This window comes from Medicago sativa, chromosome 8 (genome assembly GCF_051527215.1).
Source record: "Medicago sativa cultivar Bolivia chromosome 8, Bolivia_mono, whole genome shotgun sequence".
In the NCBI taxonomy this organism is placed as follows: Eukaryota; Viridiplantae; Streptophyta; class Magnoliopsida; order Fabales; family Fabaceae; genus Medicago; species Medicago sativa.
In genome coordinates, this window is record NC_140756.1 from 57,987,549 (window position 1) to 58,232,154 (window position 244,606).

The following is a 244,606-nucleotide window of genomic DNA, read 5'->3' on the forward strand; positions in this document are numbered from 1 at the left end:
ATGCTTCAGAGTATTTTTTTAAGGATTTTAAATAATACTCCATCCGTTTCAAAATACATGTCCAAGTCAACCATTTCGCATATGTCAATGCACAATTTTGACCGTTAATATCTTTAATTATCTAAAGTAAAAAAGTTATAAAAATTTAATATTTTGAAAATATTTGTCGAGACAAATCAAACAACATCTTACATGCTAATATTTGTATCTATACATTAGTTAAAAAGTATGGTCAAAGTAAGTCAAGTGAATAATGCACATTGCAAAAATTTGACATGTATTTTGAAACGGAAGGAGTAATTTTTTATGAAAATTTGTGTATTCATATATTAAAAATTATAGCATTTGATTTTTTTTACACTTTAATTTTTAAATTTAAGCTGCTAACCGGTACCTCCGGGGCACTGGTTAAGCATACCATAAAAGAGAATTATTACCATAAAAGGAGACTGTTTTTGACTTTATTATAAATTAATTACATAATTTCAATGCATTAACTACTATATAATTTCCTATTTCATATCTTTAACTAGTAGCCCGGAGACACCGATTAGCATTTTCCTAAATTTAAAATGTTTATCGAAAACACTCATTAACTATTTTTGTTTAGGTGAATGAGTAGGTTTTGTCAACCAAAAAATGAATGAGAATGTGCATTTATTAATTATTATTATTGTTTGGATAAGCCTATCCATTTGATGATTTGAACACTTCCCCTAACACATTTATCCACTTTACACCTTACTACCTCTCTCCAGTAATACCCCTGCACGTTTATTCAACTCAATTTTTCCGTTTGTGTAAAAAAAGAAATTTTCTCCACTTGACCTCCCTATATTACCCTTGCACGTTTATTCAACTCACAAACATCTGAACATTTTTTGTTTGATCGTGAAAGGGTGAAATAATCTTTTGAATGAATTAACTTTTTTTTAATTCAAGAATATTTGAAGGGTGTTTTCAGTGTGTGTTATGATAAATTACTAATATATGTCATTATTGCATAGTTTCTCTCCAGCAACCTCGTTACCCACTTCTAGGCTTAAAAAAAAGCAATTTTATAATCAAACCTTAATAATCAGAAAATGATGGACTACCATGCTGCTAACATGCATGCACTGGTTAATTACTGTTAAAAATTAAAATTGAAAAACATGCATGCATATATATGATGCATTGGTGACGGACCACATGGGGGATTAAACACCACTTCTTTTTAAGTTATTTCAACAACACATTTCACTTTAGTAACCAATCTGCTTATAGTTAGGTTAATTTCTTTTAAAAGAAAGTACAGTTCATTAGTATTGTGTGTGCGTATATACAATATGAATATACTGTATAAAGAATGTCTAAAACTGCAAGTTAAGGAATGCAAATTATGGAAAATTAGCATACAGTTACTTACTGTTTTGAATTTTATAAAAAATATTATAATTTTCATTTAATAACGTTTGCAATTTTTTTTTTCTTGTCAAGTGTTTTATTTACGTGTGTAATTATGGTCACCATTCTCTCATCAATCCTTTTGCTTCTTAGAAAGATCCATCCATTCAAAGTTAACTTCTTTCCCATCCGTCCTTACTCCTCTTGACTATAAATGTTTTCATGATGAGTCTAAGGAGGGATGGGAAAGAAGTTAACTTTGAATGGATGGGAAAAAGAGTGAATGTTAAAAAGAAAGTGTTATAGGCTCTGTTTGGTAAACCCAAAAAAAGAGCTTTTAGCTTATAAGCTCATTTGACAAAAAAAGCTCTGTTTGGTAACACTTTAGCTCTGTTTGGTACAACGAGCTTATAGCTTATTTCAGGAGCTTATAAGCTATTTTTCAGAAGCTACTTCAAGTAGCTTTTGAGCTTATAGCTTTTAGCTTCTCATTTTTTCTTCCATATTTACCCTTATTATTCAAAGCAAAAACTATCAGCTAATTTTACCAAACACTTCAACTAGCTTATCAGCTAAAAGCTATCAGCTAGCTTATCAGCTATCAGCTAATTTTACCAAACAGAGCCATAAGCATTTCTTAAGGTCTAAGACATCATTTCTTTCTCTTGTGGTGTTGTTTTGTAGGGTGGGGGGAGGGGCATCTAAAAGGTACTCCAACGCTCAAGTTAGTAGGTATGCAAGAAATGAAGTTTTAATATAGATTGATCGTACCTCGTAAGACTTTTGGAGTCCCTTTTTATATGCTAGGATGTGGAGATCCTTGAAGTGATGGTTAGGTAGCCGCTAGGTGACGGTTACAAACGACATGGTCTTGTAATCGTAAATCATTGCCTCTTGAACATGAGCGGGAAGCGTTATGAATCACATGAATCTAAAGCTTATGCTTGTTTCACGGTTATAAAAGGTTGCGTGTGTAACTTTTTGGACTTTGTAAAATTTGGTCTTTGTTCGACACAGGTCTAATAGGTTAATGGTGTGTTTAGGCTTAGACCTTTTGTTTGGCTCATGTTCGATATTTGACCATCAATGACAATCCTAAACACTTTTGAATTTCGTTCATTCCCTATTATTGAACAGTTTTTTCTAAAGGATAATCAGTGCCCTTGGAGCATTGATTAAGCAACCAAAATAAATAACTTTTTATAAAAAAGTTAGTGCAATTATTACTTAATCAGAAGTCAAAACTTATATTTTTAAGACAAATTTTCTATTTATAAATTCCTTAACCAATGCTCTGAGAGCACCAGTTAACAAGTCTCTTTTTTTAATTACATTTTCAAACAAACCAATCAATCAAATATCAACTCTTTAATTTAATCCAATTCCACTTCTAAAAAACTCTTAAAACCAAACCAAATCAAACAGATATTAATTTAGTTCATTTGAATATATTATTTTTTTACTAAAAACCAAATCAAATCCATCCTTACACTCGTTCTTGTTAGTAATTTTCCTTAAAAAAAGGTTGGTGTAAAACAATAATGGTGTTAGCGTAATTAAAAAGCAACATGAATCCTAATGTGCATCATTTCTTTCATTTACTATCTTATCTTAACCTATGTCGACTGCTACCATTTTCCTCATCTTAATAAAGTCCACTCCACGCGCACACCACATCATTCCACGTGGTTAAAGAAAAACAAAGCCAACTGTAACGGGACCCACAACAGAATACTCATTCATTCGTGGCGAAAAACGATTAGTAAAAAGTACAAATAACGCGTGTGGAAAGCACGTGAAGAGCGACGTAAATGGAGTAAAAAAAAAAAAAAAGAAGATAATGTGGACCCCAGTTATCCGTTTGCGGGTTACGCGGAAGGGACAGTTATTTATTGGTAGGAGGGTTTCAAGAGATATTCTTGGGTGGTCACAGGTCCAAGAAATTGGATTTGGTCACTCTCTCTCTTATGTTTTTCTTCTTATTTCACACTTTCCATTTCCTCTCTCTCCTCTCTTTAAATATGATGAAGTGTCAGTTATTGGTTGGTTGTGACCATATGGTCATGTGACCAACTAAGAATTACTCGGGTTTCAAATCAAATTGCCTCTTCATTCCTTTTTAATTTGGCCTCTCGGGAATCGTGTGACTTTGTTTGTGCTTATCCACAACAAACGTCGTTTGAGAGTGAAATTATTACGAGGAATGCCATTAGTCGTCTTCATTTCAATATGGAATGGAATGGAATGTTCTAGACGTATCTTCCAAGCCATCCTCATATATCATGTCTTTATGTTTTTTATTGCGATAATATGTATAAATTTTGATTAATATTTTTCATCAACTTTTAATTTTGATTAAAATTATAGATATAAATATTTTGCACTTTTATATTGTAATAAATCATGCTAATTTTTTTTTTGAAAGAAATCATGCTAATTTTATTAATAACACTAATGTTTTGAACCGAGCAAAATACTATAAGACCAATATTCGTAGACCCAATCCAATAAGACCCGAATCCCACATTTAGGCAACTTACTCGCAACACACCCCTCCCCCACGGCCTCTTCCCGTGAGAGAGGGGTGCTCGTAGCGTGTCAGAAGACCCATTCAAACTTGAAAAGAGTAATGTCTCTTCCCATGTTTACGAGAATCTCACTCGACAGTTACGATTCCCATGAATCTGTAACCATCGAGTCTTACGTGTGTCTTACAACGACTTTTGCACATTCTCACTATATGAGAGGACTCTCAGCAGTCCTTAAAGGTTAGATTCTCTCTCCCATCTTAACCCCATTCTAAAAACTCAATGCTGAGTTGAGTCTCGGAGTGTTTGCTTATGTATACACCTCCACGTCATTCCAGCCAACACGACCACATAAATCAACTGAAGAGCACCACATTGACAGTCATCTTCTGATCATGTACGATAAACTAATAACAAATATAATATATATTTAACTCTCTCTCTCTTTTTCCTTTCTCTCTTGTGAGCCGTCGCAAAAACCCTAGTTTCTTCTCCTTCATTCACCAAAGAGGGGTGATTTAGGGTCAATTTTTGACCCAAAATCACCCCTCTAACTCGTTTTTCTATTTCCCTTTTATTGAAATAAGTGATTTTCACATCTATTTCGTTTTATTTTGTGATTTCGTCGTCTTCGTGCGACGTTGGTTGTTTGTCGTCTTTGTGCGACTTTGTTTGTTTTTCTTGTTTCTCCTAGGTATTTGATCGCTTCAGATTGTCAGATCAACTTCGATCCAGTGCAGATCCAATCAATGACTTTGGCGTCATCCACGCTGCAGATCCGGAAACATGGTTATTCCGGTGATTTAAATATAGTCACATGCATAGGCATTTGTACTTTGCCGTTTTATGCTATTAACATGGATGTTGTGAGCATGTTCACAGATTCATCCTTTTTGTTTTTAGCGAATTTGCATTATATCGATGTACTCTTTCAATTTGAATGAATGAATATCTTTTATTTTTTCAAAAAAAAATATAATATATATTTTTTTATATTTTTTAACGACACAAACAATATAACATTAAATTTATTTAAAGGTATAATTGACGGTGAAAAACCATCTCAAAATAATGTATTCCTTTTATGTATAGTATGTGTGTGTATATATATCATTATATTATATTGTATAAGATATTTTATGGGGAATAATTAGTACTCCCACCTTGTATATTTTGACGAATACGTAAGATTTATTCCTAAAATTAAAACTAATTAAAAATAATTTGATAAAACTCAAGTCAAGTATCATAAAACAATCAAAGGAATGAGAAGACAACAAGATATAGAGGTATCCTACAAAACCAAGTTTGAGCTCACACCACTGCTCCTTCAAGTGATAATGTGATATTATATATACTATATCGTTCTCGTTCTGTTTTGGTTAATAAAGCCAAGGCCAAACGATAACTAATTAATATCAGATGCATTTTTTTTTGGATTATTTTATGCTCACACGTATAATGATGATAAAATCAACATTATTTATGAAGTAATATGTCAATTCGCCACACTTCTAACTTTTCCATAAACCTTAGTATGCACGTCAATATCCATAGCTAGTCCCTTCAAAGGGGTTAGGTGAAGACCAGTGAATTACACATGTCGTGTCCCTAGAAAATAACTACTCCCTCCGTCCCGGAATAACTGACCCATTTTCTAAAAAAAAGTGTCCCAAAATAACTGACACATTTCAATTTTTAATACAACTTTCATCATTCTCAATACAATATAATATTAAATAATACTACTTTTATCATTCCCAATACAATATATTCCACTTTTCCCTTTATTTATACATTTTTCTTGATACGTGTGAAAAACAAAATTGTGTCAATTAAATTGAGAGGTAGTAACACATTTCCCTCAATTCAACCATCCAATTTTCCACTCTTAGTATTATCCAAGAATAATTTTAAGAATTAAACTGACCAACAAAAATAATAATATGGTCAAATATTTCCAAATGTAAATTTTCTTTTAGATTTTCATTAATTAATTTACAAATATCACTATGCATTTTATACTTATACATATGCCTCTATCATACGTTTTCTCAATATGAATAAAGAGAAAATCTCATTAAGAAAAAACACTCAATGAATCACAAAACTTTAAAACAAATTAAAACTCCTATCTTACCCCACAAATGTTTTCATATACTCATGATTGTAAAACACACAAAATGTCTAGATTAAACTTTGCCTAACATTGCACTATAGAAGAAGACCAAATAAGTGAAAATCCAAATCTTTGTCCCATTGACTTTAAATTTTATAGAAAAGAATATTGAATTAGGGGAGAAGCAATAGCAATAACTTCCAATCGAATTACAAATATGAAAGGGACATGTAGAGGATGTACTTTTTTCTAAACACTAAATAGTTTTCTAATTGCTCCATTATTTTGTCCACTCAATCAAAACCATTCAAATTGCTAATTAAATGAATGTGGCAAAGTGGAAAAATGATATGGCGGCCATACCATATCTTTTATAAATTACTTTCTAGCTAGTTTCCATACCACTTTTCTTCTTATAGCATTCACATTATTCTGGGTAAGATACCTGAAAAGGACATGACCCATCTATCTATCTTCTTTTTCCCTTTGATTTATATATGTGGTTGTGATAAGTGCACAAACCAATAAATGAACAAAGTATTCCTATGATTAACACCATACACATTGAAGTATTTGATTGTGTTTGGTCGTTACATTATTACATATGAGACATATTTTATGTGTCCCTTTGCGTCAAGTAATGGAAATTTTACATTTTGAGGTGGGAGTTGAAGTTGAAGGCTAAAAGTATATATTCAGATAATGACGGGAGAATAATTGGCTGAGAGTTAATAAAAGAAGAGAATTGATTCTAGCATAATCTCTCAGCTTCTCGTGATCATTATCATCATGTAACTTAAGTTTATCTCTTTTGCGAAATTATTCTCGTTATTTATATAGATTATAAGACCCATTTAAGACAATGATACCAAAAAACTAACCGGCGAGGATTTCCACCTATAGGCAGGCCGAGGTACACAAAAGGAACAGACCCAACTTTGTAATTCAACACCAGCGCCGCTTCTAATAATCAAGAAGCAGAGACATTAACCCCAACCAACTGACTTTTAGAGAAATTTATCTTCAAGCCTGACAAAACTTCAAAGAGAAGAAGAGCAGTTCGCATGACCCTAATATTTGCCCAAGATTTCTCACCCAATATTAATGCGTCGTCCGCAAATTGAAGGTGGAAAACAGCAACCGGAGCATTGCTTCCCACCTTATAACCAGAGAAAAAAATTATAAACCGACATAGATTCCATTAAAACATGAAAGCCCTCCGGGGCAAGGAGAAAAAGAAAAGGCGAAAGTGGATCACCTTGCCTCAAACCCCTTCCCAAAGGAAACTCATCCCTTGGCGATCCGTTCACTATGAAGCTGGGGCCGTGCCAGTACATTCTTTCATCCATTTCCACCAAAGAGTTGGAAACCCGATTTTCACCATCACATCATTTAAATAGTCAAAATCGATGGAATCATAAGCTTTCTCAAAATCCACTTTAAACCCTATGCCTAGCTTTATTAGGTTGCATTTTATTAGAGATAATTTCGGTTTGCCAAATTATAATTTTTGTAACTTTTAATTGGGTTTTGGCTCTTTTGTCAAAAAAAAAAAAAAATTGGGTTTTGGCTCTATGTCCCCAACTTTGTATTCTTTTATTTTTCTTTTAATACAATTTTTTCGAGGTTTGTTGCAGGTGATTTGGCTATGTTAATGACTTAGAGTTGTCAACCTTGTTAGAATGCCTAGTGACCTGTGAAGCCCGGATACGAGATACGATACTGATACGATACTGCACCGATACGTTGATAGGGAAAAATTTCAAAAATCAAGATACGATACGGCTGGGATAAGTTAATAAAAAAATTATATAATTAAATGTACAATATAATTATAACCATTTTTTTTAATATGCAAATATATTAACAAACAAAAGAAACCAGTCATAGGATCGTAGCACATCAACATAAATATAAATAATATTGACGATTAAGAGAGTGATGATTTGTCAATTACATACACAATATATCCCAAAAAGAGCACCATCGGTGCTATACTATATCCAAAAGAAACATTGCTAATGTTATACTATATCGATCCAAAAAAGAAGCACTACATCCAAAAAAGAACACATCAGTACTCAAGAGTTAAAGTTATTTTAGTTAACGTTAATTGGGAAATATCGGGGCAGGTATGGGTAATAATTATCGGATACTCTCCTGATACGTATCGGGAAGTATCGGATAATTATTTTTTTTAAAAATAAAATTTAATCTTCGGATACTCTCCTGATTCGTATCGAGAAGTATCGGGCAGGTATTGGTGCAGGATACGCAGGGGATACGATACGTCATCTATTTTGAAGTATCGGGACTTCATAGCTAGTGACTGATGCCCTTACCACCTTTACTTGATAAAAAAACAACTTTTTTTTTAGTAAAGGAAATTAAAGAAAAACTAACGAGTTAAATGAGGGAAGGAGATCACTTAAAAAGCATCATCAAGAACAAGTTGTATCTTTTTTGGAAGAGGATAAAAAAAAACATTTAAATTCATACATTTTTGAAACAAACATGTACGATTGAGTGTAATTTGATGACAAATGTTAAACTCTAATAGACAAATACTTATATTTATTTTTTTTTTCTTCACATTTTTTGGGGTAACATTCATATTCGTTCAGATTTTTTTAACAAGGCCACATGCCATAATCATTTATAAGAAAAAAAGTCACATCACATGCCATCTAAACATCTAAACATAACAAACAAAACTAATACAATTGAAGGTCAAAAGAAAAATATAGCATAAAGAATTCCCTTTTGTGGTTTAGAAATAGTATAAAATGGAAATGGATTTTTTCTGGAATATTCTTTATGTAAGGAACTTGCTTAGAATATTCTTCGTTTGTTCTTTATATGCCACCACACTTTATGTACTTTCACATTTTTTCTTAAAAACATGCATATATTTTGTTTATGGAAGAATTTATATATTTTTTAAAATGGAAGGGAAATGGAGAAATGCTTGCTATGAGTGTTGTTAGTTCCAAAATGATCCAAATTAAACCTGTAAAGCAATCTAAAAAGTAAATGAAAAACTACACAAAATTGAATATTATTTTTGGATGAAAATTTGGATTTTAACCGAACCAAATCACATATATAATTTTTAATTATTATGAAATATTACATTAATCTATTATTTTTTTGGTTTTTAATTTTTTTTAATAATACTTGTTAGTTTAGAATGGTAGTTTATACTTTATACAATCAATAACATTTAAAAGTTTTGTTCTAGATTTTCTCTCAAAAAAAAAAAAAAGTTTTGTTCTAGATTTTATCAACATAAAAAAATTCTTCTAGATATGGTCATTTGAGAAAAAAAATAGTATATACAAATAATACAAGTGTATTACTCCCAAAATTAGGGGTGTGAATAGCTTCTTTGCTTACTCCATAACTTGCATGCGACAATCCATATAGTTCCTTTCGTTACTTGTGCAATGTATCCTAAGCAATGTTATTAAACTTTGACTGATTATCTACTCGAAGTGGGTATTGGTTCGATCCTTGACTATTGCGTATGGAGAAAATTCAATTGGAATGAGAGAACTCACAAATTATTCGACGTAGATTAGTCGTCGTTAATTGAGGAAAGGACAAACGCTTTGTGTTCCACACTCATCAAATTTTTATCATGACTGAAGACATGTAAACCAACACACACACAGTTAACATGCCACAAAACAGACTAGAGAAGTGCAAATCACAAGGTTTGGTAACATCACTTCTATCTTTTCTTCTGCTTCAGTAATACCAAATTTTGTGACTACTTTTCTAGTTTCTACAACAGTTTGAGCTAAAGTTTCTTCCTAGCAGACATAATTAACATAGTCCATTATTGGCTCCAATTCAGGAATGAGGTTGATAGATTCAATATGCAGATTCAGAATCAAGAATAGACATTGATTCTGAATTCTTGCATATGATACTCGTCAGTCCTCTCATCCTGAAGACTCTTTGTTAGCATCAGAAAACTATTTTTTTCATCAGCTTGTTACCTTATTATGCAAGAAATCATGACTATGATAATAAAAATGATTATATTGTTTGCTCATTTTATTTCCCCTTTTCTTCTTTTCTTGGAAATGATTTAGGCCAATCCAAATGTATCTATTGATATTGGATGGAACAAAAATTATAAATTTCAGAATGAGTCCATACATACAAAGCCTTAAGACTTAAATATAGATTCTTTTGTATCATTTATACTGAACTTTGCAGATCCTTAATTTGCATGAAATGATTATGAATGTCACAAGATCAAAATGTCAATATGATTATTATTTATGTGCGCCTATTTTAAGAAAGGTGTTTTAAAAGACCCTGACAAAGAATGTCACAACTACGAAAGCTGTCGCCGACTCATCTTATTTTTACATAGGCAGGAGAAAGCCAGTTTGAGACAAAAAAACAAAGGTTGGTTCCTTGTGAATCAGTGAATACTAATTTGTTACAAAAACTGAGGCAAACCATATGCCATAATTTACATCTTGAAAATCTTGGTCATTGTATGTTCACATATTTTCTTTTTCTTGAATGTGGGCACATGACCTTTTCGCAAACGTTGCAATTTGCATTGTTCAGCTTATTTTAAAGCTAAAGTTCTATAAAGTTTCTGTTATCATCATTTCCATGTGTTCAGTGTACACACTGCATTACATTCTATTGTATTCACATGATTTTAGTAGTTTCTGCATTGTCTTAATATTTTTTTGACAATTCCACTAAATATTTCTTTAAATTTCTATGTTATAGTTATGTTTTTCAATTACAATTTTAGTAGTTACTTTCGTATCAAAGCAATCGTGGACGCGCTCTTCCTATTGGAGATCGTATTCCCCTTCAAAATCGTATTGAAGCTATTGTTGAAGGACGTACGGAAGAGTGTGATGAATTCATCTCCAGGAATATGCATACAATTGGCACTTCTTTCTGAGTTTGAATTGAATTCTTATTTTTTCAGAACAATAGGTTGATCTATCTCTATTTGATACATTGTTGGTCCATCTCACTCGGCCTTCATCGCAGTTACATGCTGGTGTCGACAAACTAGTTCACTGATATGCCTCATTTAGGCTTAAGCTAACTAATGCCAATATTGGTACCTCCACTTGCAATTTTTGTATACAATTTGAGTTTTACGAACAATTTGTCCATGAGCTTTGCTATACAACTTTAGTTCAGTATTTAAAGATGTTATAACAACATAGTAGTAATTTATTCTCATCAGATTTACAATTTTGATATTCAATAATTCTTGATTTATTTTTAGGTAGTATTATCGCACCATTTCAGAGCAACTACCTAGCACTGCCGTCATATTTCATCTCGAACTGATCCGGTGTGTAAAAAGGTTGCTAACTCTCATATTTTAAGCATGAATTCTGCATAATTATGCAGAAATGCAGAAAACTATGTATAATGTTTATATAACAACTCTTCGAATCATGAAAATGAAATAGAATTATTGAATTAGTATCACTTGTTTTTCATGAAACGATCGAGTATGCATACTACCAAATAAAAAAACCATTATGTGATGTTAGTCCTTCTAGGAGTTTTGTTTTTATCGCAATAATTCCATTTATAAAATACCAAGCATATAAAAATGTAAATATATAACATAAGATTTTAAACCCGAAACTAATACTTGCATCCTCCTAATTAAGAACTTCTGTCAGATAAGGTTCCCATCCATGCAGGGCAACATGCCTGTTTGCTCATGAACTGTCTTAAACAGAGGTGGCAACATCTTGTACACACCTGCAACTGTGAATAATGCATATAACTCGTGATTTTGTTACAACCTAATGAGTCGTGTGATTATTTTATTAGAGAAAATATAGCATGAGTAATTTGTTTTTATTTTAGTTTGTTTTTCTTATACCAAAAAAAGAAAATAAAAGATGCCTTGTTAAAAAAGCAAGCAAATAAAAAGAAAAATATCAAAAATTGAAAATATGTATATATTTGATAGATAGGTCACGCGTATTGTTTTCCATTCCCCTATGTGCAAACCCTTTAATTAAAAACAAAAAAATTGTGCAAACCCTAACTCTTATTGGAGTAATCGGCTCATAATTAGTTATTAGTCTATCCTATAAATGTAACAAACTTTTCTCTTAATATTTTGTAACTATATATATATATATATATATATATATATATATATATATATATATATATATATATATATATATATATATGGGTTATGTTACAAGACACCTTCATAAAAAGTAGTGTGGTGTCTTTTATCAAGTCACACCTCAAGGTGTGATTTTCACTTTTTTAGTTATAACTTTGATAAAAGACACCTTCATAAAAAGTAGTTGGTGTCTTTTAACAAATGCTCATAGAGTAACTTGATAAAAGACACCTTCACAAAAGGTGTCTTCTATCATAACCCTATATATATATATATATATATATATATATAGACACACACACACACACACACACACTTACTGATGTACTCTTAGTTCATAATCGATTTTAAATAGCCTTAATTCACACCTAACATCCCTCTCTATATACACTCCAATCCAAACCTCGATGGCTTATCGAGTTTCCAATGACCCGGAGAATGGCCAACGTTACCCCAACTCTGATCGCCAGAAAAGCCCCTGGCGCCGGTGCTGTTGTTGTCTATGTGGGTTCATCGGTGTCATATTCACTCTGACCATGCTCCTTGTCCTTGCAGCCGTTGCTTTTGGCTTGATTATCCGGCCGGAACATCCTCACTATTCAATTGATGGTATTGCTGTAAAGGGGATGAACCTCACTTCGCCATCGTCAGTGATTTGGCCAGAGTTTGATATCTCCGTTAAAGCTGATAACAGCAACAAAAAGATTGGAATCTATTATGAGAAAGATCATAGCAGCCTTGAAATGTTTTCCAGAGACGTTAGACTCAGTAACGGCATTCTGCCGATGTTTTATCAGCTGCCAAATAACATGACCGTGTTTCCAATGGTGCAGAAAAGTAATGGCATCATACTTGCAATCGGATAGTAGAGCTTTGGTGAATGCTGTTGCAAAAAGTAGTGTGCCGTTAACTTTGAAGGTGAGAACACTGTTGAAAATCAAGCTGGGATCAGTTACATCGTTGATGGTGATTAGAGTTGAGCTTGACTGTGTTGTGACTGTTGATCAATTAACAGCGCAGGCGAAGATTGTTCACAAGGACGTTTGTGATGTTCGATGTATATATCTTTGGCCATGAAAATTGTTATTTGGATTTAGTGCAATTTTTTTTATTATCCATAATTTTTTGATGAAAATAGTATGTAGTATAATAATTCCATGATTTCTTCTTGTTAAGTTGTTACATTATGCGAATATCCTTATTTTCTATTAAAATTGTCAACTACAATCACGGTGCTGAAAAGTAAGGGCATAGTACTTGCAGAATCGGATCGTAGAGCTTTGGTGAATGCTGTTGCGAAACGGAGTGTGCCGTTAACTTTGAAGCAGAGAGCACTGTTGAAATTCAAAATGGGATCCTTTATATGGTTGTTGAAGATTAGAGTTGTGCTTGATTGTGGTGTGACGGTTGATCAATTAACGGCGCAGGCGAAGATTGTTCACTACGATGTCTGTGATTGACGATCGTATCTTAGGCTATGAAAATTATTATTTCGATTTAGTGCAATTTTTTATTTTCCATAATTTTTTGATGAAAATATTACTTAGTATAAGAATTTCATGATGACTTCGGTGAGGGTCCAGATTGATTAAAAATAAACATAAGAACATTATTTGTTCTTGTTTCATTATGTGAATGTTCAGTTACACCTCTTTTAGACGGAAATATCCTTAATTGATTTTAAAATTTTCAACTACAATCATTGTGGTCTATTGTGTGTTCTATTCACTCTGCTGGAGATAGGTAATTGAATTTGCATGTTAATATAAACAAACACATTGTCTATAGGACTCTTTAACACAATCTCTCGAGCTTGATTTTGTTGGAATTAACAATCAACTTCGTTTCCTTACGGATTTAAACATGATTACGGTTATATGACCTGTTCTTCAATTTATGTCACTTCAGGAAAAAACCAGAAAAGAGATCAATAACTGCTTTCATTGTCTTTTGATTCCTATACTAATTATAAGCAAATATGACTTTTTAGATTCATTCATTTAATGACATTCATTTAATGATGTACGTGGTCCATATTATAAATCACATACATCATTAATTGAATGACCTAAAAAGTAAAATTTGCTTATAATAAAAAACAAAGGGATTATCTTTTACTTAAGAATATTTCTGTCAATGGAATATCTGAATATTGCAGCATTTTTGTCACAATGATGCCTCTCTTATGAGGATCTACTCCCTCCGGTCCTTATTATAAGAAAAATTGACTTTTTAGGTTCATAGAATAATTAATGTATCTTATTGTAAATATAGACTAGATACATCACTTACACAATGAACCAAAAAAGTCAATTGTTTCTTATAATAAGGATCGAGGGAAGTATGTTTTTATGTAAAACATCCTTATAATTATAGGGGTCACTTTGATTTTAATCTCGAAAAAGTTTTTTACTTTGGAAAAGACATTCTAATTTTTTTTTGAAAGAAGACATGCTAACTTTTTTTTTATCATGTGACTTACATAATTATACAACTTTTTTTGGGATACATGACTATGAATTTTTGTGGCGGCTGAGGTTTAAACTTCTTGTATATATTATGCATTTTTTCTACCAACTGAGCTAAACTCACGAGAACATACATGACTATGCGAATCACATGCCGACTCACATAAAAGAATTATTTTAATAGTAATAAAATTATGGGTCTTGCTAACCAATGCTTCCGGGACATTGATTAAGGAATCCATAAATAGAAACTTTGTCTTGAAAAAATAAGATGTTAGTTTTGATGGTTACACCACACTTATTTTTTTTTTTTGACAAAAACAAAACGATATTCATTCATTTAAATCGATAGAATACATCAAAATCAAGATCGCTAAAAACGTAAAGGATGAATCTGCGAACAAACTCACAACACCCAAGTTAATAGCATACAACGGCAAAATGCCTACAAATAATATGATAAAATTTAAATCACCAGAATACTCTTGCTTCTGGATCTGCAACGTTGACGTCCAAATCATTGATTGAATCTGTGATTGACTGAAGCTGATCTTTCAATAAGAACCAACGAACACCGCAACAAGATGCCAAATCAAACAACGCCGCACAAGACGACGAACAACACAAGGTCGCACTTAGACGACGAAATCACGAAAAAACACAAAAGAAAACGCTTGATATTTGTGAAAATCACTTATTTAGATCGAAAGAAAGGGGAAAAAAAGATGCAGAGGGGTGATTTTAGGTCAAAAAATGACCTAAAATCACCCCTCCTCGATGAGTGAAAGAGAAGGACAACTTAGAGAGAAGTTAGAGTTTCTCTCACTAGAAAAACTAGGGTCGGCTTCACTTATGTTACACCACACTTATTTGTTTTGGATGCTTAATCAATACCCATGGGGCACTCTTTACCATTCTCCTAAAATTTTAATGGAAGATGCTAACAAGAGCCCTTAGGGGGGTGTTCAAATCCAACCCGATCCAAAATAAAACCGCAAACCAATCCAAAAAACCGAAAACTGCAAAAAATCGAATATTTTTGGATGCGTTTGAATGTTGTTTTGTAAAAATCACTATGATTGGACCGAATTTCAGATTACTTTTCAAAACCGAACTAAACCGAACCGAACAGCAAAAGTAAATATTAATACTTATTTGTTGATTTATTAGTATTACATATTGAATTATTATGTATCTTGTTGGTTTTTAATCTTATATATATTGCACTAATTTAATCTATATTATTAGTACTGTTTAAAAAATAATCAATAACTTTCTTACCGTAATTTTAATTTTTTTCAATATATTTTACCGTGTTTGTGTAATATTAATTTTAATAAAAAAATTATATTCTTAAAGAAAAATAAAAAAATAAAATTTTTGTATTTTGGATATCCAAAAACCGATCCAAATTAAACCACATATATTTGGATTGGTTCGATTCGGATTTTTTTAGAGTAGACGTCCAAACCGAACCAAACCGCATGTGATTTTTTTTTAATCAGATAATATTTTCCTTCAAAATCGATCCAAACCGCACCGCGAACACCCTACTTAGGGCATTGTTTAAGCATAAAAAAAAGGTAACTTTTACATTGAAAATTGCATAGTTTTGAAAGTTTCTTTTTTCTTCTGCCCTCCATGTGAAAAAAAAAATGATGGAACTACCCCTTATTGAAAAATATTGATTAAATGCCCTTGTTCTACAAAGCAAATACTTGTATTTTTAAGACAAAATATCTTATTGTAGGTTCCTTAAATAATTTTAATTAACCAATTAACACAAAATAATATATCTTTAACCACAAACCCTAAAAAAAATAAAAGAACCTAGAGAAATAAAAAATTCATTCAAAAACTCATAAACCCATCTTCACCCAAATCTTATGCCTCCATCCCTTCTATCATCTATCACCACATTTTGGGTTCATCTTTCAAAAGAACAAACTATTCAGCACGTATTGATTTCTCAAACATTATGGCAAATAAGCAGAAATTTCTAACACTACTACTTGTTCAAACTCGATTTTGAACCCGAAACTATTTAATTTGATAAAAGTTATGTATCATAATTCATAAGGTTTTGTTTGGTAAAAAGAAGTGGATAGTAGATAATATAGTTGATAGCAGATGATCTTATAATTAAGTGAAAGTAGATAAGATAGTTACTTGAGTTTATATTGTTTAATAAAATTAATGGTTGAACAATCTCATAAATATAAAACGACATATAAATTTAGTTTTTGTCGTCTTTTCATGTCGTTTAGACAAACATAGTTCACTATTAGCTATTGCCACATGGACATTTAGATTACGTGGCATCCACATTGCAAGTGACTCATCAGATTAACTTCTTTTTTTTTTCTTTTTTTTTTTTTTATGAAAAGTGACTCATCAGAATTATTATATGATATTATTAAACATATTTTCATTTGTCCTTTATGATGGAACTAAACTTAAACTTAAGAAATTTATTTTCATTTTTTTTTTGTCTAGTAATCTTGAGGTTGAATTTCACACATTTAAATATGAAGTGCAGTGTTCGGGATTCGAACCCCACCACTGCATAAATTATGCAATGTTCCTACCAGTTGAGCTAACTCACTGGGACAATTTATTTTAATTTTAATCCTTATATTAAGTAGTGCTCCTTTTTTTTTTTTTATCATATTATGTGTGCTATTTGGACTATTTTACCATCCGAAATTATTTATCATTTTATAATATCTATACAATATTTATTATTTTTTAAACCTATCCTTATTTATTAATGCAATTGCAGGTCTATAGTTTAAAATAGTAAATAAAGTGCCATATGATATTTTAGTCCGTGTTATTTTGCATTGAAAATCAATATAATTAATCACTTTCTTAAAAAAATGAATGCATTCTAATTGAGATACTTAATATAACAGTGTGTGTGTGAGAGAGAGTCTAGTATTTTACTTAAGGTCTGAGCAGAGGATTGTTGAATTTGGTGGATTAGGCATGAGAAGTATTGTGAAGATCTGAAAACGTAGAAGAAAAGTGTCTAAGTGGTCCATAAGCTTATTCAAGATATGGTTGTTACTCTGGTCAATGAATTAGTCTTGATCAATGTAAGATGTTTCATGAGGCTATTCTCAACACTAGACTCCATACTATTTGTGGCATTCTTGGTTTTTCTCCAGTTAGTTCTCCTTTTAACTATTTAGGTGTATGATAATTTTCATTGGTAAACCTAAACTTGTCAATTTTCAACTTATCGTGGACAAGATCAAGCATATACTAGCCTCTTGGAAAGATGGTCTTGTTTCTTTAATGAGAAAAGTTCAACTTGTTAAACTTGTGATTCATGGCATGCATTTATATTTGATGTTCTAGATCTTGATAGAAAATGATATTTTGCTATTATTATGCAGCCAAAAGTTTCTGACATGTGTGATGACATCAAGAACATGACCATACCAATTAGTTCAATTCTTGACACTAGAGTTTAGGATCATTTCAAATATGGAAAGCTTGATTTTAAAGATGCATTCACTAGCATATCAACCTCCTTTAATAGGGTTTCTTGAGGCAAATCCATTTGGTCTCATTGCATCCCTCTTGCCAAGTCATTGCTTTTGTGTAGAATATTTCATAATGTAGTTGCTAGTAATGATAATTTGAGAAAGAGAGGTTTGAGTATGATTTCAAGTTGTTGCTTGTGTTGCAAGCATTATGAGTGTCATAACAATATTTCCTTGCAGTTTGATTTCAAGTTGTTTAATGTTCTACAGGTGCAACCAAATTTGAGCTTTATCAATAGATTCTCAATATGTGTATTTAGGGATTTGAGCAAACAAATGAAAGATCTTATCCTTTCTTGTATCACTAACATTTTTTTTGTGTGGATAATTTGGAAGTGTAATCTTATTAGATTTGAAGAAAAAGGGTACGTTTGTTTTAGTTTAAAAAAAAATGAGTTTTAACATGTACGTGTGTTACCTCCTTATTTTTGAAAAAATAAATAAATTTTGAGAAAAGTTACTCCTAATAGCTTTTCATTTTATGGTCAAAATATATTTTTTTTGATAAAATGATTTTTCTAAAAATCCTAAACAGACACTTAAAAATGAAAAAAGTGATTTTTTAAAGAAAAAAATAGATTTTTTTTTGAAAAATATCCAAAACAAATGGGGCCAAAGTTATTTCTATGAAACAAGTGATTAATTAGACGAGTTGATGTATATTTGTCGCACAACCATTCCAAATGGAGCATGCATGTATTCATCCATTTGTTAGTTTCAAATTCTCAAGGCTTTTGATGTCAAATGTCATCCTCCTTCGGCTTCCAAAATAATTTAAGTGAATTGGTCTTGTAACGTTGATAAAGCATCTAAAGGTTGTCCTAAGATCTCAATTTATGGAGGAATTTTCAGAGATGGCAATGCAAATTTTCTTTGTTGTTTCTTTGAGTCCTTGGGAATTGCCAATATTTTCCAAATGTGGTATGCATGCTATATAATTTGCTTCTAGCAAATATTGGACGAATTTTTGGCTTGAATGTCACTCCTCCTTGACTATTCAAGCTTTTATCAATCCTTTTTTTGGTTCCATTACAAAGCGCCATTGGTCTAATTGTCTAAATATCATTAGATGATTTCACTTTCGAGTCTCTCATATCTTTAGAGAAGGTATAGTTGTGCAGACAAATTAACGAATTGAGATCTCTTTAAAGAAGTTAGAGAATGGTTTCCAAATCATTGTTGTGATGCAGTGAGACTTCATTCCAACTTTCATCGTTGGTGACTTTACTCGCAACAAGAATGATCTTCCCTTTTTTTTTTTCTAATACATTTTTTGATATTGTTTTCTTAGTGGACTTCGACATCGGCTTTCTTTTTACTTGTTATTTCATTCTACTCTCTTTTTTTCTTAATTGAGTTTTATTCCTGAGGTTTTAATGACAATATTTTTAACGAGACAAATGATATCGGTCCTTTGAGTTTTGACTTATAATTTTTTTTTCTTTATAGAGTGTTGCAAATGATAAAAAAGGTTGTTGGGTGTCAACATAGTTTTGATGTTATATTTTCGTACGATGTTAGTAATACATTACGATTTGCAATTTTTTTTTCCCCTTAAATAAAACTAAATTTTTTTTTTTGAAAAAACAATAAAACTAAAAAATTGAACATAACTTGTACAATAAAGCAAAGGATATGACCAGCTTTATTAACAAATGGACAAAATATTTTCAAGAGTCACGTGTTTTCACCAAGAAGAGCCCCACATTAGCGTGAAATCAACATGTTGAGCAGACCAATGAGTTGTGACTTTGTGCCATTTGCTTGTCTGGTTTCTTCTTAAAAAAGGCATCTGACAATCTCTAGTGGAATGGGCAATTTGCCAAATTGTCCGACAAATATTGCGATTTTGCAGTATTATAGACAAAACCGTTAATCAAATAATATTGTTGCTTAATTTTGCATAGAAACGAAAATTACAAGTTATTTTACAAAATTAATTTTTACTAGACCATCATCGAAGGTAATATTTGAAGGTAATAGGTAACAAAATAGTTTAGATGAATGTCATGATTGTCGTATGATATTTCATAAACATTAGGTTAAAATTAGGTTAAGTATAGCGAGATGGGTTAACATTTATAAGTAAGAGATAGTGAGACAAGTTAACATTTATAAGTACGAGATTTCCAAAAAAAAAAAGCATATAATTAGGAACATGATTTTATTTTACTTTAGAAATACTTTAAATGCAAAAGTGTGGAGGAAAAAACTAGGTTAAGTATAGCGAGACGGGTTAACGTTTATTCATTTCCAAAAAAATATATAGCATATAATTAGGAAGATAATTTTATTTTACTTTAAATAAACATTAAATGCAAAAGTGTGGAAGAAAAAATTAGGTTAAGTATAGCGAGACGGGTTAACATTTATAAGTAAGAGATTAATGGTATGAGAAAGAACAGTTAAAAAAAGTTAAAGTGTTTGAAATTACCAAACAAAGTCATTTTTACCAAAATCCATCTATTCTCTTTCATTTTCCAAAGATTTTTTGTTTTACTAATTTTTCTTCATTTCTTTGCATCTTCCTTCACTGTGGACAGTGGCGGATCTCTTTGGGCAGGCAGGTGCCATGGCATCCCCCAAAGTTTCCTTATATACTATATTAGTTGCATTGAAACAACTAGAATTCAGCTGCTGCAGTGGTAAAGGGGGTACCGTAAATTGTTCTCGCTCTCGCTGGTGCGTTGGTTCAACACCCGCTAATGTTCAACACCCGCTAATCATCTTTTTACACATTAAATCTTCTACTTTTGCATATTGTATTTGGTTCGAATCCCTTCAAAACGTTTTGAAGGGATTCGAACCCACATCCACTTACACCCTTCAAAGGTTTTATACCACTTGGCCTGTTATTAATTATTGCTAATACTTAAAACCATTTAATATATATTCCATAAAAGTTTGGCATCCCCAACAAATTAACTCAAGATCCGCCACTGACTAGCTTTAGGGTATATTTATTTGGATATGATGGGATGAAATGCAATGAAATAAATCTCACCATTATCATCATATTTTTAAAAATCCAAACATGAAATATTATCATATACTTCCATTTCACTCAATTTCATCCTATATCTTCAATCCAAACATATCCTCACAAAAATGCTTGTAAACAAAGGAATTTATGAATAATTTTTTATTCAAGATAATGAAACAAGCATCATAAATTGTTTATATACAAAAGTTTACAGGCTAATCAGCTACTGCAATTACAATAACATAAATATAACATAACTGACACATACTATTTGTAACTAACAGAAGACTAAATCATTTTAACTAATAACTTAAATTTGATTAATGATTATATGATGATATATAGATACACAAGTTGGGTTATGTATATCACATAGACCAACCTTGGAGATGAGGGGTTGAAATGAAGAGGTTTATTTAGCAGATCAACTTGATGAGAAGATGATGATACTCAGGTGTATAAGACCATTCTGAATAATTTTCAGATGGTATGCTTGTCTGTTTCTCAGTATTTGGTGAACTTATTGAAGGTTGTATTATGTGCAAAATAAATGAATTGGAACCATTGAATCTCACAAGTGAGGTTGGTCAGAGCTCCATACTCAGCCTCAATTAAAGAGCACAAATCCTTGATTTAGAAAGGATGATAAAAAAGTTTATGCAGATTTAAAATAAAGTTTTCCTTGACTACATTTACGGTTTTTTTACATTCCTTTTACCTTCCTAATAATATTATCATATCAATAAAATGTCTATTGACAAAATAAATTAATTATGGTATTGTGAAAAGAAGCCTTGGAAAGAAAATGGAGAATGCAAAAGAAAATGCAATCTTGGGCTCCTGAAAAATGAGAAATGATAACTCAGCAAGTGCTCTATAATACAAAAAGACACAAGACTTTGCTCCATAATATAAGCAAAATAAAAAACAAATCAGAAAATAAACATGATGTTAAGTTGTCTGCAATAACACATAAGTAAAGAAAACTAATTTTACAATGGAAGCATGTTATTTTTGACAAACTAAAAGGATGGATTAGATCAATAAGTGCATAAATAAATAAATAAATAAAAGGAACAAATCAAAATCAGTTTTCAACATTTTTTTTGATACAACGCTTCAAGAATTTTCTTTCGTGACATCGCCTTAATTTTTCTATTGGTTCCATATATGACGTGGGATGACAAAATTTGTTTCTGTAACATAATAAAATTTCATGAATTTGAGCAATGAAGCAGTCTACCTTAAGAAAATAACTTAAATCTATCTATTTGTTCTGCCCAAATTCTCTTAACTTATGTCCTTTGGTTTATTCTGGCATTAAAGACAATGAAAAACATCAAATGAAAAACTGAGGAGGATTCTTAGCTTTACTAAATTGTTACTTTGTTGATTTTGTAACCATATTCTCAATTGCTTCAGATGCCGCAGACGCAGCCTTGTCAAAACCTAACTTTTGCAACTCATTTAAGAAACCATTAGCATCAGTTTCACTGATTTTGTATGGACTATGTTGAGCATCAGGAAATGAACCATTCGTCACATCTTCCTTATATTCCAGTAAAGCTTTATTGATGACGTCTCCGACACGAGCGTACTGTTTACAAAATTTTGGAGTAACCTGTAAAAAATAGTTATCTCAACTTCAGTGTCGAATCATTATCTTAGGTTAACACTATAATATTTAAAGCAAAACTAGGTTAACATTTGAGGTGAATACCTTTGCATGGTGAGGATGTTGTAACATACCAAGAAGATCATGATAAACAAGTACCTGCATGATTGATAACACTGAACTAGAAATTATTGGCTTTCTCTGAACCAAGAAAAGGATTAATTGTTCTCTTCCTTAATGTAAAATTATAAACACACAAATGATGCTTTTCTTTTTCAAAGCCAATGAGGGATGATCAAATTAAAACTCCATCCATAAGAAACTTGAGACCAATGTTAACATATTCTCAAACACAATAACAACATCTCCATATATTGTATTCAGTAAAAAATAAAAGTTCCATATATTGTATTGAAGTGAAAATATTATTTCAGAGAGAATTATCAAGAAGCATAAGCTGAAGAAAGCAACTTGATGAAGAATAAATGCCTACAAACAAAGCAAAGGTCAAGTTTTTTTAGCTAGACAAAATACTTGCAACTAATGTAGGCTACACAATGTATTTGGAATCACAGAGTTTCACAAAATCACAGTGGCACCATGATTTGGTTGAAGCTACAACGTGTAGCCTCTGCTAAAATCATGGCAGCATATCATGATTATGACTAATTCACCATCAATCCAAACATGCATGAATATCAGCTAAAATGGAAATTAGGCCAACTGACCTGTCCACTGCAATAGGGACCAGCCCCAATTCCAATTGTAGGAATTTGAAGCACTGCTGTTGCCGCGGCAGCCACAGGTGCAGGCACACATTCTAAGACAACAGCAAAACACCCTGCTTCTTGCAAAGCCAATGCTGTCTCGACAACCTACACAAACTTGTTCCTTTTAGGATCACAAAAAATTGTTCAAAGTGCAAAAATAGTTGCATCATGCAAGAGAGAATAGAGATATAGACCTTGACAGCACTAGCAACGTTCCTTCCTTGAGGCCTAAATCCACCTAAAACACTAATGGCTTGTGGAGTAAGACCAACATGCCCAATCACAGCTATTCCAGCTTCAACAATAGCTTTTGCTGCAACAATTCTTGAAGGCGAACCTCCTTCCAACTTTATGGCATCCATTTGTCCTTCTTTCAAAATCCGAACTGCCGTGTCCACTGCCTGTTTATGATAGAAACATCAACACTTAAAACCATTGCACATTCTAAGAAAGTTAAAACAATTACACAAATAAACACAAAAGTACTTAATTCCAACCATTTTCTTTCCGCATTTCAATTCTAACCAACAACCAAACAGGTCTCATTTCAAGTTCAAAAGAAACAAATTTCATTCTCATTAAAAAATTACCAAACTTAACAACCCCGGACCCGGATTTTCTATAGTTGGGGGAAGCATGAAGCCACATAGTCTAGAAATCTCAGTCATCGGATGAAGATTAGAAAACTAGTCTTCCAATTTTACCAAATCAACTTTAAATATGCAAATCACAATAGAAGGTGTTCAATTTTCATAAAAGGACTGATATCATGGTTGCGTAACAACAGAGAATCTAATACCTATGTAGCCCCTACACTTCCGATTGAAGCCGTGTTTGGTGTCTAACACCAGCACATGTGGCTACATTCAATCACTTCTAATTTTTAACATTACTAACGGACGTGTCAGTGTCATGTGAGGTTATATCTGTCCAATTTTCATCAAATGATTGTGCACAACGTATATTTGCCTTTTCTGCATATCAATCCTATTGCGGCTGCTTATGATACTATCTTAGGAGGTGAAGGAGCGTCGGAAGGAGCGGGTGTTGGAGCCGGAGGGTCTACTGTATCAGGTTCTGCAGGTCAGGTGACGGAAGAAACATGCTCTGCTCTTGATGGACGTGGTGGTTGACGTGCTGGTGTCACTGCTGCAGCAGATGTGTCTCCCATGCATCAGGTCAGGCCAATGGTTGAGATTGAAGATCACCATGGCCTGTGAGTGCGATGCTTTGATGATAATGAAGAACACAGTTTACTTCTCTCTCTGCTGAAGTGAAATTTGTGGCTAATTAAGTCACACTGTTATCCATCTACTGAAGCGAAACTCTGAGTTTGTAGTTAATTCATATTGTTGTTTAGTTCTTTTTAGATTGTGTTGCACTTCTTTCTCTGTTGAAGTGAAACTCTGAATTTGTAGTTAATTCACACTGTTATGATATGTTGCTTTATTAGTTCTTTAATAAACCATTTGTTGATTTAGTCTTTACAGATTTCTTGGGATTATCTTGATTAATCATGCATGCTCTTTGCTTAGTGAGTCTTTTGGTGTCAGCTAATGAGTTTTTCCTTCAAGAATTTTTTTATTTTGATCTCATTGCGCATTCTTGTTGGCTTCCAAGTTGCTAGAGTGATATTTTAAGCCCAGAGATAATTTTTTGGTTAAATGATTTAGTAACTAGTTAAATTGAACAAATCCATTTGAAATTTATTTACTAATGTGAACTAAGTGTGCATGAATCCTTCTAAATATTTATTTGATTATTCAAAGTTAATGATGAGTACACTGTGATAGGTATTTAATGGGAGGGATGAATCCTTCTTTACTGATTAATTCAATCAGTTATTAAATCTAACTACATTGCCTTATCTAACTGCGTCAACTTAATCAATTTACAGGGCTACCAAACTGTTATTCCTTAGGTAGGCTATGTACTCTAATAATGAGCTATAATACTCCAATTTTTCTCTAAAGTTAGTTAAATAGGATTCCTTATTTCTACAAACAGGGTCAGTATCATATCGAGTTTTGTGAAATATGATTTATTTCTCCAAAATCGCTTATAAAAACAACTTAAATCACATAGAAAACAATTTAACTTCATTTTATCTTTTCCTATAGAAATATGGTTTATGATAGAATGTTATGATGGTAATTTAATTCATATAGCCGACTCCGTTTATTGGGAAAAAACTTAGTTATTGTTTTATCTTTTCCTATAGAAATAGCTTACGTAAACTTATACATAAGTGTTTATGATAATCAACATGGAAATAAGTTGTTTATCAAAACAAAGCTTAAGAAAAGTAAATTACCTGATTAGAACTACATTCATAGGTTCCAAAAGGCAAATCACCAACAAGAAGAGGAGTTTTAGCACCACGAGCAACAGCACGACAATGAACAAGCATTTCATCTAAAGTAATAGGCAAAGTAGTATCATGACCATGAACAACCATGGAAGCAGAATCACCAACAAGACAGATATCAATGACGGCCATATCGAGGTGAACAGCAGAAGGGTAATCATAAGCAGTGACCATTGTGATTGGTTGTGAGTTTTTATGTTTTTGTCGTAGTTGTGAGAGTGTTACTCTTTTGTTTTGTGGTGTTGGACCTGTGTACACTGTGTTTTCTGGGAGATTGCTCATGTTACGGATTAGAAGAGATGATGAACGATGAAGGGTTTTTGTTGCTTTCAGTATTGATCTTAGAATTGCCATGGTTGGTTTGAGAGAGAGAGAGAGAGAGACTCAACTACTTCCTAGTTTCTATGTGATGATTCGTTGATGCATGAGAATTTGGTTTTTGCTTCCTTAAAATTTTGTTTGTTTCGGTTTAGTCATCATGCTAGTATGATGTTTGGATTTGTACAAGGATTCACTACTTATGCTGCATGTGTTTGTTTAAGGTGGTTGGTCGGTCGGTCTTACATTACACAAGGGGGTGGGGTATTTCGGGTTTCGGGCTTCAGTACTGCCAAAAAGAATAAATTAGATTTACAATATACACAAAAATGTTTGAGTCTAATTCTAATTAAACTGGTATGAATAACAAGAATAACCAATCACCAAAAATGAGAAAATTACCAGATTGAATATACCTGAGTTGAAGAACGCCGGCGAGAGAGAATAATGGAGACCAACGGGTGAAAGGGGAGGATCGGGGATCAATTCTATGATACAAGGAAAGATTTGTGTTCTGATTATTGTTTAGAATGTTGTTCTGGTGGTAATTTTAATAATAATGAATATGTTACTAGATTCAATGTTTGGATTTTTTTTTTTATTTTTTATCATTACTTCATTTTTTTTTTGGACATGGATTTGGCAAATTTGTTTATTAATTAAATGTGCCACACTAGAGCTGTTATTTTAATCCATTTTTATGTGGCTAGCATTAATTAGAAACTTAGATATTTAAATACAAGGCAGGTAGCACCTGTTTGTTCTTAGATTCATTCTAACAAAATCATTCTAACGTTTGTTCTCTTGTTTAGTTTCATGGCATTGTCTGCTATATCTTCCATTAGTCACAACCATCACCACACTTCTTTGTTCTTTGCACCAAAACAACAACATCACCACAATAACACAAAAATCCATAGGTTTCAAATTCAATGCAATGGAACAAACCAAAATCAAGAGTCACAACAACAGAACAATGTATTTCTTAAGGTTGCATGGTATAGTTCTGAGCTTCTAGGCATTGCTGCTTCTACTTTCCGTTCTCCATCTGATGAAGAAGAAGCTTCTCCTCCTCAGAGACTTCTTCAAACCATTGATCGTGCTTCTGTTGTGGACACAATCAAACAAGATTTCCAAAGATCTTATTTTGTCACAGGTTTGATCAATGATCACATGCTTTTTCTTATGAAACGTGGATTAATACTAATTTCTTTCATTTGATTTCTGTGTTTGGGTTTGGATTATTCTTAACATATGCCATAGCTTCAATTTTAAGTATGGTTGTAAACTACTTTGTCTTTTTTACACATCATTTGGATGATTGATTTGTGGAGAAAGGCATGACTATTCAGAGTTGTTAGGTATGATTCCTAGTTACTGATAAGTGGGTAGGTCGGCCAGGCTCAAACGTTTGTTGGGTTATGATTGGGGGGCTGATGGAGGCTTCATATTAGATGTTAGTTAGTTACAATAATGTTACACTAGTTAGTTAAATTAGATTGATTAAAATAAACTTAGAGAAAGATGCACTTTAGAGCTGAAAGAATGAGAAAAAGTTGATTACAATCGGTGTAGATACACTTATATAGTGATCCTGATTAAACTAACAAATTTTAACTGATACATTTAACAAACTCTGACAACATCTAATAAATCTCTAACGATATCTAACACTTTGCTCCAACAGTGTGGTTCAGGAGCAATGTTGTAATATGGACAATAGTATTTAAATAAGTTGAAGTTATACACTGTAAACCGTAAGTGCTTAAAATAGCAATACAAAGGAACTGCATCCCGCTTTGCAGTCGGAGACGTAGGCGCAATTAGCTGTACTTTGTGATCAAATATTGTGTTTTCTATTTGCATTGTTTTTCGTATCTTTTACTTTTGAACCAGGTTGCTGTTCTATTCTAACAAGAGTAAACTCGAGTACTACTCAATAATGTTTTAGGGATTGGTAATGCTGAGAACAAAAAGAGGCATTGCTGAAGTGTACTCTCAGTAGTATGTTATTTTATACATGATAATCAGCAAATGATTGCTTCCTATATAATGACTGATACAAAATGAAGCTAATACAATTGGCATTTTCTAGTTAGTATTTTGATTATAATCAGATGGTTCACATGGCTGATCTATTCCTCCCAACTCTCAGGAGATCTCACATTGAATGCATATGAAGAGGATTGTGAATTTGCGGATCCAGCGGGATCTTTTAAAGGACTTCAGCGTTTCAAAAGGAACTGCACTAACTTTGGATCACTTCTGGAGAAGTCAACTATGAATCTTATGAAGTGGGAAGATTTTGAGGTGAAGATAACCTTGAACACTTTTCTACTGCTTTCTCAAATATAGAGTTTTGCAACTTAGGTTTTAAATTGTAGTTGCGATTAAAGTTGTGATTACCTTGTAACTCTTGATATTACATGCAACTGATGATAAAGGTTTCTGATGCGGCTGCAATTGCAGCTGTGATATAATTACAAAAGCCTAAGCAGCCTTAACTTAATAGAGTTTAATCTCCTGCTAAACATATCCTAGAAACTTGTGTTTTTTATATAAAAAAAATATCAATCTTTTTATCGAGTGTTGGTTGTTTCTTTGAAAAGCTTATAGTGTATTTTCATACATTTGCTCCATGACAGGATAAAGGAATTGGTCACTGGCGATTCAGCTGTATCTTGTCCTTTCCTTGGAGGCCTATTCTTTCTGGTAAATCTCAAGCATATCCATGTATATCTAATAGATTGAGCCATTGATGAACATAATGAAATTTCTGTACTAAACATATTTTTGTGTATTGTATTTATCTGCATTTGACTGGAACCTCTCTTGGATTTATTTTTCGTTTTTATACTGTTATTTGCATGTTCAAATTAACATGAATCGGGTTTTTAATAGAATATGTGGCAATCACAAAATGCTTATTTAGCAGCAACAAAAAGCAGCTTAAATTATATTTATTGTACACAGTTTGACCATGTTAATATATGTTGCAGCAACTGGATACACAGAATATTATTTTGATACACAATCAGGAAAAGTATGCAGGTGAGAAAAATGTTCATTGTGATGACTCATGCACAGTTAACTAGTGTTATCATTTTCAGAATCATCTAAATTCCTGAAAACTTTCAGGCATGTGGAGCATTGGAATGTGCCAAAAATGGCTTTGTTCAAGCAAATTCTAAGGCCTAGCAAGGGATTTAGCTTAAAAGATTATGTGACTAGGTTGCTGAAGTTGTCCAGGTGAATAGGTAAATTATATAGACTGTGACAATGTCAATTGTCAATATTTCATTATACACATGTAAGTCTGTGGTATTGGTATGTACTAATTATAGAAGTCTATGGTAGAAGCTTATGATGTACTAGGAATATCCTGTATATATATGGTTTACCAGATTAATTAGGTCTGTGAATGTGGTTTTGTTACCAGAAAAAATAACAGAGAAAAGGAGATAATGTTTTTGTTACTTAAATTGAAGTTTATTTCTTGTGCACATAAAGTAAAGCTTGCTTAATTATTGATGGATTGTTCTGTACAAATTTCCCCCCCTTACATATTTGTTGGTTTATTAATTATTTGCCTTTTAATATTATGGCCAACAAATACATAAAAACAGTAAGTGGAATAGTTAGTGTTTACTTGAAAAGAAGGCTAAGTTTATATTCATCAAAGAGTGTGTTAAAAAGAGCGTGTTGTTAGCATATCTAAAATAAATTCCTCTTTCACTTCACAATCTCATCCAATAATGATATCAGTATAATAATGATTTTCTCCTAAGTCTGCCATGCTGCAAAATACAAATCTTTTCTTCATCCCACCAATCCTTATGATGTTCATCCAAACGAAAAATACAGATTAGTGTTGGTTTCTCCAATGGATTTAACTACCATACCTGAGCTAGGTCAATGACAATGGCTTTTGAAATGAAGAGTGTGACTTTACCAATGGAACCATCTCGAGCCAACTGATTAGTATCTGCTGCACAATGCTTGGAAAGTCTTTTTAAAGAATGAACAATACAAAGACAGTGATAGTGTGCTTTGCTTCCTCCAATGCCTTAATAGCTGTTAATGGCAAAAGCAAATGCTATGCATTTGTAACTAGTCCTCTAAAAAAATGCATTTGTAATTGTAACTACTAACTAGTAGTATTTTATAAACTTGTAACTGTTATTAATTTAGCTAGTAAACTGCAGAATCAATGTATATATGGCAATATAACATATTTACTGAACAGAGAATCAGCCTCACAGGCTTGTATTAAATTGTATTTATATGAAAAGAAAAAATCTTTAGAAGGATAACACAGTTTCAAACCTAAGCTTTTAGGAGTTTGACAAATTCAACAAGAAAGAACACCAATTGAATATGTGATCGCATCTTATATGAACCCACAACTCTTGGCATTTAAACAAGGCAAGAGTTAGATCTCCGACTACTGTGTATGGAGAAATTCCGTTTGGGAGGGGGGCAATCCATCTTGTGTGTTCTTTAGGTTTTCTGACGGATATTAGTCACCAATACCAGTGGTGAAAACACCGTGCAAGCAAGACTTTCATGTCAGGTCAAGCCTAATTTCAAGTCATTTCTTGCAAGCATGATTCTGTTGCTTAAAAAGTTGATTTCTTGCAAGCATGATTCTGTTGCCCAAATTCAAAGTTTTTTTTTTTTGCACTGTTAACCTCTACTTCCCCTATTGCTGCCCACTCATCAAATCTAGTCACAGCTCATACAATTGCTCTAACACATATCCTAACTTTGGTAATTGATCCTAAATTTTAGATTCTTTTCCTCACTTTTTTTCCTCCACTTATGGAGCGATTCAGCCAATTTCGGTTTCCCTACCAAATGATCAAACAGACATTGTAATGTACTTAAACTGATTCTTTAACATTAATGTATCCTTAAATGACATCAATAGTTGCACTGAAACATGAAATAAATTGACAAAATTAAGAGTAAACAAACAGAACCGATATGCCATATTGAAAAATGTTCTTGAGTTTGTATCCGAAAGATAACATACAAGAACACAATATTTTCTCTTATAACGATTAACAGTACGTACATCAAACAATAAAAGGCCATCTTTGTTCTTCATGGCAACCAATAAACTTGTATGCAATCACACACATTGTTACATTAATACATAAAACAATCAACTTCTTGTAACTTAAACCACACCTTGTCAGCGTCAAGGACCAACCTTGTCATTCCAATTCTAAATCACTACTTTATAGTAGTAATCCATGACAAACATTAAACATAAAATTAAGAACACGAGTCATGTTAAAACAAAGTATCAATCTACAAAATATTCAAATTGTCTCGAGAACAAGAGAGATCATATGTAACCTAGCCTAAAAATCCTAATTGCAAAAGATAGACACAAGATAAGAAGGAAAGGAAGTAGGTGACTCCATAGGACCTCCAAGTAGTCTCTCCAAGCCTTACGACTTTAATCATGGGATGCAAATGACCTTTCCCAAATGTTCGTGCAAACTGGGTTTTGAAAAACTGTGAAAAGGTCCCAAAAACAAGCTTAGAACATGTATTTATAATGGTTGGGAATTGTCATATTGAAAGCCAAAATCAAATACATTTCACAATTGAACGTCTATCTTTGGGTGAAGGAATTCAACTTGTGCTTTTTGGGATGCTCTTTCCATCCTTAACAAGTCTTGTGAAATGATTAAAAGAATTGCTGCATCAAAATTCTTATGACCAAAACCAACTTTAAAAGTAAGAGTCTTTAACGATGAGGAATTTGCAAGTATGAACCGTATCAAACTCATTGCATGTTTAAAGCTGCCTCCAACTCTGATATGCACAGTCTGAAGTTGACTAAGACAACAACTATTGCATTCTAACTCCTCCGATTGGTTCGGCTCTTCAACACAAGCATAGTTAATACTCTAAAATATAAAAAATAAGAGTCAAAAGTATGAAGAAAAAAAAAAACTAAGAAAGAATAAGGTATTTATTGTCACCTGTATATCAAGTTCCACCAGGTTAGAAGCACTTTTGAGTACACTAACAATATCCAAAACTTCTCCTCTGTCATCCATATTCAAGGCATTTAATTTCAGATACTTTACGCTTATCAACTGTGATGGATGAATGATATCTGCATAGACCTATGAGGCATATTTGTACAGCACTTATAAGTACAACTACACAGCATTCAATGTAAATACTGGAAAACTGGATTGAACCATAAAAAAAAAAATACAACATTGCTTCTTCTTCAAATATACAGTAAAAGATAAATTTAAGAGATCAAACTGTGAGATCATGCAAGATAAAAGTAGTTTTAAAAACAACCAAATTGAGATTGGATTTGGAACATCAAAAGTAACATTACAATATATTATACTGTTATCGGACTCAGGTATGATTTTCGAAACAAAGCTTGTAAAAAATTCACGCAATGCATAGTAGTGTAACTAGAGAAAACAAGTGCAAGTGTCAACAAACTATTATGCTCAACAATTTTAAAGATCAGATGTACCAAACAAACATATGGGTCAGAAATAGAATATTATCGAACAGAACAATAACAAATAAGTTGATATTAGTGATGTTGTTTCCTAATCTTGCTGGGCAAACTTATGATCAAACCAGATACTCCCTTTTGATTAACCGTGAGACTAAGATCAATCAGATTCTTTGCATTTTTGAGACAAATTGATTTCACATGTGAACAGAGCTCATATCTATTACATTCTAAGTCAAGAAGAACCAGTAAACTTTTTAAGCCACAGAAATTGGGAGGAATAGATAAGTTAAATCCAGAAAACCGAAAGTGAGTCAATTCTTGACAAGAGATGGCATTTTCATACGAGGCAATCCGCTAAACCTTCCGTAATTCAGAAGCTGACAAAAACAGAATCCACTTATTGAGGTACTCATTTGTGATCAAGAAATTGGATAACTGAGGGACGGTAAGAACAAAACTATGTATCGGCCCATTGCGAAGGAAAAGGACTTCAGGGTCAGCAAGATCCCCAAACCTACTAAAAAAGTCCTTGTCGAACGAATCGGACTGAAGTCCACGTATACCTCCATTTTTTAGACAGAATACTGGTACTAACTAGCTCTTGGATGTTCAAGTGTTTTAGGATGCCATCAATGACATTACTTGGTAAGTCACTAATTCGATCAACACGATTAGCCTTCTTCTTGGACAGAGTCATAGGTGAACTGCAAGTTAAATTAAATAATGAAATAATTATAGAAATGAATGAACTTAAAATTGTTTGTGTATGATGTTTGGGCATGCTTCAAAGAAAACTAACACAGCCACTACAATACATAATGAAAACATTTTCATTTATTTTCGTTTTATCCCTAGAGGGGTTCTATCAACACTCCCCTTTCTACTCTAGTAAGGCTGTAAAAATAACAGATAAGCTTGCTTATAGCAAATGAGTTTACAGCGGATGCGCTAAATATATATTTAATTAATAATTTATTTTTTTGCAATTAAAGCTACAAGGGTAAAATTGAGATAAAAAAATATAAGTTATAAGCTACTTGAATTAGCTTATCAAAAAACGCTATAAGTTAGTAAAAATAAGATCAAATACCTCCAGGGATCTTTAAGTTTAACGTTTGAAAGAGGTTAGTGATTTAAGACAGAAGCTATAAAAACTATATGTAACTTGTCTAACACACCCTAAATGTTGAATGAAACTTAAAAGTGAACCAATGATTGCAATACTGAGTTAAATTAGAAGTTGAAATGGAAGAATGGTATATTTCTAAGCATGAAATGCAATGCAACCAGGAAAGAATCGCTACTTGTGAGTGATTGTGAAGAGAGACTTACAGTTGAGAGAGTGAGACGCCTGGGCATTGCTGCAATGCGACCACGTGTGTTGTCACTTGGCGATATTTAGGGTTTTTGCTTTAACTAATTATGCCAGACTAGAAGAAAGAAGAAAGTAAATGGGCACATTTATCAACCAAAAATAAATAAATAAATAAATAAATAAAAGGATAAATTTTAATTTTAATTTTTTGGGTTAAATATGTTTTTTTTCTCCCTATAAATAAGTCAACTTTTTGTTTTAGTCCCTCTAATTTTTTTTAACGTTTAGTCATCCAAAAGTTTTTTATCTTCACATTTTGTCCCTCTATTAAATTTTAGCCTAATTATAATTACAAATAAGATAAGATAATGAACAACTGGTCTATGTGTAAACTCATATGTAAAATTCATATTTTTAAATAAAATTTTGCAAAAAAATTTATAATATTATATGAATTTATATATTTTTTGTGGTTAAAAATTCATATTTAATTTATGTTTTGTTAAAAAATCTAATTTTTTTTTAGAGATTTTTACAATATTTTACACATTTCTGCACAATTTCATTCAAAAATACAAAAAATTACTTAAAAATATGGACCGAGAGTAGTGATTGAAAATTTTATAGAAACTAAAAGTTGAAGGAAAATTTCATAACGATTAAAACGAAAAGTTTATATATTTATAGGGATCAAAAACATATTCAACCCTAATTTTTTTTCCCGATCTTCCTAACAAATATTCTGGACATTCTTTGATAAACCCAAATTTAGAAATTATTCATTCAAAAAGTCAACTATTATAAATTTCAATGCATTAAATACACGAATTTTCATAAAAACTTATTATTAAATAGTGTCTCAGGGGGCTTTTACACAATGGTAAAGTTAACGTCATATGACTTAAATGTCACGAGTTCAAGTCCCAGTAAAAGCACTACCTGAATTTTCTTTTTTTGAACAGCCTATGTGATTTTTAATTCATGTTACACCACTTGGTTAATTACAAGAATGATGAAAGGAAATTCCCACATACATGGTTGAACTTAGCCTCGTGTTAGTTGTGTTTAGAGGTGGTAAACCGGGTCTAATCCACCTGACCGGTTTGTTTAACCCGTCATTTTATGCTTGTTGGATGAAGGTTTTGAAGCCACCCCTATAGTTGGTCTGTTCGGTTTAGCCAGCTGAAAAAACAGACTGTGGCAGGCTGGTCTACAAGTTCGTTAAAAAAGATATGCAAACAGGGGGTGGGGTGTGTTTGAGTCTGTAACACCCCGTTTTCCCAATATAAATAAATATAAAGAATATCAGAGTTTTCTCATCAGAAACGGAGCATCACATTCATCATACAACATTATCCACAATTATAATAATAGACAATACTATTTATTAAAATAACCAGCCTTTGTAAAAAAAAAAACAATAATCATATGCAGCGGAATAGTTTTACATCATCTTATAAAATCCTTGGCACTAAAAGGCCACAACTTAACATCTTAAAATAGTCATCATGAAATTAATCCAACAATAATAAAAAGAAATACGTAACAAGGAAAACAATGCATCAAACAAATCCTCATCCTGTTACGTATCAGAGCATCCTAGACGACACGATGGAGATCACTCACAACTGCACTATTCTTCGTTACCTGCAAGTTACTCATACGAAGAGCAACATTTTCAAGCAGAAGGGGTCAGATTTCACATTCATTAATAGCAAGAAACAATTCATAAAGAATAATCAACAACATATATTTAACATTAATATACTCACTTAACATCATTTAATAAGGATAAAACATCCTACAACATCTTAAACATCAACAACATATATATTCATCATTATATAACATCAATTAATATCATCCATTAATGTCAGAACATCAACAACATCATCAAGAACAGCAACAACGTCTTAAGCAATCATCATTCATTTCATGTTATGACGACTCTACAATGAAACAACAACTCCTCATCTTAAACAACAACATCTTAGACAACTTCAATATGCATGCGGTACCACCATGGCATTAAGCCCCCATCTCTAAGGTCATAAATGGACATGTCAGACATTAAGCCCCCATCTCTAAGGTCATAAAAGGACCTGTCGGGCATTAAGCCCCCTTCTCTGACTATGCTATGCAACGACACGACTCTAAAGCAACAACTTCATCTTTAATGACAAATTCATTAACAAATTATTCACAAGGAATTCTATACATCAAATTCATTCATATCAAATCAAGTTAAATTCATCACAACATAGATTAAATACCTATAAACATCTTAATTAACTCATAGTACTCAAGCTTTGAAGTTTGGAGACAATCTATAAGTTTTGGGTTAGTTTTCATAAAATTTCACTAAGACCTCCTTAGAGTATTTTTATCATATCTTAAGATCTAAAAATCACTTTCAAGTCAACCCAACACCATTAGGAAGCTAACTCAATTATCTACAACTTCTATGTTTACACCAAAAGCCAGTTCTAAACAGAAACGGTTGAAAAAGACGCAAGAACGCAAAATAGGAAATGGTTTTTCCGAGACCTACTTGGACTATTTTTATCATAACTTAAGATTCACAAAACATTTTCGAGTCACTCCAAAGCCATTAGAAAGCTAACTCAATTATCTACAACTTCTATGTTTACACCAAAAGCCAGTTCTAAACAGAAACGGTTGAAAAAGACGCAAGAACGCAAAATAGGAAATGGTTTTTCCGAGACCTACTTGGACTATTTTTATCATAACTTAAGATTCACAAAACATTTTCGAGTCACTCCAAAGCCATTAGAAAGCTAACTCAATTATCTACAATTTCTATGTTTACACCAAAAGCCAGTTCTAAACAGAAATGTATGAAAAAGACGCAAGAACGCGAAACAGAAAATGTTGTCACTGGGCAATTTCGCTGATAGCGAAAATTCTGGCTAATAGCGAAAATGTTCCAGAGAGTTTCGCTGATAGCGAATTTCTGGCAAGTTTTTCATCTACTGTTACGATTTTAACACCATTTTCACCCCAAAAACCCAATTTTTGATCCCCCAACACCCATAAACAATAGGGAACTCAATCTATGTCTGTTTTACCACCTAAATATCAATTAAACACAACAATTCATGAGAATTCATACACTTTCTATAATCTTTATTGAATTAAACCTAACTTCAACTCCTCCAAAACCTACAACAACTGATTAACCTAATTCCCAAATTCTAAACTACCATAATTGACCAAACTTCATGAATCAAAACTTGATACTAATGAGAGTTAGCCTCACCCTTACCTTAGATTATTTTTCTGAATTCCAACGGCTGCGTTCTTCGTTTTTAGGGTTCTCTCTCTGAGTTCTCCTCTTTTCTCCAAAACGTACGTGTTCTGATTTTCTAACTCTTACTGACTCTTAACATATTTCTCTAATTGCTCTTCTCCCTGAAACTACTCTCTTCCCTAATAATCATTTATTTCTAATAATAATACTCTTCCCCCACATAATAATGATATTAATACTTATAATATCAACTATTAATATATATATATATATATATATATATATATATATATATATATAATAAATCATAAAATACTCTACTAAAATGCAATAAATCAATTAAATAATAAATATTAAAAGTAGGGCGTTACAGAGCCCATCACATCAAGTTGGGTCGGTCCCCACCACATTTTGGTGGACTGCTAGCGGATCGAGCATAAATGGGACGAGTTTGCCCGCATTGACATCCCTAGTGGTGTTGTTTATAATATAGAGTCCCGCTCTTTACCCAAATGGATATGCTCATTCCCAAAGTAAATTACGTATATACCCCTACGCATGTTAACTCACGCTAGTACAAATGGCAACGTATGTTAACTCACGTTGCGTGACTTAACATGCGCTAGTGTTAATTGCAGGGTGTGTTAGCGTGAGTTAACTCACGTTGCCATTTATACTAGCGTGAGTTAACTCACGTTCATAGCAGGAACCAAAAACTGCATTTAATTGCAAAGTTAAAAATGAGTCGTAATCACGCCACATTCATAACTTAACCGAATTACGTCAGTTTAACAAGATTATCGGATAATACGACATAATCGAACTATAGTACACAAAATCATTGTTTTTCTCACAATCACGTAATCACACATAACGACCAAATTTCACAAATTCGCCGGTAATGACCCGTAATCACTTAAACACACTTAATGACACGTAAACGATCCATATTACACAAATTTGTCCATAAATTTCTAAAATGACATAATCTCACATAAACGGTCAAAATGACTGAAATTCGTTGTTAAATTACATAATGCGAGCAATAATTGGTGTGACATAACCGGCCACCAAAAAAATAATTCATTTCATATATTTATATAATATATAATATTAGTTACATATTGACCATAAATATCCAAATTACACAATCCGCCACCAAAAAATATATAGAGTCTAATTCTCTATATAGCGTCTACAATTCATAAAGAATGCATGTCCTGTATATAACATCGACACATGTGACTATATTTAATCACTTTCATTATTTTCAAATTACTATAGTTGTCAACATGTTACCGTCATGTTTGGTGTATGTGTAACTACTTCATAACTTACTACAACTACCCCAACAAAACAAAAAATATGCCCCTAATTCCTAAATTTTGGTTCACAAATCCTAAATAAAAGTAAACATCAAACACCCCAAACAAATTCCAAAACCCCATGTGGAAAAAGCAAACATTATCATAATTTGTCCTCGTGAGCTTAGCTCAGTTGGTATGGACAATGCATAATATATGCAAGGTCCGGGGTTCGAACCCCGGCCACCACAAAAAAAAACTTTATCATAATTTTCATAGAACTCAACCAATTTTCTAATCTACAATTTCCCAACAACCAAAACCTCGACAATTCAAATCGAAAAGAAACAAACTCCAATCATTTGGGCTTTTTTGGATTGACTTATTTCAGCTTATCTACTAGCATAAGTTTTGTGAAATATGGTTTATTTCTCCAAAATAGCTTATAAAAACAACTTTTCTGACATACAAAACAATTTAACTTCATTTTATTTTTTCCTATAAAAATATGGTTTATGATAGAACGTTATGGTGTAATTTGATTCACGTAGCCGACTCCACTATGTGGAAAAAAACTTAGTTGTTGTGGTTTTATCTTTTCCTATAGAAATGGCATACGTAAACTTATACATAAGTGCTTATCATAATCAACATGCAAATAAGTTGTTTATCAAAACAGAGCTTAAGAAACAAAAAAAGAAAAGTAAAGTAACTGATTAGAACTACGTTCATAGGTTCCAAAAGGCAAATCGCCAACAAGAAGAGGAGTTTTAGCACCACGAGCAACAACACGACAATGAACAAGCATTTCATCTAAAGTAATAGGCAAAGTAGTATCATGACCATGAACAACCATGGAAACAGAATCACCAACAAGACAGATATCAATGGCGGCCATATCGAGGTGAACATCAAAAGGGTAATCATAAGCAGTGACCATTGTGATTGGTTGTGAGTTTTTATGTTTTTGTCGTAGTTGTGAGAGTGTTACTCTTTTGTTTTGTGGTGTTGGACCTGTGTACACTGTGTTTTCTGGGAGATTGCTCATGTGACGGAGATGAGATGATGAACGATGAAGGGTTTTTGTTGCTTTCAATATTGATCTTAGAATTTCCATGGTTGGTTTGAGAGAGAGAGAGAGAGAGAGAGATAGAGAGAGAGAGAGAGAGACTCGATTAGTTCCTTTTTGGGTAGTTTCTATGTACCTGTGATGATTTGTTGATTCATGAGAATTTGGTTTTTGCTTCCTTAAAATTTTGTGGACACAATCAAACAAGACTTCCAAAGATCTTATTTTGTCACAGGTTCCATCACATGCTTTTTCCTGTCTTATTTTGGTTGATACCGATTTGTTTCCTTTGTTTTCTGTGTTTGGAATTGGATTATTCTTAACATATGCTATAGTTTCAATTTTAAGTATGGTTGTAAACTACTTTGTCTTTTTTACACATCATTTGGATGATTGATTTGTGTAGAAAGGCATGACTATTCAATTGTTTGGTATGACTCGTAGTTACTGATAAGTGAGTAGGTCGGCCAGGCTCAAACGTTTGTTGGGTTATGATTGGGGGGTTGCTGGAGCCTAAGCAGCCTTAACTGTTATCTTCACCATTATCATATACTTCCATTTTTAAAGGATGTGATGTGATGAAATGCAATGAAATAAATCTCACCATTATCATCATATTTTTAAAAATCCAAACATGAAATATTATCACATTTCACTCAATTTCATCCTATATCTTCAATCCAAACATATCTTCACAAAAATGCTTGTAAACAAAGGAATTTATGAATAATTCTTTATTCAAGATAATGAAACAAGCATCATAACATGTTTATATACAAAATTTTACAGGCTAAGCAGCTACTGACACTGCAATTACAATAACATAAATATAACATAACTGACACATACTATTTGTAACTAACAGAAGACTAAATCATTTTAACTAATAACTTAAATTTGATTAATGATTATATGATGATATATAGTATATCACATAGACCAACCTTGGAGATGAGGGGTTGAAATGAATAGGTTTATTTAGCATATCAACATGCTGTGAAGATGATGATACTGACATTAGTCAGGTGTATAAGACCATTCTGAATAATTTTCAGATGGTATGCTGGTCTGTTTCTCAGTATTTGGTGAACTTATTGAAGCTTGGGCTCCTGAAAAGAAACCTTGGAAAGAAAATGGACATTGCAAAATAAAATGCACTCTTGGGCTCCTGAAAAGAAACAAGACTATGCTCCATAATACAAGTTAAATCCAAAAACAAATCAGAAAATAAACATGATGTTAAGTTATCTGAAATAACACATAAGTATGCAACGAAAACTAATTTTACAATGGAAGCATGTTATTTTTGACAAACTAGAAGGATGGATTAGATCAATAACTGCATAAATAAATAAAATGGAACAGATCAAAATCAGTTTTCAACATTTTTCTCTGATACAATAGTTCAAGAATTTTCTTTCGTGATACCGCCTTAGCTTTTCTATAGGTTCCATATATGATGTGGGATGGTAAAATTTGTTTCTGTACCATATCAATAAAATTTCATGAATTTGACCAATGAAGCAGCCAGCCTTAAGAAAATAACTTAAATCTATCTATCTGTTCTGCCCAAATTCACTTCACTTATGTCCTTCGGTTTATTCTGGCATTGAAGACAATGAAAAACATCAAACGAAAAACTGAGGAGGATTCTTAGCTTTACTAAATCGTTACTTTGTTGATTTTGTAACCATCTTCTGAGATGCCGCAGTTGCAGCCTTGTCAAAACCTAACTTTTGCAGCTCATTTAAGAAACCATTAGCATCAGTTTCACTGATTTTGTATGGACTATGTTGAGCATCGGGAAATGAACCATTCATCACATCTTCCTTGTATTCCACTATGGCTTTATTGATGACGTCTCCGACACGAGCATACTGTTTACAAAATTTTGGAGTCACCTGCAAAAAATATGGTCACATCTCAACTCCAACACTGTATCATTATATCCTATAAAAATTGAAAGAAAAATGAGGTTAACATTTGATCTAAATATCTTTGCATGGTGAGGGTGTTGTAACATACCAAGAAGATCATGGTAAACAAGCACCTGCATGATAAATAAAAAATAAATTAGAAATTATTGTCTTACTTTGAACTGAGAAAAAGATTCCCTTTTCTCTTTGTTAATGTAAAATCATAAGCTCGTAAATGATCCTCTGTTTAATTATTTCCAAAGAGACACGAAACAAATCTTAGCATATTCTCGAACTTGATAAAAACATCACCATATATTGTATTAAAGTGAAAACATTATTTAAGAGAGACAATTATCAGGAAGCGAAAGTACACAGTAACTTGAAGAATAAATGCATTGAAATAAAGCAAAAGTCAATTATTATTAGCTAAACAAAATAATTGCAACTAATGTAGGCTACTCGGTATTTGGAATCACCGTGAGTTTCACAAAATCATGGTGACTTTATGATTTTGTTGAAGCAACAAAGTGTGGTTTTTGCCAAAATCACAGTAGAACGTCATGATTATGATTAATTTGCTGTCAATCCAAACATACATGAATATTAGGCCAACTGACCTGTCCACTGCAATAGGGACCAACCCCAATTCCAATTGTAGGAATTTGAAGCGCCGCTGTTGCTGCTGCAGCCACTGGTGCAGGCACACATTCAAGAACAACAACAAAACACTATGCTTCTTGCAAACCCAATGATGTCCCAACAACCTACACAAACTCATTCCTTTTAGAATGAAAAAAAAGTTGTTCAAATGCAAAACTACTTGCATCATGCGTGAAAGAATAGAGATATAGACCTTGACAGCACTTGCAACATTCCTTCCCTGAGGCCTAAATCCTCCTAAAACACTAATGGCTTGTGGAGTAAGACCAACATGCCCAATCACAGCTATTCCAGCTTCAACAATAGCTTTTGCTGTAACAATTCTTGAAGGTGAACCTCCTTCCAACTTTATGGCATCCATTTGTCCTTCTTTCAAAATTCGAATTGTCGTGTCCACTGCCTGTCAAAATACCCACATTTAAAACCATTGCACATTCTAAGAAAGTTAAAACAATTACACAAATAAGATGTTAAATCGAAACAAAACCTATTAAAACTATTTAGTAAAGCTTAATTATTAAGAAAATGGAGGACTAGTGCTATAAGGTCTAGAGTAATTAGATAGCGGTTGTAACTTACTACTATTACTTGGTTCAGTCAGTTTAAATGAAGAAGCAACCAATTGTTAGTTGTATAAATATAGTAGCAAGTGGTTTGGCTTTGCGGTGAAATTATAAGTTGAAGATTTGACTAGGAGGTTGGCTATTGGATTACTGCAGGTTGTTGAACCTCAAATTTCTACTCAGATTGTTAGTCAATGATCAAACACTGCTTTTTTAAATATGTTTTCCTCTATTTAATCAAAATGTTGTTTTTGATTATTTTGTTTTAAGAGGCTATTTGCCAAAATCTTCTCAAAATAATTAGGTACTTGTATTAACTAAGACCAAGTTATATACACAGTAAGTTCCACACCATAATCTCTTTTCCCAAATCCAAGTTCTTAACCTACAGAACATTCTGAGTTTAATAAGTAATCAGATATCACAGTGTTGCATGTAAACTCATCAAACAACAATTATGACTTAAGGTAAGGTTTTAAGTTATACAATACGTTTTTATAATTGTTCACAACAATTGAGAGAATAAGCTATACTTAGACTACTCTAGCATAACTAAATTCCTCGTTCATTTGATTCTAAAACATGATGACTCATCCACTAAGATATTTAATGCAATCAACTCATTTCCTATAGAAATAGCTTACGTAAACTTATACATAAGTGATAAGTGTTTATCATAATCAACATGAAATAAGTTGTTTATCAAAACAGAGGCAAAGAAACAAGTACCTGATTAGAACTACATTCATAGGTTCCAAAAGGCAAATCACCAGCAAGAAGAGGAGTTTTAGCACCACGAGCAACAACACGACAATGAACAAGCATTTCATCAAGAGTAATGGGCAAAGTAGTATCATGACCATGAACAACCATGGAAGCAGAATCACCAACAAGACAGATATCAATGGGAGCCATATCGAGGTGAACAACAGAAGGGTAATCATAAGCAGTGACCATTGTGATTGATTGTGAGTTTTTATGTTTTTGTTGTAGTTGTGGAAGTGTTACTCTTTTGTTTTGTGGTGTTGGACCTGTGTACACCGTGTTTTTGGGAGATTGCTCATGCTACGGAGAAGAGATGATGAATGATGAAGGGTTTTTGTTGCTTTCATTATTGATCTAAGAATCGGCATGGTTGGTTAGTTACAGAGAGAGAGACATATACTCAATTAGTTCCTTTGTGGGTAGTTCCTAAGTACTTGTGATGATTCGTTGATGCATGCGAATTTGGTTTTTGCTTCCTTAAACTTTTGTTTGTTTCGGTTTGGTCATGATATTTGGTTATTTGGAATTGGACAATACTTATTTATTTATTGGTTTAAGGTGGTCGGCTCCCTTGTTCTCATCCGTTAGATTCATCTATTGATTCAATAATAATTGCTAAACAGTATTAGAAGAGAGAGGGATCGAGCCACACTATGCCTTTGTGATGGCGGTTACCGACGGTGATGGTCTGAGCTCCAGAGGCACCGATTAGTCCACTTTGTTGCCCCTATCTTCTTTTCTTATACATTTGTGTTGAAAGCAACGATGACAACGGAGAAATCGGTGCAGATTCGTCGTTTTATATGAACTCACTAAATTCATATATCAAATTCTTCGATGGCTGAATAGAAAATGAAGTTTTAATGAATTTTAAAAGTAAACAGATTGCGCAGAACAGAAGCCCATGAAAATTTGAAGAAGATGATTTAAGTTTCTCTCTCTCCTCTAATTGCCCACTTTGCCACTCATAGATCTGATGGCTTAAAATTGCACATGAGAGAAACTGTAGGGAAAAACACAAGTTTGTTATAATAAATTATATAAACATAATTATTATAGTTTTTACTATTTAGGTTGAAATATCTATCCAAATTGTCAACTTACAATAGTAAGTAATAATTATCTATTACCTAAGTAAATGCCAAATTAGAATAGTAAAATAAATAATTTGACACATGTAATAGTGATAAATTTAGTAGTATAAATACCACACTTTTGTTCATGTAAAAACACACCATTTTTGTGAAATCAAAACATATCATCCTACTTCTTTCTCTCTTGATTTACTTAGTTTGGTAAAGTAGTAATTTATATCATCTTATTAGTTCTATAATATCATAAAATAAGTATTTAAATATCTAAATCTTTAACACGTTATCAGCACGATCGTTTCTACCGGAAGTTTACACTACTGCTAGGTATGTTACCTATACTCATCACTTTAATATCATTACTTAATATTGTTATGTATATCATTTATCTTTATCATCTTAATATTATTATTATCTGCCCCGGTTATAGAAAACTGGCAATCCGTCAAGTGATTTATAACTAGAGTGGCTATTATTGTTATTATTACTTTGCCTCTTATTATAGAAAACTGACAACCCGTCAAGTGATCTATAATAAGTATGGATATTATTATTTTAAGTGGTGATCTAAAACCCGCATTGACATCCCTAGTTGTGTTGTTTATAATATAAAGTCCCGCTCTTTACCCAAATGGATTTACTCATTCCCAAAGTAAATTACGTATATACCCCTACGGATGTTAACTCACGCTAGTACAAATGACAAAGTATGTTAACTCACGTTGCGTGACTTAACATACGCTAGTGTTAATTGCAGGGTGTGTTAGTGTAAGTTAACTCACGTTGCCATTTGTACTAGCGTGAGTTAACTCACGTTCATAGCAGGAACCAGAAACTGCATTTAATTGCAAAGTTAAAAATGAGCCGTAATCACGCCACATTCATAACTTAACTGAATTACGTCAGTTTAACAAGATTATCGGATAATATGACATAATCGAACTATAGTACACAAAAACATCGTTTTTCTCACAATCACGTAATCACACATAACGACCAAATTTCACAAATTCGTCGGTAATGACCCGTAATCACTTAAACACACTTAATGACACGTAAACGATCCAAATTACACAAATTTGTCCATAAATTTCTAAAATGACATAATCTCACATCGGTCAAAATGACCGAAATTCGTCGTTAAATTACGTAATGCGAGCAATAATTGGTGTGACATAACCGGCCACCAAAAACATAATTCATTTCATATATTTATATAATATATAATATTAGTTACATATTGACCATAAATATCCAAATTACACAATCGGCCACCAAAAAATATATAGAGTCTAATTCTCTATATAGCGTCTACAATTCATAAAGAATGCATGTCCTGTATATAACACCGACATATGTGACTATATTTAATCACTTTCAAATTACTATAGTTGTCAACATGTTACCGTCATGTTTGGTGTATGTGTAACTACTTCATAACTTACTACAGCTACACCAACAAAACAAAAAAATATGCCGCTAATTCCTAAATTTTGGTTCACAAATCCTAAATAAAAGTAAACATCAAACACCCCAAACAAATTCCAAAACCCCATGTGGAAAAAGCAAACTTTATCATAATTTGTCTTCGTGAGCTTAGCTCAGTTGGTATGGACAATGCATAATATATGCAAGGTCCGGGGTTCGAACCCCGGCTACCAGAAAAAAAACTTTATCATAATTTTCATAGAACTCAACCAATTTTCTAATCTACAATTTCCCAACAACCAAAACCTCGACAATTCAAATCGAAAAGAAACAAACTCCAATCATTTGGGCTTTTTTGGATTGACTTATTTCAGCTTATCTAATAGCATAAGTTTTGTGAAATATGGTTTATTTCTCCAAAATAGCTTATAAAAACAACTTATATGACATATAAAACAATTTAAATTCATTTTATCTTTTCCTATAGAAATATGGTTTATGATAGAACGTTATGGTGTAATTTGATTCACGTAGCCGACTCCACTATGTGGAAAAAAACTTAGTTGTTGTGGTTTTATCTTTTCCTATAGAAATGGCATACGTAAACTTATACATAAGTGCTTATCATAATCAACATGCAAATAAGTTGTTTATTAAGATAGAGCTTAAGAAACAAAAAAAGAAAAGTAAAGTAACTGATTAGAACTACGTTCATAGGTTCCAAAAGGCAAATCACCAACAAGAAGAGGAGTTTTAGCACCACGAGCAACAACACGACAATGAACAACCATTTCATCTAAAGTAATAGGAAAAGTAGTATCATGACCATGAACAACCATGGAAGCAGAATCACCAACAAGACAAATATCAATGGCGGCCATATCAAGGTGAACAACAGAAGGGTAATCATAAGCAGTGACCATTGTGATTGGTTGTGAGTTTTTATGTTTTTGTCGTAGTTGTGAGAGTGTTACTCTTTTTGTTTTGTGGTGTTGGACCTGTGTACACTGTGTTTTCTGGGAGATTGCTCATGTGAAGGAGATGAGATGATGAACGATGAAGGGTTTTTGTTGCTTTCAATATTGATCTTTGAATTTCCATGGTTGGTTTGAGAGAGAGAGAGAGACTCGACTAGTTCCTTTTTGGGTAGTTTCTATGTACCTATGATGATTTGTTGATTCATGAGAATTTGGTTTTTGCTTCCTTAAAATTTTGTGGACACAATCAAACAAGACTTCCAAAGATCTTATTTTGTCACAGGTTCCATCACTTGCTTTTTCCTGTCTTATTTTGGTTGATACCAATTTGTTTCCTTTGTTTTCTGTGTTTGGAATTGGATTATTCTTAACATATGCTATATGTCGCGTCATTTTTCGGAGATCAAGGCTATTTGATTAGCTTATTGACTCACTTTTATTTCACGACTGAACATTTAATTTTTAAGAAAAAAGGGGAAAAAAGTTCAAACACCCCATTTTTGAAAAGATTTAGGGTTCGGGGGTTAGTTACATAAAGGGAAGGTGTTAGCACCCTTTATGTCCGTAGTACTCTACGGGAACCTTTTGATTTTATTTAATTAATGTGCTATAACTTGCTTATTTTTGAAAAAAAGAATTTGAAATGATTAAAAAAAGGAAGACCTAATTATCTACATTTTATTGATTTGGAAGGACAAGTCCCTTGCCTACGTACCCGTGAGGGATCAAAACCTCGTAGTTCGGGGTTAAAAAAACTGACGTTTGATTGGTTGTGTGTTTTTTATTAGTTTGAAAAAAGTTCTAAAATGAAAAGCCAAGTGGCAAAATGAATTTGTTTGTGTTTTTTATGTTTAGAGAAAAATGACTTGAAGCATGATTAATTTGATTGAAGTTTAATTAAGGAAAGAAAATAAAAAGAGACATCACTTGATTTAAGATCAAGGTTTATTTAAAAAAAGATTTTTGTGTTTTGTTATTTGCATGTTTTTGTTGTTTTTTTTTTTGAATAATTGAAATGAAACTAAACTATCGGAGCAAAAAGAATAAAAGCGTAGGGATCCCATGGTAGCGTTAGACCACCACAAGGGCCCTTTACCTAAACTACCAAGCACAAAAGTAAACATACACCCACTCACGCACACATGCACCTAAGCTATTACAAAAAAACCTATTAATACATTCTACGGTCTGCGATAAAATAAAATAAATTACATTAAGCCTACATTTACATTCTAAATTATATACAAGACGAAGCGAAATAAATAAATTACACAATGCCTAATTTATACATTCTAATTTCAAGCAATGATATAAAAATGAATTAAAATGCATGATAAACTAGAAAAAATGCATGAATTATTTACATTCAAACCTAATGTACAAACTAAATTCTATATGATAAGAATAAATGCCATAACAAATAAACGATCATGCAAAATGAATGATGAACATGCTACCTAATCTGATAAGTATGAAAATAATAAGATGCAAGAAACATGTTAAAAAAATGCAAGAGAATTTAAGATGCATGAAGGAATAGAAAAATAAAAAAATGTAAAAGAGGGGGGTGCGGTCAGTATTCATGGGGGTGTAGATATAAAAAATAGAGTCGGGCTATGACAGTAGCTGGGGCGCGCATGTTGGGCCTCCTGGGTCGGTTTGTTAAAAGGGTCAGGGTCTACTAAACTGGGTCGACCCAGTAGTATAAAAGGGGTGTGAGCTTGGTTTTTGTTCATTTCATCTTTCTATTCTCTCTCTTAAGCTCCTCTCCTTCTCTCGTCCTCTGTTCTCTCTCTACAAGTCCGACGGTAGGAAAGTGGTGGTCGGAGGTGGTTGGCGCGGCGGTTGGCTGCTGTGGGTGGCGGCGCCGCCGCTGTTAATGTCCAAAACAACACTTTTTCTTAAAATTTTTCCGGTTTTCAAACCCTTTCACCCTCTTCTACTTGTTTCTACCCTCAAAATTCCCAACAAAATTACGTCTGGTCCTAAATCTAACAACAAAAAAAGTACAATCTTTATACCTTTCCTTTTCTTTCCTGGTTCGGCCTTGCTGCTTTCTCGTGTGTTGTTGTTGCTTTGCCGTCGAAAACTGGAACGGTCGAATGGTTCAGTTCCGTTGGAGACTACACCGGTCTGTGCTGGATTCGTGAGTTGTTCTGTGATATTGATGCTGGTGTCCTCTCTGTCTCTGCCGGTTCCTTTTTCGCGTGCTCTTGCTGCCTTGTGCGTTCCTGTTGGAATTTTTCGCGTGTCTTCTTGTGTTGTGCAGGTCACTCTTTATAGTGTGAGGATTCTGGGTTAGGGTTTGTTGAAAACCTGCCGAGAATCTGTGTCTTGGAGAGGAGGAAAGCAAACATGTTGTTGCTGGATTGATGAGGACGAAAATGTGAATGAACCTGGACTGTTTTGAGGCGTGACAGGCTGGGTTAGGATTGGAACGAGTTTCTTTGGACTAAACTGGATCGGGATTGTGTCAGGCGCGTGACATGCTTGATGAACTTGGACTTTTTTTGATTTTTTATGAACAAATGAAAATAATAATGGAAATAATATCATATAAAAAATAAAATAAAAAGGATTATGCAGACCTTGGACTTATCTAAAAGAATGAAATAATTAATTGAGAAGAAATGAATGACTAATTAAGAATGACTAATAAAAAAAGAAAAATAGATAAATAAAAAATCAAATTAATTTTAAGCAAGATAAAAGATGGAAATAACGGCTAATAAAAGGATAAGAATGATACAGAGAAAATGGGACCACTCGAAATCAAATATGAGGTATTTTAAAATACCTCTCTGCCGGATTTTTTTTTTAACTGAAACATCAGATCGATACGTGACATGTGTCAGCGGGACCTTAGGTCAAAAATTGGGGTATGACAGATGCCCCTATTTAAGTTTTTTCGTCCGGAGATTTGAAGATGGAATCTTTGATTCGATCGGAGCGAAGAGACTTAAATACAAAGTACACCAATTTTGGACCTAAGATGCTATAAATGCTCGTGAAATGCTTGTATGAATGCAGGACGACAAAGTTGACTTGACTGAGACGAGAAATAACAACGGGATACCCAAATTCGTTGAAGAAAAAGGGGTCCGACTCCGCTAGGGGGAATGTAGTTTCACTGGGGAAAGATGGTCTACTACCGTATTGGTTTGGTATGAAGACAAATGAAAGGAAACTTTTTAGTGACAACTCTTGACCAGACGCACTGGGGATGACACTGGAGAAAAATAAGATGTGATTCTGATAGAGCCAAACCGCAAGCGCACGGCCTATCGAAGTAATAGTAGTAAGTAGAGTATCGTTCCGCTAGGGAGTTGTGAATTCAATTAACCTTTAGAGAATGATTAGAAGAGAAGAAAGATTATAAAATAGGGGGTTGATTGCTGAAAGTAAATAACAATAATAATAAAGATGCCTTGGGATTATTGGTTTGCCATAATAACAAATCCTTCACTAGACAAGACCTAAACATCTAATTTCATGGTTTACACACTAATTTCTAAAGACCGGTTTCCCTTAGCCCCTCACCTTTCCGATGAAGGTCCGGTGAGAGTTTACTTCTAGCAACCAAGCCTATTTCGCTGACATGATTACTAGAAGATGCATAGAGGATTGAAACTACTCCTTGTCTCAATAATTGCAAAGACTATTTCACTGTTTTGCAATTATTGTCTAGATTCACTTGTTCCAACATCAAAACTCCGCTCTCGCTTTATGAATTGATGTTTGAGATGATGGATTAACGATTATCAAACCCTCCGCTTTCGCTTCCACAGTTTGATAATTGTTAATCCACGTTAAGACGGTGAATCTAGATTAGAAATTAGGGTTACATAGAAATTAGGGTTTAGGCTTGTTTTGTTTAGGATTGAGTCATTAGACTCCCCAACAATCCCAAGACGAAGAAGTCTACTCACTAACGTTCATTGTAGACATGGGGGAAGAAGAGAGAAAACAGTAATATAAAAGAACAATAATATAAAAGTGAACTTTTATTCCAAGAACAAAAGATGAATGTTTATGATGGAGTGCTACTCTATTTATAGCTTTACAATTGACTTAGAAACTAAGCTACTATAAGGGCAAAACAGTAAAGCTGCAACGGAGTAACTTGGGCTTGAAGAAAAGCAGCAAAAGTGGTCCTGGAGGGTGGCACGGCCGTGCCACATGTTGGCACGGGCCGTGCCAAGCTTCTGACTTGGTAGAGACATATTTTTGTCTCGTATCTTCGTATTCTTGTACTGTATTTGCTCCAGTCCTCTTTCTTTTGCTCCAAGACACCTTCCACCATATATTCGTTCCTAAAATATAATAAAAGACAATTTAAAGTAAAATATTCTAAAAGGAAATAAAATGCAATAAAATAAAATCAAATCTTAAATAAAACTAAACTAAATAAAGCAATAAAATAGACTATCTATGACTCATCAAACTCCCCCACACTTGAATCTTTGCTTGTCCTCAAGCAAAAGGCAACAGACATAGCAGCAACAAAAGATTTGATTATGGCAATATTAAGAACAAATGTCTCAAAAGAAAGGCTTTGCTTCAAGTACACTAATTACAACTTCAAACACTTCTCATGAACCTATTCTACCCAACATCAAGTCTCAAGTGAGTGTGTGTGTGCAGTCCAACCCTTTTCTTGCTCCTGTATAAGACAGATATTATGAGGAATAGGTTCTATCCTTAATGCTAAAGTAACCGAGGAAAGTCCTTTCTTCATTTCATATAAGAGTGATGGGAATTTAAGTTAAGATTGATTTAATTTAACAATTAAGCACAAGGGGCTGCAGATGCTTAGGGGCTATCTATCCTCGTAGGAAGTCTTCTCGGATGTAATTGTCCTTTCCCCCTAGATTCAAAATCACCCTAAGCAGTGCTGCAAAATTATTTATTTGTTTCATCTCCGCGTAGGAAGTCTTTTTGGATGTAATTGTCCTTTCCCCCTAGCATTGATGAATTTGTTTCAATTTAAGTTCAAATTAGGGAGTCACCACCACAATTAGGAAGTTAGGGATTGTCCTTTCCCCCATATGTTGGTGCCATTCTCCCGCCCCATTTAACATTAACAAATTAATAAGAATATAACAATTAAGAACAATTTGATTAATTTTCCCACACAAACTTATACTACTTTTACTCTTAAGACTTTAAAGGGTCTAAGTTAACACTAAAGATAGAACGTGTTCCTTAAAATACCTATTCATACACTTGCTCAAAGATTGCAACTGGGTGCTTTTCTCATTGGAGATTTTTCACAATAAAACAAGATGTGGGTATAGCAAGAACACAAGAAACACAAGAAACTACTTTATGTACAAGAAACAACTTTTAAAGAAGAGACAAAACAAAAAATTTTATGCCATATTTTACATTAAAAACAAGCTACTAATCATGCCTCTTGCTATAAAAACAAAACAAAAGAATAAAGTTCAAGGGAGTTTGGGAACACTACGACTCTAGACACTTTATTAGGCCCCCCCACACTTAGGAGAAGCATTGTCCTCAATGATTCAAAAGAAAAGAAAAGAGAAGAAGAAGAAGAAGAAGATGAAGAAGAAGAAGAAGAAGAAGAAGAAGAAGAAGAATTAGAATAGAGAAGAGTAGAGGAAGAGGAAAGCTCACAATTTTATTGAGGTCCATAGTGGACTTTGGAGGTGAAGGTGTTGCATCATGTTTCGGAGCATTTGATTGTTTTCTTCATTTATTTGATTGCTCCTTTGGACATTGGTTCTTTCAACACCTTGTCTTTGTTGCTCGGTGCTTTATTCTGTGAACTTTGGTTTGCATCCATGCCCGCCGTTCATCATTATAGCTTCCACCGGCTTCTTGTTCATGGTGCAAGTTTGCACCTACCTCCGCTTTATCACCACCATCATCACCATCATTATGTACCTGTGGGTTAGTACCAACATAAAGCAAATTTTCCACCACCTCCGAATTATTTAAGTCCGGATTAGATAGAATAATCAAACAATAAGCTCTAATAATTTTCCATTCATATTGGTAATTGTGGTCATGAGTTCTAAGGAAGGACAAAGTAGTATATAAGTCTAGATAATAGTTCCCCTCTATCCTCTTGATCCTTTAATTCATACTCACCCCAAACTTCCTAGCAATAAAAGTGATGATTCCACCTACCATTATATCACTCTAATCATCCTGTTTCTTTTTAACAATTGAAACAATATAATCATGCAAATAATAGCAAATGTTAATAGAATGGTTATAAAGCATAGCCCACAACAACAGCTCATCAATCCTCTTCATTCCTACCTTTTTCCTACTTTATATGGTGCAAGCCATAACCCTTTGAAGGTACCTAAGCACAGGGTTGTGTTATTCAACAACCTAATCATATGTTCATCCATTCCTAGTCTATCCATAACATTAATCATCAGGGTACCTGCAAGCATAGATAGTTCTAGAGATTAGAGAATTGTACCTATTTCTTTGCTTGGAATCCTTGATTTGGATCCCATGATTATGAGTTGTTGATTGCTTCTTGGTTGCACCACTTCTGAAGTCTTCAGTCTAGTTACCTTTCTTCTTTGATTCCAATTGACCTTAGTTGATTTGGTGTGGATTTTGGGTGAAGGTTAGGGTTTTGTGTGCGAAAGGTTGGTTTAGTGATGGGGTTGGGGTTTAAATAAGGTTTTTGAGTTTATTGATGAAGATTGGTGGAGAGATTATGGTTTGGTGAAGTTTGAAGAGAGTTATGGAGGTAGAATGAAAGAGGTTGTTTTGAATAACATAAAAAAATAAATAAAAAAAATAATTTTTTTTTTTTTTTTTTTTTTCTTCAAAATTTTTTTTTTTTTTTTTTTTTTGGGTGAAAGGTTGGCACGGCCGTGCCAACATTAGCACGGGCCGTGCCAAGCTTCTGTAAAAAGAGGGAAGAAATTTTTTTTTTTTTGGATTTTTGGTCAATGGCTTCAACTTTCTTTCCCCTTTTTGCATCATATTTGGACAAATACCTACAAAACAAATTAAAATAACACAAAACAAAAATAAAAGCAATAAAATTCATGGGTTGCCTCCCACGAAGCGCTCGTTTAGAGTCATTAGCTTGACGGTTAGAAAGTGGTTTATCTATCCTATACCCAATCTTTCAGAAAGGGACAATGGCATCAAACTAACATTCTCTCCCAAATCACACATGGCTTTGTCTATAGTTTCAGATCCCATGACACAAGGTAGGGAAAAGCTTCCTAGATTCTTAATTTTAGGTGGCAATTTGTTTGGAAGTATTTCAATAATATTCATAAACTGCTCATCTAACTTGGACTCATCAAACCCTTGTGTTAATGGAATTTCATGCTCATGAGATGGTGAAACGAATGGCTTTTCATTCTCTCCTATGGCTTTCTCACTTTGAGGCTCATCACTCCCTATCTCTCCTTTATTGTTCTTAATTTTCACAACGGGGTCCTCTAATTGTTTACCATCCCTAAGAGTAATAACACATATATGGTTTTTGGGGTTGGTTTCGGTTTGGTCTAGGAGGACTTCAGAGGATTGTGAGGAAGTAGCCACCTGTTGGGGTACTTGAGAAGTCTGAGTCTCATGCATCTTACTGTGAGTAACTATGGAGTCTTCTGTTGATGTAAGTTTGGCAATAGAGTCCTTCAAAAATTCAGTTTGATTTTCAAGCTCTTGGAGCTGCTCGGATTGATTTATACAAAAATTTTCTAAAAAAAGTTCCAAGCTGGATTTTTGAGGGACTCTTTGGTTGTTTGCATAACTGGGTGGTGTTGTTTGTTGTCCAAAAAGATTTTGAGGGGTTTGAAAAAAAATTTGGTTATTTTTAAACCCTTGATTATATTGAGCATAGTTTACTTGCTCAGGACTTCTAACAACACTACCTAGTTGGCAATCAATGCCAATATGGCCAAATACACCACAAACTTCACAAAGAGGTGATACAGGGGGAGGTGTGACAGCACTAGTATTTATTTTATCAAATTTTTGTGTGAGTGCGTCAACTTTAGCAGCTAGATGATCAAGGGAAGAGTTTTCATACATACCTACCTCTTTCTGAGAGGGTGAAGGAGCAACATTAGTGGTGTCCCTTCCGTAGGTCCACTGATAGTGGTTTTGTGCCATGTCCTCGATCAAAGCATATGCTTCTGTGTATGTTTTGTTCATCAGAGCTCCACCTGCAGCTGCATCAACATAAATTTTTGTGGGATACAAAAGGCCATTATAAAAAGTGTGAATAATAAGCCAATTCTCTAAACCATGATGGGGACAAAGTCTAAGCATTTCTTTGAAACGCTCCCACGCATCGTAAAGAGATTCTCCATCTTTTTGAGTGAATTGTATGATTTGTTTTCTTAAGTGAACAATTTTAGAATGAGGAAAGAATTGGGCAAGAAAAGTTTGCCTCATTTGTTGCCATGAAGTGATAGAACCAAGTTTTAATGAATTAAACCAAGCACTAGCTCTTCCCCCTAAGGAAAAAGGAAAGTAGTGCAGCCTTACAACCTCTTGGTTTGCATTCACGGTTCCACTGAGTCTTAAAAAAGTTGAAATGTGAAAATTCGGATCCTCAGTGGTTGATCCGAAAAATTGATTTTGCTGAACTAACTCAATAAGTTCAGGTTCTATTTCAAAATTGTCATCAACCGTTGGGTACACAATAGCATCGTATGACTCATTTGAAGATGGGATTGCATACTCTATGAGAGTGCATTCCTTAGCCATATCGTTATTATCTTCCCAAGAAGTTAAAGGCAAAAGAAGAAATAGAAAAAGATTTTTTTTTTTTTAATATAAAATAAAATAAAATAAAGAGAAAGATTTATTTATTTTTTTTTTATATGAAGTAAATAAAATAAAATAGAATCAAATAAAGATTTTTTTTTTTTAGAAAGAAATATAGAAACAATAAAATAAAATAAAATAAAACAACGAGAAAGATTTTTTTTTTTTTTAGTCTAATCACTATTAAAAAGTTAATCAAATTTCAACAACTCCCCGGCAACGGCGCCAAAAACTTGATAGAGCCAAACCGCAAGCGCACGGCCTATCGAAGTAATAGTAGTAAGTAGAGTATCGTTCCGCTAGGGAGTTGTGAATTCAATTAACCTTTAGAGAATGATTAGAAGAGAAGAAAGATTATAAAATAGGGGGTTGATTGCTGAAAGTAAATAACAATAATAATAAAGATGCCTTGGGATTATTGGTTTGCCATAATAACAAATCCTTCACTAGACAAGACCTAAACATCTAATTTCATGGTTTACACACTAATTTCTAAAGACCGGTTTCCCTTAGCCCCTCACCTTTCCGATGAAGGTCCGGTGAGAGTTTACTTCTAGCAACCAAGCCTATTTCGCTGACATGATTACTAGAAGATGCATAGAGGATTGAAACTACTCCTTGTCTCAATAATTGCAAAGACTATTTCACTGTTTTGCAATTATTGTCTAGATTCACTTGTTCCAACATCAAAACTCCGCTCTCGCTTTATGAATTGATGTTTGAGATGATGGATTAACGATTATCAAACCCTCCGCTTTCGCTTCCACAGTTTGATAATTGTTAATCCACGTTAAGACGGTGAATCTAGATTAGAAATTAGGGTTACATAGAAATTAGGGTTTAGGCTTGTTTTGTTTAGGATTGAGTCATTAGACTCCCCAACAATCCCAAGACGAAGAAGTCTACTCACTAACGTTCATTGTAGACATGGGGGAAGAAGAGAGAAAACAGTAATATAAAAGAACAATAATATAAAAGTGAACTTTTATTCCAAGAACAAAAGATGAATGTTTATGATGGAGTGCTACTCTATTTATAGCTTTACAATTGACTTAGAAACTAAGCTACTATAAGGGCAAAACAGTAAAGCTGCAACGGAGTAACTTGGGCTTGAAGAAAAGCAGCAAAAGTGGTCCTGGAGGGTGGCACGGCCGTGCCACATGTTGGCACGGGCCGTGCCAAGCTTCTGACTTGGTAGAGACATATTTTTGTCTCGTATCTTCGTATTCTTGTACTGTATTTGCTCCAGTCCTCTTTCTTTTGCTCCAAGACACCTTCCACCATATATTCGTTCCTAAAATATAATAAAAGACAATTTAAAGTAAAATATTCTAAAAGGAAATAAAATGCAATAAAATAAAATCAAATCTTAAATAAAACTAAACTAAATAAAGCAATAAAATAGACTATCTATGACTCATCAGATTCCAAACTAAAACATGACGAAAGGTAAACTTAAGCGGTCCGTTGTTTTGGACTGGCAGCTCGAAACAAGATAAAAAAGACTCAAGTGGTCCGTTGTTTTGGAGTTGCCACTTGAAACAAGATAAAGGTGGACTCAAGCTGTCCGTTGTTTAGGACTTGCCACTTGAAACAAGATAAAGGTAAACTCAAGTTGTCTGTTGTTTAGGACTTGCCACTTGAAACAAGATAAAGTGTAGACTAAAGCTGTCCGTTGTTTAGGACTTGCAACTTGAAACAAGATAAAGATAGACTCAAGCTGTCCGTTGTTTAGGACTTGCCACTCGAAACAAGATAAAGGTGAACTCAAGCTGTCCGTTGTTTAGGACTTGCCACTTGAGGTAAGATAAAGGTAGACTCAAGTTGTCCGTTGTTTAGGACTTGCCACTTGACACAAGATAAAATGTAGACTCAAGCTGTCCGTTGTTTAGGACTTGCCACTTGACACAAGATAAAATGTAGACTCAAGCTGTCCGTTGTTTAGGACTTGCCACTTGATAAAATGTAGACTCAAGCTGTCCGTTGTTTAGGACTTGCCACTTGAAACAAGATAAAGATAGACTCAAGCTGTCCGTTGTTTAGGACTTGCCACTCGAAACAAGATAAAGGTGAACTCAAGCTGTCCGTTGTTTAGGACTTGCCACTTGAAGCAAGATAAAGGTAAACTCAAGCTGTCCGTTGTTTAGGAGTTGCCACTTGAAACAAGGTAAAGGTAGACTCAAGCTGTCCGTTGTTTAGGACTTGCCACTTGATAAAATGTAGACTCAAGCTGTCCGTTGTTTAGGACTTGCCACTCGAAACAAGATAAAGATAGACTCAAGCTGTCCGTTGTTTAGGACTTGCCACTCGAAACAAGATAAAGGTGAACTCAAGCTGTCCGTTGTTTAGGACTTGCCACTTGAAACAAGGTAAAGGTAGACTCAAGCTGTCCGTTGTTTTAGGACTTGCCACTTGAAACAAGATAAAATGTAGACTCAAGCTGTCCGTTGTTTAGGACTTGCCACTTGAAACAAGGTAGACTCAAGCTGTCCGTTGTTTAGGACTGGCAGCTTGAAACAAAAAGTAGACTCAAGCGGTCCGTTGTTTGGGACTGGCAGCTTGAAACAAGATAAACATTTGCGAGAATCCACTCGGCTTTTGATAAAAGTTTGCCAGAATCCACTGGGCTTTTGCGAGAATCCACTCGGCTTTTGATAAAAGTTTGCGAGAATCCACTCGGCTTTTGCGAGAATCCACTCGGCTTTTGCGAGGTTGTGCCGGAATCCACCGGGCTTATAATGAGTGACATCTCTGGACCAGACACACTGGGGATGACACTTTTGATGATGAGAAGGTAAATGTCAGATGTTCATGTGTAGAAACTTGCGGCTTGACACAATGATAAGTAAAGACCAAACTGGAAAGACACGATCGAACATGACTCTGGGTGACCGATGCAACCATGTATGAATTGATATTGTGTATATGTTGTGTATGCATATGCGAAAGTATTAATGTATGAATGTATGATCGTATGAATGTATGAATGTAACTTGTATGACTGTATAAACTAGATGTGATGGGTAACTCAATGAAACAAGACAAGACAGGTAAGATGAGAGTTGGACTGACATCGCAGTACAAACACTCGGCAAAATTCCTTGGAGACGATGTTATTGTGATCAAATCAAGCCGTTGACGGTGTAAAACCCGACACAAGGTTGCAACTGATGAATAGCAACTGATGAATCTTGGGGAGAAAGCCCATTGTTTAACCAACAACCTGGAAGAAGTCACCATTTGTAAATCAGCGCGGAATGCTTTTCCCTTGTCATGCTTCGACAATCATTTTTTTGTATTTTTTTTTGAAAATCCCTAACTTTTGCCTGGACCGCCCTTTCGGGTTTTCAGTCCACCGGGAATATATTCCTTTTTTGTGCCCCTAATTTTTGCCTGGACCGCCCTTTCGGGTTTTCAGTCCACCGGGACGCTCTCTATTGCCTAAGCCGCCTTTTCAGGTTTTCAACTTAGCGAGCATTGATTTTTTTGTATTATTTTTTGTATATATTTTTTTTGGACTGTGAAAGCATCTTGCTTGAAGCAGAGGTCCCCTCCATTGTGTTTAGACATGTTTCTCTTCCGGAATGTAGCCGTTCTCGAGGCGGATGCTGATGTACGCTTCGACTACTCACAAGTTCAAAGAGAGTCCGTTTGTTGTTCACACTTTTCAAAAGATGTAAAAAAAAGGGTTTTTGTATTTTGAAATTTTTTGCTTCAAGTATTGCCATCAAAAATAGAAGAAATTTTGCAAATAGAATAAATGAGAGTTCCAAATAAATGGGCACAGGCTCAAATTTGATGAATTGAGTGGTGGCCTACCAATGGCATGGCTCCACGGTTCTTTGAAAAATTTGGAAAATGGTAAATATATGGGAAGGTACATTGAACACATATAACTGTTATACTCCCTGACAACTTCGAATGCCCCCGTTCCGAGTCTTTGATCTGCAGATGCTTCGAATCAGAGGTTCTTTGATAGCAATTATGTCCCAAGTGGATTGTGCCTGACCGGATGCAGTTACTTTGTCATGATCCTTAACTTTTGCATAGATCGCCCTTTTGGGGTTTTCAATCTATCAGGATAATCATCATCATTTTTTTTGTCTCTAATTTTTGCCTGGACCGCCCTTTCGGGTTTTCAGTCCACCGAGAGGCTCATTTTTGCATAAGTCGCTTTTCAGGTTTGCGACTTATCGAGCTTCTATTTTTGACAGAGTATTTCTTGACTGCATCGGCATTCATGGGACGTGTGAGTTTGTCACCGTCCATAGTCACAAAAGACATTGCACATGGGCCTTCAAAGTTAGGCGTCCACTTGCCCCTGGAGTCTGGTTGGAAAGTAGTACAAAGTTCCCTTCTTGAAATTCATGGGGACGATCCTTTTTGTTAGAAGCTTGTTTCAAACCTCTTTTGATATATTTGCACAAGGTCGTCATTCATTTAAATTTGATCAAGCTTAGACTTTAGGAGAACTCCTATTGACAGGACTTTAACCTGCACAGGAAGCACGACCTCCATGTTGTATACTGAGGGAAGGAGGGGGGGCTGCCCCTGTTGAAGTGTCTACTGAAGCATGATACCCACGTAAGGTAACGGTAACAACTCATGCCAGTCTTTGTAAGTGACTGTCATCTTCTGACAATCTTCTTAATATCTTGTTTTGTAGCTTCGATGACTAGATGCCCCAGTATGTGAGAAATCTTGTCGGGAATCTCTTCATCCTCTTCTTCCGCTTCGGACACAGGGAACTCAAAGTTGGAAGAGAGTGCATGGTCAATGTGTTCAACGGGTTTATTAATGCATGATTTGATTATTAATTTTGACAAGTAAGTATAAGTTATGATTATGCAGATATTTGAAGATGATTATTTTTTGGGTTTTTTGTATTACCATTTTTCCAGAAAAAGCACAAAATAAAACAAAGTCAGGATCAAAACGACCTTTTTATTAATGATGGAAAATACATGAAGCAAAAATCCCTACACAATTTCACTTTCATCTCAGGCGGGACGAAAGGATTTTTTTGAAAAGCAGCAAACAACAAACAGACACATTATTTGAACAGATGAGTAGTAGAAGGAACATCAAAAGTGACCCAAATGTGGCTTGCAAGTCCGAATTCAATCTTTGAAGAGCAATATATTGGCTTCAATCAGCTTCTGGACTTCAATCTTCAAAGAGAGACAGTGCTCAATGTCATGGCCGGGTGCTCCTTGATGAAAGGCACAGGAGAGGTCAGGTTGATACCCAACCGGCAACTCGTCAGGCACTCGAGGAGGCTTTCTAGTTTTGACAAGGTTCTTCATGAGCAAGATGGGAAGTAGCTCCGCATATGCCATTGGGATTGGATCAAATTGCATCCTTGGAGCCTGTTGTCGAGGCTGTTGTTGATGTTGGAACTCGGGCCCTTGTTGGAATTGAGGCTGCTTTGACTCGGCCTGGAGCGTTGTGATCTCTTGTCCACACTTATCCCTTTTTGTTTGCACGAGTGTCGTAGGAGCGAGTTGGCTTTGGACGAGGACAGTCGGACCACTTTTGAAACAGATTGACCTTTTATGGAAAAGAAATTTTGTGAGACTCGGAATCGAGACTATGAAATGCAAAATGATGCATGATGCTTATGCAAAAATAGACACATTTTTTTTATTTACCGAAGGACTTATAAAAGCAAATTTGTAAACATCATAATTGAAAATTCCATTGAATATTTAAAGTACTACAAGATAATTCCCTTTTAACAAAACTGAGCCAAGGGATAGACTCCAAAGTACATCACAGAAAGCTAGAAAATAACATAAAGTGGTGAAACAACTGGGAATCTCTTGAGCTCTTGTAGTGGACTACTCCTCAAAATCTGAGTGTGGACCGTCAAACAAATCCATGGAATCCATGCGCTGCTTCTTGGTGATATGCTTTTTAAGCAGCCTGTCCTTCTCTTGGAGTAGATCATCTCTCTCGATCATCTGTTGCCCTAATTTGAGAATCACACTTTCCTGCTTCCTTATTTCTTCATTTTTATCTTCCATCATGAGCATAGCCTCGTCATATTTCCTTTTCCAAGTGGCAATTTCTCGGTCTTTATCAGCCAATCGTTCTTGGTGCTCTCCCAGAGTCTTAGAGGGTAAAGGTAATGATGAAGATGGAATTGTTGCGGATACGAGCCTCGGTACCGTGTAAGGCATCTGATTCTGGATAGCTTTATTGATGACCCACTGAATGTAAGATCCATGCAGAAAATTGTCCCTTTTTCCCAGTTGGTTCCTGTTAAGTCTGTGAATACTCCGCCAAGCTTGCATAAATTCCTCCCTTTTACCTAGGTGATTACTGTCATTGCAGTAGAACTCATTGGTTAAAGCAAGGTTACTTGGTTGTGTCTTCATCGGGTATCCCAATTGATGTCGGGCAAGGACGGGATTGTAGCTAATTCCTCCCTCCATACCAATGAGGGGTACATTGGGATAGTCACCACATCTGATAATGACTGTCCCATCATCCCAGGTTGGATGGTACCAAACTATATCAGCTGTTGTCAAGGCCATGATTTTTTTAGACCAGGGGGTACCTTCAAGGTTGGCTATGAAAGAGCGGGGTTGAGGTAGATGAGAGACGAACCATTTGTAGAGTAAAGGTGCACAACAAAGGATAGCTCCACGAGTTGCAAGTGTTCGATCATGGATGGAATGGTAGGTGTTTGCTAGAAGAGTAGGGACGGGGTTTTTGGTAAGGAAAACTTGGATGGCACGGAGGTCAACAAAATTAGGAATGTTCGGGAAAAGCACAAGACCATAGATAAGTAAGGCTAAGACAGAGTAAAAGGCATGGTTGGCGCCAGACTGTTCAAAAATGGAAGCCTGATCGTAGAGGAAATCGGTGGAGAAACCTGAGGGACCCCCTTTGGTTTGGACAATAAGGTTATCTCTTACGATGGAGGCTTCAAGATGGAGGGCTTTAGCAATGGTTGTGGCTTTGGGATTGGGTTCAAGGCCGCTGAAAGGTACTTTGTTAAGCACGGTTATACCTATCAAATGAGAGTACTCTTCTAGTGTAGGGACAAGCTGATAGTCTGGGAAAGTAAAACAGTGACAATGACGGTCATAAAATTGAACCAAAGTCTCCAAGACGCCTTTTGTAACATATACCTTGAGGATATCCAGCAGTTTCCCATGAAGTTCGCGAAAATCATCCTGGCTAGCTACCTTCCTCCCTAGCTCCCTTAATTTAGCCACATCTGGCTTCTGGAAAGTATACTTCCTAGTGTTTCTTGTAGGAATTTCCATCTATGATGTTTACAAAAGAAAAAAGTTCATATAAGTCCTTCGATATTTTGATGATGAAAAAGAAGGTTTTATGAATGAATGCATGTATGCATGAATATGCTACACAAACGGTGAAAACACAGTGAGGTTAGGCCCATAATGATGGAGTCAAGGGTAAACGCCATTGGTGAGGACTATGGTTTTCAAATGTACCTGTATCACGGGTTCTACCAAGTTCCCAGAGTTATCAACCACTTCCGAACACTATCAGGTTACGGAAATACTTCCGTTCCAATAATATTCGTAAGAAAGTCTCGTCTGAGTGTGGTATCGCGTGTCAACTAAACCAAGATTACTCATGATTAGCCACCGCACCACGTCCTAAAAGGCCAAGAGGGGTTAAAGGTAACTAAAGGTCCTCAACTTTCGACAGTCACCTGAAAATAACATGTCAAACACGAATACTCATGCCAACATAGTATACTTCCAAGATTCCTAAGTTGAGTGGGGTTATCACATGTGTCACAAACCAAAATTCACTCTTGGCAATGCACTATGATTATACCACCGTCCTATCTTAAATTTCTCTCAAGTCCGGGTGTAGGACTTATCTCACCACTCACGTTAGAAAGGAGAAAGAAGAAGGATGAACAGATATACACGTATTTCCATCTTTTATTTTTGTTTTTTTAAGCAAGTTATAGCACAATAGTTAAATAAGACCAAGTTAGGCTCAACCCTCTTAGGGGGTAGTCCCCAGTGAAGTCGCCATTTCTGTCGCGTCATTTTTCGGAGATCAAGGCTATTTGATTAGCTTATTGACTCACTTTTATTTCACGACTGAACATTTAATTTTTAAGAAAAAAGGGGAAAAAAGTTCAAACACCCCATTTTTGAAAAGATTTAGGGTTCGGGGGTTAGTTACATAAAGGGAAGGTGTTAGCACCCTTTATGTCCGTAGTACTCTACGGGAACCTTTTGATTTTATTTAATTAATGTGCTATAACTTGCTTATTTTTGAAAAAAAGAATTTGAAATGATTAAAAAAAGGAAGACCTAATTATCTACATTTTATTGATTTGGAAGGACAAGTCCCTTGCCTACGTACCCGTGAGGGATCAAAACCTCGTAGTTCGAGGTTAAAAAAACTGACGTTTGATTGGTTGTGTGTTTTTTATTAGTTTGAAAAAAGTTCTAAAATGAAAAGCCAAGTGGCAAAATGAATTTGTTTGTGTTTTTTATGTTTAGAGAAAAATGACTTGAAGTATGATTAATTTGATTGAAGTTTAATTAAGGAAAGAAAATAAAAAGAGACGTCACTTGATTTAAGATCAAGGTTTATTTAAAAAAAGATTTTTGTGTTTTGTTATTTGCATGTTTTTGTTGTTTTTTTTTTGAATAATTGAAATGAAACTAAACTATCGGAGCAAAAAGAATAAAAGCGTAGGGATCCCATGGTAGCGTTAGACCACCACAAGGGCCCTTTACCTAAACTACCAAGCACAAAAGTAAGCATACACCCACTCACGCACACATGCACCTAAGCTATTACAAAAAAAACCTATTAATACATTCTACGGTCTGCGATAAAATAAAATAAATTACATTAAGCCTACATTTACATTCTAAATTATATACAAGACGAAGCGAAATAAATAAATTACACAATGCCTAATTTATACATTCTAATTTCAAGCAATGATATAAAAATGAATTAAAATGCATGATAAACTAGAAAAAATGCATGAATTATTTACATTCAAACCTAATGTACAAACTAAATTATATATGATAAGAATAAATGCCATAACAAATAAACGATCATGCAAAATGAATGATGAACATGCTACCTAATCTGATAAGTATGAAAATAATAAGATGCAAGAAACATGTTAAAAAAATGCAAGAGAATTTAAGATGCATGAAGGAATAGAAAAATAAAAAAATGTAAAAGAGGGGGGTGCGGTCAGTATTCATGGGGGTGTAGATATAAAAAATAGAGTCGGGCTATGACAGTAGCTGGGGCGCGCATGTTGGGCCTCCTGGGTCGGTTTGTTAAAAGGGTCAGGGTCTACTAAACTGGGTCGACCTGTTATACCCTAATTTTGGACCTAAAAATACCAACTCAATTCTTTCTTTTCTTGCATTTCAAGTCATTTGATATGTCTCTGATCAATTGCATCTTTCTCTGCATTTTATTTCAATATTATTTGCAAAATTCATGTAAAAGGGTGTTTTAGTCATTTCCTGCATTTAACTCATTTTTATCCTTGAAAATTGTTTGAGTCTTTTAAATTGGTTTGTATAAGTTCTTGTTTCAATCTCATGTCAAAACTCATTTCAGAAAATATTCAGTTGAGTCATTTTTTAGTCATTTTAGCCCCTAGGGGGCATTTTAGTCATTTCATATGTTAAAATTCTTTCAGTCTTTTAAAAATTTGTTTGAGTCCTTTCAAATAATGTGAATAAGTCTTCATTTCAATTCTATGTCAAAATCCATTTTAAAAATTGCATTTGGAGTCATTTTGAGTCAGTTTTGCCCCTAGGGGCATTTTAGTCTTTCATGTGTCAAAGCCCTGTTTAAATTCTAAAAAAATTGTCTCTGAGTCTTGTATAAGTTCTTGCTTTAATTTCCTGTTAAAAATCCATTTTAAAATTTCATCTGAGTCATTTTTAGTCGTTTTAGTCCCTAGGGGCGTTTTGGTCATTTCACATAATATTTCTGATTCGTTTTAATCTGCTTTGTTGTTTTTAATCGTCTCGTTTTATGTTAATTTTCAATTTACTTTTTCAATTCAATTTCAGTTTTAATTTTCGTTTTAGTCCGCGCACTTTTGTCATTTGCATTTTAATCCCTTTTTAAGTTTGTTAGAGTCCAAGTGACACGTGTCCAAATGTTATTGGTTCTTAAAAGTTTGTTACAAGTCAAGTCCATGTGGCATTTCCTCATTGGTCCAAGCTTACCATGACACCTATATAAGTCAAAGTCTTGGTCAATTTTTCATTCAATCATTTTTCACAAAAAAATCACAAAAATTCATAACTTATTTTCTCTCAATTTTCCCTCTCTTCTAACAACCTTCCACCACCCTAACTAACTTCTTCCACCACCCTCAACCACCACAACAACCTTCAACCACTACTAAATTTCATCTCAAACCTCCATAACCACCTCCAATCTTCATCCCTAACCACCACATTCACCACCAAAAACCTCCATAACCAAACCTTCAACTTCCATCTTCGTCTTCAACCTTTAACTCCACCACAAACCTCCAACAATTCACAAAACCACCGATTCTGCAATCTGAATTGAATTCCACTATATTCATCATCAACCTCACACCATTCCAAAATTTCATCATCGTTCATAGTAGCGCTTTCGAATCAACACAATCTACTCAAACGTCTCACTGTCACAAACACACAAAAACCCAATCACCACCGCCGCACACAGCAGCGCTACCGTCAGATTCACCAATTCCCCTCCGTTCAATAATGGCACCTTCTTCAACAACCACCGACGAACACGTCTTGAACCTCATCAACACACGCCTCCGTGCACTCCGCAAGAAGCTCAATCGTATCACTTCCATGGAAGAATCTCTCTCCCAAGGAAAATCCCTCAACAGCGAGCAGCAAGAAGTCCTCCGTTCCAAATCCGCCGTTGTCGCTCCCGTCGATGAATTGGAGAAGCTTCGTCAACCTCTTTCTTCTGCCCAAACTGAAGAACTCGAAACTGGACGCATACTCAAACAAATGCAGTTCAAGATCCTGTCTTTAACAATGAGCCAATCAAACAAATAATCCCAACTGTGAATCTCAGTATGCAAAGCTGCAGCAGATGAGTTCATCGCCGGATTAGTTGAAGATGAACGTAAGAACGACACCGGATCAGATTGTTTCGCGAAGATGAAGCCTAGCTCGTTCGATTCCAATGCTAGAGATGAATCCATTTGATGGGTCCTGAAGGTGCAAGGTTATTACGGTTTTCAACCAGTTACGGCGTATCTTGCCGCGAACTATATGGATCAGTTCTTGAATTCTCGTTGGTTGCTGCAAACAAATGGGTGATTCAATTGCTGCACTTCACTCAAAACCCGTTTCTTCATTACTCTTCATTTTCTTCGTTTTCACTTTTCAACTGAGCATCAAGGATTGAACAAGTGAGGCACCATGTCGGATGATGAAAGGGAGGAGAAGGAAATTTGCGATGCTTGTGAATTGAAAGGGAGTGCCGCAAACCAGTGGAGAAAGAAAAGGAACGCACCAGTGGAGAAAGAAAAGGAACAAAAGCTGAGAGAAGCAACAAGGAAGAAGGATGATTCACGTTTCCTGATTTTGGGCCTGGGCTTGGTTCTTGTTCCTTGCTATATTTTTGCTATCTGCACACCACTTTTTGCCAGGTAGACCCCTGTTTGCCTTAATTTGCTTAATAAAATTTCCAAAACTTTTCTAGTTATTTTTCTCGATATTTTTGTTAATTCTTGATGTGTTTTACATGTTAGAATTGTTTAGGAAAATATATGTGTAAAACGTAATTGATATCGTTAGTTTTTTTTAGTTCTTGTTGAATGTTTCGTTAAAATGTAGATAAAAATTTCATATGCTTTGATCCTTTTGATTGTCTCTTGATCATTTTTAGGATTGAATCTTGTTCTTGAAAACGTAAAAAATGTGTGTACTATCTTTTGTTAGTCATAATTTTCTTTGCAAGTTTGTTAATAATGATTCTTTTTTTTACTTGCACTTTGTTTGATTTTCTTGCCTATAAAAAACGCTCCAAAAAAAAAGGTTTCTTGCCTTGTAAATTTGTTCTATCTTTTACTTGTGATTTGGTTAATTTTTCTTGCACTCGAAAATAATTCTAAATGAATGTTATGATGGGACCTTTCTACCCTATGCTTTGATACTTTTCTTGCCTTAAAAATACTTCAAATATGTGCTTAATTGCAATTTTCTTGACCTATGACTCGGCTGAAATTCTTGCTTCCAAGATGTATGAAATGCCATATGTGAATTTGCCTCTTGTATGTTCCATGTTTCTATGCTTTTTCCCATTTCAAGTGCTTATAAAAACTCTCCAAAAAACTCTATGTGATTGTATATACTTCTAGTGCATTGTGTTAGTTTTTTTTTTCCTACCATTTCTTTTATGCAATATTTCCATCATTTCATGCATTTTTGTTCACTAACCCCCTTGTTTCCTTCTTGTGTCTTTAGCTTTATTTTCCTCGCAATTTCTTGCATATTAATTTTCACCAAGGATTAGAATGTAAAAACCTAGGAATTCTTGTATTTTACTTTTATGCAATTTTAATTTCTTGCAAGATCATAGAATGTATCTAGGCCAATGATGTAATAAGGACAATGGACTCTAATAATGTACACCGACACAAGCACCGACACATGCACACACACCACTATAGCTAGAATATGCATGTTTAGATGTATGTTTAGGATTGTATGTTTAGATGTATGTTTAGGCTTTATACTTAGAAAAAAATCAACTTTCCAAAAAATATGAACAAACATCACTCAAACATTTTTCATAATAAACCTTGGGATCAAAATCCCATTGAATTTTCCTTTTTCATTTTCTTAATCAAATTTCAATGAAAAATAACCATACTTAGACCACATTTTGCAAATGACTAATTCAACCCCACTTTTTACAATCTCATGCCCTTGAGGCCTCTTTCTATTCTTCAAAATCCCATTTTCAAACTTAAAATCAACCAACAAAAACAAAAACATTTTTGGAAGAGAACTACGGTGGATTTGATCCCTTAAACGGGTACGTAGGCAAGGAACAAAATTCCTTCAATTCAACTAAAATAAAAATCCAAAAACATTCTTCTCCCTCCAATTCTTCACTTAGAATACCTTTAGGCCTAATAACTACTTTCAAAATAGCATTTAAAAATAAAGCGCGCGCGTAGAAATTAAAGACGGTTCCTATAGGATACTATAGTCGTTATGGGTTCCTAACACCTTCCCGTAGCGAAAACAACTCCCGGACCTCGATTCTCAAGGGTTTTGCTTACTTTTTCCCTTCCCAAGAAAAAACAAGATATCACCGGTTTAAAAGGTTCAAACGTAATCAATGTTTGACACCCGAAAACTAAGATAAAACACGACCCAGTAGTATAAAAGGGGTGTGAGCTTGGTTTTTGTTCATTTCATCTTTCTATTCTCTCTCTTAAGCTCCTCTCCTTCTCTCGTCCTCTGTTCTCTCTCTACAAGTCCGACGGTAGGAAAGTGGTGGTCGGAGGTGGTTGGCGCGGCGGTTGGCTGCTGTGGGTGGCGGCGCCGCCGCTGTTAATGTCCAAAACAACACTTTTTCTTAAAATTTTTCCGGTTTTCAAACCCTTTCACCCTCTTCTACTTGTTTCTACCCTCAAAATTCCCAACAAAATTACGTCTGGTCCTAAATCTAACAACAAAAAAAGTACAATCTTTATACCTTTCCTTTTCTTTCCTGGTTCGGCCTTGCTTCTTTCTCGTGTGTTGTTGTTGCTTTGCCGTCGAAAACTGGAACGGTCGAATGGTTCAGTTCCGTTGGAGACTACACCGGTCTGTGCTGGATTCGTGAGTTGTTCTGTGATATTGATGCTGGTGTCCTCTCTGTCTCTGCCGGTTCCTTTTTCGCGTGCTCTTTCTGCCTTGTGCGTTCCTGTTGGAATTTTTCGCGTGTCTTCTTGTGTTGTGCAGGTCACTCTTTATAGTGTGAGGATTCTGGGTTAGGGTTTGTTGAAAACCTGCAGAGAATCTGTGTCTTGGAGAGGAGGAAAGCAAACATGTTGTTGCTGGATTGATGAGGACGAAAATGTGAATGAACCTGGACTGTTTTGAGGCGTGACAGGCTGGGTTAGGATTGGAACGAGTTTCTTTGGACTAAACTGGATCGGGATTGTGTCAGGCGCGTGACATGCTTGATGAACTTGGACTTTTTTTGATTTTTTATGAACAAATGAAAATAATAATGGAAATAATATCATATAAAAAATAAAATAAAAAGGATTATGCAGACCTTGGACTTATCTAAAAGAATGAAATAATTAATTGAGAAGAAATGAATGACTAATTAAGAATGACTAATAAAAAAAGAAAAATAGATAAATAAAAAATCAAATTAATTTTAAGCAAGATAAAAGATGGAAATAACGGCTAATAAAAGGATAAGAATGATATAGAGAAAATGGGACCACTCGAAATCAAATATGAGGTATTTTAAAATACCTCTCTGCCGGATTTTTTTTTAACTGAAACATCAGATCGATACGTGACATGTGTCAGCGGGACCTTAGGTCAAAAATTGGGGTATGACAGATGCCCCTATTTAAGTTTTTTCGTCCGGAGATTTGAAGATGGAATCTTTGATTCGATCGGAGCGAAGAGACTTAAATACAAAGTACACCAATTTTGGACCTAAGATGCTATAAATGCTCGTGAAATGCTTGTATGAATGCAGGACGACAAAGTTGACTTGACTGAGACGAGAAATAACAACGGGATACCCAAATTCGTTGAAGAAAAAGGGGTCCGACTCCGCTAGGGGGAATGTAGTTTCACTGGGGAAAGATGGTCTACTACCGTATTGGTTTGGTATGAAGACAAATGAAAGGAAACTTTTTAGTGACAACTCTTGACCAGACGCACTGGGGATGACACTGGAGAAAAATAAGATGTGATTCCAATTTAAAGTATGGTTATCATGCAGGTGCTTGTTTACCATGATCTTCTTGGTATGTTACAACACCTTCACCATGCAAAGGTATTTAGATCAAATGTTAACCTCATTTTTCTTTCAATTTTTATAGAATATAATGATACAGTGTTGGAGTTGAGATGTGACCATATTTTTTGCAGGTGACTCCAAAATTTTGTAAACAGTATGCTCGTGTCGGAGACGTCATCAATAAAGCCTTAGTGGAATACAAGGAAGATGTGATGAATGGTTCATTTCCCGATGCTCAACATAGTCCATACAAAATCAGTGAAAGTGATGCTAATGGTTTCTTAAATGAGCTGCAAAAGTTAGGTTTTGACAAGGCTGCATCTGCGGCATCTGAAGCAGTTCAGAAGATGGATACAAAACCAACAAAGTAACAATTTAGTAAAGCTAAGAATCCTCCTTAGTTTTTCGTTTGATGTTTTTCATTGTCTTCAATGCCAGAATAAACCGAAATAAAAAATAAATTAGAAATCATTGTCTTACTTTGAACTGAGAAAAAGATTCTCTTTTCTCTTTGTTAATGTAAAATCATAAGCTCGTAAATGATCCTCTGTTTAATTATTTCCAAAGAGACACGAGACCAATCTTAGCATATTCTCGAACTTGATAAAAATATCACCATATATTGTATCAAAGTGAAAACATTATTTAAGAGAGACAATTATTAGGAAGCGAAAGTACACAGTAACTTGAAGAAGAATAAATGCATTGAAATAAAGCAAAAGTCAATTATTATTAGCTAAACAAAATAATTGCAACTAATGTAGGCTACTCGGTATTTGGAATCACCGTGAGTTTCACAAAATCACAGTGACATTATGATTTTGTTGAAGCAACAAAGTGTGGTTTTTGCCAAAATACATGAATATTAGGCCAACTGACCTGTCCACTGCAATAGGGACCAGCCCCAATTCAAATTGTAGGAATTTGAAGCGCCGCTGTTGCTGCTGCAGCCACCGGTGTAGGCACACATTCAAGAACAACAACAAAACACCATGCTTCATGCAAAGCCAATGCTGTCTCAACAACCTACACAAACTCATTCCTTTTAGAATGACCAAAAAATTGTTCAAATGCAAAACTACTTGCATCATGCGTGAAAGAATAGAGATATAGACATTGACAACACTTGCAACATTCCTTCCCTGAGGCCTAAATCCTCCTAAAACACTAATGGCTTATGGAGTAAGACCAATATGCCTAATCACAGCTATTCCAACTTCAGCAATAGCTTTTGCTGCAACAATTCTTGAAGGTGAACCTCCTTCCAACTGTATGGCATCCATTTGTCCTTCTTTCAAAATTCGAACTGCCGTGTCCACTGCCTGGTTATGATCAAAACAACAACACTTAAAACCAATGCACATTCTAAGAAAGTTAAAACAATTACACAAATAAGATGTTAAATCGAAACAATACCTACTAAAACTATGTACTAAAGCTTAATTATTAAGAAAATAGAGGGCTAGTGCTGAAAGGTCTAGAGTAATTAGATAACGGTTGTAACCTACTACTATTACTTGGTTCAGTCAGTTTAAATGAAGAAGCAACCAACTGTTAGTTGTATAAATATAGTAGCAAGTGGTTTGGATTTGCGGTGCAAATATAAGTTGAAGATTTGACTAGGAGGTTGGCTATTGGATTACTGCAGGTTGTTGAACCTCAAATTTCTACTCAGATTGTTAGTCAATGATCAAACACTGCTTGTTTAAATATGCTTTCCTCAATTTAATCAAAATGTTGTTTTTGATTATTTTGTTTTAAGAGGCTATTTGCCAAAACCTTCTCAAAATATCTAGGTATTTGTATTAACTAAGACCAAGTTATATACACAGTAAGTTCCACACCATAATCTCTTTTCCCAAATCCAAGTTCTTAACCTACAGAACATTCTGAGTTTAATAAGTAATCAGATATCACAGTGTTGCATGTAAACTCATCAAACAACAATTATGACTTAAGGTAAGGTTTTAAGTTATACATTACGTTTTTATAATTGTTCACAACAATTGAGAGAATAAGCTATACTTAGACTACTCTAGCATAACTAAATTCTTCATTCATTTGATTCTAAAACATGATGAATCATCGACTAAGATATTTAATGCAATCAACTCATTTCTTATAGAAATAGCTTACGTAAAATTATACATAAGTGATAAGTGTTTATCATAATCAACATGAAATAAGTTGTTTATCAAAACAGAGGCAAAGAAACAAGTACCTGATTGGAACTACATTCATAGGTTCCAAAAGGCAAATCACCAACAAGAAGAGGAGTTTTAGCATCACGAGCAACAACTCGACAATGAACAATCATTTCATCAAGAGTAATAGGCAAAGCAGTCTCATGACCATTAACAACCAACAAGACAGATATCAATGGCAGCCATATCGAGGTGAACAGCAGAAGGGTAATCATAAGCAGTGACCATTGTGATTGGTTCTGAGGTTTTATGTTTTTGTTGTAGTTGCGAAATTGTTACTCTTTTGTTTTGTGGTGTTGGACCTGTGGACACTGTGTTTTCTGGGAGATTGCTCATGTTACGGAGAAGAGATGATGAACGATGAAGGGTTTTTGTTGCTTTCATTATTGATCTTAGAATTGCCATGGTTGGTTAGAGAGAGATACTCAACTAGTTCCTTTTTGGGTAGTTCCTATGTACTTGTGATGATTCGTTGATGCATGAGAATTTGGTTTTTGCTTCCTTAAACTTTTGTTTTTTTTTGGTTTGGTCATGATATTAGGATGTTTGGAATTGACAATACTTATTTATTTATTTGTTTAAGGTGGTCGGCTTCCTTGTTCTCATGCGTTAGATTCATCTATTGATTCAATAATAATTCCTAAACAGTATTAGAAGAGAGGGATCAAGCCACACTATGCCTTTGTGACGGCAATTACCGCGGCGATGGTCTGAACTCCAGAGGCACCGATCAGTCCACTTTGTTGCTCCTATCTTCTTTTCTAATACATTTGTGTTGAAAGCAACGATGAAAACGGAGAAATCGGTGCAGATTAGTTGTTTTATATGAACTCACTAAATTCATATATCAAATTCTTTGATGGCTGAATAGAAAATGAAGTTTTAATGAATTTTAAAAGTAAACAGGTTGCACAGAACAGAAGCCCATGAAAAATTGTAGAAGATGATTTAAGTTTCTCTCTCTCTCTCTCTCTCTCTCCTCTAATTGCCCCTTTTGCCACTCATAGATCTGATGGCTTAAAATTGCACATGAGAGAAACTGTAGGGAAAAACACAAGTTTGTTATAATAAATTATATAAACATAATTATCATAGTTTTTACTATTTAGGTTGAAATATCTATCCAAATTGTCAACTTACAATAGTAAGTAATAATTATCTATTACCTAAGTAAATGCCAAATTAGAATAGTAAAATAAATAATTTGACACATGTAATAGTGGTAAATTTAGTAGTATAAATACCACACTTTGGTTCATGTAAAAACACACCATTTTTGAGAAATCAAAACATATCATCCTACTTCTTTCTCTCTTGATTTACTTAGTTTGGTAAAGTAGTAATTTATATCATCTTATTAGTTGAATAATATCATAAAATAAGTATTTAAATATCTAAATCTTTAACACGTTATCAGCACGATTGTTTCTACCAGAAGTTTACACTACTGCTAGGTATGTTACATATACTCATCACTTTAATATCATTACTTAATATTGCTATGTATATCATTTATCTTTATCATCTTAATATTATTATTATCAGCCCCGGTTATAGAAAACTGGCAATCCGTCAAGTGATTTATAACTAGAGTGACTATTATTGTTATTATTACTTTACCTCTTATTATAGAAAACTGGCAACCCGTCAAGTGATCTATAATAATTATGAATATTATTATTTTAAGTGGTGGTCTAAAACCCGCATTGACATCCCTAGTTGTGTTGTTTATAATATAGAGTCCTGCTCTTTACCCAAATATTCTCGAACTATTTATCAAAACAGAGCCAAAGAAACAAGTACCTGATTAGAACTACATTCATAGGTTCCAAAAGGAAAATCACCAACAAGAAGAGGAGTTTTAGCACCACGAGCAACACCACGACGATTATTACATGACACTACAAATACAGATGCCTTGAGCTCCAAGTAATAGACTTTAGCTTAATTGTTAGCATAATAAGCTACTGCAGTACCATAGTATGTTATGGTACTCATGCAATTGGCTATAAATAGCTTTGTAATCATTGAACACTTACGACAAATCATTTCATTTTTCAGTTTCATAATATGGCATCATTGAACAAGCATTTCATCAAGAGTAATAGGCAAAGTAGTATCATGACCATGAACAACCATGGAAGCAGAATCACCAACAAGACAGATATCAATGGCTGCCATATCGACTTGAACAACAGAAGGGTAATCATAAGCAGTGACCATTGTGATTGGTTGTGAGTTTTTATGTTTTTGTCGTAGTTGTGAAAGTGTTACTCGTTTGTTTTGTGGTGTTGGACCTGTGTACACTGTGTTTTCTAGGAGATTGCTCATGTTACGGATTAGAAGAGATGATGAACGATGAAGATGGGTTTTTGTTGCTTTCAGTATTGATCTTAGAATTGCCATGGTTGGTTTGAGAGAGAGAGAGAGAGAGAGAGATAGAGAGAGAGAGACTCAACTACTTCCTTTTTGGGTAGTTTCTATGTACTTGTGATGATTTGTTGATTCATGAGAATTTGGTTTTTGCTACCTTAAAATTTTGTTTGTTTCGTTTTGGTCAGCCATGATATTAGGATGTTTGGAATTGGACATAGATTCACTACTTATTTATGTGTTGGTTTACGCTGGGGGTGCATTTCTTTCAAAAAAAGAAAAGCTGGGTGTGCATTGTTATGAACCAATCCAAAACTGAAACTACTTTTCAGGTAAACCGTTTTTTTTGTCAATCCGGTTCAGTCGTGTTATCACGGTGGAACTGACGACGATAAAGGCAGGGGATGTGGTAGCGACAGTGATTCGTTGAGGAAGATGAGATTTGTAAAGAAATCGCAAATTTTGAGAAACGGTGAATAGCAGTGGATTTTGTGAAATTGCAGAGGATAGCAGAACATGGGTTGTGAAACGGGTACAGTAATAAGACCAGTTTTGATAAACAGTGAACCAAATTACAGTTTTTAACTTTTTAAGTTTTAGTAGATAATGGTTTGGATTTTTTAAACCGGTTCACTAGATTTTAAGTTATGGTTCATATGAACTGATTTTGGTGCACGGATTACACACCATTATAAGGAATTTTAATTTGTTTTTTTTTATTATAGATTATCATATTATTGGTACAAAGTTTTTTTGACGCACACTAGATGTGATCGCCCTTTTCAACCAAATTTTCATTTTAACTTGCATAGTCACTATTTTTTTTTTGAAGAAATAAAAATGGGATATATTAACAACGGCGATGAGAACACTTTAGTACAAGGTGTACCAAAGGAACCACCCCGGAAAATAAAGCGTCATACAAAGAATTTACAAGTAAAGGTCAGTCGATACCCAAACAAAGTAAAGGGTCCGACCACCATCTTTGGGAACCATACACAAAAGTGGTATTATGAGCTTTTAGCCACCACAACGAATGAAACTTTGCCTTTTCTAAAAGCTGGATGACCGGTGTTTCAATGTTATTAAATAACCTGTTATTACGTTCTGTCCAAATCAGCCAAATGCAGAGCAACCAAACCAATTGAAGAAACGACCTACACTTCCTTGAGTGACCTGTGAAATGAATAAACTGATAAAAATGGTCACGTATATTTTGAGGGTCAACTCCAGCCACACCAATCCAAGACCTGACATGCTGCCATAAAGAACTGAAGACCTCACAGTGCAAAACAAATGGGACGCCGTCTCAGCATAGCCGCATCCCGCAACACAAGTGTTTGCCGCATCCTGAAGCGAGCCTCTCCTTTGCAGATTGATTTTGGTAGGTAACCTGTCCTTCAGCAATCGCTAAGCAACCATGGACACCTTCAAAGGAACCGGTTTGTGCCATACTAGATCATCCGTTTCATCATGAATAAAAGGGCTATTGGAAGAGACCATTGATGTCAGAATTTGATACGCTCCTTTCACTGTATATCCAGCGTGAGAATCCGGATCCCACTGCCACCTGTCAGAAACAGAAGACTGCACACAAACAGTATCAAGTAAAAGCCTACACTCCTCTAACATCTCTTCCTCCCACGCCCACAAACGTCTCCGCCACCTCCAAGCTTCACCTCCTACCTCCCAACCAAGAGAAAACATATCTGCCACCGTGCTTAACTTATTTGTCTAAAGATCAAATAAGCGAGCAAACCTACTACATAAAGGAACCTCTCCTACCCACCTATCATACCAAAATAATGTATTAGATCCATCCCCTAACACCTTCGACACACTCGTTGCAAACCATCCCCCGTCAACCTCACCTACACCATCCCTAATCTTTGCTACCTCCCTCCACCAATGAGAAACACTCCGGCCCCCAACCTCCAACCTTCCAGCCTCCTCACCATATCTCGCCACTAACAACCTATACCAAAACCCACCTCTATCCACCAACAGCCTACAACACCATTTACCCAACAATGCTAAATTAAATTCCCTCAACTGCCTCACCCCCAAACCTCCTAACTCCTTTCGTAAACAAATAGAGCTCCAAGCAATCCAGGAAATTTTCCTGTTTTCCTCACTCCCACCCCAAAATTTTTTATTAAAAATAGATTCAATGAGAGAGATTATACCTGACGGAGCCTTGAAAAAGGAAAGAGCATAGACAGGAAGCGAAGTCAGGACAGACTAGAGAAGGACTAACCGACCCCCGAAGGATAGAAAGCGACTTTGCCACCCCGACAATCTAGCATTAATAATATTCACCACCGGATCCCAAAACGCCAACTTCCGAGGATCACCAACAACCATGGAAGCAGAATCACCAACAACACAGATATCAATGACGTCCATATCGAGGTGAACAACAGAAGGGTAATCATAAGCAGTGACCATTCTGATTGGTTGTGAGTTTTTATGTTTTTGTCGTAGTTGTGAGAGTGTTACTCTTTTGTTTTGTGGTGTTGGACCCGTGTACACTGTGTTTTCTGGGAGATTGCTCATGTGACGGAGATGAGATGATGAACGATGAAGGGTTTTTGTTGCTTTCAGTATTGATCTTAGAATTTGCATGGTTGTTTTGAGAGAGAGAGAGAGAGAGAGAGAGAGAGAGAGAGAGAGAGAGAGAGAGAGACTCAACTAGTTCTTTTTTGGATAGTTTCTATGTACCTGTGATGATTTGTTGATTCATGAGAATTTGGTTTTTGCTTTCTTAAAATTTTGTGGACACAATCAAACAAGACTTCCAAAGATCTTATTTTGTCACAGGTTCCATCACATTCTTTTTATTTTGGTTGATACCAATTTGTTTCCTTTGTTTTCTGTGTTTGGATTTGGAGTATTCTTAACATATGCTATAGTTTCAATTTTAAGTATGGTTGTAAACTACTTTGTCTTTTTTACACATCATTTGGATGTTTGATTTGTGTAGAAAGGCATGGCTATTCAGTTGTTAGGTATGACTCGTAGTTACTAATAAGTGAGTAGGTCGGCCAAGCTCAAACGTGTGTTGGGTTATGATTGGGGGGTTGATGGAGGCTTCATATTAGATGTAAGTTAGTTACAATAGTTAGTTAAGTTAGATTGATTAAAATAAACTAAGAGAAAGATGAACTTTAAAGTTGAAATGAAAGAATGAGAAAAAGTTGATTACATTCGGTGTAAATACACCCGCGAGGGTGTGGAATGGTTTGTGGAGATGGCTTGGTTTTTCCTTGGTGTTACCACATAATATGTTCTTGCTGTGGGAGGGTTGGAATGGTGCTGCGAGGAATAATAAGATTCGTAGAGGTTTTCGGTTGATTTGGCACGCCGAGGTTTGGAGTTTATGGAGGGCGAGAAATGACCGAATTCTCAATAATTCTAATTGTGATGTTGCTGAGATAGTGGAGGCGATTAAGGTTTTGTCGTGGAGGTGGACTTTGAATCTCTTACAAGTGCCGGCTTGCTTGTTTTATGAATGGAGTTGGAATCCAAAAGACTGTCTAATTGTCTTTTGCTTGTTTTTTGTGGTAGCTTAGCATTGTAATGGTTGAGGCTAGGGTATGCTGCGTTTTTTTTGCTGTTAGCAGTGCTGTTTTTTTCCTGCTATTTGGCATATGGCAGCCTCAATTTTTTGTTTTTCTTGTGCTGGTCTGCTTTTTGGGCTTGCTGTTAACGTTTTTAGACTAGGAGGTTCCTGCTGTTTTGCTGTTTAGAGCTTTTTTGAGGAGTTTTTCAGGTTGTGGGGTTGCTGGTATAGCAGTGCCTTTGTTTTCTGTTGTTGTTTCCTGCTAGTTTTTGTTGTGCTCCTTGCACACACTCGTCGTGAATATATTAGCCGTTTCTAAAAAAAAAAGCGGTGTAAATACACTAATATAGTCATCCTAATTAAACTTACAAATTTGAACTAATTTCTAACTAATACTAGCCAACTTCTAACTACATTTAACAAACTCTAACAATATCTAATAAATCTCCAACGGTATCCAACACTTTGCTCCAACAGTGTGGTTCAAGAGTAATGTTGTAATATGGACAATAGTATTTAAATAAGTTGAAGTTATACATTGTAAACCGTAAGTGCTTAAAATAGCAATACAAAGGAACTGCATCCCGCTTTGCAGTCGGAGACGTAGGCGCAATTAGTTGTACTCCGTGATCAAATATTGTGTTTTCTATTTGCATTGTTTTCGTATCTTTTACTTTTGAACCGGGTTGCTGTTCTAACAAGAGTAAACTCGAGTACTACTCAATAATGTTTTAGGGATTGGTAATGCCGAGAACAAAAAAAGGCATTGCTGAAGTGTACTCTCAGTAGTATGTTATTTTATACATGATAATCAGCAAATGATTGCTTCCGATATAATGATTGATACAAAATGAAGCTAATACAATTGGCATTTTCTAGTTAGTAATTTGATTATAACCAAATGGTTCACATGGCTAATCTATTCTTCGTAACTCTCAGGAGATCTCACATTGAATGCATATGAAGAGGATTGTGAATTTGCGGATCCAGCAGGATCTTTCAAAGGACTTCAACGTTTCAAAAGGAACTGCACTAATTTTGGGTCCCTTCTAGAGAAGTCAAATATGAATCTTATGAAGTGGGAAGATTTTGAGGTGAAGATAACCTTGAACACTTTTCTACTGCTTTCTCAAATCTAGAGTTTTGCAACTTAGGTTTTAAATTGTAGTTTCGGTTAAAGTTGTGATTACCTTGTAACTCTTGATATTACATGCAACTGATGATAAAGGTTTCTGATGCGGCTACAATTGCAGCTGTGATATAGTTACAAAAGCCTAAGCAGCCTTAACTGTTATCTTCACCATTATCATATACTTCCATTTTTAAAGGATATGATGGGATGAAAAGCAATGAAATAAATCTCACCATTATCATCATATTTTTAAAAATCCAAACATGAAATATTATCATATACTTCCATTTCACTCAATTTCATCCTATATCTTCAATCCAAACATATCTTCACAAAAATGCTTGTAAACAAAGGAATTTATGAATAATTTCTTTATTCAAGATAATGAAACAAGCATCATAACATGTTTATATACAAAAGTTTACAGGCTAAGCAGCCACTGGCACTGCAATTACAATAACATAAATATAATATAACATAACTGACACATACTATTTGTAACTAACAGAAGACTAAATCATTTTAACTAATAAATTAAATTTGATTAATGATTATATGATGATATATAGATACATAAGTTGGGTTATGTATATCACATAGACCAACCTTGGAGATGAGGGGTTGAAATGAAGAGGTTTATTTAGCAGATCAACTTGATGAGAATATGATGATACTGACATTAGTCAGGTGTATAAGACCATTATGAATAATTTTCAGATGGTATGCTGGTCTGTTTCTCAGTATTTGGTGAACTTATTGAAGCTTGGATTATGCAAAATAAATGAATTGGAGCCATTGAATCTCACAATTGAGGTTGAGGTTGGTCAGAGTTCCATACTCACTTTTACATTCCTAATAAAAAAGTTTATGCAGATTTAAAATAAAGTTTTCCTTGACTACATTTACAGTTTTTATACATCACTTTTACCTTCATAATAATATTATCATATCAAATAAAATGTCTATTGACAAAATAAATAATTTATGTTGCTGTAAAAAGAAGCCTTGGAAAGAAAATGGACAATGCGAAATAAAATGCACTCTTGGGCTCATGAAAAGAAACAAGACTATGCTCCATAATACAAGCTAAATCCAAAAACAAATCAGAAAATAAACATGATGTTATGTTGTCTGAAATAACACATAAGTATGCAAAGAAAACTAATTTTACAATGGAAGCATGTTATTTTTGACAAACTAAAAGGATGGATTAGATCAATAAGTGCATAAATAAATAAATAAAAGGAACAAATCAAAATCAGTTTTCAACATTTTTTTTGATACAACGCTTCAAGAATTTTCTTTCGTGACATCGCCTTAATTTTTCTATTGGTTCCATATATGATGTGGGGTGGCAAAATTTGTTTCTCTAACATATCAATAAAATTTCATGAATTTGACCAATGAAGCAACGAGCCTTAAGAAAATAACTTAAATCTATCTATCTGTTCTGCCCAAATTCACTTCATTTACGTCCTTCAGTTTATGCTGGCATTGAAGACAATGAAAAACATCAAACGAATAACTTAGGAGGATTCTTAGCTTTACTAAATTGTTACTTTGTTGATTTTGTAACCATCTTCTGAACTGCTTCAGATGCCGCAGATGCAGCCTTGTCAAAACCTAACTTTTGCAGCTCATTTAAGAAACCATTAGCATCAGTTTCACGGATTTTGTATGGACTATGTTGAGCATCGGGAAATGAACCATTCATTGTAACGCCCTCCTTTTTATTTAATTATTTTACTTAGTTTTAGAATATATTTATGTATTTATATGATTTATATGAGGGATATATGATTTATTGAGATTAGATGTCTTTTTATAATTTAGTTAATATATTTTGTTGAGTAATATTTTGTTATGTTATATGTTGGTATTTACTAGCATAATATATATGTTATTTGGTGCAGAAATATATTTGTTATTTTATGTGGAAATATATATGTTATTTGTTGTATTAATATTTTCAAGTGGGAGAGATATATATTTAGTAGAGAAATATTATTCATTAGAATATGAGGATTATTAGTGTGAGTGGAATTGGGGGTTAGAATAGAAATAAGAGTAAGTTGTTGAGCCTAAATAGATTTGGGAAGAATATTTTAGTATTATAAATAGAGAAGCTTAGATTAGAAAGAGTTTACCGGAAACCGCTTTTTGGAAAAGAGGAGAACAAGAAAGAAGAGAAGAGGAGAGAAAAGTCAAGAGAAGAGGAGAAGACCTTAGGAAAGAAGAATGCTGCCGCTGATTCTGGAATTAATCTAAGGTGAGGGTGAGACTATCTTGCATTAATATTAAGTTGTTAAATCATTAGATTACATCTAACAAGTTGGGGAGAGTTTGTGAGAATTTGAGAATTAGGGTTTTGAGAGAGATTTGATGATTAGATAATGAAAACTTGTTGAATTGATGTAGAAATTGTGTACATGCCTTAGATAATCCATAGGATGATTATTGGAAGTAGTTTTGAGGTTAGCACCATGAGATTAGGTGAAACTTGAAGAAAATCTGCATTCTGCCCGAATTTTGATATTAAAACTGGTATTGATCGGTGTGGAATTGGTCTTAGGTGTAAACACGAAAGTTGTAGGTATGGATGTTAGCTTTCTAATGCCGTTGGTCTCACGTCAAAACGATTTATAGAATTTGAGTTATGGTCAAATTACTGCACGTAGGTCATAGTGAATTTTTATTGATCGGTACATAATTGGTCTTAGGCGTAAACATGAAAGTTTTAGATAATTTTGTTAGCTTTCTAGTGGCTTTGGTTTGACGTGAAAAAGATGTTTGGTCTGTGAGTTATGATGAAAATACTACATGGAGGTCTTAGCAAAATTGTACGGTGACATCATTCTCTGCTTCATGTTTTTGCGTTTTGGTCATATGTTTCTGTTTTGAATTGATCTTTGTTGTAAACATGAAAGTTGTTGATATTTGTGATATCTTTCCAGTAGCTTTGGTTTGACATGAAAATATGTTGTGGATAATTTATTATGTTTTTACAAAGATACATGGTGAATTATTGTCGATGTTTAAATACGATGTTATATGAAGTTGTTTATGATTGATGAATATGATGTTTTAAGATGTTGTTTATTATCATTTGATATTGTTATATTATAATATGACATGAATTATTTATGTGATCATATGTTGTCAAGATGCTAAGATGTTAAGATGTTAAGATGTTAAGACGTTAAGATGATAAGAGTTGTTAAGTCATCGAGTCGTTAAGTTGTTAAGATGTTATGTTGTCAAGATGTCAAGATGTTAGGATGTCATAGATGTTCATGATGTTGTTTAAGTTGTCAAGTTGTAGGAAGATTTAGTCCATTGCATACTCATTAAAGATGGGGGCTTGAGGCCCAACATCTTAATGCTCAAACTACGTTGGGGGCTTGAGGCCCGGCAGCTTTATGCTCACTTGTTGAAGAGCCTATTTACGCTCATATATGTTGGGGGCTTGATGCCCTGAATGGTACCACATGCATTTGCATATCAAGAAGTTTACGATGATTTAAGTTGTTAAGAGTTGCATTGTCAAGTTGAGTCGCATTGTCAAGTCAAGTGTCGAGTCGACTATGAAGTTGTTTAAGATTGAAAATGAAGTGAATGATGAGTTTGATTAAGAATGTTGTTTATGTTTGATGATGATGTTTGATTATGATGATGATGTTTGACAATGATGTTGTTCATGTTTGATGATGATGTTTGATTTTGATGATGATGTTTGACGATGATGTTGTTCATGTTTAATGATGATGTTTGATTATGATGATGATGTTTGACGATGATGTTGTTTATGTTTGATGATGATGATGATGTTTGACGATGATGTTGTTTAGGATTGATGATGATGTTGATTATGATTTGTTTATGATGATTGAATATGAAGTTGTTATGATAAGATGCTATGTGATTTATGATATGCTGATATGTGAATTATGATAAGATGTTATACGTTTACTAATGATGATGTATGATGATTCCTCGTGATTATATTGAAGATGGATTGTTTGTGATTATGTTTATGGTTGATATATAATGTTATGAGATGGTTATGATTAGTACTTGATGTTATATGATGATGTTTATGTCTATGATTAAGATGCTATGATTAAAAGGATATATGATAATGTTTATGACTAATATTTGTAGATATGTGATGATATTTATATGATGATATAATATGAAGTATATGACTAATGTAGGAAGAATAATGATACTAGTTAAGGAAGTTTAAGTTGCTAGATATGATTAATGAATTATAGGATGTTTAAGTTGTTGAATGTACTTTATATGATTTATATGCTTTATATTATTGTTTGAGAAATCTCACCCCTCCTGTTTGAATGTTGCCCTTACGTTGGTAACGCGCAGGTAACCAGGACTAGCTGTTTTTGTGAGTAATCTCCGCCGTGTCGTCTTAGGTGCTCTGATACGTAACAGGATGGGGATTATGTCTTTACTTTTTATTCCTTACGTATTGTTTTTATGAGAATTATAATGAAGTTGTCGGATTGAACAAATCATGATGTTTAGACTATTTATGAGACTATAGTGATGAGACCTTGGTGTCAAAGACTATTTTTATGATGTTGAACTAATTCCGCTGCAAAGTTTAGAAATACTTATGTTGAATGATTTTTGAAGGATAAATTATTATTTATTCCATTTATGATTTTTAAGAAAAGAATGTGACATTCCATTTTATGTTGAAAAACTCTGATTTATTTATGAAATTTCTATGTTGGGAAAACGGGGTGTTACATTCATCACATCTTCCTTGTATTTCACTAAGACTTTATTGATGACGTCTCCGACACGAGCATACTGTTTACAAAATTTTGGAGTCACCTGCAAAAAATATGGTCACATCTCAACTCCAACATTGTATCATTATATCCTATAAAAATTGAAAGAAAAATGAGGTTAACATTTGATCTAAATACCTTTGCATGGTGAGGGTGTTGTAACATACCAAGAAGATCATGGTAAACAAGCACCTGCATGATTAATAAAAAATAAATTAGAAATTATTGTCTTACTTTGAACTGAGAAAAAGATTCCCTTTTCTCTTTGTTAATGTAAAATCATAAGCTCGTAAATGATCCTCTGTTTAATTATTTCCGAAGAGACACGAGACCAATCTTAGCATATTCTCAAACTTGATAAAAACATCACCATATATTGTATTGAAGTGAAAACATTATTTAAGAGAGACAATTATCAGGAAGCGAAAGTACACAGCAACTTGAAGAAGAATAAATGCATTGAAATAAAGCAAAAGTCAATTATTATTAGCTAAAGAAAATAATTGCAACTAATGTAGGCTACTCAGTATTTGGAATCACCGTGAGTTTCACAAAATCACAGCGACATTATGATTTTGTTGAAGCAACAAAGTGTGGTTTTTGCCAAAATCACGGTAGAACATCATGACTATGACTAATTTGCTGTCAATCCAAACATACATGAATATTAGGCCAACTGAGCTGTCCACTGCAATAGGGACCAGCCCCAATTCCAATTGTAGGAATTTGAAGTGCCGCTGTTGCTGCTGCAGCCACTGGTTTAGGCACACATTCAAGAACAACAGCAAAACACCCTGCTTCTTGCAAAGCCAATGTTGTCTCGACAACCTACACAAACTCATTCATTTTAGAATGACAAAAAAATTGTTCAAATGTAAAACTACTTGCATCATGCGTGAAAGAATAGATATAGACTTTGACAGCACTTGCAACATTCCTTCCCTGTGGCCTAAATCCTCCTAAAACACTAATGGCTTGTGGAGTAAGACCAACATGCCCAATCACAGCTATTCCGTCTTCAACAATAGCTTTTGCTGCAACAATTCTTTAAGGTGAACCTCCTTCCAACTTTATGGCATCCATTTGTCCTTCTTTCAAAATTCAAACTGCCGTGTCCACTGCCTGGTTATGATCAAAACAGCAGCACTTAAAACAATTGCACATTCTAAGAAAGTTAAAACAATTACACAAATAAGATGTTAAATCGAAACAAAACCTATTAAAACTATTTAGTAAAGCTTAATTATTAAGAAAATGGAGGGCTAGTGCTGAAAGGTCTAGAGTAATTAGATAACGGTTGTAACTTACTATTATTACTTGGTTCAGTCAGTTTAAGTGAAGAAGCAACCAACTGTTAGTTGTATAAATATAGTAGCAAGTGGTTTGGCTTTGCGGTGGAAATATAAGTTAAAGATTTGATTAGGAGGTTGGCTATTGGATTACTGCAGGTTGTTGAACCTCAAATTTCTACTCAGATTGTCAGTCAATGATCAAACACTGCTTGTATAAATATGTTTTCCTCAATTTAATCAAAATGTTCTTTTTGATTATTTTGTTTTAAGAGGTTATTTGCCGAAACCTTCTCAAAATATCTAGGTACTCCTATTAACTAAGACCAAGTTATACACAGTAAGTTCCACAACATAATCTCTTTTCCCAAATCCAAGTTCTCAACCTACAGAACCTTCTGAGTTTAATAAGTAATCAGATATCACAGTGTTGCATGTAAACTCATCAAACAACAATTATGACTTAAGATAAGGTTTTAAGTTATACAATACGTTTTTATAATTGTTCATAACAATTGGTGCTTTCATTTAGAGAATAAGCTATACTTAGACTACTCTAGCATAACTAAATTCTTCATTCATTTGATTCTAAAACATGATGACTCATCCACTAAGATATTTAATGCAAACAACTCATTTCCTATAGAAATAGCTTACGTAAACTTATGCATAAGTGCTTATCATAATCAACATGCAAATAAGTTGTTTATCAAAACATATCAAAGAAATAAGTACCTGATTAGAACTACATTCATAGGTTCCAAAAGGCAAATCACCAACAAGAAGAGGAGTTTTAGCACCTCGAGCAACAGCACGACAATTATTACATGTAACTACAAATACAGATGCCTTGAGCTCCAAGTAATAGGCTTTAGCTTAGTTGTTTGCATAATAAGCTACTGCAGTACCATAGTATGTTATGGTACTCATGCAATTGGCTATAAATAGCTTTGTAATCATTGAACACTTAAGGAAAATCATTTTATTTTTCAGTTTCATAATATGGTATCATTGAACAAGCATTTCATCAAGAGTAATAGGCAAAGTAGTATCATGACCATGAACAACCATGGAAGCAGAATCACCAATAAGACAGATATCAATGGCGTCCATATCGAGGTGAACAACAGAAGGGTAATCGTAAGCAGTGACCATTGTGATTGGTTGTGAGTTTTTATGTTTTTGCCGTAGTTGTGAAAGTGTTACTCTTTTGTTTTGTGGTGTTGGACCTATGTATACCGTGTTTTCTAGGAGATTGCTCATGTTATGGAGAAGAGATGATGAACGATGAAGATGGGTTTTTGTTGCTTTCAGTATTGATCTTAGAATTGTCATGGTTGGTTTGAGAGAGAGAGAGAGAGAGAGAGAGAGAGAGAGAGAGAGAGAGAGAGTGACTGAACTAGTTCCTTTTTGGCTAGTTCCTATGTACTTGTGTGTGATGATTTGTTGATTCATGAGAATTTGGTTCTTGCTTCCTTAAAATTTTGTTTGTTTCGGTTTGGTCATGATATTGGCACGTTTTAGGGTGCGACACCAGTTCATATCGCGCACGGTGCGTGAGGAATATTTTTGCAAGTGTAGGGTGGTCGCGTCTGTAACGTATCTTTTCTTTTGTCTCCCCTTTCAAACTTTCCATCTTCCAATCTCATGTAGCCTCGGTTTTCTCCAAAAATTTTCCATTTACAGATTTGGCATAAACTTGGAAAAGAATGGTTATAGAGGAATAAAGGATTCAAAGAAGATATAAAAAAAAAACCGAACAAACTTACAATTGGGGTTCAGACTTGGCGGCGAGTTCGCGGTGAGAAGCTTGCCCACCCTAGACTCCGCCCATGATATTCATATTAGGATGTTTAGAACTAGACATAGATTCACAATTTATTCCTTAAAAAAAATAGATTCACAATATATATATATATATATATATATATATATATATATATATATATATTTTATAGATAGATGAAATGACAAAGCCATTATTAACTCACACACATAAGTGGAGGTACCGGAGTTCGAACCCCGGTCATGGCATCCGGCTTAACAATTTAGGCATTTTGCCAGTTGAGCCAGAACATAGATTCACACTTTATTCCTTAAAAAAAAATAGATTCACAATTTTTTTAAGGGATATATATATATATATATATATATATATATATATATATATATTTTAAAGAATAGATTCACAATTTTTTTTTTCTGAGAGAGTATAGATTCACAATTTATTAATGTGTTTTAAGGTGATCGGTCTTACACACCATTTTAAGGAATTTTCATATATTATTTTTAGACTATCATAATATTGGTACAAAATTTTATCATTGTGTAATATTGATTAATTTCTGTCAAAGAATATGTGGGATATACAAGGTAGATTTTCTCTTTCTACTGATTTTTCATTTTAACGGGTAACCACCATATTTTATTGGATATAAAAAATTGAGTAAATTATAAATATATATTCATAATAATCAATATTCAATAGCCTTAATTCACACTCAACATCCCTCTCTATAAACACTCACACCCTCGATGGCTTCTCGAGTTCACAATGACCCGGAGAATGGCGAACTTTACGCCAACTCTGATCGCCAGGAAAGTCTCTGGGACCGGTGCTGTAAGTGTCTTCTTCATTCTGACCGTGCTCATTCTCCTTGCTGCCCTTGTTTTGATTTTCCAACCACACTATCCTCACTATTCAATTGATGGCATTGCTGTAAAGGGGATGAACCTCACTTCGCCGTCGTCAGTGATTTGGCCAGAGTTTGATATCTCCGTTAAAGCTGATAACGGCCGCAACCCAGAGATTGGAATCTATTATGAAAAAGATCATAGCAGCCTTGATATGTTTTACAGAGACGTTAGACTCAGTAACGACGTTCTGCCCATGTTTTATCAGCCGCCAAATAACATGACCGTGTTTCCAATGGTGCTGAAAAGTAACGGCATTGTACTTGAAGAATCGGATCGTATAGCTTTGGTGAATGCTGTTGCGAAAAGGAGTGTGCCGTTAACTTTGAAGGTGAGAGCACTGTCGAAAATCAAATTGGGATCAGTTACATATTTGTTGAAGATTATAGTTGAGCTTGAATGTGTTGTGACTGTTGATCAATTAACAGCGCAGGCGAAGATCGTTCACAAAGACGTTTGTGATGTTCGAAAGTATTTTAGGGGTTTTTTCTAGATTACCTTTAAAGGATGGTGGGTAATTTATCCACCATTCTATCTTAGGTTATGAAAATTGTTATTTGGATTTAGTGCAATTCTTTATTAAAAATAAACATAAGAATTACATGATTTCTTCTTGTTACATTGTGTGAATATCCTTATTTTCTACTCCTTCCGTTTAAAAATGAGTGTCGCTTTAGGCTTTGGCACACATAATGAAATAATCATTGGATATAATGTTTTTACTAAACTACCCTTACTTTATAAGAGAAAGACAAAATTAAAGTTGCATTGAAAATTGTGTGAGAGAAAAGTTGGAATATTTATTGAGGGTAAAGTTGGAAGAAAAAAATTAAATTGTATTGAAAATGTAAAGCGACATTCATTTTGAAACAATTTTTTTGGGCTAAAGTGACACTCATTTTGAAACGGAGGGAGTATTAAAATTTTCAACTAAAATCGTTGTGTTCTATTCACTTTCGTCGAGATAAGTAATTGAATTTGCATGTTAATATAAATTACGTGCACCTTCAATCCTCATATGTGTTACTTATATTGATAAAAGATAAATATTCGATATGACTGAAGACATGTAAACCAACACAGTTAACATGCCTCAAAACAGACTAGAGACGTGCAAATCACAAGGTTTGGTAACTTCAGTTCCGTTTTTTTCTCCTTGACATTGCTTTATTGGCTCCAATTCAGGAATGAGGTTGATAGATTCAATATGCAGATTAAGCATATACATAAGATTTTAAATACCAAGCATATACAAATGTAAATTAAATTAAGCATATAACATAAGATTTTAAACCTGATACTAATACATGCCTGTTTGCTCATCGACTGTCTTAAACAGAGGGGGCAAGTTCGCGTATTGCCTCAGTTTTTTCACCACTATTATCAGCACCATTTAGTCCAAATACTAATCTTTGGTTCAAGTAGTCCCTTAAAGCTGCATAATCACCTCCAAGTTTATTGAGAAGCGTACTTACATACACCCCTTGACCATTCCCAAGTGTCACGATCCCCTCCTCCTCCTTCTTCTTTGCATATAGCTCTGCTTCAGCGGCTTGTTTACGAGCATAAAATGTTGCATCTGCCAATGCTATCTTTGCTTCTGCCTCTGTCTTCTTCTCATACATAATTGCTTCTGCCTCTTTTTGTTTCTTGTACAGCTCCCAGTTTGCCTCTTGTGCCTATACCATCCAGAATTTGAATCACCAAAAAAGTGACACAGTACATTAGCAACTGATGAATGTTTTTAAAAGCTCTTCCATCATCAAGATATTTTAATCAGATGATGATACAATTTATTTACTATGCTTACTAGTTGTATAGTACTAATTTATAGGTATTATAACTTTGGATTTGGGGGCCAAAACTTGGCCCCTATGTGGGTGCCATGTCAGCGAAGACCAAGTCAAAATTGGCATTGGGGGCCAAAACTGCCAAAGATCAAATACATAGGGGACTGTTTTGTATTTTAATTAGTTAGGGGTCCAAAATCACAACTTTTGAAAAGATAGGGGTCAAAAGTGCAATTAAACCTATTTTCCATTGATACCAAGGTTGTAAAACACTGTTAGATTCTCTAACATACTTATATGGACACAATATTTGGGCACATACTCACCAAATATATATCGTTTAATTATTCTAAAAATACATATTATTGAATTCTTTTCTCTTTCTATCTTTTTCTAAATATGTGAGTCTGACCAAATATTGTGACTTGTGAAAAAATGCATAATAATAAAATAAGATCGTGAAAATTACTATATTGTTGCTTAGAGCTCGACACCTATTTAGTTTTTCCTATTTGTTGTTCTCAATTTGTATAGTAGAAGATAAGATAAGATTTAGATTAAGATAAAATTAATATTAAGCTTAAGATTAAAATTAAGCTTAAAATTAAGATAATATTAAGATCACCTAAAATTGAATTCACATGGTAGAGTAATCAAACAACTTCAAATTGAATTCACTTACACTATACTATCTTCTTTTTGATTTATGTATTTATATCTTCTTTTTGTCTTTTTCATAAGAGGTTAGGGATCTGATTTATTTTTTACGAAAAACTTAACAGCATTGCTATTAACAGCGAAGGTTTTTATCAAGAGAGATTCCCGAAGCTTTGCAACCGTTAGATTTAGTTTTTTATTGCAATACATGGGGTGATTGAAAACATAAGAGTTGGCCCACATGGTTATTTCTTTTTGCAATACACCGTCGTGATAATATCGTGAGACTTATTGTCGGGAGGTTTAGCATTTTTCAAAACTTAATATACCTTAAGTGAAGACAAGCTTAATGTACTGAAAAAAAGTCATTAATGATATGGTAAGAGAAGACAAAGACAAGCTTAGTGTTTTAACAGGTTTTGAGTTTTGTGATAGGAAACCTTATAAAAGTCGCGTAATTGAGTTAGTCATGTATTTACACTAGTTTTTTTTGGAAGGAGAAACAATATATAACTTAAGACTTTCAATTCCACATCAATTTTGAATTCCACCTCCATGTCATTTTATTTATCTCTTTTGATTGTTATGTTTATGACATCATTACTTCCACACCTTGAAAAATCATCTTATCACTGGACTTTAAGTTTTGTCTTCTTCCAAATTCATATCAACCTCCATTATTTCTTACTACCTTTTCAAAACACATTTTTTTTCCCTTTTCACATAGGTAAATTCAAATCAATATTTCATTTTTGAAATGAATTTAATAAAATGAAAAATACTAAAGAATTGTAAGTTGTACCTACCTTCCTATAACACCAAGGAATTGTAAGTTGTAACTACCTTCCGAAAAAACAAAAAAATTCACAAGTACATGAAGTCAAGCAACGATATAAAGAATGTGAGAAGAAGAAGAAGAAGGTGGGGTGGTGGAGACTCTATAAATATAAATTGAAACCATAGCAAAACAACAAAAATCAACAATATGAAAGTTGTGTTTCTTTTCATGATCATGGCTTTGATGGTTGGTTGTGCGGCGGCCGGTGGAGGTAAAACTCTACCAGCTTCCGCACATTGTTGGTTTGGTTGCTGGTGCCATGACCACTCCGTTTGCATCATCTTGAACTTCTTTCGTGCTCCTCCAATTCTTGAGGTTGTTCCAGTTGAAAAATTCAATGATGACCTTGCTGCTCACACATAATGCTTTATAGATTGTCATTATAGTAAATATTCTAACTGTCACTAAGACTAATCAATCCAATATAAATAATAATAATATTGTGTGTGCTTTATATATAACGTTTCATCCAATAAAAATAAAATTAAACTATGTTAAGGGTGCTTTTGTTTTTGTTAGTATCTCATTTTTATGTATTGTAAGTTCTCATTGAGTATATATATGTCCAATTTTTTTCCTTATATGTCCAAATTTTTTTCTTCTTTTATCCTTTAAAAAGGTGTAACAAACTAGATGAGTATATTTATACTTACTTTTTCATTATCACAATTATAACCTTAAACAATTTTTTCTTTAATAAAGATTGTTGTTGGTGGTGTCATTAAAAAAAATAATTTAGATTATATTCTTTTGTTATATTGTTGGTATCATTGAAATGGATAAACATGATTATTTTGAGTTGTTATAATTTGAAAGCAACAAACATTTATATATATATATATATATATATTTAATAAAAATCAAAATTTTATAAAAAAATAACACCGTTCATAATTTTCAAACGTTAACACAATAAAAAGAGCGGAAAGACGGATACGTGAGTGCACGTCTTTTCGGTAGTGTTTATAAACTAAATGCAAATTGTTCAATGTGCTATATTATTTCAAATGAATTTGTTTCATTTGAGAAGGAATGTCTTCTTTGTTGCAGAAAAAATAAATGTTTATTTTATTTTGTAATGGTCTTATACTTCTAACAATGAATTTTTTTCATAATTGAAAATAATGATAAAATATGGCTAATGCAGCGCTACCATCAATTATGTAAAATTTTTGTCATCACACCCGTATCTTAGAAATATAGTTTAGAAATCACAACTTGAATAATTGTAGATCTACAAAATTACATTACGATGACCTTTATTTCAAATAATATTTTAAAGATCGAGTTTTACAAAAGAGTATATATTGCAAATTGAGAATAAACTATTCCATATTAGATATTTTTCTATTTACAAAATACAAGTTTTACAAGGACAATGACTCATTCCAATCCAAACAGAACAAACGATAGCAACTTTTAAGAAAAGCCAACAACTATGCAAGCATAACAAAAAGTGCTAAAACACTTGAATTTTTATTTCACATATTTGGAATGCTTAGATTTTGCAACTAAATATTTAAAATATGTGTTCCTATACTTTTGTTTAAAAGATATATTTTCTCAGTTATTGTGCTTAATTAGATCGACAATATTACCAAATAATTAAACTCACAATGCATAATATAACACATATAAATAAAATAAGCACATGTAAGTGCGGGTTACAATATAATAGGAAATGATAATAGTGAAACAAAGTGAGGATTTTCTCTTCTACTTTTTGTTCTTATCCTCTGTGCTCTCTCCCACAAATTCAATTGCACCCCATTGTTTATATTGTGGGTAGATATGTATAGTTCATGTACAGAAAACAATAAGATGTTTTACTCTCTTTGTATTTTCAGTTACATGAGATATGAGTGAGAGGCATGTATAGTGGTTGGACATGAATAGAGAATGAAAAAGACTCTCAAACAATGAGATAACATGACCACATACCTGTTTTTTATTTGAATTTATTTTGTAGTTTGCAACATCTTTTATATTTTGCTTTGAAACAAATAAATGTTAACGAAGGGCTTAAAATAGATATAGATATAGATTACTTCCTCTATTCTAAAATGGCTAACCTAGTTGAATGTTTCACATTTGTCCCTGTAAAATTTTGACGTTTAATATTTTTAATTACTTATAAGTAAAAACTATAAAAAGTTGAAATTTTAAAAATATTTATTCAGATAAATTTAACAATGTCTTATTTGCTACAATTTATTTTTATATATTAATAAAAAATAGTTAAAATATAATATATCAGTAGTGCATATAGTAAAAAAAGGTCAGTTATTTTGGAACATATGAGGTAATTGTCAAATTTAATTATATTTTTTAATTAAATTATTTAATTAATATTACATATATACCTTCCAATTAGTATAAATCATATCTTTTAACTGCCTTACATAATTATTTACAATGTCTTAAAAGATGTCTCAACTCGTCTAATTCACTATAAAAAGGAATTCCTAACAAAAATCGATATTGACAAAAGTTTACTTACTTCTTGATTGGAACCACCCAAACAACCCTTGAAGCATTTATAGTTAAGCAGGTTTCATATAATGATGGATCATTCCTTATTTTTCTCTTCATTGGACGAATCATAATGTGGTGGTGTGGGTAGCAATAAAATGGTTGGCGTTTATTAAATAAGTCATCATACCGTCAAATTAAAAATTTGATTATTTTCTCGAATCAGAAGTTGAAAATAAAAAATCATTAACGATAGTTTCATAAACATTGTTTAATCTGTTTATAATTGAAATGAAATATGATTGAGTTTTATAAGTGTGATGTAATATTATTAGAGCAACCTAAGAATGATTACAAAAAACAGAAGAAACAAGAAAACAACATATAACCTAATTCCAATTCCATATCAATTTTCAATCCCACCTCCATGTCATTTTATTTACCCCTTTCGATTGTTATGTTTATGATATGATCACTTTCACCCCTTGAAAAAACCAACTTATCACAAGACTTGAAGTTTTGGCTTCTTCCAAATCCATATCAACCTTCATTTATTTCTTATTACCTTTTCAAACCACATTTGTTTTTTCTTTTCACATAGGTAAATTCAAATCAACATTTCATTTTTGAAATGAATTTAATAAAATGAAAATACTAAAGAATTGTAAGTTGTAACTACCTTTATAAAACAACAAAGAATTGTATGTTTTAACTACCTTCCGAAAAAACAAAAAAAGAATAGTTACAAGCACAAAGAATGGGGAAGTCAAGCAAGGACATAAAGAATGTGAGAAGAAGAAGAAGGTGGGGTGGTTGAGACTATACAAATATAAATTGAAACCATAGCAAAATATCAAACAAAAATCAATATGAAAGTTGTGTTTGTTTTCATGATGATGCTCATGGCTTTGATGAGTGGTTCTGCGGCGGCCGACAGAGGTAAAACTCTGCCAACTTCCGCACATGTGGATTGCTTGTTTGGTTGCTGGTGCCACGACCACTCCGATTGCGGCATCTTGAACTACTTTCGCGCTCCTCTAGTTCCTGAGGTTGTTCCAGTCGAAAAAGTCAATAATGACCTTGCCGCTCACACAGAATGCCTTCTATTGTCATTCAGTCCAATATAAATAATAATAATATTGCATGTGCTTTATATGCAATGTTCCATCCAATATAAATAAAATAAAACTATTGTAACAAAAAAAAAACTATGTTAAGGGTGCTTTTGTTTTTGTTAGTATCTCATTTTTATGTACCGTAAGTTCTCATTGAATGCTATTAATATGATATATTCTTCTAAGAATTTTGATTGGAATAAGATTATGTTTGATAACTTGATACTTGTTATGTTACCACAAAGACTTCACTATTTGCTTACATAGTGGAATAAATAGTTGCCTTCTTGATAATTACTGTTACCATTTATGGAACTTGCTCAGAATATTCTTCGTTTGTTCTTTATATGCCACCACACTTTCTGTACTTTCACATTTTTTTCTTAAAAACATGCATATATTTTATTTATGGAAGAATTTATATATGTATTTATTTTTTATAAAATAGAAGGGAAATGGAGAAATGCTTGCTATGAGTGTTTTTTTTTTTTTGACAAATGCTTGCTATGAGTGTTGTTAGTTCCAAAATGATCCAAATTAAACCCGTAAAGCGGTCTAAAAATTAAATGAAAAATTACACAAAATTGAATATTATTAGATGTTTTGGGATCAAATTTTGGATTCTAACCGAACCAAATCACATATAAATTTTTTAATTATTATGAAATATTACATTAATCTATTATTTTTTGGTTTTGAATTTTTTTAATGATACTTGTTAGTTTAGAATGGTAGTTTATACAATGTTCTACGACAATAACGTTCAAAAGTTTTGTTCTAGATTTTATCAACACAAAAAAATAGTTCTTCTAGACATGGACATTTGAGAAAAAAAAAGTATATACAAGAAGTGTATTACTCCCAAAAAATAGGGGTGTGAATAGCTCCTTTGCTTACTCCATAACTTGCATGCGATAATCCATATAGTTCCTTTCGTTACTGGTGCAATGAATGTATCCACTATCCACAACAATGTTATTAAACTTTGACTGATCATCTACTCGAAGTCGGTTATGGTTTCGATCGTTGACTATTGTGTATGGAGAGAATTCGATTGGAATGAGAGAACTCGCTTTGTGCGCCTCACAAATTATCTGACGTAGTCCAATATTGGCTCCAATTCAGGAATGAGGTTGATAGATTCAATATGCAGATTCAGAATCAAGAATAGACATTGATTCAGAATTTCTCGCATATGATACTCGTCAAGCCTCTCATCCTGAAGACTCTTTGTAAGCATCAGCAAACCAATTTTTTTCATCAACTTGTTACCTTATCATGCAAGAAATCATGACTATGATAATAAAAATGATTACATTGTTTGTTCAGTTTATTTCCCCTTTTCTTCTTGTTTATTCCTCATTGATATATCTTTTTAATGACTGATTTAAATAATTTCCACGATACTCATTTAAAATGTATTGGAACTGATTTAGGCCAAACCAAAATATATCTTGTGTCATTTATACTGAATTTTGCAGATCAAGGATTGACAAGCTGTTTCCATTAAAATTTCAAGTTTTATATCCCATCCTTAAGTTGCATGAAATGATTATTGAATATCACAACTATGGAAACTGTCGCCGACTCATCTTATTTTTATATAGGCAGGAGAAAGCCAGTTTGAGACAAAAAAAACAAACGTTGGTTCCTTGTGAATGCTAATTGGTTACAAAAACTGGACAGGGGCAAACCATATCCCATAATTTACATCTTGAAAATCTTAGTCATTTTATGTTCACATATTTTCTTTTTCTTGAATGTGGACTCATGACCTTTTTGCAAACGTTGCAATTTTAAAGCTAAAGTTCTATAAAGTTTCTGTTATAATCATTTCCATGTATTAAATGTACACACTCATTCTATTGTATACACATGATTTTAGTAGTTTCTGCATTGTCTTAATATTATTTTGACAATTTTACTAAATATTTCTTTAAATTTCTATGTTATAGTTATGTTTTTCAATTACAATTTTAGTAGTTACTTTCGTATCGAAGCAATTGTGGACGCGCTCTTCCTATTGGAGATCGTATTCCCCTTCAAAATCATATTGAAGCTAATGTTGAAGGACTTACGGAAGAGTGTGATGAATTCATCTCCAGGAATATGCATACAATTGGCACTTCTTTCTGAGTTTGAATTGAATTCTTATTTTTTCAGAACAATAGGTTGATCTATCTCTATTTGATACATTCTTGGTCCATCTCACTCGGCCTTCATCGCAGTTACATGCTGGTGTCGACAAACTAGTTCACTGATATGCCTCATTTAGGCTTAAGCTAACTAATGCCTATACTGCTTCCTCCACTTGCAATTTTTGTATACAATTTGAGTTTTACGTACAATTTGTCCATGAGCTTTGCTATACAACTTTAGTTCAGTACTAGTATTTAGACCCGTGCGATGCACGGGAAGTTAGATATGACATTGATTGATCTCCGGTTTGAAAAGCATTTCCTTATCACGTAACTTGTCAAACTCGGTTGGATAATCATTTGTGGTCTTTCCCTATTTTTGATTTGGATGAGTAGACAATTAAAACCAATGTTTATTGTTTTAATAATATAACATAAAAAATACAAAAAACAATATACTTAAGTTCATTATCAATACCATTTGTTCTTTTGCAGTCTTTCCAAAGTGCTGTGAAATAACTCCATCAATCAACACAAAGGTAGTTGACCCACTATCATCCATAACATGAATGTGCACCATAAACCTAAAATGAAAAGTGAATATACATGAAAGATCCAATAACCTTATAAGGAATCACTAACCACAAAAATCAGTGACTAAAAGAATAAAAGTGGTGATGATGCAACTTGTCGTTTATATAATCATGTACATAGTAAGTTATTAGAAAGAAAGAAAAAATTGAAATTAGATTTGCTAATTATATAAGTAACCGAATAGAAAGAATAATTGAGTTTAGCTTAAAAAACATGAGTGAAACATAAGAAAAATTAATATGGAAAACGTTACCTTTTTGTAGCATCGACTAATGTATCACATTTTTCACGAAAGTATTTTGTATAAACAGGTTCAACCTTCTTGAAACACTTATCACATGAAACGTAGCACCACTTCTTATTGGTGTCTATGTCAATAATTTTAGCCAAGACAACACATGCACCCACCTGCATAGTTATTAAATTTATTTAAAAAATAATAATTAGAAAATTAAAACACAAAGATATGGATTAAGAATTATTTAACAACATAGTATAATAGTATAAGTCAAAGCAAATCAGCATAAAGTTGTAGACCTGTTTAGCTTGTGTAATATCTAAAACTGACATGTTTTTTGTTTGGAGTAGATCATTAGAAAAAGAAAGTGAAGATTGTGTTGTCATTTGGGTGACCCCTTAGGTCAAAGATGCATTGCCAGTTTCCATTGTATCGTAAAATATAAGAAAATCATACTTAACAAAAACAAAACAAAACAAAATTCCAATAATTATCAATATATAATATATGTGTAATAACGATAGGTTAGTGCATACCCTTTCTTGTAGGTGCAACATTCTTCAATGTTGGGATTTATAAGCAACTTGGTTTCATTGAATGCATTGGCAATCCCATACATACCTATTACGATACACCAAAAGATATTAAGTGATATATATCATTAATAATACAAAGAAATTAAAAATAATTACATTTAAAAAGATAATCTAATTACCACCAAAAACTTTAAGTCGACATAGATGCATAACAACTACAACAGGAAAAGTATTTCCATTTGTGCTCATATAGCTATTCATTTGTTCAGCAAAATGACCCCATGAAGTACAAATGGTTGTATTGCTCCTGAAATTTACAAAATAATTTTTATTAGACTAAGAAAAATTTAATTAAAAAAAACATCTATATATGTAGTTAAAACAAAGATAAAAAAAAAAAACTCCACTAACTCAAGGTCTTCAAGAGTCAAGTCCAAGATTTTAGCCAATTTTCCTTTTACTTGAACATCCATAATGTCAGTCGTTCCAACCACATGCCAATGACATCTACAAATAAACATGGTTGTAGAATCATAAAAAAGAAATCATAAAAATCTAAAAGTAAGTTAATATTTAATTTGTAAGTTTAGTATAAAGTACTAACCCATTAAAACACCGTTATCAGTACCACCAATACTGTCTTGAAATTTTGTGAAGTTAAACAAATTTACAGGAATTTTATCATAAGATGTTTTGGTTATAATAGTGCTTCCTAACAAAGTTAGCTTGTATTTGTGATTTGTTGGCTTAAAATTTCCTTTATTAAATTGGACCAAGAACTTTTCTATAGTATATGAAGCACCCTCTTCAATAGAATCTCCAAGTTGTTTGAAATCCTTGCTTTTAATAGAAGCTTGTATCTTTGACAACTGAAATAAATAAAATATTATGTGAATTTATGTGAATAAAAAGATAATGAGAATTATAAACCTGAAACAAATTCTTTCAAAAAAAATAAAGGTGAAACAAAAAAAAAACAATGATATAATCATATCAACACGTCCATAGTATGGACAGTCATGAATCAAATTTAAAAACTTCTTTTATTATCAATTTATAATAGTTTAGGTTGTTTTTTGGGTGTGTTTTGGGCTGGCAGCTGGCTGAGGTATGTTAACCTCTCCCATGCCGTGTCCTGCTAAATTCAGTTCAGCAGTTTTGCTGCTCCTGTTAGATGCGGCTGTGCAGTTTGGCCGTTTTAATTTTTTTTTTAACGCCATATTATATTAAAACAGAGCCACCCAAAAAGAAAGTGTAGTGAACTCAAAATAACAAAGAAGATTATAGTGGAGGAACAGGAACCCCGCGCACCCAAAAACTGCACAGCAACAACCAAAACAAATAAATCCCCACCTTTAAATTTAATAGGCTAATTGTTTAAATTTAATAGGCTAATTGTTTTACTAACACGTTCATATATGCTTCTTTTAATTTAATAGGCTAAATTTACTTGTGATGAAAAAACAGAAGATACAACTTGTGAAATACATGAATAAATCAAAGATCTTTAATAACAAAAATGGATAGGTATAATAGAACCATATAAAAGTATATAGAGGCATGTTGTTTCATCACACATAACACAAACATGTTGTAGTATAAATCAGAGATATTTAACAACAAAATTTATAGGTACAACAGAACCATATACATGACCCATGCCTTTTCATCTAGCAAAAGTAATTCAATACTGGATGCCCCTTTTGGTTTGTTGAAATCAGGAATTTTCCAAAGATTAACTATACGAACACGTATCTTCCAATCGATTTTTCCAGCAACAATGGCATCAATATCAGTAATATGAGAAGCCATTATTCAACCTACATAGAATTGAAAAGAAATAAATCATAGAAAGGTAGACAAAGTTAAAAATATTAATAGAGAGATACTTTAATCTTTGATATAAAAAAGAAGTTAAAAATAAAAAGAGAGATTCAAAGCAAAAAAATATGACGTACGATTAATTTGAAGCAAGATGATTTAATCGAAGGATGAAGGATGAAGTATGATTTATAAATACTATTTGATGTTGCTTATATATAGAGTTGAGAGATGATTAGTTTGGCATAAAGTGACACATATGTAGACAGAGTTAGTTACCAAAGACAAACGTTAGATGAGGTTTTTTTTTCTCTTTTGGTGCCACAAATTTAATGAGAAATTTTTTTTAGAAAAAGTTTGTTTAGAAAAACATAGTTAACAAAAACAAAAAAACATATGGGGATCAGTGTTTATATTGCCAAATAAATAGAGAAAATAGCACTACCAAAAAAATAGAGAAAATAGAAAACAAACTATGATGTCCATCAAACAAAAAAGAAAATAAGATTATGAAAGAAAAAAAAACAAACTAAGATTATGGAAGGAAAAAAAACGTATTTAGTAGTTTATGGCACAAATTTAACAAAAGTTTGTTCAATTGCTTAAATATATATTATTAAATGGACAAAACTTAGATCTTGTGCCTTAAGTGCTGTTTTTACTGTTTTCCGTACAAAATATGACACGTGGATATTTAATCCAAATCAGATTTTAAAGTGTTTGACACCGTTTTCTATTTTGACAGAAGTGTTTGACATCGTTAGTATTTGTTATCCTGCACATATACTTCAACAGGTTCTGTGTGAGCAATCTATGTCCCTTCTGGCCTTTATGTTCTTGCCGACTCTATTTCTCTCGACGTTAGATTTTACTGTATTCAATTTCTCTTTCTGCCATGGTTCTTATTCGTTGGCTTTTCATCTTATTTCACAATTTGTCTTTCTTTTCTAGTTGTTTTGCTGATTGCACTTAATTAGTCGATGATGGTAATAGAAGATAGTGTTATCAAGCTTTTATCATTAGAAATTCCCATCATAAATTTCAGAGGACATGTGCAAAAAATGCAGATCGAGAACGTTCCTCTCAAATTCTTCTTTGCTTTAACGGTATAGTTACGACATCAAACACTTTAAAATTTGATTTGGACTAAATATCCACGTGTCATATTTTGTATGGAGAACAGTAAAAACAGCACTTAAGGCACAAGATCTAAGTTTTGTCCTTATTAAATAACTAGCAACAGACCCGTGCTAAGCACGGGGCGTGCTCCGCACGAGCTGATCCTTAAATCGCGATTTATGCGTCAAAACACATTTACAATATTATTTTTACATAGAGAAATAAGAAAAATAATTATTGATAAAGATGAAGATAATAATAAAAACATTGAAATAGTTGTTATTAAATAATATAATGTGGTAGACTAAAAATATGTGAAAATATTATAAATAATAAAATCACAATAATGATAACGGGGACGTTAATAAACCTCGTGATTTTTTTGTCAAAAAAAAAAAACCCGGTGATTTTTATATATCATTGAAAAATATTTGTAATTTTTTTATTTTTATATGAATTTATAAACAATGAATATGTATATCATGCAAGATTCTTATATCAAATTATAATTAGTATATTATAATCACTCCCACTATTATTTAGAAGATACAATTAGGCATAACAATGAGGCGGGTGGAGATAAGTTTTACCTTCCTCGTCCCCATACCCTACTATCATATACTTACCCGCTATCCTACCCATACCCAACGGGGATAAGAAATCAAATCTCATCCCCGTCTCCGACGGGTTCGGGTATCCCAGCCCCATCCCTGCAATGGATAATTTTTTTTTTGATAAAATAGAAGTATTTTTCTGCCTCAGACGCAATGTTGCAATGCATTATCCTGCAAAGAAATGACGACGATAGATCATGGCTAAGGTAATGGAGAATAGAGAGAACTCTGAGAAGTGAGTATCATTTGATAGACTGAGACTTTGATTGTGTGACTGAAATGATTTATGGTTTGAGTTTCTTTATATATAAAAGGGGGCAATAAAATGTTTTTCTACATTTGGGACGAGTTTGAGTATGAGTTCAAGGTGTGTATACCTATTTCCCCGTTACTCATCCCGTACCCGTGTTTTAAAATCGAGGAAAACCCAAACCGAGTCAAAGAGGGGAAAAATCCATCAAATTGAGTTCAGTTCGGATGGGTACTCGCGGGTATGGGTTTTGTTTTCATGCCTAGATACAATACATAAAAAAAAATCAATTTAACTAATGAATATGTGTTTAACTAATGAATATGTGACTGATTGCTGTCCCATGTATGATTTGTACAACAATATTAGTTAGTGTCTAATTAATTAATTAGAGAGTAACGTTTGTCTTGTGTTTTTTTATATAGTCATTCTTTGAAAGGATATAATGATTAATAATGAATAACAATTAAAAATAATAATTTTATAATATGATATTAAGATAAACCAAAAAACGTATGAAAATCATTTATACAAAAGAAGTAATCTTGAAGATGTTTAATTTTATGTAAAGTAGTTGTATTTCTCATAATAAATACTAACCCCGTGTATAATTTATAAATGAGAAAGATTTTGTAAATCTCTCAAAATTATGTTATTTGTGCTCATTCAATTGGATATACTTGAATAAATTTAGATGTAAAAACATGTATCAGTGAGAAATAGTCCTATGTTTTTTTTGTCAAAAAAAGTCCTGTGTTTTTTTTCTTTTTTATTTACTCTTTTTTTCCGTGTTTTTCTAAGTGTCGGTATAAAATGTTTCTCCTATATTTTTTATATTATTCATAAATGAAATGTATTTATTAATGTTTTCTATTGGAAACAGACGTTGAGATAAAATCACATGTGCGTCATATAGTTTATTTTTAGAAAATGTAAATTAAATATATGACAAATTTGTTACGAAATAAAAAAAACGTCATTCAATAATTTATAGATATTTTTATCATGATTATAACCACCTCTTTAGGTCCTTTGGCCCTCTTTTGTACCAAAAAAAATAACCTCTTTAAAAAGAACAATTCTGAACCCGTTTTGTTACAAATTAAAATAAAAGTGATTTTGATATCTATTGTTTAAGAGAATTTATAAAAGAAATCACGATTTATTTTGTTTGGTTATTATAATTAAAATCACATGTTTTAAATAATTTAATTTGTTTGGATACAACTATAAAAAAATGGATTTTTTGTTACAAAACTACATCAACTTTAATAATTAGAGAAAGATTAACTTTAATAATTTGAGAAAGATAAAAGATTGTAAATTGTTTTTTACTCTTTAGATATTTAGAAGTTGAATTATAGAAAAATTTATTTTGAGATATTGAGAAGTTGAATTATAGAAAAATTTATTTTGATTGGGATTAAGATTAAGTTTGTTTGTTCTTTAAAAAAAGATTAAGTTAGAGTGTTTTTTTTTTTGGGTACAAAATTAGAGTGTTTTATCAAGTGAGTTTGTTTTAATTTATTTTTAAGAGAGAAAATATAGGGGGAGGTTGAAGCAAAAGACACAAAAAAATATAATTTTGATGATGACTCAAAAAATTAAGGGGTAAGATTGTATTTTTTGTACACATTAAGTTTCATAATTAGGGAATAGATAATTAGAAAATAAAAGATTATGTTTGTTTGTTATTTAAAAAAAGATTATGTTAAGGTGTTTTATCGAGTGAGTTTGTTTTAGTTTGTTTATAAAAGAGAAAAAATAGAGGGAGGTTGAAACAAAAGACACAAAAGGATATAATTTTGATGATGTGTCAAAAAATTAAGAAGGGGTAAGACTGTATTTTTGGTAGACATTAAGTTTTATAATTAGAGAATAGATAGAGAATAGATAATGTGAAAGAAAAACAAAATAAAATATGAAAGAAAAAAAAACGAAAAAAAAAAACAAACTAAGATTATGGAAGAAAAAAAAAGGTATTTAGTAGTTTATGGCACAAATTTAGCAAAAGTTTGTTCAATTGCTTAAATATATATTAAATAATAATAATAATGAGATGTCAATATTAAAATGACAAAATTAACCTCAAATTTTGGCTCCAAAAAGTTGTTTAAGACAACTTAAGACCTTTTATTAATAAGATTTAAAGATGTTATAACAACATAGTAGTAATTTATTCTCAACAGATTTACAATTTTGATATTCAATAATTCTTGATCTATTTTTAGGTAGTATTATCACACCATTTCAGAGCAACTACCTAGCACTGCCGTCATATTTCATCTCGAACTGACCCGGTGTGTAAAAAGGTTGCTAACTCTCATATTTTAAGCATGAATTCTGCATAATTATGCAGAAATGCAGAAAACTATGTATAATGTTTATATAACAACTCTTCGAATCATGAAAATGAAATAGAATTACTGAATTAGTAGCACTTGTTTTTCATGAAACGATCGAGTATGCATACTACCAAATAAAAAAACCATTATGTGATGTTAGTCCTTCTAGGAGTTTTGTTTTTATCTCAAAAACTCCATTCATAAAATACCAAGCATATACAAATGTAAATTAAATTAAGCATATAACATAAGATTTTAAACCTGAAACTAATACTTCCATCCTCCTAATTAAGAACTTCTGTCAGATAAGGATCCCATCCATGCAGGGCAACATGCCTGTTTGCTCATGAACTGTCTTAAACAGAGATGGCAACATCCAGCAACATCCAGAATTTGAATCACCAAAAAAGTGACACAGTAAGTTAGTAACTGATAAATGTTCAAAAGCTCTTCCATCATGATATTTTAATCATATAATGATATAGTTACTTGCATACTTATATGGACACAATATTTGGGCACATAAACACCAAATATATATCATTTAATTACTCTAAAAATACATGCTATTGAATTCTTTTGTCTTTCTACCTATGTGAGTTTCACCAAATATTTGTGTGACTTGTGAAAAAATGCATAACAATAAATGAAATAAGAAGTTATATATTAGTATGCATGGACCAACCTTGGTTTCATATTAAACACTAGCCTTACTAAGGAACTCAGCCTTAAGCTTCTCAGTGGTAATCAAAGCATTCATCTTCTCAACCTCACCTTGCAACTCAGCTTCCCTAAGGGCCACAGCTTTGGAAGCCTCAACTTCAGCGACTTGAGCTGCCTTAGTCCAAGCCGCTTTCTTCTTAGCCAACTCGGAATTAGCCTCTGCCACCTTAGCCGCCTTAGAGCATTGTTTCTTGTGCTTTGAGTATGAACCAATTTGGATAAGTATATTGACCCTTACATTAATAAAATGTTATAGGTACCAAAGATGAAATATGAAACTTGATGTGTGAAAAAACGCTTACGGGGCAAATTGGGGTTTTCAATGAAAAAGAATATTAGTTTCATTAATTTGTAACTCTTAAAATATTTTTGAACTCTATCATAATGTTCATTATACACATTATTAGGATGCATTTTTTTTGTCTAGTAGTCTAGTGGCTAAAACTCACACAATTGAATGTTGAAAGTGAACGCTTGTTTTTTTTTTTTTTGAAGCAAAAACTGAACGCTTGTGAAAATTCTTTCTTGTGGCCTAAGATGTTATTACGGTTTACTGTGATAGGGTTTATAGAGAGAGAGATTTTGTTAGACACATCGCCTTAAAGGAAACCACATTGAAAAAGACAACTTTGTTAACCCAAACTAGAATTTAACTCGCGATTTTGTTACAACCTAATAAGTCGTGTGATTATTTTATTAGAGAAAATATAGGATGAGTAATTTGTTTTTATTTTAGTTTTTTTTTCTTATACCAAAAAAAGAAATGCCTTGTTAAAAAAGCAAGCAAATAAAAAGAAAAATATCAAAAATTGAAAATATGTATATATTTGATAGATAGGTCACGCGTATTGTTTTCCATTCCCCTATGTGCAACTGCAAACCCCTTTAATTAAAAACAAAAAAAGTGTGCAAACCCTAACACATATTGGAGTAATAGTCTCATAATTAGTTATTGTAACAAACTTTATATTTTCTCTCAATATTTTGTGTGTATATATATATATGTATATGCAGATATACTGATGTACTCTTAGTTCATAATCGATTTTAAATAGCCTTAGTTCACACCTAACATCCCTCTCTATATACACTCCAATCCAAACCTCGATGGCTTATCGAGTTTCCAATGACCCGGAGAATGGCCAACGTTACCCCAACTCTGATCGCCAGAAAAGTCTCTGGCGCCGGAGCTGTTGTTGTCTATGTGGGTTCATCGGTGTCATATTCACTCTGACCATGCTCCTTGTCCTTGCAGCCGTTGCTTTTGGCTTGATTATTCGGCCGGAACATCCTCACCATTCAATTGATGGTATTGCTGTAAAGAGGATGAACCTCACTTTGCCGTTGTCAGTGATTAGGCCGGAGTTTGATATCTCCGTTAAAGCTGATAACGACAACAAAAAGATTGGAATCTATTATGAGAAAGATCATAGCAGCCTTGAAATGTTTTCCAGAGATGTTAGACTCAGTAACGGCATTCTGCCGATGTTTTATCAGCTGCCAAATAACATGACCGTGTTTCCAATGGTGCAGAAAAGTAATGGCATCATACTTGCAATCGGATAGTAGAGCTTTGGTGAATGCTGTTGCGAAAAGGAGTGTCCCGTTAACTTTGAAGGTGAGAGCACTGTTGAAAATCAAGCTGGGATCAGTTACATCGTTGATGGTGCTTGACTGTGTTGTGACTGTTGATCAATTAACAGCGCAGGCGAAGATTTTTCACAAGGACGTTTGTGATGTTCGATCGTATATTTGGCCATGAAAATTGTTATTTGGATTTAGTGCAATTTTTTTATTATCCATAATTTTTTTGATGAAAATAGTATGTAGTATAATAATAATTCCATGATTTCTTCTTGTTAAGTTGTTACATTATGCGAATATCCTTATTTTCTATTAAAATTTTTCAACTACAATCATTGTGTTCTATTCACTCTCGTCGAGATATACGTAATTGAATTTGCATGTTAATATAAATTACGTGCACCTTCAATCCACATATGTGTTACTTATATTGATTGATAAAAGATAAATATTAATAAGTATAAATTTAGATTAACGATGATTAAAGTCTATTTGATATATTATTTGAAGAACAACTGTAAATGAATGCATCAAACTAAGTTCCAACTTTAATTCGATTTTGCTCATGTTAGCTGTGTGGTTAACCAAGTTGCGCATTACTTAACCATCTAATCCCTCTTGTCTTTCCTACCTTATTTCAAAACAATCATTTTTTCTTTAATGGCAAATGTTATTAACTAGTTGTTAGAATAATATTTACTCTTTCGTTCAGGTTTGAGCTGAGGACATCCAACTTCTTATCGCTTACATAACTAGCTCAAATCAACCTACATAACATGGAATAGAGGCAGAAGTGAACTTTAGAATTTGAGTGGGTGGATAAAGTGGAGTAGTGCTTCATGTGTTATTTCTGATAGAAAAATACCACTCCTGCCTCAAGATTATGCAATAAATTTACAGCATAGTTTAAAAGACTTGTGATGTTGTATGGAAGTGAGTATTAGGCTGCAAAGAGTTGATATGGAAGTAAATTTGTTGCAAAATTGAGAATAGTACAATGAGTGATTGAAAGCGCATACATGACAAAAAAAAAGATTAGGAAGCCACAATAAGCGCGTAAAGGATTGCTGACAAAATATTGTTGTAGATTGTTCCTCCTATTCTTGTGAATTGTTCCTATTTTAAAGACATTTAAATAATCTTTTAATTGATAATTTAAATAATATTATAAAAATACTATAATAATTTTAATTTTTTTGGATGGATTAAAATAATTTAAATAAAAGGTAAAAAAGGAAGAAAAATATTCAGCCAAAAGAGTATCTCTTATTTGTACCAAGGAACTCAGCCTTAAGCTTCTCAGTGGTAGTCAAAGCATTCGTCCTCTCAACCTCACCTTGCAACTTAGCTTCCCTAAGGGCCACAACTTTTGCAGCCTCAACTTCAGTGACTTGAGCCGCCTTAGTCCAAGCCGCTTTCTTCTTACCAACTCAAAATTAGCCTCAGCCACCTCAGCCTCTCTCTTATTCTCAAAAACCTTCACTTCAGTCCTAACTTTTATTCCCTCCTTCTCAGCCTCACCAGCCCTATGCGTCGCAATAACTTTCATCTCTGCATAAATTTTCGCTGCATTCTGTAGCGTTTGTTCTTTCCTTAATTTTGAACCAACTTCACCTTTCATCTTAGCTTCTGCCACGTCAACTTTAGCTTGATTCGAATTTGTGTCTTTTGCCCTAAGTAAGAGAAATACTCGTGACCTGGCACAATCTACCAATTGCTTAACATTCGCATTGTAAATCAATAACCCGAACTGATTCAGTTCAAGTTGAACTTTCTCGAATACTTATTTTTTAAACTCTTTTGTTCCTCTGAAGACCTCTTCCATAGTCATGGAAGCAGCGAGGACACATGTCTCTCCTTCAATGATTCCTTGAACAAGTTCATTAACGTGATTGTAGTGTCTATCATGCTGTGAAATTAGTTTGGCGTATTTAAGAAGGCTTTCATGATCGTCCACACGAGGACCGATAGTGAAGACAGCAGGGAGAACGAATGGGAGTTTTTCGGCACTCATTGCTTGAACTTCGAAGGTGTAGTTGACCGGTGAGAGGTCGAAAACACTGTAGGATTGACCGAGAAGAATCCATGCTTTCTTTGCAAGTTTGATGTCTTTGATCCATGCTCCGGTTATCACAAGGTATTCTGATGCTTTTGCTACCTTATACATTCTTGAATTTGATTTGACTTATTTTCAAAAACCTAAAAAAGAAAGTTGAAACTAAACGCTTGTGAAAATTCTTTCTTGTGGCCTAAGGTATTATTAGGGTTTACTGTGATAGGGTTTATATATAGAGAGATATTTTGCTAGACACACCGCCTTAAAGGAAACCACATTGAAAAAGATAATTTTGTTAACCGAAGCTAGAATAATGCATATAAATCGTGATTTTGTTAAACCCTAATAAGCATGAATAATTTGTTTTTATTTTAGTTTGTTTTTCTCATACCCAAAAAGAAAATAAAAGTGTGTAAACCCTACTTATTGGAGTAATAGTCTCATAATTAGTTATTGTAGTCTATCCTGTAAATGTAACAAACTTTTGATTAGATTTTCTCTCAATATTTGTAACTATAAATATACTGACTTACTCTTAGTTCATAATCAATTTTAAATAGCCTTAATTCACACCTAACATCCCTCTCTATATACATACACTCATACCCTCGATGGCTGATCGAGTTCCCAATGACCCGGAGAATGGCCAACGTTACGCCAACTCTGATCGTCAGAAAAGTCCCTGGCGCCGATGCTGTTTCATCGGTGTCATAGTCATCCTGATCTCGCTCTTTCTCCTTGCCACCTTTGCTTTTGGCTTGATTATCGGGCCGGAACCACCTCACTATTCAATTGATGGCGGCATTTCTGTAAAAGGGATGAACCTCACTTCGCCGTTGTCAGTGATTTGGCCGGAGTTTGATATCTCCATTAAATCTGATAACCGCAACCACCACAAGATTGGAATCTATTATGAGAAAGATCATAGCAGCCTTGAAGTGTTTTACAGAGACGTTAGACTCAGCAACGACATTCTGCCTACGTTTTATCAGCCGCCAAATAACCTAACCGTGTTTCCAATGGTGCTGAAAAGTAAGGGCATCGTACTTGCAGAATCGGATCGTAGAGCTTTGGTGAATGCTGTTGCGAAACGGAGTGTGCCGTTAACTTTGAAGCAGAGAGCACTGTTGAAATTCAAAATGGGAGCCTTTATATGGTTGTTGAAGATTAGAGCTGTGCTTGATTGGGTTGTGACCGTTGATCAATTAACGGCGCAGGCGAAGATTGTTCACTACGATGTTTGTGATTGTCGATCGTATCTTAGGCTATGAAAATTGTTATTTCGGTTTAGTGCAATTTTTTTATTTTCCATAATTTTTTGATGAAAATATTACTTAGTATAAGAATTTCATGATGACTTCGGTGAGGGCGCGGTCCAGATTGATTAAAAATAAACATAAGAACATGATTTGTTCTTGTTTCATTATGTGAATGTTCAGTTACACCTCTTTTAGACAGAAATATCCTTAATATATTTTAAAATTTTCAACTACAATCATTGTGTTCTATTGTGTGTTCTATTCACTCTGCTGAAGATAGGTAATTGAATTTTATATAAATAAACACATTGTCTATAAGACTCTTTAACACAATCTCTCGAGCCTGATTTTGTTGGAATTAACAATCAACTTCGTTTCCTGCGTACGGATTTAAACATGATTGCGGTTATATGACATGTTCTTCAATTTATGTCACTTCAGGAAAAAACCAGAAAAGAGATCAATAATTGTTTTCATTGTCTTTTGATTCTGTTACTAATTATAAGCAAATTTGACTTTTTAGGTTCATTCAATTAACGATGTATGTGGTCTATATTATAAATCACATACATTATTAATTGAATTAACCTGAAAAATATAATTTGCTTATAATTAGAAACAAAGGGAATATCCTTTTCTTAAGAATATTTCTTCTCAATGGAATATATGAATATTGCAGCCTTTTGTCACAATGATATCCCTCTTCTTAGGATCTAGTACTCAACAGCTAACTTTCTATTTTTAAAGAAAATTATGAGCAAAATCAATCATTTTTCGGAGTGATTTAGGGTAGTTTTGGTAGAATTCCTAACAAAAATCGATATTAACAAAATTTTACTTACTTCTCGATTGCAACCACCCAAAACAACCCTTGAAGCATTTATATTTAAACAAGTTTCATATAATGATGAGTCATTCCTTACTTTTCTCCTCATTGGACGAATCATAATATGGTAGTGTGGGTAGCTATTTTTCTCCTCATTGGAATTTTTCTCATCATTGGACGAATCATAATATGGTACAGTGGGTAGAAAAAAAATGGTTGGCGTTTATTAAATAAGTCACCATACAATCAACTTAAAAATTTGATTATTTTGAAAATAATCAAAAGTTGCAAATAAACAAATCATTAACGATAGTTTCATAAACGTTGTTTAATTTTGAAACGAAGCAACTTAAGAATGATCATAAAAAATAGAAGAAACAAGAAAACAACATATAACCTAAGACTTCCAATTCCACCTCCATTTCATTTTATTTAGCTCTTTCGATTGTTATGTTTATGCCATCATCACTTCCACACCTTGAAAAAACCAACTTATTACAAGACTTGAAGTATTGGCTTCTTCCAAATCTATATCAACTTCATTTATTTCTTATTACCTTTTCAAACCACATTTGTTTTCTCTTTTCACATAGGTAAATTCAAATCAACATTTCATTTTTGAAATGAATTTAATAAATTGAAAATACTAAAGAATTATAAGTTGTAACTACCTTCCTAAAACACCAAAGAATTGTATGTTGTAACTACCTTTCGAAAGAAAAAAAAATAGCTACAAACACAAAGAATGGGGAAGTCAAGCAACGACATAAATAATGTGAGAAGAAGAAGAATGTGAGGTGGTTGAGACTGTACATATATGAATTGAAACCATAGCAAAATATCAAACAACAAAAATCAATATGAAAATTGTGTAGAATGGGGAAGTCAAGCAACGACATAAGGAATGTGAAAAGAAGAAGAATGTGAGGTGGTTGAGACTGTACATATATAAATTGAAACCATAGCAAAATATCAAACAACAAAAATCAATATGAAAGTTGTGTTTGTTTTCATGATGATGCTCATGGCTTTGATGGGTGGTTGTGCGGCGGCCGGCAGAGGTAAAACTCTGCCAACTTCCGCACATGTGGATTGCTTGTTTGGTTGCCGGTGTTACGACACTCCGATTGCGACATCTTCAACTTCTTTCGTGCTCCTCCAGTTCCTGAGGTTGTTCCAGTAGAAAAAGTCAATAATGATCTTGTTGCTCACACATAATGCCTTATAGATTGTCATTGTAGTAAATATTCTGATTGTCACTAAGACTAATCAGTCCAATATAAATAATAATAATATCGTGATGTAACGTTCCATCCAATATAAATAAAATAAAACTATGTTAAGGGTGCTTTTGTTTTTGTTAGTATCTCATTTATATGTATTGTAAGTTCTCATTGAGTATATATGTCCAATTTTTTTCTTTTATCCTTTAAAAACGTGTAACAAACTAGATGAGTATATTTATACTTACTTTTCATTATCACAATTATACCCTTAAATATTTTTTTCTTAAATAAAGATTGTTGTTGGTGTCATTAAAAAAATAAGAATTTAGATTGTATTCTTTAGTTATATTGTTGGTGTCATTGAAATGGATAATGATAATTAGTTTGAGTTGTTATAATTTGAAAGCAACAAACATTTATATTTTTATTTTTAATAAAAATCAAAATTTTATATAAAATAACACCGTTCATAATTTTCAAACGTTAACGCAATAAAACGAGCAGAAAGACGTGTCTGTCTTTTATCATTTCAATTTGATGAATGCACTCTAATAAGAATTCAATAATAATATGTGTTTTTCTTGTAAAAAAATGCAATATAAATTTGGTTAATCTGAGAAGGAATGTTGTCTTTGTTATAGAACAAATAAATAAATGTTTATTTTATGTTGCAAAGGTCTTATACTTCTAACAATGAATTTTTTTTCTTAATTGAAAATAATTATAAAATATGGCTAATGCAGCACTACCACCAACTCTGCAAAACATTTGTCATCACATCTATATCTTTGAAATATAGTTCAAAAATCACAACTTGAGTAATTGTAAATGTACAAAATTACATTACGATGACATAATTTCAAATAATATTTTAAAGTTTCCTAAAAAAAATATATTTTAAAGATCAAGTTGTACAAAAGAGTATATATTGCAAATTGAGAATAAACTATTCCATATTAGATATTTTTCTATTTACAAAATACAAGTTCTACAAGGACAATGACTCATTTCAATCCAATCAGAACAAAGGATGGTAGCTTTCAAGCAAAGCCAACAACTATGCAAGCATAACGAAAACTGCTAAAACACTTGAATTTTTATTTTACATATTTGGAATGCTCAGATTTCGCAACTAAATATTTAAAATATGTGTTCCTATACTTTTGTTTAAAAGATATATTTTCTCAGTTATTGTGTTTAATTAGATCGACAATATTACCAAATAATTAAACTCAAAATGCATAATATAACACATATAAATATATAAATAAAATAAGCACATGATTTGTTCTTGTTTCATTATGTGAATATTCAGTTACACCTCTGTTAGACGGAAATATCCTTAATTTCTTTTAAAATTTTCAACTACAATCATTGTGGTCTATTGTGTGTTCTATTCACTCTGCTGGAGATAGGTAATTGAATTTGCATGTTAATATAAATAAACACATTGTCTATAGGACTCTTTAACACAATCTCTCGAGCCTGATTTTGTTGGAATTAATAATCAACTTCCTTTCCTGCGTACGAATTTAAACATGATTGCCGATGTTACGACACTCCGATTGTGACATCTTCAACTTCTTTCGTGCTCCTGCAGTTCCTGAGGTTGTTCCAGTCGAAAAAGTCAATAATGATCTTGTTGCTCACACATAATGCCTTATAGATTGTCATTGTAGTAAATATTCTGATTGTCACTAAGACTAATCAGTCCAATATAAATAATAATAATAATATCGTGTGTGCTTTATATGTAACGTTCCATCCAATATAAATAAAATAAAACTATGTTAAGGGTGCTTTTGTTTTTGTTAGTATCTCATTTATATGTATTGTAAGTTCTCATCGAGTATATATGTCCAATTTTTTTCTTTTATCCTTTAAAAACGTGTAACAAACTAGATGAGTATATTTATACTTACTTTTCATTATCACAATTATACCCTTAAATATTTTTTTCTTAAATAAAGATTGTTGTTGGTGTCATTAAGAAAAATAAGAATTTAGATTGTATTCTTTTGTTATATTGTTGGTGTCATTGAAATGGATAATGATAATTAGTTTGAGTTGTTATAATTTGAAAGCAACAAACATTTATATTTTTATTTTTAATAAAAATCAAAATTTTATATAAAATAACACCGTTCATAATTTTCAAACGTTAACGCAATAAAACGAGCAGAAAGACGTGTCTGTCTTTTATTATTTCAATTTGATGAATGCACTCTAATAAGAATTCAATAATAATATGTGTTTTTCTTGTAAAAAAAAAATGCAATATGAATTTGTTTAATTTGAGAAGGAATGTTGTCTTTGTTATAGAACAAATAAATAAATGTTTATTTTATGTTGCAAAGGTCTTATACTGCTAACAATGAATTTTTTTTCTTAATTGAAAATAATTATAAAATATGGCTAATGCAGCACTACCACCAACTCTGCAAAACATTTGTCATCACATCTATATCTTTGAAATATAGTTCAAAAATCACAACTTGAGTAATTGTAGATGTAAAAAATTACATTACGATGACATTTATTTCAAATAATATTTTAAAGTTTCCTAAAAAAAAAATATTTTAAAGATCAAGTTGTACAAAAGAGTATATATTGCAAATTGAGAATAAACTATTCCATATTAGATATTTTTCTATTTACAAAATACAAGTTCTACAAGGACAATGACTCATTCCAATCCAATCAGAACGATGGTAGCTTTCAAGCAAAGCCAACAACTATGCAAGCATAACAAAAACTGCTAAAACACTTGAATTTTTATTTTACATATTTGGAATGCTTAGATTTTGCAACTAAATATTTAAAATATGTGTTCCTATACTTTTGTTTAAAAGATATATTTTCTCAGTTATTGTGTTTAATTAGATCGACAATATTACCAAATAATTAAACTCAAAATGCATAATATAACACATATAAATATATAAATAAAATAAGCACATGTAGGTGCGGGTTACAATTTAATAGGAAATGATAATAGTGAAAACAAAGTGAGGATTTTCTCTTCTACTTTTTGTTACTATCCTCGGAGCTCTCTCCCACAAATTCAATTGCACCCCATTGTTTATATTGTGGGTAGACATATATAGTTCATGTTCAGAAAGCAATAAGACGTTTAATTCTCTTTTTTATTTTCAGATACATGAGATATGAGTGAGAGGTATGTGTAGTGGTTGGTTGGACATAAGTAGAGAATGAAAAAGACTCTCAAACAATGAGATAACATGATCACATACCTCTTTTTTATTTGAATTTATTTTGTAGTTTGCAACATCTTTTATATTTTAATTTGAAACAAATAAATGTTAATGACGGGCTTAAAATAGATATTCTAAAATAGATATGGATATAGATTACTTCCTCTATCCTAAAATGGCTAACCTAGTTGAATGTTTCACATTTGTCCATGTAAAATTTTGACATTTAATATTTTTAATTACTTATTAGTAAAAATTATAAAAAGTTGAAACTTTAAAAATATTTATTGATATAAATCTAACAATGTCTTATATGCTACAATTTATTTTTATATATTAATAAAAAATATAGTCAAAATATAGTATATTAGTAGTGCATATAGTAAAATAAAAGGTCAGTTATTTTGGAACATATGAGGTAATTGTCAAATTTAATTATATTTTTTAATTGTATTATTTAATTAATATTACATATATACCTTTCAATTTGTATAAATCATATCTTTATTACTGTCTTACCTCATTATTTACAATGTCTTAACAAATATCTCAACTCATCTGATTGACAAAATTTTACTTCTTGATTGCAACCACCCCATACAACCCTTGAACCATTTATATTTAAGTAAGTTTCATATAATGGTGAATCATATCTTATTTTTCTCGTCATTAGACGAATCATAATGTAATAGTGTGGGTAGCAAAAAATGGTTGGCGTTTATTAAATAAGTCACCATACCATCAAATTAAAAATTTGATTATTTATCAAATCAAAAGCTGCAAATAAAAACAACCTAGGCAACATTGTATAATTTGTCTATAATTCAAACAAAATATGATTGAGTTGTATAAGTGTGATGTAATATTATAAGAGCAACCTAAGAATGATTATAAAAAACAAACAAAAAAACAACATATAACCTAATACTTCCAATTCCACATCAATTTCCAATTCCACCTCCATATCATCTTATTTATTTAGCTCTTCGATTGTTATGCTTATGACATATCGCTTCCACACCTTGAAAAAACTAACTTATCACTAGACTTGAAGTTTTGGCTTCTTCCAAATTCATACCAACCTCCATTTATTTCTTACTACCTTTTCAAAAACATATTTTTCTTCTTCTTTTTCACACAGGTAAATTCAAATACTAAAGAATTTGTAAGTTGTAACTACCTTCCTAAAACATTATAGAATAGTAAGTTGTAAACAACTTCTGAAGAAAAAAAAAATAGTTACAAGCACAAAAAATGAGGAATTGAAGCAACGACATAAAGAATGTTAGAAGAAGAAGGAGATGGGATGGTTGAGACTCTGTAAATGTAAATTGAAACCATATTAAAACATCATAACAACAAAAATCAATATGAAAACCGTGTTTGTTTTCATGATGATGCTCATGGCTTTGATGGGTGGTTGTGCGGCGACCGGTAGAGGTAATTCTACCAGCTTTCGCACATGTGGATTGCTTGTTTGGTTTCTGGTGCTACGACCACTCCGATTGCAACTTATACTAAAGAATTTGTAAGTTGTAACTACCTTCCTAAAACATTATAGAATAGTAAGTTGTAAACAACTTCTGAAAAGAAAAAAAAAATAGTTACAAGCACAAAAAATGAGGAATTGAAGCAACGACATAAAGAATGTTAGAAGAAGAAGGAGATGGGATGGTTGAGACTCTGTAAATGTAAATTGAAACCATATTAAAACATCATAACAACAAAAATCAATATGAAAATCGTGTTTGTTTTCATGATGATGCTCATGGCTTTGATGGGTGGTTGTGCGGCGACCGGTAGAGGTAATTCTACCAGCTTTCGCACATGTGGATTGCTTGTTTGGTTTCTGGTGCTACGACCACTCCGATTGCAACTTCTTTCGTGCTCCTCCAGTTCCGGAGGTTATTCCAGTCGAAAAAGTCAATAATGACCATGTTGCTCACACATAATCCCTGATAGATTGTCATTGTAGTGAATATTCTAACTGTCACTAAGAGTCTAATATAAATAATAATAATATTGTATGTGCTTTATATGTTACGTTCCATCCAATATAAACAAAATAAAACTATGTTAAGGGTGCTGGTGTTTTTGTTCATATCTCATTTTTATGTACTGTAAGTTCTCATTGAACGTTATTAGTATGTTATATTCATCTAAGAATTTTGATTGGAATGCGATTATGTTTGATAACTTGATACATGTTATGTTACCACAAGGACTTCAGTATCTGCTTACATAGTGGAAGAAACCGTTGCCTTCTAAATAACTTGATACATGTTATGTTACCACAAGGACTTCAGTATCTGCTTACATAGTGGAAGAAACCGTTGCCTTCTAAATAACTATTGTTACCATTTTTCAGTTTCAACGAAGGCCAAATTTATCTATCTAAAATCTTATCATAAACATTGGGAAAACTAACCCATGCCTAAGATTTCATTATTTATAATTTATACTTTTGCAACTAGTTGTCCACGAGATTCCACATTGACGCCATTGTTACCATATTTTATGGTATGATATAGGAGTATCACTTAAGACAGTCAATGATTGAGCACGAGGATTTAGGCATTTTTGTTTATATCAAAATTGAGTTGACAATATTGAGTTGAGATTCCCAGTATTTCTCAAATCTTAATTACTGATTTTTACTTGTGTTTTTTCAAATTGGAGATGATATTTTTGTGTTACCATCTTGGACTAAAGCTAGTTGCACTAATTCTCGATACGGTGAAAATTAAGGACCATATCACAACTTAAGTCATACGGTTAAAGTATATTGGTTCTGTTACACTACAACTTTGATTGCAGGTTTAAAGGGTAGGATTTTAGGGAGAGGGGAAGGAGGGGAAACCCCAATCCCCGACCTGTTTGCGAGAGTGTTTTTGGTATGGAGGAAAGAGGAGGCTTATGACAGATATTTTTCTAGTTTTGGTAGTTTTGCATAATGAGGTGGAGGATTTCGAGAATCCTTTAAAACTCTATAAAAACGCCAAAGAGTTTATCGCAAGGTGGGGGATATCGTCCCTTTGCCTTCATTTTCCTTCTCCTTTTCCCCTCAAAACCATCTCATCCCTCTTCCCTTTCCTTCCTTACTTCAAATGTTAGTATAATATTTACTCTTTCGTCCAGGTTCGAACTGAGGACCTCAAACTCCTTATCTCTTAGCTCAAACCAACCTACATAACATGGAATAGAAGCAGAAGTGAACTTTAGGATTTGAGTGGGTGGATAAAGTGGAGTAGTGTTTCATGTGTTATTTATGATAGAAAAATAACACTCCTGCCTCAAGATTATGCAATAAATTTACAGCATAGTTTAAAAGACTTGTGATGTTGTATGGAAGTGAGTATTAGGCTGCAAAGAGTTAATATGGAAGTAAATTTGTTGTTGCAAAATTGAGAATAGTACAATGAGTGATTGAAAGCACAAACATGACACAATAGGATTAGGAAGCCACAATAAGATTATAAAGGATTGCTGCACAATAAGATTGTTCCTCCTATTCTTGTGAATTGTTCCTATTTTTTTACGGTATAATCTTCATTACTATTTGACAAATGTTGCAATGCATATTATTATTTTTTAAAAATCCATATACAATTATAAGAACCGTACATGTTCTAAGTACAAGATTGTAAAATAAAATAAAATGCATACTAAAATACAAGTTTATTTTATTATGTAATCTAGAGTTCTCATCCTTTTCCTGGTCTTGATCCCCTGTTGCTATTTTAGTTACTTCATATGCAAATTGTCTATGAAATCAGTAAAATTTTGTTTTTACTAATAATGTTTCTGTGATTGTTTCAGCGGCACCAACATATGCTCTCAGTCCCATGCCTTCAAGTGTTTTAATTTGATAGTTTGACTTCTTTTTAAGTTTTTATATGACAATGTCCTGAAACATTATTACACATGTTGTGTTTTGGAAATTTTAAATATGCAGTCAAAGAAAGTTTCTGAAATATTATTATACAAATGATGTCACCCAATCAATCAGACCGAAAAAAATTCGTTGTGTCGATTTGGTTTGGTTCAGATTTTATCCAAAAAAAGAAAAGAACATGTAAATCCCTACACATTTGATTGGTTCAGGCAACAGATTTAGTAACGAATTCTATAAGGGCCTTGTAGCATATCTTTCGAATAGGCATTTTTCTGCTGAGAAAAGAAGCCTAGCTATGAACATGTTGAAGCATATTGTGATTCATAATCTCAGAACAAGAGATAAACATCAATGTACAACAGCATCAATAACATTGAAATTAATCACTTCAAGCATTATGTTTGACAAATGAAACAATTACACAATTGCTGATTCTAACTACAAATTTTTTACCAATCATCGCTGATGGGAAAAGAAAAAATAGAGTGGCAATAACAATGTGATGTTGTAAACTAAGATTGCATTGCATAGTTATCTGAAAGAATGCATGGCTCATTCATTCAGAGTTCAGACCATATATGTCATCCCCACTTGAATGATATTGGTGTGAGGTACTTTCATATTTGCAGTACCTCCTCTGCAATTCTTTCTCAGAAATGCATAGAAATAATTTATGACTAATTTCTTAAAGAAAAAAGAGTTCTTCTTTGCTTTAACATCTCCATGTCCAAGCAAATAGGTGAATCCTGAATCCATTGCTTCTCTAAGAGCTGAAAGCTCGTATTCAAGACTAGGATCTTCATCTGACGACATGTAACTCGATGGTAATAATGTCGACGCACCTTCATGCGAGGTAGAAGCTCCTGTTTCATCCAAATTCTGACCATGCAATAGTGGCATCCTAAGCTCTTCTGCTCCATTACCGGCTGCAAGATCAGAATTTCTTGTATCCACCGAGGCGGTGTCCACACCATCAGTTAAGTTACCCTCCAACTCCAACGCAGCTTCTAACGCTTCCCTTCTCAAGAATTTCTCAAGACTTTCCATAAGAAGTTGCTCAAATGCATGGTGATCTTCCTTCCGAACGTCTTTGTAACCGTACCTAGCAACACAGCGGAACATATGATAATCTTTCGGACATACTCTTCGGAATAAAAATCTTTCTTCTTGAGGAACCACAGGAATCGGAACATATTTAATGCAGACAAAAACTACGATGGAATGAAGAGCTGGAAGGCTTAGAAGGAACTGCAGGAAAATGGAGGGAACACCTTGGACAAGCTCATTATATAGCAATCCTATTCCTGGTACTCTTACTGTTCCAAGATTGGAACCAAGATCAAGCATTAAGTCCATTGAAATTTTTTCTCTTACTTCCCTTCGGTACTTCAAGACACTCCCATAGTTCCACGTATACATCACGGAGAGGAAAAAGGTAGCAAAGGCAAGTGGAAGCCAGCCACCCTCGAAAATTTTCGATAGGACTGAAGACATGAAAATGAGCTCCACAGAACCAAAAACAAGTAGGAAACAAAATGCTAAAAACAAGTTTGTCTGCCAAATTAAAAGCATTACTAGTGTCACCAAGGTGGTGCTAACCATCATCACACCAACTTCAGCAATGCCTGCAATAGAACAAATGAAATGAATCACATTAATACATCACAATGACATTTTTACACAGAAATTTGACAACAAATTAGGTGAAATCATGATATAATCAGTGTTTTCCTTTGCAAGCATCCTAGTTGTCACCTTAGAACCATAAAGAAAAAAAAAGGAATACTCCATGAAAATAGTGATGGAGAAAACTTTACCATATGCATTTGCAATATCTGTAGTGCTTTGGAAGATGGAAACGACAACGATGCACATAATCATCAGAAACCAATTAATAACAGGTATGTAAATTTGACCCATGAACTTTTTTGAGGTATGAATTATCTTGAGCCTGGGGAAGCATCCCAAAGCCATTGATTGCTTAACGCACGAAAAAGTAGCAGATATCATTGCTTGACTTGCAATCATAGCACCAAGTGTAGCTATAACAAACACTGGCCAGAAAAGACTCTCTGTTCAACACAGAGCACAAACAGCAGGAACCAAAATGATTAATATACATAACCAATACCTCTTAATATAGTTTTTATTTAATTTACATCGACCGTCGGTACGAAGATTTTTTATATTGTCAATCAATCATAATCATCAGATCAGTAAAAACGTTCGACTTTAATCATTATTACTTCTAAAGTCATACGAATGATTGATTATGATTTATTGACAATGTAAAACATATTATACTGACAGTTTATCAAAATTAAACTCATATAGGTTGAAGGACCATGGTTATATATTTCAAAACACTATATCACCTGGAACAGATTTGAAGAATACACTTGAATAAGAAGCAGGATTTTTCATCAGAAAAGCAGCTTGGCCCATATAAGCAAGGAGGAGACATGGAAATACCACACAAGTGAAAGCAATCTGTATAAGCAATTGTAGAAGATATATAAGAAACACAGAAGAACTTTTACAACAAATTTAATTGTTTACTTTTCATGAAGAAAGAGTTTGAGGATTCATAAACCTGTATTGCTGGTACAGTAAAATGTCCAAGATCTGCAAACATTGCTTCTGCACCTGCACGCGAATGCATAAGAAAGTTGAGTAATTTTCCGATTCCGTGTCCAAAAGAGTTGTTTCTATACATTTCGGTAGACAAGAATACACATCAGTTATGTTCTGAATGATTCCAGATAATGTAAATTTGTGATATTTTCAACATCATGTAAATAACTTCTATTGGTTCTTGCATGCAAAAGAACCAACAGGGAAACAAAAATTATGCTGCAAGTATCTTAAAAGAAAAAAAAAGACTCATAGACAATTATAAAATTCAAAAGCAAACCTAGGACGAAAATGAAAAATATGATGAGAATAGCCAACACACTAATGAGATTTTTATACCATGTATTATGCATGTCAATTACGATGCTTACGGCTTGAAGCCATGAAAATGAGAAAAGAGGTTTACCTGTAATGCACAGAACACAACCACCAAGAGCTGACCATGCACTTTTGCCATTATTCTTGAAGAAATAATAGATATATGCTGGGTTGAGTGCTCTCACAACAGTAATATCATATTTAAGTATGTTATATATTCCAATAGAACCCAAAGAAAAGAACCATAAAGCAAGCACAGGGGCGAACATGAAACCCACTTTGCCAGTACCAAACTGTTGAATGCTGAACAAAGCCACGAGGACTAAAATAGATATACTAACCACTTCAGCTGCAAGTAAAAACATGAATCACATATCTAAACTTTGTTGTGTAAAAAACAATTTGTTAGTTTCCACTTTCCATAGTTTGTAACATAACTAAATGCCAAAAATAGCAAACACCGAATTACAAAATAGTTGATAGCTCTAATAAAACATTCATGCCATATTAACAGAGAAGCAAAAAAGTTGACTTCTCTTTTTGAAAAAAAAAAATAAGAGAAACGATGTTAACATGATGTTTTATAGTAGAACCATCAACCATAGTCGACTTACTGAGCCAAAGTACATTAAGCTAGTAAGTTGAGATCTCAGAGATCTTGCAGGGATTTTGACTTCAAGGATATAGTCAATTTAGAAAAATGATTGATAACTTGAAATTAAATTCTCTGCTTGAGTTGTGCCTAACTCAATCCTATAAAATCGGCTTAATCAGTAAGGGATGCCTCTGACTTATAAACACTTTTTCAGGCCATATCTCATTTAATGTGGGACTCTTAACACAGACCTGTCATGCTCAAGACTAGACATATGGAGCGTGACTAACCGATATATTATCTTAAAATTTGGTTTGTGCCTAACGCAACAATAGAAAATCGGATTTTAAGGTGAGGGATGTCTACCACTTATAAAACGTACTTTCAGGCCATATCTCACACTAGTGTAGGACACTCAACATTGTCAAAAGGCTACGAGTTCATTTCTCCATCGAGATTTGGACACTTTGATCATAAAGTAATACCTTTCTTTCCTTTATAAAAGCAAGCAGACACCATCTTTGCTTATATTATAAATCTACACTACAGTGACTTTAATTCGTCAAAAAAATTGAAATTCTCAGAATGAAAATGAAATTATACCTGTACCAAATCCATTTATTTGATCCTGTAGACCACTTATGGCAGACATCACTGCAACAAAGAAGCGCCATGGTTATACTTAAGGTACATAACAAGCTTTTTTTTCTTTCTTAACATCAGATTTACTAATAGAAAATGATTAAAAAAAACGAAAATAATTCAAAAAGTAGATTTGTCATCTGAAACGGATAAGAGAAGCAAAGTACCAATTGAACCAGTTCAACAGAGTGCAGTTCATATAAAAAGCCACAACTGCATCCCCACAGAGGAGACTTGGTATGGTTAGTTTCGTCCTCATTGATAGGTGGCACTTTTAGTGCCAGAAATTAGGCGCCACCATGGCTTCTATTTGACAAGTTGTCAACTCTTTATACTACATTATAGTGCTGGTATAACTTCTATTTGACAATATTGATATTATCTAATAGATTTTTTGTGCCTGTGAGTGCTAAAATTGGTATGGCTAGTTTAGCTTAGAGACATATGCTTATGGTAAAATTCATGCCAGCATATAGAACACAGGAGAAAACCAAAAACTTTAAATAGAATTGCATGTCAAAAAGTCGCTTGCTTACGTACCTGATATCGCTGGAGTTAGAATACCATCACCAATAATCATGGAAGTTCCAAGAAGAACCAACACTAACAACACATTTTTCATGATCGACGTCCTTTCCAAAGTCTCCTTTATTTTTAAAGCCCTTTCGAGTTCTGGCGTAGGAAGTTTGAGCTTAAAACTAGAGATTTGTTCATCAGCTTGTTGGCGATTTGGAAGCAGATTCACATTTGCATACCTACAAATCAGCGAGTACAGCGCAAATGTTCCTCCTACAGTTAAGCAATCAACATATAAAAATCATGAATCAAAGTACATAATTCTGAGTGTGAAAGTGAATCTGTTACCTTCTCCGTTATCATTAGCTTTGAGAACTATAAAAACATATTTTGCTAATGGAATAAGCGCTATCGTGTACATTACTAACGATAACGCCCCCAAGACATCGTCATCTGAGTTAATAGGAACCTTGCTGAAGACACCAGCAAAAACATAAAGAGGACTTGTTCCCATGTCACCATATACAACACCAAGAGTCTGAAATGCTAATGCAATGGTAGGCCAAAGGGAAAGGTCCTGATTCACATAAGCACAAAAGATATTAAAGACAGAGGCGAGCCCAAAATAATAAATCAATCTATTTTTCTAATATAAAAACTGAAGCCTCGGTGAGTATTACTCCTAAATTCGCCACCATTCCCTTTTTTATTTATAACTGACTTATTTCAATCGCTGTACGGCTTCCACTATTTTCCATCAACGCTATCTGCTATTTCACATAGCAGAATATCACATTCCACTACTTTCTCCGATCCTTATGGATACCAATGATTACAACACATTATGCCACACAAAACATGAACATTCTATATTTGTTCTTTCAAAGAGCCTAATAGCGAAATTCACACACACTAAGGCCTGTTTGGATAAACAACTTATTTGCAGCTTATAGCTCATGCACTTATCATAAGCTCACATTAGCTATTTCTATAGCAAAGCGTAAAATAAAGTTAAATTGTTTTTGAAAATAAGCTGAAAAAGGCTTTTGAAAATTGTCATAAGCCGTGTTCATAAGTTCTCCCAAAACTTATGTCGGTAGATAAACTCAAATAATACAATCCAAACATGCCCTAAGTGCGGAGAAGATGGTTTCGAACTAGCACCCTAGCACATCAAATGTCCCCAATCTGAGTTACACTTATATGAACCAAAACATGAATATTCTATGATACATAAAATAGTAACACAAAATAATTTTCTATTTTTTGTCCTCAATAAATAAATTATATAAAATGATACCTTGGAGTGTTGATCATGACCAGCAGCAATCTCCATAGCTTCAACATCAAAAGAGTCAACCCTTTTAGGTTTCTTAACAAGCCTTCTCCTAATTGAACCATACCCTTCTCTACCATCACTTCCATGATGAGACCATGGAGGATCTTCATCCCAATCAACTTCACTTCCATCAACCCACCTAGACTCACTACTCCCACCACTGCTACTTCCCAACAACCTCACACTTCCTTCTTCAATCTTATCCAACTTCATTCTTCTACTAAATCAAAAACCCACTTGTGAAAACTGATTCAGCTTTTGAAAGTGTGAAACTTTATCAACAAGTTTTGATGGTTTTTGAGATGAAAGTTCATCCCTTTGTTTCTGTGAAAAAATGGAACATTGGTGTTTTTTTGAAGATAGCTCAGTTTTGATGTCACGAGTGAAACATTCTAAAAACCTGTTTTTTCAAACATAAGACAGAATCATGATGTATTAAATGGGGAAATTTGTTTTTTTTTTCCTTTAAAAATAAATAATATTATAGTAATAATGGAGGGTAAAACAATTAAAAGTTTATACTATCAAACAAATGGAAAACTCGTTTATTTGATGTTAATCCTCTGATTCTAGAAGAAAATGGCCGAGATAATCTGTCTGGAGTGCAGAAGAAGTGAAGGTTTATTTTAGAAAAAGGAAAAGAGCAAATGGAAAAAATAAAAACATTAAAATGAGAGAGTTTTGTGAGTTAATTTTTTATTCATAATACAAAATCTTTCTCATTTGAAGAAGAACTCAAATTGTATTGAGGGAGGATTTTGAGAGTTTTGGAGGGTTTATCTGAATTTTTCAAATTCAATTTATGTTTATAATATTATTTAAGTTAAAAATATGTTTTGTACCAAAAAATAAAAAAAAAGATAAAAATATAATAATCATAAGGATTAATTTTAACATTCTCTAAAAAATTACTTTTTCAAACAACATGAAAGATTTTTCCATTTGTCTATATATCTTCCACCCCGAAAGCTCTTATTTCCTTTTTTTTTTTTTTTTGTTCAATAGCCTAGTGGCTAGATCACACACTTTTTAAAGTGTGGAGAAGTGGGAAGTCTGGGGTTCGAACTCCGGCCTCTGCAAACATTATCTCTGGTTGCTACCAACTGAGTTACACTTACGTGACCTCTTATTTCCTTTACTCCTTAAAAAGATTCATTTTAAAAGAGTTTATTAATCACTTTTATCTGAATCACTTGATTGTCTTAAAAAACTCATTTGTTTGGTCAAGTTTTTTATTTTTTGGTCAAGTCTCATAAAACTCATTTGAAAGCACAAAATAAAAAATATATGTAGGTAATTTTGAAAAATTATTTTTATTGTTTGGAATTTTTCTCATTTTATATGTGGTCCACGGAAGAATCACGTGACGTGGTTCCATGAGAATTATAGAAGACTGTCTCGTTACATTGCATCATGAGAAGATAAAGCGTATAAAATATTATCTGCAGTTACCAAAAAAAACTATATGTAATATTATCTTAAGTTAGCAAACAAAATTATAAAGGGTCATGAGTATAATAGAAATGTTTCATGAGTTTAATTTTTTTAAATTTTTACGATGTTTGGTCAATTTAGTTAGCAGCATGCTTAAACTCAAACAGTGTCTAACTATTTAAAACATATAAATAATAATGTGTTATTACGTCAATCAATAAATATGGCAGATCTATCAAAAAAGAAATGACAACTCATGTGTTTTTATATTTAATAGTTGATGTGACAATACATTATTTGATGCATACATAAAATTATTATACACTTTTTTTTGAAGAATCAAAAATGGAATATATATTAACAACGGCGGTGTATCCCCTTTAGCACAAGATGTACTCAAGAGGACACCCCAAAATTACAAACTGTCTGTGTACAAATAACAATAACAGCAATTAGTCGATACCCAAACAACGTAAAGGGTCCGACCACCATCTTTGCGAACCATAAACAAAACCAGCGCTATTAGCTTTCAGCCACCACAAAGATGTATATTTTACTTTATCCATCAATTCTATCATTGGAGTCTCAACATTATTGAATAGTATGTTGCTTCTTTAGTTCCATAATATCCACAAACACAATAGCCACAAAAGCTGCATAAAGAACGTCGTGTCCTCGAAGTGCCTATAGCGTTAGTAAACTGAATGAAATGAGCATGAATATTATAGGGATCAACTCCTGAAATGCCAAGCCAATTCCTAACATGCTGCCATAAAGCACCAAAAAAATCATAGTGAATGAACATATGTATTAATGATTTGTTGTTCCCACACCCCGCCACACAATGAATGGCCGCGGGTTATATAATACCACGCCTCAACAGGTTCTGTTTTGTTGGCAATCTGTCTCACACCAACCTCCACGGTAGAATAGAGACCTTCAATGGTACCTTCTTACGCCAAACAAGATCTCTCGTTTCATCATGTACAGGAGCAGCCTGGGTAGTAAGAATTTGGTAAGCTCCACGCATAGTGTAACCCCTGCAATGTCAGGGAGCCACTGCCACCTGTCAGAAGCATCAGTCTGCAAAACAAAATTGTTAAGTAAATGGCGACACTCCCCTACCAACTCCTCCTCCCACTCCCACAACCTTCTCCTCCATCTCCATGCTGCTCCCCCTACCTCCCAACCTAGAGAAAACACCTCAACGACTGTAATCAATTTATTCAACGATAAGTCAAATAAACGACTAAACCGCCGACACAAAGGGACATCGCCTAACCACCTATCGTGCCAAAATAATGTATTTGAACCGTTCCCCACCTTCCTATACACACTGTCAGCGAACCATCCTCCCTCCTCACTCTCTAATCCGTCCCTAATCTTTGCTATCTCCCTCCACCAATTAGAAATACTCCGGCCCCCAACCTCCAACCGCTCAGCCTCCTCACCATACCTCGCCACCAATACCCTAAACCACAACCCTCCTCTATCCACTAACATCCTCCAACACCACTTTCCTAACAAATCCAAATTAAATTCCTTCAACTGTCTCACCCCCAAACCCCCATTCTGCTTTTGTAAACATACCGAGCTCCAAGCAATCCTGGAAATTTTCCTGTTATCCTCACTCCCTACCCAATTTTTTTTTTAAAAAAATAGATTCAATGGAAGAGATTATACCTGACGGAGCTTTGAAAAAGGAAAGAGCGTAGACAGGCAGAAAGGACAAGACGGACTTGAGAAGAACCAAACAGCCTCCATAAGAAAGAAAGCGACTTTGCCAACACTGCAGTCTAGATTTTATGGTTTTCAACACAGGTTCCCAGAATGCAAGTCTCCTAGGATCACCACCTATCGAAAGACCCAGATACAGAAACGGAATTTTGCCAACCTTACAATTCAATATAGATGTTGCCTCATTCAACCATGAGTCCATAATATTAATTCCCACCAATAAGCTTTTCTGAAAATTAACTTTTAAACCAGACATCTCCGCAAACAATGTCAGAACCGCCCGTAAAGCTCGAACATTGGCCCAACTCTTGGCACCTATTAGCAACGTATCGTTAGCAAATTGAAGATGTGATACCACGGCTGAGTTTGAGCTACCCACCCCATAACCAGTGAATAAATTATTTTCCACCATCGAACTCATCATAACATTCAGTCCCTCAGCAGCTATCAAGAAAAGAAACGGCGAAAAAGGGTCACCTTGACGCAGCCCCCTCTTTAAAGGAAACTCTTCTGTAGGACTTCCATTGACAAGAACCGATGCAGTTGCTGTTGTGACACATTCTTTTATCCACTTTCTCCAGAGTACCAGGAAAGCCATTTTACTCATTACTGCATCCAGATACCCCCAATTTACCGAGTCATATGCTTTTTCAAAATCAACCTTAAATAGCATCAACTCCTTGTTTGATTTTTTTGCCTCATCAACCACCTCATTAGCTATAAGAATTCCATCCAGAATCTGTCTATTTTTCACAAATGTCGTTTGAGTTTTAGATATGACACTCCCCAGTACCATTTTCAGTCGATTAGCTAACACTTTCGACAATATTTTATAAAGAGATCCCACCAAAGAGATAGGTCGAAAATCATTTAAACGCTGGGGACTATCCACCTTTGGAATCAAAGCTATGAAAGTAGTGTTAATACCTCTTGTTAACTTGCCATTTCTGTGAAAATCTGTTATGAAACGCATCACATCCCTTTTAACAGTCTCCCAAAAATCTTTTAAGAAGCCAAAGTTCACTCCATCAGGTCCCGGGCTCTTGTAATTATTATTATACACTTACATAATATATTACCTTTACCAGCGCCATTTACAATAGCGCTTCAAAAGCGCTATCTAAAGCCAAAAAAAGCGCTATATAAGCCCATTTTTGTAGTAGTACTCAGCTCTCTTTGGCATCATGTTTGGCGTTGGTTACATATTTCTTCGGTGTCCCCTGGTAACATCAGACAACATTTTATTCAATTCACTTCAATGGCGGGGCTGCCTAGATTCACTCACACATTTATGAAAGTAATTTGGTTACCTTCTGTTTGGGTAATATGGAAGGAAAGGAACAACCGTGTGTTCCAAAATACGGTCAGTATTCCTTCGGTCCTTCTTGAACAGGTTAAATTAAATTCTTTCTTATGGTTAAAGTCAAAACATGTGAATTTTGGCTATAGTTATCATGATTGGTGGCTAAATCCCATTCTTTGTATGGGTGTCCATTTGTAATTTGTTTCCGTTTTTTGTGGTGGTTCCTTGTTGAAGCCACCTTGATCTTGTAAATACTCTTGGGTGGTTCGCCCCTTGCACACCTTGTGCGGGGAGAATCATTGTTGGTAATATATCCCATTTTAGTTTGTTCAAAAAAAAAAAATCAATATAGTATTTTAAGGTGATTTTAAGAAAAAACTAATTTTTTAGGGGTAAAAAAGTGATTTTTGTTTTTTAATTTTTTTTTTTATAATAAGCGGCTTCCATTAATTATTGAATACGAAAACAAGTCATTATATTCATTCCTTCAAAAAAAGTCATTACATTCATTAGTAAATGCTAGAATAGCATAAAACACAAAAGGCAAAATAAAATAAAGGCTTAATTGCACTTTCCCCCCATCTTTTGTTAATTGTGCGATTTTGCACCCCCTCTTTTTTTTGAGCGATTTTGGACCCCATCTTTTGTCAATTGTGTTTTGTTCAAAATCATCATTAAAAGAGGGGAAAATGGGCAAAAGATGGAGTGCAAAATCGCTCAAAAAAAAAGAACACGGGGTGCAAAATCGCACAATTAGCAAAAAGATAGGGGACAAAAGTGCAATTGAACACAAAGATGGGGCGCAAAATCAGAAAGGGGGCAAAAAGCCGGGGTGCAAAATCGCTCAAAAAAAGAGGGGGGGTGCAAAATCGCACAATTAGCAAAAGATAGGAGGAAAAATGCAATTAAACCTAAAATAAAAAACGGTTCCTCTTTGACCCCACCGCAAACCAAAACAACAACCTAACTAAATCCTAAACTCTCCAAAGAATCAGAATCCGAAATATCAGTAGATTAAATGCATTTGCTATATAATTAAATCGTGTGATTAAAACTTTGCCATGTCAGCGATCCGCAAAATAAAGTAGTACGGAAAAAAAGGTATTACTATTAACGGTACTAACAATAAGTAGTAACTGTATTAATCATATCCTTTCCTACTAGTCTAACTATAAATAATGAAACAAAGCTTATTCAACTCAACAGTGTGACACAAGCAACAATCACAAATTTAATTTGACCTAGGTTTGTTTTTCCTTTATCCAACGTTGTTATTTTGAAGGTTCAATTAATAATATAGCTGCTTGAAATTTGAAGAAAACCTTGCAAACCCAACCTTGTTTTTTTATTCTTTCTCAATTTTCTGTTTCAATTATTTGCCCTAAATTTATTCACATTAAAATTTCATGATTCTGATTCTTTTGTTAATTATCAATAGGTGATAAATTCACAAGAATCTAATTGTTTTTAAGTCTGAATCAAAATAATGGATGAAGTGGGTAGTAGAAGCTATGAGTGGAGCAGCGAGCAGAATAAATTGTTCGAAAATGCATTGGCCAATCATCCCGAGGATGCTGTTGATCGATGGGAGAAAATTGCGGCTGATGTGCCCGGGAAAACTTTAGAAGAGATTAAACATCACTATGAGATTTTGGTGTATGATATCCACAACATTGAATCAGGTTTTGTGCCTCTGCCAGATTATGATTCTTTTTCAAAGAGCTCAACAAAGCGTGCTGGTGAAAGAGGAGCTGTGAAAAAGGGAACTAAGGCTTCCGGTTCTTATCATTGGACAGAAGATGAACACAGGTTTGTTTATCTTTGCTTTGCTTTGGTAACTTAATTGTTTTTAGATTGTTATTATTTACAACTTACATGGCTGTTAAAAACATAATAATGATATGATACTAATTAAGGTGAAGCTTTGGGTCTACTAGCGTTGACTTGAGACATTAGAGTGTGCTCTATCAAGCACTCAGACTCGATTATCTCTGGTGCTAGTTTAGGGTTTAGGGTTTAGAGTTTCTTTAATTAGTTTCAATGGACTCCTTCAACATAAAAAAAAAGGCGTGAAGCTTTGGTACAACTTACTTTTCATAATTGAAAAAGTGCTAATTGTAATCCATGTATAAGGAATTATTGTATCTTGAATTATCATGTACATTATACATCAAATAGCTTAATTATTTCTAGAGGTTTATAGTCCGCTATATACGATTAGTGCTTGACCGTATCAATATGTGTGCATTTTACATGCATGTTTCCATATTATTAGTATTGTTTTTAAGTATTTTCAAATTTGATGAGCAGGTTATTTCTTATGGGCGTGGAGAAGTATGGAAAGGGTAAATGGCGAAAAATATCAGAGAATTATGTGGTGACAAGAACACATACACAAGTAGCAAGTCATGCTCAGAAATACTTCAAAGGTCTGAATTCCACGAAAGAGAAGAAAGAAAGAAGGCGATCCAGAATACACGATGTCGCCTATGTCAAACCTCAAGGACCAATTACCAGTCAAGCAAGCGATTCTGCAAGACAATCAGCCACACAAACTCCTCAAGCTCCATCTGTTGGTACCAGAACTTTAAATAATCCTCTAGCTCCACCTGCCGGAATGTATGCTGCTTTGCCATCTGTTGGAACTAGAAATTTAGGTAATCCTCCAATCCCACGTGCTGGAGTTTTTCGCTCCTCCTAGAGAGGACCAACCTATAGAAGGACTGGTTGTATCTGAAGTTGGCACTCCAGGAATTCTGACTGCTCCCGGAGTTTATGCTCCTCAAGCTCCACCTACTGAAATGTATGTTGCTGCCCCGCCTTCTGGAACCAGAAATTTAGATGATCATCCAGCCCCACTTGCTGGACTCGGAGTTTATGATGTGCCTTGGATCGGGCAACCTATAGGAAGACGGGTTGTATCTGCTTTCGGCGCTGCAGGGTTTCCTTCTGCTCCCGGACACATGGCTTATGGTATTGGACCAGTTTCTTGGACAAATATGCCAGGGGTACCAATGAACTTGGGTCCTATGACATTTCCCATGCAAAATACATTTGCTCACTAATGAAGTGCTGATCAGAGACGAGGTGAAAAAACATAGAAACAACATTTAGTTTTCGTTTCTTATTCCTACATTGTTGCTTGTATGAAAGCTAGAGTTTTTTTTGCTCATTCCACTATTTCAATCAAGACAATGTATATTTGACATCTTTTGCAATGAAGTAAGTTTATTTTGTTATTATTTTATTTTCTTGACTGAAAGATTTATATTGTTATTATAGATAGTCATATATAAAGTGATTTGCGATGTATAGGAAGTTTGTATGGCGAAAAAATTATTAAGATACTATAAATCAACTAAATATATGGCGAAAGAAGTCCTTGTAAGGCATTGAACAGTTCTCACAATTTGAGCAAATTTTTGGAGCTGAGTTAGGTCTATAGCTCAAGTTATTATAAGATGATAGCAAAGTTTGTCCTAAATGTTACTGTGTCATATCTATATTTTTATGCCCTAAATGTCGAATTATAGGTGTGACTAGGTGTTGTTATTGAGCCACCCTCATTGTGGAGTCGTGTACGTGACATAGTGTGCTGTTTAAAGCTCAAATTCTAAGAGTTATAAAATTATAAATAGTTGAAGTTAGACAGTTATATAAGATATATAGATATAGATGCCTCTAAAGCAACTTTCCTCATTGTGTCTTGTGACACATGAAAATGTGATCCAAATGCAAATAACATAATGTCTTATTCATTGGTGGTTTTCTTTTAACAAAGGAGGTTCTATTGTAGAGAGAAGATAATATAAAGCAACATAAAATTAAACACAAACCTAGTTTGCTTTAGCTTGTATTCAAATGGAGGAGATTCTTAAAAAATTGAGATGTAACAGATGATGTGACTACAAAAAGCTGTTAATTATTGTAAAATTCTTTTAGTACTCCCTCCGTTTCAAAATAGAAACAAAATTCACTTTTTAGGTTCATTTATTTAATGATGTATGTGGTCCATATTATGAATCACATACATCATTAAATGAATGAACCTAAAAAGTGAATTTTGCTTATATTTTGAAACGGATGGAGTATATTTTTCCATAAGTGTTTATGGATCCAAACTAATTAACTCTTATTTGATCATACTGTGTAAAAAAAAAAAAAAAACTTAGATCATAGTTTTAAGGCTTAAAAATATTTTCAATCACGGAAAATATTGTAATTTTCACTGACTTGTAAGTTAACTTCAAAGTACAAAATTGATTCATTTTAGAAACGACGGACCAAAATAAAATGATTTTTTTCCGAATCAAAAAGAAAAATTACCATATTTCGAACCACTAAGGACAGGTTTGTGGAAGGATAAAAGAAACATGATATAATTTAAGTATAAATTGTTCGGAAGAATCGAATTCGATTTTTGGGTGGAGATGATGCTACAAATAGAGTGTTCCTAACATCTCTCTTCTAGCTTGTCAATACTTCATTTATTATGGGAAAATAAGATTCAGTCGTTTTTGAGATAACGTTTTTTTTTGTTACATCTTGAAATAACGGTTTTTTGGTTACATTTTTTTTTATGGTGTCCAAGGTTCGAACCCCATACCTAGCATATATTATGCATTGTCCTTAGCAACTGTGAACATTGAATTTTTGGTTACATTCTGAGATAACGGTTTGAAGGAAATTTATTTTTGATTTTAAAAACAAAATTAAATGACATTTACCAAATAACTTATATAAAATTGGCTTAAAATAGTTGATAATGGTTATTTGTAAAATGTAAGTGGAAATATGCTTGCTAATTTACTTTTAAAGTGAAAGTAGACTTTTTTTTTTTGAGGGGAGAAAAGATTAATGCATTTCATTATAAAACAAGTCATAGATACAAGGCGGAACATCATCAAAAGTGTGGGAGCCAGCTTGTAACAGGGCCGCCTTTGCTAATTCATGAGCGACCCTATTTGCTTGCCTCCGGCTAAACTCTACCTTCGAGTTATGAAAGGAACTAGTAAACAGTTGCCTACAATCTGCTACAATGCTACCTAAGTCAGTAATAGTATTGACAGCACCATTAAACTCATCCACAACAACCTTAGAATTTAGGCAAAAGTCAACACCATCAAGACGCAACTCTGCTGCCCATCGCATTGCATGATTGAGACCAAGAGCTTCACCGACGTCTACTGCACATACCGGGCTGATTGACAAAGTTCTTGCTTGCACCAAATCCCTTGCAGAATCGCGTATGCATAGGCCTATTCCAATTCTGTTAGCAGATTGGGAGAAGGCAGCATCAACGTTACACTTTAGCCGTCCTACGTCGGGCCGCATCCATTGAAAATCTGTGGTATTACTCTCTGTGACAGCAGCAGAACTCTGCATAACTGTGTGATTACACAGCTGTTGTGCTGATTTCCACTCCTCCAGCATGTGTTTTGCCCGTGCAACAACTTGAACTGCTGACTCATCATGATGCTGCCATAGCTTAAGATTGCGGCGTTTCCATAAACTCCATAACAGCATCGCTAGCAGGCTGCATTGGGAGGCGGAGATTGTCTGCAACAAATGAAATACAATATCGTCCACAGAGCCACACACCGCAACTGCATGCTGAACAAAGCCCCAAAGATGTGTCTTTTGCCAAACCTGAGACGCGTAGGGACACGTGAACAGAATGTGTGTGGAGTCCTCCTCGCCTTCATTACATAGAACACAATGTGCAGGGCATTGCACGCCGCGACTAAGAAGGCGCGCCCGCGTGGGGAGACAACTGCGACAAACTCTCCAAACAAGGTTCTTCACCTTTGGTGGCACTTTCAACTTCCAGATAGAGGACCACGGACCCGGTCTGTACAAATGAGCAGCTGAAGTGATAGTTTCAGTGTGAATGCGGTACGCGCTACGCACCGAATATTGACCGTTACGCTCACCGCTCCAATTAAGGGCATCAACCAGAACTTGGGGGAATAGCGGCGTACTAAGAATCGCATATGTTGTCGGCTGGTCAAAAAGATGAGATATGAGGTCTTGTCGCCATACCTTTGTATGCGGATCAACCAAGTCACTAACAGAGCCTGTGCGAAAATGTGCTCCACCCGTGTGCAGTGGCGTGATGCAGTCCCCATTAGCAAGCCAAGGATGATACATTAAAGGTATAGAAGAACCTGTACCAATACACCATCGAGCACCCTTCCGAATCAGATTTTGAACACTGTGAATACTACGCCAGATGTAACTAGGATTCGCCCCAATAGTCGCCCCTAAATAATCCGAGCGTGGAAAATAGCGAGCCTTAAATAAGCGGGAGACAAGGCTGTTAACATCAGTCAAGAGTTTCCAAGCTTGCTTACCCAACATTGCTGAATTATAGGAAGCGAGATCTTTGAAACCCATACCTCCGAATTTCTTGTGAACAGAGAGCTTCTCCCACGACATCCATCGCATACCTCTAATTGATGCACCACCATTACCCCACCAGAAGCCGTTCATCATTTTCTCAATGTCATCAATCAGCGTTTTCGGAAGCAGAAACACGCTCATGATATAGGAGGGAATAGCCTGCAATACGGCCTTAATCATGATCTCTCGCCCCGCCTTGGACAAACATTTGCTGCTCCAAGAACTTATTCTCTGCCATACGCGATCTTTGATATAACCAAAAGTAGCTTGCCTACTCCTCCCCACCACAGAAGGTAAACCCAAATACTTTCCAGTACCAAGCACCACTTGCACGCCTAAAATATGTGAGATATTCGTGGCCACCTGCTCGGATACGACTTTACTATAAAACACCTCAGATTTAGGAAGGCTGATAGCTTGGCCAGACGCTTCTTCATAAGTCTTGAGGATGTTCTGCATGACATTAGCTTCGAACTCCGTCGCCCTGAAAAAGAGAAAGCAGTCATCCGCAAATAATAAGTGGGAAATAATAGGAGCGTCAGAACAAATACGAACACCATGGAGATCACCCCTCCCTTCAGCTTGGCGAATAAGAGCTGACAACCCCTCCGCACAAAGGATGAAAAGATACGGAGAGAGTGGGTCTCCTTGCCGAAGGCCTCTCCCGGGAGTAATAGGGCCAACCATATTATTATTTACAATCACCGAGTAGTCCACAGATTCGACACACATCATTATCCATCGAACCCATTGCGGCGCAAAACCCAATCTTAACAGAACCGCTTTCAGATAAGACCAATCGATCCGGTCGTAAGCTTTACTAATGTCCAGCTTCAGAGCCACATAATTGTTACTTTTACGTTTATCAATACGCATGTGATGGACCACTTCGAAAGCAACCATTGCATTGTCCAAAATAGACCTGTCGGGAAGAAAAGCTGACTGGTTTTCTGACACACATTTATGCAATACTCGTTTCAGTCTATTCGCAAGGACTTTGGAGAAAAGCTTATAGAGAACATTACATAATGCAATTGGTCTCCAATCCTTCATAGTCCGTTGGTGTTGCCCCTTAGGGATGAGAGCTATATTAGTCGAATTCAGAGAGGGGGAAACTGATTCTCATTAAGCCACCGGCAACACTCGCTGAAAATATCTGGACTGCAAGCATTCCAAAATTGCTGATAGAATCCCGGACTAAACCCATCAGGGCCAGGACACTTGTTAGGATGCATAGAAAACATGGCTGTCTTGAATTCATCCACCTGAAACGGGGCTGTAAGCTCATTATTATCACTTGCATCAATAACGGGAATAAGTGCATCAATAACAGGATCAACCGAGCTCCTCTGTTGTTGTTGAAATAAAGTATCAAAGTACTCCTTGGCTAGGTGACACATGCCTTCTTCATCTGAAACCGGCGTCGCATTGTCTGATTCCAATGATAAGATGCGATTCACTTTCCTACGCGTCGTAGCAGAAGCATGAAAGAATTTCGTGTTAAGATCGCCATCTTGATACCAATGTGTTTTGGCACGCTGCCTCCAATACCTATCTTCTTGTATTAACAGTTTGTTCATGCGTTGTCGAGTAAGGGCTAAATGGTGTGGGTCACACGCAATGCCTAGATCACGACACACACTAAGAGTTTTGCGACATTCTGCAATCTCCTGTCTTAATTTGTTACAATGTGTCTGACTCCAGGAACTGAGATCATCAGCGCACAATTCCAGCCGGGGGATAACTGAATGACCATGATGATAATGCCACAGATCTGCTACCATGTCATGAAAACCAGGTTCCAACGCCCAAGCGTTTTCGTATTTAAATTTCAGCCTTGAGCCACTTCTAACTTGCGGTACCAAGGAGAGCAGAATGGGATGGTGATCAGAAGCCGGCGCTACTAAATTCTCAACCTGTGCATTCGGAAACAAAGAAAACCAACTATCTCGAACCAATACTCTGTCCAACCGTTCCTCCACTTCACGGACAGTACCCATACTCTTGAACCATGTAAACGGATAACCAATCATAGGGACATCAACAAGCTCGGTGTCCGAAACTGCTTGACGAAACCCATTGATCAGCCATCCTTCTCTTGAACGTGCACCCCTTTTCTCATGTTCAAACAAAATATCATTAAAGTCACCACCAATGCACCATGGTAGTGATACATCCCGGGCTAAACCTCGGAGAAAATTCCATGCTTCCCGTCGACGACCCCTTTCCGGAAACCCATAATAACCTGTGAATTGCCAAGGACCTTTATCTGGATCAATAATTTGGATAGAAATATGATTACAAGAATAATTAACAAGTGAACAATTAAATGAATTATTCCAGTAGAGTGCCAATCCACCACTTCTACCAGAACTACTAACAGCAAAACAACAATCAAAACCAAGGACATAACGAAGATCTTCACTTTTATTATTAGAGACTAAAGTCTCGCAAAGAAAGAAAACATCCGGTTTATAATACCGAACGAGGTACTTCAGTTTTGGAACTACACGCAGGTTCCCTAAGCCTCGGCAGTTCCAACACAACAGACTCATTTTCCTCGGTGGGCCTGGGACTCAGGACCCACCGTTACATCAGTTTCATCAAACACAGGATTAGTAAACATTCTCAAATCACTAGTTTCCCCCCCACTAACAGCAGCTATACCTACACCTCCCACCCCAGTTTCAGTAGACACTTGCATAGGTGCAGCAACAGCATCAATAGGAGGAGCTCCAGTCTGTCCACGCTTCCTCTTCTTCAGATCAGACCCTGCTTCTGTGTCCACTATACCAGCAGAGTCAACATACTCCAGTGCTAGGACCTCATCAGTAGGAGCAGTAAGTCCCACCACCACCTGATGCGCTTCCAATAGGTTCATGTCATTACCTTCCTTGAGCGCGGATTTACCACGGTCCTCAAAAGCTTTCCAACCAGCAGGATCAGCAGCCTTCAGGCGGTTCTTAAGAGTCGTAATCTCGGACCGAACAACAGTCATTCTTCCATTCAACATTGCCTTCTCCGAACTCTTCGCAGCATTGCTACCTGAAGCTTCATCAGAATTCGCAGCTATTGGTGATGCAGCCACTGGAGGAGCTTGCCCTGTCTCAGACTTCACCGGATTCCGCAACCATTTGTTGTTAGCAGCAGTACCAAGTTTGCGAGAAGTTGTCTTGAGGTAATCTCCCCAACCTCTCACGCCATCATCTATATCATTCTCAAACAATTGCTCACAGGACCTGTCAGTATGCCCCAGCAATCCACAAGCATAACAGAAAGTCCCCAACCTTTCGTACTTGAACACAACAGAGACCCAGTCACCACGTCCAGCACGTACCTTCCACTCTTGTTTCAGCGGCTTTGTGATATCAATTCTGACTTTCAACTTCATAAATTCACTATGTGGTGTATTCTTCTCATCATACTCCTTCAATTCACCAAGGTAGGCACCAATAGCATCTCCAACACGCCGCTGCATGAAGCCAAAGGGTAAATTGTGAACCTGAATCCACATGTCCAGGTGATTCAGCTCAACATCCTTTGGGACCATACCTGGGTTGATACGTTCCAGCACCAAGTTACAGTTGTCATACATCCACGGACCGGCATTCATAGCATTTTCAGCATCCTTCTTGTGATTAAACTGGAACAGAAATCGCCCTTCCGGCGCCTGCAGAATCGTCACTCCTTTGACAGGGTGCCAAAGGCGTGCCAACCGCTCCTTCAGGTAGGCGAATCGCACCTCCCTATCAGTTAGCACACGGCCTATCAAGCATTGATCCAAAATAGTGACAGCAGCATCAGTAGTATCCAAATTCAGAGTCATACCACCATCTTCCAGAGTGAGGCCCTCGAGATTGAACTCCATGGTCAGAAGGGTTTTGACTGCGTGACAGCGATTGATTGTGAATACGGGAGATCTGGTATTGGGAACCAGGTATCGTAACACTGAGAATTGGGAAAATTTAGGAGGATTGGAGAGTGGTGAACAAAGCAGAGGCGGAATGATCCATTTATAGCAAGGCGAACTCATCTAGATGAAGGAGATCCTTATCAGATGCAACAGAATCTCCCACAAGGGGCGGCGCAGCCCTTATCACCGGCGGCGGCACAGGGGATCGCTAACAAACCCTAGGGGAGCGTCTTTCTAACTATACTGTAATAATTATTTAAGTGAAAGTAGACTTGCTATATATATATATATATATATATATATATATATATATATATATATATATATATATATATATATATGAGAAGGGATCCATTGACTCCAAGAGTAAGTTTATTGAGTTACTCCAAATCTTATCCCTTCATTTAGTTTTAATCTAATGGTTCAAATTAATTATTAATCATCTAAAGTGAACCTTAACTTATGTTCTCCCACACTATTTTTCTTCCATACCTTTGTTTGCTATTTGACAGAAAAATCCAATTCCTCCCATGGATCGTATCACTCTCATTTTGGATGCTATCATCACTCATTTCCATTCATGAGTTCTAGTAATGACCTTTAGTTTTATTTGTTTTTTCTTCTAATTTCCCTGAAATTATTTAGAAACAAAAAAAAGGGATCTTTAATTTAGACACAATTCATGCTTTGGATTTTTAACCTCCAATTCATGGTTAAACCTTCAATTTTCCAGGATAAATAAACCTATCATGGTGTTGTTCTTGTCTCTAATTTGATTGCACCTGCCGTGAGATTTGATTGCTGCATGTCAAATTTGTAAACAGATCATCAAATAATTATAGGAAACAAGTATGTTTGTGAGATTTCAACAAATTTGATTTTTCTTGATTTTTTTTCTTAAAAAAAAAAAGACACACATAGAATCTATAATCAAGAAAACCGAAATTACAAATGAGTTGTTTATGCCACCATAATTATCTCAACAAGCATTCCTTATTATTAAATCCAATTGACGACTATCTTTTTTTCTAATTGAGAGATGAGGCGTGATGTTAATGGAATCAAATATTTTTTATTCATAAAAATCATGTAAACCAAAAAATTCAAGAAAGGCATTGGATCTTTGGATATATCATAAATGATTATCTTTTGTTGACGGTGAATGAAATCATAAAAGTATCACAAAATTACATGCCTAAGTGAAAACCAATTCTTTGAGGGTTGAAGGTGTATCATGCTATGCAAGCTTTTATGATTTATTTGAGATCATGAATCAAATATTCTTCTTAATGGCTATCAATTACAGTTGTCGGGTTGTTTGAGAAGAAGGAGTATGAAAGCTTAAGATAAGGATCAATAGTAATCAATCACAACCATTAATTACTATTGAAATCAAGGGTCAGTATTTGGAGTAAGTCTTTAGACTTACTCTTGGAGTCAATGGATCCCTATATATATATATATATATATATATATATATATATATATATATATATATATATATATATATATATATATATATATATATATTTTCTTTCAACATAATTTATTTTTTCTAGATAATAGATATTGGACAAGGTTTTAAACTATTGTTATTTGAATAAGTCATTATAATTGCAGGATCGTATGGTTCCATTTAAATAGATTAATAGAAGGTTTTCATGTTTTGTATAATCAGACTAGTCAAAAGAGTGGTTTGTAAAATTATAGATTAATAGACGAAGTTCACCAAAAAAAAGAAGAAAGAGGAATTAAACAATACCCATAACATATACATTGCAAGAAGATCTTTTTCTTCCTACTAGAACTCGGACCCGTGCTACGCACAGGTCATATCAAAGCTTCAAAAATTAAAAAAAAAATATGAAAACTTGTAATAGACCACTCAACACTAAGGAAAAAGTTTAGATTAAAAGATAGAGTATTACATAAGTCATACAAAGAGATGGACTATAACATTGTTAATTCAAACAAAAGACACAATTTAGGATATATTGCGAAAAACTTCTCTATAGACCACATTAGACGTTACATCCGTCTCTTCACCATCATCGTTTGTTACTAATATCTTCAAACCATCTCTTGAAGTCATCCTTGACAATGCCACATACAATTGACCATGAGAAAAGACAGGCGATGGTAAATATACTCCCACATGCTTTAGAGACTGGCCTTGACTTTTATTGATAGTCATTGCAAAAGAAACAGCTATCAGAAATTGCCTTCTTTGAAACTTGAAAGGAATTCTGATATCAGACTGGATTAAAGATAATCTTGGAATAAACACTTTGTCACCTATATTACTGCCGGATATCACTTGTCCTTCAAGCACAAATCTACCCATCCTTGTAATGATCAACCTCGTTCCGTTGCACAATCCCAAACTCTGATCTATATTTCTTAATAACATGACTGAAACTCCTACTTTCAGACGCAACTTATGATTTGGAAGTCCCAAAGCAACAATTGTGTTGAGAAATTCAGGCGTATGAACATCGTCCACAACATCGGCACCTGTCTTACTTGTTACCGGGGTATCATAACTCAAATATATTCTTTCTTCTCCTGGCAACAAATCCAATATATACTCATTGACTTTTTCAACAATCAGATTTTTTGGAGTTAATATAGCTCTATCTTGGAAGTAGTCCATATTATGCATATCTCCTAACATATTAGGATAAGTGCTATTAACAATGGAAGCAATAGGATCACCTGAAGTTGTAATCAGTAAGTTAGGCGGAATAGTAATTGAGATATCTACCTCGTTGCATTCTCCAACCGTACCATCACCGATACTCAATATCCAATCCGAAAAAAGCTTTCTTTCTTCAATTTCTGATTCAGATGCACCATGGAGAATCCTCATATTTTTAGTTAGAGTAAGTACCTCACAAAACCTCCAAAGTGGTGAAGAATTAATTGTCGCATGTACAACTTCAGGTCTAGGGGCTCTGGGTACTACAGGCAAAATCTGCCTAAAGTCTCCACCAAATACAACAACCTTGCCACCGAATGGAATATACTTGTTTTGAGGGTTGATTTTTTTAAGAATATCTCTAAACGTTCGATCCACAGCTTCAAAACAATACCTGTGCATCATCGGTGCTTCATCCCAGATTATAAGCTTTGCCTTAGCAATCAAGGTTGCCAGTGGTGAATCTGGTTCAATTGTACAGGTTGAAAACTCATCGATAGTGAAAGGAATGCAAAACCTTGAATGTGCAGTTCTTCCACCTGGTATGAGCAATGCAGCTATTCCACTTGATGCAACAGCCAAAACAATTTCACCTTTAGATCTCAATGCAGCGCACATAGCCCTCCAGATAAATGTCTTCCCTGTGCCACCGTAACCGTAAAGAAAGAATAAACCATGCCTACCCTCGTCAACCCTTGCCATTATTATATCATAAATTGTTCGTTGTTCTGGAGTCATGGTTGACATCATTCTCTTGTGTTCTTCTAACAAAACAGGCCTATTATAATTCATCTCTTCATGTACAATTCTATTTTGCACGTCCGGAACTAAAGAAGGATCGGCTGTTGGCATTGGAGGATATTTAGATAAACTTTTCCCACAGCTTTGTAACAACATCTCAATTTCTGCTAGAGCGTATGCTTTCAACTGATCATCACTTAACACCAACTCTGAAAGACATATGCATATAAGACACATGAAATCAAAAATTAAAAGTTGTGGTAGAATTATTAACAAATACATATTAATACAAAATAAATAATACTTAGCAATATAAAATACTTAAAATCACATAATTTTGTATATCAATCGATATATTTATTTTGCCAAACTATTATATTCACAACAATACTAATAAATGGTTATCAAAGTTAATTAACATAATGATATTAGCATAAGGAAAGCTGACGATAATTGCAGGTTGTGGGGCTTCGAACACAATAGTTAAGCAAAAAAAAGTCATACATTAATCAGGTACAATAATTAGCCGATTTATTAGTTATATTTCATAATCAAATAATAGGACTTGTATTCAGGAAAAAAACAAAACAAAGTCAATATTAGGCGTACACTTAGGTATAATGGCATCCACAAAATTTGGCCTAAATTATAGTTCCCTTGTTAACTAAATAAGAGGCGTTATACAATCCAAATTTAATATATAATCCGTAAAAAAGAAGTTCTAATATGATTGAAATAACATGTCATTTGAGGCAAACAGTAGGTATGCATTTCAGTTTTCATAACATAACAGAAGTCTTCGGTATGCATAGGTAACTGGGGGGAGATCGTTGTCAAAAACTGGACTGACATCAGACATATCAATCACAAAACGCATGGGAGGATCAAAATAAGGACACCTAATAGCCTTCCCAAACCGGTCTTTTATAACCATTTCGAACCGACCTGAAGCAACAAACACCAAATTCACCCATGCACCTAATCCTAGTCCATAAAAATCACTGATTGCCTTCCATCCTTTGGTGAGAAAAAAAGAACCAGAAATCCTATCAACCAAAACTTGAAACTTATTGTTCTTTTCGTCAACCAGGTTGACCAAACGATTAATTTCGTCTCCGAAATCAGCTGCAAACATGTTTGGTAACTTGACAGCACCATAAAATAAAACAAAAACGACAACTTAGAAAGGAAAACTACAACTTAACATGTTTTGTGCCCTAAAAAATAACATATTAGGAAGAAGTTAGGAAGACAACACCCTAAATCCACTATATTTTCATTTTATATAAAACATAGTTCAATTGTCCTTAGATTTTTTTAGTTCAATTGTCGTCCAGCAAAAATTTTATTTTTTCTTTTAATATACGGCTTGTAGACCATAATGGTTGCTTAGTGGATCATATTTGAGGTTCACTACATCATGCTCTAAATATTATGTGCTCTAAATATCAAGTGCAAGTTATAATGCTTATGCAACATCTAAAGCAGGAAGAATATAATCTTTGCATAAAACACAAACACGCAATGGACAAAACATATTTGAGGCTTACTACATCAGGATCTAAAATGTCTAAGCACTAAGAAGTTAGGAAGACAGCACCCTAAAATTGTTAACAATAACAATTGAGAGAAGCAAAATTATATTAAACAATGGAAAACAAAAAAAGAGGAAGAAGTTAGGAAGGAAAACGACAAATTACATCTTCTGTGTTGTACTCAACTATGTATGTTCTGTACTTCAATTGAAGTTTGGTGAGAGTCTCGTCCATCTCAGTAACAGGATGAGTCATCAAAGGACCTACCAAATCAATGGAAAACAACATGTTACAAAAAGTATGACAATTGTATAATTCAAAAAACACTAATAATAACAATCCAAAAAATGGAAGAAAAAAAATTCAGAATTGAATCAAAGTTACCGGTTAAGGAGTGGTATGAGAGGAAAGTTGTAAGGTCACGTCGTTCCATTTGCAAACCTCTAAATATCAAAATATATGATTTTTGTGTTGTGTGTGAAATTTACCACGGTTTAGGGTTTATTTTTATTGAGAGAAACAGGTTTAGGGCTTCGTATATATAACCAAAATATTTGCTTCATAAAAAAAAAAGGCAAGAGGATAGGAATAAAATTGGTGCGATGCATTTTTTTAGATGGAATTTGTTATGTTAAATTGCAATCGTAAAAGTGTAGAAAAAAAAAAAGGAGGATACGAATGAAATTTGATAGGTTAATAAATAAGGATTCGACTGGCCAAAACTATAGCAAAACAAATTTCGGATTTAAGTGAATTGATAACAAATTTTGGATATGGCCAAAATTATAAATAAGGATTCGGCTGGCCAAAACTATAGCAAAACAAATTTCGGATTTAAGTGAATTGATAACAAATTTCGGATATGGACAAAATTATAAATAAGGATTCGGCTGGCCAAAACTATAGCAAAACAAATTTCGGATTTAAGTGAATTGATAACAAATTTTGGATATGGACAAAATTATAAATAAGGATTCAAGTGAATTGATAACAAATTTCAGATATGGCCAAAACTATAGCAAAACAAATTTCGGATTTAAGTGAATTGATAACAAATTTCGGATATGGCCAAAATTATAGCAAACTTGATAACAAAATTCGGCTGGCATTAATTAGGTAAGATGTTCAATGGCTAAAATTGAATGGCGCTTAAATGTGCAAGATCCAATGGCTCAGAAAAGTGGAAGGAGAAATGGGGGAAAATATTAGGGTTAGAAATTGCTTTAGGGGTTAAGCTTTATTATATAAGATAAGATTGATAACAAATTTTGGATATGGCCAAAACTATAGCAAAACAAATTTCGGATTTAAGTGAATTGATAACAAATTTCGGATATGGCCAAAATTATAGCAAACTTGATAACAAAATTCGGCTGACATTAATTAAGTAAGATGATCAATGGCTAAAATTGAATGGCACCTATATGTGCAAGATCCAATGGCTCAGAAAAGTGGAGGGAGAAATGGGGGGAAAATATTAGGGTTAGAAATTGCTTTAGGGGTTAAGCTTTGTTATATAAGATTTTAGAGTGAGAGAGGGATTTGGTCGAGAGATAGAGGGAAAATATATATGCACCAAAAATTAAGTTTGTCTCTTCTTTTTCTCTTCACAACAATGAATAGGGAGAGAGATAGAGGTGGTATCAAAATTAAACTTGTTGAGGAAAAAACCAAAACATCACGTGAGCTGGACTTGCTAAATTATCTGATATATTGGCTAGCATAAAAACAAAGTGAACAAATAACGAAATAGTTCACATTTTTTTTAAGGGGATGCTAATAAATGCATTTAATGAATTGAAATTTTAAAAAGTAATTTTTTCTACTTAAAATTTATCAATTATTTTCATTTTTACAACTTTAATAAGTGCCCTTATAAAACTTGTTAGCAAGATCCTTCTTTTAAACGGAATAATTTAGCATTTAAACACAAAAGTGAAAAAAAGAAAGAGAGGCCTAAAATTGAATTCCCAATGATTTTATTGATAAACCAAAAATAGTTTCACAAACCTGATAGATTAAATCACTGAACATATAAATAAACAATTAAAAAAAGGGAAATACTACTTTTCACGAAAGAAAATTTAACAAATTCCACAAAATGACTGATTTCTACTTGTTATTATTTTATTATCCTTCACACAATTTCTATTTTGCCCACAGGCCGCAACACCCTTTGTATGGCAAGCTATAAACTATAAACTACTGTCGTGAAATTTAGATAGTTAGTGGTTCGTAAGGTATATCAAAACTCAATATGTTAGTTTATAGTTACCTCAAATCAACCATACACGAAAGATAGAAAAAAACAAACAAAATCAAAGAATCAATTATAATAGAAAAAATAGGTAGCATTAGTCAACAAGAGAAATAAAGCTGATAGAAGCGAGATCAATATTTTTCTATGAATGTTTAGATTGGAAACTACTTCCTTCGTCATAAATTTAACGACGTTTTGGACATTTCACTTTTACACTAATGCTAATTAACGCGAGAAAAAATCCACGAAAAATTCATGACCGCACATAATTACTGTAGCACACCTCCATGTTTACTTACACCAAACCTTTGTTGTCCACTAATCACAAGATCCAACGCTTGCGGTTTATTGAGGACAGACTCGGGATGATATTGTTCACTGTTGATAGCATCTCTCTCACATTTATTAAGAAAGGTAATTAATTTTGTATGAAAAAATATTATAACTTGTGTTACAAAATTGTCTTTAATAAATGTGATGAGAAAGATAAATTAAAAAATTGAAACAAGAAGAGAGTAATAAATAGTTAAAGTTATGATAATATATATATATTGCAAAACAGCTTATAATTTGGGAAAGTATTGTAAATGAGACATGATGGAAACACGCAATCAAGGCGAATCAATAATTATAAATAAATTATGGTCTTGTTAAAAGAACACACATACGACGCAGTAAAAATCACATCAGTAGTTAGTAATCAAAAAAATAAAATAAATAAAATTTGCTTATTGTTTAATCACTCATTCATATCAAGTATCATTGATACTGTATCAACACACTTTTTTTAATACTACCTCCATCCTTTTTATAAGAAATAAAGTTGTCAGATTTTTTTTAGTCCTTTTTATAAAAAGATTGGGCAATTTTCAAATACATTAAATGTCCTTATTAATTATCAGATGAAGTAATAATGGTAAGTAAATTTTTTGAATTAAGATATAGAAATGAAATAAATTTAAATTTATAGCAGTATTGATTGATGAAAATAATTATTTCTAAAGTGTTTTCTTGATGTTGATGATTTGTTTTGTTTCTTGTAAAAATGACCAAAATTGAGTAAATATGAACACATATTGAATTAGGGTTGTTCAAAACCGAACCAATTCAATAGAAAAACCGTAAACCGAACCAACCCAAACCAAAATCGCAAAAAACCACATTTGGTTTTGGATGTATTTGGATTACTTTTTTACTCAACCGCATGGTTTGGTATGGTTTGCGGTTTTCATTTTAGCAACAGAACCAAAGCAAACCAAACCGCAACACTAATTACAATCTATGTCACCTAGACCAATACTCATAGAAGTTCAATGGAAACTTTTATAAAATGACTTTTTTCTCTTGTTAAGTTTCTTCCTTACTTTTTATTTCAAAAATGTATTTATGTGCTACTTAAACTTTTAGAGCATGATAAAATCTTAGTATTTTGCATTTCTTACAAAATAAAATTAATTTTTGTCCATATTTTTAATTTGGTTTATGTTATTTTCCGAAAATATGCTGTGTTTTACCTTTTTAACTCGATTTTATTGTTAGAAACAAAAAAAATTTCTCTCGAAAACACTGCACCAACGGATTCAACCCAAACCGCATTAGTTTGGTTTAGTTTGGTTCGGAATTTATTTTAAAAATCATCCGAACCAAACCAAACTGCATGCTTTTTTATCTTGCGATTCGGATGACTTTTAGTCTCAAAACCGAACCAAACCGCACCGCAAACACCCCTATATTGAATCACACACTTGATATATACTTGAATTTGCAAATTGTTACACTTGCTTTATAGTGAAAATTAGCCACAATTTTGTAACGTTCAAGGTGCATCTTTACTTCTGGTTTTCGATTTTAGGAAACGGTAACAAATGTCCTAACAAAAAATAATTAAATAAAGTTTTTTTTTTAAAATTGTACATTCAACACATTGAAACAACAAAAAATAGAGCAATTCTTAGTTGATCATGTGACCAACAAATTGCATTTGATCACAATCAACGAAAACTTACACCTCATTACACCTCATTAACATCTAAAGAGAGAGAAAATTTAATAACAAATACTCCATCTGTTTCACAATACATGTTGCTTTTGGAGAATAATTTTGTTTCACTTTACTTGTCATTTTCAAGTTTCAATGCAACATTAATTATTGGTTTATTTATAATACCCTTACTTATTTATTGTAGAGAGAGAAATAATAAAATTAAATAACAAATGGGTCGGGTAAGGGTATTATAGAAAAAACACAAAAAATTTCATCAAATATAACAAAATTTATTTGATTTCTTAGTATATGTAATTTTCTCAAAAACAACAAGTAATGTGAAACAGAAGGAGTATAAATCAGTTGAACAAAAAAGAAAAAGTAACCGATAAACAAATACTTAAATAACACTTGTTAGTATGACCCTTTAATTTTCCTAAAAAAAAAAAAGTATGACCCTTTAATTTTTATTGGCTAATAAATGCACTAATTTGCAGTTTATGTAACTGGTGAGGAAAAAGTAATAAATTTAATTAACCTTTAATTTTAGCAGCTTCCTTCCCTCACTTTTTCTATTCATCTAACCACAAGTTTTATTTAGATGGTGGGGAATACTTGTGTATTAGTGCTGTTTTTTTTTTTTTTGTGTTAACCATCCAATTCCTTGGATAAGGGTCCTATCTAATAATAAGGGATCTCCAAAACCATTTATTTTAGAAGAACTTATTAACCACATCTCAATTATTTGGTTCGTGTATTAGTCATGCCGAGGTGTATTAACGTATTAATTATGTTTACTAATGAAGAGTATTTGTAGTGGCCGGGGTTTGAACCCCGGACCTTGCATATTTTTTATGCATTGTTCATACCAACTGAGTTAAGCTCACAGAGATAATGAAGAGTATCATTTATACTTTATGTTTTGTGTTGGAGATTTGTTTAAAATAGAAAATATAGATATTAATTATTTCATGTGTTATTAAAGAAATTCTATTTTTTTATGGTAAAGAACAATTAAAACAATTCTTTTTTCGGAACTATATTAAAACAATTCATATGGAAAAAAACTAAAACAATTCATTGAGCCACTTTATTTACGTTATAGTAGGTTAGAGAGAATTCAAATATTTGTGGAGCATGCAAGAAAATATGCTTAGCATTTGAATTTGAATATGAGAATACTAATGTATAAATAAGGTAATTGATAAAAATATAAATGTATGATTACATTGACAGCCTTATCAAATGGATCGCATGTGAAAGCTTTTTTTATGAGGTGGATTAGACTTTAATTAGACTTTAATGCTCTTTAAAAATATCTCTAAAAAATAATGCTCTTTAAAAATATGATGATGCCAAGTGTATTTGAGAACTTGTAGAAGACATTTGTTTATTACATAGATGACAAACATAAGTAGCAATGACACCAATAATATAAAAAATATATAATCTAAATTCTTTTTTTTAATGACACCAACAACGATCTTTATTATAGAAAAATTTATTTAAGGGTATAATTGGGATAATGAAAAAGTAAGTATAAATATATTCATCTAGTTTGTTACACTTTTTAAATAACAAGGGAAAAAAACAGACATGTATATATTCATATCATGTTTGTTACATTTGTTTTAATATTTAAATTTATTCTTATCTATTTGTTACATGTGTTACTTGTATTGAAAATTGATGGTATTTTTGAAAAGGAAAATCCAACCCAAAAGTGTTGAAAGATGTAGTTTGGGGAATTAGTCACTTTACTCCCTGAATAACAAAGGAGTCGTCACTTTAATCCCTAAATGCAGATAAATTGCAAAATAGTCCTGAATATAGATTACGCTAGTCAATTTAGTCCCTGAATGCAGACTCTGTTAGTCAATTTAGTCCCTGAGTGTAGACTCCGTTAGTCACTTGAGTCCCTGAAATTGATTAACGGAGTCCACATTCAGGGACTGTTTTGCAATTTCTCTGCATTCAGGGACTAAAGTGACTACTCTTTTCTCATTCAGGGAATAAAGTGACTAATTCCCCGTGTAGTTTTCTTTATATATAGTATAGATAAATATAGATATTTTGCACTTTCGTATTGTAACAAACGATACTTATCTTTTTCAATAACAATATCAAAAAAAATTGTTTAAAGGTATAATGGACAATATAAGAAATTTTGTTTAATGGTATAAATATAAGTGAAGCCATTTATTTCCTAAAAAAAAAAAAAAAAGTGAAGCCATTTATTCCCCTTTATATATAGGATTGATACATTAGTTTTTTTAATGTTCTTTTATCAACTCTTCCAAAAAAAATAAAAAAGTTGTTTTATCAATAAAAATATTGTGACTGGTTTGTTGTAAAACAGAAAGCCTAAATTCAAGCCTCAATCTTTTGAAGTCGTTCTCCTTTTTTCTCGATTTTCCCTTTCATTTACTTAACTTTGAACTTTTTCACTTTCATCACTCGTGCCATCACTCTCTAGCCCTAATCCCTCTATTTAAACACCTCTATAGCAGCAATTCACATATCATTTTGGTGTCATCGTTCAGCTAAATCTCCCATCTCTCAGCATGGGCAGTATCAACCTCGAGCAGATGAAAAACGAGAGTATCAATTTGGTATAATCTCTCTCTCTCTCTCTCTCTCTCTCTCTCTCTCTCTCTCTCTCTCTCTCTCTCTCTCTCTCTCCTTTTTCTTTGTTAATTTCTTTCTATCAAGTTGTTCATGTTGATAGCTCAAAAAATATTGTTCATGCTGTTCATTATGGTGATATTTGCATCAAGTATTATTAATGTGTGAATTCATGGATGAAAATTTATAATCAAGATTTCAAAGAATGATGTTTTTTTGTTGATAGGTCATGAATGATGCTTTAAATTTGCCGTTACAGTACCCTTTTCTTCCTTTTGTCACTGATGAACAAACTAGATATAATAATCATAATCAAAGTAGGAACTCTTGTTAGGGTTCACATTATTTTTTTCCTTCTTCTTTAAATTGGTAGTGGTTTACATGAGATTTTAGGGTTTACCAGTGACCACTGTTCTTTTATCTTTTCAAGATTTCTTGAAAAGATATTTTTATTATGCATGCAAAATTATTTTATAAATATGAAAAATCCTTTATGTGATTATGTTAATTATGATTTGGAAGGGTTTTTATTAACTATATAATAAAAATCAATGCATATATATTGCATGATATGAAACAAATGAAACCTTGTTGATTTTGTTGTTTGTTATTAGGACCGGGTTCCATTAGAAGAAGTGTTTGATCATCTGAAATGTTCGAGACAAGGTTTGACATCGGACGAAGGAGCCAGCAGGCTTGAAGTATTTGGACATAACAAACTGGAAGAGAAAACTGAGAACAAGTTTTTGAAATTTTTGGGTTTTATGTGGAACCCTTTATCATGGGTTATGGAAGCTGCTGCTATTATGGCCATTGCTTTGGCTAATGGTGATGGAAGGCCCCCTGATTGGCAAGACTTTGTTGGAATCATTGCTCTCTTGGTCATCAATGCTACCATCAGTTTCATTGAAGAAAACAATGCCGGCAACGCTGCTGCCGCTCTCATGGCTGGTTTAGCTCCCAAGGCCAAGGTTTAATAATTTTAATTCTCTTCACTAACTCATCATTATCATATCGTAATATAATAAATCACAATTCGCTTATCTATGTTGCGTCATTTATTTCTTATATATCAGAAATACCATTACTCATGTTTTTTTAAGGCAAACTAGCTCACCCATGGAAATACCATTGCTACTTTACTATTAAGAAAACACAATTTCCTTATCCACGTTGTTTGAACATATTGCTATCTTTTATTTGTTTATGTTGTTTATTACTACTTTTATTATATTGCATTGTAAAATTTGAACAAAATTGCTATCATTCCATGATATGATGTTTAGTATGAAATGTTGTTAAATGGTCATAACGGTGCAATAGAGCTGTTGCGTTGCGAAATTTTAATAAACCATTATTTTCCGTGATTCACAATTGACAATACGGTTTTTATGTATAGAAATTAGATATAAAAAAATGTTCAGAAAGTAATTGAGAGAAGTTTTTGAAAACAAATAGAAGACATTTGATAATTTTATCTATTTTGTTTTTAATAAACTCAAATATTATCATTCTATCAACTCATATATGCATGTGTGTGTGCATTATGTGTGAAACTATTTTATTATTAACATTTGTTCAACTTTTGGGGGCACAAAAAATTTTAGGTACTAAGAGATGGTAAATGGAGTGAACAAGATGCTGCAATTTTAGTACCAGGAGACATTATCAGCATTAAGTTAGGAGACATCATCCCAGCCGATGCGCGTCTTCTCGAGGGCGATGCTTTAAGCGTTGATCAGTCTGCTTTAACAGGAGAATCACTTCCTGTGACAAAATATGCCACACAAGAAGTGTTTTCAGGATCAACTGTCAAGAAGGGTGAGATTGAAGCAATTGTGTATGCAACTGGTGTCCACACCTTTTTCGGAAAAGCAGCTCATTTGGTTGACAGTACTAATCAAGTTGGACACTTTCAAAAAGTGCTTACAGCAATTGGAAATTTCTGCATTTGTTCAATTGCAGTTGGAATACTCGTTGAGATTCTTGTGATGTATCCGATACAACATCGCAACTATAGAGATGGAATTGATAATCTGTTGGTGCTCTTGATCGGTGGAATTCCAATTGCAATGCCAACTGTTTTGTCTGTTACCATGGCTATTGGTTCTCATAGGCTTTCACAGCAAGGTGCAATTACAAAAAGAATGACAGCTATTGAGGAAATGGCTGGAATGGATGTTCTCTGCAGTGATAAGACTGGAACTCTCACTTTGAATAAGCTTAGCGTTGATACAAACTTGATTGAGGTGTTTGCTAAGGGTATTGATAAGGACTTTGTGATACTTCTGGCTGCAAGAGCTTCTAGGGTTGAAAACCAGGATGCTATAGATACTGCAATTGTTGGAATGCTTCCTGATCCTCAAGAGGTAAACATGTCAAATCAAAATCGAAGGCTGATTTACTCAATCTCGTTCTTTGGACTAATAATGAAAATATGAAGTTTTTTTTTTTCTTTTCTGAATTTGGAATGTTGATAAATGTCCATTTTAATGCTGTGATTAATCAGGCTAGAGCTGGTATCAATGAAGTGCATTTTCTACCATTCAATCCAGTAGACAAGAGGACTGCTCTTACCTATATTGATTCTGATGGAAATTGGCATCGATCTAGCAAAGGCGCTCCTGAACAGGTAAATATGAGTTTCAAGTTGTTATGTGCTTTTTTATCGGTAGGAATTGAACCCGGTAAGCCATGTTTTTATATTGTTTCAGATATTGGAACTTTGTAACTGCAAAGAGAATGTGAGGAAAAGGGTTCATGCAGTGATCGATAGGTTTGCTGAGCGTGGACTTCGATCGCTCGGTGTTGCTTGTCAGGTAAGTAAAGATGACATCAGCTATGTTTATTTTTCTACTTGAACGAATTCCCGTGTTTAACTTTTGCTTGTATTGTATGATTTATGTAAACAGGAAGTTCCTGAGAGAACAAAAGATAGTCCTGGTGCACCATGGCAATTTGTTGGTTTGTTACCATTATTTGATCCTCCTAGGCATGATAGTGCTGAAACTATTAAGAGAGCTCTCGAACTTGGTGTGAATGTTAAGATGATTACTGGTAAGATATGAGATCTTATTTTATCGTTTTACGTAGTTCTAAATTGCAGCATGTAACTGCAATTGTGATTGCAATATAAAGTTTTAGAGGCCACCACAAATGTAATTGCGGCCACATCGGTCACATTTGCTTATATTTTGTTTGTAATATCAAGATTGGCGGCGTAAATGTAACTGTGACTATCAATTGCAATTTAGGACTATTTGTAGCTCATTTCATAAATCAAAGTTTGTAGCTTTGAAGTTTGAAATTAATCACGGATCCTGTTTTTTGTCTAGGCGATCAGCTGGCCATTGGTAAAGAAACAGGTAGAAGGCTTGGAATGGGCACGAACATGTATCCATCATCTGCATTGCTTGGTCAAGACAAAAATTCTGCTAATTTAGAGGTTCCAATTGATGAGTTGATCGAGAAGGCTGATGGATTTGCTGGAGTATTTCCAGGTATATCCTTGTTAACCTTGATTTTGACAGGAATTTTGATTGTCGAATTGCTCCATCCATCCTTTTAATAGCTTTCCCGTCAAAGCCAAAAATCGATGTTACCTCTTAACTGTCATTTATATATCTATCGTATTTAATTAGTTGAAAGCGTTGCTATATATGAAGCATATACATCTCTCCAAAGGCTGGTGTTGGCATGTCAGACATGTTTTGGACACCGACACTTCCCCTACACACGTCAGACACCTCTTAACATCTTAAATTAAAAAAAATTGACTCCGACACTTGTTTGACACAATCATCCATTATTTTTTCTTTCAACTATCTATAACATACTTGGTCGTCTCTTCTTTTTAGCTATTGTAGCTGCCATCTTTGTTTTCAAATTTCCCGTCACTTCTATTATTTTAATCCATTTTCTCTCTGTATAATATGGTAGAACACAAATATGAAATCGTAAGGAGGCTCCAAGAAAGGAAACATATATGTGGAATGACTGGAGATGGTGTAAACGACGCACCTGCACTAAAGAAAGCAGATATTGGAATTGCGGTTGCTGATGCTACAGATGCTGCTAGAAGTGCTGCTGATATTGTCCTCACTGAACCTGGTCTTAGTGTCATTATCAGTGCTGTGCTTACCAGCAGGGCCATTTTCCAGAGAATGAAGAACTATACGGTTAGTTTCCGTGCATATATCAATCTTTTGACTTTACTTAAACTTTTTTACCTTTCTAATCACAAAATGTTTGATTATGTAACAGATTTACGCCGTGTCAATCACCATCCGTATCGTGGTATGTGTTAAAATTGGCTTTACAAAAAACTATTACATTTTTTTCCATGTACTTGAACATTTAAATCATAAATATACTTAATGATCCATTGATTATTTTTTTCTTTTCATTCTGGCAGTTTGGTTTCATGCTTATTGCTTTGATTTGGAAATTTGATTTTTCTCCCTTTATGGTTTTGATCATTGCAATACTTAATGATGGTAAGATAACATTATCACGACTTTCATATCATTTTAATATTTTCTAACTATAGTAAAATCTTTAACTTAATGTCGCAACACTACCATATACATGCAGGTACCATTATGACAATATCAAAAGATAGAGTTAAACCGTCTCCACTGCCTGATAGTTGGAAACTTAAGGAGATATTTGCTACCGGTATTGTGCTTGGCAGTTACATGGCACTGATGACAGTCATATTTTTCTGGGCAATGAACGATACCGACTTTTTCTCCGTAAATCAATTTATATTTCTTTTTTGTCTTTTAAATATCATCATCAACTAAGAGAAATCCTAAGCATCATTTGCTTTAAATACGCAGAACACGTTTGGTGTGAGGTCATTGAGAGATAGTCCTGATGAGATGACGGCAGCTTTATACCTACAAGTCAGTATAATAAGCCAAGCACTAATTTTCGTAACTAGGTCTCGCAATTGGTCTGTTGCGGATAGACCTGGTCTTCTCCTACTAGGCGCTTTTCTCATTGCTCAGTTGGTAAGCTTGAATTGAACCTCTTATTCCTCAAACAAGTGATTTTTTTTTTTAAATGATTACATAAAATTTGAAAGTTATGATTACAGAAAATTTGATAAGTTATATTACTTTTGTTGAGAAAAGCGGATAGAAGTGCCTGTGTGCATGCTAGCAACAAGAAATCTTCTATATTTCTGTTGCGGTAACAGTAGTTTGTTATGTAATTGACAGGTTGCAACAGTTATAGCAGTGTATGCTAATTGGGAATTTGCAAGAATACAAGGAATGGGATGGGGTTGGGCTGGTGTAATTTGGCTGTACAGTTTGGTAACCTATATCCCTCTCGATATACTCAAAATCGCAATCCGCTATATTCAGAGTGGAAAGGCATGGAACAATATTTTGGAAAACAAGGTAGATTTTTATTTATTTTCGCTTTATCATTTTGTCATGTTGATAAGGATGAGCCTTGGCGCAACTGTAAGGTTGTGACCTAAAGTTTACATGTTCAAATATTGGAAATAGCCTATCTGCTTGTAGGGATAAGGCTGTGTACATCTACCTTCTCCGAACTCCATTTGACGGGAGCCTCGCGCACTTGCATTTGTTTTCTTTGTTATCTAATTGTGTTTATATCTTTTCATTACAGACTGCCTTCACTTCAAAGAAAAACTATGGTAGAGAACAGAGGGAAGCACAATGGGCAGCAACTCAAAGATCAATTCATGGTCTTCAGCCTTCTAGCTCCTACACTTTCAATGAAAATAGTAGCTATAAGGAGCTTTCAGAAATTGCAGAGCTAGCCAGGAAACGTGCCGAAATTGCAAGGTAAGCCACTTGAATGGTTGAAAAAAAGTGGAAATTAAGAGTAATGAATTATGTAGCACAAAAACTTATGAGTGAAAGTAATGTTTGTATTTGAGCGACTGATTCATAGTTAATGAATGGATGTGTTATAGGCTTATGGAGCGGAATACTCTAAAGGGACGTGTTGAGTCGGTGGTGAAGCTGAAGGGACTTGACCTTGAGACAATGAAGCAGAATTATACAATTTAGGAAAAGCTTGAACAATCTTCAAGAATTGGTCCAATGTTTATGACGAAGAAAGACTCAAAGACCTTAGCTATTTTGATTCTCTTTTATTTTGCACAACAGCATATAGTTTGTTATTTTCTGTTACTTTTTCTGATGAGTGTTAGTTAGTTTTCTCTTTAGATTAAGCTTTCTTTAGATAATCAAACGCTATAATGCTAAGAGTTAAACCAATAGAATTTGTCTCTTTATGCTAAGAGTTAGATTAGCTTTTCGTTTTTATATTGAAAATTAATAGCATTAAGTTGTTAACAGATAAGATCTTTACATTTTAGATTTCCTATATCAAACCTTATTTTTTCATCGTCTAATTTCCAATGCTATTTTGTCACAAGAATACCTTTTTTTCGGGGTGATCACAAGAATATAAGCACCTCTCTTAATTGGTTTCCATGTTGAACAAAGACTATATTTTCAGTACATTTTTTGATTTTTTAAAACAAAAAAAAGAATACTGAACTGGAAATCTGAACCATTCGATATCAACCTGATGATCACGATTATCCTATCAAACCACATTACTACACATGCATATTTTGTTTGGACAGAACTGCATGTATATGTTAGCATCTAATCTAATTTATAGGAAGTACTCCTGATAATCTTGAATTCGGTTGAGAAGTAAACTTCCTGCAACGATTTCAACTCAAACTCTTCCAAAAATTCATCATTAACTGAAGGTTATTAATCACTTGAAATTTTTGAACTCAATCACATTTTAGTGAGAACAAACTATATTTTTTAGATTAAGGTATCCGTGACTCAAACGGAAATTAACCTAAATAAATTTCAAGAATGAAATTGCAACACTCTACCAACGTTGAATTTAAGCAGATTGAAGTGAAAGGACCTTCTAGCTAATCGTTGCTTCACAATCAATCAATGGCCAAAAATTGAACTTGCAAAATTACACAATATTTGCGATCAATAATTAAAAATCATATAATAAATTACCTTAGCAATTGTTTTAAGGAAAACAAAGTTGCATTAATCAATAAAAAGTTGATACAAAGCGGAACATAATCATGAACATGGTGGCTTGCATAAGAATTGGCTGCTCTAGCGAAAGTCTGAGCAACCATATTGTCTTGCCTCCTAATAAACATTACGTGAAAGTTACATTGCAAATTTAAAATGCGTCTAATAATGTCAACAATAATATTAAATTCGGATTGGCCTTCAGTTCTGGTAAAGATTGCAGCAACAAGAACTTGGGAATCACTAAGAAAAGTCATGCTTGAAAGACCCATTTGTTGCACCCACTTCATAACTTTCAACATAGCAATACCTTCTTCATGTATTTGCAACTCAGGGCATAACCAACCTGTCATAGCCGCGGTACAAGCACCATAACCAGTCCGATTGTAACTTGTAAAGAAACGTGCATCAATTACAAATCATATCATGCACTTCCGTACCATACTCGGATACTCCCTATCGTTTCTGCTCACTGTTGCGCTATTGGTCTGCTACACATTCTGAACTGATAACCACTCTGCAAGCATCATTTTGATTCTACTAAGCCAAATACTCCAAATTGACAACAGAACCTAACTAACAACATCTTTTGTTTCTTGCGCAAAAGCATCCAGCAACACCTCTCCCGCTATACCAAAATGCACAAGCCTATCCTGCATAGCATGTGACATACCCGCCATCATCCAACATTCAGCATTTTTTTGATATACAAACGGAATATACCAATCAGATTTCTGCACATAAATAACATTGTAACGGACATTGAACATGATACGTGTTTAGAATATCTCGAGTCAAAAGACAACCTCTATAAACTCTCCAAATTAAATTCTTCACTATGGGAGAAACTTTTGCTCGCCACACACCACCCCAATCACCCGGAACCTTACGTTTTTCCGCCTCGTCGACATGTGCATAGCACAGTGATAACCGGACCTCATTCTTCTCTCCTTACTATGAGACTGTCATTACGTTCTTCCAGTTAGAGGGATAGATAGGGTTTGATTACTGTTGGAAAAATAGGACAGAATTTTTGCTTCATCCCACTTTCTATCCCCTTGCACCATTAAATCATTTACAACCATATCAAATACTTCTTGCTTTTGGTGAGATTGCCTCGAACTTGATTGTATTGACCTCAATGAAGGATCTTGCATGACTCTTACTTTCTTTCCATCTCCTATACACTATAAACAACCATCCATAAGAATATTACGTGACGTCCAAATACTACGCCAAGAGTAACTAGGATTATGACCAAGTTTGGAATCAAGATAGGAGGAATGTGGAAAATACCTCTCCTTCAAAGTTCTAGCTACCCAGCTCTGCTGTTTGCACACGATATTCGAACCTTGTTTGGTAAGCATGGCTTGATTAAACATTCTGAAATCACGAAATCCCATTCCACCTGGTGAATTTGGACATGTGAGCCTTTCCCGAGCCATGCACCGGATAACGTTATTTTGATTATCACCTCCCCACCAAAAGGAATTAAGCATCCTCTATATAACTGGTTCCTTATTAAGCCGCTAATAATATCCTTCTGTTTCAGTTTTGCACTAAGTTCCACCTCTAATGAACGTGTTTGACCATTACCTTTCCATTGTCTGCGCATTGAATGCTTTCATCTCTCTCTCTTCACTGTATGTTTTCCGTGAACCCCGGCCCTCCTCCTTGAGCCACCTCCATCGTTATGATTTCTCGGACGTATTTCAATTTGCAATTATGGCCCCTAATCCTTCCTTCCATCATCTTCCGGCACTGAATAAAGCTGATTACATGACTCCAACGTATAACCTAGCAGACCACAGTAGCAGCAGAAAATGCAAAGTCTCTCATACTTGAGTTGGAAAACCTTTGCAGCTCACTTTTCTTCTTGAGACGTTTGGAATTCACCAATGGTTTCCGAACATCCACCATGATGTGTAATCTCATATATTTTCTCCAGAAATCAGAACCATTCTTCTCATCATACTCCACTAGTTCCCCCACATTATCACCAATATTCTGACCCACCGTCTTTGACATATACCCCATCAGCAAATTATGATCTTGAACCCAAAATGCAACTGTAGAAAGTGGGAATTGTTCCGGCTCCTCCGTCCCCAAAAGCGCCTATAATTAACATATGCTTGTTAAAGAATCACAGACCTCCTTTCAAGACTTTTTGCATATCAAAGTAATGAAAAAATTGGAAAATGAATATGCCCTGACTCACTTCCCTGATTGACACTTTTCTCACCGGAGTCCATATCTCTGCCATATGCCTCTTCATCATATCAGTTCTGACTGGTTTGTTAGTAAGGAAACGATCCACTAGACAGTGCTGGATCGAAACAACTTTCGTCATTTTGTACGTCATTCTCTTACATCTCAAATTCATCTTCCTCATCTTCTAAGTTTAAGCATTTCAAAGTAGCCATGTGAAAATAAATGAATACGTGCTCTTTGGACTAGTGTTCAGTAATCAAGTGCTGTAAATTGTCACTCACTCTCACAAAGAAAAAAACTCACTGCTCACTTTATTGACAGTTGGTAGATGAATCATCTGAGTTGGGAAGATCGGATATGCAGTCGTGACGAGCAGATTGCCTTCATGATGTATGATGTCATATTTCGAGATATGGTTCTTCGACTTCCCTTCACAGAATTTGAAGTTTGCTTGATGAGTGCTCTCTGTCTTGCCCCTGCAAAAAGATTGATTTTCTCTATAACTGAAGATTTTCAGTCTCCAAGATTATCTTTCTATCCAAGTTAGAGAACATGACTAACAAAGAGTCGCGTGGACGGAACCAGACAGTTAATTTTAATTGACCTGACAATTTGGCTATCAATTTCAATATTTTGTATGTTTATATTTTTCTAAAACTAAAGAAAAAAGATGAATCGAAAAAACTTTAAATGAGTGATGATAAATAATATGATGTAAAGAAGAAGTCAATAATTTCAGTGGATTAATTTGACTTCCTTAAGAAAAAAATGTGAAGTAAATATTTAAAAAAATGCAAGAATGTCAAATAGTCATGTCCATTTTTGACGAAAAACACAAGAGTGTGTTTAAACAATTACATTCACATAACTTTTAACATATTTTGTTTTTGTATTCTTATCTTACAAAAGTGCATTACTCTTGTTAGAACAGAAATTGTGTTCTTATTCGCAAGAAAAGTGCTTATTCAAATAAGCTGTTTTAGAAAGATGAAAAAAAATAGCAAAATAAACTGTAAAACTGAAAGAGAAGAATAGAGAGATTATGCTTGCAATGTGAATCTCGTTAAGAAGTGAATGTACACATTACAAAGCCTTTATATAGGCAAAACTGACACTTGTTTGTAGAACAAGCTAACTCTTTCTTGTAGAACAAGCTAAGTCCCTAACTAACTAGTTTTGTAACAAACTCATAACTAACTAGCTTAGGTGGCAATTATGAATTATTTCTTAACAACTCTTTTAACATACGGTTCATCATTATTCTGATTCTCTTCTGAATCGATATCTTATTTTATTTACTATTGCACCATTTATGTAGTTGTTTAAAGTTGATAAATCATTCCAACCTTGACCAAACGTTTATGAGGAATATCAAACACTTTATTACCCTGCCTCAAGTTTCTTTTCACAAAATCATAAGCATAATCTATCAGAATCCTCTTCATTATGCCACTTCCTTTGCTAGCAATCACCTCACTTTCACCAATCAAGTGAACAATTCCATCTCCCGCAGCTTTTTCAATAGCCTCTTGCATCAAACTCTCTTTATCACCATGGGTTACTAAGTATTTGTCTTCAAGAAATTTCTTCAGCCTTTTGACCAACAAATCCTCAAAAGGATCGTTCCGCGCATCAGCGTATCCATATCTAGCAACACACCTAAACATGTTCAGGTTTACCTTTTCTTGGTGTTCTTCTATTTGTCGAAAGAGGAACCTCTCTTCAATTGGAACTTTGCTAATAGGTAAGAACTTGATGGTAACAAAAACAACAACGGAGTGCAAAGCAGGAACATTTTCGACATAATGCTTGAAAATAGGTGGGATTCCTTGAACAAGTTCAGAATAGAACAATGCAAGTCCTGGTATTCGAACTAAGTTTCTTCCGCAAGCAACCTCTTTAAGTTTCTCTGGAGAAATCTTGTGATCCAATTCATAAGAATACTTTCTTCTAAACACGTCATTCCAAATATACATGACTGACATTAGCACTGCGGCGAAGGCTAGAGGAAGGTATCCTCCTTCTTTGAATTTGTACAGCACTGAGCTTAAAAGAGCAAGCTCATAAGAACTTACAATAAGGACATAACATATCACTAAAAGTATGTTTGTCTTCCATATCATTATCATGACTAGCACCATAAAAGTCGATGTAATAGTCATCACCATTACAACTGCAATCCCTGTAATCATTAAAGAAATTTAAGATAATCATTCCACAAATATCACTATTTTTTACACCATCAATGAGTGGATTATTACCATAAGCATTGCCGATTTCTATTGTAGTTTTAAATACAGCAGTGACTGCGATACAAGAAATCATGAGAAGGAAATTAATTTCAGGGATGTAGACTTGTCCTGGATACTTGATTGATGTGTGTACGATTTTCACACGAGGAAAACATCCAAGTGAGAGGGATTGTTGGATTATAGAGAAAGTCCCTGAGATCAGGGATTGAGAAGCTATGATTGCTGCCATAACAGCAACAACAAACTGTGGCCAATATATAGCATCTGCAAAGTTTGAAACCATCATTAGTACGAAAATTGGTCATAACACGCACACATCTACACTGATAATAATTTTAAAACACCAAACAAGTCATTAATCTAAAGTGTCGTTGCTACATATATAGCATCGATGAATGATGTGATAAAATGTATTACGTGGTACGGACTTATAGAAAGCATCAGGAGCAGCGTCATTGTGTTTGCGAAGATAAGAGGATTGTCCACTGTAGGCAAATATGAGAGCAGGGTAAACAACACAGCACGTGCTTATCTGTATAGACCGCACTGTGAAATGTCCAACATCAGCAAATAGTGCTTCTGCTCCTGCATTTTATATATTTTATGATGACAAATTAATTAATACATACATGAACAAATATTAATTATTATGATTATGATTAATCAAATGAACCAACCAGTAATGCACATCACAACCCCACCAAGAGAAATCCAGGCATCTTTCTTGTTCCTGATAAAATATTCTACTATGTATTTTGGATTTATTGCTTTCACCACTGTTGGATCATACTTGAATAAATTGTACAAACCAATGCCTCCAATCATGGTGAACCACAAACACATAATAGGAGCAAAACTGTAACCCACTTTATCAGTTCCAAATCGTTGAACCATGAAAAGGAATATCAGGACACATATGGATAGCTCAACAATCATATCTATACACCAAAAAATATAAAATCATTAAGCTAGATGTTACATTCATGTGCCTTAAAACCATTATATCATGTGTGAAGCTAATTCCATAGTCATGATATTGTGATTGCTCTTTAGGCACTTAGTGATTGCTCTAAGACACCCACCTAACGGTAATTAACCGTCGTTCGGCTTTACCTAGATGTTTAAAGAGAAATTGTCAACTAGCACATTATGTTCTCACATTTCAATCAGATATGCACAATAATCCAAGGAGAATTTATTATGTCACACAACCTACTTGATTTTGTATTATATATTTTAGAAGCTTAAAGCATGTTCAAAAACCCTCCATTTTTTTTATAATCCAAAAATAGCATATTTTGATCTTTAATATATTTAATTATCTATCAACATATTTTAAAAATATTTATGGAGAGAAATTCAATAAGAACTTATATGCTACTTTTTGTTTGTATATTAATAGAAAAATATGATCAAAATATATTATGTGAATAATATACATGTCAAATTAGGTCAACCATGTCCTCGTGAGCTTAGCTCAGTTGATATGGACAATGTATAAAATATGCAAGGTTCAGGGTTCAAACCCCGACCACCACCAAAAACAAAAATTAGGTCAACCATTTTGGGAGAGAGGGAATAATATGTTTTATTAGGTCAACCATTTTGGGAGAGAGGGAATAATATGTTTTTCTAAGACAATACAATAATTGTTGTGTTCGCATTTTTTTTCTCTCCTTTTACCGTCTAACTTTGAACTTTGAATTTCTCACTTCCTTTAATTCCATGAAAATGCATGTATGAATATTTGATCGTAGAACATAGCTTTTCCTTTTATTTTCAATTACCGTAATTTTTATACAAATAATAATAGTCCTTGTTTTATTACCATATCCATCCAAACGGGAAAAACTATGAATAACCATTTGTTCAAAAACATACTTTAATGTTATAGAAATTTATTCAATATTCACACCTTTTGGCATATGGACACCTCCGTGGAAATAGAAAAGGAGAATAAAAATAAGAACAAAAGGTGACAAATATGACGAGTAATATAATATTTAAAAATTAAGAGAGATATAAATTAAAGTGGTTGTTAAAATCAAAGTATGAAAATCTAAATGAAGACCTCGTACTCACGTTATATTCTTATTTTAGACTTATGTTTTTATTTTATCTTTTTTTTTCTTCTTCCTCTTGTTCTTGACCGATAAAAAGAGAAAAAAAGAGGGTTGACACGAAATGGATATACAAATATCATTTAATCGTATACTAATAAACAAATTAAAGAGTGTAGTAAACCTACTGTTAGTTATTGATGGTGCAGCTACCTTGATCCCTCCCATAGCAGACAAAACTGTAAAACCAAATGAAATAATATTTATTTCTTATATACATGTTTGGCAAGGTCAATTTTTGAACTTATAGCGAATAGCTTATTAACTGATAAAAACAAGAAGAAGAAGAAGAAAAAAAAAAAGGTAGTTAATTAATTAACCGGATATGCAGGGAGTGAGAATTCCATCCCCAATGACCATAGAAGTGCCAAGCATTGTAACTAGCAAGAGGAGTATCTTGACAGTGTAGCTATTCTCAAGAATAGATTTAAGCCATGAAGCCCTCTTCATGCTACTATCTTTGGGCGACTCCAGCTTGTAATTAGACACTTCAGCATCTTCAATTTGTTGATTTGGAAGAATTCCCACTTTGGCATAACGGCATATCAAAGAATATAATGCAAAAGTCCCTCCTAAAAATAGTAGTAGTTCTATATTATATATGTTGCAAAACCATAAGATTAAATTGAAAATGCTAACAAGTGCCCTAAAAAGTCTAAAAAGGAAATTTTGTTTTGGAACTGATGCATCTAACACATTGCAAGTTTAAAAAGTAGTTTTTTTTTGTTCTTAGAGCATTTGTTAGCAAGACCTAAAAATTAAATATACGTAGTTTGCATGCATGCATGCTTACCGTCCCCATTATCAGTAGCACGCAAGACGATGAATACATACTTAACAAGAGTTACAAGAGTGATGGTGTAAAAGATCAAAGAAAAAACCCCTAAAATATCATCGTTGGCCTTTACACCATCGGCGAAAATACTTGAATACACATACAAAGGTGATGTTCCTAGGTCTCCATACACAATTCCCATGCTTTGAAACGCTAGTTGAATAATCACTGACATCGATGGCCCCTTAAATTTACAAAATATACTATATTAATCAACATTGCAATATAAACAGAAAAATTCATTTGTATATAATCTATGAAGTACAAATACGGACACCGACACATCGACACAGCTAATAATTTGAAAAAATCACGTAATTTAGTGTAATTACAAGTGTCGGTGTCGTGTCGGTGTCGGACACGACATGTGTCTGACACCGAGACACATCTAATACGAGAAATGTCTGTGCATCATATATAGTATATAATATATGGAATACTTTACTTTAGAAGCATGTGAGGAAGAAGGTAAGTCGCGGGATTCCATGTCAAGAGAATCATGTCTTTGGCTTGCAAGGTGAGAATGATCATAAACTCGGTTGTCATGATGATTATGCTCTCTGTTATTTTCCTCCTCCTCATTTATCACAACTTTAGGTTCAGAAGACATTTTGATGAGTTACGTTGGTTCTTTGGCTATACACACTACAAGAAGTTTGTCATATGGTAATGGAGAACTTTAGTGACCGCAAAAAAAAGTGTTGGTATGGATTAAATATAGCAAGTGATGTTTCATTTAGGCGTTCCTATAGTCTAGGAGGACAAAAGGCACCACAAATTTCCCCCAAATATTCACATACCTTCAAAACTTAGTACTCAATTTTTCAGTCTCTTTTAATTTTTTTCCACCATTTTCTTTCTCTCACACAACAAAAAAAATAAAAATAAAAAAAAAACACTTAGGGTATGTTTAGATTGAAAGTTAGGGCCAACTTATTAGTGTTCTACGTATTTGTTGATTTTGTTTTGAAAAGTAGACATATGTTACGATGAAGAGGTTTACAAAATGTCGAGAACACAAAATGTGTTTAGTTATAAAACATGAGAAAGTGCACAAAATTGTCAGGGGTGGCCTTGAAGGTGAGCAAGAGGGACGGCAGCCCATAACACCACTTTTTTAGGGGCACTAAAATTTTTATTTTTACTTAATAGTTCGTACAATATAAAAATATATTTTGTTTTAATTCACTTTGATTAATTATATTGAAATATATTATTAGAGAACTTTCATTATAATCGAGTCTTTTGCAACAATATGGTAGACCAACCAAACCAACCAAAAGGGTGGTCCACCATAGATCCTGTTAATTATTTTAATTTAAACCGTTTGATCTTTTTTTTTTTAAAAAAAAAGGAGGACCATTGGATTACACATGTGTATTTTATCTTACGGTGAGTCAACAACTGCAAATTAGTCTAATAATATACAACAGCAAATCGGTTTTCAAGACTAAATTTGGTTCAGGTTGAAGGAATTTTGATGTTTAAACCACTTCGCACGAAGACATCATGCTTCAAATTTGCCTCGAACAATGAGCATTGAGCACAATAAATGTACTATTTATAATGTTTCCTCGTCACCATCAAATTGACCTCTATTTTTTAATTTATTACTCTATCCAAACAAAAACATTTAAAAATGAAGGCAATGCAATTGAATGTTTTGAATTACATAGAATTTTAATTTCTCTAATATTTTCAATTACCTCATCGAAACTAAGGGTGTATAAAACCCGTCTCACTCCGAATGCAAGGGGTCGTTTGACCAAGTAAAAATAAATAAGGGACACGACAATGACAAAACTTAAACAGGGACCATTTTTCAAATATTATTTTATATTATTTGTAACACTCTCACATTCCACTATATTCTTTCACACACATACTCACAATTTATTGGCTTAATTACAATTTTAGTCCCCCCTTATTTTCACTCACTCATGAAATTTGTCCTCGCATTTTAAAATCATTCAGTTTTGGTCTCTTTTACAGATTTTTGAACTTATAGTGGCGATATATTATATTTAAATTGAAGATTTTAGGGAGTTCTCAAGTAATTTTAAGAGTAGTGGCAGTGACAGATCTAGGAATTTTGATAAGTGGGGTCAAAGTTATATAAAAGAAATTATATAAAACTATATAAACGTGTAAGCGTGCAAAATACGTTTATAATTGCTCTAAAATGTTGATTTTTTAAAATATTTTTCCATTTCTAGTAGAGTATAAAAAATATAACCTTAATTAATTATTTTTTTCAACCACCAACGTCAATCATAGAGCCTTTTTCAACAAATATAAAAATAGTTTAGAACATAATAGTAGTTTTATGGTCTTGCTAACGATATGTTCTAAGAGAATTGATTTAAAATTTCCTAAAAAAAATTATTATCTTAAAAATAAGCGGTATTTTTATTGATATAATATTTATAACAACTTTTTATAAAAAATTACTTCTTTTGATTTCTTAACTAGTTCTCTTAGAACACTCATTAAAATCCTTTTTAGTTTTGTAATTTTTTGCAGTGTTATGAATGGACTATATGAAGACAATAATACTATATAATTTAAGATTAAAAATACAATAAGTAAGTGGAGGCAAGTGGGGTCGGTTGACCCTATTGCCCCCACATTGCATTCGTCCCTGAGTAGTGGTCATTCTACATCATCGCATCATATAACACGTAATTCAAAATATGTCATATCACCAGCACAACTTTTTTAGTCTAAAAATAGGATAAAGTGACCAAAATCGAATGATTTTGAAATTTGGGGACTAATTTTGCAAGTGACTAAAAATAGGGATACCAAAACCTTAATTAAGCTTTCAACTTTTTATGATAGTTTTGGATTCTTGAAGTTCATGTTACAAATTTGATATTTATAAGTATATTATGTCAGATTCGAGACAAAACACACTTTAGTTTGAAAAGACGGGAACTAGTTTGAAATATTAATAAAATCAGGGACTAATTTGAGAATGACTTAGGATTACTCTTTAAACAACTATCCCGAATCCTATTTTTGGGATACCTTTCTATCCAAAATTGAAGAAAGTACGAAGGGGGTTTAAAAGCAAATTATTAAAATTAAAATACCCAACAAAACAATTTTATCTCCTCTTTACTATTGAACCATAAGCCCAAAACGCCATCGTTTGAAGCATTAGAAATTCTAGGGATTTAAAACTCTGATTTCTCTCTCACTCACGATCATTCAAAATTCTGAACAATTCTTTCACTATCAGGTGATCTCTGATTTCTCAAACTGTAAAATTTCGTCCATTTTCTTCTCAAATTTTTCGTTTTTTTTTTGGGTGATGATTAGTAACTTTTTTCGTTTTCACAATAATTTTGTATAGGTTTTGGGAGAATGGCTAGGGTTTATATTGGGAATTTGGACCCTCGAGTCACTGAGAGGGAGCTTGAAGATGAATTTCGTGTGTATGGTGTTCTTCGCAGGTAATTCTCTTATGTACTCTAGGATTTTTATTTTTTTTTGAATTGATAGAAATATTTTCTGTTTAGGAATACTTAAAATTGTGGTTAATGATTGAGTTATCAGTTAGTTATCTAAGAAAAGTTGATAATTATTTGTAAATTGAATTTTTTTATCATCAATTAGTTCGTTATTGTCTGCATGAACAACGATGGAACTGATACGATCTTTATAGGAGAATTTAATTAAGTGAGAGTTAAGAGAATGAATAATTGAAGTAAATTCAAACAAGGTATAATAACGGTTCGGTGGTTAAGATTTTTTCGTGGATAATGGTACCACGGGTTTGATCCTGCTTCAACAGTAGATATTTTCTTATTTAGTTATTTTAATTAATGTTATTTTTTTAAAAAAAATGCGAGGAATGTGAACTCCCAAAATGAAAATGGCAGGTTCGATCCCGTGACCATTCGGCTGAAGAAAGAGTACTTTACCGCTGCTGCACCATTAATTACGTTCTAATAGGAGAACACTAAAATATGTTATAGATAAAAAATATATACAAATTATTTGGAGGTCTAGATTTATAGGCTAAATATTAATGCAAATTAGAGGCCTAAAGCCATTGTTTTAGTTGCTTTATGGTAAGGCCGGCGTTGTGATTAACGATATTGATATAGGTTTTGTTCGTGAACTTAGTTTTCATTTTTTTTTTTGTGTTACACATTTTTCATAATTTGTTCCATCATTATTGGTTCAAAATCTTAAGCTTTAATTATTGTTTTTTGCAATACAGTGTCTGGGTTGCTCGCAGACCACCAGGATATGCATTTATCGAGTTTGATGATCGGAGGGACGCCCTTGATGCAATTCATGAATTGGATGGTAAGTTTGCCTAGTTCATGCTTTATCAATTTGTCATCATTGCTGAGTGTATGTTGTTGGTGATTAGCATTTGTCTTTCTTCTTTTTATGCATCATATTGAGATTTGGGGTTATCATAATGTATGAATGTCGTATAGGAAAAAATGGCTGGCGTGTAGAGCTTTCTCATAATTCTAAGAGTGGAGGAGGAGGAGGCCGTGGTGGTGGGCGCGGCGGACGCGGAGGGGATGACCTCAAATGCTATGAATGTGGTGAACCTGGACACTTTGCTCGGGAGTGCCGTTCACGCGGTGGTTCACGAGGCCTAGGAAATGGAAGGAGACGAAGTCCCAGTCCTTATTATCGGCGTCGTGGAAGTCCAAATTATGGTTATGATCGCAGGTATGTTATGTGCACACGCTTTATATCAATAAAAAAATTCTGCATTTCAATAGCAACTTTTTCAACCAGCAAGCTTTTAGCCTTTTATTTTGTTACAGTTTGGATTGGACGCCATTGTTTAGGAATGCAAATATCTTTGATACATTGATTGCAAAACTGTACTTTCACGCACTGATATGGGAACAGGAATTTGTTTAGAAAATGTTAACACAACCCATAACCTTCTTGAAGTTGGTAAAATAATCAATGGCATACATCATATCTTTTTTATTTTTATATTTTTCATATCTTTCGCCTCTATTCGAATGAAATTCAATATCTTTTCTGAGGTGCATGCTTGTGATTGTTCTGCAAATTATGTTGGGGACATCACTTTTTCGGTTCTCATTTTTAGCGTTGTCAAATGTTGGCCATGCCGGATTGCAGGAGTGTATTTTTTTGACAAACGCCCGGGGAAGATTGTGAAGGATGATGGCGTTTTATGGCGGATATGCCAGATTTCTAGCTTTCCGACATGATCATCCATCCCCAACTTATAACACTTCTCATTTTATGTACTTCATAGCTTGGGGCACCACTTGTGTACCATTGGGATACCAATGTTATATAACATTGGCCAATGAAGGTGTGCCACATAACACTTCACATGCATATCTATCTTTTCTCTTTCTTCTATAGACCTTCCTGTGTGACACACCTTCATTGGCCAATGTTATATAACATTGGTATCCCAATGGTACACAAGTGCCATAGCTTGCCTTTTATTCCTTGTTAATTTGGTAGATTTGTTGACTTCTTTATTGCAAGCTCTATTTAATTGTCGATTTGTATCACCATTTCACATAATTTATTTAATTGAAATTTCTCTCTGCTTGGGAAAATTTAACTGAAATGATTTATAACATTCTTAGCCTGTCCTCCCACTCAGCCTGGAAAGGATATTCATAAATCATTAGCTAAAATAAATTCAACTTAACCACTGAGTGGCTGGAAAAGATCTCAATGTCAAATCGACAACATTCATAATATTTGAAATTCCTCATTTCCACTGTATAATTTCTAAGTGCATTATAATAAGCATCTCAAACATGTCATTTTGTAGCAACCATTCTTTTATTGATATATTCATCTTCTCATGTTTTCATTTGGGTTCGCTTCATTTTATCAGGAGTTATAGCCCGCGTGGGAGAAGATCTCCAAGACGACGTAGCATAACACCTCCCCGTGGTCGTAGCTACAGCAGATCCCCTCCTCCATACCGTTATTCTCGCCGTGATTCACCTTATGCCAACGGGTACGATTGATTATGTTCAACTCAGTTTCTCTGATGATGTGATTTGAGTTAATGAATGACATGAGAATTTATTTCCCATATTTTAAATCTTCCATTTTCTTTTTTCCAGAGATTAAGATCTGATTGTGAACAGAGAAAATGACGAATAATTGTTGTGGAGCCCTCTCTGCTATAGTCTAGTTTCTCTAGGATTGGGTGAGCATACAACATACATGTTAATTATGTTATGTCATGACAATGGAATGGGTATTACTATGAACTTGGATTGCTAAGTGTTGTAGCCGCAAAAGGGTGCCTTGGACACTGTTTTGCGTCGGTTGTCTCTCTTCAGCTTACAATACCTGAAGGTCGCTCCAGTCTTCCCTACTTTATATATATTATGGTGATTTTTTGTTTTTTAGTCTTGCTAATCCACTATGGTGATTTTTGATATATTGTCATTAATAAGGATCCTAAAATGTTGATGTTTCTCTGTTTTGAAGTGTGGGTATTGGCCAAAACAGCATTGTTTCACCAATTAGTACATCTTGTCTGCTTTTGTGCTCCATGCCTCCACAAACCTCTCATCTTGTTGCTTCTGCATATAAGTTGACTAAAACTGCAACATCGGGAAGTTGCTTATGACCTTTTTTTGTTGACTCTCGATGAATGCTACAGTTTCATCCTCATTTTGAATTGGACAAGTTTAAAGATGGATAGATAAAATTGATTGACTTGCTGCACCTTCATGAAATCGAATCAAAATTGGAATTTGATTAGTAACTAACTGCATGTAGTGTCTGCTTCTTGCCATTCTGTGTGGTTAAATTGATGATTGCTGGTTCCAAATGTTTGCATGTTGATTGCAATGTTTCTCCTTGTTACGTCTGTAGTCTCCATGGTACGCTATTGGGACTGCAATGACCGACATCTTGGATTTGTGGAATCAAAAAGGTTGATTCTATTTAACTAAACACGCGCACGTGAAATGTCTTGCATCTTTGCTCATCCTCCTTTTGAATTGGTGAAGTTGAATGGTGGATAGATAAAATATAGATACTGACTTGCTGCATCTTCTTGAAATCCAGTTGACTGAGATTTGCCAAGTGAATAACTTCACCATTCTGTGTGGTTAAATAGATGGTTGGCGCTTCTAAATGTTTGCATGTCAATTAGAATATTCGTCCCTTGTTTTGTCTTTATTCTCCATGCTAAACTCTTGGGACTGCAATGATCGGCATCTTGGTTGTGTGGGATCAGTAAGGTTGGTTCTGTTTAACTAAGGCGCACTCGCCTAGCGTCTTGCATCACCGCTGACCTTAACTAGTTTCAGCTTCCTTACTGGCCTTCACAAGCTTCTACAGTAGAGTTTTTTAGCTATCACCTTTAGCTACTGGGACCAATGTCACTAGTTGTTTTCCATCTGCGCTTCTCGTTTGCTTAATATCGTCTGTTATTACACTGGATGGTTGAAATTTGAGAGTTACGGTCTATTGATTTGTTTTTCTTTGCTGACTGTATTTTAATGAAATCAAGCATCATGTGTGCCACGCTAAATTTCTCTGCATTTGTTTTATTTTTCTCTTGACAGTTTAGTGGTTTTGGTCTGATCAGTTATTTATGTAAGGAATAATGTGATTGGATTAGTTTATTTCTATTTTCATGCTTTATTTTATTCTTCTTGATGAAGTTTTAGAAAGAAAAAAAATTATTTTCTCAAAACTGCTCAACATGCCATTTTTTTTTCTGGTACCAAAATGCAATGGCTTTTAATGAATTCACTAGAAATCAGGGAGTCTATAAATTTTAATTTATTTGTTCTCATATTTCATTCTTTAGGAGTCTTGTTACGTGTAATTGGGTGTTTCAACTATTAGAATGGTATACACTCTTTTAGACATTATTGTGTGTTGTTTGGCATCTGATTTCACAAGGTATCTTGCAATATATTGTTAGAAAAAACTTTTACTGGTTGATTATTTTGTAGGGTCAGTTTTAGAGTACGGGGAAGATATATGAACCCCTTATTAAATGCTTTTAAGGTTCAATTATATTAAAAAAAAAAAAAAAGAGAGAAGCAATAGCCCATTATATGGCTACTTTTCTTCGGTGCCTAATTTACGCCCAATAATAAAATTTTATGAAAAAGATGGAATATTATATCCATGGTTTTATTAATCAAGAAAATCACCCTTGTTTGTTTGGAATCCAAACTTATTTTGTATTTGTTGGACGAAATTGGAACGAGTTATACTTCTCTGTACTCTTTGGAACAATGCAATTTGTTTGGAAGTGTTCTCTAGCTAGAACTTGGTAAGACAGTGCTAGCATGCTTTTCACAAAGATTCTATTTTTCAATTGTGCAAAAAATGCACCACTCTTTGATCATCCTTATCGTGCCCATTGCATTTTTCAATTTGTCTTCCTTGCATAAACGCCGACCGTGATTTTTTAGGAGACTGGCTAACACTTTTGATAACTCCTTAAACCAACCAACGACATAGGTCTGAAGTTTGAAAAATTATATGGTTAATGAATTCAATAATGAGAATAAGAGTACCTTGAGGTTGCAAAAGGTGTGAGGTGGAAGCATGTAGTAGAAGATAATACATGGAAGGAAGTGGGGAGGCGATGGGAGGGGGTGAACGTTTAATAACATCATTTGAAGTGTTGATTTGCTGTCACTTGTAAAAGATAATACATGGAAGGAAGTGGGGAGGCGATGGGAGGGGGTAAACGTTTAATAACATCATTTGAAGTGTTGATTTGCTGCCACTTGTAATTGTTATCATCGGGGTCGGCATCAGATAATATCTCCCATGTATTGATTTCTTGTTCCTAAAATGGAACAAAAGTTGTCTTTCTTGTTCCTAAAATGGAACAAAGGTTGTCTTTGAGACAGAAATGGTTTCTCGTTTCTTAAAGTTGTGTTTCACTCTGATGCTGGAAGTGTACGATCACTTGCTTTGTTTGCTCTTGTGTTTCACTCTGATGCTGGAAGTGTACGATCACTTGCTTTGTCTTCTCTTCTCTTCTCTTCTCTCTCTCTCTCTCTCTCTCTCTCTCTCTCTCTCTCTAACAATGATATATAAACTCAAGCCTTCATATGAATTCATATCATTGTCGATTATCTCACAATCTTTCAGATAAAAACTACTAGTGAAAGACAAATAAATAGTTTTAATTGGTGTCAACTCAATATGGATAACTCTATTCACCTTTTATTGATGCATAATGTATTTTTTGTATTTTTTACAAATATAGATAACGTAGTTGTCACCATAAATATTTCAGTGATATTAAGGTTTTATACTTTATCTCCTGATTTCATTTTCTTTCCAATGTAATCATGGCCTATCTATTTAAGCATAAAATTTTAAAATTAATAATCATGAATAGTATACACATCGAAGGTTTTGGTTACCATTTTTGGAGGTTCATTTTCTTTTATTTTGTTGTTGATTTTATAAATCTCTATGCTTTGTAGAAGTAAAGACAATCATATGTGTTTCAAACCTGTAGACCACCATCTTAAACTGTTTGATAGTTAAATTTATGATTTACTATTCTAATCATGTGTGCAATTTATAAATTTAAATCATTTAATTGAAAAACAGAAAACCAAATATTTGTCTACATTGAAATTATTAGTACCTCCGTGTATGATTTTTTGTTGTGGTATAATTTTAGAAATCGGGTGTAACTATGAAGACTAATTTTTCAAATTTGATAACTACACATTGTTTGAATACCAATTTTCAATATCTTAACTCATCAATTAACTATCCTCAAAATATTTCTTTAATGTATAGTAATTTTCTTTACGAAAGTTATTTTTCGATTAATTCTTGTATGAGTGCAGTATTTATACAAAAAATTACTAAAAAAACATTTTGTTCGGTATACATTACTAGTAAGAACATGGAGTTATAACCTCAAACGACATAGTTTAAATAACTAGTAAAATTGATCATTAGTGTCATTTTCATTAATAATAATAATAATTTCTTCTTCTTTATTTACATTATAAACAATATTTATAGAATTTTTTTTTTTACAAATATTATAGAAAAAGTTGTTAATTGTCAAAGTGGCAATCACATGGAAAGTGGAAACCACAGACTTTGTGGGCAACGCCAATTTTACTTTATATGTCATGAGTCAAAGTCTTCTCATGACTCTCTCCCTCCAATAAAAGAGAAACAAAGCAATAAAACTAGTATCTAAGTATCATCACATAATATTGTTCTTCAAAGTTTAAGAAACATGGAGAGTGAAAACAATCTCAAGAAGAAACAGAAGCTAGAGGTATCTGATATACTCAAGGGAGCTATAATCATATATGTTAAAAATTTCAATTTCATGTTCTTCACCTTTTTCACTTCTCTTCCTCTATTTTGTATCATGGTTTACTTTGAAATTCAGCTTCAAGAAACCATAGTTGAAACCTTCCATATTGTTAATTTAAAGGATGGTTCTATGCTAGATTTTTTGAATAATGATTATTACCTTAAGTTGATTCAACTTGGTTTGATTTATATATTTCCTCTCCATGTTCTAGAGTTTGGAACTGCAATTATTACTATAGATTTAGCTTCAAAGATAGGTTCACAACAAGAGAAGAAAATGAACCTTAAGGATATGATTGACAAACCTCTTGATTCATCAAAATTGAAAGGCTCATTTCTCACTTTTATCTATGTTGTTTTCTTGACAACTACTCATCAACTTGGACTACTATGGATAGTTATAAATTGTCATTTTTACTTGAAGGATTTGAGTTTTGTGGTTTTTGCATTGATTTGTAGCATGTTATTTGCAAAGTTGTTAAAGATGTATTTGGAATGGAGTTCTATGTGGAATATGAGTCTTGTAATTTCAATACTTGAAGGGATTTATGGTATTGATGCATTAGTACTTTCAGTTAATTTCAGCAGAGGGTGCCAAAGAAAAGGGCTTTTTGTGATGTTGATTTTCTTTGCATGGGGACAGTTTTTGAGATTTTTTTGCTACTATGTTGGAGGCTATGAACAAGGAAATGGAATTTTCATACAAGTTGGATTGTTCTGCATGGTGATTCCATTGAAATGGGTGGTTTTCATGATCTATTTTCATGATTGCAAGGAGAGATATTTGGAAAAGAAGATTGATGAGGAATTAGGCAAAGATGTAAGAGGGGTGAGTGAGTGAGAGTGGATTGAGGTAGTTTCGGGTTATGTAGCCACTTTAATATGTTTTTTAAACAATAAATGTTATCAATACTGTATTATGAATTATGATTGTATGATAATACTGTATTATGAATTATGATTGTATGATATTTACCAGCATATAGTAAGTGAAACACTTTCTATCCATTTTGATTGGTTTGTTTATATCAGCTATTAAATAGAGGTGATTAACACTTAATTAAATTGTTTATCTAAATAGTGCATGTGTTTGTTGAGGCAGCTTTTTGTCGAAAATTATGAGCAAAATCAATCATGTAAATGAAAGAACGTGGGCTTTCAACAAACACATGCACTATTTAGAGCTATTAAATAGAGGTGATTAACACTTAATTAAATTGTTTATCTAAATAGTGCATGTGTTTGTTGAGGCAGCTTTTTGTCGAAAATTATGAGCAAAATCAATCATGTAAATGAAAGAACGTGGGCTTTCAACAAACACATGCACTATTTAGAAATAATAAACAATTTAATTAAAGAGTCCTACACAAATGTGTTATTCCGGTTCAACCATAACACAACCTCACAACTAACTTATGAGGTGAAGATTGCCCCCCACTTATAAACACATGTCCAGGCCTTTTTTTGCCCGATATGGGACTATTTAACAGTAACTGTTTGGAGAAACACACATCAGAGTTGTAAAATTTGAGCGGTCTTGCAGACTTTTGGCACTCTTTTTCATCTGGATGCTTTAAATCAACATGGGGTCCCTTGGTTGAGCAAGCATAAAACAGATCAATCCACCTCAACGCAGAAAGCACATTATAAAACATTGTGTAGTACAATCCAAAATCTGTACCTCCTTGAGAAAAGTAAAGAAAAAAAAAAAAAAAGAAGATAAAAGTAACAAGAGTTGTGCATCAGTGCTGTTAGATTGCAGCGCTGAAGTACTATTGCAAGTCGGAATTTGAACAAAGAGATGTGTAGTTTAGGTTATAGCGGTGCTAAAGCACTATTGCGTGCAGAATTTGAATTTGCAACACTGGAGTGCAATGGAATTTGGTTGAGGGGATTTACTGATCATTTTGTGGCAGTATTATACATATAACTTAACATTTAATCACTAACATGTAGGAGACTTTGCGGAATTCAAAAAGGAAAACTGAAAAATGGGAAATCAAGTGCTATAAATCCCGTCATAGCAGTCGAGGGATAGTTAGAACCTTTTTGGAAGAGTCTGTTGTGATGGTGTTGTCAAATTGCCACCAATTATGCCATGGTGGATTCTGTGCTTGCCGCTATAGGTCTCAGCATCTAATAAATCTGCCATAGACCGCAACACTACAAATTTTTGGCATCATACATAGTACGCCTTCTGCCATTAATATTACGGATTGTACGCCATCTTATCTTACATTTTGTAACCATTTGCAAGAGGCTGATTCTAGGACTTGAGCATGCGATTTTCATTGCCAAGATTTCTCTTCTCAAATAGGAAAATAGGTTACTAAAGAAACAATTTGAGAAAAACATGGTGCTGTAGTCCAAGCATGGTTGACAGAGCCTTTGAAAATCTGACGACAATTGGACATAATGTCCTCAATTATATCCATATGAAGCTGTATACTTTCGGCCTGAGTGCACATAACTCCGCTCGCACGAAGAGCCCTTGGGACAAACTGAAAAAGGGGCTTTTCAAAAAGCTCCTTAGCAGAACCTTAAGAATGAATCCATTATAACTGCATCATAAGTTCCTTCAAGAGCTGCCTTAAAAAATTCAACTCCCATACCATTGTAAGAAAAGCCATGTTGAGATAAATACAACTTAATGAAGTGTAAAATAATCGTTAGTCGTCAAATCATTAAAATCATTTGATTTTTATCATAACTATTTCTAAAGTCGCACACATATAATTGATTGTGATTTGTTGACCGTGTAAAACTTTTACACTGATAGCTTAGTGTATCAAAATTAAACTCAAATATTTAAGGGAAAATATTAGAGTAGGTTACCATCACCAATGTGAAGCGTCACACTGTGGATCGTTAAACCCTATAGCAACTTCAGGGCAAAATTGTTAAGAAACCTGCGCATAGTGAAGACTTGAATATTTACGGCGATTAAGTACTACAGACAGACTGCACTCAGATGTCATGGAGCAATAGAACAGAAGTAACCAATTTCTTTAAGTAGAAAAATCCACATCAAGTCAAGAAAAATTGGAGAATAATATAGAACTAATTGTTTGTAGAATATTAGCTTGCCAACAAAACAATATAGTAAATACTTCAAATTATGGATGTGGTCACGATTGCGTCAGGATTTTTGAAGTTACAGTCACAATGTGGCCGCGGACAATCCCAAAACCTAGCATTATGGCTGCAGTTACGGTTGTGAGCCACAATTTGAAATCATGTTATTTACTTTGGTTAGAGGCAGGAAAGAACATAGACTACACTTAAAACACTCTTGAAAAAAATTGTATGTGTATTAAACATATGTTATATGTCTATGAAGAGAAAAACCTTATCATACCAATTTTATTCTAATGATAGAAGTACTTTTACTCTCTTCCTTGATCTCAAAGACACAACCTTATAAAACATCATAAACCCCACTCTTTATAAAACTTTATTTTCCTTAATGACCAATACACAACTATTAGAGAAAGAAGAAGAAAATAGGAAGAGCAATAATAGGTTACTTGGATCCACTGGTGGAAGAGTATGATCCACTGGTGGAAGTCCACTGGTGGAAGTTGATAGTACAATTGTACTACACTCTTTTACAATTGTACTACACTCTTTTCTCTATAAATACTCCTTGTAACTTCATTTCCAAGTAATGAGAATTGATACTTTTTCCATTCTTTGAGTTTCATAACATGGTATCTAGAGCTTTTTTTCTCTCTTCCATGGCGGAAGTTAGTTACAGAAGTTAGTTACGATCCAATTTCTCATCTTCTTCGTTGATTCTCGTTGATTTTTGCAGAAACCTTCACGGTTTTCTTATCTGCATTTGATTCTATCGTTGATTTTGCACTTCGTTGCACTTCGTTTGCACTCTGTTTTTCGCAATTTTCTTCGCAAATTCACCATGGTTCGTAACAACCAACCTGATACTGAATCAGTGTTCTATGTTCATCCAAGTGAAGGACCAAATTCAGTGATTGTTGCTCCTCCATTGGATGGATCAAATTATCTTGCATGGAGCCGTTCCATGATTCGTGCTTTTGGCGCGAAAAATAAGCTGAAGTTTATTGATGGATCTATGGAGATTCCAGATGATGATGATTTGAATCGCGCTGCTTGGGAACGGTGTAATCATCTTATTCAATCTTGGATAATCAATTCTGTTACTCCTCAAATTGCACAAACCCTAGTATTTCATGAAAACGCCATTGATGCGTGGTTAGATCTCAAAGAACGTTTCTCCAAAGTTGATCGTATTCGTATTGCTACTCTTCGTTCCAAGATCAATAATTTGAAGCAAGGTTCAAAATCAGTGTTAGATTACTTCACTGAGATGAAGACTCTTTGGGAAGAGTTGAATTCACATCGTCCCATGCCACATTGCACCTGTCCTCATCCATGTCGTTGTGCTGCCATGCGTGAAGCTCGCAATTTCAGGCTTGAAGATCAGGTGATACAGTTTTTGACTGGTTTAAATGATCAATTCAATGTTGTTAAGACTCAGGTGCTCATGCTTGATCCACTTCCCTCCATTAACAAAGTTTATTCATTGGTCATACAAGAGGAAAGTAACAATAGTTCATTGCATTCCTCCATTGATGAACCTTTATCTGTTATCAATGCCTCTGATGCACGCAAACCCTTAGGCAGAGGGAGGGGCTATTACTCTGGATCAAAGCCACCTAGACATTGTACCTTTTGTGGCAAGAATAATCATACCATTGAATATTGTTATCAGAAACATGGATTTCCTAATCCAAATTCTCAGAAGTCCAATGCTTCTGTCAATGCCTCAAGCAGTTTTGATGATAATGAGGCTCAATCAGGAAGTTGAAATGATGCTTCTTCATCTTCCACCACTAGTATCTCTCAAGAGAAATATGATCAGTTGCTTAGTTTGCTACAACAAGTGAATTTGCTTCCTGCACCAACAGTTTCCACTCCTTCTTCAAGTGCCAATCATATTCACACTCCTTCCAATTCCACTTCTATCTCCAAACTTGAGTCAGGTATCTCTGCTTCCATATTTTCTTGTTCTATATCCTCTAAATCAGATATTTGGTTATTGGATTCTGGAGCCAATGAGCATATAGTTTCATCTTCACATTGGTTCACTTCTTTCCACAAAATTGCACCAAAACCTGTCAATTTACCTAATGGTTCTTCTGTGTTAGTTGAATATTCTGGCACTATCCACTTCACACCTCACCTTTATCTTGCTGATGTTCTTTTTTCACCTTCATTCAATTTCAATCTTATTTCAATTTCTAAGCTTTGTTCATCTCTCAATTGTTGTGCCATTTTTCATGACAATAAGTGTTTGTTACAGGATCTTCATTCCAAGAGGATGATTGGTTTGGGTGAACCTTTTGCTGGTCTTTATAGATTAGTTTTAGATTCCAATGCATTTCCTTTACATAATAGTGTATCTGTTAATCACATTTCCACCAATAAAACCTTTACCATTCCTCATTCTGCCTTATGGCATTTCAGATTGGGACATGTTTCCCATAAAAGATTGTCTCATATGGTTTCCCTTTATCCTTCATTAACCTTTGATCACAAAGCCACTTGTGATATATGCCATTTTGCTAAACAAAAACAATTGCCTTTCTCCAATAGTTTTTCTGTTGCTTCCAGTAAATTTGAATTGTTGCACTTTGATATTTGGGGCCCTTTATCCATTCCTTCTGTACATAATCACAGATATTTTCTCACCATTCTTGATGACTATAGTAGATTTGTCTGGATTGTTTTGTTAAAACACAAGTCTGAAGTGTCCCAACATGTCAAAAACTTTATCACTCTTATAGAAAACCAATACCATATTACTCCTAAAACCATTAGAAGTGACAATGGTCCTGAGTTTCTTTTAAATTCATTCTATGCCTCTAAAGGTATTTTTCATCACAAATCTTGTGTTGAGACCCCTCAACAAAATGGTAGGGTTGAAAGGAAACATCAACACATACTCAATGTAGGTAGAGCCCTTCTTTATCAGTCAAAGTTACCTGCTTCCTATTGGTCATATGCTCTCCTACAAGCAACCTTTATAATCAACAGAGTCACTTCTCCAACTCTAAACAATCTTTCTCCTTATCAGTTACTTCACAATAAAGTTCCTGATATTGATACTTTCAAGGTCTTTGGCTCATTGTGTTACTCTACTTCTCTTCACTCTCATAGAACAAAACTAGATGCTAGAGCCAGAAAATCTGTGTTTCTAGGTTACTCTGTTGGTTTTAAGGGTTTTGTCCTATTAGATATTCACACTAGAGAGATTCATATCTCTAGACATGTCAGTTTCCATGAACATATTCTTCCTTACCCTCCTTCTTCCTCTTCTGTCACCACTGATTGGGATTATTTCCCATCAGATGCTTCCACTGCAAGTAACCCATCCTCATCACCACCTACACCCACATTTATTGACATTGATCCTTCTCCTCATGATGACACTCCTTCTCCACCATCCCTCCCACCACCTCCTGCTCTGAGAAGGTCATCTAGAAATGTCAATCCACCATCTCATTTACAAGACTATGTCTGCAGTCTTGACCACTCTTCAGCTTCACATGTTAATAATGTTTCATATCCTCTTCACCATTACATGTCTTTTTCAAATTTGTCACCTTCACATTGTGCTTATTCTTTATCCCTTGACTCCCATACTGAACCTACCACATATGCTGAGGCAAGCAAATTCAGTTGTTGGAATCAAGCTATGCAAACTGAACTGACTGCTCTTGAGAATACTGGGACATGGAAACTGGTTGATTTACCACCAAATGTGAAGCCTATTGGTTGTAAATGGATCTACAAAATCAAGTATCATGCAGATGGCTCTATAGAAAGGTACAAAGCACGTTTGGTTGCTAAAGGTTATAATCAAATAGAGGGTTTGGACTATTTTGACACATATTCTCCTGTTGCAAAATTAACAACTGTTAGAATTGTCATTGCTTTGGCATCAATTAATCACTGGCACATTCATCAATTAGATGTCAACAATGCTTTTCTTCATGGAGATTTGCAGGAAGATGTCTACATGCTTGTTCCTCAAGGCATCACTCCATCCAAACCTAATCAAGTGTGTAAATTGGTTAAGTCACTTTATGGATTGAAACAAGCCAGTAGAAAGTGGTATGAGAAACTCACATCCCTTCTTATTCATCATAAGTTTACTCAATCCACTTCTGACCATTCATTGTTCACCAAAAAGACTGATAATTCATTCACAGTGTTACTTGTTTATGTGGATGATGTGATTGTTGCTGGTGATTCTCTTACTGAAATTCAATCCATCAAGGCCATTCTGCATGCTTCCTTCAAAATCAAGGATCTTGGTCAATTGAAATATTTCCTTGGCTTAGAGGTTGCACATTCCTCTTCAGGTATCTCTCTTTGTCAGAGAAAATACTGCATTGATTTACTGACTGACACAGGCCATCTTGCTTGCAAGCCTGCTTCTACTCCTTCTGACCCCTCTTGCAAGCTTCATAATGATTCTAGTGCACCCTATAGTGATGTACCTTCATACAGGAGATTGATTGGTAGACTCATTTATCTGACTAATACAAGGCCAGATATCACTTTTGCCACTCAACAATTGAGCCAGTTCCTCACATCTCCAACTGAACAACATTTTCATGCAGCCACTAGAATCTTAAGATACCTCAAGAAATGTCCTGGCCAAGGTTTGTTCTTTCCTAGAGATTCATCTCTATGCTTGACTGGATATTCAGATGCTGACTGGGCTGGATGTTTAGACTCCAGAAGATCCATTTCAGGCCAGTGCTTCTTTCTTGGCCAATCCATGATCTCTTGGAGAACTAAGAAGCAATTGACTGTCTCAAGATCTTCTTCAGAAGCTGAGTATCGTGCTTTGGGTGCAGCAACTTGTGAGCTGCAATGGCTTCTTTACCTGCTTCAGGATTTGCATGTTACTCTTGCTAAAGACCCTGTGCTCTATTGTGACAACCAAAGCGCCCTCCATATTGCAGCCAATCCAGTTTTTCATGAAAGAACCAAGCATCTTGAGATTGATTGCCATTTGGTGAGAGAGAAGTTGCAAGCAGGCCTCATGAAACTGCTCCCTGTTTCTTCTTCTGATCAGTTGGCAGACTTTTTCACTAAGCCATTGCTTCCCCAACCTTTCAACACTCTCTTATTCAAGCTGGGAATGTTAGACATTTACCATTCTCCAGCTTGTGGGGGGCTATTAGAGAAAGAAGAAGAAAATAGGAAGAGCAATAATAGGTTACTTGGATCCACTGGTGGAAGAGTATGATCCACTGGTGGAAGTCCACTGGTGGAAGTTGATAGTACAATTGTACTACACTCTTTTACAATTGTACTACACTCTTTTCTCTATAAATACTCCTTGTAACTTCATTTCCAAGTAATGAGAATTGATACTTTTTCCATTCTTTGAGTTTCATAACAACAACCTCATAAAACCTTCTCAAGTTCATAGCTTCATACTTTTGATTGATCACAACCTCACATCGATAAACACACTTTTCTTCTCCAACTTTGTTCCCATTAATTTTATATATATATATATATATATATATATATATATATATATATATATATATATATATATATATTTCTTTGTCAAACACAGCAATGGTGTCGATCCCTCTCGATACTTTGATTGAGATATCATCTTGGTTACCTGCAAAATCTATATACAAATTTAGGTCGACTAGCAAATTCTTCTAACACTTTTCAAGGGAGAAAATTTTGCATTGAGACAAACTCAAATTTCTCTTTTTTCAAAGGATGAATGATTCCTCTTTTTTCATTCAATCAAATTTCTCTCAAAGATACAATGGAAACATTGCTCAATTATGCTCTTTATCTAGAGAGGAACATTCATCATCAGGTGTTTCCAAAGATGTTCTCGACTTCTTAGCTAAATCAGAAAAGATTTTGTCATCAACCAATGGCTTGATTCTTTGTCGTTCTACAATCCAGCTCAATGATTTCCAGTTGTTTATTAGCAATCCAGCAACACGAACTTGGTTGCCAATTCCATTACCAGAGCAACTGCAACCTATAAATATTGATTTAGATCTCAAAGTTGTTCTTGAATTTGATGACAAACATGATTGCATGGTGTTTATTTTTTATGATAACTCTGATGAGATTTGGTCAACATATTTAGATTGCAAAGTCTATGTACCAAAGGAAAGTATTTGGAAAAAGGCAGTCCTTATTTGTATGGTGAGATTAAGGAAGTGTGTGTTTACTGTATGGGTTTTAACCAAGTATGAATCAAGTTTGTGGAAAAGGATTGTGAAAATAAGGGTGAGAGCAATGGGAGTGATGGAAAATGATCATATTGTTACAGGATTTAACGTTTTAAATGGCGATCTTTTGATGTTTACCACAAAGAGAAAGGTTTATGGTTATGGCTTGAGCATGAATAATGAAAACTATATGAGAATTGAAGAAATATGTGAGCATGAATGTGAATCTAGTACTTTTATTACTTCTTATTCGAACACACTTCGCACATACGGTACAGATGAAGCTCCAGCTTTGTTGCTTCATTCAACGTCATTCAACCAACAACCAAAACTATTTCAATTTGAGGAATGTCATTAAGAGTATATGTTGTAACCTTGTAAAAAACCATCATCTTAAACTGTTTGACGTTAAATATCTCAATGTATAATGTTTCATTGTTTGAGTTTTGTGGTTTTTGTTGTGAATTGTAGCATGATGTTTAAATCGCATACCTAGATTTTCAATTTCATTGCTTATTTTAATAATACAACATGATACCAAATGAAAGAACCTAAGATACCAAAAGCATTCAAGACACGCCACAGGCACAGACCATAAAAGAATGCATCTCAATCTCAAAACATGTGTAATTTTAAAAGATAAAATAGATAAAAAGCAATCAATTTCATTCAACAAAATTTTTATCTACCAGCTAATCATATTTCAACATAGGTGGTCATGTTTATGAGGAAAATTATTGCTAAATAAATCCATCAACTTTGTCATTATCCTGAAATAAACAGTTACTCATCAACATGAAATTTAGGCACCGACTTATTCCATGGTTCGTTGATAGATGACCAATCGAGTAAAAGATATGAATGATGGACTTCAACAGCCACGTGAGCTACTTTGAGCTCTTATGAATCTTCTCAGTTTTCTTTGGAACCAATCTTCCTCTTCGCAAATGACGGCAAACAGAAAGCTGCAGTATGAATCTGGAATTGAAGGCAAAGATAGATGTAAGTACAACCAAAAGATGAAGATAAGAATTAGAAGTTCTGAAAAGAAAAAGGGAAATGCAAAGGATGGTTGGAGCAACATACCTCAGAGTTGTAAAATTTGAGTGGTCTTACTGACTTCTGACATTCGTTTTCATCCATAGGATTCACTGGATGTTTGAAATCAACAAGAGGTCCCTCGGTTGAGCAAAGCATAAAACCAATCATCCCACTATAACAAAAAAATGAAAGAAATATTATGATGGATTATCATATACATTTTGAAACCTCAACACAAAAAAGAGTGGTATACAACATTGTCGAGTACAATCTAAAACCTAACGTCCTAGAGGAAGTAAACACAAAAAACAATAAAAAGGCAACAAGAGGTGTGAATCAGTGTTAATAAATAGAGTTGAGATCCTAACTCCAAGCACTAGTATTGCATTGAACAAATCACTGTTTTTCTAAGATACGCTATTTAGTACAAAATACAGTGAAATATATACAGATGTTATAGAATTAATGCATAGCAGAATTCCAACAAACCACTATCCTCTGCGATTCGCAATTGACAACACTAGTTTGCATTGGAATTTTGTTTGAGGGGATTTTAATTTCATATGACCGTTTTGGAAAAGGGTATGTTATAGATTGTGTTGTCAAATACCACCATTTATGGCATGGCGGATTTTTTACCAGGTGCTATAGATCACGGCCCCTACTGTATCCGCCATTTTTTTGCCATAGCATGTAACACACTAACACCGTGCTTATATCATGGATTTTTGGCTTCTGCCGTAATCCGCCATTTGTCATTGATAACACCTATTGTGGACAATCTTATCTTATATTTGCAAAGATTTGCAAGAGGCTGTAAAAATTTTGAAAATTTTGCCATTGATAACACCTACTGTGGACCATTTTTTTGGATACTAAATTTTGAAAAAATCTCTAAAAAAAAAAAGCTATTTCAAATAGCTTTTTATAAAAATCATTTTTGAAAAATGTCATTTTGAGAAAATATGTGATTTTTACTATGTAAAATCTCGAACAATGAATATTTAAGTTAGTGAATGTCAAAATCCCTTTTTTAACTTATACCGAATGAATTTAAAATAACTACTACTATTTTTGATTAAATTTTCAAAAAAATCTATTGTTAGAAATACAAAGAAAAATCCATTTTCTTAGAATCTAAAACAAACGGGCCCTCTATGACTTGAACATGTGATTTTAGTAGCCAAGATTTCTCTTCACAAATAGTTAATATATTACAAAAACATACCTTGGATATGTAGGAACTGTAGTCCAAGCATAATTGACAGAGCCTTTGAAAATCTGACGACAATTGGACACAATGTCCTCAATTATATCCATATGAAGCCATATACTTTCAGCCTGAGTGCACATAACTCCTCCTGGACGAAGAGCCCTTGCCACTGACTGAAAAAATGGCTTTTCGAAAAGCTCCTGAGCAGGACCTTAAGGATATTAAATGTAATGTTAACATTCTTTCTAAAAACAAGTTTATATCACTAAGGATACTAAAACTATAGTGTATTACACATGTAGCATACCAATAGGGTCAGATGAATCCACTATAACTGCATCATAAGTTCCTTCTGGAGCTGCCTTCAAAAATGCAACTCCTAGACCATTGTGAGAAAAGTCATCATGGGATAAATATGACTTCTCAATGAGGAGTAAAATAGTTAGAATTTAATTCATATACACCGTCAGTGTAAAGATTTTTTACACATTCAATCAATTACAATTGTCAGATCATTAAAAATGCTTGACTTTTGTCGCAACTACTTCTAAAGTCTCACATGATTGGTTGTGATTTGCTGATGGTGTAAAACTTTTTACAATAACGCTGTAAATTTAAACACAAATATTTAAGGAAACATATTAGTGTAGGTGATCGTACCATCACCAATGCGAAGAGTCACACGTGGGTCGTTAAACCCTACTGCAACTTCAGGGAAAAATTGTTTGGAAACCTGCACAAAGTCAGGACTTCTATATTTTACATACTGCAACTGAAAGTCACCGAGCAATCAAGAAAAATTGGAAAAAAATAAATAGGGAACTAAATACTAATTGTATGTAGAATATTAACTTCCCAGCAAGATAATTTAGTCAATATTTTATATTGCGGTCCTGGTCACATTCGCATTAGGATTTTTGAAATTGCATCAAATTGCAGACAAATGAGGTAGCCATTACGGCCGAAATCACAGTTGTGAATCACAATTCAAAATCATGTTACTTAGCTTAGGACCTTAGGTTAGAGACAGGATAATAAAATTTTGTGTGGCATACTCACTTCAACGACCATATTGTCAATTTCACAAATGTCTATCCTTTCAATTGAAGAATGACGTGCTACTTCTCGCAGGACTCCTCCATCACCTCCACCAATAACCAAAACCTAAAACAGAAAATTACAGTGAATATGAAGTATATAAGTTCAGTGACTAAGCTTCTGTCAAAAAAATAGTTGAGCGACTAAGCATTAAATATAGACATAAGTCCAGTTTGGATAAACAACTCATCTAAGTGCTTATAGTATAAGTTATTTCTATAACAAAAGATAAAATAAAGTCAAACTATTTTGTTATAAACTATAAGCCGTTTTCATAAGCAATTTCCATAAGTTTTCTCAAACAGCCTCGCAAGTGTTTATGCCAGCAAATAAGCACTTACAGACTAATTGAAACAGACCCAATATACTTTTTTTTACAAGAACAGACTCAATATACTAAAAATTCATCGACTAAGAAGTATAAATGACCTTTTTGGGCTCAGAAATAGAGCAAAGAGGAAGATGGGTGATCATTTCTTGGTAGGCACATTCGTCCCTTTCTGTGAGCTGAATAACTCCATCCAAAACAAGAACCTTGCCATATGTTGATGACTGCAAAAGACATCATGGCATTGCATTAAAAATGTTGATAAGTAACATAACATGCAGAAAAATGTAATTGAAACTTCAAAATTTACTTGAACCTCATGTACCTGGAAGACCATGACTTTCTGGTAATCTGACTTTCCTTGAAACAAAATCTTTTCTATCTTCAAGGAGTGAGCTTCTCCTGCAAAGTTACAACCAGAGTTTAATTCATGAGTTTTATTACAAAAAGATAAATCCAAAAACCAAGTTTATTTTGATAAAAGGCAAAATGTCTCTTTTGGTCCTTTTAAGTTTGACAAAATACCGGGTTAATCCTATAACTTTTTTAAATTTCAAATAGATTCTTTAAATTTGTCCAACTTTCAAATAGGTCCTTTAAGTTTTTTATAAGTTTCTAATAGGACCTTTAAGTTGTTAATTTAATGCACTTATTTGAAGTTTTTTAAGTTTTTAAGTTTCAAAAAGGTCCTTAAAAGGGTAATAAGGACCTATTTGAAACTTAAAGGACTAACCTGGTATTTTGGCAATGCTTTGTTTTTTTTTTTTTTTTTTTTTTTTTTTTTGGATTGGATGCCATAAGATGAACTCAAATATATTCATTGCGGATAAAAAGATAATCTGAAGATACTCTTTTGTTACTAGTAAACTAGACCGATTGGGTCCTAGGATTGGTAAAACATATAATACAAAATAATCAAACAAAAGAATATTTGATTGGTGCATGCACTTTACTCGAAAAATATATGTGATAATTGCATCTTAGTCATTTAAAACTAAGTTCTGAGTTTACATAACCCAGTAAAAAATATTTCCAGAGCTTAAGAATTAGAGAGGTTCAATGATAAAAGGGGAATTCAAAGCAATCTTTGCAAGGACACAAAGATAGATCCTTTCAGTGACTGCAAATAAACATTGCCTATGTAAACGTTGAAAGTGTTTGTTCTTGCTCATGCCTTTCTATATATTTACAGGCCGCCTATTTATGCAAAATAATCAAGAATCAAAATTAAAGAACAGCAATAACTATCTATTAAGTAGAGCAAGTCCCAAAGAGTTAAAGATCATTGATATATAAGAATGTTCAAAAGCATCTCATTTTCAAATGAGAATTCATTCATATATATATATATATATATATATAGAGAGAGAGAGAGAGAGAGAGAGAGAGAGAGAGAGAGAGAGCGTATTCGGTGAGAACTCTTATTTATTGTGAGAAATGAGAACAATTATTTACATCCATTAAATATAATAAACGGCTTAGATTAAACTTTCATTAGAAACATTATATGTTCTCTCCTTCACTCAATTCTCCCCCTCACCTCCTTCCACTATCACTCAGTCAACCCTATTGCCATCCCCTTCTGTACAATACATACAAACCACACGAACCCTATTGCCATCCCCTTCTGTGCAATACATACAAGCCGCACGGCTTTGTTTCAGAGCACCGCCAGATCTAAACACTGTGATGTGTGAGCCCTAGTTTCAAATCCGTATTTTGCCGTCCCAACATTGTATGGGTTTCAGAGTTTTCCTAGTCCTAATTCCTAAACAATAGTCAAATATTCGGCATGCAATTTGATTACCCTATAGTTAAACTAATTTGAATATTTGGCTAACCTTCAAAAGATTGATGCAAATTTCTATAGGCAATAAATGAGACAGATGATATAGCCAACAAAATTAAATCTCCAAATCAATTCCAAGTTGTGAAACCTGTTGCTGATCAATAAAAGAAAAAAGTAGGAAAGGTTTTCCTTCCTCCTATTATAATCTTGTTTTCATTGCTAAGCTTTAATTTACAACCATGGAAGAAAGGTAGAAGCGATTCAAACGAATGGGGAAGACAAAAGTGGAAACAATTTGGTGGAGGGGAGAACACGACTTATATTTTTTATATAAGTTTAATCTATGCCGTTTATTATATCTAATGAATGTAAACAATTGTTCTCGTATCTCACAATAAATAAGAGTATCAAGAGTTATCATCAGATACTATATACATGGCTTAACCAAAAGTAAGCCAAACTACCACATGTTCATATGTCAAAGAAGAAAACAGACATAATAAGAACTCCACTAATCACACAGGCATATATCAGGTAGAAATAAAAGTTGTAAGCAATGTTGTCAAAAAGTATCTACATCGGCATTATTTCGTAGTGGATTTTAAACAAATTGATGTCGTTTTTCTATACACTATTTAGTACAACGAATTGTCAAATAACAGCAATTGTGGCACTGTGGTGTAGAAGAATTTGAACAAACTACTATTTTTTGTGATCCACGAATTACAGCACTATAAATATCAACCATTAACGAAAAGCTTGATTCAGTACATGTATCTAGGTACATGCCAAGCAAGCATAAGGGAACATGATTATTGTCAAACAGAAACTCAATTCATAAGACACCAATTTGCAGAATCAGAGTGAAAAAAGGTGGAAAATTGACAGAAACAAAGAAAAGACAAGTCAATCATAAAAACCAAACAGATAACCAAATTCAAACCTCTTCACTCAGGACAAACTCCAGATTAAGTTGAACCCAAAAACCAATACAAGTTAAGTTTTCCATAACCATACAAAACACAAACCAACAAGTTTAAACACAATAATTTCCTTTTCCAGCCAATGAATCACCGACACAAACACCGTAGACAACACTGACACATTAAAAACTGAAGTAACTAAAATGTAATTACATATGTGTCAGTGTCGTGTCAAAAACCAGACACGTCTTCAATAAGAAGTGTCGGTGCTACTGGCACATATAACTAACTAAACACACAAAAAGGCACAATTTTTATAACTAACATGCAAAAGGGTATTGAGAAAGAAAAAAAAAACTAACCTGGCCACATTGGGCTAATTTCAGAAAACCACCCAGGAATCACAGATGAAACACCATTACCATTTGGGTCCTTATCACCACCACCTTCAACATCCATTGTTGAAACAGAAACCCCATTATTCTCTTCTTCATCATCTCTTTGTCTTTTCATGGAGGATTCCAGTTCCACCATACTCTCTGCAGCAGCCATGGAAAAAAACTCCTTTTTTTTTTCTTCTCTCTGAATTATTATCTAAGGCTCTGTTTGGCTTTGACTGGTTTTATGATTGAGAAATTATCGGAGAAATGGAATAGAATAAAGGAAAAAGGGTGTTGTATGGGTGAGACTAGTGGAATGGAAAGGAATCTGCTTTTGATGGATTCGATTTTAAGAAATGTGGTGGGTTTTGATTGGTTTTAATGGGTTCCCAAACACTGCCTTAGGATATTAGTATTATGCATGTTACGTGTTTGTTCAAAAGAATAACCGAAAGTGATAGGTGGAAAATAAATAGGGGATCGGATTCTCCATCAAATAAGTGTGATTAAAATACATAATTATTTGGCTAAATTATACCAAGTCCTCTAAGTTTGAGGTTTGTACAATAGATAAGTCCTTTAAGATTTGTTGATCACACATAAGTTCTTTAAGTTTGAGGTTTGTAACAGATTGATCAAGTTATTTTGGTAACAAATAAGTCCTTTAAGTTTGTAAACGTTTTCAATTTAGTCATTCTACCACATCATTGTTTGGTTAATAGAAGGATTAAATCGAAAATGTTTACAAACTTAAAGGACTTATTTGTGACCAAAATAACTTAACGGACCAACATGTTACAAATCTTAAACTTAAAGGACTTATGTGTGATCAAAATAACTTAAAGGACCAATTTGTTACAAACCTTAAACTTAAAGGACATCCGATGTAATTTACCCTAATTATTTATACTAAATGTAAAGAAAATTAGCTCTTTTAGGCTTGCTTTTTTTCTTTTTTCCTAAATTACCTTCAATTTTAAATACAAATAGCACGTCTAACAAATAAACAAGGGTAAATTCAAATATTAAAAAAAATATATAACAAATTCAATCTTTATTGTCCACGATATATCAATTTATTTCCTTATACTTTATTCTTTAAAAAAGATAATTGATGGGAGTGGATTCAAAATTACAAAAAATGTAAGAAGCACAATATAAATATATGTCCAAATTTTTTTCCTTCATGTTTTAAAAAGTGTAACAAACTAGATCGAATGTATATATAAGATTTTCAATTGACTTTTTCATTATCCGAATTATGCTCAAACAATTTTTTTTTTTATATTTATACTATATATAAAGAAAATAGCTATTTTCGGCTCTTTTGGACTGCTTTTTTCTCTTTCCTAAACTACCGTCAACTTTAAACATAAATAGCATAGCACATATAACAAATAAAGAAGAGTAAATTCAAATATTAAAAAAAGTGTAACAAATTCATCCATTATTCTCTACGATATATCAAAAAAAATATTATAGTCCTTTATTCTTTAAAAAAGAAAATTAATGGGAGTGAATTTAAAATTACAAAAAATGTAACTGAAACATCCTAGCCTGCTTTCAACATTGCCGACTGACTCCACAAACCAACACGAGTCTTTTTAACGTGTTTTGTCCTCACTCGCACGCTTACCTGGAAACTTCCCGGTAGGTCATCCATCCCAAAATTGCTCCAAGTCAAGCACGCTTAACTGTGGAGTTCTTATGGAATAAGCTACCGAAAAGAAGATACATCTTGTTGATATAGGTAGTACCAAACAATTCTTATAAGTCTTACTTCAACCATGTAGTCTTATACCTACATGACCTCAGGATCCCTCTCATTCCGATGTGATTCAGTTTTGCCTAGAAGCATGCCAGGAGCCGGACCACTCCCCCGCCCTCATCAGCCTCGGGCGTTACATGCCCACCAAGCGCATGCGTTACATGCCTACCAGCTTCCGCTTGGTTCGTCCTCAAACCACATCGTTGAAGGTGAGAAAAACACAAGAAGGGGGGTTGAATTGTGTTTTGAAAAATTCTTCGTTTCTCTTAAAAACTGAACACACTGATCAGAAGCTAGGTGAGACAGCTTCTGAAGTGATAATCAGAATCTAAATGCAGCGGAATAAAACAGAGAGAGAGAAGAAGAACGACACAAAGCAATTATACTGGTTCCTTCCACAATCCGGAAGTAGTCCAGTCCCCCTTGCACTTCCAAGGAGATTTCACTATGAGTAATATCTGATTACAAATGCTCAAGCACACAAGCAAGAGACTTCCAATGCTCAAGCACACAAGCAAGAGACTTCCTTTGCTCAAGAACACAATCAAGAGACTTCCTGCTCAAGCACAACTGCAAGAGACTTCCTAACTAAACAAAATTACACAGAAAATTGTTTAAGGTTGAACACTTGATATACAATCAGAGGTGCTCACAATACAAATCAGATACAGACTCAATGGACTTAAGAATTTCTAAGATATGACTTTGAGACACAGAAATTCTAAGTGAATGCAGAACAATTTCAGCAGAGGTTTGGTACTTGTGAAAATCTTGTGAGTCTTTCGTTTAGCGTTCTTGCATTACCAAATCTCTAGGTCTTCACTCCTTTATATAGAGGTGTGAAAGAGACGTTGTGAAATTGCCAGCACACCAAAGAGTCGTTATTGAAGCTTGATCTTTCACCAATGATCTTTTGCCTGATTTGGTTGTTGTCCTATGAAGAACCAATTTGAAATCCATTCCTTATCCAAAGGAACATATATGCAGGCGAGACCGTATTCTGGAGCTGTTTTCTTGTCTTGAAGCGTAGACACAAAACAGAGTAGTGGAGAACGTGGTTGTACAATTCGTACAAAGTACAATGTCAACGCTTTCGTCCAAAATGCAAGCACAAGCCTTCAAACACCTTTGAAATGACCGTTGCAAAATTCCACTAATCCTTTGTTTGTGTTTTCGAATCCAATGGACAGCTTTTGCATTGATAATTCTTCAATTCTTGAATCTTTTGCAAATCCAGTTGAGATTCAGCTTCTGGTGAAGTAGCTTCTGATGAGGCAGCTTCTGATGATGCAGCTTCTGATGATATGACTTCTGCAGCTTCTGATGACGCAGCTTCTGATGATGTGGCTTCTGGACCTCTTGTCTTCAGAAGCACTATTCTTCAGGAGCAGCTTTACTTCAGGAGCGCTATTTCTTCAGGAGCAGCTTGACTTCAGGAGCGCTTTGCCTTCAGAATCATCTAAGCTTCATTTTCTTTTGCTCTTTATTTGCTCATTCAGAACCAATGATGATGTGACTTTATAATTATGGTCCTGTACACTTGAACAAATATTAGCTAGTCCAATTTACAATTTTTAATACCTTGTTATCATCAAAACTCTTTAAGGTTCATTGTTAAACACATTTTGTTCCAACAATCTCCCCCTTTTTGATGATGACAAACAAAAGTATTTAAAATTGATCAATTGTTGTTAATCTAATTAACAAGTTGACTTTGGGGTTCTGAGGTTTGTAAGCTCAGAATCTGAGGTTTGTAAGCTCAAACTCCCCCTGAGTCTGATAGTATTTAAGGTGAGGTTTGTAAGCTCCCCCTAAGTTCTATCCAGGTTAATTAAATTCATTTTTCGCACAATAAAAAATATCAGAGCTTAAAAACAAAATTGAATCATTGAAAGAATTAACTTATAGATAAGAAGAATGGTTCAATTAATTTTACTTGAATTTTGATACTCCTTCGTTCGTTCATAGCTTATACCAATAAGGTAAAAAAAATGATAGAAGTTTTTCAAAAAATTTCAAATGCCATTAATGGGGCTCAGAGCCTTTAAATACTTGTCACATATACTCCCCCTTTTGTCATTATCAAAAAAGATTTGAGAAAAACTCAAACAAAAGAGAGTATACAAGAAATTAATTAAATAAATCAGATCAAAACTATATGAACATGAATATCTAAAATATCAGAAGCAGCTAAACAGTCAGAATCAGTAAGCATTCAGAAGCAAAGAGAATTAAAACAGAATGGTTTCAGAAGCAAGGACTAGGAATTCAAAACAAACAACAAACAAAAAGAAAAACACAAGGGTGTGCAACTAAGTGTTGGTTTGATGTTGGTTCTTCATCTCCTCCATTTCTTCAATCTTCTTCTGCAACAGTTCTTCAAGCTGTTGTTGCCTCTGGAGAAGAGCCTGTTCCCTTTCCTTAGCTTCTTGCTGCTGTTGTGCCATCTGTTTCTTCAGAAGCTTACACAACCTGGCTTCTCTGGTCAAGTAGTCCGTTTCTGAGAAGAAAGGCTGGTTTGCCAGGAGCAGTGTAGAACTTCTTACTCTAAGACTCTGATTCAGATTTTCCATTAGCCTTCTGACTGATGCTTGCTTGACTCTGATGCATTTAGCCTTGATCTCTTCAATAAGCTCAGCTGCCCGGTTCTGAAGAGATGCCCAGGAGTCTTCATATGCACTTGTGAGATCAATTGTCCTTCGTTGATCCACAAGATTATGCAATCTACTAAGGATTGTCAGAAGCTCAGCATTGATATATCCAGATTCCAGGATGTTTGTGGGTGGATGTTCAAGGATTTCAAGATCAGAATCACTGATTTCCAAATCTTGAACAGGGTTAGGAACTGGAATGGTAAAGTGTGTTTGAGTGTTTGAAGATGAAGGCTGGTCAGAGGCTTGAGAGGAGGTTGAGGCTTGAACATTGACTAGAGAGTTGTCAACATCCATGGGAGTTGGTTGTGGGGAGTGTTCAATTTCAGTTGGTGGTTGTTTTGGTGAAGTTGATGTTTGAGTGTTGAGTTGGGGGTCAATGGTAGCTGTTGGTGATTGTGGGGGTGTTGTGGGTTTATGTGGTTCAGGTGTTTGTTGATGGGGGTTTTCTGAAACAACATTTTCAGAAGCAGCTGCTTCTGGAGTTGCTTCAGAGGCCTTTTCTGAAGTAGATTCAACATTTTCTGGAGGAATCATGTTGAGAGGTTGAATGTTAAGGGGTTGAGGGTTAAGGCGAAAGATAGTCTCAATGACTTTTTCTCTTTGCACAGCCATTTCAGCCAACTTTTCAGTAATTATGTGACCAACTGGCTCATAAGTAGTTGACTGAGAGGGCTTTTTGTTGGTTTTGGTTGATGTTGACTTGCTTTTTACTGGTTTTTGAAAGAGTTGGGCTAAGGGTATATCATCATCAGAATCATCAGAATCTGATAATGGTGTGGATGCGGAATCTGATGATATATTAATTACCTTCTCTGGTTCAGGATCAGAATCCTCTTTAACAGACTCACTGGTCATCAGCAACAGTTGCTTGGCTTCTGAAACTACAGACTCTTGTAGCTCAGCAGCAATCTCCATAGCTTTTCCAATAGCTTCTGACACAATAGTAGCAGCTTCAGTCTTCTTAGAAACATGAGGGAAGTTCTTGGTCCTCCTTACTGCTTGCTTCCTTTTCTTCTTTGGTATTGCAGGTTGATCAAGAGTAATGCCAACATCCATGATCATCCTGGAATCCATGTCTTCAATGGCTTCTTCAATAGAAGGTACTGATGAACTACCAATTTTGAGCTTGTCAGAAGCAACTTTTGCCTTTTTAGCAGATTGTTCAACCTCTAGATATTGCTCTGCAGTCATCTTCCTTTTTGACTTTCTGCCTCTGGCTCGTGGCAGAGCACCACCATACATTTCCTCTAGAATATCTTCCAATCTGATTCTCTCATTGGTTGCCTCAAAATGTTCCTTTATATAGTACATCTGCACTTCAATGGGATCCTTCTTGCAGATGGGTGGAAAGTCCTTCATAAGATCAGACTTAACAAGTGATTCACTCAAATCTGTATGAAGCTTGGTGACAGCAGGGATCAACTTCATATTCTTGAGGGTTTGTGCATTAATGAACTTTCCAGTTTTAGTATCAAGCAACTCATCTGTGAAGGCTTCAGCACTGCTTAGTTTGTCCAAGACTCCTCCTTGATAGAATATTTCTGACAAGAGTCTTCCATAAGGTACCCAGGTTCTATTTTGCAGCTGACTCTGTTTCAGACACTCTATCAAGTATTTGAACATATATTTTGGCACGTTCACTTTCTCCTTCTTAATGAAGTGTTGAAGAAAGACTTTTTGTGCCAAATTGGGTTTCTCACTACCACCACATGGAAGTAAGTCCTCATTCTGAATCTTCAGAAGCAGCTTCTTATCCATGCTTAGATCAGCATACTTTCCTGCTTGCGTTGAGTTGTACAGGACCAAGTTTACTTTTTCCTTCCAGAGGCGTTCTTCAGCTGTATTTGAGAGATCAATTCCAGAGTATTTTCCAGAGGCCTCTCTACAGAGTACAGCTTCTATCTGCCATTCCGCAATTCTCACTGGAATACCACAAATACTTGACCTGATTTCAATACCTGTAAATGGCTCAAGTCCCATTTCTTCTCTGGTCTTCCCTTCCAGTTCGGGATAAATCAACACCATTTGACTTTATTCAGTTATAGACGCAGCTTTGTCATAAACCTTAGCCCTTACCCAGAAGTGTCTTACCAATGCTTCGTATGTTGGTCCATTCAACATCTTGAAGTAATGCATAAGTTCCTGCTCTTCATAGTAGCTTCTGATCCAACACTCATGGAAGGCGAGTGATTCAAAATCCACCGGATTTTCTATTTGAACCTGTAGTTCCCATTCTTCCAATTTCATGCTTCTTCCTTTGTAGTCAAATTCAGGGACCATCCGTGAAGTAGATTCTGAGACTTTTGAGCTTGATGATGCCATTTGATGATCGACGAAGATTTGAAGAAGGTGAAGATTTTAGGGTTCTAAGTTTGAGAGAATGCGCTTACTTCGCAAGAGGTTTGAGAGCAAATGTGTTTGTTGTGAGTGAGTAGTGTGTGAATTGTCAAAGTGTTAAAAGTAAAACGATTGCAATTCAAAAGAGACAAACAAACATAACATTAATGACAAAATTGGGGGCGCGTGAAAAGTACTTTCAAAGCTATTAAATCATCATTGCCCTTTTAGTTATACACCAACACATACAGGCCACGTAAGAAGTTCACAGAGTAACTACCAAGTTAGTGGGCCAGAAGTTACTTTTAAAAAGTAACTCCCAACGTTTCCACTAATTCAACTATTCAGAAGCAATAAATCCAGCTTCTGGACTTCAGATGCTGACGTCATCAGAAGCGAGTTTTCCTCAGAACCTCAATAAAGAGCTTCTGATGGACTACTGCTTCTGAACTAACTTCAGAACCTAAAATCCTATTCAGGAGCAAGCAAACATCTAATCAGACACGTAATGCATGTTCAAATTTTTCTTTATAAAATCAAATCTTTCAACAGTTAAAGGCTTAGTAAATATATCAGCCCATTGATTTTCAGTATCAATGAATTGTATATCTAAAATTCCTTTTTGAACATAATCTCTGATAAAATGGTGTTTGATTTCAATGTGCTTGGCTCTTGAATGCAAAATTGGATTTTTAGACAAACAAATAGCAGCAGTATTATCACAATAAATGGGAATACTGTTAGCAGTTATCTGATAATCTTCCAACTGATGTTTCATCCAGAGTAGTTGTGTACAACAACTTGCAGCTGAAATGTATTCTGCTTCTGCTGTAGACATAGCAATAGTTGTTTGTCTTTTGCTAGCCCAGGATATAAGATTATCACCCAGAAATTGACAGTTGCCACTGGTTGACTTTCTTTCAATCCTATCACCAGCATAATCAGCATCACAGAATCCAATTAGCTTATAATCTAAGGATTTCCTATAAAGGAGTCCAAGATTAGTTGTTCCTTTCAAATACCTGAAGATTCTCTTGACAGCAGTCATATGAGATTCTTTAGGATCTGATTGGAATCTTGCACACAAGCATACACTGAATAAAATATCTGGCCTAGATGCAGTGAGGTATAACAAAGAACAAACCATACCTCTATACAGCTTCTGATCTACTTTAGCTCCTTCATCTTCTTTGCTTAAGTTGCACGTGGGGTGCATTGGAGTGTTCATCACTTTACAATCTTCAAGTTTGAACTTCTTCAGAAGCTCCTTTGTGTACTTTGATTGATGAACATAGACTCCATCTTTGCATTGATTGATTTGAATGCCAAGGAAGAACTTCAGCTCTCCCATCATGCTCATTTCAAATTCATCCTGCATCAACTCAGAAAATTCCTTGCAAAGAGATGCATTAGTAGAACCAAATATTATATCATCAACATATATTTGCACAACAAGAATATCTTTCCCAAGGGTCCTTCTGAAGAGTGTAGTATCAACCTGTCCTCTTTTAAAGTCATTTTTGATTAAGAAATTACTTAGTCTATCATACCAAGCTCTGGGAGCTTGTTTCAAGCCATATAGTGATTTCTTCAGTTTAAAAACATGGTCAGGATATTGAATATCCTCAAATCCAGGAGGTTGCTTGACATACACTTCTTCTTCTATGACACCATTTAGAAAAGCACTCTTGACATCCATTTGATATAATATTATGCCATGATTAACTGCATAGGAAAGAAGTAACCTGATTGCTTCCAATCTTGCAACTGGAGCAAACGTTTCAGTGTAATCAATGCCTTCTTGTTGACTATACCCTTGTGCAACAAGCCTGGCTTTGTTTCTTGTTACTTCACCTTGCTCATTCAGCTTGTTTCTGAATACCCATTTTGTTCCAATAATGTTCTTGTGCTGAGGTTTGGGTACCAGATCCCACACATCATTTCTTTGAAATTGATTCAACTCTTCTTGCATAGCTAGGATCCATCCATCATCTGAAAGTGCTTCATCAACTGTTGTAGGTTCAATCATTGAGATTAGTCCAATCATTGACTCCTCTTGTCTGAAATGTGATCTTGTTCTTCTTGGACTATCTTTGTTTCCAATGATTAGCTCCTCAGGATGTGAAGACTTGCGTTTGAATGTGTTTCTGGGAGGATCTGCTTGATGTGAGCCATCTTGTGCTTCACCAGAAGCAGCTTCATCTTGCGCTTCTGATGTGGGTTCAGCTTCTGGACTATCTTCAGACTCAGCTATCTGATCAGGTTCTGGAGTAGCTTCAGGAACCTGTATCTCTGCAAAACTTTCACCTTGCTTTGAAGTTTTATCTTCAAGCTCCTTGTCATCAAATTTAACGTGCATAGATTCTTCAACACAGAGTGTTTCTGAATTATACACTCTGTATGCCTTTGACCTTTCAGAGTAACCTAAAAAGATTCCTCTTTGGGCCTTGGCATCAAATTTCTTTAGGTAGAGCTTGTTGTTCAGAATGTAACATGTACATCCAAATTGATGAAAGTAAGAGATATTGGGTTTTCTTCCTTTAAAGAGTTCATATGCTGTTTTCTCCAAAATAGGTCTAATATAGATCCTGTTTTGAACATAGCATGCTGTATTCACTGCTTCTGCCCAAAAATGTTTTGGTAAATTGTTTTCAGGAATCATGGTTCTGGCCATTTCTTGTAAAGTTCTATTCTTTCTCTCTACAACCCCATTTTGTTGTGGTGTTCTAGGAGAAGAGAATTCATGGAAAATTCCATGTTTTTCACAAAAAGCTTCAAATGGCTCATTTTCAAATTCTCCACCATGATCACTTCTGACTTTCAAAATTTTTGATTCTTTTTCAGATTGAATTTGAGTGCAGAAGCTACTGAATACATCACATGCAACATCTTTACTCTTTATGAATTTCACCCAAGTCCATCTGCTGTAATCATCAACAATGACTAATCCATATTTACTTCCATATAAGGATGCAGTACTCACTGGTCCAAATAAATCAATATGGAGTAATTCTAAAGGTCTTGAGGTTGAAACAATGTCTTTGGTTTTAAAAGATGATTTCACAATTTTCCCTCTCTGACATGCACCACAGAGTGCATCTGAATGATAGTCAATGTCTGGTAGCCCTTTCACAAGTTGTAACTTACTAAGCTTAGAGATTAACCTCCAGTTAGCATGTCCCAACCTTCTGTGCCACATCCATTTCTTATCATTCACTGATAGTAGGCAAACCACCTTCTGATCAGCCAGTTCAGAAAAATTGATTTTATAGACATTGTCAACTCTCTTTCCTTTGAACACAATGGATTTGTCTTCCTTGTTGATTACTGTACAGTTGGGTTTTTCAAAAAGCACATCATAACCATTATCACAAAATTGACTAATGCTCAAAAGGTTATGTTCAAGACCATCTACCAACCATACATTATTAATTGAGGTAGAGGAATTACCAATAGTTCCTGTACCTATGATCTTGCCTGACTGGTTGCCTCCAAATTTCACATTTCCTCCCTCTTTCATTGTTAGGCTGAGGAACATGGACTTGTCTCCTGTCATGTGCCTTGAGCAACCGCTGTCTAGGTACCATGATCTTTGCTTTGGCACTGCTCTTAGACATACCTGCATCATTGACATTTTTAGATTTAGGTACCCATTGTTCTATGGGTCCTGGAAGGTTAGTACTTAAGGCTTTACTCTTCACTTCTTGTACCTTGTGCTGTGAGTTGGGTTGCTTCTGATTAACCATCACCTTAGGTTTTGGTACTTCAGAAGCAGTAACTATCTTCTTCTGAAACTTAGACTTCAGAACCCCAGATTTTGGTTTCACCAGACTCTGAGGAATAGGTTCTGATCTTTTCAGGATCCTGACCTTTGAAGTCTTGGAATCAGATTTGATCATAGCCTTTGACTTAGAGTTCTTTGGCGTTGAAGTAATCTTAACCTTAGGACTAGAAGCTTCAGGTTCTGATTGAACAACAGTTTCCAACTCAGCCCCTTCTGGTACAAAGAATGTTTTCAGACCTTCCTTGATGCATTCACAACAAGATTTTAGATTGGTTTTCTCAAGTTTCACTTCTGGAAAACCAATTCCTCTGCCATTGTTCTTGTAAATGCTATAAATCATAGAAGCTACTCTGCTTCTGTCAATGCCAGATATAATAAAATCTTCAAGAGCAATTTCATGGTTACTTAAAGGTTTTTCATTACACTTTTCTTGTAGCTTCTGACATAAGAACCTGAGCTGATCTTCATATGTTTTACACATGAAGTCAAAGCCCCTAAGTCCTTGTTCAGAAGCTTTCAGATCCAATAGAGTTGATTTTTGCTGTTGTACCAAATCAGCATATTTTTCTTTTAAATCCTTCAACTCATTGGTTCTTACTTCAAAATGTGTAAGAAGTTCTTTAAGTGACTCAACAAGTTCATCTCTGGGAATTTTGGAATATACCTCGTTTTCATCTTCTGAGTCTGAATCTGATCCAGCTTCTGAAGTTGCTGTTGCTACCAACCCAACAGCTACCTTTGCATCTTCATCAGCTTCCTCTTTATCAGATCCAGATTCACTACCCAAATCATCCCAGGTTGCCATTAAACTCTGCTTAATCTGCTTCTTGAGTTTGCTTGGTTTGAATGTAGACCTCTTTGACTTGTCCTTTGACTTTTCTCTTTGAAGATCAGGGCATTCAGCAATGAAGTGTCCATGCTTCTTACAGTTGAAGCATCCCTTCTGATCTTCTTTCTTTGAGCTTCTGGAGTTACCCCTTCTGGAGAGAAACTTTCTGTTCTTCTTGGCCAGATATTGAAGTCTGTTTGAGAGCATGGCCATTTTAGCAGCATCTGGTTCAGAATCTGAACTTGACTGTTCTTCCTCTTCAGATTCAACTACTTTGAGAGCTTTTGATGACTTGCCTTTGGATGGAAGAGCTATTGATTTACTCTTCTTAGTAGACTCATGTTCATTAAGACTTAACTCATGAACTTTGAGAGAACTAACAAGATCTTCGACACTTAAAGTGTTTAAATCTTTAGCTTCCTCAATGGCAATCACTTTTGGTCTCCATCTGGCAGGTAAGCTTCTGAGTATCTTGCTTACATGATCAGAAGCAACATAGCTCTTCTTTAGAATCTGTAGCCCAGAAACTAAGGTTTGAAATCTTGAGTACATCTCCTCAATAGTTTCATCATCCTTCATCTTGAATAACTCATACTGATGTACAAGCAGGAGAGCCTTTGCTTCTTTGACCTTCTTGCTTCCTTCATAATTTGAACAGAGAGAAGCAAACATAGCTTTAGCAGTGGATTTGTCACTCATCTTCATGTATTCTGCTTTGGGTATGGCAGTGACAAGAGCTCCTCTGATAATATGATGCTTCTTGTAAAGTTTCCTCAGTTCTGGAGTATGTTTCTTTCTATCCACAGCAGCTCCTTCTTCATCAAGGACTAAATCACCAACACCATCTTCCAGAATATCCCATAATTCTTCATCCAGGCTCATGATGTAACTGTAAAAGTTGGTCTTCCACCAAGAGAACTCTTCAGCATCTCCATTGAACTTTGGAACTTTTCCAACACTGGTTTTCTTACTATCACTATAATCATGTGAGACATGTTTATAGCTAGTATCACTAGAACCAGTAGGAGGAGGAGTAGACATGTTTTTCTCAGATCTTTGACTGTTGCACGGTTAAGTGTTACACAACAGACCAAGGCTCTAGATACCAATTGAAGGTGAGAAAAACACAAGAAGGGGGGGTTGAATTATGTTTTGAAAAATTCTTCGTTTCTCTTAAAAACTGAACACACTGATCAGAAGCTAGGTGAGACAGCTTCTGAAGTGATAATCAGAATCTAAATGCAGCGGAATAAAACAGAGAGAGAGAAGAAGAACGACACAAAGCAATTATACTGGTTCCTTCCACAATCCGGAAGTAGTCCAGTCCCCCTTGCACTTCCAAGGAGATTTCACTATGAGTAATATCTGATTACAAATGCTCAAGCACACAAGCAAGAGACTTCCAATGCTCAAGCACACAAGCAAGAGACTTCCTTTGCTCAAGAACACAATCAAGAGACTTCCTGCTCAAGCACAACTGCAAGAGACTTCCTAACTAAACAAAATTACACAGAAAATTGTTTAAGGTTGAACACTTGATATACAATCAGAGGTGCTCACAATACAAATCAGATACAGACTCAATGGACTTAAGAATTTCTAAGATATGACTTTGAGACACAGAAATTCTAAGTGAATGCAGAACAATTTCAGCAGAGGTTTGGTGCTTGTGAAAATCTTGTGAGTCTTTCGTTTAGCGTTCTTGCATTACCAAATCTCTTGGTCTTCACTCCTTTATATAGAGGTGTGAAAGAGACGTTGTGAAATTGCCAGCACACCAAAGAGTCGTTATTGAAGCTTGATCTTTCACCAATGATCTTTTGCCTGATTTGGTTGCTGTCCTATGAAGAACCAATTTGAAATCCATTCCTTATCCAAAGGAACATATATGCAGGCGAGACCGTATTCTGGAGCTGTTTTCTTGTCTTGAAGCGTAGACACAAAACAGAGTAGTGGAGAACGTGGTTGTACAATTCGTACAAAGTACAATGTCAACGCTTTCGTCCAAAATGCAAGCACAAGCCTTCAAACACCTTTGAAATGACCGTTGCAAAATTCCACTAATCCTTTGTTTGTGTTTTCGAATCCAATGGACAGCTTTTGCATTGATAATTCTTCAATTCTTGAATCTTTTGCAAATCCAGTTGAGATTCAGCTTCTGGTGAAATAGCTTCTGATGAGGCAGCTTCTGATGATGCAGCTTCTGATGATATGACTTCTGCAGCTTCTGATGACGCAGCTTCTGATGATGTGGCTTCTGGACCTCTTGTCTTCAGAAGCACTATTCTTCAGGAGCAGCTTTACTTCAGGAGCGCTATTTCTTCAGGAGCAGCTTGACTTCAGGAGCGCTTTGCCTTCAGAATCATCTAAGCTTCATTTTCTTTTGCTCTTTATTTGCTCATTCAGAACCAATGATGATGTGACTTTATAATTATGGTCCTGTACACTTGAACAAATATTAGCTAGTCCAATTTACAATTTTTAATACCTTGTTATCATCAAAACTCTTTAAGGTTCATTGTTAAACACATTTTGTTCCAACAATCGTACTGGGAGAGGTCTGCTCTGATACCATTTGTAACATTCCAGACTACTTTTAGGATTGCCGACTAACTCCACAAACCAACACGAGTCTTTTAAGCGTTCGAGTGAGGACAAAACACGCTGAAAAGACTCGTGTTGATTTGTGGGGTCAGTCGGCAATCCTGAAAGCAGTCTGGGATGTTACAATAACAACGCACAATATCAATATATGTCTAGTTTTTTTTTTCTTTTTCTTTTATGCTTTAAAATGTGTAACAAACTAGATCGAATATATATAAGATTTTGATCAGACATTTTCATTATCCTAATTATACTCTAAAACATTTTTTTTATATAATAATGATTGTTGATGGTGTCATTAAAATAGATAAACAGAGTTGGTTTGGTTTGTTATACTTTTAATCAAAATCAAAATTTCATAGAAAAACACCGTTCATAATTTTCAAACTTTAGCACAAAGTGTCCGTCTTTTCAATAATAGTAGTAGTAGTAGTAGTAGTAGTAGTAGTTGTAGTAGTAGTAGTAGTAGTAGTACTAATAATAATAATAATAATAATAATAATAATAATAATAATAATAATAATAATAATAATAATAATAATAATAATAATAATAATAATAATAATAATAATAATAATAATAATAATAATAATAATAATAATAATAATAATAATAATAATAATAATAATAATAATAATAATAATAATAATAATAATAATAATAATAATAATAATAATAATAATAATAATAATAATAATAATAATAATAATAATAATAATAATAATACGTTAGTATTCTTTATAGATTTCCACACTAATTTGTATTTTATTAAAAATACAATTAAGGAGAAAAAAGGAGAAAATAAAAATACAAATAAGAGTTGTCTGAACCCCGTGAGCTTAACTCAGTTGTTACGAATATTGCATATTATATACAAGAGTCGGGTTTGAACCCCAAACACCCTACTTCTCTGCATTTAAAATATGTGAGTTCTAACCACTAGGCTACTTGACAAAAAAAAAGTTAATTCTTGACAAAAAAAAATTAGTAACTACTTTTAAAGATAGATAAATGATATTTAATTTGTAGAATTATTTTAAAACAACTTTTCGAACAACTCTCATATTTTAATTGTATTTTTATTTTCTCTTTATAGCTTTTGTTTTTTTGTCGATATTTATATTGCCTTTATTTTTTTTTTTCGTTCCAAAATGGTTGTTTAAATAACATACATTTAAAAATATGTTCGATGTCTTCTCTTCCTTGAAGAGGAGTGTACACTTTCTTTCCAAAAACATACTAAAATACTCATTTTTTATTTGATAAAAGACATGTGTGTTCCAAAACTTTTTTATTGGTCATGATTACTAGAATTATCTCGTTGAATTTTGCTCCTACTTCTAGCCATGATGTTGAATCAAGGTACAAGTTTTTGAAATTGTACCTTGATTCCTTGCATTACTTTGTTGACAAAGAACATTGGATATTGTGTTCATTCCCTTGAACAATGGCATTGAACTTGATACAATGGCATTGAACAATTTGTCGACTTAGAGAGAAAGCAGGACAAAGATATTATGCGACCTTCGAATATTTGTACTTCTTTAGTGGAGCTTTGGTTTCTTATCTAGCTTTGCATTTTTCTAGGACCATTTGGGTGATCATGAAGCTAAAGGACTTACCTCCTTGAACCTCGAAGGTGCACTTCCAAAGGTTAAGGCACATATTATACCTCCGCTCTTGATTAAAAGTAATTTTCAAGTCTTCATAATGAAGATTGTCTTTGTGGCATCATTTGGATTTATGAGGATCTGATTATATCATGGATAAGCATATAGGAAACTAGGAAGGGAAGGGAGGGGAGGTTTAGATTCCATTTTTAAATTACGGACACTATGAAATGTTTTTTAAAGAGTTAATATATTAACATGATAAACGATCATATAATACTTCTATCACGCTTAATTTATTTTAGAGAAACATGTTATATAGTCCGTAATTTAAAAAGGAAAAACAAACCCTCTCCTCCCTTCCCCTCCTAAACCCTCAATCCAAACACACCCTAAGGGTCATGAAACCCGACATTCCATCAACGAACATGTCGATGTTAGGTAAATGGCACAAATCATTTGGGTAACCTTTGTTCAAACCAGTATAGTCTCCATTTGTCGCTGCTTTTCTCCATTGTGACGACGTTAGCCAACCACGTCAGATTTTTTATTTCTTCGATGAACCCGACATTTGTGGAATTTTTTTGTTTCTTCACGTACTATGACTCTATGAGACATTTTTGCTTGCCAACTTCCATTTTACTCAGCCACAAGCTTCATTTATGGGATCAATTGCTAATTAGTGGGACACTACCTTTGGTTTGATTCTTGGTATGTCTTTAGGAATCCAAGCAAATAAATATCAATTGCTTTTTAGCATCTAGGTCAAAGTAGAATGAACCAGGTTGTCAAAATCGGGACTTTACTTCAAGTCGAAATGGAATAGCAAAATCGGGACTCGTAAAATCGCAATCAAAATCGAAGTATTTTATTCAAGAACTTTTAATCAAAATCGAAGTATTTTATTCAAGAACTTTTGTAGAATCGAAGTATTTCTCTTTAGAGTTTGGTCCCTATATATCTATACTTATATATAAAGAAAATAGCCACTTTCGACTCTTTTGGGTTGACTTTTTCTCTTTCCCAAATTACCGTCAACTTTAAATACAAATAACATTTTTTTTATATGCAAAGAAGTAGGGACGGTATCAAGAGGAGACAGAACCCTCAGCAGAAAACAACCAACAAAAATTACGGAAACCTATAAATATTATTAAAAAAGAGAAAATAATACAAGAGGGGGGACTAGGCCAAAATCCTCAGCAGAAAACAACCAACAAAAATTACGGAAACCTATAGTTCGACAGACCCACACGGTCACGGAAGAAGTCTGCCGCTAGAGACTGAGGAAGGGAACCAATCGAAACAGCCCCTGTAATGGAGTGACCAAAAGCAGCTAACTTATCTGCACAACGATTACCTTCACGGTAAACATGAGAGCATATCGCTTGAATCCTCCTATGAAAAATAGTGCCAACGGTTCCGAAGACGAAAACGAATGATTGCAATATTTTTAAAAGCCTGGACAACAGCAGAAGAATCACACTCGATTCAAATATTGTGCCAAGAATGCGCTACAGCATACTCCATTGCCATTAGAATGCCTGTGAGTTCTGCCTCAAAAACTGACACATCCCCAAGGTTACATGCAAATGCACCAAGAAAAGTGCCTCTATAGTCACAGAAGATACCGCCACAAGATGCCAAACCCGCTTGCACAGACCCATCAGTGTTAGCCTTCACCCAGCCAACAGTAGGAGCTTTCCAAGTAACCTCCACAATATCCTTGAACCTTCTATAGCCTGGAGCAACAATAAAATTATCAAACAACCACTTATCTAATTGATACCTTATCTGGGCTGAAGCGAATTGTATTTCTTGCTTTCCAAATCAAATTAACCGTGTGAATAATGGCAGCCAAGAACACATCCCTCACCTGAGAGCTACCATAGGCCGGTAGACAGTTCAAAAGCGCACCCACATATGAACTGTCAAAAACACAACGCAACCTAGTCTCCAACCAACACCAAAGGTGCAAAGCAAAATCACACTCAAGGAATAAATGCGCTGAAGTCTCAGCATTAGCAAAACAAAGAACACATACAGACACCAAGGTACAACCCCAACACTGCAAATTCTCATTAGTCGGAAGCTTACCGTGCCTAAGACGCCAGAAAATAAAAGAGTGCAAAGGAGGAATACAGGGGCGCCAGACAATACCAGGCCAAACCAAAGAGGGCGACAGGCCATTTAGGAATAGAAAAGCGGACATGGCAGAGAGCTTACCATCCGTAGAAAGAGGCCAAACACGCTGGTCTGAAAGAGGATTCACAGGAATAACAATGTTATGAACACTAGCCTCCACCAAAGGGTTCATCAAGAAACAGCCCGGGATTTGAAGTTTCCCATCAATAATAAAGTCCGATAAGGTGCAAGTCAATTGACGAGAGTGCGGAATGAAGGTGAGAAAAACACAAGAAGGGGGGTTGAATTGTGTTTTTGGAAAATTCTTCATTTCTCCTAAAAAATGAACACACTGATCAGAAGCTAAGTGATACCGCTTCTGAAGTGATAATCAGAATCTGAACGCAGCGGAATAAAATAGAGAGAGAGAAGAAGAAAGACACAAAGCAATTATATTGGTTCCTTCCACAATCCGGAAGTAGTCCAGTCCCCCTTGCACTTCCAATGAGATTTCACTAAATGTAATATCAGATTACAATTGCTCAAGCACACAGCAAGAGACTTCCTTTGCTCAAGCACACTTTGCAAGAGTCTTCCTATGCTCAAGAACACAATCAAGAGACTTCTATGCTCAAGCACAACTGCAAGAGACTTCTAAACAAAATTACACAGAAATTTTTTTAAGGTTGAACACTTGATATACAATCAGAGGTGCTCACAATACAAAACAGAGACAGACTCTAAGACTTAAGAATTTCTAAGATAGAACTTGAGATACAGAAATTCTAAGTGAATGCAGAACAATTTCAGCAGAGGTTTGGCACTTGTAAAAATGTTGAGAGTCTTTCGTTCAGCATTACCAAATCTCTAAGTCTCCACTCCTTTATATAGAAGTGTGAAAGAGACGTTGTGAAATTGTCAGCACATCAAATAGTCGTTGTTGAAGCTTGATCTTTCACCAATGATGTTTTGCCTGATTTGGTTGTTGTCCTATGAAGAACAAATTTGAAATCCATTCCTTATCCAAAGGAACATCTTTGCAGGCGAAGCCGTATTCTGGAGCTGTTTTCTTGTCTTGTAGTGTGGACACAAAACAGAGTAGTGGAGAAGGTGGTTGTACAGTTCGTACAAAGGTACAATGTCAACGCTTTCATCCAAATTGCAAGCACATGCCTTCAAACACCGTTGAAATGACCGTTGCAATGTTCCACTAATCTTCTGCTGTCCTTTGATGAATTTCAATCCCTGAAACAACTCTTGAATCCTTGAATTCCGCAAATTCAGTTGATCTTCAGCTTCTGGTGAAAATGGCTTCTGATGAGGCAGCTTCTGATGTTGTAGCTTCTGATGATGACGTGGCGCTTCAGGACTTCCAGTCTTCAGGAGCACTAGTCTTCAGGAGCACTATTCTTCAGGAGCGCTTTACTCTCTTCAGGAGCAGCTTGCCTTCAGGAGCGCTTTTTATCTTCAGGATCATATTGCCTTCAGGAGCGTCTATTCTTCAATTTTGTTGATTCCTTTTGCTCTTTATTTGTTCTTCAGTACCAATAAATGATGTAAAAATTTAACTATGGTCCTGTACACTTGAACAAATATTAGCTAGTCCAATTTACAATTTTTAATACCTTGTTATCATCAAAACTCTTTAAGGTTCATTGTTAAACACATTTTGTCCCAACAATCTCCCCCTTTTTGATGATGACAAACAATAGTATTTAAAATTGATAAATTGTTGTTAATCTAATTAACGAGTTGACTTTTGGGGTTCTGAGGTTTGTAAGCTCAGAGTCTGAGGTTTGTAAGCTCTAACTCCCCCTGAGTCTGATAGTCTTTAAGGTAAGGTTTGTAAGCTCCCCCTAAGTTCTATCCAGGTTAATTAAATTCATTTTACGCACAATAATAATATCAGAGCTTAAAATTGAAAGAATTATCTTAAAGATAAGAAGAATGGTTCAATTAATTTTATTTGAAATTTGATACTCCCCCTTTTTGATATACCCCTTTTTAGGTAAAACAAAAAGATAGAAGTTTTTCAAAATTTTTCAAATATTATTAATGGGGCTCAGAGCCTTTAAATACTATTTCATATACTCCCCCTTTTGTCATTAACAAAAAGAAATAAACAAAAAGAAGAGATGAAAAAAAAACATAGAATAAAGGATCAGAGCATTATATAAGCATAGTAACCATCTTCTCAAAAGAAAATAAACTAAACAGAGCATATAAATCAATATAATCAGAGCAAAAACAGTTAATGATATTCAGATGCGAAAAGAGTTCAGAAGCATATATAGTCAGAAATGAAAACTAAGTCAGAAACAGAAATGAACAAAGTACATCAGAAGCATAAAGAAACGAAAACAAGCTTAAGGTGTGCAACTAAAGGTTTGGCTTATTTTGGCTCTCTAAAATCTTCTTCAGAATCTCTTGAGTTTCAGCATATTTCTGATTCATTTCTGACTTGTTCTTCTCTTCCCTGATTCTAGCTTGTTCCATTTCAGCTTCAATTCTCAATAACTTCAGATCCTGCTCTTGTAGCTTCTGCTCCAATTCCTTATTCCTTTCCTTCAGCACCTTGTTCTCCTGAACTAGAGACAGGTCAGGTGCAGCATTCTTCAGATTGATCTTTGAGAGGAATGACAAGTCCAGATCCTTTGGGTGAATGTAGTTAGGAAGAAAATCTTCAGGTTCTCTTCCTCTGATGCTTAGTGGATTCTTCACCCAAGTACCAAGGACTTCTATGTCATCAAAGCTTTCTTCATCAATCCCATTAATCCAGTTTTCTAACTTCTGCTTGGCCTCCTCTTGAGCTTGTAGACATGAATCATGCAGAGTTGAAATCAGATTGATGACTCTCTCCTTAATCCTCCTCAATTGCTTTTGATAGCTGATTTTGTGACCCAAGTCACTTCTTCCTTCAATCAGCCTGTGAACCTCAGAAGTAATGTCTTCCCACACACCTTGTAATATTTGAGAGTCCAGGAATATGGTGGGTGGTGAAGGTTGTTTGGAAGGTTTAGGAGGGGCTATGGGTACAATGGCTTGGCTTGTTGTTGGTTGGCCATTTGTGGTTAAAGGTTGGCTGGTTGATGGTTGGTCAGCAATAGGGTCTATAACCATGTCAGAGGCATGATCATCTTGATCATCCTCAGAATCTAAATCCAAATCAGAGACACCGTTGTAACGGGTTACCTCAACTATTTGTACAGGTAAAGGAGTGATGGTTGATTGGGTTGGCTCAAGAACAGGTTGTTCAGGAGCAACTGGTTCAGTTGGGATATGTTCAGGAACAATGGGTTCAGGAACATTAGATTTGGAAACTGTTTGTTCAGGAACAATAGGTTTGGAAACTGTTTGTTCAAGAACAGTAAGTTCAGGAACATCTGGTTTAGGAATGGCTTGTTCAGAAACAGAAGGTTCAGGAACGGTTGGTTTAGGAACAATAGATTGTTGGTGTGGTGATGATGAAGTTTGAGGTTCAAGTTGTTGTTGTTGGGGGCTTTCTGAAATGTCCTTTTCAGAAGCAGATGCTTCAGGAGCCATTTCAGAGTCTGTTTGTAAGTTAAGGTTATCCTCAGCAGGTGCAATCATGTTAAGAGGTTGGATGTTTAAAGGTTGAGGGTGATGGCGAAGGATACTATCAATGAATTGGTCTCTTCTCACAGCCATTTCTTCTAGCTTTTGATTGATTATATGACCAACTGGCTCATATGTACTTGACTGAGATGGCTTTTTGTAGGACTTAGTTGATGTTGATTGGCTTTTTACTAGTTTTGGGTAGCGATGACCTAAGGGTTTATAATCATCAGAATCAAAAAATGATGATAATGAGGTTTCTAAGGAGGTTGAAGGAGAGTCACTGGATAACTAATGTATTACAGGTTCTGAGTGTGCGTAGACATTACCTGTTGTAGAGGCTTCTGAACAACCAGCTGTTCTCTTTTGATCCATTTCGGGAGCCATCAGTAGTTGTGAAGCTTCTGACATAGCAATCTCTTGAAGTTCAGTAGCGATCTCCAGAGCTTTTTTAACTGCTTCAACAACTCCAGATGCAGTAGTAGCAGCTTCTGCTTCCTTAGTAACATGAGGAAAGTCCTGATTCTCCTTACTGCTGGCTTCCTCTTTTTCTTTGGTATTGCAGGTTGATCAGGAGCAATCCAAGAAGTAGGAGCTTCTTCAATTGATGGCATTACAGAACCATCAATTTTGAGCTTGTCAGAAGCAATTTTTGCTTTCTTAACCGACTTTTCAACCTCCAGATACTCTTCTGCAGTCATCTTCCTTTTGGATCTTCTGCCTTTGGCTCGTGGCAGAGCACCACCATACATCTCTTCAGGTACATCTTCCAACCCGATGACCTTGTTGGTTGCCTCATAGTGATCCTTGATGTAATACATCTGCACATCAAGAGGATCCTTCTTGCAGATAGGTGGAAAGTCTTTCATAAGATCAGACTTGGCACTGGATTCACTCATGTCAGTATCAAGCTTGCTGACATTGCTGATAAGCTTCATATGCTTGAGTGTGTGAGCATTGATGAACTTCCTAGTCTTAGTGTCAAGCAGCTTATCTGTAAAGGCTCCAACACTGCTTAGTCTGTCCAAAACTCCACCTTGATAAAATATTTCTGATCCTTTCTGCTTGCCATATGTCAACTCACGGGTAGCCCTGTGGGTGGGTGGGTGGGAGGGGCGGTAGCCTAGGACACCATTATTTTAGTGGCACCAAAATTATTATTTTTACTTAGTAGTTAGTACAATATAGATATATTTCTTTTTAATTTGTTTTGATTAATTCTATTGAAAATAGATTTTAATAGAACTTTGATGATAAATGAATCTTGTGCAACAAAAAATACAAGAAGAAAAATATTAGAATAATTAAAAGGGCACAATTTTTTTCTCTCATCCAGGTCACCAAAAATCTTAAGACCGGCCCTGTGTCCACTCATCTTATACCCACCAAAAGGAATTGCAGCATCAAATGTATGAAAGAAATTTATCCAAACTGTACCCACTCTCAATGCTCTAGTCAAAGTATTTGCAGTGTCTATGTTCTTTGTGAAGATCCCTTCTGCAAGGCCAAAAGGTTAGTTATTTGCTTTATCAACTACCTCACCAAGGTCCCTGAGATCAATCCACATTAAAATTTGTTACATATAGCAAAAAATAACATACGAAATTGCATTCTATTCAAAGTAAGACTCATTTCTCTCACTTGAATTTGAATATGGTTTGCACTTGACCAAATATCTCATCCTTTGCAATCAGCATGTCATCCTGATGATTGTTACAAGCACAATTAAAAACATTAGGAATTGTATTTTCATAATCCTTTTCAAAGATGAGAATATAAGCGTGCACGTGCGCGCACGCACACCTGAACATTTGAGAAGACAGTTGGCTGAATACAGTAGCCCTTTTTCTAACCCTTTCTCCCCAGCTTCAAGTGTAGCACCATTTTCAACACCATGTTTAATATACATGAGTATTTTCTCAAATTTCTTTGATCGATATGATTATTTAGATAATAACGAGTTTTTCATTATATTATTTAAACATATCAGAATACTAATGCATCAAGGCTTTACAAGAGAATATAAAAGTAGCAGCAATATAATGAAGTACTCGTCCTAATGGTGGACTAGTTAGTCGTTAAAAATCACTCTAAATTCAAACAAAGATCGCCTATGCCCTTTGGAAGTAGAATTTCACGGTCCTCCTTGTTCTAACAACTTTGAGACGGTGGCTTGATCGTTGTTGGTTTGACAAAAACAAAGAAAAATGAATATGAATTTAGTTTTGAGGAACACTTATTCGTTTTTCCTTATTAAGTTTTTTGTCAACCTAATACTAATAAAGTAAGTGTCTTGGCCATGTGAAAGATGAGGATTGTAAGCTTCTACTTTCAGAAGGCAACATCTATTGTTGAAATTTCAAATAATTTTACCTGAGGACCTTGCTCTATTTCTGCCTTGAATGGATCTCCGACAACACGTTTCAAAGCGTGGGCCTTTGCTTACACACGTTCATCTACAAACGTTACCCAGCACAACAGCATTGTCCCTGTAAGAGAGAAAGTTAATAGGAACACTAATCAATGTTTTCTAAACTATACAAGAGTTAATTGTTTGACAACAAGAACTCTATGCATGTACATAATACTCCGGTCTCGAAATTAATTGCACTTCATTAAATTTTCTTAATAAATTTGAAGTCTGTTATTTTTTGTTATAATCGAGATCAAATGGAGTACCTGGTTGAAGAATAAGGTAGTGTGTGCTAGCTCAACAGCCTGATCTACATCAGCATCCTCACAAACAATAAAGGGAGATTTCCCACCAAGCTCCAAAGTTGCAGGCTTCAAATTGCTTTTAGCAGCTAGTTCAAGGATAATTTTTCTGGTATTAGTTGAACCTGTATAAGCGATCTGCAACAGACTCAATAAATCCAGTTTGAACACACAGGTTACTCATTTGCATACACAAGTGCAAATATTGATACCTTATCCACATCCGTGGGACTAGCAAGAGCGGCACCTGCTGTTACACCAACGCTGGATACCGCCGAAAACCATGTTTTTTCTCTATTCATCAAAAGAAGTTTGATGAATCTATCATATACCTCATGAAGTAGTTTTGCAGCATACAAAGAAGACAATGGTGTTTGCTCAGATGTTTTTAGAACAACAGTGTTGCCACATGCCAATGTTGGTCCCACCTTCCAACCAAACATGAGAAGAGGGAAGTTCCAAGGAATGATCTGACCAGCAACACCAATTTGTTCATGCAAATGTTTGCACCTGATGTGGACTTTCAGCTGGAACTGTGAAACCATGAATCTTATCTGTCCAATCTGGGGAAAATATGGCAATACAAATGTTAGTATAGTTTCACAAAACAAAGATAAGGACAAATTTTTTTTTTAAGAAAATGAGAAGGACATGTGAGAAATTACCAAAATATATTTGGAAAGTTGCAATGGTTAAATAGAGACCTTTTAGAGAGAAGGCGTATTACTTGATAATTGAAGAAATGTAACCATTCATGAACAAACACTTCCAAATGGTTGTTTCTCTTCACCAAAGGACATAACTTTCTCTATAAATAGAGACATTTTAGAGGCAGAAAATAATTAAAAGAAAGAAAAAGAGATAAAACATCACATTCTTGTGAGTCTAAATTCTGCCGAAAATTATACTAAATCATACTTTCTTTTCTTTGGTGCACGAGAGAATTTGATAGAACTTTATTCTGTATACTACCATTGTCGATACGCTTGGTCTTAATGTGCAAGTCACGTCAAGGATTCTATCGTATCCAGAAGAGGATTCACTGGTATAACCCTTTTGCATCCGGTTGGCATAACTGGTGGGAGCGAATCGAACCTAAAGGTTAGTGTGTCCCACACACACTTTGGAATTATTTACGTGCACTCCTCGTCATGTTCATCTTCATCATCTTCTTGGTCAAGTTATTGCAGCAGATCCCCAACACAGGTTCTAACAGGATAATTATGCAAGGTGTTTTACAAAAAAAAAAAAAAAAAGTTTGCGACATCAATCTTAGCCATAACATCAAGATTTCTTCGCGACTGCAATTTAAAATCCTGCACTACAAGTAGCACATATGACATACCAGCATGGTAACGAATTAGGCGAACAAGCATTTGGAACTTCATCACAACAGATCATTGTTCGTATGGCTTCCCATTATCCCAAGTTTCGAGTGTTGCAAGCTCATCATTATTTATGACTCTCAAGTAGATTAGCAGCACGCAACAATATCCTTTGTCTTTCCTAAAAATTCATAGTTACAAAAAAAAAAATAACCGCAGACACATTGAGGAACAAACCAAACTTATTTTAAATTGCAGTCCACATATGAAGCACTAAACCAGACACAAACACGAAAGATGACATTGACACGTGGATACCAATAATTTTAATTTGGAAGCAAATGAATGTAACTACATGTGTTGGTATGTCTGGAACACCGGACATACCTTCCTTCTCAAGTGTTTTTTTTTTTTTTGATTTTTTGTTGAGGAAACCTTCCTTCTCAAGTGTCGATGCAACAATCACAATTTTGACCTCAATATCAAGGTTTTAGAAGTCTCTGTAGTGGCATTGCAATCACAATGCGGCAACATTTGCTCATAATTTACAGCAATATCAAGGTTTAAACCTCAACCACAATTCATAATCATGGAACTAAATATAATGCATCCTAAACAATAGGAGAAAAGGAATAAAGATGGAATACATAGGCTGTTATCTTAGGCCATGGCCCTTGATCGAATGTTTTGCCTTTGAGTGCAGCTGCAACAGCTCTATCAACATCTTCAGAGTGACCTTCAGCAACAAGAGCCACTTCCCCTATCCTTGGATCCAGCGTTCGAAATGTTTTACCTAATAATGATACAGAATTCCAATGATAATGTAACATACCATAAACATCAAATTCTTTTCTTTTTTGTTTTATCATATCCAAAATGTAACTATACAAGGAAGCACAAATCAAGGTTAAACACTCACCAGAAGCAGCATCTACGAATTTCCATTCAATTAAGAGTTGAGTGTGCTCTACTTGGACTGTTGGATTGATTGGTTGTTCTTCAATGACAGCAGCAGTGCTATATTTAGGGAGTCTTGCGCCCAAGTAACCATTCCCACCTTAAAAAATGTTTAAAAAATAAATAAATTGGAGGATTAGAAAACTATAACCATCCATCTGTTATAAGAAATTATAATAACATAAATTATCCTACAATTATAGGTCTTACTATTTAGGTTGAAATATCTATCCATAATGTCAACTTACAATAGTAAGTGTCAATTACCTATTACCTGTGTAAATGTCAAAATAGAATAGTAAAACAAATAATTTCACACATGTAATAGTGATAAATTTAGTAGTATAAATACCACACTTTGATTCATGTAAAAACACACCATTTTGAAAAATCAAAACATATCATCTTATTTTCTTCTCTATTGATTTCCTTAGTTTGATAAATCCTGGTGCTATATATTATTTGAAGTATTATAAATTAAAGTAGTATTTTATATCATCTTATTAGTTCACTAAAATAAGTATTTAAATATCTAAATCTTTAACGCTGTCCACTTATTTTATTGTATTGTATTTATTAAATTTTATTGCATAATATCTACTCTACTTTGGTTAATTCTATTTCATAGTATTTATGCTATCTAAACTTATTAAAATTTACACTTTTAAATTTAAAGTTCGTTTAAAAAACATATTAAGTTTTAAAAAACATATTGAATTTATTGTTCAACGTGATTAAAAAAATATAGTTAGTTTTGAAGTTTTCTATAATTATGGTGCATACTGAAATTTAATATTAAAATATAAAAAATACTATAATTAAATGATTAAAGATAAATTTGTCTAACAAAATGTCTGATTAAAAGTTGTTAAACATTAATTAACTTTAAAGTTGCCTTTATATAATGATGATTTAAAACATCCTTAATAATGTCTCCTATGTAAAATACAACTTCTTCCGTCCTAAATTATATAATGTTTTGGTCATTTTACACGTATTAAGAAATGTAATTAATTTTATATGAAAAAAAGATATTATGAGTTGTTTTACAAAATTGTTCTTGATTTCCTCCATTTTATTTATTTACCTCATCTCATAATACTCCTAATACCAATACCAAAACTAATTAAAATCAATACCAATATGCAATAAAAAATAATGGCAATACCAATACTAATTAAAAAAATTTCAACTTCACTTATCTAAATAGCATAATGCTGTTTTTGCCTTGGAACCAAAAAAAATAATAGCATAATGTTTTGGTTATCAAAACTTTTTTTAAACTCAATTGAAAAACTTCCCTCCATTATTTAGACTCTAATCTCAAAATGTTTACCACTAAAGTTAAATTAAAATTTGTATTTTCCACCATTTTTTCAAAAAACACTTATAATTTCAGTTTATATAAGAGTTAGATAATCATTTATCAAATCAAATCTATATTAATGTAGAACAAAATTTTGCTATGGATCTCAATGCTTTTTCATTTGATTTAAATGAAGAACCATTGTTTGATTTAAATGCTATTCCCACTTTCACAGAGTTTTCTTTTTGAATTTTTCTATTCACACCCCATATATTGCTGGTTACACCCAAAATTGCTTAAAATTTTTTATAATACCAAAATTGCTCTTTTATATAAATTCTCTTAAAACCTTGATTTCATTCATAGTCACTCTCTTTCACCCACAAACGATCAAACAACCTGATGTTCAATCAATCTATATATGTGGAAGATTAAAGAGTGAATCAAAACATTTTTCATCCATACTCTTTTTTTTTTTAAGCAAAAGAGGGTGCAGCAAAAAGCTAGCAACCCGCAAAGGATATATAAAAAGAGAAAGAGATACAAAGAAGAGGGAGGGGACCAAACCAAAAAATTCCCTCAGGAAGAAAACCTAAATTCAGGTAAACCAATTATGTTCCTAACATAGGATTCCCTATCAAACAAAGGTATATGATCCAAAAAAATAAAGTGATCCAGAGACAACCCAAAGTTTGCGAGGGAATCAGCTACTTGGTTTCCTTCCCTGAAATGTGAGTAACTATACAATTCATATTAGTTAAAATAAGTTGAACATTGTTCCATCTGTTTCTGACTTGCCAAGGCACCAGAGTGGAGTTCTTAAACGCTTGAACCACCAACATAGAATCTGTCTCTAACCAAAGAAAGTTCCAATGTTTCTGATATGCCACTTCTATAGCTCTCATGGCTCCACATAATTCAGCCTGATAGGAAGTGAGAATACCTAAACTTTCAACAAAACAACCCATACAGGTACCTTCAAAGTTTCTGAAAACACCACCACAAGAGGCTAAACTAGGATTCCCCAATGATGCTCCATCTGTATTGCACTTAACCCAATGAAACAAAGAAGGCTTCCAGATTACTTCTGTGATTGTAGGAGCCTTAGGATGACGAATTGTGACATTGAAAGTTTTTAACATTATGAAGTCTCTGATAGAATTGTTAGATGCCTTGCTAGTGAAGTTACTAGAGAGAGATGTGTTAGCAATAATGATTGAAATAGCTGACTTCCAGTGAATTAACTTGTTATTGAATCTGGCTTCATTCCTCACAAACCAAATTGTGTTAAGTAAATTGATCAGAGCAGCTATGATAACAATTTTACATTGTGGGGACCAAGCTCTTTCACAAAAGTTCCAAATGTCATCCATGTCTCTAAATTGCATATTCATACTTAAAGATGCAGATAACCAGGATCACAATTTTAAAGCAAAAGGACGGAAAAAGAAGAGATGCATAGAAGAGTCAGAATTCTTACAACATAGGTTACACATTGAAACCAGTTGGCAGCCTCTATCCATCAATCTATCATCAGTAGGAATCTTCCCTTGCATCAGCCTCCAGACCATAAGGGACTTTGAAGGAGGAATATCCTTATTCCAGATTATCTTTGGCCACTTGAGATCTTCATTATTATTTCTCTTGAAAACATAAGCTTGCTTGAGGTCCAAGAAACCATTAGCTGAATGCTTCCAAATTAATTGATCCTCTTTATCTTCCAGTGGGATAGTAGCTTGTTGCACAAGTTGACTGAGAAGAGGAAACATTTGACAAAGAGTTTCAGGAATACTCCATTCACCATTGACAATGTAGTCACTAACAGTTGAAGATAAATGAACGGATATTGCATCAGGAATGTTTAAAGCTTGAGAAAGGGGTGCTCCACACCAGCTATCATTCCAGAAAATGATATTTTGACCATTACCAAGGAGCCAAATAGAGTTATTGTCCGAATTCCCCTTTGATGCTATTCCAAAGTGAGGAGTAAATGTGATATTTAATTGGATTACTGCTCCTCAAAACTCTAGATCTCAACAAGATTGCCCAGTCATCTGTTGAATGCAACATCTTCCAGAGCAGATGAAGGTTTGTTGATGTGTTGAGAGTTTTGATGGACCTCAGACTCAAACCACCTTGAGAGAAAGGCAAGCAGACTTTCTTCCAGGCAACTGTAACAAGCTTTCTCTTTTCCACATCTCCACTCCAAATGAAATTCCTTGACCATTTTTCAACATCCTTGATCAGGGACATGGGCCAAGAGTATATTGAAATACTATACATCAACATGCTTTGAATTACTGATCTAACAAGTTGAATTCTACCAGCCATAGAGAGAAGGGAGGCCTTTCAAGCAGATAGTTTTGCTTTGATTTTGTCCGCTACTGGTTGAAGATGGGAAACTTTTGGTTTCCCTCTGAAAACAGGCACCCCCAAATAATTGAAAGGTAAAGATCCTATATTGAAGTTTAACATTGTGGAGAGATTTTGAATCCTAGTAGCAGCAATGGAACGAGGATACATAGTTGATTTTGCACAATTCACCACTTGACCAGATGCCAATGCATATCTGATGAATAAATCTCTAAGATTTGAGATACCTGCATTTTTGGCCTTACAAAATATCATCAAATCATCAGCATAAAAAGTATGGGAAGGAACACTAACATGTCTAGTTCCTTTAATGAGTTCAAGCTTTCCATCATCAACTAATTTAGAAATCCCTCTACTCAAAACATCTTCAGCCAGACAGAATAAAAGAGGGGATAAAGGGTCTCCCTGTCTCACCCCTCTAGTACAGTTGAAATAACCTTGTGCTTTTCCATTGACAGAAATTGAAAGATATGCAGACTTTAAAATAACTTCAATCCAGTTGCAGAATGTTTCATTAAAACCAAAAGCTCTCAGAACATGACTTAAGAAGGGCCATTCCAAAGTGTCAAAAGCTTTGGATATGTCTATCTTTAGCATAATGTTACCTCCATAAGATTTATTATGTAATAAATTAGCAGCTTCTGAGGCAATGCACAGGCAGTCTCTAATGTCTCTATTTTGAATAAAACCTTTTTGCTCTTTAGAGATGATCTTTGGCATAAGCTGAGCTAGTCTATCTGCTAAAATCTTAGAAATGATTTTGAATTTAAAATTTGCCATAGCTATTGGTCTATAATGATCTACTGAAGAGGCATTTGGATTTTTTGGAATCAGGGTAATAATATTAGAATTGAAACCTGGAAGAATCCATCCTTTTGTGAAGAACTCCAATACTGCATTTTCAACCTCCTTGTTGACAATCTGCCAGTATTTTTGAAAGAAGAAGGCACCAAACCCATCAGGACCAGGAGCACTGTCCTTGTTTAGACCAAAAACTGCTGCCTTCATCTCCAATGATGAAGGGAGAGTGGTGAGAACTGCATTTATGTCATCTGTGATTAGTTTAGGGATTACTTCATCTACAAGTAACTGGTCCTGCAAAACAAAGTTAGTACAAAATAAAGACTTATAATAATTAACAATATGATTAGCAATATGTTGAGTATCTGTAAGTGTATTCTCTCCATCTTGGAGAGTGGTGATCAGTTTACTGGTTGATTTGATTTTGGCTATTTTGTGGAAATATTTTGTGTTTCTGTCTCCTTCTAAGTGCCAATTGATTTTAGCTTTCTCTTTCCAGAAGGTTTCTTGTTGTTTCAAGCAAAGTTCAAGGTTGGTTTGGGCTATTTTCTCAGCATCTAGAAGGGTGTCAATGGGTCCTTGCAAGTTGATATCATTCTGAATTTGATTCAGATTATCTTCTGCAGTTTGCACAGCAGCATGATTGCATATAAGTAAGTGAATTTCTTCTTCCTTTTCAATAATGCTAGTTTCAATTTTTTTCATCTTGTTCAACTGCATGTACGACGGTTTCAATTTATATGTGGAGGTTAACTTAAATTCAGTTTAAGTAGGTTCATATAAACTTAATTTACATGACCTACTTAAACTGAGTTTACATGACCTACTTAAACTAAGTTTATATTACATAGAATCATTGAACAAGGTTGAACTTTTAGATGTACACTTAAACTCAGTTTACATGACCTACTTAAACTAAGTTTACACCTACTTAAATTAAGTTTAAGTATGTACACTTAAACTCAGTTTACATGACCTACTTAAACTAAGTTTACATGAATCTACTTAAACTGAGTTTAAGTATATACACTTAAACTCAATTTACATGACTTACTTAAACTGAGTTTAAGATTGAATTACAGTAGAATAAACACAAATTGAACCCAGAAAAAGCTTAGAATTAGGAAACTCATGACAAGAAGAACATAATCGATCGAAGAACACAACTTGCCAACCTTTTTTGCTTCGAATTTTCTTTTAAATCTTGCATAGAAGGGATAAATATGCTTGAATAAGGAAAGACGGAAGATCGATTTTGGGGTGTAACCAAGAAAGAAGGAAGAGACTTTTTGAAAATTAAATTTTATACAAGGGTAATTTTGTCATTACAGGGTGTAACCAGGATTATACAGGGTGTAATTAGAAAAACTCTTTTTTTTTCTCCATTTATTTTTTAGTTTTAATTATAAAATTGTCATTTTTATAAGCAAATTAGTGCATTCAGAAATTTAAACACCCCTTGTTCACACGATGGATTTCTAGGGTGAGTCCATTAGTCATTTCTTGGGGAGAAAATCTAGAATCCAATTAATTGGTAGGCAAGGATAAAATAGACAAAATGTATCCTTAAATTATCAAAATGACATATATTTTAAAACAACAAATTTCTCCAAAAGCGAAATATATTTTGAAACGGAGAGAGTAGTTATTTGTTTGTTCCTCCTCACAAAAAAAGATATCGATGCATTAAATGGTCTGCGGGAAAAAAGATATCGATGCATTAAATGTAGATTTTATTTACCCAGATTTTGCCATTTTATTTGAAAATGATATCTTTTAATTAAGATTTTTTCCTATAACTATTTGAGAATGGGATAACTACGTCATTTTAAGGTTTTTTCCTATAATTATACACTAGTCCATGTACCCGTGCGATGCACGGTTTTTTCCTATAATTATACACTAGTCCATGTACCCGTGCGATGCACATGGCGCATGATCGAAATTTGCTTTGGAAGAAACAGTGGCGGAGCCAGACAAAAAATTTTGGGGTGGCCGCGATTTCGCCATCAAAATAAACTAAAATATATAAATCATATTAAACACTACACATTTAAGTCGTAATAAACCAAAAATCGATCATTAAAAATTTAAACTACATAATTTAAACTACATAATATAAGCCAACACAGAAACAACTTGAGTGAAAATTTGTGCTGGGAGCAACTTAATGTAATAATTAGTAATTTAGTAGTAGAAGGCGGTCAAGAAACTAAGAGATGGTCTGGAAAGGGCAAAAGTGGAAACAGAACAACACAAACTTGCAATTGCAACCATAGAAAGAAACGGTAAATATAGTAATTCTTACCCTGCTTCCTCTCTCAAAAGATTCATCCTCCAAAAAGCGTATCTCAGGAGTTAACCGCAACTTCATACGCCTCCCCAACTCACTGCGAACATATTTGGCTTTTGATTTCAACCCAGCCATGGCCACTTCCTTCCCTCTTCATCTCCAAAAACAGATACATACACCCTAACCACCTACACTAAAAGTGCTGAGTTAGAAGATCACATACCACTGCCAGCTACAGCATTACATCACAGTCATGAAACAAAATTAATAAGGTTTACATTCCAATTAGAAGATTAGATGAGAAAAATGAAAAGGCAATGTGGCAAGATAGTCAATGAATTAAATGCAGAACCAATAAGACTTGGTTTGCTTTCACTAACAATTTACCTCTGAAAAAACATTCATGCATCAGAAAACCCTCTTTTGTTAAAACTTGAACCATCAGTCTTTGGCTCATACCAATATACACCTAACCCCACGCTCTCAACAGCCCTGCAAAACCATTACTCTATATTCAATAACTACAATGGAAAACATACATAAAAACCTTGATTTACCTAAGTATTATTAACAAAAATCAAAAATCCCCTTTTGTTTTGATTAGGGTTATGGGAAAATTGAAATTGAAAACCAAATCAAAAATTAAATTCAATAACAAAGAAAAAGACATTGAATCACTATCATTACTTACTAATAAATGAAGAATCAGATTAAGATACACTTACAATTTTATTTTAGGGTTTGTAGAGAGATTGAGACCAATGAAAAATCAAAGTCAGAGATTGATGTAGAGAGTTCGCCGGTCGCGGGATTGTCGGTGGGAGAAGGTGGTGACTGATGTCGTGGGATTGCCTGTGGGTGGGGAGAAGAGAAAATATGGCTTGTTCTTTTCTTTCCCGTTCTGGAGAAAATTGGCAATGAGAGTGGGATGTGGGTGAGTGAGTGGCATGGCAGTAATATTAAAAATAGCTCAGGGGTATTATGGTATTTTCACAGAAATAATGGGTAGGCCATGGCCTACCCCAGTCCTCACGTGGCTCCGCCACTGGGAAGAAATGTTTATCTTCTTATTTAAAAGTTACATTTAAAACTTTAAATAATGAAGTTCCTAAAAATACTATGAGGATAGAAAAGTATCGATTAAAATAACAAAATTTAAACCTTTTTTTTTTTGAAGGAACAAACAAAATTTAAACCTAATAAATATAGTTTCAAACAAAACGGCTGGTGGCACTACTATCTCTCAGCCAAATGTTGAATCAAATAACTCCTTTGCAAAAACATTCACACCAAAAATAAAAAGGGTAATGTTAAAGGGTAATGTAGGACAACTTTTAAAGAAATGAGTCCCAATACAATTTTAAAAGTATTAGAACAAGCAATCTTTTGCACATTTGACTTTGTTAGTATCAATTATGATTTTGTTGCGCCCCTTAGTCCATGAGCAGCAACTTCAGGAATTGGAAATATTACACCTAATTAGTGTTTATATTGCCTCTTTTCCTTCTTTTGATTTTCAAAACAATCATTTGTCTCGAAAAAAATGTTTTAAACTATTGATTTTTTTTCCTTGTCTTATTTGAAAAGAAGGAAATAGTTAAGAGATTTTGCTTATTGATGCCCTCACCGGTGTTGGAATAAAATGAGTTTAAACAACGACTCTTAAGTTTTGATGATAACAAGGTATTAAATGTTTAATTTGATATGCTAATATTTATTCAAGTGTGCAGGACCATAGGCTAAAATTTATATGTCTTAAAACAAAGTATTAATTATGGAAGAACAAATTAGAGCAAAAGAATTTTCAAGAGAAGCCAAGTTGAAGGTCAGAATCTGAAGAAGTCAGAGTCTGAAGTCTATCCAGAAGCTGATTGATCAGAGTCTGAAGATCACCCAGAGTCTGAAGATTATCAAAAGCTGAAGTGCAGACCCTGAAGTCAGTTATTATGGTTATTTGAAGACACAAAGATGCATAAGGTATTAGAAGACTGAAGCAACGATGCTTATAAAGAATTAGAAGGCTTTGGATGTAGTACAATTGTACAACCATTACCTCCACTACTCCAACATTTCATGCGCATAGTACAACCTACAGTTGTGTCTCTACTGGATTGGAACGGTTAATTCCTTATAAAGGAATGATTTTCAAATTATTCCTCAATAGGACATTAACCAAATCATACAACAAATCAATGTTGATTGATCAAGCTTCTCTACCGAATCTTTGATGTGTTGGCATCTCTACAACATCTCTTTCCTACCTCTATATAAAGGAATGAAGACTTGAAGATCACTGTGAAGACTCTACAATTTTAACAAGTGTCAAAACTCTGTCAAAATTCATAAAGCATCAAACACTTAGAATTTCTTTATAAACTTTCATATCTTAGAAATTCTTAAGTAATAGAGTCTGAACTATTTTGTATTGTGAACATCGCTGATTGTATATCAAGTGTTCAACCAAACTTATTCTTTGTAATTTGTTTGTTAGAAGTATCTTGCTTTTGTGCTTGAGCATAGAAAGTCTCTTTCTTATGTGCTTGAGCATTTGTAGTCTCTTGCTTGTGTGCTTGAACATTTGTAATATGTGTGATTATAGTGAAAAATCTCATGTAAGTGAAAGGGGGACTGGGACTACTTCCGGATTGTGGAAGGAACCAGGATAATTGCTTATGACTCTTTCTTCTTTCTTATCTCTCTCTCCCTCTCTCTCTCTCTCTCTCTCTCTCTCTCTCTCTCTCTCTCTCTATTATCCGCTGAACTTAACTCTGAACTTTATTAGAGGCTTAACATTTGACTTAGTTAAATAGAAGAAAAAGTTAACACAATTCAACCCACCTTCTTGTGTTTTTCTCACCTTCAACTAGGAATGCTTATCATTTATGGTTGGCCTTGTCTCCCTTTATTAGAACACAATATTAGAAATGTAACACCCACACTAAACGTATCTAGAAAGTTTAGCATGTGCGTTAAGTTTAGTACTGGATACATTAAAAATTTACAACAATAAATCTTCGAATGAATATCTTATACAACAATTTTCGTTCATACAATGATAATACTACTCAACTTTTCTAAAGCATAGTAAATGCATCCTTGAATATCCATATCGTCTTGCAACGGGTACGAACGAACACTTGCTGAAACATCCATTCTGCTACTAGCTTGCTAAACCAACCTGTTTATCTGAAACAAATAAGGATTGGGATGAGACATAATGTCTCAGTGAGTTCTACCTAATCCTAGGCTATAGGTAACCTCGGGGGAAACCTACGGTCACCACGTGTCTACAATACAACCTGACGGTTGATTATACGTGTGTGGTCATACTTTCCCAGACAGTCGTGCATACTAGACCCGTCATAGGTTCTTCTTAACTTGTTATAGGCTTTGCTATCACTATACGTGTCATGGCGGTTAAGGGGAACCCAAGACCGCAATGCCAAGATACACTCTACGCATCGAGGCCTACGCATACTATAATCATGACACAATTCTAAACCGGGCGATTAGGGGAAACCTAAGATCGTCATCGGCAAAACCTTCTCTACTTGCTCTATTGCATAAATACGTTGTGTCTAACAACATATCATTCTTGCTATCATACCAGTTCCTGACGATCTACCTCAAGGCTTCATTAGTTCTTGATGATCTATGTCAAGGCTCTATGACATAACATATAAATGTCTAATCAATATGCATAGTCAGATTCATTCATTAGGTTAGCATTGAACAAACATAATTATCTGAGTTCATTTTACGGATTAATCCCGAGTGGAGTAACCCCGGAAGTTAATCCCTTACTACCGGTGAAATACCTAGCTAAGGCGCACCGAACTCCCTTAGTGACGTGCGGGTCCCTTACGGCTTACCTCGTTCCCCTTGGAGAACCTTTTATATCCAACCTTCGAAGGAATACAAAAGACACGACACCTTCACTTTGATCACTTAGTGACATGCGGCTCCCTTGCGGCTTAACCGTTCCCCTCGGAGAACCCCTTGTATCCAACCTAGTATGGATAGCAAGAGACATGGCACTTTCATCTTAAAAAGTCTTAGTCTTATGCATGCATGAAGGTTAAACCTATTCATACTATCTCTTTTACCTCGGATCCTTAAACGATCCAATTAGAGGTAAACTATATGCTTGCTTAACTTTCTATGTGAATAGATATCTAATTGATTCACATCTTGCCATACTCGTATGGTCACTCTAGCTCCTATGCGAAGAGAATACTCTATAACACTTCGCGTCTTATCAAGCATATTGCTCATGTGTAGCATTCTATCTCTTTACATGCTATTCTAGTTCTTGACAAGCTATGTCAAGGCTCTACTTTCATTCCCTTCCTGAATGATTAAATTGCTACCCGATTCTTATTGTAACATCTCTCATTTTCCATGCTTTGCTAACTTTGTCAAATACTTGCTTCTTTCTCAAGAGAACCATGCACATGATTATCAAACAGGACCTTGGTTTGAGGGGTTTACTTTTATAAAATGACTACTCGAAGAAAACCTGAACCGGAACATGCCAACAATGCCTGAAGCGAGCAAACAGTGCACTTGCACACTGTCTACTCGCCTAGGCGAGTGACTTACTCGCTGTGGCGAGTTGGAGGCAAGCAAACCCCCAGTTCTGGTGGTCTAGCTCGCCTGGCGAGTAACTACTCACCCCAGCGAGATGTGACAGTCCAGCACCTTCAAAAATGGTATTTTTGACCCAAAAACCTCAAAACCAAGTGTCTCTAAGTATATTATGACTTTATTGATCATTTAAAACCTGTAAAACAGTCTCAAAACAAGTATTCACAAGTATAGCAAGCATGGCATGGAAAGGGCAACTAATCTTAATACTTAAAAACCCTAAACTTTCATGTTATCCTTACAAGATAAACACATAGTCCAAAAGGGTGGGTAACTAATGATAGAACTCACCTAACACAATTGCACATGATTCCCAAGCCTCCAAGCTTCACTTTCACTTCACATCTTTCAAACCCTAGCTTCTTGATCTTATGACATGAGGTAGGATGTGGAAATCAAGCTCAACCCAAGTCCAATATTGCTTCCTTGATCTTGAAGAAACCATATCATGCACAAGTTCATGCTCCAACTTGCCAAAGACCAAACTCTAACTTCATGAACTTTAACTTCATGAACTTTTCTTGATGAGGAGGAGTAGAGAAATCAAACCAAAACCAAACTTGCACATGCTTTAGAGATCATGAGGGAACATAGGGAACAATCTTGTCATGGAAGAAGAGGAAGTTTTTGGAAGAATTAATGGAGAAAAGAAGAGAGGAAAGCGTGAGAGTAGAGAGAAGGGAGAGCAAAAATCTTCAAGAAAACCTAGAGAGAGAAAGAGCAATCCCAAATGAAAGATTTTGGGCCAAATTCACTTAAATACCCTTTTCATGCAATTACCAATATGCCCTTGCCTTAAACGTGTTTAATACGACACTGACCCTTAACTCGTATTGGAAACGTGTTTAATACGACACTGACCCTTAACTCGTGATTAATATAGGAAGGAGGAGGAGGAGCAAAAAAATAATAATAAATGAGATGAATCACCAAAGAACTTGTACACACGAAGTAAATTGTATGGTATGACATGGTTTAATAGTTGAGAAGAAAAATGAAGAGATAATGCAAACTTGTTAGCAAAGATGAGAGGGAGAAGTTCAAAATTTGTGTCTCTCGAAGAAACAAATGCAGTGAATAGAAACAAGCAGGGGTGGGAACGAGTCGGGCCGAGCCGGGCTTTGCTTAAATAGGCTAGACCTAGTTGAAAAAACTAAGGCCTAAGCCTTGGACTTTTACCTGTCAAAGGCTTTATTTTAAGTCTGGCCTGACCTTTTTAAAAGTCTGGCCTGACCTATTAGCCTGTCTAAAAGCCTAGTCTGTGTTTCAAATTTCAAACAGAGTCTGTCCATCAATTTCTTTTTTCCTTTCAATTTACGCAACGTACTTAATATAGAGATAAACATTAATTACATACAAATTAAACTAATAAAACTCAATTTGTGTGAGTAACTCTTGCCTCGTTAGATGAAGTTCATATGATATATGAGGGAAATACCAAGAGTTGTGTTGTATCCCAAATACAAACTAAATAACAAATACTGAAATAATAATTGTGGTATGAGAATTTGTAGGATCAATAATTCTTTTTGATATATATATATATATATATATATATATATATATATATATAAATGTGGAAAAATGTAATATACTTATATACGGCTCAGCCTGATAGGCTTGATAGGCTTTTTTATAAGCCTAAGCCCGGCCTAATTAAATTAACAAGCATTTTGAAAAGCTCAAGCTTGACTTATTTATTAAACCAGTTAGGCCGAGTTGGGCTTTTAGTAGGCCGAACCATAGGCCCCTGACGGACGGCCTGACCTATTCCCACCCCTAGAAACAATGACACAATTATTTAATGCAATTGATTACGAGGAAGAAGAATGAGGTTAGAATTTAAACAGAAAAGGAAATCGAAGAGTTATCTTAATTTTTAATTTTTTTTTTCCTGGGAATGAAAGAAAAAAGAAATTGAAGGGTGTGAAATTTTGGCGGGCATAATTAATTGCAAGAGTTTGAATGCAAGAAAAGAAAATTCACGAGTACAAAGGAGATATCCTAAGTTCAAATCTGAGTAACCGAGAAAATATCCACCCTAACAATTTCGACATTTTCAATTAAGCTAGGCCTTAAAAACCTTTCCAATGATATTTTAGAACTATACAAAATGCGGAATTAGACTAAATAATTACGTTACATATTATATATTTCATTTATGTATGAAAGTAGCTTATTAATAAGTATTCAGTGACTTATGAGAAAACAAAGGTAAAAAGATTTACATATAATAATAATAATAATAATAATAATAATAATAATAATAATGATGATGATGATGATGATGATGATGATAATAATAATACACATTTCTTTATTACGTTTAGAGTAGTATTATTATTTTTAAACTGGATAGTAACAAAAACCATCACGGCATTCAACCTCGTAATATGCATTAAATGGACATTTATCTTTAGTACCAAAGCATGGAATGGTGTCTGCATCGTCAAAAAAAAGAAAAAAGAATGTTATTAAAAGGTGATATAATATTGTGTTTAAGAAAAATTAAAACAATTGAAAATGGTGTGAAAAACAACATACTGGCAGGAGGACGATGCTTTATAGAAAGAAAGATGATGAAAGCATAAAGAAACATTTGAAATAGATCCATATTTTTCATTGTTTGCATGTAATAAAAATTACAATTTTTTGATCACTTATAAGTAAAAATTTCATGCTTTGTTAACTTCAATTAAATAGCATTTACCATTTAGAAGTTGCAAAAAGCCATTTATTAAATAGAAAATTAATGTAAAATTTCTCTAATCAATATGTCATGTATTCTTTGTAGTAAAATTTTAATAAATATCTCTAACTTAGAAGTTGCAAAAAGCCATTTATTCTTTGTAACTCACACAATTGACCATTTAACTTTAATAAATATCTCACGTAAAATTTTTGAAGATCATCAAAGTTCATTACTTTCTTATTAAATCTCATTATACATACTAGTGAAAAGACTAACACTCACGTGTCCATTTTCCTGCTTTTTTTATTGCGTTCAAGATTGAATTATAAACGGTGTTTTTATTATAAAATTTTGATTTTGATTAAAGGTATAAATATGAATCATTGTTTCTTTCAAATTATAAAAATCAAACAAACCTTGTTTATCTATTTCAATGACACCAACAATATAACAAAAAATATAATCTTAATTCTTATCTTTTTGATGACACTAACGAGAATCATTATTATAGAAAAAATTATTTTAGAGTATAATTGGGATAATAAAAAAGTCAACCCAAAATCCTATATATGTAATGTATCTCTCTCCCTCCCTCCCTCCCTCCCTCCCTCTCTCTCTCTCTCTCTCTCTCTCTCTCTCTCTATATATATATATATATATATTCGATCTAGTTTGTTACACTTTTTAAAGCATAAAGGAAAAAAATATTGAACATATATTCATATTGTGTTTGTTACATTTGTTTATTTTGAATTCACACCCATCAATTATCTTTTTTTAAAGAATAAAGGATAATGAAAAAATTGATATACCGTGGATAATAAAGATTGAACTTTTTTTAATATTTGAATTTACTCTTATCTATTTGTTATAAGTGCTAGTATCTATTTTTAATATTCCGTGTTGGAACAAAATGTGTTTAACAATGAACCTTAAAGAGTTTTGATGATAACAAGGTATTAAAAATTGTAAATTGGACTAGCTAATATTTGTTCAAGTGTACAGGACCATAGTTAAATTTTTACATCATTTATTGGTACTGAAGAACAAATAAAGAGCAAAAGGAATCAACAAAATTGAAGCTTAGACGCTCCTGAAGGCAATATGCTCCTGAAGATGAAAAGCGCTCCTGAAGGCAAGCTGCTCCTGAAGAGAGTAAAACGTTCCTGAAGAATAGTGCTCCTGAAGACTAGTGCTCCTGAAGACTGGAAGTCCTGAAGCGCCACATCATCATCAGAAGCTACAACATCAGAAGCTGCCTCATCAGAAGCCATTTTCACCAGAAGCTGAAGATCAACTGAATTTGCGGAATTCAAGGATTCAAGAGTTGTTTCATGGATCGAAATTCATCAAAGGACATCAGAAGATTAGTGGAACATTGCAACGGTCATTTCAACGGTGTTTGAAGGCATGTGCTTGCAATTTGGACGAAAGCGTTGACATTGTACCTTTGTACAAACTGTACAACCACCTTCTCCACTACTCTGTTTTGTGTCCACACTACAAGACAAGAAAACAGCTCCAGAATACGGCTTCGCCTGCAAAGATGTTCCTTTGGATAAGGAATGGATTTCAAATTTGTTCATCATACGACAACAACCAAATCAGGCAAAAGATCATTGGTGAAAGATCAAGCTTCAACAATGACTTTTTGATGTGCTGACAATTTCACAACGTCTCTTTCACACCTCTATATAAAGGAGTGAAGACTTAGATATTTGGTAATGTTGAACGAAAGACTCTCAACATTTTTACAAGTGCCAAACCTCTGCTGAAATTGTTCTGCATTCACTTAGAATTTCTGTATCTCAAGTTCTATCTTAGAAATTCTTAAGTCTTAGAGTCTGTCTCTGTTTTGTATTGTGAGCACCTCTGATTGTATATCAAGTGTTCAACCTTAAACAATTTTCTGTGTAATTTTGTTTAGAAGTCTCTTGCAGTTGTGCTTGAGCATAGAAGTCTCTTGATTGTGTTCTTGAGCATAGGAAGACTCTTGCAAAGTGTGCTTGAGGAAAGGAAGTCTCTTGCTATGTGCTTGAGCAATTGTAATCTGATATTAAATTTAGTGAAATCTCCTTGGAAGTGCAAGGGGGACTGGACTACTTCCGGATTGTGGAAGGAACCAGTATAATTGCTTTGTGTCTTTCTTCTTCTCTCTCTCTGTTTTATTCCGCTGCGTTCAGATTCTGATTATCACTTCAGAAGCGGTATCACTTAGCTTCTGATCAGTGTGTTCAGTTTTTAGGAGAAACGAAGAATTTTCTAAAAACACAATTCAACTCCCCTTCTTGTGTTTTTCTCACCTTCAATTGGTATCAGAGCCTTGGTTCTGTTGATAACACCTAACAGTGTAATAGTCCAAGATCTGAGAAAAACATGTCTGGTGGATCTCCTACTCCTACTCCTGGTCAAACTAGCTATAATAATGTTTCACATGATTATAGTGACAGTAAGAAATCCAGTGTTTGGAAGATTCCAAAGTTCAACGGAGATGCTGAAGAATTTTCTTGGTGGAAAACAAACTTCTATAGTTATATCATGAGCTTAGATGAAGAACTATGGGATATTCTAGAAGAATGTGTTGGTGACTTAGTTCTTGATGAAGAAGGAGCTGCTGTTGATAGAAAGAAACATACTCCTGAGTTGAAGAAACTCTACAAGAAGCATCATATTATCAGAGGAGCACTTGTCACTGCTATTCCTAAAGCAGAATATATGAAGATGAGTGACAAGTCCACTGCTAAAGCTATGTTCGCTTCTCTTTGTTCAAACTATGAAGGCAGCAAGAAGGTCAAAGAAGCAAAGGCTCTCATGCTTGTACATCAGTATGAGTTATTCAAGATGAAGGATGATGAAACTATTGAGGAGATGTACTCAAGGTTTCAAACCTTAGTCTCTGGGCTACATATTCTAAAGAAGAGTTATGTTGCTTCTGACCATGTGAGCAAGATACTCAGAAGCTTGCCTGCTAGATGGAGACCAAAGGTGACTGCCATTGAGGAAGCTAAAGATTTAAACACTTTAAGTGTCGAAGATCTTGTTAGTTCTCTCAAAGTTCATGAGTTAAGTCTTAATGAACATGAGTCTACTAAGAAGAGTAAATCAATAGCATTTCCATCCAAAGGCAAGTCATTAAAAGCTCTCAAAGTAGCTGAATCTGAAGAAGAAGAACCATCAAGTTCAGATTCTGAACCAGTTGCTGCTGAAATGGCCATGCTCTCCAACAGACTTCAGTATCTGGCCAAGAAGAACAGAAAGTTTCTAACCAGAAGAAGCAACTCCATAAGCTCAAGGAAAGAAGATCAGAAGGGATGCTTCAATTGTAAGAAGCCTGGACACTTCATTGCTGATTGCCCTGATCTTCAAAAGGACAAGTCAAAGAAGTCAACATTCAAACCAAGCAAATTCAAAAAGCAGATTAAGCAGAGTTTAATGGCAACCTGGGATGATTTAGGAAGTGAATCTGGATCTGATAAAGAGGAAGCTGATGAAGACGCAAAGGTAGCTGTTGGGTTAGTAGCTACAGCAATTTCAGAAGCAGGATCAGATTCAGATTCAGAAGATGAAAATGAGGTATATTCTAAAATTCCCAGAGATGAACTTGTTGAGTCACTTAAAGAACTTCTTACACATTTTGAAGTAAGAACCAATGAGTTGAAGGATTTAAAAGAAAAATATGCTGATTTGGTAAAACAGCAAAAATTAACTCTATTGGATCTGAAAGCTTCTGAACAAGGACTTAGGGGTTTTGACTTCATGTGTAAAACTTATGAAGATCAGCTCAGGTTCTTATGTCAGAAGCTACAAGAAAAGTGTAATGAAAAACCTTTAAGCAATCATGAAATTGCTCTTGAAGATTTTATCATATCTGGCATTGACAGAAGCAGAGTGACTTCTATGATTTATAGCATTTACAGAAACCATGGAAAAGGGATTGGTTTTTCAGGAGGGAAACCTAATGAAATCAGTCTCAAAGCATGTTGTGAATGCATCAAGGAAGGATTGAAAACCTTCTTTGTACCTGAAGGTGCTGAGTTGGAAACTGTTGTTCAATCAGAACCTGAAGCTTCTAGCTCTAAGGCTAAGATCACCTCAAAGCCAAAGAACTCTAAGCCAAAGGCTATGATCAAATTTGATTCCAAGACTTCAAAGATCAGGATTCTGAAGAGATCAGAACATGTTCCTCAGAGTCTGGTGAAACCAAAATCTGAGGTTCTGAAGTCTAAGTTTCAAAACAAGACAGTCACTGCTTCTGAAGTTCCAAAACCTAAGGTGATGGTTAATTAGAAGAAATCCAACTCACAGCACAAGGTATAGGAAGTGAAGAGTAAATCCTCAAGTACTAACCTTTCAGGACCCATAGGACAATGGGTACCTAAATCTGAAAATGTCAATGATGCAGGTATGTCTAAGAGCAGCGCCAAAGCAAAGATCATGGTACCTAGACAGCGGTTGCTCAAGACACATGACAGGAGAAAAGTCCATGTTCCTCAGCCTAACAATGAAAGAGGGAGGAAATGTGAAATTTGGAGGCAACCAGTCTGGCAAGATCATAGGTACAGGAACTATTGGTAATTACTCTACCTCAATTAATAATGTATGGTTGGTAGATGGTCTTGAACATAACCTTTTGAGCATTAGTCAATTTTGTGATAATGGTTATGATGTGCTTTTTGAGAAAACCAACTGTACTGTAATCAACAAGGAAGACAAATCCATTGTGTTCAAGGGAAAGAGAGTTGATAATGTCTACAAAATCAATTTTTCTGAACTGGCTGATCAGAAGGTGATTTGCCTTCTATCAGTGAATGATAAGAAATGGATGTGGCACAGAAGGTTGGGACATGCTAACTGGAGGTTAATCTCTAAGCTTAGTAAGTTACAACTTGTCAAAGGGCTACCAGACATTGACTATTATTCAGATGCACTTTGTGGTGCATGTCAGAGAGGGAAAATTGTGAAATCATCTTTTAAAACCAAAGACATTGTTTCAACCTCCAGACCCTTAGAACTACTTCATATTGATTTATTTGGACCAGTCAGTACTGCCTCCTTATATGGAAGTAAATATGGAAGTAAATATGGATTAGTCAATCTGAAAAAGAATCAAAGATTTTCAAAGTCAGAAGTGATCATGGTGGAGAGTTTGAAAATGAGCCATTTGAAGCTTTTTGTGAAAAACATGGAATTGTCCATGAATTCTCTTCTCCTAGAACTCCACAACAAAATGGGGTTGTAGAGAGAAAGAATAGAACTTTACAAGAAATGGCCAGAACCATGATCCATGAAAATAATTTACCAAAACATTTTTGGGCAGAAGCAGTGAATACAACATGTTATGTTCAGAACAGGATCTATATCAGACCTATTTTGGAGAAAACAGCATATGAACTCTTTAAAGGAAGGAAACCCAATATCTCTTACTTTCATCAATTTGGATGTACATGTTGCATTCTGAATAACAAGCTCTACCTAAAGAAATTTGATGCCAAGGCCCAAAGAGGAATCTTTTTAGGTTACTCTGAAAGGTCAAAGGCATACAGAGTGTATAATTCAGAAACACTTTGTGTTCAAGAATCTATGCACGTTAAATTTGATGACAAAGAGCTTGAAAATAAAACTTCAAAGCAAGGTGAAAGTTTTGCAGAGATACAGGTTCCTGAAGTTACTCCAGGACCTGATCAGATAGCTGAATCTGAAGAAAGTCCAGAAGCTGAACCCACATCAGAAGCGCAAGATGAAGTTGCTTCTGATGAAGCACAAGATGGCTCACATCAAGCAGATCCTCCCAGAAACGCATTCAAGCACAAGTCTTCACATCCTGAGGAGCTAATCATTGGAAACAAAGATAGTCCAAGAAGAACAAGATCATACTTCAGACAAGAAGAGTCAATGATTGGACTGATCTCAATGATTGAACCTACAACAGTTGATGAAGCACTTTCAGATGATGGATGGATCGTAGCTATGCAAGAAGAGTTGAATCAATTTCAAAGAAATGATGTGTGGGATCTGGTACCCAAACCTCAGCACAAGAACTTTATTGGAACAAAATGGGTATTCAGAAACAAGTTGAATGAGCAGGGAGAAGTAACAAGAAACAAAGCAAGGCTTATTACAGAAGGTTATAGTCAACAAGAAGGCATTGATTATACTGAAACATTTGCTCCAATTGCAAAATTGGAAGCAATCAGGTTACTTCTTTCCTATGCAGTTAATCATGGCATAATATTATATCAAATGGATGTCAAGAGTACATTTCTTAATGGTGTCATAGAAGAAGAGTATGTCAAGAAACCTCCTGGATTTGAGGATATTAAATATCCTGACCATGTTTTTAAACTGAAGAAATCACTATATGGCTTGAAACAAGCTCCTAGAGCTTAGTATGATAGACTAAGTAATTTCTTAATCAAAAATGATTTTAAAAGAGGGCAGGTTGATACAACACTCTTCAGAAGGACTCTTGAGAAAGATATTCTTGTTGTGCAAATATATGTTGATGATATAATATTTGGTTCTACTAATGCATCTCTTTGCAAGGAATTTTCTAAGTTGATGCAGGATGAATTTGATATGAGCATGATGGGAGAGCTGAAGTTCTTCCTTGGCATTCAAATCAATCAATGCAAAGATGGTGTTTATGTTCATCAATTAAAGTATACAAAGGAGCTTCTGAAGAAGTTCAAGCTTGAAGATTGTAAAGTGATGAACACTCCAATGCATTCTTCGTGCACCTTAAGCAAAGAAGATGAAGGAGCTAAAGTAGATCAGAAGCTGTACAGAGGTATGATTGGTTCTTTGTTATACCTCACTGCATCTAGACCAGATATTTTATTCAGTGTATGCTTGTGTGCAAGATTCCAATCAGATCCTAGAGAATCTCATATGACTGCAGTCAAGAGAATCTTCAGGTATTTGAATGGAACAACTAATCTTGGACTCCTTTATAGGAAATCCTTAGATTATAAGCTAATTGGATTCTGTGATGCTGATTATGCTGGTGATAGGATTGAAAGAAAGTCAACCAGTGGCAATTGTCAATTTCTGGGTGATAATCTTATATCTTGGGCTAGCAAAAGAGAAACAACTATTGCTATGTCTACAGCAAAAGCAGAATACATTTCAGCTGCAAGTTGTTGTACACAACTACTTTGGATGAAACATCAATTTGAAGACTATCAGATAATTGCTAACAGTATTCCCATCTTTTGTGATAATACTGCAGCTATTTGTTTGTCTAAAAATCCAATTTTGCATTCAAGAGCTAAGCATACTGAAATTAAACACCATTTTATCAGAGATTATGTTCAAAAAGGAATTTTAGATATACAATTCATTAATACTGAGAATCAATGGGCTGATATATTTACTAAGCCTTTAACTATTGAAAGATTTGATTTTATAAAGAAAAATTTGAACATGCACTATGTGTCTGATTAAAGCTTGCTTGCTCCTGAATCGAAGTTTAGGTTCTGAAGTCAGTTCAAAAGCAGTGGTCCATCAGAAGCTCTTTATTGAGGTTCTGAGGAAAACTCGCTTCTGATGATGACGTCAGCATCTGAAGTTCAGAAGCTGGATTTTATGCTCCTAATTAGTTGAGTTAGTGGAAACGTTGGGAGTTACTTTATTTGGTAACTCCTGGCCCACTAATTTGGTAGTTACTCTGAGAACTTCTGACGTGGTTTATCTGTATTGGTGTATAACTTAAAAGGGCAATGATGATTTAATAGCTTTGAAAAGTACTTTCACGCGCCCCCAATTTGTCATTAATGCTATGTTTGTTTGTCTCTTTTGAATTGCAATCGTTTTACTTTTAACACTTTGTCAATTCACACACTACTCACTCACAACAAACACTTTGCTTTCAAACCTCTTGTGAAGTAAGCGCAAAAACCCTAGAACCTTCAATCTTCTTCATTCTTCATCAATGGCATCGTCAAGCTAGCATCAGAATCTTTCAGAATCTACTGCACAAAAGACCCCTGACTATGACTACAGAGGAAGATCCATGAAACTAGAGGAATGGGATTTAATGTTTCAAATAGAAAATCCGGTAGATTTTGCATCTCTAGCGTTTCATGAGTGCTGGATCAAAAGTTACTATGAAGAGCAAGGACTTATGCAATACTTTGTTGGAACAAAATGTGTTTAACAATGAACCTTAAAGAGTTTTGATGATAACAAGGTATTAAAAATTGTAAATTGGACTAGCTAATATTTGTTCAAGTGTACAGGACCATAATTATAAAGTTACATCATCATTGGTTCTGAATGAGCAAATAAAGAGCAAAGGAAACAACAAAAATTTGAAGCTTGGACGCTCCTGAAGGCAACTTGTTACTGAAGAGAAAAAGCGCTCCTGAAGTTAAGTCGCTTCTGAAGTAAGGATAGTGCTCCTGAAGACAAGTCCAGAAGTCATATCATCAGAAGCTGCATCATCAGAAGCTGCAGAAGTCATATCATCAGAAGCTGCCTCATCAGAAGCTATTTCACCAGAAGCTGAATCTCAACTGGATTTGCAAAAGATTCAAGAATTGAAGAATTATCAATGCAAAAGCTGTCTATTGGATTCGAAAACACAAACAAAGGATTAGTGGAATTTTGCAACGGTCATTTCAAAGGTGTTATATGTGCTATTTTGATGACACTTAGTGTCAAGCAGCTTATCTGTAAAGGCTCCAAAGCTATTTTGATGACACTTAGAGTAGCACATATAACAAAAAAATACCCTCAACTTTCAATAAAAATAGCACAGTGTCATCAAAATAGATAAACATGATTAGTTTGGTTTATTATAATTTGAAAGTAACAAGCATTTATATTTATACTTTAATCAAAATTTTATAAAAAAAACACCGTTCAAGTGACTTGTTCTTACCCATATGAACCTTATTCACGAGATCTCCAATCCCAAAGGTTGGGTACCAATCACTTATTAATTTTGAGTGCCATAAGTCTCTATCCCCTCGATGTACACAAATTTATTTCATCTCAGGGGCTTTGTTAGTACGCAATTTACACACAATGATGAAGACACAATTTTATTTCATCAAAGAATATTGACTAAGATGTCTCTAAGTCAATTAATCTAATATTTACAAAGTTTATAATAAACTTGTTTATCATAATAAATCTATACAGGTATGCTTAGTTGACCAAGCGACAATATTTCCATTTAGGATAAAATATATTAAGCAATGAATTTATTCTCATTGGATCATATCCAATTGACATCCTTGTATTATTTTAATACATAGGTTTATCCACTCTAAAAGCAATATGTCATGTATCGTTAAACCGAATTCCATGATATACTTCACCAGGGGTATATTCATCAGGTCTACTTATAAATTCTACGCGACAATGTCTTCTTAAAGAAAAAAATTTAAATATATTATTAAATATATTACAGAAGTCTACTTGAAAGATTTTTTATAGACAACATCTCCACATTAAGTAACATAGGTGTTTTTTTATTCTTTTTTTTTTTCTTCTTAAAGTCTACTTTGATAATTTTAAGTGACAATGCTAACTCAATGGGAACAAAAGATCAACATAAACAAATATTTTCATGAGGAAATATATGTTTAGGTCTCTTCTCTCCAATCTTTGATTTTCGTCAATAATTTTATTTCATGGCAACTACTTTCAGAGACGTGTTCTCTTCAAAAGACTCAGGAAAACTACATTCAAATAGAATTAGATTCACACATACAAAACGCTTGCACAACACACTGTAAACATCATCTCAATATTGTAATATAACAAGTCTCAACAACATATTCTCTCAATAAAAAAAAGTCTCAACAACATATAAATAATGTGGGAAGCAAATCAAGAACAAATTAGAATATTTATATTTCCTATTTAATTTCACCGAAACTATTTAGATTCACAAATACCAAACACTTATATAACACACTGCAAACGTCGTCTCAATATATTAATATAGCAAGTCTCAACAACATATAAATAATTAGTGAAACAAATAAACAAAAAAATTAGAATATTTATATCTCCTATTTAATTTCACCGAAACTATATCATATATCACAAACACAAATTTATTTTATCAACTCATAAGAATTAACTTGCATTAATTGACATTCTAACTAATCAATACACACATGTTAAATAGAAATTTATATAGTTTAAAAAAAGGGAATATTAAGTACCAAAACTTTGTCACATTCTTCTCAAAGAAGGATAGTCAAAGCAATATAGACAATTGTTGTCATTTTCTTTCACTTCACAAGCTAGATAAATAATTTGCTAAAAAAAAACTAGATAAATAATCATATACATAGCCACAATAACAAAATAATTATTATAGATCTCTCTTATATTTTTCAGTAACTAACAGATGTTAATGAAACATTCTCAAAGATGTAACTAT

General features: G+C 34.2%; 13 protein-coding genes, 2 long non-coding RNA genes, 1 other non-coding gene and 7 pseudogenes across 23 annotated transcripts; 11 read left to right on the forward strand and 12 right to left on the reverse strand.

Annotated features, from left to right (window-relative positions):
* Nucleotides 1-11,703: 11,703 nt before the first annotated feature.
* On the reverse strand, nt 11,704-109,977 carry LOC146899915 (flotillin-like protein 3; annotated as a pseudogene).
* On the forward strand, nt 12,536-13,359 carry LOC146899916 (NDR1/HIN1-like protein 13 pseudogene; annotated as a pseudogene).
* Nucleotides 22,274-26,803, reverse strand: LOC146899917 (3-methyl-2-oxobutanoate hydroxymethyltransferase 1, mitochondrial-like). 2 transcript variants are annotated; one of them, XM_085734432.1, is made up of 6 exons: nt 26,674-26,803; nt 25,886-26,546; nt 23,766-23,972; nt 23,530-23,676; nt 22,907-22,960; nt 22,274-22,807 (listed from the first exon to the last, which is right to left on the reverse strand). In XM_085734432.1, the coding sequence occupies exons 2-6, from the start codon at nt 26,291-26,293 to the stop codon at nt 22,568-22,570; spliced, it is 1,056 nt and encodes a 351-aa protein (XP_085590558.1). In that variant the 5' UTR covers nt 26,294-26,546; nt 26,674-26,803; the 3' UTR covers nt 22,274-22,567. The 2 variants fall into 2 exon arrangements, with proteins under 2 accessions (XP_085590558.1, XP_085590559.1); XM_085734433.1 differs by having other exon boundaries at nt 22,907-22,977.
* LOC146899918 (uncharacterized) lies at nt 27,030-29,739 on the forward strand. Its single transcript, XM_085734437.1, has 5 exons — nt 27,030-27,413; nt 28,413-28,567; nt 28,903-28,969; nt 29,257-29,308; nt 29,396-29,739. Exons 1-5 carry the CDS (start codon nt 27,074-27,076, stop codon nt 29,508-29,510), a joined length of 729 nt encoding a protein of 242 aa, XP_085590563.1. The 5' UTR covers nt 27,030-27,073; the 3' UTR covers nt 29,511-29,739.
* Nucleotides 31,336-33,619, reverse strand: LOC146899919 (F-box/FBD/LRR-repeat protein At1g13570-like; annotated as a pseudogene). The gene is made up of 3 exons (XR_015022291.1): nt 32,828-33,619; nt 32,257-32,426; nt 31,336-32,181 (listed from the first exon to the last, which is right to left on the reverse strand). The product of XR_015022291.1 is annotated as an F-box/FBD/LRR-repeat protein At1g13570-like (transcript).
* Nucleotides 41,077-41,774, reverse strand: LOC146899920 (3-methyl-2-oxobutanoate hydroxymethyltransferase 1, mitochondrial-like). Its single transcript, XM_085734435.1, has 2 exons — nt 41,706-41,774; nt 41,077-41,625 (listed from the first exon to the last, which is right to left on the reverse strand). The coding sequence occupies exons 1-2, from the start codon at nt 41,745-41,747 to the stop codon at nt 41,395-41,397; spliced, it is 273 nt and encodes a 90-aa protein (XP_085590561.1). The 5' UTR covers nt 41,748-41,774; the 3' UTR covers nt 41,077-41,394.
* On the reverse strand, nt 42,225-43,950 carry LOC146899921 (3-methyl-2-oxobutanoate hydroxymethyltransferase 1, mitochondrial pseudogene; annotated as a pseudogene). Its single transcript, XR_015021542.1, has 3 exons — nt 43,596-43,950; nt 42,464-42,703; nt 42,225-42,371 (listed from the first exon to the last, which is right to left on the reverse strand). The product of XR_015021542.1 is annotated as a 3-methyl-2-oxobutanoate hydroxymethyltransferase 1, mitochondrial pseudogene (transcript).
* Nucleotides 55,379-55,486, forward strand: LOC146899922 (small nucleolar RNA R71). The gene has a single exon (XR_015024356.1). It is a non-coding gene; the product is annotated as a small nucleolar RNA R71 (small nucleolar RNA).
* Nucleotides 81,711-85,185, reverse strand: LOC146899923 (3-methyl-2-oxobutanoate hydroxymethyltransferase 1, mitochondrial-like). Its single transcript, XM_085734436.1, has 3 exons — nt 85,132-85,185; nt 84,950-85,036; nt 81,711-81,899 (listed from the first exon to the last, which is right to left on the reverse strand). Exons 1-3 carry the CDS (start codon nt 85,156-85,158, stop codon nt 81,732-81,734), a joined length of 282 nt encoding a protein of 93 aa, XP_085590562.1. The 5' UTR covers nt 85,159-85,185; the 3' UTR covers nt 81,711-81,731.
* LOC146899924 (NDR1/HIN1-like protein 13 pseudogene) lies at nt 88,818-89,509 on the forward strand (annotated as a pseudogene).
* Nucleotides 107,252-107,988, forward strand: LOC146899925 (NDR1/HIN1-like protein 13 pseudogene; annotated as a pseudogene).
* Nucleotides 109,978-110,477: 500 nt separating the features above from the next.
* Nucleotides 110,478-111,137, forward strand: LOC146899926 (NDR1/HIN1-like protein 13). Its single transcript, XM_085736880.1, has one exon. The coding sequence runs from the start codon at nt 110,478-110,480 to the stop codon at nt 111,135-111,137; it is 660 nt and encodes a 219-aa protein (XP_085593006.1).
* Nucleotides 111,138-120,629: 9,492 nt separating this feature from the next.
* Nucleotides 120,630-126,696, reverse strand: LOC146899927 (Potassium transporter family protein). Its single transcript, XM_085739516.1, has 9 exons — nt 126,293-126,696; nt 125,341-125,569; nt 125,017-125,265; nt 124,438-124,488; nt 123,328-123,588; nt 122,881-122,933; nt 122,663-122,777; nt 122,105-122,359; nt 120,630-121,912 (listed from the first exon to the last, which is right to left on the reverse strand). The coding sequence occupies exons 1-9, from the start codon at nt 126,542-126,544 to the stop codon at nt 120,855-120,857; spliced, it is 2,523 nt and encodes an 840-aa protein (XP_085595642.1). The 5' UTR covers nt 126,545-126,696; the 3' UTR covers nt 120,630-120,854.
* Nucleotides 126,697-132,291: 5,595 nt separating this feature from the next.
* On the forward strand, nt 132,292-133,870 carry LOC146899928 (transcription factor SRM1 pseudogene; annotated as a pseudogene).
* Nucleotides 133,871-145,331: 11,461 nt separating this feature from the next.
* On the reverse strand, nt 145,332-145,694 carry LOC146899929 (putative B3 domain-containing protein Os03g0621600). Its single transcript, XM_085736881.1, has one exon. It carries the CDS (start codon nt 145,692-145,694, stop codon nt 145,332-145,334), a length of 363 nt encoding a protein of 120 aa, XP_085593007.1.
* A 7,001-nt stretch (nt 145,695-152,695) lies between these two features.
* Nucleotides 152,696-159,246, forward strand: LOC146899930 (plasma membrane ATPase 4-like). Its single transcript, XM_085733607.1, has 15 exons — nt 152,696-152,950; nt 153,578-153,934; nt 154,571-155,332; nt 155,473-155,595; nt 155,678-155,782; nt 155,876-156,020; nt 156,299-156,463; nt 156,903-157,141; nt 157,227-157,259; nt 157,378-157,459; nt 157,557-157,717; nt 157,805-157,978; nt 158,189-158,371; nt 158,607-158,785; nt 158,917-159,246. Exons 1-15 carry the CDS (start codon nt 152,903-152,905, stop codon nt 159,011-159,013), a joined length of 2,853 nt encoding a protein of 950 aa, XP_085589733.1. The 5' UTR covers nt 152,696-152,902; the 3' UTR covers nt 159,014-159,246.
* A 4,032-nt stretch (nt 159,247-163,278) lies between these two features.
* Nucleotides 163,279-168,090, reverse strand: LOC146899931 (potassium transporter 5-like). The gene is made up of 8 exons (XM_085734795.1): nt 167,891-168,090; nt 167,404-167,629; nt 166,931-167,182; nt 166,739-166,789; nt 165,168-165,428; nt 164,908-165,075; nt 164,500-164,754; nt 163,279-164,420 (listed from the first exon to the last, which is right to left on the reverse strand). The coding sequence occupies exons 1-8, from the start codon at nt 168,053-168,055 to the stop codon at nt 163,561-163,563; spliced, it is 2,238 nt and encodes a 745-aa protein (XP_085590921.1). The 5' UTR covers nt 168,056-168,090; the 3' UTR covers nt 163,279-163,560.
* A 2,566-nt stretch (nt 168,091-170,656) lies between these two features.
* Nucleotides 170,657-175,089, forward strand: LOC146899932 (serine/arginine-rich splicing factor RSZ21-like). 3 transcript variants are annotated; one of them, XR_015021333.1, is made up of 7 exons: nt 170,657-170,689; nt 170,804-170,903; nt 171,677-171,765; nt 171,903-172,146; nt 173,315-173,440; nt 173,550-173,787; nt 173,923-175,089. XR_015021333.1 is itself a non-coding variant. In XM_085732133.1 (6 exons), exons 2-6 carry the CDS (start codon nt 170,815-170,817, stop codon nt 173,554-173,556), a joined length of 555 nt encoding a protein of 184 aa, XP_085588259.1. In that variant the 5' UTR covers nt 170,657-170,689; nt 170,804-170,814; the 3' UTR covers nt 173,557-175,089. The 3 variants fall into 3 exon arrangements, 2 of the variants coding, with proteins under 2 accessions (XP_085588259.1, XP_085588258.1); XM_085732133.1 differs by having other exon boundaries at nt 173,550-175,089; XM_085732132.1 differs by lacking the exons at nt 173,550-173,787; nt 173,923-175,089 and having other exon boundaries at nt 173,315-173,450.
* A 2,511-nt stretch (nt 175,090-177,600) lies between these two features.
* LOC146899933 (uncharacterized) lies at nt 177,601-178,776 on the forward strand. The gene has a single exon (XM_085736294.1). It carries the CDS (start codon nt 177,686-177,688, stop codon nt 178,607-178,609), a length of 924 nt encoding a protein of 307 aa, XP_085592420.1. The 5' UTR covers nt 177,601-177,685; the 3' UTR covers nt 178,610-178,776.
* A 7,794-nt stretch (nt 178,777-186,570) lies between these two features.
* LOC146899934 (uncharacterized) lies at nt 186,571-187,398 on the forward strand. Its single transcript, XM_085736882.1, has one exon. The coding sequence runs from the start codon at nt 186,571-186,573 to the stop codon at nt 187,396-187,398; it is 828 nt and encodes a 275-aa protein (XP_085593008.1).
* A 251-nt stretch (nt 187,399-187,649) lies between these two features.
* On the reverse strand, nt 187,650-194,025 carry LOC146899935 (spermidine synthase 2). 2 transcript variants are annotated; one of them, XM_085731549.1, is made up of 9 exons: nt 193,795-194,025; nt 191,046-191,122; nt 190,822-190,944; nt 190,354-190,458; nt 189,955-190,027; nt 189,602-189,673; nt 189,310-189,505; nt 188,127-188,253; nt 187,650-188,018 (listed from the first exon to the last, which is right to left on the reverse strand). In XM_085731549.1, exons 1-9 carry the CDS (start codon nt 193,982-193,984, stop codon nt 187,953-187,955), a joined length of 1,029 nt encoding a protein of 342 aa, XP_085587675.1. In that variant the 5' UTR covers nt 193,985-194,025; the 3' UTR covers nt 187,650-187,952. The 2 variants fall into 2 exon arrangements, with proteins under 2 accessions (XP_085587675.1, XP_085587676.1); XM_085731550.1 differs by lacking the exon at nt 189,955-190,027 and having other exon boundaries at nt 189,602-189,713.
* A 32,534-nt stretch (nt 194,026-226,559) lies between these two features.
* On the reverse strand, nt 226,560-227,868 carry LOC146899936 (uncharacterized). Of its 2 annotated transcripts, XR_015021416.1 has the most exons (4): nt 227,594-227,864; nt 227,256-227,360; nt 226,884-227,056; nt 226,560-226,594 (listed from the first exon to the last, which is right to left on the reverse strand). It is a non-coding gene; the product is annotated as an uncharacterized LOC146899936 (long non-coding RNA). The 2 variants fall into 2 exon arrangements; XR_015021415.1 differs by having other exon boundaries at nt 226,560-227,056; nt 227,594-227,868.
* Nucleotides 227,869-233,636: 5,768 nt separating this feature from the next.
* LOC146899937 (uncharacterized) lies at nt 233,637-234,200 on the reverse strand. Its single transcript, XR_015022863.1, has 2 exons — nt 234,060-234,200; nt 233,637-233,956 (listed from the first exon to the last, which is right to left on the reverse strand). It is a non-coding gene; the product is annotated as an uncharacterized LOC146899937 (long non-coding RNA).
* Between the last annotated feature and the right edge of the window lie 10,406 nt (nt 234,201-244,606).

Coding starts and splice junctions, on each gene's coding strand:
- LOC146899917 (XM_085734432.1), bottom strand. CDS start 26,293: ATGGCAATTCTAAGATCAATACTGAAAGCAACAAAAACCCTTCATCGT. Junction 23,973..25,885: donor ATGAATGTAGTTCTAATCAG/GTAATTTACTTT, acceptor TATCATAAACAG/GCAGTGGACACGGCAGTTCG. Junction 22,961..23,529: donor GTCCCTATTGCAGTGGACAG/GTCAGTTGGCCT, acceptor TCAATCATGCAG/GTACTTGTTTATCATGATCT.
- LOC146899918 (XM_085734437.1), top strand. CDS start 27,074: ATGGCATTGTCTGCTATATCTTCCATTAGTCACAACCATCACCACACT. Junction 27,414..28,412: donor AAGATCTTATTTTGTCACAG/GTTTGATCAATG, acceptor CCCAACTCTCAG/GAGATCTCACATTGAATGCA. Junction 28,970..29,256: donor TTGGAGGCCTATTCTTTCTG/GTAAATCTCAAG, acceptor TATATGTTGCAG/CAACTGGATACACAGAATAT.
- LOC146899920 (XM_085734435.1), bottom strand. CDS start 41,747: ATGTTACAACACCCTCACCATGCAAAGATATTTAGATCAAAT. Junction 41,626..41,705: donor CAAAGATATTTAGATCAAAT/GTTAACCTCATT, acceptor TATTTTTTGCAG/GTGACTCCAAAATTTTGTAA.
- LOC146899923 (XM_085734436.1), bottom strand. CDS start 85,158: ATGTTACAACACCCTCACCATGCAAAG. Junction 85,037..85,131: donor AACACCCTCACCATGCAAAG/GTATTTAGATCA, acceptor TATTTTTTGCAG/GTGACTCCAAAATTTTGTAA. Junction 81,900..84,949: donor ACAAGGAAGATGTGATGAAT/GTAACACCCCGT, acceptor AATAAAAAGGAG/GGCGTTACAATGAATGGTTC.
- LOC146899926 (XM_085736880.1), top strand. CDS start 110,478: ATGGCTGATCGAGTTCCCAATGACCCGGAGAATGGCCAACGTTACGCC.
- LOC146899927 (XM_085739516.1), bottom strand. CDS start 126,544: ATGAAGTTGGATAAGATTGAAGAAGGAAGTGTGAGGTTGTTGGGAAGT. Junction 122,934..123,327: donor TTGTGTTCTGTGCATTACAG/GTAAACCTCTTT, acceptor ATTCGCGTGCAG/GTGCAGAAGCAATGTTTGCA. Junction 122,360..122,662: donor ATTCTTCAAATCTGTTCCAG/GTGATATAGTGT, acceptor TGTGTTGAACAG/AGAGTCTTTTCTGGCCAGTG.
- LOC146899929 (XM_085736881.1), bottom strand. CDS start 145,694: ATGTTTGCAGCTGATTTCGGAGACGAAATTAATCGTTTGGTCAACCTG.
- LOC146899930 (XM_085733607.1), top strand. CDS start 152,903: ATGGGCAGTATCAACCTCGAGCAGATGAAAAACGAGAGTATCAATTTG. Junction 155,783..155,875: donor CGCTCGGTGTTGCTTGTCAG/GTAAGTAAAGAT, acceptor TTATGTAAACAG/GAAGTTCCTGAGAGAACAAA. Junction 157,718..157,804: donor ACGATACCGACTTTTTCTCC/GTAAATCAATTT, acceptor TTAAATACGCAG/AACACGTTTGGTGTGAGGTC.
- LOC146899931 (XM_085734795.1), bottom strand. CDS start 168,055: ATGTCTTCTGAACCTAAAGTTGTGATAAATGAGGAGGAGGAAAATAAC. Junction 167,630..167,890: donor CTTCCTCACATGCTTCTAAA/GTAAAGTATTCC, acceptor TGTAAATTTAAG/GGGCCATCGATGTCAGTGAT. Junction 166,790..166,930: donor TCTCACTCCCTGCATATCCG/GTTAATTAATTA, acceptor TTGGTTTTACAG/TTTTGTCTGCTATGGGAGGG.
- LOC146899932 (XM_085732132.1), top strand. CDS start 170,815: ATGGCTAGGGTTTATATTGGGAATTTGGACCCTCGAGTCACTGAGAGG. Junction 170,904..171,676: donor GTGTATGGTGTTCTTCGCAG/GTAATTCTCTTA, acceptor TTTGCAATACAG/TGTCTGGGTTGCTCGCAGAC. Junction 171,766..171,902: donor TGCAATTCATGAATTGGATG/GTAAGTTTGCCT, acceptor AATGTCGTATAG/GAAAAAATGGCTGGCGTGTA.
- LOC146899933 (XM_085736294.1), top strand. CDS start 177,686: ATGGAGAGTGAAAACAATCTCAAGAAGAAACAGAAGCTAGAGGTATCT.
- LOC146899934 (XM_085736882.1), top strand. CDS start 186,571: ATGAATGATTCCTCTTTTTTCATTCAATCAAATTTCTCTCAAAGATAC.
- LOC146899935 (XM_085731549.1), bottom strand. CDS start 193,984: ATGGCTGCTGCAGAGAGTATGGTGGAACTGGAATCCTCCATGAAAAGA. Junction 191,123..193,794: donor AATTAGCCCAATGTGGCCAG/GTTAGTTTTTTT, acceptor GTAACTTTGCAG/GAGAAGCTCACTCCTTGAAG. Junction 189,506..189,601: donor GGATTCATCTGACCCTATTG/GTATGCTACATG, acceptor AATATCCTTAAG/GTCCTGCTCAGGAGCTTTTC.